The sequence below is a fragment of the Myxocyprinus asiaticus genome, chromosome 33 (assembly GCF_019703515.2).
Source record: "Myxocyprinus asiaticus isolate MX2 ecotype Aquarium Trade chromosome 33, UBuf_Myxa_2, whole genome shotgun sequence".
NCBI lineage: Eukaryota > Metazoa > Chordata > Actinopteri > Cypriniformes > Catostomidae > Myxocyprinus > Myxocyprinus asiaticus.
This window is the reverse complement of record NC_059376.1, coordinates 7503903-7792260: the sequence shown is the minus strand read 5'-3', so window position 1 is coordinate 7792260 and position 288358 is coordinate 7503903. Positions and strand designations below refer to the sequence as shown.

General features: G+C 39.3%; 4 protein-coding genes and 1 long non-coding RNA gene across 5 annotated transcripts; 3 read left to right on the top strand and 2 right to left on the bottom strand.

Annotated features, from left to right (window-relative positions):
- Positions 1 to 105777: 105777 nt before the first annotated feature.
- On the bottom strand, positions 105778 to 160308 carry LOC127424402 (mitofusin-2). Its single transcript, XM_051669576.1, has 18 exons — positions 159903 to 160308; positions 144514 to 144692; positions 143780 to 143915; positions 143530 to 143692; positions 127010 to 127134; positions 126613 to 126721; positions 126212 to 126319; positions 125208 to 125361; positions 124755 to 124822; positions 124549 to 124670; positions 122261 to 122387; positions 119144 to 119248; positions 118082 to 118184; positions 117782 to 118002; positions 111675 to 111830; positions 110569 to 110765; positions 106961 to 107095; positions 105778 to 106780 (listed from the first exon to the last, which is right to left on the bottom strand). The coding sequence occupies exons 2-18, from the start codon at positions 144686 to 144688 to the stop codon at positions 106711 to 106713; spliced, it is 2274 nt and encodes a 757-aa protein (XP_051525536.1). The 5' UTR covers positions 144689 to 144692; positions 159903 to 160308; the 3' UTR covers positions 105778 to 106710.
- Positions 160309 to 162606: 2298 nt separating this feature from the next.
- Positions 162607 to 185479, bottom strand: LOC127424395 (procollagen-lysine,2-oxoglutarate 5-dioxygenase 1-like). The gene is made up of 19 exons (XM_051669560.1): positions 185270 to 185479; positions 184524 to 184615; positions 181432 to 181565; positions 181128 to 181291; positions 177539 to 177651; positions 177281 to 177344; positions 175365 to 175462; positions 175168 to 175269; positions 174762 to 174893; positions 172589 to 172710; positions 172206 to 172310; positions 170631 to 170756; positions 170193 to 170334; positions 169852 to 169965; positions 169651 to 169716; positions 167381 to 167485; positions 167143 to 167289; positions 166796 to 166921; positions 162607 to 163541 (listed from the first exon to the last, which is right to left on the bottom strand). Exons 1-19 carry the CDS (start codon positions 185355 to 185357, stop codon positions 163386 to 163388), a joined length of 2196 nt encoding a protein of 731 aa, XP_051525520.1. The 5' UTR covers positions 185358 to 185479; the 3' UTR covers positions 162607 to 163385.
- Positions 185480 to 188723: 3244 nt separating this feature from the next.
- On the top strand, positions 188724 to 209964 carry LOC127424734 (uncharacterized protein KIAA2013 homolog). Its single transcript, XM_051670159.1, has 3 exons — positions 188724 to 190319; positions 202859 to 203712; positions 207600 to 209964. The coding sequence occupies exons 1-3, from the start codon at positions 189332 to 189334 to the stop codon at positions 207615 to 207617; spliced, it is 1860 nt and encodes a 619-aa protein (XP_051526119.1). The 5' UTR covers positions 188724 to 189331; the 3' UTR covers positions 207618 to 209964.
- Positions 209965 to 274021: 64057 nt separating this feature from the next.
- LOC127424769 (uncharacterized) lies at positions 274022 to 275197 on the top strand. Its single transcript, XR_007894517.1, has 3 exons — positions 274022 to 274065; positions 274349 to 274464; positions 275071 to 275197. It is a non-coding gene; the product is annotated as an uncharacterized LOC127424769 (long non-coding RNA).
- A 1339-nt stretch (positions 275198 to 276536) lies between these two features.
- LOC127424752 (uncharacterized) lies at positions 276537 to 278221 on the top strand. Its single transcript, XM_051670188.1, has 5 exons — positions 276537 to 276707; positions 276832 to 276944; positions 277051 to 277198; positions 277271 to 277389; positions 277482 to 278221. The coding sequence occupies exons 1-5, from the start codon at positions 276623 to 276625 to the stop codon at positions 277785 to 277787; spliced, it is 771 nt and encodes a 256-aa protein (XP_051526148.1). The 5' UTR covers positions 276537 to 276622; the 3' UTR covers positions 277788 to 278221.
- Positions 278222 to 288358: the final 10137 nt, after the last annotated feature.

The window sequence follows — 288358 nt, the reverse complement described above, 5'->3', positions numbered from 1 at the left end:
AAAATATTTTGAGTGCACAAAATTTTCTGTGCGTGCAAGATGATATTCTGAGCATGCAAGTTGATATTTTGAGCGCAAAAAAATGAATTTTGTATGCGCAAGATGACATTTTGAGTGCACTAAAATTTTCTGCGAGCGCAAGATGATATTTTGAGCGCACAAAAAGTTATTTTGCACACGCTTGAACTTTGTAAAGCAATGCATCTTTTTGCAAAGATTAATTTCTCACTCACTCTATATCTTCGTATGCGCTCGCCGTGCGCTCGGAACTTTAGACTACTCGCTTCCTTTTACACCCGTATTCTGAAAAGTCCCATCTCTTACGTCAGGATTGGCTAATAGAAGCTGCTTACAAGCGCTCTGTGGTTGAACAGTTGAAGTAGCTACAGCAACCATTAACATCTCAGTGTAAATATTGCAGAAGAGCCAACAGGCACAATGCTCCAAGTTCAGTACACACTTTATATACTGTATGCAGTTACCATTACATAAGATATTTACCCCGTGAATGATAGATATACCAGGAATATGGTAAGGCTTAACTTACTGTAATGTAAGTTTTTCAAAATATAGTAGCCTGGGATCATGCAATGTTAAGGATTTCTTTCAATTTTGTTTTTCTTTTTTTTTTTTTTTTTACTTTTTGCTTTGTCTCAAACAATTGAGGTTCAATATACTTTTCTTTTAATTTACCCCAAACTATGACAGGAGACATAATTAGCCTCTTTTCCTTTTCTTCCATTTCTTCTCATTAATCAATTTTGCCAGAAGGGTTCTGGTAGAATGCATAAACTTCATAAAAACAGCATACTTAATATTTCAAGATACCCCACTGCTTTGAAATGCAAACATACACAGCTTTTCTAATTTGTCATCAAGAATAGAATATGTTAATTTAGGCAATATTTATAATATTCATAATATTTCTAATATACAAGGCTGTCGAAAAAATGGGAGAGGACACACTAAAGAAGGTGGACAAAATAACATGTTTATTGAAGAAAATAATATTTCATGTAATAATAACAAAAATAAGTTTCAGTGGTTGCTGATCCATGGTAGACTGTAATCTGGACACATTTATTTTAATAAACTGCTCTCTCAGAATATCCTGTGGGATAGATAGAAGTCAAATTAAGTTACCCCAAAACTACACTATTACGTTTTACAATGTAGTTTTACACATGGGTAGAGATTATATTAATATAATTTCAGATAAAAGTGGTAGCTAACATAGCCAAGCTAGTAGCTACGTTAGTGTAACTTGGTAACATAGATAACCAAATACTAGCCAAGAGAACCAAATACTAATATATCATACTAAGAGAGCTAGACAGATAGTTAACTTGTTGAGCAAGCAAGCGGTCAAAGATATGAGTGCACGCAGAGTGGGTAGTAAGAGAGAGCGAGTGAGATCTTACACATGCAAAAACAGTGGAGTTACACAAATTTCAGAATTATGTGCAAATTCACATTCAAATAAACTTTATTCAAGTGCAAAATGTATTTTTGTTTGCTCAAAATGAATTAATCTTTGCAAAAAGATACATTGCTTTACAAAACTGAGTTCATGCGCGTACAAAATATCATATTGCGTGCACAGAAATTTTTTTTTTGCTCAAAATAAAATCTTGCACGGGCAAAATAAAATTTTACACGTGCAGAATTGTGACACATATATAACTCCATATTTGACCGTTCAGGTGCGCATTAGCGCAAGCATTTTCAGAACACACGCGCATGTTAAGCACACACACATACGCCACCTATCAATCAAACAGGGTACAGCTGTTACTAGATCGCTAGCGAATTATAAAATGATGTGCTCTGGATTACTTTAAAACTTTCTAATAAGTGACACAGGCCTAGGCTATCGCAAATATGGCCAGTTATTTTGCATTATTGACGTTTTAATTAGTCTGTTTGTCTGATCGGTTAAGCAAAATTCTCTTTCACTTGCCCCTTCAAAAATCCACTTGTCCCAGACAAGCGTTAATGTCGAGCCCTGATTAAATATTGTTTTCAATATTCGCCGATAAAAAAAAAATTTCTTCTGTAGTATAGCTCCTAAAGTAAATGTATGTTGTTTTAAAGGAGTTTTATATATTATTTTGGAAAACAAGCCAAAAAAAGACTAATCAAAACATAGTTTGTTCCAGTGTATATTATAATGGGCTAAGACTACATTCTCTCACCTTTATGTTCACTTTGATCCATCTTTAACTCACAAAAAACAAACTTTCTTTTCTTAATAGAGCTGCGTATCGCCTATTTTCTTCATGATAAGATACACACAGTGAACGTGACACATTTATTATGATTCACTACGTCGCAAGCCATCACGTTATAATCTAGCTACAGCAAATGCGTGCAAGTGACAAGCATCCCCGTGCCAGAGTGTGCATCAGCCGGGAGAAGATTCAGTCTCTTCCCCAGTCACTTCACGCAACTCATAGATGCGGTGCTGACCGCACAGAGAAATGCCAGTTTCTGAGTTTATTTTCATAACCCATTTCCTTATTATTTGAACTTTAATAAAGGATGCTTTAAAGATATAACACTTGCATGTTTCACTGCAAAACGGAATGCGGCACAATAATCGTTTTATCTCGATTATCTTGTTTTCATAACTGTTGGAAGCCATTTTTATTTTCGTAATTGAAAATAAAATTTGATTAATCGCCCAGCCCTACTTTATACTGCTCATGTCATTGAAGAGATGGTAAGTCTATCCCTCACAGCCTTGTTGTCATTCGCATTAAAAATCCAAGATGGCGCTAGTGTGAATAAGGTCTGATTGTCAGTTAAGTTTAGGTGAATCTTACGAAACCTGTCAAAAAATGTCCAGGTCATATTTTGACTATTTATTTATTTATTTATTAATGTGCTTTGTCTGTGACATTATTTGAATTTTTACAACTTACTGTCATTACCATAATAGAAAAAAAATATCATTCTCATTACTGTAATGCAGTATGATATACAATATATATTTATATATGAAAATGTATATATAGTGTAACCTAATTTAATATTTAGTGAAAATCTGCACCGACTGTTGCTCTCCTGTGTGCATTCATGAGAGTGCACAAGAGCAGCAGGTACTCAGCCTCCTCCATCTCTCTCAGTTTGATTTCAGTGTCCTCGGATTCATACAAATAAGGCTGGGCATAGAAATGCATCTCCTCTTCGACTTCAAACTCTTCAGTCATGCTTTTTTAAGTTCGGTTCTCTGGTTTGTGTGCAGCTGTGTTGTGTTTTCTGTTGTTTTATTTATCAGTGGTGGTCCGATTGTACCAAACAAGCAGTTTCTCGCTTTAATGCCCCATCTTGCAAGCGGGGGCAGCATAACTCTTGCTCTCATGCTCTCTCATGAACGTCCACAGGAGTGCAACGGTCAGTCAGTAGTTTCACTAAATAATAAATTATATTTCAGTTTGTTTCTTACCAAACTTTATTGTATGCCTTCAGAACAAGCCATGATTCACATTTAATAATTTATTAGACTCCTGAATTATACTTTTGTGCCCTTTTGAAGCTTGAAGAGGTGGTCCACTGCTATACTATTGCATGACATCACTGAACAGATTTTTTTATTATTTTTATTTTTTTTATTTTTTTTATTTCTCCATTTGTGTTCCAAAAAAGAAAGAAAGTCAAATTGGTTTAGAACATGAGGAGGGTAAGTAAATAATGAATAAATTTTCATTTTTGGGTGAACTATCCCTTTAAGCTTAAGGATATGATGCATTGGTTGTGCCATGTGTAAAACAAACATCATGAGGTGGCTTTCCAGTTTGAAAAAGAGTGGCTAAAAAAGTGAGTCCTCAGGCATTTGCACAAACAACAACTTCTCATTTGCAGCCTTAAAAAGGAGGGGAAAAAATGAGAAAGCTTACTTAATATGAGGACAGGAAGTGAGTAATTTGTTCTCTCATTTGAGAAGTTGAAGGGAGACTTTGTGCCAAACTTTAGCTGGATTCATCATAATTCCCTTCAGCTGAATCAAAATAACAGGGGAGAGAGAGAGAGAGAGAGAGAGTGTTTGAAAGAAAAAAAGAAGAAATGGAGAGGGCCAGGCAGCCTGCAGAGAGCAGATTAGAGTACTGAAAGGCAACATGTTTTCTTATAAGTACAGTGAGTGACAAGGAAACCATTAACACACGCCGTCAGTGGAAGGGATTACGCCCCGCGCATGCTTGGCTATTATTCAGCCTAATTAAGTCTTTTGGCATGATTTCCCAAGAACAAAGCGAAAGGGGAGCAGGAACAGCTTAATAGCTTTGGGGTGCCTGGATTCCGAGGAAGAGGTATTAATATGTGCTTTCCTTTGTCGAATAATTTTTTCAGAGTTTATTAATCCCCCCTTTTTGACAAACCACAATATATGCTACAACTCCCAGAGTCAGAGGCTTTACCATCTTCTAAAGATGGCTCTCATACAAAACACGTGCTTTTTCAATCAGTATGTAAAAAAAAAAAAAACATTTTTAAATTATATCCTTCCTATTTGTTTCAGTATGACGTTACTGATGGTTAATCAAACTAAAACTGCTTAATGCAGTTTAAATCTATGTTTTTATTTGTTTGAAGTAAATAATAATGTACTGGACAGTATTGGGGAAGCTACATTGAAACTGTAGATTGTAGTGATGTCCTGATACCATTTTTTTTATTATTTTTTAGAATGAGTAAGAGTACCGATACTTCATTTTTGGCACTCATTTTTGGCCGATGCAAAGTCCGATGCCTGTTTTTTTTTTAAACAATCCAAAATACAACATTGGAGTTATATTTTGTAAAACAAAGTCTCAAAGTCGGCCACTAAGAACCCACGGAGGTCGTCAAAGCGCCCCTGAGACGGGTGACCTAGGGTCGAAGAAACCCACTCATCTGGAGCTGGTAAGAAGACCACTCCATCCCCCGGTGGAGGGCCAGGTGGAGAATCTTTTGTTGCCTTTTTGTTTGATTTCGCCGCATGCCCAAGTGGCTGCAGTACCCAACAGTTCAGCAAAAGAGCGGCTTCCTTCTTCCCTGGGTCACATACCCAGTGTGCATGGTTGTCATCACAACTACCATCCACGGGTTTTTCCTTGCAGGATTGCCACTCCAGCAGTGGTCTTCCCGCCCAGCTGTGGCACACATCCGCCCCCGAAGTGACAGTCTCCACGGGTCATGATGACAGGCCTCTTCCTCCCCCGTCCCAGGCTGTTCCGGGGGTGGTCACAAGGAGCCAGGTAAGTGCTTTGATGTCCCTAGACTCAGCACGGCCACGACGTGGTGTGGTACCTTGAGCTCCGCACCGCCGTGAGGCCCCACCTGCCGGTACGTCCGATGACATTGTCTCCTTGGTCCCCCTTGCATGGAACTTGGATGCGTGGCTTGCGCTTTCCAATCTGTTGCGATGGCTGGTCCGGACCATCTGACTCGGCTACATGATTCAGTTCGCCAGGCGCCCGCCCAGGTTCAGCGGTATCCACTTCACCTTGGTGAAGGACGAAAACACTGCTACCTTGCGCCCAGTGATCGCTACCCTCCTTCGTAAGGCGCAATAGAACCTGTCCCTCCGGCCGAGATGAAGAAGGGGTTTTACAGCCCCTACTTCATCGTACCGAAAAAAGGCGGTGGGCTGCGGCCAAACTTGGACCTGCGAGTACTGAACCGGGCTTTACACAGACTCCCATTCAAGATGCTGAAGCAAAAAAGCATTCTGGCGAGCGTCCGGCATCAAGATTGGTTCGCGGCGGTAGACCTGAAGGACATGTACTTCCACGTCTTGATTCTAACTCGACACAGACCCTTCCTAAGGTTTGCATTCAAGGGTCAGGTGTATCAGTACAAGGTCCTCCCTTTCGGCCTGTCCTTGTCTCCTCGCGTCTTCACGAAGGTCGCAGAGGCAGCCCTTGCCCCATTAAGGGAAGTGGGCATTCGCATTCTCAACTATCTCGACAACTGGCTAATCCTAGCTCACTCTCAGGACATGTTGTGCGCACACGGGGACTTGGTGCTCTCACACCTCAGCCGACTAGGGCTTCGGGTCAACTGGGAAAACAGCAAGCTCCTCCCGGTTCAGAGTATCTCTTTCCTCGGTTTGGAGTTGGACTCAGTCTCTTTGACAGCGTGCCTCACGAACGAGCGTGCCCAGTCGGTGCTGGCCTGTTTGAAGGTGATCAAACAGAAAACAGCGGTTCCACTGAAACATTTTCAGAGGCTCCTGGGGGATATGGCATCCTCAGCGGTAGCCACCCCGCTCGGGTTGATGCATATGAGACCGCTTTAGCACTGGCTTCAGACACAAGTCCCGAGATGGGCATGGCGCCACGGGACACATCTCGTGGTCATCACGCCGGTCTGTCACCATCTTTTCAGCCCTTGAACCAACCTCTCGTCCAGAACAGGTCTCCGGGCGCATCATGGTCAGGACAGACGCCTCCAAAACGGGCTGGGGCGCTGTTTGCAATGGGCACGCAGCCGCCGGCTTGTGGACAGGCCCGCGACTGCATTGGCACATCAACTGCCTCGAGTTGTTGGAAATTCTGCTCACCCTGCGGAGGTTTCGGCCATTGATCCAGGGCAAGCACGTGTTAGTTTGGACAGACAACACAGCAATGGTAGTACATGTCAACCGCCAAGGCGGTCTGCGCTCTCATTGTATGTCACAACTCGCCCGCCGTCTCTTTCTCTGGAGCCAGCAGCACTTCAAGTCGCTGCGAGCCACTCACATCCCGGGCAACCTCAACACTACAGTGGACGCGCTGTCACGGCAGGTTACCCTCAGGGGAGAGTGGAGACTCCACCCTCAGGTTGTCCAGCTGATTTGGAGTCGATTCGGACAGGCACAGGTGGACCTGTTCGCTTACCAAGAATACTCCCACTGCCCGCTCTGGTATGCCCTGACCGAGGCCCCCCTCAGCATAGACGCGCTGGCACACAGCTGGCCCCCTGGCCTGAGCAAATATGCGTTTCTCCTAGTAAGCCTACTTTATGACTCTGTGGAAGGTCAGGGAGGACGAGGAGCAGGTCGTCCTGGTAGCACCCTACTGGCCCACCCAGACGTGGTTCTCGGACCTCCCACTCTTCACGACAGCACCTCCTGGGGAATTCCCCTGAGGAAGGACCTTCTTTCTCAGGGACGGGGCACCATCTGGCACCTGCAACCAGACCTCTGAAATCTCCATGTCTGGCCCCTGGACGGGACATGGAAGACATAAGCGGTCTACCACCCACGGTGGTAGACACAATCACTCAGGCTAGGGCCTCGATCACTACGAGGCACCTGTATGCCTTTAAGTGGCGTCTGTTCGCTAAGTGGTGTTCTTCCTGATGGGAAGACCCCCAGAGATGCGCAGTCGGATCAGTGCTTTCCTTCCTGCAGGAGAGGTTGGAAGGGCGGCTGTCCCCTTCCACCTTGAAGGTGTACGTTGCTGCCATAGCAGCACACCATGACACAGTCGATGGTAAGTCCTTAGGGAAGCACGACCTGATCATCAGGTTCCTGAGAGGCGCCAGGAGGCTGAATCCCTCCAGACCGTGCCTCGTTCCCTCATGGGACCTCTCTGTAGTTCTTCAGGGTCTACAGAGAGCCCCCTTTGAGCCTTTGCAGTCAGCTGAGCTTAAGGCACTCTCCTTGAAGACTGCCCTCCTGACTGCACTCACTTCCATCAAGAGGGTAGGAGACCTGCAAGCATTCTCTGTCAGCAAAACGTGCCTGGAGTTTGGTCCGGGCTACTCTCACGTGATCCTGAGACCCCGACCAGGCTATATGCCCAAGGTTCCCACCACCCCTTTTAGGGATCAGGTGGTGAACCTGCAAGTGCTGCCCCAGGAGAAGGCAGACCCAGCCCTGTTGTTGCTGTGTCTGGTGTATGCTTTATGCATCTATTTGGATCGCATGCAGAGCTTTAGGATCTCTGAGCAGCTCTTTGTCTGCTTTGGTGCACAGCGGAAAGGAAGCACTGTCTCCAAGCAGAGGATCACCCACTGGCTCATTGACACCATAGCTATGGCATATCACGCCCAGGACATGCCGCCCCCGGTAGGGCTACGAGCCCATTCTACCAGGGGTGTAGCGGCCTCCTGGGCCCTGGCCAGGTGTGCCTCTCTAACAGACATTTGCAGAGCAGCAGGCTGGGCAACACCCAACACCTTTGCAAGGTTCTACAACCTCCGGGTGGAACCGGTTTTGTCCCAGGTAGTGGCACGCAATACAAGCAGATAAGCCCGGGATAGCCAGCCGGGTGTATCGCTTGCACATAGCGCCTTTCACCTCTTCTGATCTGAAGACGTATGCCATTAATTCCCAGTAGTGTTCACAAACTATGTTCCCTGGTTGACTTCCTCCGAGCCCTGTGACAGTCGAGTTTTCGGAGAGACTCACTGCCGGCCCAGTACACTTGCTAACTAAGAGCCCTGTTCTGGGGTAGGTGCTCCGCATGTAGCGGTTCCCTGTAAGGTAACTCCATGCGATGTATATCTTTCGCTAATTTGTTTCCCTGTTGGCAAACTGCATCTTCCTTGGGCAGAGCCCCTCTGCCACAGTCTCCATGTTTGTAGTAACTCCTCCCCCGTTGGGTAGGATCTACCATGAGACTCTCCACATGGTCGGCAAGACTATATGACGTATTTTTTCCACTTAAATATCCCCCCCTATCTTGGGCGAGGTGTGGTCTCCGCAGTGTTCTCCCCTTGGGAGGGACACCCCCCCGACTAGACCTGGTGGCCCAGTCAGATAATTCCCCTTCTTTTTCAGGGAGTGGAAAAAAGAAGGGGAAAAGAGGTCACGACTGGGTTAGCCTGTCTCTATCTTTTGGGTAGTCGACTTGTCCCCAAAGGGCCATTCGACACTCATAACTATGTTGGGGGAGGTTACGTTTCGGCCTGGTGCGCTGGCTACGAGGCACACAGTGGTCTGCCCATCACACACCGCCAGTTCATGTAACACAGTTCAGCCAGTTGTGGCATTTCGTATAGGGACCCCTAGTGTCACTACATCGACACAACGTCGGACAAGTGACAGATAGGGAACGTCCTGGTTATTTGCGTAACCTCCATTCCCTGATGGAGGGAACGAGACGTTGTGTCCCTCCTGCCACAATGCTGAACTACCTGCTGAAATGGCTGGACCTTGTCTCGGCTCCTCAGCATAAAACCTGAATAAGTGTTTGCATACCAGCTCCTTTTATACCCGTATGTCCGGGGGAGTGGCATGCAAATACCACTTGCCAATTTTCATTGGCCTTTTATCAAAGACCAGAGGTGTATCGGGCTCCCAAGAGTGACCCCTAGTGTCACTACATCGACACAATGTCTCATTCCCTCCATCAGGGAATGGAGGTTACGCAACTAACCAGGACGTTTTCGCTCGACCACGATCACGTTCCCCCTTAGCCAGATGGGATTCAGTAGATAAATGTTTTTTTTGTTTTTTTTTGGCTTACTCAGAGTTTGTGTAGGAGTCAGTGTTGTGCTGGGAGCCGGACGTTTGCTGGATTCCACCTCTAAGATAACGTTACCTAATGTTGCAGTTTGTTGTCGCTGTTGAATAGCGGAAGAGAAGCACTGAGGCAAGGCTCTCGGGAGCAACCATAAACATCACATCCTTTGGATTTTGGATTTCAAAACCGACCCGCTCCCTTCACATGAAAATCAGTCTACAGGCTTTAATAGGCAACCTAGGAAATCTGGGAAGGGCTCATTTTTTAAGTTGCGTTACAAGCCGTTCACACATTGGCAAAAAATTTTTTACATACTGCACCTTTAAGTGTAATACAATTACTGCTGATTTATTATTATAAGTAGTAGTAGTAGTAGTAGTAGTATAGTGAATATTACATAACTTTACAGTAGTGATAAATTTCTGTCATAATTTTTCCTATAAATTTAGCTTGTATTGTGATGGGGCTTTTATTTTGAAGTGCTTCTGTGTTGTTTTGACCTTATGACGGCAGTTTCCCACTCTGGAAAAACCGGTCGCTTCGTGACTCAAAATTAGTATTAAACTGCAAAAGGCTGATATTTAATTAAATAAGTATGTGCGCTGTATGTGCCTCGGGCTACAGTGTGAATTTGCAGTTTATTTATTGTCATCTGCTACAGACAGAGTGTACGATGCTCATGACGGTGTTTTCCCATTATGAGCCAAAGAGGAGCTTTAAAAGGTTTTTAAAAACACTGTCTCCATACATTCACCAGTGCTCACATTTGAATTACATGCAAACTATATATTTATTAGGGGTGTAACGATCCATCGATTTGGATCGATGCATCGATCCAGTGACCAACGATCCAATGTTTTGATACAACGAGTAAATATCGATATAGACATTTTATTAAGATATACCTTTATTTTAATACTCTCATGTCAGCCATGTCTGTACGCATTTCCGTCAGGAGATGAAGCAACCTTATTACATTAATTTGTCTTAATGAGCGCTAAATATGCTTTTCATGTGGGACACGGATGTGTGCGGGGTCTGTGAATCCAAACTGTGCTTCTGCTTCCAGCGAAATACGAGCTCCATTGACAGGATCTGTGTGAGCGCATCAACCGGGCACTCCTTAAAATGTGAGCTCTCATGACAAACGCAGAGCGGCTCACATCCACGATTAATTCTGGCTTCCATATCAGTGCGCTTGCGAACCATTTTAATTTTCATGAGAATTTGCTCTTTTAAAGTACAATGGAGCAGTTCAATCATCATGAGAAACATCTTGACAATGCTGACATTCTGAACTGCACTAACTAGGGAAAGAGAAACACCTGCTCAGCTCCAGCATCAGTTATAAGACTATACACATCTACACATCAACACCCTTACTAACATTTATCCCAGTTAACTGTAACAGAATTTTTGATTACAACTGTGGAAGTTGTAGCCAAGAAAACCACAGATAGCATGGACAGTTGGAAACAAGTCATGATATTTTGAATTGGACTAAACTGAAAAATTAGCTGTCATCAAACAAGTGATGATCACTTGTGTGTGACTTTATTTTTTATATTATTTATCAGTATAATTTTTTTCAACATCTGAAGTACCTTATTTTGTCGTGGATGTCCCTATGTGTATACAGAGAGCTGAATAAAATAATCAAATTATATTTTGGTTGCATTTGAGGGCAAAAAAATAAATAAAAAATGTAATTGATTGTGTAAAATAGGCACATAATATCGGAATATTGATTGCAGGCCCCTGAATCGAATCGTATTGCAACAGACTTTGAAGTATTGGCAAATATCGGATCGCAGGCCAAGAGAATCGATTCAAGATCGTATCGTGATGAAATGTCCGATTTACACCCCTAATATTTATCTCAGTAAATCGCAGCTTTTGCGATCAAATAATCTCACTAGGACATAACGTGATTTTAATTTGTGGGCTGAATGTTTACATAATGACATTCATACATCAGATGGTATTGGTTTTTGGTATCAGAGCATTTTTACAAGTACCAGTACATGAGTTCCAGTACCAGTATCGGTACATCACTAGTTTGCTATGTTACAAGATCATAATTTAACATATTGAACTACAGACAAGCTACTATTTTGAAAAGTAGTGAGCCAAACTACAAGCTAAAATACTAACATAAGGTAACTAACTACACTGAAGCTAAGGGAGCAATATCTTTTTAAACATAAAGCAGATTACTGATTTTATAATTTAATCAGAGCTGTTTTTTCTGTATTGAAAAAAATATTTAGCTATAAAAAAGACCTAAAATGGACATACAGGGACTTGAATCGGTGAATGTTTTATTTACTTTCCAAACAAACTGATTCATTCGAATGAATCAGATTTTCCCATGCTAAAAATGAGACAGGAGAGAGCATTAAAGAGAGCTCACTTGGCTTTAAATACTGAAACTTGCATAAACTGTCATTCTCTTGCTGTTCAAAACATTGCTGAATGGACAGAATTTCCCTCTGAAATACTCATTGATAAACAGTTGCCCACATAGAGGCACACAGAGTGCATCGCAGCAAAGGCGATTTGCATTATGTAGCATCTTCTTTGTTGTCCTTGCGATGCTCCATCCCCATTAAAATCAATGGATTCAAAGCATTCTCTGACACACCGTAAACTGTAGTTTGTAAGTGCCATTAGTCTTTCTATTAGCAAGGCCTGATTGCAACAATGTGCACCTATTGGAAAAAGGTGAAAACTGGTGTTAGAAAATCAATAGCATGACATATCTGGTTGCCTTAAAGGGAAAGTTCACCCAAAAATTATTATTATTATTATTATTATTATTATATTATCATCATTTAATCACCCTCATGCCATCCCAGATGTGTATGACTTTCACATCTTCAACACAAATTAGGGTTTTTAGAAGAATATTTCAGCTCTGTAGGTCCATACAATGCAAGTGAATGGGTGCCAAAATGCTGACGCTCCAAAATGCACATAAAGGTGGCATAAAAGTAATCCAGAAGTTTAATTCGTATCTTCAGAAGTGATATGATAGGTGTGTGTGAGAAACAGATCAATATTTAAGTCCTTTTTTACTATCAGTCTCCACCTTTGACCAGCCCCAAACAGTAGGTTGGATGAAGTTGGAAGTGAAAGTGTAGATTTTCAGTAAAAAGTTCTGGTCACCATTCACTTGCATTGTATGGACCTACAGACCTGAGATATCTTTCTAAAAATCTTTGTTTGTGTTTTGCAGAGGAAAGAAAGTCATACACATCCGGGATGGCAAGAGGGTGAGTAAATGATGAGAGAATTTGCATTTATGGCTGAACTATCATTTTAAGAATGCCCATTATTTGGCAGAATGTGACACAGAGTGGGGGGAAAAATGCTTCCTGCTCAATACATCATGAGATTCCTCGTGCCGGAGGGGTAAAAGTGTTGAAGAAATCCCCAGTATCTCTCTCAAGCCATTTGACATGAAGCCCCTGCAGAAGAGAGCTGATGCTATGTGAGATGACACATGATCTGTCATGCACTGACACAAAGCAGATCAGATGAAACACTTCTAATGGAGCAGAACGCCGAAGACCTCAAGAGACACTCATAAGAGAGAGAGAGCGAGAGAGAGAATCTGACTGTATTAAGCTGTCAAGTTGTGTACTTTAAGGAGGTCTATAATACCTGGAGAGAGCAGTTCATTAGCATTCCCATTCATCTCAATGGCTGTTGCTCAAAAATTGTGCTGAAATTGGTCTGTGCTTAACAAAATTTTATTCACTTCCCACAGTGGCCTAAGCTGGGAGTGTTATTGAACAAATGGGCATGTGTGAGCTGATGAAATATTCATAGAGTGGCACCAAAAACAAGTAGTATTTTTAGTTGTAAATACAGTGTAGAGTAAAAATGCAATTTTACAACAAAAATGCATTCCTGTTTGCAAAAAAAAAAAAAAAAAAAAAAAAAAAAGCATGTGAATGCAAATTACTTCCTGGTTCCCACGGGACCAGAACCCCTGTCTCAGAGAATGCTTGCCTAATGCGCTATTAGTAGCACTAGAGGGAAAATTGACCAAAAAATTTAGGATGATGGGGCCTGGTCATTGTTGATTTCAGGGTACATAAACTTTCAGATACAACATGTCAATTTCCTGTTTAATCATGTTGGAGTAACCACAAGTGCAGTTCATTACATTTACTATGGACATGTTCAGTGTTTGACAATCTGGAAGGGACCAAATATTTATTGACTTTTTTTTAAACAGTATATCTATTGTTTTATAATTTCAAACCTAACAAACTTTTTTTGTGTGAAATGTTTTTCTTGAAAAAATTTGTTTTTCATATGCCACATGATTTTATATTTTGTTATCTAATGCAGTCACATTCATTTTAAGTGTGTCTTTAGTTACTTATGATTCTACAGTTATGTTTACACGAGGTGAAGTGAAAATGTGATGGTAACACTTTACATTGATGCTCCCTTTGTTAAGGGTTTATAAAGAGGCTCATTAATGACCAGTAAGTCAGTTACATATGCATTATAAATCACTGATATGCAGTTATAACAACATGAATAAAAAGGGAGACTTTCATGCAGAGGTTGCCAAATAGCGAGCCATTGGTAGTAATATTTTACAATAAGGTTCCATTTGTTAACATTAGTTAACTACATTAGTTAACATACTAACAATAAACAATAATTTTACAGCATTTATAAAGCTTGGTTAATGTTTATTTCAACATATGCTAATAGATTTTTACATTTAAAAGTTGTATATGTTAATATTAGTTATTGCCTTATGAATTAACATGAAGAATGAACAATTTTATTTTCTTAAACTGACATTAACTACAATTAATAAATGCTGTAAAAAATCTATTGTTCATTATTAGTTCATGATGCTTGATGCATTCATGTTAACCAATGGAACCGTATTGTATATGTATTGTGTTGAGCCATTTTACCTTACATGTTATAAATTCTTAATAAATACACTATTTCATACTTATATTAATCAATAACATAAAATGCCCTAATTCATATGTATCAATGCAACAGAAATAGACTATACTGAGGTTAAAAGAAGAGATTGTCATTTTGCTACAGTCCGCTTTGTGTTTATATTAATTACTGTATTGTCTCACTCTTGAAAGTGTTATCACTTTCCTTGTCACGATGATGTCAAAAGACATCCCGGCTTACCTATTCCTAGTTACCTAAAGTCTTCTGCAAAAACACTTTTAGCTCATGCTCATTCATAGCATATACTAATTTATTTAATTACCATTAAACCATACTGAACTATATGTACAGTTGTGCTCAAAAGTTTGCATACCTTGGAGAATTGGTAACATATGTACCATTTTTAAAGAAAACATGAGTGAGCAGGCAAAACACATTTCTTTTATTTCTTATGGGATTCATATTCAACTGTAGGTTATAACAGAATGGCACAATCATAAAACTAAACATGGCAACAAAGAAAATGAAATGACCCCTGTTCAAAAGTCGGCATACCCCCTTTAGCATCAATGACAGCCTGCAGTCTTTTGTAATAGTTGTCTATGAGGCCCCAAATTCTTGCAGGTGGTATAGCTGCCCATTCGTCTTGGCAAAATGCCTCCAGATCATGCAAAGTCTTTGATCATCTTGCATGAACCGCACGTTTGAGATCTCCCCAGAGTGGCTCGATGATATTAAGGTCAGGAGACTGTGATGGCCACTCCAGAACCTTCACCTTTTTCTGCTGTAACCACTGGAGGGTCAACTTGGCCTTGTACTTAGGGTCATTGTCATGCTAGAAAGTCCAAGAGCGTCCCATGCGCAGCTTTCGTGCAGAAGAATGCAAATTGTCTGCCAGTATTTTCTGATAACATGCTGCATTCGTCTTGCCATCAATTTTCACAAGATTCCCCGTGCCTTTAGAGCTCACACACCCCCAAAACATCAGTGAGCCACCACCATGCTTCACAGTGGGGATGGTATTCTTTTCACTATAGGCCTTGTTGACCCCTCTCCAAACATAGCGCTTATGGTTGTGACCATAAAGCTCTATTTTAGTCTCGTCACTCCAAATTACAGTGTGCCAGAAGCTGTGAGGTGTGTCAATGTGTTGTCAGGCATATTGTAACCGGGTTTTTTTGTGGCATTGGCGCAATTAAGGCTTCTTTCTGGAAACTCGATGCAGCTCATTTTTGTTCAAGTATCGTCGTATTGTGCTCCTTGAAACAACCACACTGTCTTTTTCCAGAGCAGCCTGTATTTATCCTGAGGTTACCTGTGGGTTTTTCTTTGTATCCCAAACAATTCTTCTGGCAGTTGTGGCTGAAATCTTTCTTGGTCTACCTGACCTTGGCTTGGTATCAAGAGATCCCCGAATTTTCCACTTCTTAATAAGTGATTGAACAGTACTGACTTGCATTTTCAAGGCTTTGGATATCTTTTTATAACCTTTTCCATCTTAATAAAGTTCCATTACCTTGTTACGCAGGTCTTTTGACAGTTCCTTTCTGCTCCCCATGGCTCAGTATCTAGCCTGCTCAGTGCATCCACGTGAGAGATAAACAAACTCATTGACTATTTATACACAGACACTAATTGCAATTTAAAAAGCCACAGGTGTGGGGAATTAACCTTTAATTGCCATTTAAACCTGTGTGTCACCATGTGTGTCTGTAACAAGGCCAAACATTCAAGGGTATGTAAACTTTTGATCAGGGCCATTTGGGTGATTCCTGTTATCTGATTCTGTTATGTTTTAATAAATGGCTTCATATGATCACTATCCTTAAATAAATGACAGTTTTTTTGCATGATCAGTCACATTTTCAAAATCAATGCCAAAATGTCACAATTTCTGCCAGGGCATGCAAACTTTTGAGCACAACTGTATGTAATTGTCAACTATTTAATAAATGCTTTGTTTGTGTCCACTGTAAATTAAGGTACATTTTCATGGTTTACTATGTACTGTGTATCAATGGTGTATAATACATTTGTAAATTAATTATTTAAGGGATAATGTACAGTGAGCTGGTTATTATAGCAAAATAAACCCAACAGGGTGATCAGGACTTCGATGCAAAGCGGAGGGGTCTTGTGTCACCCTGAAGGGGTTTACTTTGCGATAACATCCGGCTGACTGTACATTATCTCGCTTATTACACTGCTTATTACACAAATAAATGCATGGACATTTTATACTGATTTCCTTTGAAATTATGTAGTTATGTGATAAGAAATAAATAGCTGAACAGCTAAAATCCACCTCTGGTTTGCAATGGAGTTCTGTTGGTGTTTATTTTGTATTTAATGAACGTCTGACTGCTCATAATGCATTATTATTACTTGCAAATAAATAAATAAGTGCACATGAAACATTGATTTGAGTTTAAATTAGTTTATTAGCTTACTTGTAGAGATTGCACAGTGATCTGAGAAGCAGGAAAGATGGCTCTCAATACTCGGATGAGCGGTCTGATTCGTGGATGTGTGGTTGTTACAGAGAAATATCAGACCACTACATGGCTCCAGTGACCAGTCAAAATTGATTATTCCAGAGAGCCATGTAATAACAGTCATTAATGAACTCCTGAGTAAACCCATAACAAAGGGAACGATAATGTAAAAAGTGACATCAAAAAGGTATCTCAAGATTTGGTGAAATATTTCATGATATATGTGCCTGATATATTCGGTGTTCAGTAGGCTCTTCTCTTCTGTTACTACTGCCAGGGTTAGGAAGGTTACTTTTTAAATGTATTCCACTACAGATTACAGAATACATGCTGTAATAATTTGTACCGTATTCCGTTAGATTACTCAAGGTCAGTAACGTATTCTAAATACTTTGGATTACTTCTTCAGCACTGGTAGATTTTTTCACATGTTTTGACTATAAAAACTCTGCCAGTACAGTAAGACAACATACACATGTTAAAAATACATTCTCTGAAAAACCTAAATATCTTATGCAGTGTTGTTTCTAAAACAAGATAAATTAAATTGATCTTGTTTTAAGGATTTTTAGACATTTTTACAGGAAAACAATACAAAAATTATTATCAAGAATACAATTTTTGCCCTAATATCAAAGGTTTTACTAGAAAAAAGAAATTATGATCTAACGTGAATTTTCTTGATAAAAAAATTGAATCGTGCCTGGTAATGTGCATGTAAAATGGCTAGAAATAGCATTTTAGCTTAGCGTAAAGCTGACAATTTACACAAGGTTTATTTATATTTCTTCTGCTCCAAACTTACTTCAAACTTACTTCTCTGTCTGCTCGTATGAATGTAACACATCATAAGAAAGTGTTTCACCACTGTTCAAATGCACTCTGGATCACATCATTTATTTGTATAAATGTTCCCTATCTGTCACTCACTCGAAGTTGTGTCGATGTAGTGACGCTAGGCAACACTCTTGGGAGCCCAAAACACCTCTGGTCTTTGAAAAAAGGCCAATGAAAATTGGCGAGTGGTATTTGCATACCACTCCCCTGAACATACGGTATAAAAGGAGCTGGTATGCAACCACTCATTCAGATTTTCTCTTCGGAGCTGAACAGTCGATGCTCACTGAGCTGAATTCTCACGGCTGTTCATTCACCTCTGCTGGATCTGACGGTGCATTTCAGCGGCTTCTCCCCCTCTGCACTGGTGCACTGTAGAGAACGCCCCTGGGCACTTCGGCAGAAATAAAAGAGTATATTCTAAAAGAGTATATTTCTCTAAAAGAGCGGCACACACGGAACGTCTTTTTAAAGATGCCCTTCCGTTTGTGTGTTATTCCTGGTTGTGGTCGTTATCTCTCACCTTCTGACAATCGCGATCGCTGTCTTTCATGTCTGGGCGCTACCCACACAGAGACAGCATTCATGGATGGATCATGTACTCATTGCGAGAACATGACCATGGCAACGGTGCGGTCGCGGCTTGCCTTCGTAAGAAAGCAATCCACCCCAGCGGCTCCCCGCCTCGGCCCTTCTACCTATGGGAATGAGGCCAGTGCGGCTAGCACTGGGGGTGATTTGGGGACCCCAATGGGACCACCTCCGCCGGGTATCCCCCAATGGACCTCCCATTCCCCGTTAAGGGAAGTGGGCATTCGCATCCTCAATTATCTCGACGACTGGCTAATCCTAGCTCACTCTCGGGATGTGTTGTGTGCGCACAGGGACCTCGTGCTTTTGCACCTCAGCCGACTAGGGCTTCAGGTCAACTGGGAAAAGAGCAAGCTCCTCCCGGTTCAGAGCATATCTTTTCTCAGCTTGGAGTTGGACTCAGTCTCAATGATGGCGCACCTCACGAATGAGCACGCACAGTCGGTGCTGACCTGTTTGAAGACGTTCAAAGAGAAGACAGCGGTTCCACTGAAACTGTTTCAGAGGCTCCTGGGGCATATGGCATCCTCAGTGGTGGCCACTCTGCTCGGGTTGATGCATATGAGACCGCTTCAGCACTGGCTCCAGACTCGAGTCCCGAGATGGGCATGGCACCACGGGACACATCACATGGCCATCACACCGGTCTATCGCCGCCTCTTTAGCCCTTGGACCGACCTCACATTTCTACGGACAGGCGTTCCCCTAGAGCAACGGGCACGCAGCCGCCGGCTCCTGGACGGGCCCGCGGCTATGTTGGCACATCAACTGCCTCGAGTTGTTGGCAATTCTGCTCACCCTGTGGAGGTTTTGGCCATTGATCCAGGGCAAGCATGTGTTAGTTCGGACAGACAACACGGCAACGGTGGCATACATCAAGCGTCAAGGCAGTTTACGCTCCCATTGTATGTCACAATTCGCCCGCCGTCTCCTCCTCTGGAGTCAGCAGCACCTCAAGTCACTGTGAGCCACTCACATCCCGGGGGACCTCAACACTGCAGCGAATACGCTGTCACAACAGGTTACCCTCAGGGGAGAGTGGAGACTCCACCCTCAGGTGGTCCAGATGATTTGGAGTCGATTCTGGCAGGCACAGGTAGACCTGTTCGCTTCCCGAGAATCCTCCCACTGCCCGCTCTGGTATTCCCTGGCCGAGGCACCTCTCGGTATAGACACGCTAGCACACAGCTGGCCCCCTACGCAAATATGCATTTCCCTCAGTGAGCCTACTTGCACAGACCCTGTGCAAGGGTAGGTGCTCCGCATGTGTTGGTTCCCCATAGGTAACCCCATGCAACGTATATCTTCCGCTAATTCGTTTCCCCGTTGGTAAACTGCATCTTCCTTGGGTAGAGGCCCCTCTGCCCCAGTCACCATGATTGTAGAAACTCCTCCCCCGTAGGGTAGGACCTACCATGGGACTTCTCCACATGACATACTTCCAACAAAGCTCAGCAAGACCATGTGATGTATTTCCACTCAAAATACCCCCCAAACCCCCCCACCCCCCACCCCTCTGGGAGGGGTGTGGTCTCCGCGGTATCTTCCCCTTGGGAGTGACACCCCCCTGACGTAGACCTGGTGGCTCCAGTCGGTTAACAAATTTCACTCTTTTTTTGGGGGGAGAGGAAAAAAAAGAGAGGATAAGAGGCCACAACTGGGTTAGCCTGTCTCTATCTTTTGGGCAGTCCACTTGTTCCCGAAGGGCCGTTCAACACTCATAACAGTGTAGGGGGAGGTTATGTGTCAGTCTGGTGCACTGGCTACAAGGCACACAGTGGTCTGCCCATCACACACTGCCAGTTCACACAGTTCAGCTAGTTGTGGCATTTCGTATAGGGACCCCTAGTGTCACTACATCGACACAACTTTGAGTGAGTGACAGATAGGGAACATCCTGGTTACTTGCGTAACCTCCGTTCCCTGATGGAGGGAACGAGACGTTGTGTCCCTCCTGCCACAACACTGGACTACCCGCTGAAATGGCCAGGACCTTGTCTCAGCTCCTCAGCACAAAACCTGAATGAGTGGTTGCAAACCAGCTCCTTTTATACCCATATGTTCGGGGGAGTGGTATGCAAATACCACTCGGCAATTTTCATTGGCCTTTTTCAAAGACCAGAGGTGTTTCGGGCTCCCAAGAGTGACCCCTAGTGTCACTACATCAACACAACGTCTCGTTCCGTCCATCAGGGAGCAAAGGTTACACAAGTAACCAGGACGTTTTTCATCTGAAAGGACTAAATATTAAATTAAACAAATGACAATAAAATGCAAAGTAATCTCTTCAGTGATCAAAATATTTTTGAATGTAACTGTATTCTAATTACCAATGATTTAAATTGTAATTGTAGTGGAATACAGTTATGTATGTTTTGTATTATAAATACATAATCCCATTACATGTATTACGTTACTCCCCAACCCTGCCTACTGCAGCCACAGTTATGGTTGACACAGCACATTAAACAGTTGTGGTGGAATTACCATCTCTTCTAGCCCTTCAGCAGGCAAAACAGCATGACCAGTTAAAAGCAGAACCACCAATAATGTTGGTCACAGACTTCAGCCTCTGGATCTATATGCTGCCACCCCAGCACATACATTTTTAATTTCCCCTCTCCTTCTCTGCCTGTCTCCTCCTCATTCCTTACCCAGGCCTCTGTTTAGAACCTAATTATCCTTTGCCTTCTGTTCACGTCTCTCTTAAATGTGATAAAAAACAGTCACTTCCAAAGCAAACTAGTTCTTAATTTTCCCTGACAGGCTCCTTTAAACATGTGGGCAGAATGCACAGTCTAATTGAAAGCACATTCCTATTCCAAACAAATTAAGCACAATTAAGGCCTCTGAGTTATGAGTATCTATCATGATGAGATGTTTTTGTAAAAATCACCACATTTAGATCAAAGTCGGCCAACCCTTTCCTTAATAGCCTCATTAGAGTACTCTGCAATGGGCTTCATAAATACAGGGCCAGCGAGTTTCATTTGGGAATTACTCTAAAAGACGACCCTAAAACTAATTGTTTCCACATTTCCATAAAAGCTTCATCTGTTTTAGGTAGAAACATAACAAGATGTTTTTTTTTTCTTTCTGTCTCTTTGTGGCATATAATTCAACACTTTATCTACAACATGATTACTTTGTTCATTCAAGACATCCATTGTTGGATGTTACGAGAAATGGCAAAAAAGAAACCAGTGGAAACATTCTTAACAGGCCATAACAATGACCTCATAACCTTTTGTTTTGTCTAAAGCACTTACTTTCACTTACATACTTCTTACTTAATTCACTGTCTTTGCTGGAACGCTGCCACAGATCATGGAAACATTTTGGGAAAGCCCTCTCAAAATTGCCACTTTAACTCAGTTCTGGATTAATTTGGCCTCTTATATGTGCAAGCACACTTTTTATCTGACAGATTTGTCCAATTTTAGCAGCTTTTTATTGGTTAGCTGCAGAACGGTGAGTGATACAGCTGAAGGTGCAGACAGATAAAAAATGTAAACTTTTGCAACAGTTCTTATTTTATTGACTCTGAGATAAGTCATTTTTACAAATCATTTATGATTTTTTTTTAAACAAATATAGCAATATGGTGTCAGTGTTGAGCTGATCAGAATACAAAACAGCACTGAAGTCAACATGAAATTAAAAATGGATCCTATTCACCTTCTTTGGTTTTAGTGTAAAGTATTAATTAGTGCATGCTCTGAAAAAAAAATGTTCAAATTTGGTGAATGTCTTTAATAATTTTTTTGATTAAATGAAAATATTTGCTCCACCTCTGTAACGACTTTCCTTTTCCTTTCCTCTGCTCCAACTTTTCAAGATCCAATCAAATGAAAAAAAAATCAAGTCCTACTCGTGCTCTTATTGAATATTCTGTCACTTGGAAATTGTGTTAATGACGTTTCACTTTTAAACCGTAACACTTTTCAAACTGTAACAGACCCAACTTTAACCACATAAATAATCAAATATTTAGAAAAATGTTTAAACTAACCTAAACTGAAATAATAGCATATAATGAATATACTGAAGTAGTAGCTACATGTAGCCATGTGGAGAAATTTCATGTAATTTTATTCTGGTCATAAATTGGACATGGCCCAGTTAAGAGTTTTGCGACGCCCACTGTGTTACACACATGTGAGCTGGTTAGAACATGAGAGCATGCACTGTGCAAACGTTGTGTCGATGTAGTGACACTAGGGGTCACTCTTGGGAGCCTGAGACACCTCTGGTCTTTTATAAAAGGCCAATGAAAATTGGCGAGTGGTATTTGCATGCCACTCCCCCAGACATACGGGTATAAAAGGAGCCGAACGGTCATGCTCAATGAGCTGAATATCACTGTTCATTCACCTCTGCTGGATCTGACGGCGCATTTCAGCGGCTTCTCCCTCCTCTGCACTGGTGCACTGCAGAGAACGCCCCTGGGCGCTTCGGCAGAAAAACTAGAGAGTATATTTTCTGAAAGAGCATTTTTCCCCTCTAAAAGAGTATATATTTCTCTAAAAGAGCGCACACGGAACGTCTTTTCAAAGACGCGTCTTTTCAAAGATGCCTTTCCGATTGTGTGATATTCCTGGTTGCGGTTGTTATCTCTCAACTTCGGATGGTCATGATCGCTGTCTTTTGTGTCTGGGCGCAACCCACATCGAAGCAGCATTTGTGAATGGTTCATGTTCTCACTGTGAGAACATGACCATGGCAACGTTGCGATCGCGGCTTGCTTTCATAAGAAAGCAAGCCACCCCAGCGGCTCCCCGCCTCGGTTCTTCTGCCTACAGGTATGAGACCAGCGCGGCCAGCACTGGGGGCGATTTGGGGACCTCAATGGGATCGTCTCCGCTGGGTATCCCCCCGCGGACCTCCCATTCCCCAGCATGCTCATCTGCCTCAATCGGGCTTCTGGATGAGTTCGCCGGCTCATCTCACGGCGAGTCTGGCTTCTTGTTCGGAGCTCATGAAGATGATGAGCTCTCGAGCGCAGACTGGGCGATCGGGGACGATCGCCCAGTCACAGGCCGATGCCGAAATGACGGACATGCTTTCCCGGGCGGCCGCGAGCGTCGGGTTAGAGTGGAACCCTCCGCTCTCCCCTGAACCCTCGCGGCTTGATGATTGGTTTCTGGGCTCGCAGCACCACTCACAGCAGCCGCGCCCCGCTCCAGTGCCATTCTTCCCGGAAGTACATGAGGAGCTGACGAAGTCGTGGGAGGCACCTTTCACTGCCCGGCCCCAACTCTGCAGTTCCCCCGCTCACACTACCCTCGATGGCGGGGTGGCTAAGGGCTATACGGCGATTCCCCCGGTGGATAAGGCGCTCGCGTGCACCTATGCCCGCAGAGCGCCGCCACCTGGCGTGGACGCCCTAAGCTCCTGTCCAAGCCCTGTAGGCTCACATTGTCCCTGACGGCTAAAGTCTACAGTGCTGCTGGACAAGCCGCCTCTGCCCTGCATGTCATGGCTCTCCTGCAGGTCCACCAAGCCAAGGCGCTGAAAGAACTGCACGAGGGTAGTTCCACCCCAGATTTGATGCAGGAGCTGTGCTCAGTGACCGACCTCGCCCTCCGGGTGCCTAAGGTCACGGTGCAGTCTCTCAGGCGGACAATGGCCACACTAGTGGTCCAGGAAAGCCACCTTTGGCTCAACCTGGTCGAAATGGGCGAGGCCGACAAGACACGGTTCCTTTCTGCCCCCATTTCCCAGGTGGGCCTATTCGGTGAAGCAGCAGACGGAGGCAATCCGGCACATCCTGCCCCGGCACGGCTCAAGATCCCGCACCCCGTCTGCTCATCGCCAAGGGCGTCCCCTTGCGGCCCGGCCCCAGCGTGAAGCCCACCGCAGGAAGCCGACGCCACCCGTCTCACAGCCGGCACCGAAGAACCCATGGAGGTCCTTGAAGCGCCTCTGAGATGGGCAACCCAGGGACGAGGGAACCCACTCACATGGAGCTGGTAGGAAGAGCACTCCATCCCCCGGTGGAGGGCCGGGTGGAAAATTTTTTGTTGCCTTTTTGTTTGATTTCGCCACAAGCCCAAGTGGCTGCGGTACCCAACAGTTCAGCAAAAGAGCGGCTTCCTTCCTCCCTGGTTCACATACCCGGTGCATACGGTTGTCACCACGACTACCGTCCACGGGCTTTTTCTTGCAGGATTGGCACTCCAGCAGTGCCCTTTCTGCCCCTGAGCGCCCAGCTGTGGCACACAGCCGCCCCCGATGTGGCAGCCTCCACGGGTTACAAGGACAGGCCTCTTCCTCCCCCATCCCAGGCTGTTCCAGGGGTGGTCACAAGGAGCCAGGTAAGTGCTTCGATGTCCCTAGACTCAGCACGGCCACGACATGCTGTGGCACCTCACACTCCGCCCCACTGCGAGGCCCCACCTGCCGGTACGTCCGACGATGTTGTCCCCTTGGTCCCCCTCGTGCGGAATTTGGACGCGTGGCTCGCGCTTTCCGATCCGTCGTGGTGGCTGATCCGGACCATCCGACTTGGCTACACGATTCAGTTCGCCAGGCACCCACCCAGGTTCAGCGGTATTCACTTCACCTTGGTCAAGGGCGAAAACACCGCCACTCTGCGCGCGGAGATCGCTACCCTCCTACGGAAGGACGCGATAGAACCTGTCCCTCCAGCCAAGATGAAGAAGGGGTTTTACAGCCCCTACTTCATTGTACCGAAAAATGGCGGTGGATTGTGGCCAATCTTGGACCTGCGAGTACTGAACCGGGCTTTACACAGACTCCCGTTCAAGATGCTGATGCAAAGACACATTCTGGCGAGTGTCCGGCATCAAGATTGGTGTCTTTACGAAGATCGCAGAGGCTGACCTTGCCCCGCTAAGGGAGGTGGGCATTCGCATTCTCAACTATCTTGACGACTGGCTAATCCTAGCTCACTCTCGAGACGTGTTGTGCGCACACAGGGACCTGGTGCTCTCACACCTCAGCCGACTAGGGCTTCAGGTCAACTGAGAAAAGAGCAAGCTCTTCCCGGTTCAGAGCATCTCTTTTCTTGGTTTGGAGTTAGACTCAATCTCCTTGATGGCACGCCTTACGAACGAGCGCACCCAGTTGGTGCTGGCCTGTTTGAAGATGTTCAAACAGGGAACAGCGGTTCCACCGAAACTTTTGCAGAGGCTTCTGGGGCATATGGTGTCCTCGGCGGTGGCCACCCTGCTCGGGTTGATGCATATGAGGCCGCTCCAGCACTGGCTCCAGACTCAAGTCCCGAGATGGGCATGGTGCCACGGGACACACCGCGTGGCCATTATGTCGGTCTGTCACCGTCTTTTCAGCTCTCGGACTGACCTCTCGTTTCTACGAGCAGGTGTTCCTCTAGAACTGGTCTCCAGGCACGTCGTGGTCACGACAGACGCCTCCAAAACAGGCTGGGGCACTGTTTGCAACGGGCATGCAGCCGCCGGCCTCTGGACGGGCCCGCGACTGCATTGGCACATCAACTGCCTCGAGTTATTGGCAATTCTTCTCGCCCTGCGGAGGTTCTGGCCGTTGATCCAGGGCAAGCACGTGTTAGTTCGGATGGACAGCATGGCAGTGGTAGCATATGTCAGCCGCCAAGGCGGTCTGCGCTCTCGTTGTATGTCACAAATCGTCCGCTGTCTCCTCCTCCGGAGTCAGCAGCACTTCAAGTCGTTGCGAGCCACTCACATCCCGGGCAACCTCAACACTACAGCAAGTGCGCTGTCACAGCAGGTTTCCCTCAGGGGAGAGTGGAGACTCCACCCTCAGGTGGTCCAGCTGATTTGGAGTTGATTCGGATGGGCACAGGTGGACCTGTTCGCCTCCCAAGAATCCTCCCACTGCCCACTCTGGTACGCCCTCACCGAGGCTCCCCTCGGCATAGACATGCTGGCACACAGCTGGCCCCCTGGCCTACGCAAATATGCGTTTCCCCCAGTGAGCCTACTTGCACAGACCCTGTGCAAGGTCAGGGTGGATGAGGAGCAGGTCATCCTGGTAGCACCCTACTGGCCCACCCAGATGTGGTTCTCGGACCTCACGCTCCTCGCGACTGCTCCCCCATGGCAAATTTCCCTGAGGAAGGACCTTCTTTCTCAGGGACGGAGAACCCTCTGGCACCCGTGCCCAGACCTCTGGAATCTCCATGTCTGGTCCCTGGACGGGATGTGGAAGACCTAAGCGGTCTACCACCTGCGGTGGTAAACACGATCACTCAGGCTAGGGCCCCCTCTACGAGGCGCCTGTATGCCTTTAAGTGGCGTCTATTCGCTAAGTGGTGTTCTTCCCGACGCGAAGACCCCCAGAGATGCGCAGTCAGATCAGTGTTTTCCTTCCAGCAGGAGAGGTTGGAAGGGAGGCTGTCCCCTTCCATCTTGAAAGTGTACGTTGCCACCATAGCAGCACACCACGACGCAGTCGACGGTAAGTCCTTAGGGAAGCACGACCTGATCATCAGGTTCCTAAGAGGTGCCAGGAGGCTGAATACCTCCAGACCGTGCCTCGTTCCCTCATGGGATCTCTCCATAGTTCTTCAGGGTCTACAGAGAGCCCCCTTTCTGCCTTTGCAGTCAGCCGAGCTTAAGACACTCTCCTTGAAGACTGCCCTCCTGACTGCGCTCACTTCCATCAAGAGGGTAGGTGACCTGCAAACGTTCTCTGTCAGCGAAACGTGCCTGGAGTTCGGTCCGGGTTACTCTCAAGTGATCCTGAGACCCCGACCGGGCTATGTGCCCAAGGTTCCCACCACCCCTTTTAGGGACCAGGTGGTGAACCTGCGAGCACTGCCCCAGGAGGAGGCAGACCCAGCCCTGTCGTTGCTGTGTCCGGTGCGCGCTTTATGCATCCATTTGGATCGCACGCAGAGCTTTAGAATCTCTGAGCAGCTCTTTGTCTGCTTTGGTGCACAGTGGAAAGGAAGCGCTGTCTCCAAGAAGAGGATCGCCCACTGGCTCGTTGACGCCATAACTATGGCATATCTCGCCCAGAACATGCCGCCCCGATAGGGCTACGAGCCCATTCTTCCCGAGGTGTAGTGGCTTCCTGGGCCCTGGCCAGAGGTGCCTCTTTAACAGACATTTGCAGAGCAGCGGGCTGGGCAACACCCAACACCTTTGCAAGGTTCTACAACCTCCGGATGGAGCCGGTTTCATCACAGGTAGTGGCACGCAACACAAGCGGATAAGCCCGGGATAGTTGGCCAGGTGTATCGCTTGCACATAGCGCCTTCCACCTCCCTTAGAGCTGAAGACGTGCGCTGTTAATTCCCAGTAGTATTCACAAACTTTGTTCCCTGGTTGACTTCCTCCGAGCCCTGTGGCTGTCGAGTCCCCAAAAAGGGCCGTTCGACACTCATAACTGTGTTGGGGGAGGTTACGTGTCGACCTGGTGTGCTGGCTATGAGGCACACAGCAGTCTGCCCACCACACACCGCCAGTTCACGTAACACAGTTCAGCCAGTTGTGGCGTTTCGTATAAGGACCCCTAGTGTCACTACATCGACACAACGTCGAGTGAGTGACAGATAGGGAACATCATGGTTACTGGCGTAACCTCCGTTCCCTTATGGAGGGAATGAGATGTTGGGTCCCTCCTGCCACAACGCTGAACTACCCGCTGAAATGGCTGGACCTTATATCGGCTCCACAGCATAAAACCTGAATGAGTGGTTGCATTCCAGCTCCTTTTATACCGTATGTCCGGGGGAGTGGCATGCAAATACCACTCGCCAATTTTCATTGGCCATTTATAAAAGACCAGAGGTGTCTTGGGCTCCCAAGAGTGACCCCTAGTGTCACTACATCGACACAACGTCTCATTCCCTCCATCAGGGAACGTAGGTTACACCAGTAACCATGACGTTTTGTTCATCATTTGAGAATTCTTTGAGTAAATATCAAATTTTACACAAAATGTTTTTAAATTGCATTAAATATGTATTCACAAGAGTCATATGTTAAAATTGAGTGTTTGTTATGGGTTATTTTTGAAGGATGCATATAGATTGCATGTGTGGAGTTTGACCACAGTTTGGCACACATGTGATGACTGGGTATGTAAATTTAGTATTAATCATATCTTATTTAATGATTTATAGCTTTCCAAATAAGTGTATTATGTGTAATGAGAATGCTGTTGTTTTAAACTGTAATGCATGTCCTTAAAGCCTGTTTAAAAAAGCATAGAATGCTTTGAGTGATTTAAGCATGTGTTAAATGCATTACATTTTTTGAGTGATTTAAGCATGTGTTAAATGCAAAAAATACAGTGAGTGTTTAAGCATGTTTAAGCATGTATTAAGTATGTGTTGAAGCATAGGGATAGGCTAATGCCTAATATATTTTCCCAGTGTGGTAATTTGAAGCCCATCGGCTACATATGTTTTAGTTACTCTGTTGTGAATTCCTTACGTTTAGACATTTTAGGATATTGCGTTACATGTAGCGCGTTTTTACATAAACAGCAGATTTACAATGCAAGTTATGCATTCTGACTATTATGTATTACAGGTATTATAGACCTCCTTAAAGTACACAACCTAACAGCTTAATACAGTCAGAGTCTCTCTCTTTCTCTCTCTCTCTCTCTCTCTCTCTCTCTCTCTCAATTATCTTAATTATCTCAACAATTAGATGTTAGAGATTTTTTTCAGATAATATTAGAACAGTTTTTATTGAAATTTTTCATAGTTATTTTCATAGAATATAAATATTACCTTAGAAGGCAGCATAATTATATTGTCTACCTTTTGGAACAGCCTTCGCATTTTATGATGCCTTACAATGCTGTCTAAGGTTTTGGCACAGAGCCACTGTTTCTGATCCAAGATGGCAGTGCAGAAATCGCAGTTCAGTCAGTGATTAAACTGAGAGACTGTGCCAAGTCATTTCAGGAAGGAAGTATATAAGTCAACTCAATTAATGACAAGAAGAAGACTGATGGTACGGGAGCAGCCAGAGCCCTCTTACTGGGTTTATTGCCCCCAAAGTGCCCCTTACCACATATGTCCCCCATCCTGCAATGACAGCGCTAATAGAATATGCATAGTCTTATTAGCATACAAGCTAATGGTGCCCCAGAGGGAGGGCACAGAATCAGACTTTAAGTAGAAATCAAAACAAGGAAGAGGGAGAGGACGGGGAATTCAAAGGGCACCAACACCTTAACAAAACTAAGCCTGAGGCGTAAGACAGGTTCCAATGCTTTTATCATAAGAATAATCAGTCTTGCTGTCATATCTGTGAAAACAAAGGAAAAGATCCAGTGAATGTCACTGTGAAGGCTGCACGCAAAATCTTTATATTAATTTGGGGATAATATTCAGCTTTGGGGATATCAAGGACTTAGGCGATACAGTATTAGATCGATATCTGTGTTGCGATACAATAATATTGTGATTTTCATGTTTAAGTTCAAAACTGTTCTAATGTTTTAATCACTTGTGTCTCATTCATCTTCATTAAACTTATTTGCACAACAATTCCTGAACTTCCTTCCTAACCTTATTGTAGAGCCATAGATGTACCGTATGCATAGGCATATTGGTGTTAGTAAAAAAAAAAAAAAATGTTGTGAGAAAATAGCATACCTTTAAAAAAATCAAAAAAAAAAACAAAACAAAACATTACGGATTAGCCAGCCTGATTTAATGAAAATGACATGGCTGTGGCGATATTATTGCAAAATGACATTACGTGGGACATTACACGTATCGCAGAAGTTTCGAGGTGAAATGTCAACTGTGTGGCACTAAAAGTGAGTTTAATGTTCTCCCAATGAGGTTTTTATGGTTATTGACTTCAACAAAACCTAACTCCCTACCCTAAACCCTAAATCTGAAAGTCCGAAAGTGTAAAAAATAAAAGGAAATGTGAGATGAAAACAAAATTGCCAGAGCAACCACGTCATTTCGTGATGCTTCTATGATGCTTTCGGCTCACGTGTCGACTCGCGTGCTCTTCGGAACTCTTACCCACGTGAATTGTAAGTGTTAATGAAATGATAATCTGCCGTTTTAATGTGTGGTATATTTAAAATACCACCTCTAATTAACTTACATAAAGTCTTGGCCTAAAAAGTATCATTAGGTGAAATCGGAATCGAGAATCATTCATAATGATTTCCCATCCCTGACTACTATGTGATACTTTTCATTAATAGTCCAGAACTTATGCAGTTTGGCAAAGAAGAATAAATTCTTTACGTACAGAATGTTGTAGACTGTTAAACCCACAATTAAAGCTGAATTGTACAAAAAACTTGTCTATGCAGATTTGAAAATCAGATCTTCAGTCCAGCAAAACTGCTAAAATATTTTGGCCATAACCCCAGATTTATCTGCAAAAGAACACGATGAATTCTCTGTGAACCACTGCATCCAAATCTGATAAATAACCACCAGCCAAAAACTTGCAGTGAGAGACTAATGGAGTAATTTAGTCATGTCCTAGGATCAGGTGAGATAGATCACTATAAAGTTGCACTCTGGATTAAAAAATAAAAAATTTCACACTTACGCTAATAAAACAATCAATGAAGAGCTCAACACTTCTGCATTTTTCCTAAACTAAATGTTGTTGTCCATATACTTTATCAATTCATGGCTCGTACAAATATATTTTAAGGCCCTAGAAATCTTCAAAAGTGTGGAAACTGCACCTCAAGTTAACACTTAATGGCAGCGATGATGACTTGCAAAATGCCCAAGCACTCTTGCAAAATGCGATACTAAATCTGTAGATACTAGTAGGTCTTGAACTTTTAATCAAAAGCTCTTGACTTCCACATTCACAATATTAGCTCAAGAATAATTCAAGTTGTATGGGCCATTCTGTAAATGTCTGGACATCCATCTGGTCCATACAGATGGTTTGGCAGAGTGACAAAGCAAACTGGACCCAGGCCCAGACTCCAACCTGTATTTCATGGTGGCTTAGCACTCTCGCCTTCACTAGATTACAGTCACAGTACTTCAAGAGCACTGAGCCAAAGACAAATCATTTACATAGGGCCCATCTGCTAAAAACACAATAGTTAAAGCTGGAGAGTAATGATCGACTGTGAAAATCAATGTGGTGGTTGCGTAAGGCCTGATTGTAGCACTTGGATCTCATCCTTTGTGGCTGCAGTTGATAATGAGAGGAAGTGTTAATATAGTCAATGATCAGGTGATTAGTACCAAACGTGATTTTGCTGTGTGTATTGGGAGAGAGTGAAGTGAGAAATGTGAGAGAAGAGTGTGTCCTTCAAGCTTTGCACATTAATTTCACATGTACACACACATACACATACAGTACACTTGTCACTTGGTCTCTGGCCCAGTAAACTTGTCACTTGGTCTCTGGCCCACTTGGTCTCTGGCTCTGCACACACCTGATCATTCAGCAGTTCACAAACACACAGTGGCTCCCAAACATATTGCATGGGGGTCAGACAAGGTGGCATCTGCAAAGATATGATGCAAGATCTTTTCCAACAACTAACTTCACTTTTCTGAGTCATTCTTTACAATGATTTGTAGTGGATGTATGAAGTAAGTTTCTCTCAGGTTCATACAGGTGTGCTTGCAGAGTAACCACAGGTGTAGTTCAGCACATTAACTATAAACATGGTCCACTAACATTTCAACCACAAGTGACCAAATACTTTCTTCATTTTGAACAACAAATTGGTAACACATTACATGTAACATTTGTAACATTATAAATCATTGATATTTAGTTATAACAATGTGCATTAAAAGGATTATTTTCCTGCAACCCCTGCCAAATAGTCAGACATTTTACCTCACAGGTTATAAATGCTTATTCAACATCAGTAACCTATGAAAATGTATCTTAATATAAAGTGGACATCTATAAAGCATTATTAAAGATTTGCCAACATTAGAAACATGAACATAAATCTTCAGTATGGTTTAATAGCAGCCGCGGCCCGTGCATTTTAAGTCTGGGCCTTCAGTGCGATTCATGCCATCAAGAAAACACTGTTTCACAATGAATAAGATGCCGTATGTCCATCATACATTACATGGCAGTCAACTAATAATACCAATTGGCATTTTAAAAACACGTCCACGCACGAAAGCCAGAACCAAGGAGGTCTAATACCAAGAAAAAGCTCTTTAATAATATTTGCGATTTAAATTTTGCTTGCAATAAATTTTGTTTCGTCAAACGTACATGTACACGGTTACTTTTCAAAACTTGATCCGACACTGAATGCTCTAACAGCCTAATTTACACTTAGAAAACTCCTGATGTTGCTATAACAATGCAAAAAGCACTTACAAATTTGCTTAATGTGAAAATCAGTCTCACGCTCTTCGCTTTCAAATTACGTACATCACTTAAAGCATGATTGCGTCACTCAAGGCCAGCTAGAAGGCATGGACTGGGATATTTCCTAAAGAACAAATAAATCAGTCTGATTGGCTGATGAATGTGACAATCTGACTTTAGATTCCTATTCACTTACACTGCTGTGGATTCTGTGGAAATTCTGAAGGCCTGACGGGGTGGAGCTCAGACACATGCACTGCTTCAGCTAAGGAGCATGGCTTCGGGCACACTTTTCTTGTAAGCATTAAGGAATAAAGTCTGATTGGATACATTTTTGTATTTTTTGCTATTCGTTTGTAGATTAATTAGGAGTGGAAAGCGATTGAAAATACATATGCAAAAAGGTCAATGAGAATGAAAGGATGAAAAAATATTTATTTATTAGGCATGTTATGCCAGCAGAGAAGGCTTTGCTGGCCCTGAGAAATCACCACTGTTTAATAGTCATCAGGATTTATTGTATGATATATGCAGTGAATGAGCATGAAGACCCGAAAATTGTTTCTGTTGAGGATTTTATGTAAGTTGGGACATCACTCGGAGTAGCACCGTTCTTTTGACATCAATGTGACATGAAAAGTAACAACACAAGAGAGAAGACATTACAGTAATGAATATAAACACAAAGCAGACTAGCAAAATGAAATAATCCCTCTTTTTAATCTAACTATAATAGACTGTTTTTGCTACATTGTGACAAATCAGGAATAAGTACATTGCATGTTTTTGATTAATATAAGAATTAATAAGTGTATTCATTAAGCATTCATAATATGCAAGTTAAATGCTCACTATTGGGCAAGTATTGGATGAAAGTTGCCCTTTTTAAGAATGTCACTATAAATAATTTATAATGCATTTGTAAATGACTTATTAGGGAAAGGGGACATAAATGTAAAGTGTAAACCTAATAAAATTATTTGTGTGAAATGTTTTTACTGAAAGAATGTACTTGTTCTATCTTTATTTAAAAAATAATGTCACTTGTATTGACATTTTATTAAATAATGCAACAATATTATAATTCATTGTCACTTGTATGAATTGTACATTTATTGAGCACATGCAAAGTATATGGAATATATACTATATTATACCAGCACACACACACATGCTGGCCAGCTCTCTCGCCAGTATACAGTGAGCCTGTGTTGTCTATTACATTGTCTATAACAATATTAAATATCTGTATCAAATAATAATAGTAAAATAATAATAATAATAAATAAATAAATAAATAAATGTCCAAACTGCAATACATTGGGCTCTTAAGGAATGAAGCAACAGAACTGAGGAACCAGAGAGCCAGTGTCAATTTTATGCATGGAATGTTAGGATAATTAAATGAACATGGATGTCTGAGAGCTTTTCTGAACATGTGTGCATGTGTTGCAGCTGTGGCTAGGAGTGCACCAATCAATCGGCCACCAATCTAAATAATTGGTTAATCTTCATTTTAAATCTGTGATTGGCCAATCATGCTTACATTTAGGGCCAATCTTTTTTCTACTGCATCATGCAAAACAATCACACATTGCTATCCTAATGAATGAGCACTTGCTCAGCCCTCGAAGCATGACATTGTGGCCACAGGAGTGTGAGTTGTTGGCAATTCTATGCATTCACGAATGTAAACTTTCAAACATGCTGCAATTCAAATAAATATGTCGGTTTGTATTAAAAATGTGTATGAACTACATGTGTATGAATATTATGTTTCAGAGTCATTCAATAGTAATTCAGATTCGCTGTACAGTTAGACACAGACACGGAAAAAGATACTGCAAACGGATGTAAAAACAAATTAAACAACAAATAAACATACTTCTACAAATCTGAGTATAAGTGATGTAACGTAAGTCGTGATAATCAGACAGTGTGTGGAGAGCTTTCAGTTTCACTCCATCCAATATGCGTGCTCTCTGTGTCAATCAAACATGCACGCTCTCAATCTCCCATCAATCACTCATCCCAGCGCTATCTGGTTCAACAATCTGGAAGTAAAAATCCCATTTCCAAGAAAGCCCGCCAAACAAGCCAGGAAGCGACCCCCCACTCCAATGACACACTGTGAATGACGCAAAAGAATAGTTCTCCCTTTCACCCTCAACTGCTTATATATTTGTATATACTGTACAGTATATCAAAATTTTTCGCAATAAACGTAAACTATATAATTTTTATACTTATAATCGACAATCTAAATAAATAGTTTTATAGATTTCCATTGTTTAATATTCAATTACGTCATTCACAGTGCTTCATGGGATTGTAGTTTGTGCCCTCATTAAAGACGTTAAGTACACAGTCTTGTACCTTTGTCTTTTTGTCTGATTTTTTAAATAATTTTGCTTCAAAACAAAGTTTGCAATGTTGTGATTCAGCTCGGAGGTGGTTGGTTTGGTTCATGGTTTAAAACTCTTTTATGAAGGATTTCATGAAAAGTATATGGAAGAAATTAATGAGAAAAATACTTCCAGAAACCAGATGGCTGAAACAACATGATCACACAGGAAGTCGGCATGCTGTTTCCGAAAGTTCCGGTACCCTAGGGTCAGCAACAGTATGCTGACTCACTGAAATGTGGCATTTCCCACCAGACATTTTTACATCGGTTTCAAAGTGTTTAAGTTCCCATGCAGCTCGACTGGCAGCACATTACATCAGCAGCGTGAGAGACCTGGGTTTGTATCCACACTGAAACCAAGAAATAATCATGTTCATTTAATCAGTGATGAGCATGATTCAGAGGTTGCACTTTTCCTCCTAACATTTCATTTTTACCCCACTAATGGTTAGGTTTAGGTTTGGGTTTGGGTTGGGGGGTAGAGTCCATAAAATATGCATTCCCCTACACTGTGTTACATCCTGTACAGCTGAAAAGAACTCACTTCACAGCTAGCTTTTAGCGACTTCTCCTGGACTTACCGTTTTAGCCACTGGGGACAGTGTTTTAAGCATATACCATTTTACTAAAGAAAAGTCAACCTACTGTTTCCGATTTCACTGTGAGATCAGGCTGGGAAAAGTAGGCGGGCACTGTTGAGCTCTATTCTACGAGCCATATAAAAATCCTTTTGCAAAAATGTAGGTATAGTAACGTCATTCTGTAAGACCAGGTTGCAAGAATGTTTTCATGTAAAATGTGTGATTTCTGCGCCACTAGCGTCACCAAACAGAATTGCACAAATAATTACTGTTTTTAAACAGATTTCCAGAACACTCCCTTGTCCGCCATTGGACAGACAAACAGATAGTTCCACCCCCAAAATGTGCCATTGGTTAACTCCATGTTGCTGTGTTGGGTTGGTCGGGATGCTCAAAAAAAACAGAACAATGTTTTAAAACCGACATAGTCATGGTGTTTACACTTTTCAGGCAAATCAACCTACAAATGGCTTATAGTTGTCTCTGCATATTAAACTGGTATAGGAGAAAGTATTTTTACTGTAACATCAAAACAAAAATACATCTATATCCAACAAATTACAATATATATCACCTTTACAGGCCCTCCAGAGCAAGTGAGCAAAGCGACATAGCAAAACTAGAATGCTCACATTAAAATCATCATTGATTGTAATTAAACAATGATAAGTTACATGTTATTACTTGCATAACAGTATTATAACATTGTTATAATGTGTTATAACTTTGTTATTACAATATTAATTATAATTTGTCCTTTATTCTCAGTGAAGACAGGGTTCTGACTAAGGCCAGGCCCTTGTCTGTACTCCTCCATGCTCCAGTTGCATGCGAGATTGAGTGTAGTTGTACACAGAAGGAGTTGTTATTGATTACTCATTACTTAACCTGAAATGTGTTCCACCCCCTTGTGTCTGCATGTCGCTCACCCGTTCCCTCCCTCCACACTCTCGCTCCTCTCTGAAATAAATGGAAAAATATTCCCTGCCTGGGGCTAGCGCTGAACTTCTCACTCTCTGCATCCAATTTGGAGCCACTATTCCCTGTGATGTAACCCAACAGTCCCAACTCATAGGAGAGGCCACTGGAGGAGAAAAGCTGGAGAATGCATCCCAGACCATCTTAAACTTGGTATTTAAAGTACAATAACTCTTTATGAATATTGAATTTTGGCGCAATTAATGTGCTTCGCTAAGCTCCGACCCCCTTGGTTACGGTCGCTCGCTCTGACGAGCTCTGCAGAACTCCCCATTGGAATGAATGGGAGATTGCCGTGAACGACACGGTTTTTGGCTAAATATTCTCATAAAACAAATGGATAATATTTTTACATGGGCTGGTATGAAGAGTGACATTGTAATGCATATTTATCTGAAGTTTTTTTGTAAAATAAATAGTTAAATTACACAGTAATTTGATTAAAAACTGTAGAGACCGTGAATCAGAATCAAGGCAAACAATTTTCACAGTCACTTGAAAAGAGAAAAACTTTATTTAATAGCGATTACACATCTAATAACATTAGCGTAAGTGAACAGAGCTGTTTATAATGTCTCATAACACTCATTTTGATGCTGTGAACTGTTTATTTACTATTGCTTTTACTATGACTTAAATCAATACATAAATAAATTAGTGTTCAGTTATTAGCTTTAATTTACATTGGAGCAAATGTGTGATTGAAGATGCTATATGTTCGTTTGGGAATGAGGGCTGACACAGTTTAATCCATAACATGATCTTCTCCAGATTTATTTAAAGATTATTTAAAAAAAAAAAAAAAAAAAAAAAGAAAGAAAGAAAGAAAGAAAACACTGCATGTATCCTCTCTGGGTAACTCGTGTCACTATTATAAATGACCCGGCAACAACGTGTTTTATATTTTTTGGGATTATTTTTATAAAATCCACTTAAAAACACACTCCCATAGGCTGTCATTGGAAAATAGTAAATGTGTGTCAGAGTAATGGTGATCCGACATTTGAAGCTCCAAAAATCACAGACAGTCAGCATAAACGTCATGACTCCAGTGGTTAAATTAATGTCTTCTAAAGCGATATGATCGCTTTTGGTGTGAAAGTCAAGTTAAGTCTAATGTATTTTTTTATAGCGCTTTTCACTACAGATATCATTTCAAAGCAGCTGTACAAGAAATTAAGATATAACAGAAATTAATTAATGTAATGCCAATATTAGTTATGTTTAAAACTATTAGTGGTTTAAATTAGTAAACTCTATTAAGTGTTGTGGGTCAATGGTTAAACAAAATGATTTTGTATGAACTAGATGTTTTAGTATTAAAGTCCTTGAAGTCATCTTGAATTAACTGAGGAAATACACATAGATGCATTGTCCTTTGATTTTGGCCGATGAAGGCTTTTGTTGGTGGTTGATTCATTTTCTATGTAGTTCCTTTTTTAAGAGAGTGTTGTCCCTCCTTTGTCTAAAATGATACAGGTATCATTCAGATAGCAGCATCGCAGTCCGGCTGGAAGTTTATGGCAGGTAATTTTTGTGAACTCCATCCTGAGCCCATGCTTCAGACAGTGGCTCATAAAGAATCCCATGTGTTTGAGTTTGCATAAATTCATCCTCTGTGTAGTCTGTCTTAGTAGACTGAAGTGAATTCTGGCTGGAACAGGCTGAAGTTGGTCATCATCACTCAGCGACACTCAGCAGTGGGAGTCAGACATCAGGCAGGACCGGAGATGGATCTGGCAGGCTCTGGTATCCTCGGGTTAAGGTTTAGACAGGGAAAGAAATAGAATAAAATTAGCGTAGATGCCATTCACTTTAAAGCAGGGTTAAAGAATAAGAGAAGTGTTTCCGGTTCCGGCAGACCTAATTAAAGCAGCATAACTATGAATTGAGGGATAAGTGAGCTGTATGCCTGGCTAAACAGATGTCTTTAGTCTAGACTTAAACTGAGAGAGTGTGTCTGAATCCCAAACACTGATAGGAAGATTATCCCACAGTTAAGGAGCCAAATAGGAAAATGGTCTCCCTCCTTTTGTGGATTTTGATATTCTCAGTATTGTTAACAGGCCAGAGTTTTGCAATCGTAGTGTGCATGATGGATTATAGCATGATAGAAGGCCACTTAAGTACTTTGGAGCTAGACCATTCAAAGCTTTGTAAGTAATTAACATAATTTTAAAATTAAAACGTAACTTAACAGATGTAACACCAATAAAATGGTGTTTTTATTGGTGAAAATATTTCTTGGTTCTAGTTAGCACTCTAGCTGCTGCAGTTTGAACCAACTGAAGTTTATTTATTTAACCTGCAGGACAACCACCTAGTAATGCATTACATTAGTCTAGTCTTGAGGCCATGAATGCATGAATTAGTATTTCCCCATCAGAAATATATAGCATGTGTCGTAACTTAGCAATATTTCTGAGGTGGAAGAATGCAGTTCTGCAAATATTGGAAATTTGTTTTTCAAAGGTTAGATTGCTATCAAATATAACACCTAAATTGTTTTCTGTAGAAGTTAATGTTACATTACATCCATCAAGAGTCAGATTAGAGGTTTTTGTTCCAATAATTAGTACCTCTGTTTTATCAGAGTTCAGTAGAAGGAAATTTCTAGCCATCCAATCTTTGCCATCATTTATACACTCACATGTTAATTTGAAAAAGTGTGAAATTTCGTCAGGTTTCGAAGAAATATAAAGTTGAGTATCGTCAGCATAACAGTGAAAACTAATTCCATGGTTTCTGATAATGTCTCCCAGCGGAAGCATATATTAGGAGAAAAGCAGAGGCCCTAAAACTGATCCCTGTGGCACTCCATCCTTAACATCCATAATCTGTCAGTTCCTCATTTACACAGACAAAGTGGTAGTGGTCAGAGAGATAAACCTAAACCTAAACCAAGTTAATGCCTGTCCACAAATAGCAACATCAAGCCTATCCAAGAGACTCTCATGATCTATGGTGTCGAAGGCAGCACTAAGATCTAAGAGCACTAGAAGGCGTGATAGGAGCAAGTCATCTGTAACTCTTATAAGTGCAGTCTCTGTACTATGAAGGGGGCTAAATCCTTACTGAAATTCTTCATATATATATATATATATATATATATATATATATATATATATATATATATATATATATATACCATTTCTCTGTAAAACTTAACAAAGTTGGGAGGACACTACCTTTTCTAGTATTTTTGACATAAATGGGAGATTTAAAATTGGTCTATAATTAGCCAATTCACCAACAGGTGCTGTGGCAGACAGATGCGTAATTCCAATTTTGTTTCTGATGATTTCAATTTTATCAGTAAAGAAATTAATAAAGTCATTACTAATATGCTGCGATATCTGGTTCATTCTAAGTTTTATTCTTAACCAATTTAGCCACAGTATTGAATAAACACCTAGGATTTTTGTGGTTATTGTCTATGAGTTTGCTTAAATATGCAAACCTGGCAGTTTTTAGAGCCTATCTGTAGAGACACTATCCATCCTTATATGCATCACAAAATACCTCTAATTTTGTACTCTTCCACTTACACTCCATTTTCCAAGCTGCTCTCTTGAGAGCATGAGTGTGATCATTGTACCATGGTGCAAGGTTTTTCTCTTTAACTTTCTTTAATTGAAGGGGGGCAACAATTTCTAGAGTGCTAGAGAAGACTGTATTTATATTTTCTTTGAGTATTTGAGACAAATCTGGAATATTATTAGTGAAGCTATCTTTAGTAGTTGAAAGAATCTACCTGAATGATAACGTTGCATAGATTGAGTGAACCTTGCTAAACACAGCATACAGGAGATGAGGTAATGATCTGAGATATCACTCTGCGGCAGAATTTCTATATTATCGACATCAATTCCATATGACAAAATCTAGATCAAGCGTATGATTATGGCGATGGTTTGGGCCTGTAACATTTTGTCTAACCCCAACAGAATTGAGAATATCGATAAATGCTAATCCCAGTGTATCATTTTCGTTATCTATGTGGATGTTGAAGTCACCGACGATTAAAGTTCTAACCACAGCAATTACTAGATCTGACAGAAAATCAGCAAAGTCTCTAAGGAATTCAGTATATGGCCATGGTGATCTAAACTCAGCAAAAAAAGAAACGTCCCTTTTTCAGGACACTGTATTTTAAAAATAATTGTACAAAAATCCAAATAACGTTACAGATCTTTATTGTAAAGGGTTTAAACAATGGTTTTCCATGCTTGTTCAATAAACCATAAACAATTAATGAACATGCACCTGTGGAATGGTCGTTAAGACACTAACAGCTTACAGACGTTAAGCAATTAAGGTCACAGTTATAAAAACTTAGGACACTAAAGAGACCTTAATACTGACTCTGAAAAACACCAAAAGAAATATGCCCAGGGTCCCAGCTCATCTGCGTGAATGTGCCTTAGGCATGCTGCATGGAGGCATGAGAACTGCAGATGTAGCCAGGGCAATAAATTGAAATGTCCATACTGTGAGACACCTAAGACAGAGCTACAGGGAGAGAGGAAAGACAGCTGATTGTCTTGGTGGAAGAGTGGGGTAACATCTGTTGCAGTCCATGAGAAGGAGATGCACTGCAGTACTTAATGCAGCTGGTGGCCACATCAGATACTGACTGTTACTTTTGATTTTGACCCCCCCCCCCCCCCCCCCCCACCCCTTTGTTCAGGGACACATTATTCCATTTCTGTTAGTCACATGTCTGTGAAACTTGTTCAGTTTATGTCTTAGTTGTTGAATCTTTTTATGTTCATACAAATATTTACACATGTTAAGTTTGCTGAAAATGAAAGCAGTTGAAAGTGAGAGGACGTTTCTTTTTTGCTGAGTTTATATACTGTTGCAAGAACAAAAGACGAAAAAGATTTTTTATTTATATCTGACGATGTCACATTAAGCATTATCAGTTCAAAAGAATTAAACTTATATCCTTACTTTTGAGTAACACTGAAAACATCACTGTAAATTGTAGCAACACCTCCTCCATAACCTTTCAGACAAGGCTCATGTTTACAGGTGCATCTCAATAAATTAGAATATCGTGGAAAAGTTCATTTATTTCAGTAATTCAACTCAAATTGTGAAACTCGTGTATTAAATAAATTCAATGCACACAGACTGAAGTAGTTTAAGTCTTTGGTTCTTTTAATTGTGATGATTTTGGCTCACATTTAACAAAAATCCACGTAAAAAATGGGTGTGGTAAAAAGCACGCAGTTTAATCATGATAAAAGTAGAAAGGCCAGTGTGCACAGTAAAATGCACATAGTTGTATCGCGTTAAAAAATATAAAGCAGAAAAAACAAAGCGTGCAAAAAGTGGGCAAGATTAAAGATTAAACACTGAAAATAGAAAGAAAAGCAATGCTAAGTAGACTAGCAGGCTACTAACACAGACTCAACGAAGTGCCAACAGCAACAGGAACAGGAAGTGACGTCAACCCCGTTATCTACTTGATGAAAGAGATCAATATTTATGTACTTTTTAACTATAAACCATTGTTTCCGGTCAGCAGCGGTATGCACATGTGACATAATGGTGTTGGCATGTTCACGCAAGAATTGACGTACGTGCAACACACCCAGAAGAGCAGCACTGTTTACAACTGAGTAGGAGGAATGCTGTACAGAAGCTTTGTTGGTTTTGGTTAGATCAGTATTTGTATCTTTTGTTTACTCACAATGGTGCATTTGTGTGCTTATCCTGGATATCTCAATGGAGAGAAGAACGTGAGATCACGTTCATAACATGCCGATGCAAATTAGTCACACAAGAGACCACATGAACTCAGCGCTCTCGTGAATGTGTATACTGCTGCTGAACGGAAGCGATGATTTATAGTTAAAAAGTACTTAAATACTGATCTTTTTCACACCAAAAGCAACCATATCACTTTAGAAGACATTAATCGCTAGAGTTTTGTGGATGACGTTTATACTGACTGTCTGTGATTTTTGGAGCTTCAAAAGTCAGATCACCATGTACTTGCATTTTAAGGACCTACTAAGCGAAGATATTTTTCTATTTTTCTTCTGATTTGTTCTGCTGAAGAAGAAAGTCATACAAACCTGGGATGGCATAATGGGTGAGTAAATGATGAGAGAATTTTCATTTTTGGGTGAACTATCCCTTTAAAAACCCAGAACACCCTAGAAACCCCCTAGCAATCCCATATCAATCACCTAGAACACCCTAGCAACAACCTTGCAATGCCCAAGCAAACACCTAGAACACCCAAACAACAACCTAGTAATGCCCTAGCAACTCCCTAGAACAACCTATGAACCACCTAGTAATGCCCTATCATCTTAGCAACCACCTAGCAGTCCCATAGCAACCACCTATCAATGCCCTAGCAACCACCTATAACACCTTAGCGACTGTATAGTAATGCCCTGACCACCACCCACAGCACCCTAGGATCACAGCAGCAAGGCTGCATCTGCAAGCACCAGTCACATTTCCTTCAGAAAATAGTTTTCCAAAATAAAACTTTTTAATGCATTTTCCATGGGCAAATGTTTGTGGTTCACTGCCTGAGAACAAGGTCAACACAATGATAAACCATGATAAAATTCATTATAAGAGGCTTGGGGAACCTTGAGTTCTGCACAGGAGTCCTGGCAGATTGAAACTGGACCAATCTCAGGCATGACTTCATGCAAGTTGTCACACTTTGTAGGTAGCATTCTCTTCAAATTTGCACAAACACACTGGATACTACACAGATGGAAAGCGCCACCACCGGCGTGGTTCAGAGTGAATACATATTGCTTATGGGTTGACATAATCAAGGGGGTCTGCCGGTCCACATCACTATGCTTTGCTTTATTTTTCAAGTCCAAAATGGGACTCTATCATTCTGCATGTCGAAACAGAGGAGTGACGAAGCCTGGAAATGTGTAATGAAAAAGATGATGATGATGATGATGATAAAGTATCTGGCATATGACTTAAAGCAGGGCCGTTTCATTAGGGAGTGTGGTCTGGCAGGAGATGCTTTGTTTGTTAGCGCCTGACCCCTCGAATGTGTTTGCGTGTGTGTGTGTGTGTGACCCCTTACGGCAGTCTTTATGTGAGTGTGTCTGTGCAACATCAGGTCCATTATGAGATGATAAAACTCCTCGGCCAGCATCCATCCATCATGTCCTGCCTCTAATCAGCATGTTTGTCACTGTAACTAAACAGAACCCTGAGCCGCGCCGTCACGCGATTGGCAGTGACAGGGTGAAATAAATGTACCTCCAGCCAATCGGGGCAGGCAGTCGACCGTTATAGGAGAGGTGACAGGCGCTTAAAATCTCAACTGATGCAAGATTAGGAGAGCCAGAGCCAACCTTAGCCTCTGAGGAAACGACAAAACGGTGGATAAAATGGCAACTGTGTTGGAACATCTCTAGTGCTTGGTTTCAAATGGAGAAGGTTTGCTCAGTGTTTTAGAGTTCGACTACAGACAGTTTTATTTGGTTCTGGTTAGAAAGACTGCAGTCTATTTCTAGAAGTACAGATTTGTGTCCTGTTCACTTTCATGCTCCAAGATACATTGCAATAAACTCTGGACACACACAGATCTATTATGTCACCTGGGAAAACTGAAAAGCTAAACCCAAATCTCTGGGTTTAGTGACTTTCTAATGTCCTAAAGAATCAGCAGCAGGCCTAATCTGCCCCATACCACTAATGTAGCCAATCCTTCCTGTAAGCAATCATAATTTTAAAAAAAATTCAAAAGAGAGAGAAAATTTATTTGGGAACTGGATGCATTACATATCCATGATTTTTTTTTTTTTTTTTTTTTTAAATCATCATCAAAGTTTTTGGTTAAAATGTATATGATTGGATAAGTGAAGGTGTAGATTTTAAGCACTATAATTAGTCAACATTTCTTTTAAGTTTTTTCACTATTTTTAATCACCTTTTTGACTTAAGTAGTTACTGTAATTTGACATGGTCCGGTGGTCTGACAAATACATTTTTAAACATACAAATAGTTTCTCAAATAGAATGAGATCATAAAAGCTGCATGTGTGATAATAATAATAAAATAATTAGCTAAATGGTGTTTAAAATAGTTTTAGATGGATTATAGCACTGCCTCCATCAGTGCTCAGACTGTCCGCAATAGGCTGAGAGAGGCTGGACTGAGGGCTTGTAGGCCTGTTGTAAGGCAGGTCCTTACCAGACATCACCCGCAACAACGCCTATGGGCACAAACCCACCTTCGCTGGACCAGTCAGGACTGGCAAAATGTGCTCTTCATTGACAAGTCGCGGTTTTGTCTCACCAGGAGTGATGGTCGGACTCATGTTTATTGTCGAAGAAATGAGCATTACACAGAGGCCTGTATTCTGGAGTGGGATCGATTTGGAGGTGGAGGGTCCGTCATGGTCTGGGGGCGGTGTGTCACAGCATCATCGGACTGAGCTTGTTGTCATTGCAGGCAATCTCAACGCTGTGCATTACAGGGAAGACTTCCTCCTCCCTAATGTGGTACCCTTCCTGCAGGCTCATCCTGACATGATCCTCCAGCATGACACTGCCACCAGCCATACTGCTCATTCTGTGCATGATTTCCTGCAAGACAGGTATGTCAGTGTTCTGCCATGGCCAGCAAAGAGCCCAGATCTCAATCCCATTGAGCACGTCTGGGACCTGTTGGATCGGAGGGTGAGGGCTAGGGCCATTCCCCCCAGAAATGTCCGGGAACTTGCAAGTGCCTTGGTGGAAGAGTGCAGTAACATCTCACAGCAAGAACTGGCAAATCTGATGCAGTCCATGAAGAGGAGATGCACTTCAGTACTTAATGCAGCTGGTAGCCACACCAGATACTGACTGTTACTTTTGATTTTGACCCCCCCTTTGTTCAGGGACACATTATTCCATTTCTGTTAGTCACATGTCTGTGAAACTTGTTCAGTTTATGTCTTAGTTGTTGAATCTTTTTATGCTCATACAAATATTTACATGTTAATTTTGCTGAAAATAAAAGCAGTTGAAAGTGAGAGGTCGTTTCATTTTTTGCTGAGTTTAGTTAAGTTCTGTTAAGTTAATTGAACTTAATTGTATAAGTTTTGGAGATGCCATTACTCAAATCAATTGAGGTAATGAGTTTACTCAAATCAGTTGAGAGAATGAGTTTACTCAATCAATTGAGTCAACTTATTAGGGTTTTCGGTGTGGTAGGAAAATTCCTTATTATAGAATTTGTATTTCACAGTTATTTTTTTAAGTGTTTCTTTTTAATTAATTGCTCAATTGCACTAAATTAACACGTTAAATTGAGAGCCTTAGAAATAATGTTAAATAATGAAAATGATCCTGTTATATGCAGTTCCGAACAATTCTGATTGGATGAGCAGCATTTTAAGTCTATCTTTAATATCTATAGCACAGTTAGTTGCTATGTTCCTTGACAAACATAAACAGTCTGCAATTAGACTGTTTATTATTTTGTATACTATTGCTTATTTGTCTATTATCATTATTGTTATTACTAGTAGAAGTAGTAAAAGTAGTAGTTAACTAGTGAATGAACACTGGTCTCTTTAATCATTTTGCTGTTGCTGCAGATACATGGATTATGAAATTGGCCAAAAAGGATTAAATTTGGAAAAGAAAAGAAAATATTATTGTGGATTATTGTTTTTACTTCCCCTAACACCACAAACACACACATACACACACAGTCATGAACTGAACAAAGAGGTTTCTAAACAGTTCTTAATTTACCAAAAGACAAATAACTTTTTGTGCATTTAAGGAAAATGTATTCTGATAAATATTACGAAATCACATCTGGCACTGTTATTCTGTAGATTTGATGGCCCATATCATGACAGTATCCTCACTCCTTTGTTCCTTCCTCTGGTCTCGACTCCCATCTAAAACGTGGACCCATCCTGACCCTGGAAACGGCCCAAACAGACTCCAGCAGCACTCACTACCTCTTTACGACTCGGTAACACACATCGGTTTTTTCATCATCTGTCAAAGGCTTATAATCCTCCTGCTCTCTGTTCCTGATCCCTCACTGCACTGGGAGGGAAGAAACAGCTCTATCAAACGTGGGTGGTGACTCAAAGAGAAACTATAATAAAATAAGAATGCATTACAATGAGAGAGAGAGAGAGAGAGAGAGAGAGAGAGAGAGCTTCGATGGCAGTTGGCAGCAAAACATATCAGCTCCTGTTGTAACTTAAATTTATGCCAGAGAATGTATGTTTTTATGACTCAAACACTAAAATGATTGGATACTAAACTAAGAACAAAAGAGGCAGAAGATTTCTTTAAGACCTCTAAGAAACTTAAAGATCACATAAAAAATGTACATATAACTTAAACATCAAGTTAACTGCTATGCAGGCTAACATTCCATGGCAGTTAAAACTGTTGATCACAGCTTGGGCCTACCTAAGGCAGTAGCATTTTTCAAAAATGAAGAGGAGCTGGAGATAATATATCCAGCGGAAGTTAAATCAAACAAAGATAAGAAGAAGATGAAAGAGATGATCCTGAGAGAGAACCCAGAGATGCTGCTGTCTGACTACAGTGGACCAGAATCCAACAGATTCTGGTGTAACCTGCTCTTCTTCACTGATCAGCCATCAGGCTGGCATAGCACTCTCTGCAATGCCATGAACTGCAGCAGAAAAGGTGGCATCAGTAAAGATAGACAAATCACTCTGGAAGGTGTAAAATTGATAAAGCTGACTGTAAATTTGTATCACAATGTCATGGTCTGGGGGTCAGAACCCAGCCATGATGAATTCCAAAAGAGTTTTATGAACTTTAAAATGGAGGTTCCGAAGTTTAAGAAAGATCCCAAGGTGAAGAGCAGTGTAGAGTCCTACAATAATAACAGCCAACAAACTCTGACCTCAGTTTGTGCACCCCTGTAGCACACAGACACCCTGTCTCTCCTGCATCTCTAAAGATCAAGGATTGAGAGACAAAATCTCTGAGCTGGAGCAGGGCTACTTCCTGTTTAAAGAGGAAACTACCAACAACCTCTGCCAGCTCCAAAACCAGACCAGCCACCTCAGCACACAACAACTTCAACAGCTCTGCTCTGCTGTCAGACAGCTATAGGAGAACAACCATGAGCTACGAGAGGAGCTGAGGCGGGTGAGAGAGGAGCTGATCAAGACAGATCAACACAGCAATATGCTGGAGAAACAACTTGAGGAGATGATACAACAGCTACATACAAACCTGAACACATCACAACCACAGAACAACAGCAGCAGTGTACCAGCACAGAAACACTCAACACCTCTTCTCCTGAACACATCAGAAAAACAACACAACACCAGCAGTGTGTCAAAAAACAAACACACACCATCCCATCCCCTGCAACCCCACAAGTTTCTCAGGTCTCTCAAGATTCTCAGAACTCCAAGAGAAAAGACATCAGCACCAGACAGAGATATCCACAGACCACAACAACACCCAACAGAGAACAGAAGAGACAACACAATATCATCATCCTTTGGTACTCCAACGGCAACCACCTGGACCAGAGACGACTGTTCACCGGGAGAACTGTGAGGAAACTTTGGTGTCCCACCTCTCACACTGCTTTGAAGTTGCTGAGAGAGAATGTTTTGGGAACACCATCACACATCATACTGCATACTAGGACAAACGACCTCAGCACCAGTAGAGTGGATGTCGCCAAAGCTCTCATCAATGTGGTGAAAACAGCTAGAGGAATCTACCCCAGTGCCAAAGTCATCATCTCTACACTGCTGCCTTGCAGAGACGTTCCACAAAACATCATCAATGCCATTAATGCAGAGATAGCTGATGTGTGTGCACTCATGATGAATGTACACATAGCAAATCATCAGCGCATCACTCATAAGCACCTATATGACCATCTCCACACTCATCAAGAGGGCATGAAATTGCATATTTGCTAAAACAATCAAGGATGTAACACTGAAAAACTCTGAGAACACACCCCCTGACTATGAGGAATGGTAGCAACAGCATGCCGGCAGACCGACAGAAAGCGACACTGCTGTTGTGACAGGAAGAGGTATTGCAGACACAAGTGTCCTCAGCCAGTTACAAAAACATGCTGAAATTTATATGTGAAAAATTATTAGTTGATTAGCAAGAGCTTAATTTAAGCATATTCATTACTAGTATTTTTTATATTTATTTTACTGTATCTTCTCTTTTTGTTATACAGTTGATATTCTAAGGTACTTAATTTAATTTCATTACATGATAGGGTCAGGAATCATACATTCTTATTTTTGGTAAAAATCACAATGTCATCACTTAAAATCACAAGCTACAACATTCAGGGAATGTTTTCTGCTGCTTTTGGAGAAAAAAGCAAGAACCCTGATTTTGTAAATACTGTATATAATTCAGATATTATAATATTACTTGAGACATGGAATCGATTAGAGTCTAAAACCTACATTCCTTCAAACCACAGAGAATTAAGTATACCATCAGTGAAACACCCACACGTTAAAAATGGAAGAGATTCAGGAGGTATTATTGCTTGGTTTAAAGAACATCTTTTCCATTGTATTCAGCCTATTAAAAAAAGGAAGAACACATATTTGGATTAAAATGAAAAAGGAACTCATTTGTACAGATGAGGATACTTACCTGTGTGCCACCTACATCCCCCACATGAGTCGCCCTATTATAATGAGGAAATCTTCAACACATTACAATCTGAGATCATTCAGTTTCAGTCTCTTGGCTCAGACCTGATAATGGGGGTGTGAATGCAAGATCTGGGAAATAACTGGATTATATTAGTTCATTTGGTGGTAAGTTTATTATTAATAATACAAATATACATCAAAACAAACGTCCTACTAAACCACGTCTAAGCTATGACGACACGATGAACAAAAATGGAAAGCAAATTCTGTAAAAGCCTGGGTCTCTATATATTTAATGGCAGAACAAAAGTGATTCTCTGGGCCGATTTACCTACTGCTCCTCTCTTGGCAGCAGCACAGTGGACTATGCCATCACAGGTCTAGACCAAAACAAGATAAATTACTTCACAGTGATGCCACAGCTTCCTTTCTCAGACCACTGTCACATTGTCATTAGTCTTAACAAGTCAGCCAGTCTTCTACCATCTTCAGATCAGAAGTCTAAACTGTATGCCCTCCCAACCAGAATCTTCTGGAGAAAAGGTAGTCCAGCCCACTATGAAGCTGATCTCCACAGCACTCAGGTTAAGAACATGATAGATGCATTTCTCTTCATCACATTTGGAGAAGATGAGAAAGGCATCAATATGGCAACAAAACAATTAAATAAAATCTTTTTCACAACTGTCGGCAAATCACTGAAAAAAAAATCAAAATGAACAGGAGTAAAAAGAAAATTGTTAAAACTGACTGGTTTGACAAAGTATGTCAAATCTCAAGAAAAGAACTACGATTGTTTTCATATAAAAAACACAGATACCCCTCAAACCAAAAAACACGTTCCACCTATCAACAAACTTTAAAAAAGTACAAGTCACTGCTAAAAAGCAAAAGAGCTGAACATATGACAACAAAGCTCAACAATATTGATGAAGCAGTTGATCAAAATTTATTCTGGGAATTATGGAACAATTTAAATAAGTCCAAAAAAGAAGAACACATTCAAATCTGTGACCCAAAAACCTGGACAGAACATTTTGGAAACCTTTATACACAAAGTGAACTAAACCCCACCCAAAAAAAAAATATGACATGCCAACTACATAAACTAGAATACACAATAAAGGGTCAATTAAATCATTTGGACACCCCATATCACTAAAGGAACGGTGAAAAAATAAAATCCCTAAAAAATAAAACATTTTGCAGCTCAGATGGAATTTGCATGAGATGTTGAAACATGGCAGCCCCAAACTGAATGAGGCCATTCTCAAATTATTCAATTTGCTCTTAAAATCAGGACACTTTCCTGAGAACTGGAAAGAAAATCAACTATCATCAAACTAAAATCAAACTATCATCAAACTAAAATCAATCTTCAAACAAGGTGACACGTTTAACCCAAACAACTACAGGGGCATTTCAGTGAGCAGCAATCTTGGCAAACTATTCTGCTGTATAATGAATGACACATTAGTCCAGTATCTCCTAGAACAAAAGATTTTAAACAACTGTCAAATTGGATTCATGCCAAACCAGAGAATAACTGATCATATCTACACACTGCACACACTTGTCCACCAAACAAAACAAGGAAAAATATTTGGTTGCTTTATTGATTTAAAAAAAGCCTTTGATTCAGTTTGGCATAACGGGCTCTTCCTAAAACTGATTCAGAGTGGAATAGGAGGAAAGGTTTATGATTAAATTAAGGACTTGTCCAAAGACAATAAATGCTGCATTAAAGGTGCAGTATGTAACAATTTTCATGTAATATTCACCTTTATTTTACCAATGTGTGAACAGCTTGTAACGCAACTTAAGAAGTGAGCCCTTCCTGGACTTCCTAGGTTGCCTATTAAAGCCTGTAGACTGATTTTCATGCGAAGGGAGTGTGTCAGTTTTGCCGGGAAAATCCAAAGGGTGTGATGGCTCCTGAGAGCCTTGCCTCAGTAATAGCTTCTCTTCCACTAATCAGCATCGACAACTGACAGTCTGCAACACTAGGTAATGTTATCTTAGAGATGGACTCCAGCAAACACCGACTCCTACTCAAAAAACAAAAAAAAATTTATCTACTGAATCCCGTCTGGATAAGCATGAACGTGATCGTGGTCGAGCGAAAACTAGAGTGAACTTTGGCAGGGCATTTGATTCCTGGACCGAATGCATAATAATAAAACAAAATCTTGAGTAGGCCTAGCCCACCTTTATCAATCGGCCTATGCAGCTTACTGAAATGTAATCTGGGACATTTCCCATTCCAAATGAAGGACTTTGCTATGCTATCAAATTGCTTGAAATAAGAGAGGGGGATATCTGTAGCAGGTATAGAATTGGAAGCATTGGAATACAATTCATTTTAATCACATTAACCTTCCCAATCATCGATAAATGTAATGAAGCCCACCTGCCCACATTACTCAAAAAATTAACTCTAACTAAATCACACAGATTTGCTGAGAATAAAATACTCAAATACTTAATGCCCTGTTTGGGCCACTGGGCACCCGGCTGAAAAGCTGTTATCGGGCAGTATGCTGTCAGATCCAAAGCTCCGGATTTAGACCAATTAACTCTGTATCCCGAGAACTTAGAAAAGCAATTAATAATTCTGTGGAGGCAAGGCATAGATCTAGAAGGGTCAGAGACAAATAATAAAATATCATCTGCGTAAAGCAGAAGCTTATGTGCCACACCTCCTGCCATCACCCCTGGAAAATCATCCTCCTTTCTTATCGCAGCTACTAATGGTTCCAGGGCAAGACAGAACAATAATGGGGAAAGAGGGCAACCCTGCCGGGTGCCCCATCCAGAGTAAAATAAACTGAAATTAATCCATTTGTTTGTACCGCCGCTACTGGGTGTCTATATAGTAACTTAATCCATCCAATAAAAATATTCCCGAACCCATATATTTCCCAAATCTTAAAAAGATAATACCATTCTACCATATCAAATGCCTTTGATGTGTCAAGCGAGATGGCTGCGACCAGAGTCTGATCATTCGCCACTGACCACATAATATTGATGAAACGCCTAATGTTATCAGAAGAGCTGCGGCCTCGAATAAACCCCACCTGATCTGTATGTATAAGAAATGTCATAAATTTACTTAATCGGTTAGCCAGAATTTTTGACAATATTTTTACATCTAGCTGGATCAGAGAAATTGGACGGTAACTCTTACTCTCACATGGATCTTTTTAAAAATCAGACTGATCCGGGCTTGTGTCATGGTTGGCAGAAGCTTTCCATTCTTTAATGATTCCATATAAACTTCTAACAAAAGTGGAGCCAGTTCTGTAGCATAAGATCTAAAAAATTCAGCTGCAAAACCATCTGGTCCCGGAGACTTGCTTGTAGGCAAGGCCTTAATTACCTCGCCAAGCTCCTCCAAGTTTATCTCAGAATCAAGATCATTTTTTTGCTCGGTCGTCAGCTTAGGGATTTCTAATTGTTCCACAAATTTCTAATATCTTCATCAGTAGACGAAGATGTGGAACTAAAAAGTTCAAGATAGAATTCTTTAAAAGCATTATTAATATCAGTGGCTGAGGTAAATATTTCACCACCAGCAGATTTCACTGAGGGGTTGGTAGAAAAAGACTCTCTCTGCTTTATATATCTAGCCAAAAGCTTCCCTGCTTTGTCCCCCGACTCAAAGTATGACTGTCTTGCCCTGAATAGCCCAAATGCTACTTTCCACGACAAAATAGTATTATATCTGTATTTCAGTCGGGTCAATTCTCTGAGGCCATCAGACGACATTCGGCGCTTCAGCTCTGCCTTGGCACTTTTAATATTCCCTTCCAACTCCACGAGTTCTCATGCTTTGGATTTTTTGATGAATGAGGCATACTGTATGATCCGACCCCTAAGAACCGCTTTAAGTGCCTCCCAAGCCACGCCCACAGAGGATACTGAGGACCAGTTGGTTTCCATATAAACACTGATTTCAGCCTTTAACATTTGTTGGAAATCAGGATTTTGCAAAAGGGATACATTAAAGTGCCAACTGTATGATTTCTTTTTCTACAGATGTGGCAACACCTCTAAACTCACCAGTGTGTGATCTGAGACTAAGATGTTTCCAATTGAGCAATCCACAACGAGGGACTTAGATATTTAAAAAAAAAAAACTCTATTCTAGAAAAAATCTTATGGACTGATGAAAAAATTTTATAGTCCCTACGAGATGGGTTTAAAAGTCTCCAAATATCTGTAAGACCAAGATTTTTACACATCCTGTGAAGCATCACTGTTGCTCTAGGGGGCTTACACACTTTTGCTTCACTATGATCAAGGACTGAGTCCATCAAAAGATTAAAGTCTCCTCCCAATATTATATCATGAGGGCTGCCAGCGGCTTGCAACATCCCTTCAAGATCTATAAAAAAGCTCTGATCATCAGCGTTAGGTGCATAAATATTAGCCAAAATCAACCTTTGCCCCTGAATTTCTGCTAAAACAATAATGACTTATCCTAATTTATCTTTAATCTGTTTGAGACATTTGAATTGTAGATGTTTCCTTATCAATGTAATGACTCCTCTGCTCTTACTTGAGCCAGCACTAAAGAAAATATGCCCATCCCATACCTTCCCAAATTTTTCAGCTTCCTGCGGGGAAAGATGCGTTTCATGAAGAAACACAATATCATATTTCTTACGTTTAAGAAAATAAATAACCTTCCTTCTTTTTATGGGATGCCCCAACCCATTCACATTCCACGTGGGGAGAGACTATCCACTCATATTAACATTTGACATTTTGACATATTAGAAAAAATAGATTGTGTCAAAAACAAAATGATAAAGAACACATTCCAACATTAGAGAAACAAACAAACCCCGAACTTCCCCAGAACTAAACAAACAGAAAAAAGAAAAACGTGTGCATTAACCCTGCGCACGACAGCACCAACCGGCATTGATGCCTCTAAACTCAAACAGTCCATGTACGCTTACGAGAGCCCCTGCGACAACTTTGCCATCGGATTGCTCAAGTCCAGTGCTTCTAAACAAATTTTGTGACAGAATTTGTTGGAAATTACACACACAGATAGATACAGTAGAAAGACAGACAGACAGACAGATTACAGTGAATACAGTTTGGCTCATTCTCCAGTAGTCTGTTAATGGTTTAGTAATATGTCTGTTTTGTTTTTAACACTAGTAGTTAGGCCGGATCATATTTCTCACTTCATCGGTTAGGAGGCTAAAACAGACACACTCATTTCTGCAACGTAAAGTGACACTACATCAAATCAAGCATTTCCATATGTTGGTTAAAGCCACAGTAGTGTGTGTGTGTGTGTGTGTGTGTGTGTGTGTGTCAAGGCAGTAAGGCTCAGGGAGTGAGATATGATGGGTTATGGAGCCACCTACTGTGAGGAGTGAAGAGAAGCCTTTATACTCCACACTAACTGTAATACTGCTGCTGTACAGGAGTACTGAACATCCTATTATTATTTTTGACTCTACCAAACACTGCTGAGATAACACACAGACATGCTTACCTGCACATTTAGATTCTCTATATTATCTTTTTATAATTCTATATACTTATAAGAATATATTTGGTAAGAATTATATATTCAAACCTCTATTTTACTGTAGTACCATACAACAGTAGAACTACACAAACTATATTCAAACACTACTGAGATTAATGAAATTCCTGTAATATACGTAACTGTCTAAATACAAATGTTGTTTTATTAACAATTAACAATATGTTGAACCACATATATATAGATTATCTTTAGAATTACAAATAAGTAATAGTTAAGCAATATAAATTATTATTACTTAATAGAAATTATTACTTTAAAAAAAGTCATTATTTCACGTCACTGAAAAAAGTAAAGATTCACATATCATAAAATGTTTACACTAGTTTATTATGTTTTTTAAAAGGTTCTGTATTTATTGTAATCTATTTATCTATCTATCTATCTATCTAACTATCTATCTATCTATCTATCTATCTATCTATCTATCTATCTATCCGTCTGTCTGTCTGTCTGTCTGTCTGTCTGTCTGTCTATATTTGGTTACATTTGTAATGTTTAAAAATGATAAGATACCTGGTCATTCTACTCTATTCTATTCTATTCTACTCTACTCTTATAATAAAATATATTAAATCTTTTAATCGGTAACGCTTCTTTTCCCATTTTAAATGTTCTCATATTAATGACTAATGAGCCATCTTCAAATGCATTATAAATCACTGATATTCGGTTATAACAACATGAATAAAAAGGGCTTTCATTCAATACTTGCCAAATAGTGAGCATTTTAACTTACATGTTATAAATGCCAAATAAATACGTTTTCACAAAATGCATGAAATGCTTTAATTTGTGTGATTTATGTCACAATGCAGCAAAAAAACAAAAAAAAACAAAAAAAAAACAGACATTTATACTTGTGTTGTCACTTTTATTGTCACGTTGAGGTTAAAATAATGGTGCTACTCCAAGTGGTGTCCCAACTTGCTTTAGTCCTAATTACCTAAAGTCTTAAGCAAAAACACTTTTCAGGTCTTCATGCTCATTCACAACATACACAACATAGTATATCATATAATAAAGCCTGATGACCATTAAACCAAACTGAACTTTGTGTACATAGGTTTCTAATGTTCGCAACTCCTTATTACATTCTTGATATGTGATTTCTTTACAATAAGTTACATAGGTTACAAATGTTGTAGTAACATGTGAGGTAAAATGGCTCACTATTTGGCAAGTATTGCATGAATGTTTCCATTTTTATTCATGTTGTTTTAACCACAAATATCAATGATTTAAATGCATTTGCATTTGTTTACAACATTAATGAACCCTTTTATAAACCCTTAACTAAGGGGACATTAATGTAAAGTGTTACATTTTAATGAATTAATCTTTCAATTGTTTCACTAATTAATCTTAATCAATCTTTCAGTTAATGAAATCTTAGGGGGGAAAAAATATAAATGCATGAAATCAAATGAAGTAAAAACTTACTTACAAAATCTGCTGTAAGACTTTTTCCTAAATATGGTGTTGAGCACTGTAAATTCTCAAGCAATAATACGAGTGCTTCCTCTCTAAAAAATGAATTTCGGCACTCTGCAGCAGCACAAGGCTGTGATTCAGGCAGTGGCCTTTTCTCCCAGGCTGCTCTTTCCAAGCTTGTCTCTGCAAACATAAATTAACCTGAGTGTGCTTACCTAAAACGTCAAGGTTAAACGAAGATTGAGCAATGAGGTTCAACAGGGCAGATTCAGGAGTGTGGGGACACAAAACCTCCAAGCCACCCCCAGCCTGCTCCAAAACCAGAGGATTCGGTAGGAGGGGGTCCAGAAACCTCCAGTACATTAGCTGGCACAAGCATGAAGTCAGGAAGTTTAAGAGACTCCTCTTGACCATCTTGAGAGTGTAACCCAAAACCAGTGACATCGTCAATACATGTCATATCCCCTCGGTATACATGAAGACTTTATTTTTCAACCTAAAACCTGCCCTTCATAATTACTCTGGTTTGTTAAACCCAAGGTGAACGGTCCTCGCAGAACCACCAACGGGGGTGGGGGGTTTAGAGGAATTTCCCTTTATTGATAAAACAATGTCTCTGACTATTAATGCTTCTGAAGTCATCAATATGTTAACTATGGCCAATACTATCAAGTGTAGGAACAAACACATTCAATATGGTGAATTAAGGATTCCCGTAAAGCAGCTAGCCCTATAATCCCGACCACAGCGAGTGGGTTACTTTCTTGGAGTTGGACTGTGTTTGGATCTCCTCCAGGTGTGGTTCCTGGCTTAAATAACCCCAGTCATTGGATGAACGCCGTTATATACCAAACACTGCCAGCTTTGGGTAAATATCTCAGCTGTCTCCGAGCTGTTCAGCAAAGGAACCACAAATATTACTTCCATTCTTAAAACTGGGTAATGTCCCAGCGCTGTGGTGAACCATATTGTAGGAAACATTTTTAAACTGGTACAACTGAAAGGTATAAATTGGCTATAGAATCTCATTCCATTTTTTCTCTCTGAAAAAAAATAAATTCTGTTATCTGACAAATCAGAAATGTTTACAGATACTAGAAAAAAAAAAAAAAAAAAAACGTAGCATTACAAGCATTGCTTTGCTGAAGAGGAAGTTGAGGGTAATTTCTGCACCGGGGGGGGGGGCATTTTTCAGTGTTTGTTCTGTGTAAAAACCCTGAGGTATTAGGGTGCACTAATCTTTAAAAGGTTAATTTATTCATAGAGATTTTGACAGAGATGTATGGACCAGCCAACATCTCAGGCACCTCTTCCCACAGGGAGACATCTAATGGGTGGGGGGGAGAGTGAAATGGAGCTAGAGCGAGGGAGGCAGTGGAAAGGGAAAGAGAGCAGTCAACATACTCTAAACACAGACATAATTACCTCATTGGTGAAGGCAATGGCTTTTAACCTCACAAACTTAAAGCTTCCATTTCTCAAATTTCATCACAAAAAATGCAGTGCACACATTTACAGTAAGTTACATCTGAACATATTTATCTCGAGCGAGAGCTGTTTCCTGACAAATTTATCTTAAATAAATCTCACCAGTATTTATATGTCCTCCAAATATATGCACTGATTTTACAGTTTTGAAAAAATATTCAGTATGTCACGTCTCTACTCCAGTTTCAATATGCTAAACATACTGAGCGTGTTATGGCATGCATATCTACATATAAGCACACAGTTTAAACTAAATGATGCAGAAAGGACATAGCATGTATGAGGTCCTTGGATTTTTACGAAAAGTTTATGTACTATATATATATATATATATATATATATATATATACATATTAGTACTGTGCAAAAGTTTTAGGCACTTGTGAAAAAGTTTGCATAGTGAGGATGTCTTCAAAAATAATGAAATAAATAGTTTTCATTTATCACTTAATGTCATATAAAGTCCAGTAAACAAAAAAATGCTAAATCAATATTCGGTGTGACCACCTTTGCCTTTAAAACAGCCCCAATTCTCCTATTTACACCTGGACACAGTTTTTCTTGGTTGTTGGCAGATAGGATGTTCCATGCTTCTTGGAGAATTCACCACAGTTCTTTTATCTATTTAAGCTGTCTCAGTTGCTTCTGTCTCTATATGTAATCTCAGACAGACACGGTGTTTAGTGGGGGGCTTTGTGGGGGCCATGACATCTGTTGCAGGGCTCCCTGTTCTTCTATTCTAATATTTTCTATTTACAAAAGTAATGTTTGGGAGTCTAACATTTATATTTCCTGTTAACGCACTAAAGCTGAAGATATACATAACTATCTTAAAATAAATGTTTTTGTGAAACATCTTATATGCCTAAGACTTTTGCACAGTACTGTATATATATATATATATATATATATATATATATATATACACACACACACACACACACACACACACACTGGTGGCCAAAAGTTTGGAATAATGTACAGATTTTGCTCTTATGGAAAGAAATTACTATTACAATTTTTTTTTTTTTTAAATGTTCAGAACTTCTTAAACTACTTCAAAGAGTTCTCATCCAAAAATCCTCCACATGCAGCAATGACAGCTTTGCAGATCCTTGGCATTCTAGCTGTCAGCTTTCCTGTAGCACTTGCCATACATGTGGCTGTCTTGTAGGGCACTTCTCACGCACCTTACAGTCTAGCTGATCCCACAAAAGGTCAATGGGGTTAAGATCCATAACACTCTTTTCCAATTATCTGTTGTCCAATGTCTGTTTTTCTTTGCCAACTCTAGCCTTTTCTTTTTGTTTTTCTGTTTCAAAAGTGGCTTTTTCTTTGCAATTTTTCCCATACGGCCTGCACCCCTGAGTCTTCTCTTTACTGTTGTACATGAAACCGGTGTTGAGCGGGTAGAATTCAATGAAGCTGTCAGCTGAGGACATGTGAGGCATCTATTTCTCAAACTAGCAACTCTCTAATTTTCTAGTACCAAATTAGCCATTTAGCATGATTACTCAAGGATAAGGTGTTGCAGTGATGGCTGCTGGAAATGGTGCCTGTCTAGATTTGATCAAAAATGACTTATTCAAATAGTGATGGTGCTGTTTTTTACATCAGTAATCAGTAATGTCCTGACTGTCCTGATTAGTTGAATGCCACTTTGGTGAATTAAAGTACCAATTTTTTCCGAAGCAGTAACATACATATATGTATATATACAGTTGTGCTCAAAAGTTTGCATACCCTTGGAGAATTGGTAATATATGTACCATTTTTAAAGAAAACATGAGTGAGCAGGCAAAACACATTTCTTTTATTTCTTATGGAATTCATATTCAAGTGTAGGTTATAACAGAATGGCACAATCATAAAACAAAACATGGCAACAAAGAAAAAATTAAATGACTCCTGTTCAAAAGTCTGCATACCCTTAGTTATTAATACTGTGTATTGCCCCCTTTAGCATCAATGACAGCATGCAGTCTTTTGTAATAGCTGTCTATGAGGCCCCAAATTCTTGCAGGTGGTACAGCTGCCCATTCATCTTGGCAAAATGCCTCCAGGTCATGCAAAGTCTTTGGTCATCTTGCATGAACCGCACGTTTGAGATCTCCCAAGAGTAGCTCGATTATATTAAGGTCAGGAGATTGTGATGGCCACTCCAGAACCTTCACCTTTTTCTGCTGTAACCACTGGAGGGTCAACTTGGCCTTGTGCTTAGGGTCATTGTCGTGCTGGAAAGTCCAAGATTGTCCCATGCGCAGCTTTCATGCAGAAGAATGCAAATTGTCTGCCAGTATTTTCTGATAACATGCTGCATTCATTTTGCCATCAATTTTCACAAGATTCCCCATGCCTTTAGAGCTCACACACCCCCAAAACATCATTGAGCCACCACCATGCTTCACAGTGGGGATGGTATTCTTTTCACTATAGGCCTTGTTGACTCCTCTCCAAACATAGCGCTTATGGTTGTGACCATAAAGCTCTATTTTGGTCTCGTCACTCCAAATTACAGCGTGCCAGAAGCTGTGAGGTGTGTCAAGGCATTGTCGGGCATATTGTAACCGGGCTTTTTTGTGGCATCAGCTTTACAGAAAATTGTAAAGTAATGTCTTAAAGCCGATAGTGACCAGCTTTATAGAAAGTTGTGTCTTAATCCCTTTGTCGGTCTTGTGGCTAAATGGCTTGGCCCCGCATTACTGCTTGCAACTATATTTTATAATGAAATTGCAGCAAGATGTACTGCCAAAAAATCATATTCTTGAAGATAATTTTTGTATTGTTTTCCTGTAAAAATATCTAAAAATCCTTAAAACAGGATAAATGTACTTGAGCAGCAGCACTGCATAATATATTTAGGCTTTTTTCAGATTTTTTTAAAGTGTATTTTGTCTTACTGTACTGTCAGATTTAGTTTCACTTGTTATTCACTTGCTTATAGAATAAATGACTTTTTTTTTTAAGTTGGCTAGCATTGCATATACAGTTGATCCCAAGCCAAGCCAATCAGGTAGACCAAGAAAGATTTCAGCCACAACTGCCTGAAGAATTGTTCAGGATACAAAGAAAAACCCACTGGTAACCTCAGGAGAAATACAGGCTGCTCTGGAAAAAGATGGTGTGGTTGTTTCAAGGAGCACAATACGATGATACTTGAACAAAAATGAGCTGCATGGTCGAGTTGCCAGAAAGAAGCCAATGCCACAAAAAAGCCCTGTTACAATATGCCCGACAACACCTTGACATGCCTCACAGCTTCTGGCACACTGTAATTTGGAGTGACGAGACCAAAATAGAGCTTTATGGTCACAACCATAAGCGCTATGTTTGGAGAAGGGTTAACAAGTATTGTGCTCCTTGAAACAACCACACCGTCTTTTTCCAGAGCAGCCTGTATTTCTCCTGAGGTTACCAGTGGGTTTTTCTTTGTATCCTGAACAATTCTTCTGGCAGTTGTGGCTGAAATCTTTCTTGGTCTACCTGATTGGCTTGGCTTGGGATCAACTGTATATGCAATGCTAGCCAACTTAAAAAAAAAAAAAGTCATTTATTCTATAAACAAGTGAATAACAAGTGAAACTAAATCTGACAGTACAGTAAGACAAAATACACTTTAAAAAAATCTGAAAAAAGCCTAAATATATTATGCAGTGCTGCTGCTCAAGTACATTTATCCTGTTTTAAGGATTTTTAGATATTTTTACAGGAAAACAATACAAAAATTATCTTCAAGAATATGATTTTTTGGCAGTACATCTTGCTGCAATTTCATTATAAAATATAGTTGCAAGCAGCAATGCGGGGCCAAGCCATTTAGCCACAAGACCGACAAAGGGATTAAGGCACAACTTTCTATAAAGCTGGTCACTATCGGCTTTAAGACATCACTTTACAATTTTCTGTAAAGCTGATTTAAAACAATGTGCATTGTGAATAGCTTTCTACATATAAAAAATAAATAACTTAACAGATTCACTAAGAACAATGCTGAGAGCTCCAGTTCAACAGAGCCACTTGCCCATTCTGTAGTGCAGTCCAGAGCATTGACTGCTGTGCCACACAACTGACAAGACTACAATATGCAAAAGAGACATTCAGAGCTGAGAGTACAAAACTTCAGTTAAAAAAAAATAAATAAATAAATAAAAAAAAAGGAAGTTTTCATTTGAGGCAGGATTTATGCAGTAAAGTATGGCATACATTATAGTAAGCAGAACATGAAGTCCAGAGAAGTAACATTTTTAAAATCGTTCTTAACTGTAGTCGAGCTCACAATCTTTGGAAACGTAGCTCAGAGCTCTAGCCACTGCGCCACATGAACGACAAATCTGACTTATGCTAAAGAGGTCAGGTCACGCACTGAAACATTTTGAGTGGTTTCTCAAAAATACGTCTCAAAAAGTGGATGTATTTACATACAATAAATTGAAACTCGAACTGAAATGGCATCCAGTCGTTTGCCAGCAATGAGGGTCTTTATAATGTTCAAGACCTAATTGTGCAGCTTTTGGAAAACACAAGGGAAATATTTTCTTAATAAAAGCGTATCAAAACATTAACAGTGCATGAAAGCACTTAAAGTACCAAAACGTTTCATTGCATTAACATGGTTTTTGGATATGTAGGCTACAGTGGAGTTACCATATAAATACCATGGTGTACATTAAAGTATCACAGTATTGCCATCTGATTCCATCACTGTACTTGTACTACCATGGCAGGCTATACTTTTTTGAAAGGAAATTTTGAGAAACTTCAACTAGTGTTGTCTTAGTCTTTTAGAGATGCTTAGCTCGAACATTAATGCTTTACAATGGTCCTCAAGAATATGTAAAATGCAGTTTCCAAAGTCATCAGAATTGAATGCTTTTACTCACGGGGGAGTATGCAATTGGACCCACCTAGACAATAACTGTACACTATTTTCTTTTCTTTCATTTATTTGGGACTTCTTCCTCTGGAAGGTGTTGGCTTTTATACTGAGTGACAGACAGATAGTGGTGTAGAGATTTTTCGTCATCATTTGCAAACAGATATTAAAATGCAAGGCCTGGTTTAATTTGCATATATTTAGTGATTGAAGCTCATCTCTCCCTGTCAATAATCTGGCACCCCCATAGCACCAGCAAACAAAATTCTCTGCCGCTGCCCCTGATCCATCTGCTTGAATTCAAGAAATGCAAGGTTTGGTTTCACATTCATGACGCATAAGCCTGATGAATTTATTAACAATACTGTACAATTATGAAATGCATTGAAGTTGCCTCAAGCAAATTTAGCAAATAACTCAAATATTGAATTTTGTGTTAAAAAAATTTTTGGGGTCAGGGAATGAAGTGGAGGGGGGGCATTCATCCAAAAAAGATTGAGAACCACTGCCCTAGAGTCAGCATGATAACTGATTAGCATGCTAAGCTATCATAGCATGTAGCGTGATAACCATGCCAAACAGAACATTTACTTTTGAATTAAAGGTGATGCTGTCTCCAAACTGATCAGGTACCGTCAGGACATGATATGGATGTAGAATAAATTTTTGTTTTTTATTAAACAAAGGGTTTAAAAGATATATCACTTTATGTGAAAATTAAAAATGGCGGAAAGGCAATATGCATGATATTGGAAAATGTTGTATTGTTGGATTCCGTGTGATCCAAGAAAAGCAAAACGTCATGTTTACTTGTGTAACCTCCGTTCCCTGATGGAGGGAACGAGACGTTGTGTTGATGTAGTGACACTAGGGGTCACTCTTGGGAGCCCAAGACACCTCTGGTCTTTGATAAAAGGCCAATGAAAATTGGCGAGTGGTATTTGTATGCCACTCCCCCGGACATACGGGTATAAAAGGAGCTGGTATGCAACCCCTCATTCAGGTTTTATGCTGAGGAGCCGATATAAGGTCCGGCCATTTCAGCGGGTAGTTCAGCGTTGTGGCAGGAGGGACACAACGTCTCATTCCCTCCATCAGGGAATGGAGGTTACACCATGTAACCATGATGTTCCCTATCTGTCACTCACTCGACGTTGTGTCAATGTAGTGACACTAGGGGTCCCTATACGAAATGCCACAATTGGCTGAACTGTCACATGGTCTTTCCAACCATGTGGAGAGTCTTCAAGGTAGATCGTGCCCAATGGGGGAGGAGTTACTACAAACATGGAGACTGGGGCAGAGGGGCTCTGCCCAAGGAAGACGCAGTTTGCCAACAGGGAAACGAATTAGCGGAAGATATATATCACATGGGGTTAGCCTCCACCACATGCGGAGCACCTACCCCAGAACAGGACTCTTAGTTAGCATGTGTACTGGACCGGCAGCGAATCTCTCCGAAAACTCGACTGCCACAGGGCTCGGAGGAAGTCAACCAGGGAACAAACTTGTGAACACTACTGGGAATTTAATGGCGCACATCTTCAGCTCAAAAGGAGGTGGAAGGCGCTATGTGCAAGCGATACACCCGGCCGGCTATCCCGGGCTTATCCGCTTGTCTTGCGTGCCACTACCTGGGACAAAATCGGTTCCACCCGGAGGTTGTAGAACCTTGCAAAGGTGTTGGGTGTTGCCCAGCCCGCTGCTCTGAAAATGTCTGTTAGAGAGGCACCTCTGGCCAGGGCCCAGGAAGCCACTACACCCCTGGTAGAATGGGCTCATAGCCCTACCGGGTGCGGCATGTCCTGGGCAGACCCTGATATGCCATAGTTATGGCATCAATGAGCCAGTGGGCGATCCTCTGCTTGGAAACAGCGCTTCCTTTCCACTGTGCACCAACGCAAACAAAGAGCTGCTAAGAGATTCTAAAGCTCTGCGTGTGATCCAAATAGATGCGTAAAGCACGCACCGGACACAGAAATGACAGGGCTGGGTCTGCCTCCTCCTGGGGCAGCGCTTGCAGGTTCACCACCTGGTCCCTAAAAGGGGTGGTGGGAACCTTGGGCACATAGCCCAGTCGGGGTCTCAGGATTACATGAGAGTAACCCAGACCGAACTCCAGGCACGTTTCGCTGACAGAGAACACTTGCAGGTCTCCTACCCTCTTGATGGAAGTGAGCCCAGTCAGGAGGGCAGTCTTCAAGGAGAGTGCCTTAAGCTCGGCTGACTGCAAAGGCTCAAAGGGGGCTCTCTGTAGACCCTGAAGAACTACAGAGAGGTCCCATGAGGGAATGAGGCACGGTCTGGAGGGATTCAGCCTCCTGGCGGCTCTTAGGAACCTGATGATCAGGTCGTGCTTCCCTAAGGACTTACCATCGACTGCGTCGTGGTGTGCTGCTATGGCGGCAATGTACACCTTCAAGTGGAAGGGGACAGCCTCCCTTCCAACCTCTCCTGCAGGAAGGAAAGCACTGATCTGACTGTGCATCTCTGGGGGTCTTCCCGTCAGGAAGAACACCATTTAGTGAACAGACGCCACTTAAAGGCATACAGGTGCCTCGTAGAGGGGGCCCTAGCCTGAGTGATCGTGTCTACCACCGCTTAGGTCTTCCGTGTCCCGTCCAGGGGCCAGACATGGAGATTCCAGAGGTCTGGTCGCGGGTGCCAGAGGGTGCCCCGTCCCTGAGAAAGAAGGTCCTTCCTCAGGGGAATTCGCCAGGGGGTAGCTGTCGCGAGGAGCTTGAGGTCCGAGAACCACATCTGGGTGAGCCAGTAGGGTGCTACCTGGACAACCTGCTCCTCGTCCTCCCTGATCTTACACAGGGTCTGTGTAAGTAGGCTCACTGGGGGAAACGCATATTTGCATAGGCCAGGGAGCCAGCTGTGTGCCAAGATTGGCCGCAACCCACTGCCTTTGTTCGGTACGATGAAGTAGGTGTTGTAAAACCCCTTCTTCATCTTGGCTGGAGGGACAGGTTCTATCGCGCCTTTCCGTAGGAGGGAAGCGATCTCCGCGCGTGCAAGGTAGCAGCGTTTTAGCTCTTGACCAAGGTGAAGTGAATACCGCTGAACCTGGGCGGGCGACTGGTGAACCGAATCATGTAGTCGAGTCGGACGGTCCGGATCAGCCATCGCTGGGGGGACCAAGGGGACAATGTCGTCAGACATACCGGCAGGTGGGGCCTCGCGGTGGGGTGGAGCTTGAAGTGCCACACCACGTTGTGGCCGTGCTGAGTCTAGGGACATCGAAGCATTTACCTGGCTCCTTGTGACCACCCCCGAAACAGCCTGGGATGGGGGAGGAAGAGGCCTGTCCTCGTACCCTGTGGAGACTGCCACATCGGGGTCGGCTGTGTGCCACAGCTGGGCGCTCAGGAGCAGAAAGGCCACCACTGGAGAGCCAATCCTGCAAGAAAAAACCCGTGGATGGTAGTCGTGGTGACAACCGTGCACACCGGGTATGTGACACAGGGAGGAAGGAAGCCGCTCTTTTGCTGAACTGTTGGTACCGCAGCCACTTAGGCATGTGGCAAAATCAAACAAAAAGGCAACAAACGTTTTTCTGCCCAGCCCTCCACCAGGGGATGGAGTGGTCTTTTTACCAGCTCCAGGTGAGTGGGTTCCCTCATCTCTGGGTTGCCCGTCTCAGGGGCGCTTTGATGACCTCCGTGGGTTCTTAGTCGCCAGCTGTGAGACGGTGGGCTCCACGGTGGGCTCCACGCCGGGGCCGGCCCGAAGGGGCGGGCTGCGGCGGAGCCGGTGCAGTCACTACAGGGGGACACCCTTGGCGACGAGCGGGGTGCGGGATCTTGAGCCGCGCCGGGGCAGGATATGCTAGATTGCCTCCGTCTTCTGCTTCACCACCGAGAACTGCTGGGCAAAGTCCTCGACGGTGTCACTGAATAGGCCAGCCTGGGAAATGGAGGCAGCAAGGAACTGTGTCTTGTCGGCCTCGCCCATCTCGACCAGGTTGAGCCAAAGGTGGTGCTCCTGGACCACTAGTGTGGCCATCGTCCGTGATCTTCGTCGCTCAGAGAGCGAGGTCGGATACCGAGCATAGTTCCTGCATCAAATCTGGGGCAGAACTACCCTTGTGCTGTTCTTTCAATGCCTTGGCTTGGTGGACCTGCAGGAGAGCCATGGCGTGCAGGGCAGAGGTGGCTTGTCCAGCAGCACTGTAGGCTTTAGCCGTCAGGGACAACGTGAGCCTACAGGGCTTGGACGGGAGCTTAGGGCGTCCGCGCCAGGTGGCGGCGCTCTGTGGGCATAGGTGCACCGTGAGCGCCTTATCCACTGGGGGAATCGCCGTATAGCCCCTGGCCGCCCCACCATCGAGGGAAATGAGAGCAGGGGAACTGCGTAATCAGGGCCGGGCAGTAAAAGGTGCCTCCCACAATTTCGTCAGCTCCTTGTGCACTTCCGGGAAGAATGGCACTGGAGTGGGGCGTGGCTGCTTTGAGCAGCGCTGCGAGCCCAGGAACCAATCATCAAGCCGCAAGGGTTCAGGGGAGAGCGGAGGGTTCCACTCTAACCCAACGCTCGCAGCCGCCCAGGAAAGCATGTCCGTCATTTCGGCATCGGCCTGTGACTGGGCAATCGTCCCCAAAGGGGGAAGCCAAGCTGAGGCTTCTGCGTCTGACTGGACAAGCCCGCTCTCCGATTCTGCGTTCGAGAGCTCATCATCTTCGCAGGCTCGAACAAGAAGCCAGACTCATCGTGAGACGAGATTGGGGCAGACGAACGTGCTGGGGAATGGGAGGTCCGCAGGGGGATACCCAGCGGAGACGATCCCATTGGGGTCCCCAAATCGCCCCCAGTGCTAGCCGCGCTGGCCTCATACCCGTAGGTAGAAGGGCCGAGGAAGGGCCGTTTCTTACAAAAGCAAGCCGCGACCACAACATTGCCCTGGCCATGTTCTCGCAATGAGAACATGAGCCATCCACAAACGCTGCCTCCATGTGGGTCGCTCCCAGACATGAAAGACAGCGATCATGACCATACGAAGTTGAGAGATAATGGCCGCAACCAGGAATAACACACGTCTTTAAAAAGACATTCTGTGTGTGCCGCTCTTTTAGAGAAATATATACTCTTTTAGAGGAAAAAAGCTCTTTCAGAAAATATAGTCTCATGTTTTCTGCCGAAGCGCCCAGGGGCGTTCTCTGCAGTGCACCAGTGCAGAGGAGGGAGAAGCCGTGAAATGCGCCGTCAGATCCAGCAGAGGTGAATGAATAGTAGAATTCAGCTCAATGAGCATGACCATTTGGCTCCGAAGAGAAAATCTGAATGAGTGGTTGCATACCAGCTCCTTTTATACCTGTATGTCCGGGGGAGTGGCATGCAAATACCACTCACCAATTTTCATTGGCCTTTTATCAAAGACCAGAGGTGTCTCGGGCTCCCAAGAGTGACACCTAGTGTCACTACATTGACACAACTTCGAGTGAGTGACAGATAGGGAAACACAAATCTCATGATTTTAGGACAAACGGTTCAAAAGTTACGAGCAAAAACATGACATTTTTTGTCACCGCAAGGGGACGCCCTTGGCGACGAGCAGTTTTGCTTCGATAGGACAAAGCATTTCTGAGATACAGCCTCACATCCTAATTTCATGTCAACATCGTTAAATTTGCTTTAGCGTAACTTTTCAACAGTTGCGTAAATCAAAATGCAGTGAAGTCAAGTCTGTGCAGCTATGTCTGAAGATTATTTTGAGCTATTGTTTGGGCGAATCAGACGAAGTTTGAAGGACATGAAAAGATTAAACTTTAAACGTCATAATCCAAGATGGATTTGTTTCTAGGCCAAATTTTGTTTCTAGGCCAAATGGTTCAAAAGATATGCGCAGAAGAAAAGCACATTTTTGAACTGGTGGTGGCGCTATGAAGTTTGTCCTAGGGGTTCCAAATTTGTAATGGGGCTATTCATGCTCACACCCCAATCAGTGTGCCACATTTCAGCATTTTCCTACATACAGTTAATAGGACTGCCATAGACTCCATTGGCGGAACAATTCTAAGAAAAGCTACAAAAGCAATAGGGGCCTGTGCCCCTATTTCGTATATAACCCCACAGATTATATACGATAACATTTTGAAGAAACACCCGAATGGCATAAAAAACATTGACAAACTTGTGTATTTATTAGATTCATGTTTTATCTGTCAACGCATTTCAATTCATGTTTTTTTTTTTTTTTTTTTAAAGCTGTAAAAACTGTTAAGCTGTAGTTCCTCTGTTCAGCAGAGTGTGATGCATATCCACCTTTTCACTCATAGCAGTGTGAAAGCACCCTCTGTCTGCTCATATGAATGTAACACCACTTCACAGCTGTTCAAATGATCCTCGAGATTGCATCATTCGTATGGATGTTTGAAATGTTTTTCAACTAAACAAACTATATATTAAATTAAGCAAATGACAACAAATTGCAAAGTAATCTCTTCAGGAATCGAAATATTTTTGAAAGTAACTGTATTCTGAATACCAATGATTTAAATTGTAATTTTAATGGAATACAATTATTAATATTTTGTATTTTAAATACATAACACTGTTACAGTACATGTATTCTGTGACTTTCCAACCCTGTTTAAAACTAGCTACCTGAAAAATAACACATACTGTTTACAGTAATAACAGAGAACTCTATCACCCCCTTGAGTAATGAGGTTTGTTACTGCCACAGGAACACGCAAACAAATATTAACTGTTCAGTGGGACCACAATGGTTACGAATTTGCGCCTGCTTTTGTATATTTACATAGTGTATGTTTCTGGTGTTAATGTTGTCTCTGTATTGATATTTCTCTTTGTTTTTAAATAATCTACTTTGGTAAAGATTTAAATTTTGTTTACTGAAAATTTGAATCATGTCATAAGTCTCCAGTATTCCTGTGTGGTTGCATATATCTTTAAAATTTAGGACCACTAAGGTGGAGTGTTCAGACTATGAACCTTTTTAATGTGTCTTCTAATGTTTTAATTAGCAATGAAACATTATAATGGGCTCTTACCTTTTCAATGTGCTGTAATCATAACTGCCTCATCAGTGGGGACTCGCTAAGCCCACCTGTTGATATCTGCTGGGCCAGTGCCAGGGTGTATTTGTGTATGTTACAGAGACTTTTGCATTAGACATAGTGTGTGAAAACAGAGCTTCTTTCAGCCATCTGTGCCCAAGTGGAACCTGATATAAGGTGAAATTCCATATACCATAATTCAATACAACTTGACTGGAAGTATATCAACTTAATGTCTCCATGTTTCCATCAGGAAGTCAATGACAGCTCTGATTAAGTCATAGCTAATGCTTTAGCAATAACATTTGCATGTAGTCTCTGACAAGCCCCTTTATTCAACAGATGTGTGACTAAATGCATTTCTTATGGACTACTCATAAATGTAATGCAAACATGTAAGCTACTTCTCTTGTCAATGTGTTTAAAGTAATGACTTGAGGCAGCTTGGCAGGAGGATTGCTTCAGACATTGGACGATTGGTTCAGTCACATGTTGAATCCATTTTTGTTTTTGAAAGACTGCTTTGACTGATAAGATTGGCATGGAGAGTTTTTAATTATGCTAGTGCCACCTTTTATTACAGACAAGCCCAAACATGTGAAGTTACCCCCTACCAAAATAAGAGCCCTTTTATGGCCATTACCAATTCCGCCCCTCACTGAAGGTATTGATGGTCCATTCCCAAATGGCACACTTGATGTGTACTTGAAGACTGGCCTTCACTTGCATATGTCCATTAAGTTCACATGACCCTAGAGTGTCCCATTTGTCAATTTATAATCCAAAAGGGTGCTCAAGGACACTCCAATTTGCAGCCGCTAAGTGCACCATACTGTTGCAGATTCCACAGCAATACTAATAGCTGACAATCTATGTGGCACTGAAGTACGTCACCAAAGAGACTCGAAGGTGGACTGCAATATGGTGGAGAGTGCTTCAATATGGTGGAGAGTGCTTCAATACAGTACAGGGGCATTTCGCCATCCATCCAGGGAGGTGGTCCCCTTCAAGTGTTTTACCATCCGTCCAGATGCCCATTGAGCATTTTACCGCTTCAATATGGGACATTTCGCTGTCAATTCACTGGCAGTGGGGGAGTCCCCCTCGAGCACCTCACCACTAATAGATAGGCATTTCTTACAAAATAGGGATAGTTGGTCACCCCAGACTGTGCCAATGATATAGTACATGCTCAAAAAGATCAATTTTAGAAGTTTGCAATCCCTAAAAAGATATACATCCTTTAAGTCCCATCAGCATGGGTTACATTTGTGCTGAAACGTAGCAGGTTATCTTCCATTAACAACATTTGGATGTGACCCCATGCTCACCCCAGCCAGGGTTCCTCCACTGAGATGCTTCATGTCTCATTGTCTCCTCATGCTGAAGTCCCTCTCTCTCACTTGCCCTTGGTGCATCTAATTGAAAGCGATCTCGAGGCCTAGCTGAGTTCCGTTTCTTCGCTAATCCTCTGCTGGGGGAAGCTCACATGGTCCCAATTACGTCGTATACTGGTTCCTCAGACTGCCTCTTTCGTTCTCCTCACTGCCCTGCTCTCTTGGCCTGTGCAGGAGTTTATGTTATTAACTACGAGCTGCACAGTTCCTGCCTGTCACGGGGGCCTGGAGATGTTATCGCCTACGCCCGGCGTATACGGTTACCTTGAAAATATTCCATAAATTAGATTGGGATTGGCAATTTTCGGAATATGGAAGAGGAGACAAGGCAAAAGGGGGACAGGCTTCAGTGTAAAGAATTGGACAAGAGGATCTGCTGGTGTTTGTTTTGGACAGAGAGACATTAGAGGTATGTCACTGGCGAGCGAAAGGTAATCCTTGGGAGAGAAAAAAAAGAGCAGGAAAGTGCTTAAGGGACTCTTGGACTCTTCTAAAAGTAAAAAAAAATGGAACAAACAGCTCTTATTTTTGCAGAAATTCCTATGGTCAGGTTCTGGATGAAAGACTGCAGCATTGATTGTTGAATTTCTGCTATATGATCTATGTTCGTGACCCATAATCAAATGGGTCTGTGTCTGGCCAGCTTTTTTTTATCTTCATGTTGAAAGAGTCTAAACAGATGAACAGTGAACTTCCAAGGCAGCATCCTAAATGAAAAGCAACTTCATAAGTGACTGATTTGGAATGCTCTGGCAGCAAATTGCCATTCCACACAAAAAGAGTTCCTCACATGCAGCACATATGAAACTCAACTCTCAGGTGATTCTAACAGAGATTGACATTAGCTTGCTTCTAAGCTGACAATGCAATAATCAAATAGGGATACAAATACACAGCACACACAAATATTGGTAAAATAGTAAATTTTTAATTAGATTGAACTATTTTTAGCAGTACTTGTCTGTTTTTCTCTTGATTTGTCGGCCAACTCTGATGAATTTTTGCATTTTCTGAAGGACGTAAACAATGCTGCCTTTGAATTTGGCAAAAACAAGGTATCTTAGAAGGCAGCATAATGTTGAGGTCTACCTTCTGGAACAGTCTTTGTGATGGTGCTATACACATGTAAATTCAATACCTCATAAATGCAGAAGTTTCTGAGGATCCAGCCAATTTAATTGAGTCAATGAGCAGTTTCATATCAAAACATCTGATGCTGTTGATCAAACCACTACAATATGAGGCCTATGTAAAAGGCACACTCTCCAAGACATAATTTACTCACAATACAAAAAAAAGAAGAAGACCTGATTCTGTCAAGTCAGTGCAGAGAATTCGCAATAGATTCACTTAATTTAATTTCTAAAAATATTCTTTAACTGCCAAAGAAATGATGAATAAATAATAATAAAAGCCTTCTTGCCATCTTACAGCCAATTCATAATTGTCTATTTTAAGCCAAAGGTCATCTCTGGTGGCCTTTTAATGGAAAAACAGACATTTCCTGAGGAAAAACCATTTGTACTGAAAGGTTATGGTATTCACCTCCAACAGTGTTAACAATTTAAATTTCTCTAAATTATCATACAAGAGAGGGCAGAACATAAATTCCTTGCCAGGAGGCCCATCTACTAATGATCAGATAAGTATTATTTATTAAAGGGTCAGTTTGGGTCATATATCCTGTGCATATTTCAGTTCAAGAACTCTGACTACAATTTTGATGACGTGACTGTCCTGGCAAATTAAAGAATATACATACAAGAAATCTAAAAGTGGCTTACAGGGGTTAAACTGGGCCAGAACGGTGTTCTGGCACCTTCGACTCCAAAAAAAAAAAAAAAAAATGCTTGTTTGTCAATCCATTCCGTTTCTTGTATTCTCCGATGCAATTTTCTTTGATCCATTTGACACATTCACATGTGTTCCGCTTCTGTATTTTGCCGTGGCCTGATATCTGTTTCATGGAAATCACGTAGGATCAACTGCTCACCCTTTTCTTAGATCCAATGATATGCAGAAGCGATTTTTGCTTAGTTTATCAATAAGCTGTATACATGAAGGGGTTTGAATCCGGAATCACTCGCATCAAAAGTGACATCAACATAGACCAAAAGACCATTCGACAAACACACTGTAAAAGGTTTCACTGTTAATTGCCTATATTTATATGTGCTCTCCATTTTTGTTTATTCAGCATTTATTTTTATCATGTTTCTTTTTTTTTTTAATCTAGCAAATATACAGTACAGTGGGTTTCACTAGTGAAAATGCTTCTTCACACCACAGTTAAGAATTTTAAACTATTTTATAATTTAATGCAAATGTTTTCATTACAAATAATATTATCAGAACAATGATTTGAGTAAAAGGTACTTGAGTAGTTTGTGTTTGATTTTCATATTAAGAACAGTGTGCATTTATTTTAATTGTAACATAATTAGATATAGCCTAAGTTTAGCATGTTCTATAACCTAGGGCAAGAAGACGGTAAACTTGTCCCAGTTGTCATCAGATTTTTTTTAAATAAAAAAAAACCTTAAGAATGATATCAAATATATTTTACGTCATCTAATGTAAAACACTAAACCAAATATTAAACGTAATTAAGTATTTTCACAATTAATCTGAATAAGGAAATACATATATAATGACAGACAAATCATATAACAGAATGCCAGTAAAAAAAAAAGAAAAAGAAGAAAGAAAAACCTCTGTGAATTACATGCCATACAGAGCTATTAAGAAATTAATATTTAGACACCCATGTATTTTATTAAAACTGTATTCTTTAAAAAAAAAAAAAAAAAAAAAATATATATATATATATATATATATATATATATATATATATATACCCCACCTCCAAAATCCCAATTTAACTCCTGCTTATAAATAATACAGTTATCAAAAATTTTGTAAATATCTACCATCATCATTACCCATAGTAGAAAATAAAATTAAAATTACATTTACATTGATAAATCTTATAAATTAGATATTTAATATTGTAATTGTTTCTTCTAGAAAATAAGATGAAATGGAGAGCAATGTACAACTGTTGGAAATACACTGTTTACTATAGTAACAAAGTGGATTATTAGTTACTGAATGTTGGTTCTGAAAAACATCAACTCCAAGTACAACATTTAAAAAACTGAGGTGGAGTAAAAAATATACTAAAAAAACACAAACAATCGACATGTGCTTGCCTTTGGGTGTAAAAGTTTGACATCAGTTAAGCTTAATATAGTATCTAAGCAATGAAGTTCACCAAAACCAAATCTCCACTGGATCACTGACAAAGCAGCTTCTAAACTGGGTAAGGAAACTCCTTGCATCATATTAATATTTTGTGGGATGAAATCTGAGATGACTCAAACTGCAAAAGAATTTACAGTATTTGTGACTCGTCTTAGACTTGTTTGTCGGTTGTCTTAAGAATGACTTGAACTCCAAATTTGAAATTAGTAACAAACACAAGTCAGTACAGCTGTTCTATGAAAAGAAAAGTTTTATCTGGAAGGGAAGGAAATACAAAAAAAAAAAAAAAAAAAAAAAAAAAAGGTATTCATTATATATATATTAAATTAATTACAATTACCAAAAGGGATTTGTGATTTGACTTGGACTAAAAACAAAAGACTGGAGACTAAGACTTGGCCTTGAAAGACTCTAGACTTGACTTAGACTCTACAGCAAAGACTTGATACTTGACTTATGGTGTTTTCAGACCTGTAGCTCATTTGATTTGATTTGTTTCGAAACAGGAGTTGAAATTGTTAAAATATTATTATTATTATTTTTTTTTCTTGTTTCGTTTCACTTTCACAAGGTAACATTTAGACACGGACTAAAACTATGTTAGTAAAAGTCATGTAACAGGGAGCTTTTAATATCAGGGAGCCCTGATAAGGAGTACTCTGGGTAAGCATACTGTATGTGACATGGTGCATTTTCTGAAGTGTGGTGGGTGTGCTTTGTGGTGCTAATAGAGCTAAATCCCCAGCTTAAGCCCTTCCTTCTGTCTGAACAAAGTAAGGGAGATGCACCTACTCCAGAATAATATTCAAATACACCTCATATGTTTTAAAATGACTTTTAACAGGGGAGTCGCGTGGCGTCATGTGGGGGTCGGACGTGTGAATGATGAGCTCTGTGCACTTTGCTAGCTTTTAATTCTTTTTGTATCATAAACCGGTGAGATTCGATACACTCTGCTACATAACTGTTCTAAAAATGTCAAAAAATTCAAAATCCTCGGGCTCTGGAGATATTAAAAGACACTTAAGTGCTCAAGCTGATACCCCAGACAGGCCCGCAGACCAGGGATTTAGTTTGGACGGTGCGGCAGGAGAAAATCAACACCAACTGTCGAGCATGTCTGTAATGCTGGCGAAAGTTGTGGCAGACTTGGAGGATCTTGCGGTAATACGCTGATCGATCACTTCCATGGAGGCGAAATTCTCTGAGTTGGTTACAAGAATGTCAGATGTTGAGAAACAGATCGAATACCTGGAGTCATCAGAGAGGGAATTCCGCTAGCAACCAAAGTAGATTTGGAACACTTTTGGGAAAAACTGGAGGATTTGGAGAATCTTAATCGACGAAACAATGTCCAAATTGTTGGAATTCCTGAGCATGAGGAAGGCAGAGATATGGTGAAATTCCAAGATGAGCTCTTCCCGAGTCTGCTTGACATAACAGGCCATAAGCTGGAAATCGAGCGAGCAGGGTCCCGGCTCGCAGATCCGCAGAGGGAGACAGGCCCCGATCAATTCTGGCCAAATTTCTGAGATTATCCGATAAAGATCTCGTGTTACACAAGTCGAGGAGTAAAGGAAAGCTTTCTTGGAAGAATCACAGCATTTCCTTGTTCCCAGACTTTGCAAATTTGACAAGAGAGAAACGTGATCGATTCAAGAAATGCAAGAAACACTTACATCAATGGAAGATTGCTTTTGCACAGATGTTTCTGGCCAAACTGAGAATAGATACTAAGGATGGCCGCAAAATATTTACATGCCCACAACAAGCATTGTCTTTCATAGAGACAATGGGGTGAGTAAGCCATTTGGTGTTTCTCACGTGGCCCCCAAGTGAGCTTGTCTCGCTGAACATACACTTGACTGTCTGAGGAAGCTGGGCCCCATTTTGTTTCTTTTTGTGCTGGTTCCACCTAGCGGCTGGAGTCTGTTTTGTGTAGTAACACTCCTTCAAGAAACTCTTGCATCAATGGAGGATTGCTTTTGCACTGATGTTTACGGTCAAATTGAGAATAGATACCAAGGATGGCCGCAAAATATTTACATGCCCACAACAAGCGATGTCTTTCATAAAATCAATGGACTGAGGAAGTCATGATGTGTTTCTCACGTTGCCCCCAAGTGAGCTTGTCTGAACATACACTTGACCCTCCGAGGAAGCTGGGCGCAATTCTTGTTTCTTTTTGTGCTTGTTCCGCCTAGTGGCTGGAGTTTGTTTTGTGGAATAACACTCCTTCGGGACAGTTGTGGATGAATCTGCTCATTCTTTGTGTTTATGCCTCCTATTGGCTGGAGTTTGTATTGTGGAGTATTTTTTGCAGGACATTGGAAGGATTAAGTCATCCGCTGCACTCACGAATAGCCAGCTTCCTTTGACTGCCCAAGGAAACTGAACGTTTTCGTTTTTTTTGTGCTGGTTCTGCCTAGCGGCTAGAGTTTGTTTTGTGGAGGAACACACCTTCAATACAGCTTTGTGAATGAATCTACACGTTCTTTGTGTTTATTCTGCCTATTGGCTGGAGTTTGTTTTATAGATTATTTTCTGTTATGTAATTCTGTCTCACAAATTTGCATAGAGACAGCGGACTTGAGCAATCCAACGGCAAAGTTGTCATGGGGACTTTCATTGGCGTACATGGACTGTTTGAGTCTAGAGGGATGGACGCCGGTTGGCGCTGTCCTGCGTGGGGTTAATGCGCACGTTTTTCTTTTTTCTGTTTGTTTGGTTCGGGGGGAAGTTCGGGGTTTGACTGTGGCACTAATGTTCGAATGTGGTCTTTACAATTTTATTTTTGACACACAATCTATTTTTTCTAATATGTCAAAATGTCAAATGTTAATATGAGTGGATTGTCTCTCTCCACATGGAATGTGAATGGGTTGGGGCAGCCCATAAAAAGAAGGAAGGTTATATCTTTTCTTAAACATAAGAAATATGATATTGTGTTTCTTAAAGAAACACATCTTTCCCTGCAGGAAGCTGAAAAATTTTGGAAGATATGGGGTGGACATGTTTTCTTTAGTGCTGGCTCAAGTAAGAGCAGGGGAGTCATTACACTGAAGAGTAAACATCTACAATTCAAATGTCTCAAACAGATTAAAGATAAATTAGGAAGAGTCATTACTGTTCTAGCAGAAATTCAGGGGCAAAGGTTGATTTTGGATAATATTTACGCACCTAACGCTGATGATCAGGGCTTTTTTATAGATCTTGAAGGGATGCTGCAAGCCGCTGGCACCCCTCATGATATAATACTGGGAGGAGACTTTAATCTATTGATGGATTCAGTCCTTCATCATAGTGAAGCAAAAGTGTGTAAGCCCCCTAGAGCAACAATGACTCCTCACAGGATGTGTAAAAATCTTGATCTTACAGATATTTGGAGACTTTTGAACCCATCTGGTAGGGACTATAATTTTTTTCATCAGTCCATAAGATTTATTCTAGAATAGATTTTTTTGAATATATCTAAGTCCCTCATTTCATCTGATGTTGATTGCTCAATTGTCTCAGATCACGCCCTGGTGAGTTAGAGGTGTTGCCACATATGGAGAAAAAGAAATCATATAGTTGGCGCTTTAATGTATCCCTTTTGCAAAATCCTGATTTCCAACAAATGCTAAAGACTGAAATCAATGTCTATATGGAGACCAACTGGTCCTCAGTATCCTCTGTGGGCGTGGCTTGGGAGGCACTTAAAGCGGTTCTTAGGGGTCGGATCATACAGTATGCTGCATTCATCAAAAAATCCAAAGCACAAAAACTCATGGAATTGGAAGGGAATATTAAAAATGCCGAAGCAGAGCTGAAGCGCCGAATGTCGTCTGATGGCCTCAGAGAATTGATCCAATTGAAATACAGATATAATACTATTTTGTTGCGGAAGGTGGAGTTTTGGTTATTTATGGCAAGACAGTCATATTTTGAGTCGGGGGACGAAGCATGGAGGCTTTTGGCGAGATAAATAAAGCAGAGAGAGTCTTTTTCTACCATTACCTCAGTGAAATATGCTGGTGGTGAAATATTTACCTCGGCCAGTGATATTAATAATGCCTTTAAAGAATTCTATCTTGATATTTATAGTTCCACATCTTCATCTACTGATGAAGATATTAGAAACTTCGTGGAACCATTAGATCTCCCTAAGTTGACGACTGAGCAAAAAAATTATCTTGATTCTGAGATAAACTTGGAGGAGCTTGACGAGGTAATTAAGGCCCTGCCTACAGGCAAGGCTCCGGGGCCAGATGGTTTTGCCGCTGAATTTTTTAGATTTTATGCTACAGAACTGGCTCCACTTTTGTTAGAAGTTTATACAGAATCATTAAAGAATGGAAAGCTTCCGCCAACCATGACACAAGCCCGGATCAGTCTGATTCTTAAAAAGGACAAAGATCCAAGCGAGTGTAAGAGTTAACATCCAATTTCCCTGATCCAGCTAGATATAAAAAATTTTGTCAAAAATTTTGGCTAACTGATTAAGTAAAGTTATTACATCTTTTATACATATAGATCAGGTGGGGTTTCTTCGGGGCCACAGCTCTTCTGATAACATTAGGCTTTTCATCAATATTATGTGGTCAGTGGCGAATGATCAGACTCCGGTAGCTGCCATTTCACTTGATGCCGAAAAGGCGTTTGATATGGTAGAATAGGATTATCTTTTTAAGATTTTGGAAATGTATGGGTTAGGGAATACTTTTATTGAATAGATTAAGTTACTTTAAAGACACCCGGTAGCGGCAGTACAAACAAATGGTTCATTTCAGATTATTTTACTCTGGATAGGGGCACCCAGCAGGGTTGCCCTCTTTCACCATTAATGTTCTGTCTTGTCCTGGAACCATTAGCTGCCGCAATAAGAAAGGAGGATGATTTTCCAGGGGTGATGGCGGGAGGTGTGGTGCATAAGCTTTTGCTTTACACAGATGATATTTTATTATTTGTCTCTGACCCCATTAGATCTATGACTTGTCTCCACAGGATTATTAGTCCCTTCTCTAAATTATCAGGTTACAGAGTCAATTGGTCTAAATCCGAAGCTTTGGCTCTGACAGCGTACTGCCCAGTAACGGCTTTTCAGCTGGGCACCTTCCAGTGGCCCAAACAGGGCATTAAGTATTTGGGCATTTTATTCCCAGCTAATTTGTGTGATTTAGTTAAGAGTTAATTTCGACCCTTTAATAAAAAGGTTTTCGAGTGATGTGAGTTGGTGGGCTTCATCGCATTTATCTATGACTGGGCAGGTTAATGTTATTAAAATGAATTGTATTCCAAAATTCAACTACCTGCTACAGTCTCACCCTGTAGATGTCCCCCTCTCTTATTTCAAGCAATTTGATAGCATAGCAAAGTCCTATTTTTGGAATGGTATACGTCCCAGATTACATTTCAACAAGTTACATAGGTCGATTGACAAAGGTGGGCTAGGCCTACTCAAGATTTTGTTTTATTATTATGCATTCGGTCTTAGACATTTGGCTCACTGGTTGCTTCCACCTGAGAGAGCCCCTCCCTGGTTTCGTATTGAACAGGAAGTCCTTGCCCCTATTTTGCCATTGCAAAGCCTTTCTATCCAAATAACCGGAGAAGTTAAGTCACATCCCTTTATCTCACATTTGCACGTGGTTTGGACAAAAGTGTCCAGAGTGTTTAATTCTGACATTTATTTAAATATTGCCTCAAGCATATGGCTGAACCCTAAATTATGTAATAAGTCCTCTTTCTGTTGGTCAGAGTGGATTGGGAGGGGGGTTACTACATTCGGTGACCTATATGAGAGTGAGGTGCTGAGATCTTTTTAAAATTCTTTAGGTATTTACAGCTGCGCCACCTGTTCTGTACTATTTTTGGGAGTAGTATACACCCCCCTAAAGCGGCAGATACTCTGGAAGTGGTGATTACTGCTTTTGGAAAAGATCATGAGGCATGGGTGTATTACTCCCTGTTAATTCAGAGTCTGGGGGACAGAGCTTCATCTTCTCTCAAGAGATTATGGGAGAAAGATTTAAACTTGAGATTTAAACTCTAAAAAGCATCAAGTCTACATCTAGAGATGCAAGGGTCCTTCTGATGCAATTTAAGATTTTGCATCGAATCTACTGGACCCCCTGTAGATTTTATTTATTTTTTTATTTTTTTTGGATGCTCTAGTTGTTGGTGACCACAGTAGTGCATGTTTGTGTCAGGTGGGAGGTGGTGGGGGGTTAATGTGAATAACTGATTCTGTTTTTTATGTTGTGTTTGTATGTTTTTATTTTTGGAATCAATAAAATTGTTAATAACAAAAAATGACTTTTAACATTTATTTTCTCTTTTAGGCACTATTTACCTTTAAAAGAAGCAAGGAGTAAAAAAAAAAGAAAAAAAGAAAAGAAACATGCAATACAGGCTTATACTGTATCCCCCTTTGAAACACTTTTGTCACTTAAACAATGACCCCAATGGAAATATCTCAACGGTAGTAAATGAACAAACAGTTAACATTCACTTCACCAACATTTCAATGTTCAGTTTTGAACCCATAACCAGAATTATTCTCACATCTATTTAATTCAAAGTTCTTTCAATCATTCAATTTAATATGATAAGCACTTAGATTTCAGTGTTCATCACATCAACAATCAATGTCCATTAGAACTTATCACTTTTTATACCTCAATCCTTGAAAGTTCCAGAATAGGTATAAAATAATTTAAATACCATTCCGAGGAAGTATAAAGAGAAAGTTAAAGTGGTCATTGTGATACCTTGTGATGACTTGAGATGAATTATACTTTGATGAGCTGATATGAGAGCTGCAGGATGTCAAGTGAATGGCAGGGTACCAAAAGACAAAAAATAAATGAAATACAAATATAATTGTCATTCTACTACTGGAATAGAACAAAACTTCTTTAAAAAAATCACCTGTTACAGTCACATGTGAGCAAACTGTCCCCTCATTGGTCAGAATGTTTTTGTGCTTATCCGGGATTTAGCCCATACATTAATATATTGGTTAAAATGGCATACCTGTTAAAATTTGTCAACTGTGGTACAAATTTCAAATATTGTTCATGTCACGGTTATGCAAAATGTTGCAGCATGGTACAAAATGCACGTTCCTGTCAAAGGTTGCTCTGCAAAAAAAAAATATATATATATAAAAATAAAATAAAACATTATCTGTCACTTTGGATTTGAGTTTTAAAATTTACATCGTAGTAATTTTTAGCTGTCATTAGTTGCTTTTGCATTATATCGGCATTGAAAAGTGCCTGTTCTCACGGTCACAAAGCTCTCGCTCTCCCTCTCTCTCTGGCTCGCACACACAAATAGCAGAAAAAGTGAGGCCACATAAAGATGTTTTTTTCCGTAAAAAAGTTGCTAGTGTCGTCCTTCCTGTGTCTCTTCTGCTGCTACAAAAAACGAGAAGCAATCATACAAAAATTCTTCAGAAATGATTAAACTACTCTTATTTTAAATGTGCAATTATATTTAATATAGTAGCCAAAAGCGATACTTACGTTTTGATAATGAATTACAGTGACGTGCTGATCTACAGATTTCTTCTCCGCAGATCAATCAGGTATGCTCATGGTTTTTATAGGGATATTTTTTGGTTCATTGGGTCAAATTGCATTCTCACCACAAGCGAACAGTTCCAGAGTTCGTTTGCAATCAGACCGGGCCAGGTGTGAAAACGCCCTTAGACTTGGCCTTAAAACACTTTTAACTTGACTTGTACTAATTAGACTCATGCTGACTCATAAAACAGCATAACACAGCATCAGCATAAAAAAAGTTTAAAGTCGGCATGAAATCAAATTTGACCTTTTTTATTTTCTTAATGCATGTTACTGGTCTTATTGTGAATGATTCAATGCAAATCTTTTATATATATATATATATATATATATATATAATTGTATTAAAAAATAATAACTTACTTCGTAAGTCATAATCTTTAATCAAAATGTCATAACTTGCTCTTCCACTGATATGACGGACTTCTCTCCATTGATGTAAACCTGAGCACTCGGCAGTTAAACCAATTGTAAACAGCTTTTAGTCAGTTTTAACCCTTTCAATAGCACGTCATGTACACAAACCTTCCGCAGAGATAGTGAGGAGCTGAATATTCGACTGTTTCCTTCCCAAAATCCTGTTAAATTCCCCAAACTTTCCTGGTTACGGGCTCGCCGCCTTGAAATTTTACATTAAGAAGAAGAAGGAATAATGGCAAATACGCTGTTGTGTTCAGGGTGTTTCACGCCTTAATGCTTCCATCAGATGCATCAGTCGGATTCTGAGAAAGTGGCTGGATTTTTTTTTTAATGCAAGCAGTTTTGAGTGGTTTCTAGGGATGTACAGCAGGAGTAAGTTTTCTTTATTCTTTATATTTAGTGAACTGTGACTCAAACCAGTGTGAAATATTGTGATCTTTCACTTGCTTGTTTTGCTCATTATCTGCATTACACTTGCACAACTGCTTCAGCCTTGTCGTAAGCAAAGACCGCGATGTGCTGTGGGCGTTTATGGGCTGGTTACGGATTAACGTTTTCCGTTAGATCATTGTTCGGTTCTCAAGTCAGTGGAAAAAGCAGGCCGGCATTGAGATTGGTTGTCAGTATCCCCTGTAACCGGCTCTGACATGAGCAGCATGGTGGAAATGGGTGTATGTGTGTGTGGCTGTAAACTTAAGCCTATTGGCTATTTTTGTGAAAAGGGAAGAGCTGTCTTTTTTTTTTTTTTTTTTACTAAAAAATTCAATAGAGAACCGTCACACATTCAGAATTCCTGCTCTTGAATCTGTGAGCAGTATTAGCCCAAAAAAGCATGCAGGTACATCCTTTTAAAAATAACAAAAAATTGCCCTCCTCTATTTTCCTTGTGCTGGTGGACACTGTTGTTTCGAGGGGACAACAATCATGGCCACCATTTGTAAGGTTGTTCCAAACCAAAGAGCTCAAAAATAACTGCTTCAGTGGGCTTTCAAAAGAACGAATTTGGGAAGTTCAACTGATGGACACCATTCCCAAGCAGACCAGAACCATATCATAGACTATACACTCTGGCTTGTAAAAAAAAATAAAAAAATGTGACAGCGTGGTTCATAAAAGCCTTTAATTATTACTATGAACTTTTAGAACCTTTTTAAACCCCTATTTTATTTTTTTTATTTTTTTTAACTGATTATTGCTTGTGTTATTTTACTGTACATTCATTTGAATATAGATTTTGAAATATTTTTTTTAAATAAAGTTAAAATAAAAGAGTTAAAATAAATGTTAACAGTGACATTTCATTTATTTAATTATAGAACAGACTGTACATTTGTATTTGTTTTATTAAAATGACTAGAAGGGGTGGGTAAAAGGGGGAAAGAAGAGGAAAATGGAAGGAAGGAAAAAGAAAAAAAGAAGAAGGGAAAAGGGGTAAAAGACTAATTGCCCTAGCACTTCTCTATGGACTTAAAATATGTAATATAGAATACATTTGTAATGTCCTGTCAGTTGTCTATGTATAAAAATAAAAAGTGATGTTATTATGTAGGTCTGTGTCTTATATATTTGTCTTTATTTATCAATATGTTTCTATTGAGTTGTTTATGGTATTAATTAATAAAAAAAAATAAAACCCAAATATATAAAACATGAAGCTTATATTTTTTCATAAAATCTAACAGTTTTAAAGCATTTTTTATTTGGTTTGCTTTCTAAATGTAATTAATAGTAAGGCAAAATCTGATCATGTGTCAAGATTTCAGATTAGGTGAAACTGATGTTCATAAGCATCAGCCTTTGTAACAGCAGCTCTTTTGACTTGGAAAGATGATGTCAAAGTGAGTTCCGAATGATTGATATTTTTAAGCCCTGCAACCTTTAACCCCCTGAACATGGTTGGATGGTAGGGGTTTAAAATAAGAGGGCTTGGTTTTAGTGGCATTAGCCAATGAGGAATGCTGTTTCGTAAGTAAAGCTTACTGAAGTAAAGTTTATACATTTCAAATAAAGATTCCGTGTACTACTTTGGACTGATGAATTGTGAACAATAAGACCAGGAATGTGTATTAAGAAAGTAAATGGGGTCCATTTTGATCTATGATGACTTTTTTAAAGCTCATAACCATCACTGACAATGTCCCCATTCATCACAATGTGCATTGTTGGTTAAAAAATGAATAAAAAGTATCTGTTGTTTATGTTTAAAAAATAAATTAAAAAAAAAGCAGACAAATAACACAAAATTTGACATGCATCAACAGCTTCTGTATCCCCCCAAACCTCCACACACATTAGTCTTAATAGTTCTGAAAAGAAAAACTCCTACTAAGAAAACTTTTCCAACATTAACCATGCCAGAGCAGTGGCTTAAATAGGGAAAAGCGTATTATTCCTAACTTAATACATACACACATTACTGACCAACATGGCCGGTTGCTTAGAAACCCCAACATGGCTGGGCAGCCCAGAGGTCAGAGGTTCAACTATTGCTCGGGGTGACTGACGTAAAATTATGTTACCTGTTTGACTGTATCTCCATGCATGGCTAACAGGCGTGTGCTAGCTCTGGTTTTAACGAGGGGCCCCTACCTCCCACTGTGGAGGGCTTTAATTGTGCGTCTTGAAAGCCAGCCACTTTTTAGAGAACATGCAATTCCACATCGTGTAAACTTATGAGTAGGGAAATTACGCCTGCACTTAGAGGCATCTTTAAATATAAGCAGTAAAACAGATTCCTTCTGAAACCGTTCTCAGCGCTGCTAAGCTCTTTTTTTCAGGCTGTTTAACAGCAAGGCTATCGGAGAGGAATAAAATGTGTTGGCTGCTGCACAACAGTTGGCATAAGACACAGCTGTGCACTTGGTCACCTTTCTCCCTCCTGCACTTCATTAAGCAAACATTATAAAAGATTCTTTGCATGATATTTTAAAGTGCATGCAACATGCAATAAACAAACAAATACTGCAAATGCTTTATATTATCTTTGCACAGACAGGCGTAACGAGTGTATCTAAAAAAACAAAAACAAAAAACAAGAACTGTTAGGGCATGAAAAACATATTGCAAATTTGCATCCACAAGTGCTGCAAATGCTATATATCCTGGCACATGCAAGCGTAAGGTGTGTCTCTTGCATTTTCCTAGACAACACAAGGAGTGATGAAACTATTAGTGCATAAAGAACAAATTACAAATATGCATTGAGCGCATACAACATGCAATAAACAAACATACTGCAAATGCTTCATATTATATTCTTGGGCAAGCAGGCTTAAAGTGTATATCTATTGCACTTGGAGTGATTAAACTATTAAGGCATAAAAAGCATATTGCAAATATGTATTCTGTGCATGCAACATCTTACAAACAAACAAAATATTGGTTTTATTTATTTTATATCCATGCACAGGTAGGCATGAATTTAAAATCACTTGCATTTTCATAGACAAAGCATGGAGTGATAAAACTGTAAGGGCATAAAAGCATATTTGCAAATATGCATCCAGTGCATGCAAAATGCAATAAGGAAACAATTAATGCAAATGCTTCATCCTTAATGTGTATTTTCATATAAAAACTTTGAGTGATTAAGCTATGAAGGCATAGAGATCATATTGCAAATATGTAATCTGTGCATGCAACACACTATATAAACAAATAAATATTGCAAGTCATGCATGATGAATTGAACATTTCTTGCATTTACATAGACAAAACTTGAAGATGAAACTAAGGGTATAAAGAACATATTGCAAATAGGCATCCACTACATGCAACATGCATTAAACAAACAAATACTGCAAATCCTTATTGCAGTTATGCATTCAATGCATGTATCATGCCATAAACAAATGCTGCTAATGCTGTATATTATATGCACATGCAAGCGCAAGGTGAAAAACATGGAGCGATGAAACTATAAGGGTATAAAGAGCATATTGCAAATATGAATTCTGTGCATGAAACATGTTATAAACAAACAAATAATGTTATAAACAAACAAATACTTTATGGCTGGTTATTGGATGAATTTAAAATCTCTTGGGTTTTCATAGACAAAACATGAAGTGAATAAACTATAAGGGCACTTTTCTGTCAAATGGTCAGCATTAGGGAAAAAAATCCCTTTTTGTGTTAACGGTAGTTAACCAAAAGCAGCCAATTGTGAAGCTGTCTGAACAGTCAGCTCAAAGCGATCTGTTCCATAGTGTTTCAAATCTCCATAAACCCCCACCCCTTTCCTGCAACATGTCTCAAACCAAGTCTGTTCTTCATTTGAGCTTCCTGATACAAATGAAAATGTGCAATGTCCAACACCAGTGTGGCATGACTCGGGAGCCCGCGGTCCCCAGTTGAGAAACAGCTCTGCTATGCAATGTAAAGTGTGTCCTACACTTTGGAGCATGTGGTTTTGATTTCAGAATGTTTTATTGCCGAACAATGTTTCTGCCTTGGAGCACAGTATCACGTATAAAGAGCATATTGTCCCTCCATGCCCGCCCTCAGCGCGCACACACACACAAACACACATGCACACACACACACACACACACACACTGTATGACATCAGTGCAACTCTGGCTGGCATATTTGGTTTTAATAGTAAGTTCTGTCATTGACCAATCACTGCATTGCAGTCATTTATATTTGCCCATATGCCCCAGCCACCGGCTATCAGTCCACATGCTTATCTTCAGTGGCACGATTTTAATAGACATTATTCTGTCTGCGCCGGGTTGTGGCTGTAAAATCAAACCACAATGACCAGTCGATGCTTAAACGATAGCCAAGATGTGAGATCAAAGGGGGGACATTTCAGCATGTGAAGCAAAGCACTGTTAGCTGAAGCTCTTAAAGAACACAGCTATCATATAAAACTGAAAGAAACAAGAAACCTAGGGCTATAACACACATATTTGGTTAATGGAAATATAAAACCTCAGACAGCAATAGCCTCTTTTCCACCATCGGGCTGAACTGTTCTTGTTGCGAAACCATTCTATTCTGTGCCAATCCGGGCCAGCCGGCACGGTTACAGAATTTCTTTCCACTGTGGTGCTGAAAACAGACTTCGAATGTACACAAGAAATACGTCAAGTGACAAGTGACCAATCGTGAGTCGCGACGTCACTACAGGCATTCCACCAGCACATTTGAGCATGTTTGTCTAACCGTGCTGAGAATTCCTGGCCGATAACGGTTTCTAATTGTGCTGTGCCGAATCGTACCCAAGTGGAAAAGCTACTGTAACCATTCCTCACTGTGCTCAGAACCATTCGGCCCAATGGTGGAAAAAAGACTAATGATTCACCCTCCCTCATTGTAATAATGAAATGCGAACAGCTTGTGTAAAGGGAAACGTTTCTGCAGGAACTGATATCATTGGATAAAACCCACCAAGGTGTCTTGCCAGCATGGGCAGATAAAATCACAACCACGATTTTGGCTATTGAATAAATAATGGATTTGTAATAATAATACCATCATCAGGCAGTCTAGATACATTCATTTGTAATTGACAATTAAAAATAGATTTGCAATTTTGGTCTCTCACAGGAAGTGATATGCTGGAAGATTGACCATTTATGATTTGTCATGAATTAGCAGAACATCCTGCATTTGAGATAAAATAGATGAAACTAAATACAGTCTCTCATGTCGGCTGAGTTTTTGAAAAGAGTGTTTTGAAGGACACATTAAGGGATGAGTCTTTAAAAAGTAATATAAATATAGAAATTTGTAAAACTGGGGGAACATGGCCCATCTGTTATAATGAGTGCTGCTCCTGTCTATGTTTTATATATACTGTATATATTAATTAAAAAAAAAAATATTCTAAATATTCTTCTTTATATTCTCTTTCTCTCGTCATCTCATATATATATATATATATATAGAGAGAGAGAGAGAGAGAGAGAGAGAGAGAGAGAGAGAGAAGTTATCTATCAGAAGTTTACATACACTTAGGTTGAAGTCATTAAAACTCATTTTTTAACCACTCCATAGATTTAATGTTAGCCAGTCATTTAAGACATCTACTTTGTGCATGACACAAGTAATTTTTCCAAGAATTGTTTACAGACAGATTGTTTCACTTTTAATTGACTATATCACAATTTCAGTGGGTCAGAATTTTACATACACTAAGTTAACTGTGCCTTTAAGCAGCTTGGAAAATTCCAGAAAATGATGTCAAGCCTTTAAACAATTAGCCAAGTAACTTCTGATAGGAGGTATACTGAATTGAAGGTGTACCTGTGGATGTATTTTCAGAGCCTCTTTGCTTGACATCATGGCAAAATCAAAAGAAATCAGCCAAGACCTCAGAAAATAAAATTGTGGACCTCCACAAGTCTGGTTCATCCTTGGGAGCAATTTCCAAATGCCTGAAGGTACCACGATCATCTGTACAAACAATAGTACGCAAGCATAAACACCATGGGACCACGCAGCCATCATACCGTTCAGGTATGGTGCGAAAAGTGCAAATCAATCCCAGAACAACAGCAAAGGACCTTGTGAGAAGCTGGAGGAAACCAGTAGACAAGTATCTATATCCACAGTAAAACAAGTCCTATATCAACATAACCTTAAAGACTGCTCAACAAGGAAGAAGCCACTGCTCCAAAACTGCCATAAAAAAAGCCAGACTACCATTTGCAAGTGCACATAGGGACAAAGATCTTACTTTTTGGATAAATGTCCGCTGGTCTGATGAAACAAAAATTGAACTGTTTGGCCATAATGACCATTATAATGTTTGGAGGAAAAAGGGTCAGGCTTGCAAGCCGAAGAACACCATCCCAACCGTGAAGCATGGGGGTGGCAGCATCATGTTGTGGGGGTGCTTTGCTGCAGGAGGGACTGGTGCACTTCACAAAATAGATGGCATCATGAGGAAGGAAAATTATGTGGATATATTGAAGCAACATCTCAAGACATCTGGCTAAGGACAACAAAATCAAGGTATTGAAGTGGTCATCACAAAGCCCTGACCTCAATCCGATAGAAAATTTGTGGGCAGAATTGAAAAAGCATGTGCGAGCAAGGAGTCCTACAAACCTGACTCAATTACATCAGTTCCGTCTGGAGGAATGTGCCAAAATGTATTGTGAGAAGCCTGTTGAAGGCTACCCAAAATGTTTGACCCAAGTTAAACAATTTAAAGGCAACGCTACCAAATACTAACAAAGTGCATGTAAAATCATTCTCTCTACTATTATTCTGACATTTCACATTCTTAAAATAAAGTAGTGATCCTAACTGACCTAAGACAGGGAATGTTTTCTATGATAAAATTTCAGGAATTGTGAAAAATTAAAATGTATTCGGCTAAGGTGAATGTAAACTTCTGATTTCAACTGTGTATATATACACACACACACACACACACACAGGTGCATCTCAATAAATTAGAATGTCGTGGAAAAGTTAATTTATTTCAGTAATTCAACTCAAATTGTGAAACTCGTGTATTAAATAAATTCAATGCACACAGACTGAAGTAGTTTAAGTCTTTGGTTCTTTTAATTGTGATGATTTTGGCTCACATTTAACAAAAACCCATCAATTCACTCTCAACAAATTAGAATACATCATTAGACCAATAAAAAAAAAAAACATTTTTAGTGAATTGTTGGCCTTCTGGAAAGTATGTTCATTTACTGTATATGTACTCAATACTTGGTAGGGGCTCCTTTTGCTTTAATTACTGCCTCAGTTCGGCATGGCATGGAGGTGATCAGTTTGTGGCATTGCTGAGGTGGTATGGAAGCCCAGGTTTCTTTGACAGTGGCCTTCAGCTCATCTGCATTTTTTGGTCTCTTGTTTCTCATTTTCCTCTTGACAATACCCCATAGATTCTCTATGGGGTTCAGGTCTGGTGAGTTTGCTGGCCAGTCAAGCACACCAACACCATGGTCATTTAACCAACTTTTGGTGCTTTTGGCAGTGTGGGCAGGTGCCAAATCCTGCTGGAAAATGAAATCAGCATCTTTAAAAAGCTGGCCAGCAGAAGGAAGCATGAAGTGCTCCAAAATTTCTTGGTAAACGGGTGCAGTGACTTTGGTTTTCAAAAAACACAATGGACCAACACCAGCAGATAACATTGCACCCCAAATCATCACAGACTGTGGAAACTTAACACTGGACTTCAAGCAACTTGGGCTATGAGCTTCTCCACCCTTCCTCCAGACTCTAGGACCTTGGTTTCCAAATGAAATACAAAACTTGCTCTCATCTGAAAAGAGGACTTTGGACCACTGGGCAACAGTCCAGTTCTTCTTCTCCTTAGCCCAGGTAAGACGCCTCTGACGTTATCTGTGGTTCAGGAGTGGCTTAACAAGAGGAATATGACAACTGTAGCCAAATTCCTTGACACATCTGTGTGTGGTGGCTCTTGATGCCTTGACCCCAGCCTCAGTCCATTCCTTGTGAAGTTCACCCAAATTCTTGAATCGATTTTGCTTGACAATCCTCATAAGGCTGCGGTTCTCTCGGTTGGTTGTGCATCTTTTTCTTCCACACTTTTTCCTTCCACTCAACTTTCTGTTAACATGCTTGGATACAGCACACTGTGAAAAGCCAGCAATGATTGTCTTCTGGAAAACTGTCAGATCAGCAGTCTTCCCCATGATTGTGTAACCTAGTGAACCAAACTGAGAGACCATTTTGAAAGCTCAGGAAACCTTTGCAGGTGTTTTGAGTTGATTGATTAGCTGATTGGCATGTCACCATATTCTAATTTGTTGAGATAGTGAATTGGTGGGTTTTTGTTAAATGTGAGCCAAAATCATCACAATTAAAAAACCAAAGACTTAAACTACTTCAGTCTGTGTGCACTGAATTTATTTAATACACGAGTTTCACAATTTGAATTGAATTACTGAAATAAATGAACTTTTCCACGACATTCTAATTTATTGAGATGCACCTGTATATGCTAACAACTAGCCAGAAAATCCTAGCAACCTCCTAGGACACCCTAGCAACCGCCTAACAACTTCCCAGAACACCCTAGCAACCACAGCAACAGCCTGGCACCCTCCCACAACACCATACTAACACGGCACTCATGGGCAAGTGGCACTCACACTCACTCACTTTAGAAAATGTAAAATCTTCACCACATTATGCAGGCCAAATTGTTTTATTTTCTTAAGTGTACCCATGGATGGAGAGTGCACACATACGCAATGTTATTCTGCTAATAAAATCCTGTTGGCCTATCAACTTTGTAACCGCTGGAATAAGCCATTTGAAAGGGAACATTAACACAAAGTTAGGTCTAAACAAAAATAAACTCTAGGAAAACTGTACTTTGGGTGGCAGTGCTGCAAAACTCCTGAATATTAATTATTTTATGCACAATAAAAGATTCTTTTAAATCACCTATTTTGATAAACAGTCATTCTTAATGACCGATTCAAGCACCCAAATAAATATTTAACATAATATGGTAATTTCATCTCTACATCTGCCACTGTCAGTCTTGGGATTTTGTTCATCAGTGGATGAACACATAGATCAGCAATTTAATTAAGAATATGACTGACTGATCTAGTGGTAACATTTTGCATCTAGTTTTTTAGAGGTTTTGGATTCTAATTCATCCAAATATAACTTTTTATTGTAACAAACCAAGATTGCATCTGTACGTCAGATAAAATGCAATAAAAGATGTAGGGAAACGAGAGTAGCGGAAACACAGACACATTAATTGACAGTTCTGTATTTGATAAAACAGCGAACTCCGAAGTTCAGACTGTGTCAACCACAAACTCTCTACTCCAGCAGCAGGAATCTGTGCGACAGCATAGGTGACCGAGATGACACAGCTCACGAACACCCATCTCCCATCGCACAGTCCAACCATTGAATACTCAGTTTAAATAGGAAGGAAACACACTGCGTGCCGATGCTCCCCATTAACAATCAGCTCACCTGGTTACTCCACACCTGAAAGCGATTAAGAGAGAGGGAGATAAAGACAAAACACACACTCTACATACACACAAACAATATGGCTGGAAGGCAATCACAATGGGGGACATATTTTGCTTTTATATTTCCCAGAAAAAAAGCGTGAGCTTCAGAAAAAACTGCTGACACTAAACAACACTGATAACAGCCACAACGAACATTTATCATAAAATTCAAAATAACACATTTCAGCGCCAGATAGCCAATCAAAACATACACAGATCAGATGAAATAGAAACTCCTACTCCAGAACTGAGATGTTTCATGTGGATTATACATATACCTGATGAAAGCTATTTCAGAAAGTGCTGAGGACATGTTTCAACTGACGGCAATATATCGAATAATCGTTCAGTGAAGACTTGGAAAAAAAACTGAGAAATTAATCTCTTAACTCTTTTTTTCTCCATGTATTTGTCCATTTTGTCATATTGTTGTTGTTGAGGAAATAAGCTCAAAAAACCTAAGCCCATGAGTACCCAAAGACTGTACATGTGCTGCAGCAGCAAGTATGCGATTGGCTGCTGCTGTAACCCATAACGACATTGGCTGCTTCTTTAGCCTATCACGCAATTGACCGCTGATATACTTTCACATGATTGGCTGCCACTGTAATCAATCACACGATCATTCTGTGTAGTCATTTGTGCGTCCGGTGTAGTGATGGGAAGTCCGACTCATTTAAGTGAACCGGTACTTTTGGAGAGTTCACCTCCATGAAACGGTTGGAAAAAAAAAGATTCAGCGGTTCTTTTACGTCATCAAGTAATGACGTCACTAGTATGTAATTATAACATCCTGGTGTCATGGTTTTCACGTTCAAACATCTAAATAAAGCCATATGTGACTGCATATTGCAGATTATTACCTTTTATTCAATTAATTTATAATAAAGGTGTTTATTGTCATCAGTGTTTCATTCAGTGATCCTGCAGTCTAATACGACTGACAAATATTGATTACATATTGGATAAGTTTCCTACATTAAAGTTTTGCACCTAAAGTACTCAAAACAGACACTGATGCACAAACGCAGATAAGTTCTACGTGTCTAAAGCATATAAAGTTAATAAACTAGTCTTAATCAACTCACCAGAAACTATGATTCAGCTTAACAATTTAAAATATAATCCGCATGCACAATAAACAATTTTAAAATTACTTTATATCTCTCGACTGAAAAGTTTTTCACCTGTTTTAATAAAAAAATTTATTTAATAAAACTAGTCATAAGCATATTTTCAGTATGTACTGAAGTGGTACTCATCAGACTCCTCAGTAATCCTCTGCAAACTTCGACAGTAATTTGGACTGGCTCATTCGGTTATTTCTGAGTCAGACACGACCGAAAAGCTGACTTTAGATTCTGCCTGTAGGTCTGATTCATTCATTTCAAACAGGTTCTTTGGTTCAATGACCGATTTAGTAACTCATAACAGCCACCTACTCTGTATGAGTCCAACTTGCTCATTTCGATCTCAGCCTCAGGCTACTGGTCGTCTGCATTTAGCGTAGTTTTAGTATGTTGTTGCTGATACATAAGTTAATGAAATTCAGATTTATTTAAAATGTCCATCACAATTAACTATAAAATTCATTAAGTCTAATTAAAAATACAAACAACTAGAAAACTAATATATTATAAAAAATTTGGGTTAGTAACATCAGAGTAAAAATGCCTACTTAATTCTCAATATTTTTGAAATAACTCAAATATAACATAGAAAGAAACATCTGCAGGTTTATAAATGTTTTATTCGGCTACTCCCATTAAGGTCTCAACACAAGCAAGACCTCTGTAATCCTCTGCAAACTTTGACAGTTCATGGCACCGGATCATTCGGTTCTTTTTGAGTCAAACACGACTGAAAATGCTGACGTCCGATTCAGCATGTAGGTTTGAGTCATTCATTTCAAACAGGTTCTTTGGTTCAATAACCAATCTAGTAGCTCTTATTTCGAACTCTGTCTCAGGCTACTAGTCATCTGATTAAGCGTTTAGTATATATTTGTTGATACATAAGTTAATGAAATTCTGATTTCTTTAAAATATCCACCACAGTTCGCTACTCAGTTCATTAAGTCAAATTAAAAAATACAAACACACTTAGAAAACTAACATATTATTAATAATTTTTTTAACATCAGAGTAACAAGGTCTCGAGACCTTCATCTGCAACTATTTTTTAAATAATTCAGAAATAACACAGTACAAATCTGTAGGTTTATAAATGTTTTATTCAGCTACTGCCATTGACGTCTCAACACAAAGCAAGTCTTCTGTAATCCTCGGCAAACTTCGACAGTTCGTGGGACCGGCTCATTTGGTTCTTTTGAGTTGGACAGTTCGACATGCTGTGTAGCCAGTGCAAGTACATCATCTGTGCATCCTGCGTCATCAACCCGATTCAATTCAGTTCCATTTTTGAACCGGCTCGACCGATTACTTGCTGAGAGTTGGCACAAAAGAATGATTCGTTCAAGAATCGGACATCAATAGTCCGGTGAGAGTTGAGGTAGTTCGACATGAATAAACCCCTACACAGGGTCAACATCTTACATTTATATTTTATACATTTATATTTTATACATTTGTATACTTATACTGGGGTGGCATTGCCTTTTCTTAGGGTGGCATTTTCCTTCATTTGCCACCCCGGTAGGTCCACGCCTGGTTGTTAGGTGTTTATAGGGTGTTCTGGGCAGTTGTTAAGTGGTTGCTAGGGTGTTCTGGGTAGTTGTTAAGTGGTTGCTAGGGTTTTCTGGGTGGTTGCTAGGGTGTTCTAGGTAATTTTTGTTGGTTGCTAGGGTTTTCTGGGTGGTTGCTAGGCAGTTTTGGGTAGTTACTGGTCGCTTGTTAGTGGGATCTGGGTGGTTGCTAGGGTTCTCTGAGTAGTTGTTGGGTGGTATCTAGGGTGTTCTGGGTGGTTGCTAGGGTGTTCTGGGTGGTTACTGGGGTGTTCTGGGTAGTTGTTGGTTAGGGTTTGGTTCAACAATATAGAGCTGTCGTTAATGGCGTTACACAGGGGGTGGAGTAATAACTTCCAGGAAAATAAAATTATAATAGCTCATTTACACGTACACCAGAAAGATGATTAACGTGAGAAAGCTGCTGAAGACATGAAATCGGCCAGTTGAGCACAAACGCATATGCGGACTCTTCAAATGGGGGCATTCTATTCAGGAGAGATCATCCCTATGTACTATTCCCAACTATGATTCTAACCACAGGTAAAGAGCTGTAGTTCCAACCCCACAACTTTGCGATGCTCTTTGCGAATGTTCGTTGGAACAACAGTTTCGGGAAACACTAAATCGTTGAACCATGTTGGTAACAATGGAACTTACGACCATAGATATCTAACAATGCTTTTGAGAAACACACCCCTGTTACTAGGGTGTTAAGGGTGGTTGCTAGATGACAGCTTATGGGCCAAGTCAAAAAAGTTCACCTCCAAGTCTCTATTATATTCTGGTCTCTGCATACTGTATGGCTCAGGTCCTTCGATGTATGTCTATGGAATTTTTTTACTGTTACTAGGGTGTTAAGGGTGGTTGCTAGATGACAGCTTATGGGCCAAGTCAAAAAGTTCACCTCCAAGTCTCTATTATATTCTGGTCTCTGCATACTGTATGGCTCAGGTCCTTCGATGTATGTCTATGGAACTTTTTTACTGTTACTAGGGTGTTAAGGGTGGTTGCTAGATGACAGCTTATGGGCCAAGTCAAAAAGTTCACCTCCAAGTCTCTATTATATTCTGGTCTCTGCATACTGTATGGCTCAGGTCCTTCGATATATGTCTATGGAACTTTTTTACTCTATATAATTGCTGCCAGGCGAAAATTACAAATCCAACCCTAAATATGAGCAATAGTAATCATGATGCTTACAAAAAGAGATAAAATATATAAAAACGAGAAATACGATTTTGAAAGAGTCTTGATCTTATTGATAATGTACTATTAATCATTACTGGAATCTCCATTTTCATTGAGTTCTTTTGTGTATTATTTAATCAGAGCACTCAAGTTACCTCAGGTTGGCATCAGACCTCTCTGAGCAGAACGCTGAAATGCTGCTTTCATTGCTTGCAAGGTATTCAGTATGAATTTTATGCTATTTACACAGCTGTGTATGCACATCTCAGTCCAGGAAGATGTGCTCTTATTCCGAATCAAATTTCCCTGTCTTTGATCTATTCATCCTTCACTAGAACCCAGAATGGAGCAGTAGTGTCAAGCGTGGGTTGCGGAGTGATGATCAGGGCCAGCCCATGGGTTTGTGGGGCCTTAGGCAAAATCATGAAAATGGGCCCCCCGGTGTGAAAATTATCCTAACTTTTAAATATCCTAGAACCACTGCAAATGTGATGAGCAGATATTTTAAATAGAAAGCACTTAAAAAGAAGCACTATACTGTATAGCTCAGTAGACGCCAAATAACGTGTTCCAATAGCTTTTTTCCCCAACATGAACATAAAATGTACATGCATGCAAAAGGGAATATGTGCATTTTAGATGCTGTGACAAGTCACCATTTTATCGCCTTATTTTGATCACCTTTCAACTTTTTTCTAGAAGTACAAATAAACCAATGTCTCAATTAAAATGAGGTCATGGTAATTACTGGGTAACATGTTATAACAATGTTTGCATTAGGTATAATTAACAATGTATAATACAGTTTTTCAGCATTTATTAATCTTGGCTAATGTCAGTTTATAAAAATACAATTGTTTATTGTTTGCTCATGTTAGTTCATATTGTATTAACTAATGTTAACTTTTACAATTTGTAATGTTAAATATGGACTAGTATATGTAGAAATTATTATAAATAAAATTACATATTTTAAATAGGGCCTATAAACACAACACCTTCGAAATATATATTGGTAAACAAATGTAAAGAATAAACTCATACCTCTTAGAGAGCAGAGATCTTTGCAGGTAGGATGGTTTGGTTATTATCCAGATTAATTGCTCATATTTTCACTCTATGTGAGTTTTTTGCCTCTTTATATCGGCAGTGTCTGAATTCCTTCCCCAGCAGATTATTCTTGTGAAAACGTGAAAAGCCCTAATTATTTGTCAAGCGCTGTTTCTGCTATCCTTTACACAAAATAAGCCTCAAAGACTCAAATAGCCACAAAGCAATATTTTTATAATTTATTTCCTGCGTTTCTGTCAGGCGTGTACATTATTCAGCAAGATGTGCGATCTGTGTCTAATAATACTGTTACAAGAAGCCGTGCTCCATTTCCCAGCAATGTTTTGCGTTATGAATAAATTATGCAGATAAGTGTGTACTGCTTAGCTTTATTCTTGCCAATTTTAGATATACTGCTGTTATTTTATTTGATGTAACTTTCAGTTATTTGTCTTTTAGTGATTATTCAGAGCTCATTTTATACTTAATATGTTGTTTTTAGTTTTCACCGTAATTGTGATTTGTATGTTAAATGATCATGTCCACGTGTGTTGAACACTCTTCTGAATGTGTGCGATAGAAATCATAGGATTGCTGAAATTTTCAAAAATTTTTAATTTACTTTGTGTGTTTTTGCTCCTTCACAGGGCCCTCCCAGGCACGTCGGGGCCCTAGGCAGCCACCTGTTTCGCCTGTAGGACTCTGATGTTCCACAGTCCTGGACTAAATTACAGTACACTCATTTAAAATGAATCTCCACTAATTACAGTGTTTGATGTGAACGTATGTTCATAATTATGAGTTCATCTTTGTGATTTTTCATGGCAGCATGAATATACACTGCTTTGCTATCAAACATCGCTTAGTAATTGCTCAGTATCAGACGCAACCAATAGCGAATGGAAGCACTATTCAGGAAAGCTGCTTGAAAACAATATTTTTCAATTCCGTTTGGTGATACCAGTGCTAAAGAAATTACACACTTTTAGTAATAAGTGGTATTCCAATGACTAATTGGAACAAACTCAGATTCAGAGTTTATGGTTTGTCCTTCAATCTGTGCAGACCAAGATTATTTTGTGATATATCAACTTGTCCAATAAACTGAATCAAAGAATCTCTAGATATCAATCCCTTCTCTAAAACACCAGTCCCCTACTGATAATCCAAGGTGTAATCTGTAATTGCTGAGAAAGCACTACAGTATACACAGCATAAACATGTATCAGATTTGCTCCAAATTGAGTCCCTTTAAAGATATGTTCAAATAGGACAACAACAACAACAACAAAAATGAATTTAAATCAAATTTAAATATGATGAAGATGTGTTCTTAGGCCCGGCCATGCTTCTGATCCACTTTAAATCAACTGTACAGAATCATCAATAGTCTATCATGGCTTACAATGTACAGCAAGCAGCCACCCTCAAATAACCCTTGTCTTGAATCATTCAAGAACTAGCATATTTCACAAACAAATAAATAAATACAAAGCCTTATTTTGTTTAAGTCTGAACCTTATTTCATGTTGCTGTCTTTGCACATGGAGTCCTTCCATTGTGAATTGTGATGCTTTGTCGCCCTCTTTTGGTTAGACAGTGCATTACATACTCCAACATGAGGGAAAACCGACTCTGTCAGCTCATAGAACTCAATTGTTTAGTTATCATATACACATATCAGTAAAGTATATTTTACTATTATAAATGACCGGTTTCACATTCATTTTAATGGGTGATATTTATTTTTAGGATTTCTGAAACATACATTTGAAATATTATTATATAATATAACCCATTTTATCATGGTAACTTTATGACTGCATTTTGAGAAAATCAATACACTTTTAAAGGAGCATCTTTTTATCTCAGTAAAACAAAGATGACGTCACACGTTCGACCTGCCACATCAGAAAAACTTTAGTCTTGTGTAAACCAAACGGTCCTCCACAGCAGCACTGACAACTGATGTGAATTTATGATAGATGTTATAGCTAAACATATAGAAAAGTAGGCACTGCATCACAGACTACTGCAGTACTCTTTCTTGTTCTGCTTTGGCTCAGAAAAAGTATGATTGAGCTGCTAATTTAGCTGTAATGAGCCCTTTGGCCCCATGACGCTAATGATAATTAACATGCAAATGAGCTCAGGGATGTAAGGTGGGGGAAGCAGAGCTCTGTTCATTAAGGCCTTAATTACTGTTTATAAACTCGAACATCATGGATAAAAATGGAGGTATTCCATAATGAGTCAGATAATGATTAGGGCTGTAACAGGTTCACATAGTTCTTAACTGAAGCTCTGTGCCTTTGGGGTGCATAACAACTACAAACACAAACTTAACCCAATAAAAACACTTAATATAATGCTATCCTATGCTGCTAAGTTATTAGTTAAATTCATAAAAATCGAAAAACTTCAGCATGTGCCCAAGATATTCACTTAAAGGGATAGTTCACCCAAAAATGAAAATTCTCTCATCATTTACTCACCCTCATGACATCCCAGATGTGTATGACTTTCTTTCTTCTGATGAACGCAAACAAAGAGTTTTAGAAGAATATTTCAGCTCTGTAGGTCCATACAATGCAAGTGAATGGTGACCAAAACTTTGATGCACATACATACATGCATCATAAAAGTAATCCATATGACTCATGTGGTTTAATCGATCTTCTGACGAGATCTAATTGGTTTTGGGTGAGAACAGACCAACATATAACTTATTTTTCACTGTATAGTACATGCCATTGCGGTCTCTTGGCACGATCATGATTTCCTAGTGCATGCCGCTAGAAAGTTAAATCGAGCTTGAAATCATGATCGCCAATGAGACAGCTGGTGTCAAGATATATAATGAAAAATTAGTTACATTTTGGTCTGTTCCCACCCAAAAACCAATTGGATCTCTTCTGAAGACTTGGATTTTACCACTGGGGTTGTTTGGATTGCTTTTATACTGCATTTATGAGCATTTTGGAGCTTCAAAGTTCTGATCAGCATTCACTTGCAATGTATGGACCTTCAGCACTGAAATATTTAGAAAATATTCTTCTGAAAATTGTAATTTGTGTTCGGCAGAAGAAAAAATCATACACATCTGGGATTGCATGAGGGTGAGTAAATTAGAGAATTTTCATTTTTGGGTGAACTTTACAAATACAGTGTTTACTGTAAATAATGTTGACAGGTGTATTTTAAATTGAAGATTATAATTGATTAGACAGCAGATTGAAAGTTCCAGTGTTGACATATTAATATCCAATTTAAAGGACCTTTAATTAGCCTCCATTAATTAAGTAGTACATTAAAATGTCTGGTGCTTGTCAGAGTCATAGTACCATTATCATAACATATAACCATATAATTTATTTACAGATAATGCATTATATGAGCTATAGTCAATCTGGAAAAACAAACATTCATTTACAGTCTTATTTAAAAAGCTCAAAATTGATCATCATGTGTGGAAAACAGTGCTCAATACAATAAATCATTACTCATAAATCATTATTATAAAACTACAAGGTATATCAGAGGAAAATGTTTAACAGAACAACAGAATAATGTTGATGTATTTACTTTTAGTTCCCCTGCTTATGTTAAATATGTTCTGCAATAATTTTCCAGACATACATCATGACATCATGACTGTAATCCAGTTACATATTGTACAGTGATTTTGTTTGGCTGTAGTTCTAACATTGCTTTAGCTCAGTGATTTGTCATATTCGCTTTTTTTTTTTTTTTTTCTACCTTAAAGCTGCACTAGTGGAAGATTATTATTATTATTATTGGTAAAAGATTAACAAAATAAAAAATTTTGAGTACAAAAAAAAAAAAGAAAAAAAAATCAGTGTTCAAAACAATGTCCTTACCTTACCCTGATTTACTACGGTTACCCTACAAAAATTATTTGTATTTTGAGCTGTCGGGTCGGATTTGGAGCAAAATCGCAGGCTTATTTCATTCATCCTTACATCATTACATCCTGTCCGTCACAGGTAAATTAAATTAAAAGAAATTTAATGAAATTCATATGACGGTTCATAAGTTTATTCTTTAATAATACATTTGATTTTTCAGTATAAACAAATGGTGTTTTCCCAGAAATATTACACAGTAAAAAAAATAAAAGTGCAAAACAAATAATACTGAAAAAAAAAACATTGAGAGATTTACTTAATTATTGTAGTTTTTCCCGGCTAATAGCAAGTAATGCATCTCAATGCAGTGTTTCTATTACAACATACTTAGAAGTCGAACCAACAAGCACAGCAGGGAGTTGGATTAATGCATTTATTTGTGTTCTAATTGTCCTACAAAACATTTTTATGTGCTTCAGTCCCATTTACCCTCTTCCTAGCATGCACTGGGACATGAATAATATGGTTGCATCATTTGCATGGTTTTATTTATATTGTTGTTGTTGTTGCTGTTGATTTTGTTGTCACTGTAGGTAACTTGTTGCTTTGCGATGTCAGGATGAGTTTGTTTCTCTAATAAAATTAATTTGTTGATTGTTATACATGTTGTGTTTCATGAACCAATCGCCGAGGTCTGTGTGTGCCATTTTAAATACTTTGTTTTTCTTTCTCATAATTGTTCATGTGATCAGTAAAAATGTGATATTACTGGTTTAAGACAGGAAGCACATCACTCTCCAAGAAATACAGTGTATGGTTATAGAAATGTACTGTAAATGAGATGCTCAAAATATTGAACAGTTAAAAACCATGTAAACAAAGGATGCAAATGTCATAGGACTAAGTTGACAGAGTTTAAAAAATCTTCTTAAAGTTACTTAATTTGAATATGTAGGCCTAATTGTTAAATATGTAAAACCAATATGTAAAAGTCATGACAGGTTGATATTTTAAGTTCAGTTAGTTTACTTAAAAAAATTATATTGAAATAATATACTTCTTTTTAAGTTTTACAATCACATCACTCTATAAATAAATAAAAAGTAATAATGTTTAAAATACAACTTATAGAAATTTGTGTCATTTATTTGACTATATTTAATACATTTCCATTATATGGACAATCATGGAAGAACACTTAATTTCCAGGAATGTTCTAATTTGCTCAATATATGAAACTATGAAAGATTCAAATTATCAATCTATTTTTAATGGGGTTATCTGAAAATCATGGGCGTAGATTCCAGGGGGATGGGGGAGAGGTAACCCCCTGTGACGAGGGGGTTACCTCTCTTTATTTAAAGAGAGACAGCAAGTACAATATTAAGTTATGTAAGTTAACAAAAATTCTACCTATTAGGGAATAAATAGGCATACGTGCTCAAATACAGTAAAACAATTATGTCACAAAATGTGTCTTGGGCTAATGAAATTGTGTAGTGTGACTGTTTTGAATTTCTTCGAATTAGAATTCAGGAAATTCCACTTCCACTTCAATTCAACTTCCTGTGGGGCGTGGCCAATTCAATTCAAATTCCATCTCAACAAAGTCTTTCTAGCAAGTCAGTCCACTGTCGGCCATGTTTGGAATGCTTTTGGGAGGCTATTTCAAGTCATGCCAGTGCAGCTCCTATCTATTTGAATGGGGAAAGACAGAAATCTCAAAAACAGTTGGTCAAGATTACGATAAAAGTACATATTTCAAATAAGCAATCAAATCTGACAATACTGGTATCATAAATTGTGTTACTTTACCTCAGATTATGCTAGACTAGTACAATACAAACAATACTAGTAGATAACTATAGAAAAATACAGTATAGATCTTATTCACACTAACACCATCTTTGATTTCACTATGTAACACAATTTTTGTTCCTGGGTAGTAAGTGTTATTTCCTAATTGCTTATGCCTCAAAAGTATAGAAAATGGCTATTATTCCCCACAAACTTTGCTTTTGTGACCAGGACAGTGATATTTTGAAATGTACCTATTTCCAATAAGAAAACGGGCGAATTTGTGTCTTTTCATTCACATAAAGTCAGAAAAAAACAACATATGAATCCAAAATTCTTCTTTATCTGTGGTCCGACGAAGACAGCGGCTTTGACCTTTGCCTCAGACAGCTTAGGGAAGAAGTCTTGAAGGTACTTGAAAGCTGCCGACTCCTTATCTAGAGCTCTGACAAATTGTTTCATAAGGCCCAATTTGATGTGCAGTGGTGGCATCAGCACCTTCCGGGGGTCCACCAGTGGCTCCCAATTGATGTTGTTCCTCCCCACAGAGAACTCGGTCCGCTGTGGCCAGTCCCGCCTGAGGTAGTGCGCCTTGGTGTCCCTGCTGTCCCAAAGGCAAAGATAGCAGGGAAACTTGGTAAAACCGCCATCAGGAATGCTACAATTTTGAAGTCTCCTATGACCTCCCAGCCATACTCATCATAATTCAAAGTCGTCCAGCAAGGTCTTGATGCTGTTCTAATCCTCTTTGAGGCGCACCGAGTGAGCCAGGGGATGAGACGGGTACTTGTTACCATTATGGACCAGCACGGCTCTGATTTTGTGAACAAAAAGACACAAATTTACCCGTTTTCTCATTGGAAATGGATACATTTCAAAATATCACTGGCCTGGTCACAAAAGCAAAGTTTGTGGGGAATAATAGCCATTTTCTATACTTTTGAGGCATAAGCAATTAGGAAATAACATTTATACAAGGGTTATCTTCATCAAAGCAAGTACTATTTAGGTTTAGAATAACATATCAACTTGAAAATAGAACAAATGACTCCATCTCTGAATATTTCCCAGTCATGATCACACACAGGCGATGTCCAAGTAAAGGCTGAAACATACTTCACCAACATACGCAAACGCAGATGCGAGCGCTTGGCCAACGTGTGGTCCCGATGTACATTTTGCGCTCTTGCATTGCTCTGGCGGTTACAAACCTCAGACCACAAGAGGGCAGTAGATTTTTTTGGCACGACCACGACACTGGTGCTGCGTACCAAACCACGAAAATGCTGCCTTCGGAGGCAGGATGAAAATAAGGTGCTTTTCAAAGTGTTCGGAGACCAGTTTCCTTAAGAGTTCCATTCATTCAAAACAGCTGTCAGTTAAGCCATTAACTGATTAGGCAGAAAGTCAGCTGCCTACGTTTTCAGATGCAGCCCAGATGTGGTAGATGAGTCGATAGTTGAGGAGTGGGTAGAGACATGGAGAAAAAAAGTTCAAAAAAAGTCGTACATATTTTCTGAAAAGATTCACCTCAAATAGCTGCCCGAGTCCACCATGACAGTTGATGATTGAAAGAAACCCGCTCTAGCACCCCTTGCGGCAACGCTGAGAATGCAGCGCGTACTTGTGTTATGAATTGAGTGCTGACACATTTCACAACGCAACGACACGTGAAATCGAGCTTGCATATAGCAAGGTGCGTCTGCGTTCACGTACTGCGTAGAGTATGTTTGGGCCTTAAGCTTAAACATGATTCATTCAGAAGAGCAGTGTCGAAACAACTCGTGTAATGTGTTCTTCCGCAAATTGCTTGCAAATTTTAATTTCAACCACAGATGTCGCTAAAGAGCACAAAGTTCCTTAGTGCAGCTATAAATGGTCATTTTTGGTCTTTCACTGTCATTTTAGTTTTTTCTCACCCATAAAAGAAAAATCAGACTGTGCATTACTTTTGAACAGTGTCATCTTTATTACTTACTATTTCATCTAAGAGTAATAGTGAACAACACAATAAATTACAAGTCTCTGCATGCTCATCTATACATTACTGTTGACATGGAACCAGTACATTGATCATTGTACCTTTCTCTTTCTAATGGACCTGCTGGAAATAATGCAAAAAAGCAGCAAAATATAAAGTGCATGTCACAAGAGCTTTTCATATCACTTTCTTAAACACTTTGCACTCAGCATAATCCAAACTAAACAGGTTACCATATTCCATACTATACATTTGTGTGGGATTACTGGTGAATAATGACTCTTACACATTTACAGTCTGACCGCAAAGATCAGAATATGGTCAGATGAGGAAGTCAGTGGTGAAACATGAAAAACAACTTAAAGATTAAATCTCATAAAGCCTGTCAAAACATGTTCGTGCTATATTCCACCCCCAAAATAGAACAAATAAGAAACTGTATTTTGCAAAGAAAAATTAAGACCGTTTAGGACCATTAGGATTTTGTCTTATTGTGACATTATTTTCAAGACAATTTCAAACATATTTCATCTGCAATTCTCATTACTGTAATACAAAAAAGTAAATATGCAAAAATTCATTGTGGCAGGATAGTGTTCATGACTGAATTATGAGATTTCACATTACAGTAAGAATGTTGAGGGGAAGACGTCACAATGCAGAAAAGAAGCTACATTTTCTTCATGCAATATTATAGAATATTCTTTGTTTTTTGATATTATGGTGAAATATAAGTCAGACATTTATTCGTCAGATTCACCCAAAAATAGTGCCCAACTTCACATAAAAACTGGTTTGCCTATGCATTTCTTATATACCATGTTAAATTAATGTATCAATATGCACCATATTGACACAACATACGATTAGTATTAATATGGGGCAGGCATGAAGAAAACAATGAGGCACAAAATTATCACTGATTACATCAGGTCAAATGATACTCGATAGAAAAAAATATTTTGAACTGTGTAAAAAAAAAAAAAAAAAAAAAAAGATTGTGTTGTGTATCAAGAGTTTACAAAATGGTTGCATCTCAAACAATCTCTTCATTTTTTTTAATGCTCCAAAATAAATTGGGAAGAGAGTGACAAGATTTTAACTCAGCTTGGATTTACACAAAAAAAAAAAAAAAAAGAAAATCCACTAAATTCCTCTACAAGCCTGCACACTAGCAAATCTCAGACTATATAAAGAACTCAGGACTTTTTTTTTTTTTTGTAGTCTATCATTATTTACTCACCCTCATGTTGTTCCAAACCCATATGCCTTTCTGCAATGATAAATGCAATGAAACTGAATGGCGACTTATTCTAACAAACTGCCAAAACCTCCTTTTGTGTTTCAAAGAAAGAGAGTCATATAGGTTTTGTACAACATGAGTGTAAAATGATGACCGAATGATAATTTTTAGGTGAACTATCCCTTTAAGTTAATTGTACGGCACATGCCCCGAATAATAACAAGGCATGTGAAAGCCTATTTAAAATAGGCATCTCACTTTTTGCAACTTCCAGTGGCATACAGAAAAATCTCAGTCTGGGAATCTATATAACCACAATCTACACAGGGGTCAAATGCTTTGCATAACCTCTTATACAAAGAATAAATAATCACTCCTGTATTAAATAGAAAAAGAATCAGTAAGAAACAAAAAGGAAGCTCTCTTCAAACTGGCACGTCACAAAAGGCAGGTCTCATATTTCAGAGCAATACATACTAACAGAAAAAAAAAAAATACATTGTAGAACCTATAAAAGAAAACAAATGCAATGAGCAATAATATTTGCTATGTAACAAGTGTTCAATTATTTGCAGAAGTAGATATTAAAAGTGCAGCGGTAGAGAGAGAGAGATGAGTTTGCTGGGCTCTACACTGCTCATGGCGTTGATCAGAGTCGATCTCTTTATCGACCCTGTTGAAGGTACTGTTGTATGAACATATTTAACTCACTGTCCAGCCAGCCAGCTTTATTCCTGTAGAAGAAACCACAAACATGCACGTTATTTATGAAATGTTATATGATGTTCTGGCTGATCACATAATTCCAGTGCTGAAGTCAGTGTATTGAGATCAATCCTCAGGATAACTGCAACTAAACAGCCAATGGGTAATTCAACATTTCAATCATGTGATTAGTGATGTCAGACTTTCACCTGAGCAGTTTGGCTTTACTCTGCAGGGAGTCCAACTGTTCGATCTTGTTGTTCAAGTCTCGAATCTCATCCTCCAGCTGCTGTCGTGTGACGTCCACCTGCTGACAGAGCTGAGCGAAGGTGCTGGCCAGCTCCCTGTTCAACACAAAGACAGCTTTACATGTTAGCAGGCTGCTGCAATGAGTGCTTCTGAGGAACATCTAGTCAAATTCTCTGAGGTTCATACGTAGCATCAAACCTTTGGAAGAAATTCAGAAGGCTTGGACCTGCACACTTTAGGTCTTCACATGTCTCGTGCATTTTAGATGCCTAACAATGCTCGTGTCCATGAAATAAAAACTAAAATATAATTAACAAAATCTTTGCTGACACATGCACTAAACACTTTTTTTTATTTACCCTTTAATTTTTTTTTTGTAATTCCCATTTTTCTCAATGGTGATTCTCATGACTATAATGCAGTCATTTAAAATAATGCAATGATTTTTAAATGTATTTCTTTAAATAAGCATAAATAAAAGTCACAGGGTTCCCAAACTGAATTTCCATTAATCTTCCAGGATTTATTTTAAGATCATTATTATTATTATTAATTCCCATGACTTTTCCTGCCCTGGAAATTAGGGATGTACCGATCCAATACCTGTATCGGTATCGGCTCCGATACTTACATTTTTAGACAGATCGGTATCGGTCCGAAGACACTGATCCAAATCCGATACTGTGTGTTAGTCATGTTCGTTACTGTCAAGCTCCAAAACTGACATAAAAAGAACCATAAAAGCACCATTAGAGTAGTTCATATGACTCGCGCACTGTATTCAAAGTCACTTGAAGACGTGCGATAGCTTTATGAATCGCAAAAGGCTGTGTTCAGTAAGTAAATATACACAGGTAGTATGAACGCGCAGTACGTTAGTGAATGGCGCTGCTCTGTTGATACACATACATAGCACGCGCAGGCTGGTGAGGCGGTCGCGGCTATTTTCAGGCCTCAGAGCTCGTGGTTATTTTCATATGCGAGCGCTACTCATGAACAACATCTCGGTTCAATTATAATATGCATTTAGAACGGCACCGGAGGAGCATTTCACCAGAATTTGAATAAGCGAATTAAACTACTGTGGAGTAGCCCACAAACAGGCTCGTACAGGACTTCCTGGAGCGTCAGGATCATCAAAATAAAACAGTGTGGGTTTTAAAGTTAAGTGCATGACTGAAATATATTAGTTTATTTTAAAGTTCTTAGTCAATAATAATAATAATAATTTCTTATTTTCATTATTATTTGTTTACAATTTATAACAATATTTAAGTTGAATGTGTTTAAATGAAAAGTTGACTGATATCTTACAACTAAATTGAACAAAAAAAGAAATGTGAATCCTTTAAAGTCCAGATACAAGTTTTGCAAAGAAAACTGGCTTCATTTCTACTGATGACTTATACTGGAATTACTGTTAATTTTGCTGCTACATTATCCAGTATACTGGTTAACAATAAAGTCTCTTAATAGACTATACATTTATATTGAAATAATGTGTTGTTAGAGGTTTGTGTTTCTTTACATATTTAAGAGTACTCCCAATTAGTTCCACACAATAATGTAAAGACATTCTAAACTGATTATGCAAAAAAACAACAACACTGGTATTGGACCGGCCGATACTGAGATTTCAGATATCAGAAGAGAAAAAGTGGTATCGGTGCATCCCTTCTGGAAATCACCATTTTAAAATTTCCCTGATTTTTAACCTTTTCCATGACCGTGGGAATCCTGCAGGCAGTTTCTCGTAAATGTGCTCCTATTGCCCTGTAATGATGTTCAAAGAAATTCAAGCTTAGCTGTATAAGGTTGAGGTTCCCAAATATCAAACACCACATTTAGATCTGTAAAAACAGTGGTCCTTTTAAGATAATAGTTCACTCAAAAATGATAATTCTCACATCATTTACCCACTCATATGTCGTCTCAAACTCATATGACTTACTTTCTTCTGCAGAACACAAAAAGTTGTCCATACAAACCATGTCAAAGGGGTCCAAACCTTTTAAGCTGCAAAAAGGACATAAAGGCAGCATAAAGGTAATCCATACGACTCAAGTGGTTTAATCCATGTTTCTAGAGTGATACGTTTGGTTTTGTGTGAGAGGTCAGCGCTCTGCGCAACCATCAAGCGTGAGGAAGTGTAATCGAGTTTCAAATCATGATCATGTTAAGGAGACTGCAGATGGAAAGACTTATAGTAAAAAAAATAAATAAAAAAAAAAGTGTTACATTGTGGTCGGTTCTCACCCAAAACTGATCGCATCACTTCAGAAGACATGGTTTAAACCACTCGAGTCTTATGGATTACCTTTATGCTGTAATTATTTGAGCTTGGAATTTCTGGACCCCATTGACTTGCATTGAATGGACGGACAAACAGACATCATATAATCCTCAATCTCAGCTCGTGTTCTGCATAAGAAAATCATATAAGTTTGAGACCGCATAAAGGCCTTTGCACACCAAAGGCGATGCGATTATGAGAGGCAAATTGCCTGTGGTGCGTCTATTCGCTCCATGTGTGAATGTCTCGTTAGGAATCTATTGTTTCGATTTAAAATGTTAATTGTGGTGAGAAATCATGCCGAATATGTGCATTTGGTGTGTAAACAATGAGAGAATTAAAAATGTTTGGTGAACTATTACTTTAAATGTGGTCCAAACTGATCTGCATTTATAAAACACCCAACCCCACCCTATGTCATCATCATTTTTTAAAAAAAAATTTTATATATATATTTTATTGTTATATGAAATTATAACATCATTTAGCATTAACATCAACCTTTTTGGTGCTTTGTGGAGATTGATATCGCCTGGTTACTATGAACTATTATTTTCTGGCAATAGTTGCATACATTTTCTACTTCTGATTTACACAGAACAATAAACAGTATTCAGGTTTGGGATGACATGACTGAGATAAAATAATAATGTTTTGGGCAAAAAATTCCTTTAATCCCATTTACAGTGTTATTTCTCCACTAGAGGGCGTTAGTGAAGAGCTGTTTCAGGTAAATCTCTACTTATATGTGAGTGCTAATGTAATATATAAGTGACAACAACATCTGCATTGACATTCAGACTCTACACAACCTACACTCTCTGGATTAAATTGGACTAAGCAGCTTTCTATGAAGTCTGATGCGGAAAAGAGTGTCACGCTAGAATGTGTGTTTGTACATATCATTTTATTATAATTTTTCCTTGTATTTCAGTTTTTCTCTTACTACTGAAATCATCTAAACATTTACACACTTCAACCCTACTATGACAGCACCAAACACAAAGAAAGATTAATCTAACCCCTTGTTGCTTGAGTTATATAATACTCTATATGTGAACTACTAGATATTTACATTTCCTGAAGAATGATGACTGAAGTGTAAATCATGATTGGAGTTTATATTTTAGGATTTCTTCTTAGGCACCAAATAGAGTAAATCCCCCAAACGTTCCTAAGCTAATGGAATCATTTTGGGGTCCAAGGTAGGCAGGATTTGACATGACGCAACACTGCTATAATCTGTGCAAAGGTAGATTCAGCCTTCATACTTACTGCTGCACCTGATGGCTACAATTGGATCCAGTGTAGCTGACGATGAGCTGCAGTTTCTCACTGGCGTATTCCACAAACTGTCTTTTAAATGCTCGCTCTTTGGCCCTGGTGGTCCAGGTGAATCTCTCGTACACATACAGCAGCCCGTAAAGACCGAGAGAGAGAGCAATGAGCCTCCAGCCCACTGCCTTCCAGATCTGACACACATGCAGAGAGATCAAACATTTGATAGACAAATATTCCACCAATTATTATGACTGATCAAATTAATATACCAGGAGAAACTATAATGAAAACGAAGAAGCTTTATAATAACATATCTGAAGGAATGGTTCACCCAAAAATGAAAATGAACAATTCCCTTACCCTTATTCCAAACCTGTATGCTGTTATTTTTCCAGTGGAACACAAGAAGAATTTTGAGGAATCTTCACGCAGCTCTTTTCCATACAACAACAGTTCATTACCATGTCTGCCAAGCTCCAAAAAGGACAAAAACAACATCATAAAAGTAACTTTTAAGTCTTCTGAAATCATAGAACAGGTCTATTTGAGAAACAGACTGTAAATTATGTTGTTATTCACTGAAAATCTTCTCCTCCAATCCAGCCATTAAATCATATTTGCCACCTATGGCATGATGACGTTTGATCACGAGACATACTAGAACCAGTACCGCTTGATGTCCAACCTATGGCACTGGCGACATTTGATTAGGGAGATTTTTACTGAATAAAAATCTGAATTCAGTCTGTTCCTCACTTAAAGCTATTGTATGGCTTCAGAAGACTTGAATTATAGTTGAATGGACTTTTAAATTTAATTTTTGTTTTTTTTTGGAGCTTGACAGGTCTATATAAACTGTCATTGTATGAAAAAGAGCTGCATGTTGATTCTTCAAAATTATCATTTTTCTGTTTCAGAAAAAAAAAAAAAAAAAGACAGCATACAGGTTTGGAACAACGTAACAGTGAGTAAATGACAATTTTCATTTTAGGGTGAGCCATTCCTTTAAGCTAATCAAAATAATACAGGTACAGATGAATTCTGGTGTGTTAGATAAAGTGCTTGTTAAAACAGTTTACAATTATTTGACACGTTCTTACCACTCCTCCAACAACTATGATGCCCATCGACGTCCGGGAGGTGAGTGATGCCAATCCAGTTACCATGGATACCATGAGCTCTTCCTGGGTCATGGATCCCTGAGGGAAAGGAGGCATACTGGTGCTGACCGGAGTGATGGCCATCGGCCTGGGAACCTGACACAACACAAACACACACACTTCATTTACATCTTCAATTAGTACTAATCCTTCACAAAAGACAGGATGTTTCACACTGACAGTTCTTAACATTCATATAATTATTACTGCTACAAAACAGCTTAAGAGTTTAAGAGATTACATATATGGATTAATCTCATGAAAGTTGTCAAGAACATCCACTAGTAAAACTTTACCCCAAAATCAAAGAAATAAAAAAAATAACATTAAGAAAATGAAGCCTATTTTGAGAACATTAAGATTTGTGGCATTTTATAATGTCCACAAAAAAAAACAAAAAAACAAAAAAACAAACACAACACACCTGATATATTATCAACAGGTGCATAGGAAAAACCTATTCAAAGGAATAGTTCACCCAAAAATGAAAATTCTCATGATTTACTCACACTCCTGGCATCCCAGATGTGTATGACTTTCTTCTGCAGAACAACTTTTAACTTTATCAATTTTCACAAGATTTTTAGAAGAATATTTCAGCTCTGTAGGTCCATACAAAAGTGAATGGGTGCCAAAAGTTTGAAGCTCCAATATCCACATAAAAGGGAGCATAGAAGTAATCCATAAGACTGCAGCGGTTAAATCCATGTGTTCAGACATGATGTGATAGGTGTGGGTGAGAAACAGATCAATATTTAAGTCCATTTTTACCATAAATTCTCCTCCCTGCCCAGTAGGAGGCGATATGCACAAATAATTTAAATCACCAAAAACTAAATAAGGAGAAAGTGAAAGTGAAGTGGAGACTGACTAAGCAGGGAGGAGAATTTATAGTAAAAAGTTATAGTAAAGATCTCTGTGGCTCTTCTCACATCGCTTCAGAATATATGAATTTAACCATCAGAGTTGTCTGGAGTACTTTTATGCTGCCTTTTGGAGCTTCAAAATGTTGCCACCCATTAACTTGCATTGTATGGACCAACAGACCTGAGATTTTCTTCTAAAAATCTTCATTTGTGAACCGCAGAAAAAAAAGAAGAAAAAAAAGTCATACAAATCTGGAATGGCATAAGGGTGAGTAAATGATGAGAGAATTTAAATTTTTGGGTGAACCATTCCTTTAAATGTTTTATGAATTATGTTTGATTAATTTATGGAGCTTAATGAATTTGTCATAATAATTTTACTTTTAAATTTTTGTCCGCAAATGAAAAAAGTTTCTCATTCTCATCAAATCTTTATATATATATATATATATATATACACACACACACACACACACACACACACACACACACACGCGCGCGCGCACGCACATGCACACACAGGCGGAATGTACAGATTTAGCTGTTTCAGAAGGAAATTGGTACTTTAATTCACCAAAGTGGCATTCAACTGATCACAAAGTATAGTCAGGACATTACTGATGTAAAAAAACCAGCACCATCACTATTTGAAAAAAGTCATTTTTGATCAAATCTAGACAGGCCCCATTTCCAGCAGCCATCACTCCAAACATCTTATCCTTGAGTAATCATGCTAAATTGCTAATTTGGTACTAGAAAATCACTTGCCATTATATCAAACACAGTTGAAAGCTATTTGGTTCATTAAATGAAGCTTAACATTGTCTTAGTGTTTGTTTTTGAGTTGCCACAGTATGCAATAGACTGGGAAGTCTTAAGGTCAATATTAGGTCAAAAATGGCAAAAAAGAAACAGCTTTCTCTAGAAACTCATCAATCATTGTTTTGAAGAATGAAGGCTCTACAATGCTTGAAATTGCCAAAAAACTGAAGATTTCATACAAAAGCTGTACACTAGTCTTCAAAGACAAAGGACAACTGTCTAACAAGGACAGAAAGAGATGTGGAAGGCCAGATGTGCAACTAAACAAGAGGATAAGTACATCAGAATCTCTAATTTGAGAAATAGACGCCTCACATGTCCTCAGCTGACAGCTTCATTGAATTCTACCTGCTCAACACCAGTTTCATGTACAACAGTAAAAAGAAGACTCAGGGGTGCAGGCCTTATGGGAAGAATTGCAAAGAAAAAGCCACTTTTGAAACAGAAAAACAAAAAGAAAAGGTCAGAGTGGGCAAAAAACACAGACATTGGACAACAGATAATTGGAAAAGAGTGTTATGGATCTTAACCCCATTGAGCTTTTGTGGGATCAGCTAGACTGTAAGGTGCGTGAGATGTGCCCAACAAGACAGCCACATCTATGGCAAGTGCTACAGGAAGTGTGGGGTGAAATATCACCTGAGTATCTAGACAAACTGACAGCTAGAATGCCAAGGATCTGCAAAGCTGTCATTGCTGCACGTGGAGGATTTTTTGAAGAGAATTCTTTGAAGTAGTTCTGAAGATTCTTTTTCAAATTGTAATAGTAATTTTTCACGTTATTAATGTCCTGACTATACATTGTGATCAGTTGAATGCCACTTTGATGAATAAAAGTACCAATTTCTCATTAAATTTCAAATTTCAATCTTTTGGCTGCCAGTGTGTATTATATATACAGTTGAATATATATATATATATATATATATATATATATATATATATATATATATATATATGTACAGTTGAAGTTAGAAGTTTACATACACCTTAGCCAAATACATTTAAACTCAGTTTTTCACAATTCCTGACATTTAATCGTAGAAAACATTCCCTGTCTTAGGTCAGTTAGGATCACTACTTTATTTTAAGAATGTGAAATGTCAGAATAATAGTAGAGAGAATGATTTATTTCAGCTTTTATTTCTTTCATCACATTCCCAGTGGGTCAGAAGTTCACATACACTTTGTTAGCATTTGGTAGCATTGCCTTTAAATTGTTTAACTTGGGTAAAATGTTTTGGGTAGCCTTCCACAAGCTTCTCACAATAAGTTACTGGAATTTTGGCCCATTCCTCCAGACAGAACTGGTGTAACTAAGTCAGGTTTGTAGGCCTCCTTGCTCGCACACGCTTTTTCAGTTCTGCCCACAAATTTTCTATCAGATTGAGGTCAGGGCTTTGTGATGGCCACTCCAATACCTTGACTTTGTTGTCCTTAAGCCATTTTGCCACAACTTGAGGTATGCTTGTGGTTATTGTGCATTTGGAAGACCCATTAGCTTTAACTTCATGGCTGATGTCTTGAGATGTTGCTTCAATATATCCACATAATTTTCCTTCCTCATGATGCCATCTATTTTGTGAAGTGCACCAGTCCCTCCTGCAGCAAAGCACCCCCACAACATGATGCTGCCACCCCCATGCTTCACGGTTGGGATGGTGTTCTTCGGCTTGCAATCCTCACCCTTTCTCCTCCAAACATAATGATGGCCATTATTGCCAAAAAGTTCAATTTTTGTTTCATCAGACCAGAGAAAATTTCCCCAAAAAGTAAGATCTTTGTTCCCATGCACACTTGCAAACTGTAGTCTGGCTATTTTTATGGCAGTTTTGGAGCGTTGGCTTCTTCCTTGCTGAGCAGCCTTTCAGGTTATGTTGATATAGGAATCGTTTTACTGTAGATATATATATATATATATATATATAGTCTACCTGTTTCCTCCAGCATCTTCACAAGGTCCTTTGCTGATGTTCTGGGATTGATTTGCACTTTTCGCACCAAACTACATACATCTCTAGGAGTCAGAATGCATCTCCTTCCTGAGTGGTATGACGGCTGCGTGATCCATTTCCTTCAGGTGTTTGGAAATTGCTCCCAGGGAACCAAACTTGTGGAGAACAATTTTATTTCTGAGGTCTTGGCTGATTTCTTTTGATTTTCCCATGATGTCAAGCAAATAAGCACCGAGTTTGAAGGTAGGCCTTAAAATACATCCACAGGTACACCTCCAATTCAGTACACCTCCTATAAGAAGCTAATTGGATAAAGGCTTGACATCATTTTCTGGAATTTTCCAAGCTTTTTAAAAGGCATAGTTAACAATGTATGTAAACATCTGACCCACTGGAATAGTAATATATACAATTAAAAGTGAAACAATCTGTCTGTAAACAACTGATAAAAAAAAATTACTCGTGTCATACACAAAGTAGATGTCTTAAATGACTTGCCAAAACTATAGTTTGCTAATATTAAATCTGTGGAGTGGTTAAAAAATGAGTTTTAAATCACTTGAACCTAAGTGTATGTAAACATCTGACTTCAACTATATATTAAAAATGAAAATGACAAACAGAATGAAGATTTATTGTATTAATATATTATTTAATAAGAATAACAAGGCAGGCCCAAGTATTTTAAAAGTTCATGTGAGACGTTGTTTCTGCAACAGCCCCAGAGCTCCGACGCTCAGTGTAAACATCAGCGTCCAAATTCACTCATTTCGTTCACTCACTGCTGAGATATAGTGCACTCACTGCCAATTCACAATATAGGAAATAGTGAATGAGTGAACGATTTTGGACACAGGCACTCTCTTCACCATACGGTCGCCTCGCGCCCGCACATCTCACACGCGCCCCCGCCCACCTCACTGTGCACGCGCAGAAATGCTGTCTGTTTGCGCTCCAGTTGTCAATCACGCGAACGGCAAAGCAAAAGACATTTACACTTAACTTGGATGTTTACATGGATTTATACAGTTAATCACCCGAAGAGGCTGCAATAGTTTACAGTACTCCCGCGATGGCGTGGGGTCAATGCGTAAATACTGCTTATGACATGCGGGACACAGGAAAGCGCACTTTTACATTACCGCACTGATTTGAAAATGTACACTTAAAAACTCTCTACACTAAAAATGTCTCAAGAGCCCATATTTACAGAATCACCCTGAAAATGAACATCACCATGTCACAGAAATGCCCGCATTATCATTAGAGCCACAACTTACCTCAATGTGCAGCCTTAAATTGGAGCTGCAATTTTAATCTTAAAATATCTGCTTGTCTTGATGTTAAATGAAGGCACTGCATGATGAAACTATTCTTTTTTCACAGTGCGGACCTAAGAAAGTGTTTCACTTTGTTTGAAGAGCATGATGCTGCAGCAGTGATAAACTCGGCTTGAGTGACAGTCTGTGACAGCGCGCGTAGCTGTGTGAACTTCCGCTGTCGTAAAAGTCCCATTCAATAATCTCTCAATAAATTATGCATTAATTTAAATTAAACCCAGTAATGTAACGACAGGAACGCCGCCCACTGTAACGAAGTAAAAGTAAAAAAATTTAATTCGAAATTTACTTAAAGTAAAAGTACCCACTTTTAACCCTACTCTAAAAGTACACTTTTTTCCAAAAAGTTACTCAAGTAAATGTAACGGACTAAAAGTAGCATGTTACTACCCACCTCTGTTCAAATGTAAAATAATCATTGCATTATACTATTTTGTTTTAACTGTAAAACTAAGAATTGAAGGATTGAAATGAGAATAAAAAAAATAAAAAATAAAAAATTTGTAAAACGTCCTGATGCATTACAGTATTCAGAATTTTGGAGAAAAATATTCCTTTCATTAAAATGCAAAATAATAATAATAATAATAATAATAATAATAATAATAATAATAATAGTACAAAAAAAAAACATTAACATCAGTAAATGCATTAGGTACCATGAATTAACAATGAACAGTCTGTTTTTATGCCATTTATAAATCTTGGTTAATGTTAATAGATAAAAAATGCAATTGTTAATTGTAAGTTCATGTTAGTTCATAATCTATTAACTAATTTTAACAAACAACTTTCAATTTTAAAACTGTATTAGTATGTTGAAATTACCATTAACCAAGACTAATAAGTGCTGAAAAAATATTGCTCATTGTTAATTCATGCTAACTAAATTCAACAAATACAACCTTATTTTAAAGTGTTACCAAAAACTCTTCTAAAGCATCTTATATTACATTAGCCATAACATCAGAATTCCAAAGCATGCATTGTTAATTGTCAATTTTCCAATTTTAAGCTAAAACCTGATCTTAAAGCCAAAACTAAATCAAAATGACATGCGCTACCTGGTCATTGTAGCCCATTAGAGCTCGCCGTGTGTTCTTTGGACCCAGGAAGCGGTTGACTAGCATGGTCCAACCCAGAGAGAAGTGGAAGCTGATGTCTTCCTGGAAATCACTGCACAGTTTGTCACAGTTGAGGTCGTAGCTGAGACTAAAGCACTGTCTGGGCACCATCTTATCGACATGCTCTCGAACCCCGATTGGCAGCAGGGGCTTCAGACCATCTGGAGAGAATGAGTGTGTCTTAAGAACATGCTGCTGTTACTTGTTTATGACAGCTCACAAACAGACAGAGATACTTACCTATCATGTCAGTCTGTGTTGTCTGCAGGGCAGCCGTGATCGCACTTGAGCATCTCTCTGACATATTCCTGCCCAGACCATCCTCTATATGTCTGTGGAGCTCCTGCAAACAAACACACAAACAAAACATGACATAATTGCATCTCCATGTAAGACTAGGGCTGCCGAAGTTAATGCTAGGAATGCATTAATCGGATCGGTATAGTCTCCGATACTGAAGTTTTTAGACGGATCAGGTATCGGTATAAGTAGTTCATATGACTCGAGCATTTTATTCAAAGCCACTTGAAGACATGAGACAGCTCTGCGAATCGCAAAAGGCTGTGTTTAATAAGTAAATATATAGTATGCACGCACAGCGCTAGCGCATTAGTGAATGCCGCTGCTCTGTTGACACACACAAGCAAGAGGGTATTATGTAAATGGCAGTAAATGATGAGAATTTTAAATTTTTGGGTGAACTATCCCTTTAACTTAGATAAATTAAAGTTAAAAGTTGTTAAATGTAATGCATTTTTACACCCTATATAGAATTTTTAAAATGTATAAATAAAATTTTAACAAAAGTATAGTGATTTGCATTCTTTGCATGGCATAATTTAATTATTGGAGCTCAACGTGACAAAAAACAAAACAAAACAACAGTTAATGGCCCTAAAGTTACTGAGAAAACCACAGGAGGCCTGCTGCAGCATATATAATCCATCATCAATACATATTAACATTGTTTTCTGTTATTTCTTTTCTTAAAAGGAACCAAATATATGAAAACTGAGTGGACTATGTAAAAAAAATAAATACATTTTTTTTTTTTTTTTAAACTGTAACAACAACAAAAATTATTGTTCATTATTTTCTTCTATTGAGAGTCACATATAAAACTGAAAGTCAATATCTGAGAATGAGCCAAGGACAAGGGTGTGCTCACTTCCAATCAGATAAGTTCAAATTACGTTATTGGGAGGCTGGGGAATTTCCATGCGGAGATTACATGCAGTATTTACAGTAAACACCAAACAGTGGAATAAAGGAGCGGACTTATAAAGAGGAGAAGACACTCACATTCTTGTACACTTTCAGCACCACTTGTGAAGGATGTAAGTCCATGTGGAAGTCATCCACAAGCACAGCCAGTCTCCTGATCTCTTCTGCCATAGCATTAGACACCTGCACATTCACAAGAACAAGTTCATAGGGGATCATGGGGATACAGTGGCAAGAATAATATGCGAACCCTTTGGAATTAGCTGGTTTTCTGCATTAATTGGTCATAAAATGTCAGTCCCACCAGGATTTCGCAGCACTTTTTCTGATTTTTGCGGCCCAAAATGACTGAATTTGCTGCGGCTTTTCTAAAATTTTGTGATGTGATTTGCAGCATTTTTTGGGTTGTTTTGCAGTGAAAACTCACAAATCATCATTATACACCTCAGTAATTGTGTTAATTACATTGTAAATGCAATTACATGTAAATATTTTTGTGCACAATAACTGAATATGCAGTTAGCAGGCGAAAAAAAAAAAATAAATAAAATAGAATTACACAAAAATACCATAAATTTAGGTGAAACCTGTGGGTATTGGAAGACCCTTTATTTTTGTATCAAAATGTTCTGCCTCGGACAATGCAAGAAAACTAAAAAAAAAAAAAAAAAAGGTTAAAATAGACGTGCAATAAATCTGTAAACTAAAAACACAAATGAGGATTCAATAGGCCTGTTGCAATTATTACACTGTCCGATACTGAAATCTGATATATAGCCATATGAGCAAATACAAGAGTTAATATATTTGAGCATTTATGTAAAAAAATGTATTCCACAAGTCTTTAAAAAAAAAAAAAAAAAAATTACGTATATGAAAGTGGCAATTTTTGTCATATTTTGAGATATATGTTGCACATACTATATGTAAATATGTGACCCTTTTATATCAGTAAAAAACATTTATGAACAGTTATTTTCAGCATATTTTCAGATTCGTGTAACCTACTGTATTAAGCACTTCAAATTCTAATCACATTTTACTACACAACTAATGGGGTGAATGTTAGGGTTTCTTTGTATAAACATGGGTTTTTGTGTCTCATTCGCAGTACTCGGGGTGAAGATTAAACGTTAGCTGTGATGTGTGCTGTCTGCGGTCATGCGAAAGCTTAGACAAGGATTTTGATTGTGAATCCAAACCATGGAGGAGACGAGGCGGAGACGCTTACACTGTTGCTATGGAGATGATACAATGACAGCTGTGCATCTGGATATGTTGCGACTGCTTCAGGCTTTTCAAGCATGTTTTGCCGCTGTCAAACATGAAGGAAAGCGATGGGATTCCCTCAGATTTACACTTTTTGCAGAAATTATAAAAAATTGCAAGTTACCGCAAATAACGCAGAGATTGGTTGAATTTGCAAGAATTCTTGCAATCACATAATCCCGGAGGGACTGATTAAATGTGATCTCATCTTCATCAAAGTCACAAGTACAGACAAACACAATGTGCTTAAGCTAACACAAAACAAACAATTATAATCTTTCATGTCTTAATTGAACACATCCCATTACACATTCACAGTGCTGCAGAAAAAGTAAGTGAACCCTTGGATTTTATAACTGGTCGATCCTCCTTTGGTAGCAATAACTTCAACCAAGATTTTCCAGGAGCTACGGATTAGACCTGCACATCATTCAGAAGGAATTATGGACCATTCTTCCTTACAGAACTGCTTCAGCTCAGCCATATTCTTAGGATGTCTGGTGTGAACGGCTCTCGAGGTCATTCCACAGCATCTCTACTGGGTTAAGGTCTGGGCTCTAACTGGGCCACTCCAAAAGGTTTCTTTTTTTGAAGCCATTCTGTAATGGATTTACTTCGATGTTTAGGGTATGGGCCCGGTCCAGGCCCTGAAGCAGCAAAGCAGCCCAAAATCATGATGCTCCCTCCACTTAATTCACCATTGGGATGATGTTTTCATGTTGGTATGTGGTGCCCTTTTTACAACATACGTAGTGCTGCGTGTTCTTCCCAAACAATTCAACCTTAGTTTCATCAGTCCACAAAACATTTACCCAGTAGCATTATAGACAGTCAAGGTGGTCTTTGGCAAACTTAAGGTGCACAGCAATGTTTTGGTTGGAAAGCAGCGGCTTCCTTCATGGTGTCCTGCCATGAACACCATGCATGTTTAATGTTTTCCATATAGTAGACTCATGAACAGAGATGTTAACCAGTTCCAATGATTCCTTAAAGACTTAAGCGGTCCCTTTTTTTGTACCTCATTGAGCATTCTGTGGTGTGTCCTTTGTGTCATCTTGGCTGGACGGCCACTTCTAGGGAGAGTAGCCATGGTACTAAATCGTTGCCATTTATAGGCAATTTGTCTAACTCTGGACAGATGAATATCTAATCTCTTCGAGATAACTTTGTAACCCTTTCCAGCTTAATGTAATGTAAAGCAACAATTCTTGATTGTAGGTTTTCTGAGATCTCTTTTTTGTGAGGCATGGTCCATGTCAGCAGATGCTTCTTTTGAGAATAGCAAACTCAAAATGTTTGAGTGCTTTTAATAAGCCAAAGTAGCTCTAACCCACACCTCCAATCTCGTTTCATTACTTGGATGCCAGGTTTGCAAACTCCTGACTCTAATTAGATTTTGTTAACGTCATTAGCCTAGGGGTTCACATACTTTATCCAACCTACATTGTGAAAGTTTGAATGATAATTTAATATGTACAAGAACAATACAATAACTTATTATTTATAAGTTATACAGTAAATGTTTGTTCATTATTGTAACTTAGGTGAAGATCAAACCAGATTTTAAGACAAATTTATACATTAATGCAGGTAATTCCAAAGGGTTTACATACTTTTTCTTGCCACTGTAGATCACATATCTTTTTCTCACAATGTTACATGTAGATTCTTGTTTCAATATTTATTGATTTATCTGAGCTTCCATATCATATCCTTCAGTTCCATTAATGAAAAAGAAGATTGTACAAATAAATGCAAAATCTTAGTGCACCCAGAGACACTTCTGATGCATCGTACTGGACACTTCGTAAACAGCACCGGAGAGATTGAAACTGTTCCTGCAGATTGACTCCTATATCTCATGGACACACTGGGTTTCTCAAGTGTTTGGCACAGTTTTAATTCTCTGCTGTAAGCAAGAGTTACCTGTTTCTCCACCTCCTCTGTGATCTTCTTGATTTTGGTCTTACAGTCCAATGTGAGCAGATCCAGCTGTTTGTCAATAAACTCCAGCCTGTCCTCTCGCTCCTCCTTCATCTCTAAACAATGAATCCTAGAGCGAAAACCAGCACAATTAAACATACAACACTTAGTATATTATCACAGTCAACTGCCATTAAACAGTAATTCAGCACTTGGTTTGTCTGAATCTGCAGGTCACAGTGTTTCTACTGCACAAGCACATGAAAAAGTGTCTGTTTCTCAATGTGCATTTTTATCAGTTCTTACGTTCTCATGGACTCGTTCGACATCATCCATTGGTGAAGTTCAATTCAAATACTCAAGAACGCAAGTACTGAGAATGCCTAAAATTACCCGTTTATGTTCTCGATCAGGCCAAATATAAAGGACGCATCAGACAGTGACATCGGATGGCAAGAACCCATGTGAAGTCCCAGAAGTCATAATGGTATGGTGGTAGACGAAGCACATTTATTGTGTTTTCACAGCAGGCAGCAGGATGAACCATGGGAAGAAGGCAGGCCGGCGGAGGCAGTGTGATGCACTTGGCAATGTTCTGCTTGGAAACCTTGGGTTCTGGCATTCATCTGGATGTTACATTGACACGTACCACCTACCTAAAGATTGTTCCAGACCACGTAAACTCCTTCATGGCAACAGTATTCCCTAATAGCTGTGGCCTCTTTCAGTAGGATAATGCGCCCTGCCACACTGCAGAAATTGTTCAGGAATGGTTGAGGAACATGACAAAGAGTTCAAGGTGTTGACTTGGCCTCCAAATTCCCCAGATCTCAATCCGATTGAGCATCTATGGGATGTGCTAGACCATCAAGTCTGATCCATGGAGTTCCCATCTCGCAACTTACCGGTCTTAAAGGATCTGCTGCTAACATCTTGGTGCCAGATACCACAGGACACCTTCAGAGGTCTTGTGGAGTCCATGCCTCGACGGGTCAGGGCTATTTTGGCGGCACGAGGGGGACCTACACGATATTAGGCAGGTGGTTTTAATGTTGTGGTTGATCGGTGTGTGTGTGTGTATGTATTAGCTATTAGGGAATACTGTTGCCATGAAGGAGTTTACGTGGTCTGGAACAATCTTTAGGTAGGTGGTACGTGTCAATGTAACATCCAGATGAATGCCAGGACCCAAGGTTTCCAAGCAGAACATTGCCAAGTGCATCACACTGCCTCCGCCGGCCTGCCTTCTTCCCATGGTTCATCCTGCTGCCTGCTGTGAAAACACAATAAATGTGCTTCGTCTACCACCACACCATTATGACTTCTGGGACTTCACATGGGTTCTTGACATCCGATGTCACTGTCTGATGCGTCCTTTATATTTGGCCTGATAAATACACACATATACACACACACACACATACACACACACACACACACACACACACATATACACACACACACTGTATACACCATCAAACACTATTAAACATTTTCTGTGATGGGGCAGCCCAGACAAAGAGGCTACAAGTATCCAAACTGAATGAAATCCTAGATGCAGTTTGAGAAAAAAAACAAGATAATTATGCTGGGGACTCTTATTTTGAAATGTCAATGCTCCAACGTGCCCCTAGTTGTGAACTCGCTGACGGCTGTTTCACTGTATGATTCGCTGAGAAAGTGACTAATTCAAACTGCTATCCTGAACGCATGAGGTCCAAAGCATTTCATGAATCTTTTGGACTGATTCGTTAAAAAGACCTGGTTAAAAAGAGTCATTCGTTCAGGATTCAGAAATAATGGTTCAAGCTGTGTTTGTTGTTGCGTGCAGCAAGCTCATCTCAACAGAAAGGGTTAATACTGGAGTAAGACACACTGATCACTGATAAAAGGTGTAGAAAGTGTTCCCGAATGTCACCAATTGGGACAAGATTTTAAATTATTGTCGCAATTATTTATTTTTTGTCATGTTTGCGACCATTTTAGTCACAGTCTGGAGCCCTGACATGCTTACGTTATACAAGGACCAGCTCAGAACTTTTATCCTCTTTTGTGTTCCATGGAAGAAAGTTATATGGGGTTGAAATGTCATGAGCGTGAATAAATTAAGACTATTTTCATTTCTTATGTAAACTAATTCAGTAAAGCTCAAAACAGTTTCAATTTCAGTATTTATATCACCACAGACTGTACCAGCAGAGTCAGATACTAAGCTAATTTCAATGTGAGCAGTGGATCAGTATTTAGTGTGATGGATTACTGCTAAAAAAAGCAGGCATCTTTGCACTCACCTCTGTTCTTGAGCTGCAATATGCACTGAGTCCATTATCAGACGCAGAGCTTCAGAAATCTGCTTGGCTCTCACCGTGTGCTGCTCGAACTTTGTCTTCACCGCTGACTGTGAGATGCATTCCTGGAAGCATCCACATTTATGACAGTCAGACAAACACTCACATATCTGAACTGTTGAAACACTGAAACCCAACTGTACACTCACCTCAAAGCGTCTTTCAAAGTTCTGAAACTCAAACATTCTCGCTTGAAAACCTTCAGCCAAAGCACCACCTGAAAATCCAAAAAAGATCTCTTTTTAGGGATCATCATATCATGACAAATAGGATTTCTCCTACTCTTTTGAAATAAAATTTGATGTACTACAGTATGCCGACTCTGTTCACAATGCAAAGCTCCCTGTCTAGTCCAATCAGATCATTTACAAAAAAGTCTTCAAAAACATCTTGTTCACAAATCATGTTATTGACAATAGCAAAAAAGCCTGTTTAATTCAGGTCAGAGAGAGGGTGGAAAATTGTCATGAAAATTTAAATAAATAAATGGACTGTTTTAGCTGCAAGAAACTTTGACTAACAAGTGGACTTTTGGTCAAATAAAATACACATGACCATGAGACAGAATATTTGACATGCTGATGGTTTTGTAATGTATCTACCTGCTTCGGGCATGCCCTGGGCTTTTTGGACACGTGCTTGAAGAGCTTCTTTAGCTGAGATGAAGAAGATCCGGTCACTGGCCTGAGCACGGTCTACCACCCGCAGCTCATCCGCTAAGAAACTAGTGCAGCGGTCCATGTGCTGCCGTCTCACCTGACAAACACAAAACACACACAAACTAAGACGTGCACAAACCCAGAGAAACCTGCTTGATGAGTGGCCAACCTCATTCCTCTGGTTTTAATGGAAGTCTATGGGGCAAGACATATCCAAGGGTTATAAAGCACAAATATGTATTTTCATATTTTTTGTTAAAGCACTTTATTATTTTTTTCCAGAATATGTTAGTGTTAAAAATGTTAGCCAAGATGTCTAAATCACCTTTTTAGAGGTGATACTACTTCAATTCAATTCCATTTTTACAGTGCTTTTCTCAATATACGTTGTTCCAAAGCAGCTTTACAAAGCTGTTCTAGGCAACTGAACTTCTGCTTAAGCGTTACCGATGTAATTCCAGTGGGGGATTTATTTATTTTTTACGTGAACAGGCCCTTTCTGGTATCCTTGCTTGTATTATGCAAAAGTGATTGTTTTAGCGGCTATGCATAGTCATGACAGGAGTTGAAAGATCAGACAGAACTTTGCACAGACAAGGTTAGTTAGTGATTATCACATTAGTTATCACATTAGTCTCACATTAACAAGTGCAATATTTAAATCTTGTGGCTATACTTCTGAAAGTGTATATTTTAATACTCCCTTGTAAAGGCATTACTGTTAACACAGTTTTTCCTCTTTTTTTACCAACTCCAAACTATTTTCTGTGGTAATTGACGAAATTACACAGATGCGATCGATAGAGCTCAACTTCAATCAAACCCAGAACATTCCTTTAAACTGGTAAGCATGTGCTGTTTTTTCTCTAATGGTTTAAACACAGATCGGGGTCATGAAGAGTCAAAGAGGATGCATGTAGTTTGTTGTGTCATGACGTGAGTCACACCTCTTCCATGTACTCAGGCTCATTGGCCGAGGCGTCCCAGCGATTGTTCAGGATGAAGATATTGGGGCTGGAGAGGCGCTCGTTCACTTTGTGGAAGAATGATTTTTCCTTTATGAGGGCAGAGGAGAGGTGGAGAATCATATTTCAGTCATGAGGGTACAGAATGACTGTACAATTCAGATATCAGCCCCAATCAATAAAAATCAATCAATACATTTGCTTCACAAGTTTTGATTACACAAGAAATTATGTGCAGTTGATCTACATGTCCATTATTCAGTAATATTACCATGTAAATAGGATATTCAAGAAATATGAAAATGAAAGCGACAAGTGTTGTGTAAACGCTAACAGCTTTCATCAACCTTTTCCACAAATTAAAGTTCAAATTTAAAACTCACTGTTTGCATTAAAGTGGACTCAGAGTTGGCCACCAGCACAAAGACGTCAGCATCAAGGCAGAATTTGTCGATCCAGCTGTCCAACTCTGTTGTTACATCGATGCCAGGGCTTAAAATTAAGGTTTTAAAGAATTTTTAGACTGACTTGTTGTGATACTATCCATCCATTAGTAATGCTTTAAGTGTGAATATAAATAGCTCAATTAAAAATGTATAAATACAGAAAATACCAAAATATACGCACAAAAAAGTTTTGCAGTTAAATATGTAGAAGTCTGATACCAAAAAATGCCAAGTGCTGGAAGCGAAGTTAAAGGACATTAAATATCCTAACACTGTTGTCAATATGTTTTAGGCCTCAAAGCCAGACAAGGTATGTGTGTGTGTGTTTGTGTACCTGTCCACAAGCACGAGATCATCTCTCAGCAATGCACACTTTGCTTTTGGCCACATGACACACACCAGACTGCCTGCATCCAGATCCTCATCTTGATGTAAGGCATGAGCCAACTGATTCACTGTCTGCCAACACACACAAACACTTAACCTTTTTTGATGCAGCTTATTACCATATCATTTTAATCTAATTGTTATAATCATGTTACACAAATACACAAACAACCCACAATCTAACTTCATCACTGAGACAAATCTGAGATTAAAAGAGTAATATTTCATGAAAAATATTATTTTGAATTTGCTGATCTGACTCACCCGGTGTGAACAGGTCAATGAGAATCTATTGTTTTGATTCAAAAACTTGCTTGCAAATGTACATTCGCAAAAAAATACTTGTCTCCGGTGTAAACAAGCCATTACTCATTCAGATGTAAAGAGGTCAGCCATTCACAAAAGAGGTCATTTACATACAGAAGTCTTCAAGGTACAGTATCAAAAACAGCCTATTTAATTCTAAGGATCGAAGGGAAGGTGGAAAATGCTCATGCAAAATGATGTTTTTGGTGCAAGAAACCTTGGCTAACAGGGATGGACAAACAGTGTGGACTACATAGAAAAATATGAGAATGCTATAAAAGCTTATAATATGGCAATGTAATATTGCTTAAGATGAAAAAAATATATAATAATAATAATAAAAAAATGTAACTATCAACTACCACTGTTGCTTTACTTTTCAATGAGGTCTAAACCCATGTAAAATCAATACTTTTACTTCACTGCATCGTAAATGTGTACTGACTTTCATTCTTTTCATGTTACTGAGTATGTTATGGGTACATGTTATGGGTCAATGCATTATGCTGTAACAATCAGTGGAAGTGACATCAGCTTCGTGTCAATGTTTTTTTCTCTACAGCACAGAATCTAAGCTTACTGCAGTTTACAAGAGAAAAAAAAACATCAAGTACACCACCAATAAATACTACGGCTGTCAATTGATTACAATTTGTAATTGAATTTATTACATGGCATGCCAATTAGTTCATCGGGTCTGCTTGTGAGGTCTGTTGAGGCGCACTGACTGCCTCCTGCTGACGTGGCTCATAAAAACATGTTCTTCAAGCTTAAATGGCTCTGATGGTACAAAAATATGTACTTTTATCACAAGATTAATATACGGGTCAAGGGGGCATTATTTATTACACTTTTTTGTTTAGATGTAAATTTTTATTTAAATAATCACACTAAATGAATGCGTTAAATCGACAGTCATACATAAAACATACTTCACCGAGCACTTTATTAGGAACACCTGTACACCTACAGTACTTATTCATATGATTATCTAACCAGCCAATCGTGTGTCAGTAGTGCAATGCACAAAATCATGCAGATACGGGTCAGGAGCTTCAGTTAAGGCCTCAATATACTTCCTGCAAAATCAAAGAACGAACGGGTGTGATGTCATTTAGAACAAAATCTGGCATGAAAAGTTCTATTCTACAGCAAAACACCTTCTTACTATTATCCATGGTCCATGTCATCACAGGGGCAGACTTAGCACTACGCAAATGTCGGCAACCGCCTGGGGCCTCCAGAAGCCAAGGGGCCCCTAAACATACAAATGATTGATTTATTATTACTAATGCCAATTAAAAATAAATATACTAGAATTTTACACATTGCTGTTATAACACATATGATATTGCTTTATTTTCAGCACCGTCAATGCAGTTTTTTTGCTGTCGCATATTTGGGCGTTCTGAAAAAAAAAAAAAAAAAAACATTAAGTGCAGATGGCTACAATAATTGGAAAAATGTATCAGCCCACTTAAAACAGCATGAAAGGTCAACTGAGCACATTACAAACATGGATCAATGGCACAACCTGTTAGAAAGACTTAGGACAAATACAGCTACTGATCAGGTAAGCAAAAACCTTTTTGCTCTTGAAGTAAACCACTGGAATGAGGTTCTGAAAAGATTAATTGCAATTATAAGCTTTTTGTCAGAATGCAACCTGGCCTTCCGTGGCCACTCAGATAAGTTGTTTGAACATGCAAACAGAAATTGCTTAGAGCAAGTTGAATTATTGGCCCAGTTTGACTCAGTGATGCAAGAACATCTGAGGAGGATTAAAGCAGAAGAAATAAGTGACCCCTATCGCAGCAAGAATATTCAAAATGAAATAATTTGCCTAATGGCAAAGAGCACAACTGATGCCATCACACACTGAGCAAAGAGAGCCAAATATAACTTCATGATAATGGATTGCACTCCAGATGCGAGTTACCAGGAACAGTTCTCGGTGGTGCTGAGAGTTGTTGATTGTGAAACTTCAAAAGGCATCTCCATCTATGAGCACTTTGTTGGCTTTCTTAATGTGCTTGATACAACAGGAAAAGGATTGTTTGAATCCCTTTTAGGTCACCTGGATTCTCTTGGTTTGAATATTTCCAACTGCCGTGGTCAATCATATGACAATGGTAGTAATATGCTTGGTAAGAAGCAAGGTGTTCAAAAGAGAGTACTGGAACTGAACAATAAGTCATTGTGTATGCCCTGTGGAAGTCATACACTTAACCTTGTTGTCAATGATGCAGACAAATCATCTGTGACATCCATCAGTTTTTTTGGGCTGTCACAGTGAGTCTACACCCTGTTTAGTTCCTCAGTACATCGCTGGGCCATTCTTACTACAAATGTCAAGAACATTACAGTGAAAGCCCTGTTGTCAACTAGATGGGAATGTAGGGTTGACAATGTTAAAGCTGTGCACTATCAAATGCCTAAGATGGTTAAGGCTTTGACTGCCCTGAAGGAGAACACTGTAGAGAAAAAGGAAGCAGATGTTGCTTCAACAGCTGGAAGCATCTGTCAAGAGATGCAGACTTGGCCTATTATGATAAGTACAATAGTGTGGTATGATGTATTGTTCAAGATAAACAAAGTTATTAAGATTCTGCAGAGCCCAAACATTTCAGTTGAGACACTGAGAAATGAAATCAAGGGAGTGACAGAGTACTTGCAAGAATATTGTGAGTGGCCTCACCTCTGCCAAAGCAGATGCCAGGGAGGTTGCAGAGAAACTTGATGTGGAGTTGAGCTGGCCAGAAGTGTGTCAACGAAGAGCAGCTAGACAGTTTCTTTATGAGGGTGAGAGCAACCCGAGTCGACAGCAGAGGAGCACTTCAAAAGGGAGTTTTTCCTGCCCATGATAGATACAGCTCTCCTCACCCTGCAGGAGAGTTTTTCAAATATGGAAAAGTTCTTTAAACATTATGGATTTCTCTACTCTCTTGATATGAGACTCACAGAGAAATAAGGTAAACTGGATGAATGCTGCAAGAGACTGGAGCAAACAATGAAAGATGTGGATGCAGAGGATCTGAAGATGGAGGAGGTGAAAGGTGCAGTCAAGGCTTACCCACCCAACATCTCATCACCATCTGAGATGCTGGACTATATATACACAAGGAACTAATTTAAATATAGATTTCAGACTTCTCCTCACACTTCCTGTGACAGTGGCATCGAGTGAGACAAGCTTTCCTTCTTTGAAGCACCTGACAACTTACCACAGGTCAGCAATGTCACAAGACAGGCTGTCTGCCCTAGCAATTCTCTCCAATGAGTGTGGAATCAGAAAAACAATAGACATGGAGTCTTTGATAAAAAGATTTGCTGAAGCCAAGGCACACAGAGTCAAGTTTTAGTCTATTAAGTACCCTGTAAATTGTTCCTTCAACTTCAAGTTGATGGAGGAAGTGCATTAAAGAAAGAGGGAGAAAGAGACAGAAAATGTATTGTATTGTAGTTTATGGTGGCCAGATTGTGTTTTAATGTAACATGTTGTTAATCATTATTATTCACTCAAATTTAGACAGTGGAGACAACAAGGGGTCAAGATTTCACAGCGGTGTGGCAGGTGTCTGAATGTTCGGAAACAGTATACCATTGCTTGGCTGTTTAGAACTTCTTTTTACCTCTGAAAGAAGAACGAAATTGAATATCTCCAGAAGTGTAGAGGCCTTTAATGTTCACATCAACCATCAGAAGGGGAAAAAAATGTGATCTCAGTGATTTCAACTGTGGCATGATTGTTGGTGCCAGATGGGCTGGTTTGAGTATTTCTGTAACTGCTGATCTCCTGGGATATTCACGCACAACATTCTCTAGAGTTTACTCAGAATGGTGCCTAAAACAAAAAACATCCAGTGAGCGGCAGTTCTGCAGACGGAAAGGCCTTGTTGATAAGAGAGGTCAACAGAGAATGGTCGAGCTGACAGAAAGGCTATGGTAACTCAGATAACCACTCTGTACAATTGTGGTGAGAAGAATAGCATCTCAGAATGCAGAACACATCGAACATCGAGGTGGATGGGCTACAACAGCTGAAGAACATGTTGGAAACTTTATTAGGACCATAGTGTTCCTAAAGTGCTCGGTGAGTGTATGTAGTTACAGGTTTTGCCTGCATGTAAAACACACACCAAATAGCAAAGGATCCATAGTAAACCTAAGATGAGGCAGAGGGAAACGTGAGACACTTGGGATGGAGTGCATTTGTTTATGTCATTAGAGCGTGTACATGCAGCCAAGCAGGATAGAAATGGCCTCTTTCAGACAGAGAGAGAGATGCTGGGAAAAGAATTAAGAGCTGCTGTGTCCCACATCCTAAAGAGCGTCTATCAACCAACTGCTTGGCTCATTGTCTGTGGGCTATATTTAGATGGTGACTAGTGTTTTAAGTAAATGCAAGTCATCATAAGCCAGTTAGGACTGAAGACAAATCCCACACATCTCAACATGACCATTTACATGTTGCTTTACAACTATTTGATCAAATACTGTGAGACAACAGAGATCATTCAAAGAGAGAGATAATCATGATTTACATCTTAGTAGCAAAAACATGGAAAGTTTTATACATTTCTTCAAATCAGTTCTTTTGAACTGTCGGTTTCAATTAATTGGTTAAAAACATAACTTATAACTCAAAAGTGTTCATCGAAGTCCACTATGTGACATTTTCTTTGCTTTAAAATATTTCAGTTAAAAAATATGAAGGTACAGTGCATCCGGAAAGTATTCACAGCGCTTCACTTTTTCCACATTTTGTTATGTTACAGCCTTATTCCAAAATTGATTAAATTCATTATTTTCCTCAAAATTCTACAAACAATACCCCATAATGACAACATGAAAAGTTTGTTTGAAGTCTTTGCAAATTTATTAAAAAGCCTTATACTAAAATCAATCTACACTCAATGACAAAGCAAAAACCAGATTTTTGACAACTTGTCAAATTTATTAGATAGAATAAAATTTAATATCACACTGACATAAGTATTCAGACACTTAAATCAGTTGAAGCACCTTTGGCAGCAATTATGCCTCAAATCATTTTGGGTATGATGCAACAAGCTTTGCACACCTGGATTTAGGGATTTTCTGCCATTCTTCTCTGCAGATCCTCTCAAGCTCTGTCAGGTTGGATGGGGACTGTCAGTGGACAGACATTTTCAGGTCTTTCCAGAGACTGGGTTCAAGTACGGGCTCTGGCTGGGCCACTCAAGGACATTCACAGAGTTGTCCCTAAGCCACTCTTGTGTTGTCTTGGCTGTGTGCTTGGGGTCATTGTCCTGGTGGAAGGTGAACCTTCGGCCCAGTCTGAGGTCATGGGCGCTCTGGACCAGGATTTCATTAAGGATATTTCTGTATTTTGCTACGTTCAGCTTTCCTTCAACCCTGACCAGTCCCCTAGTCCCTGCAGCTGAAAAACACCCCCAAAGCATGATACTACCACCACCATGCTTCACCATTGGGACGATATTGCGCAGGTGATGAGCGGTGCCTGGTTTCTTCCAGACATGACGCTTGGAATTGAGGCCAAACAGTTCAATCTTCATTTCATCAGACCATAGAATCTTGTCCGAGAGTTCTTTAAGTGCTTTTTTGCAAATTCCCAGCGGGCTTTCATTTGTCTTGCACAGAGAAGAGACTTCCATCTGGCCACTCTGCCATAAAGCCCAGATCGGTGGAGTGTTGCAGTGATGGTTGTCCTTCTGCAAGTTTCTCCCATCTCCACACATGATCTCTGGAGCTCAGCCAGAGTGACCATCGGGTTCTTGGTCACCTCTCTTACCAAGGCCCTTCTCCCCTTATTGCTCAGTTTGGCCGGGCGGCCAGCTCTAGGAAGAGTCCTGGTTGTTACAAACTTCTACCATTTAAGAATTATGGAGGCCACCGTGCTCTTGGGAAGCTTCAATGCAGCCAAAAATCTGTTTTGCTTTCCCCAGATCTGTGCCTGTACACAATCCTGTCTCTGAGCTCTGCAGGCAGTTCCTTTGACCTCATGGCTTGGTTTTTGCTCTGATATGCATTTTCAGCTGAGACACCTTATATAGACAGGTGTGTGCCTTTCTAAATCATGTCCAATCAATTGAATTTGCCACAGGTGGACTCCAATCAAAGTGTAGAAACATCTCAAAGATGGTCCAGAGAAATGGAATGCACCTGAGCTAAATTTTAAGTGTCATTGCAAAGGGTCTGAATACTTATGTCAATGTGATATTTCATTTTTTTCTTCTTAATAAATTTGTAAAGTTATCAAAAATCTGTTTTTTGCTTTGTCATTATGGGGTATGGAGTGTAGATTGATGTGAAGAAATAAAATTCAAGCATTTTAGCATATGGCATAATTCCCAGACATAATTCCTAGCATTCCTCTACAGCAGAAAATGTGCTCTTGAGACTATGGTGTACATGTGCCCTCAGTCCTGTAATATATCACTGCAGAGAAAAGGTCACAAGACAAGTCTTGAATGACAGAAACGTGCAACCTTGTGACAGCTGGTGAGAGTCCCTGACTCATGTGGGTGTAATTATAGAGCAGAGCTCACATACAGTCAGTCCAGATCCACAGACATTCCTTCAGCGTCTTTACAGCAGCATGGCCAAACAGACAGCATAAAGCTTTAATCTAATTGCTTTCATCAAACATTGTTCTAAGTGTTTGATTGGATTAGATGACAAAAAAAAAAAACAAAATACTAAAAAAATCATGTTGGATTGGTGACTATTTTGGTTTTAAATTAACATAATTGGTTGATATTATTTATTTGTTGCATTATGTTTCTGTATATTAAAGATGAGCTAAATCTTTGCCATAATCTAGTGCTATCCCTTTAAGAGTGCATGTCTGAATGAGTTGCTATATGCAATACATGCACAATAACGGAGTTGTTCATTCGTGCATAAAAATGAGCAATTTACGGAAATCTTTTACACAACCTTTACTAATGTTACTTAAAATAATGTTTTTGGAGTAATATTTATAATTGTTTTCATCACATGAAAATAATACATTGCTTATCTATATAAGAATTTTTATATCATTGAATCCAGCAAAAATCTCAATGAAATTACTGACGAAAATGTTTGTTGATGCAGATAACATTAAAAACACAAGATGAAAGACACATCATGACGATAATTAAACAATTTAAACCACAACATACTGTTGGCAACAATATGACGAAAAAAATGTAACTGCACAAAACAGGAGAAACATCTAGAGAAACATCTGTTTTAAGAAGAAACATGTATAAAAAATGTATTTATCTAGTCCAATAATGTTGTATTTTGGTGATTACCTTGTGAACAGAAAGAGCTGAACACTGGCAAAATGAACCGCTTTACAAACAGCTTAATAACCTCTTTCAAACGCATCCTATTTAAACATGAGTAATCACTATATCTATATAAACTTGTTTTCCTTTGAAATAAGTTTATTTTTCATACCACACTGGAAATATATATATATTTATTCATTTATTTATTTTTTTACTCATTTTAAGCATAAACCTCACTAAATTTAGAAAGACTTCTTTGAAAATGAGATAAAATATCTTGTGTCATTTTGCTTGTCAAGTAAATGTATCTTGTTTCAAGAATGTTTAGATGTTTTTACTGGAAAATAAGACAAAAATACTATAAATAATAAATTATTTATTTATTTATTTTTTTGCAGTGACGGATAGTTGTATATTGTTGTATCTTTTATATGTTTGATACAGGTTTAAATAAAATTAAAAAAATCTTTATTTCTTAAAAGGAATGTTCTGGGTTCAATACAAGTTAAGCTCAATCGACAGCATTTGTGGCATAATGTTGATTACCATAAAGTTTGACTAGTCTCTCGTTTTCTTTATAAAAAAAATAAATAAAAAAAAGTGAATGTGGCCAATTTTTGGAGGGTTTAAACTAGAGGTCGGCCGATAGTGGGTTTTGCCGATACCAATAACTAAGGTGGGAAAACAGGCCGATAGTTTTTCAAATTTAGAATATGAATGAAAACTTTCCACTCAATGTAAAATAGAGCTGAACTTTAGCAAGTATTACTTTGCATGGTGATACTTTAATAATTTTCTCTCACTCTGGTACCTTCTTCAAAGCCTTTGTCATCTGAAATTAATGAAAATACTAATTAAAATATTACAGGTCAAAAGTGTTTGTTCAGCAGTAACATAAAACACTGCCTTACTAAGCCAGATAAGAGACCGTATGCTTCATTTTATTTTATTTTCATATTAAATCTATGAATGAAGTACAAGAAAGGGAGAGAGAAAAAGGCATAGAAATAAAATCAACTCAAGTCTCGTCTTTTTAAAGGTAATTTTAGAATGGCATTGTTTTATTATATATCCATGTGCCCTCACATGAACACACTGTATTATATAACAATGAAATCATGAATATCGCTCATGAATATCAAATTTATATTTCAGACGTATATATTTTACAATGCTCTTACCTCTTCTTTTTTTGTACGTAACTACAGTGCATCCAGAAAGTATTCACAGCGCTTCAATTTTTCCACATTTTGTTATGTTACAGCTTATTCCAAAATGGATTAAATTCGTTATTTACCTCAAAATTCTACAAACAATACCCCATAATGACAACGTGAAAGAAGTTTGTTTGAAATCTTTGCAAATGTATTAAAAATAAAAAACGAAAAAAATCACATGTACATAAGTATTCACAGCCTTTGCCATGACACTCAAAATTGAGCTCAGGTGCATCCTGTTTCCACTGATCATCCTTGAGATGTTTCTACAACTTGATTGGAGTCCACCTGTGGTAAATTCAGTTGATTGGACACGATTTGGAAAGGCACACACCTGTCTATATAAGGTCCCACAGTTAACAGTGCATGTCAGAGCACAAACCAAGCCATGAAGTCCAAGGAATTGTCTGTAGACCTCAGAGACAGGATTGTATCGAGGCACAGATCTGGGGAAGGGTACAGAAAAATTTCTGCAGCATTGAAGGTCCCAATGAGCACAGTGGCCTCCATCATCCGTAAATGGAAGAAGTTTGGAACCGCCAGGACTCTTCCTAGAGCTGGCCGCCCGGCCAAACTGAGCAATCGGGGGAGAAGGGCCTTAGTCAGGGAGGTGACCAAGAACCCGATGGTCACTCTGACAGAGCTCCAGCGTTTCTCTGTGGAGAGAGGAGAACCTTCCAGAAGAACAATCATCTCTGTAGCACTCCACCAATCAGGCCTGTATGGTAGAGTGGCCAGACGGAAGCCACTCCTCAGTAAAAGGCACATGATAGCCCGCCTGGAGTTTGCCAAAAGGCACCTGAAGGACAGAAACCAAATTCTCTGGTCTGATGAAACAAAGATTGAACTCTTTGGCCTGAATGGCAAGCATCATGTCTGGAGGAAACCAGGCACCACTCATCACCTAGCCAATACCATCCCTACAGTGAAGCATGGTGGTGGCAGCATCATGCTGTGAGGATGTTTTTCAGTGGCAGGAACTGGGAGACTAGTCAGGATCGAGGGAAAGATGAATGCAGCAATGTACAGAGACATCCTTGATGAAAACCTGCTCCAGAGCACTCTGGACCTCAGACTGGGGCAAAGGTTCATCTTCCAACAGGACAACGACCCTAAGCACACAGCCAAGATAACAAAGGAGTGGCTATGGGACAACTCTGTGAATGTCCTTGAGTGGCCTAGCCAGAGTCCAGACTTGAACCCAATTGAACATCTCTGGAGAGATCTGAAAATGGCTGTGCACCGACGCTACCCATCCAACCTGATGGAGCTTGAGAGGTCCTGCAAAGAAGAATGGGAGAAACTGCCCAAAAGTAGGTGTGCCAAGCTTGAGGCTGTAATTGGTGCCAAAGGTGCTTCAACAAAGTATTGAGCAAAGGTTGTGAATACTTAAGTACATGTGATTTTTTTCGTTTTTTATTTTTAATAAATTTGCAAAGATTTCAAACAAATTTCTTTCACGGTGTCATTATGGGGTATTGTTTGTAGAATTTTGAGGAAAATAATGAATTTAATTCATTTTGGAATAAGACTGTAACATAACAAAATGTGGAAAAAGTGAAGCGCTGTGAATACTTTCCGGATGCACTGTACGTCATAAAATTAGGAAGCTTGGACAGAAGTTCATTTTGTCAGAACGGAGAAAAGTTTGGGAAACTTTATAGTAAAAAAAAAAACAGAAAACTATAAAACTGTTCCTGTGCGTATGCATTCACTCAATGTAATTTCCTAGCGATTGGTCTTCTGAAGCAAGAGAACGGCCGATCAAAAGCAAAAACTCCGGCAGCATAAGTTTGGCATTAATGACTGATTTATTGCTGCTGATAATTAACTTACAAATTCATTTAGAAACAAACCTCTTCAATAGAGCGCAACAGTGACAGCCCACTTTTTCAGCCATCTGGGTTCCGGAAGTATTTTCCCCATTCATTTCTTCCATAGACTTTTAATAATATCCCTAATAAAATAGTTGTGAGCCATGAACCAAACCAGCCAGCTCCAAGGTGAATCACAACATCACAAAGTTTGTTTTTAGGCAAAAAAGTATTTGAAAATTGGACAGACAAGGGTACAAGGCTGTGTACTTATTGTGTTTCATGAGGGCACAGACTACAATCCCATGAAGCATTGCAAATGATGTCATTGAATAAAAACAATGGGAATATACTAAACTATTGATTTTAGGTTGTTGATGGCAAGTATAGAAGCAACATATTTTGTGTTTATTGTAAAATATCCCAATATGTTCAAATATATACAGTTGAAGTCAGAAGTTTACATACACCTTAGCCAAATACATTTAAACTCAGTTTTTCACAATTCCTGACATTTAATCGCAGAAAACATTCCCTGTCTTAGGTCAGTTAGGATCACTACTTTATTTTAAGAATGTGAAATGTCAGAATAATAGTAGAGAGAATGATTTATTTCAGCTTTTATTTCTTTCATCACATTCCCAGTGGGTCAGAAGTTTGCATACACTTTGTTAATATTTGGTAGCACTGCCTTTAAATTGTTTAACTTGGGTCAAACGCTTTGGGTGACCTTCCACAAGCTTCTCACAATAAGTTACTGGAATTTTGGCCCATTCCTCCAGACAGAACTGGTGTAACTGAGTCAGGTTTGAAGGCCTCCTTGCTCGCACATGCTTTTTCAGTTCTGCCCACAAATTTTCTATCGGATTGAGGTCAGGGCTTTGTGATGGCCACTCCAATACCTTGACTTTGTTGTCCTTAAGCCATTTTGCCACAATTTTGGAGGTATGCTTGGGGTCATTGTCCATTTGGAAGACCCATTTTCGACCGAGCTTTAACTTTCTGGCTGATGTCTTAAGATGTTGCTTCAACATAATTTTCCTTCCTCATGATGCCATCTATTTTGTGAAGTGCACCAGTCCCTCCTGCAGCAAAGCACCCCCACAACATGATGCTGCCACCCCCATGCTTCACGGTTGGGATGGTGTTCTTTGGCTTGCAAGCTTCACCCTTTTTCCTCCAAACATAATGATGGTCATTATGGCCAAACAGTTCAATTTTTGTTTCATCAGACCAGAGGACATTTCTCCAAAAAGTAAGATCTTTGTCCCCATGTGCACTTGCAAACTGTAGGTTTTGGAGCAGTGGCTTCTTCCTTGCCGAGCAGCCTTTCAGGTTACGTCGATATAGGACTCGTTTTACTGTGGATATAGATACTTGTCTACCTGTTTCTCCAGCACCTTCACAAGGTCCTTTGCTGTTGTTCTGGGATTGATTTGCACTTTTTGCAATACGTTCATCTCTAGGAGACAGAATGCGTCTCCTTCCTGAGCGGTATGATAGCTGTGTGGTCCCATGGTGTTTATACTTGCGTACTACTGTTTGTATAGATGAACGTGGTACCTTCAGGCATTTGGAAATTGCTCCCAAGAATGAACCAGACTTGTGGAGGTCCACAATTTTTTTCTGTAGTCTTGGCTGATTTCTTTTGATTTTCCCATGATGTCAAGCAAAGTGGCACTGAGTTTGAAGGTAGGCCTTAAAATACATCCACAGGTACACCTCCAGTTGATTCCAATTAGCCTAGCAGAAGCTAATTGGCTAATTGCCTAAAGGCATGACATCATTTTCTGGATTTTTCCAAGCTGCTTAAAGGCACAGTTAACTTAGTGTATGTAAACTTCAGACCCACTGGAATTGTGATATAATTAATTAAAAGTGAAACAATCTGTCTGTAAACAATTGTTGGAAAAATTACTCATGCCATGCACAAAGTAGATGTCCTAAATGACTTGCCAAAACTATAGTTTGCTAATATGAAATCTAAGGAGTGGTTAAAAAATGAGTTTATGATTTCAACCTAAGTGTATGTAAACTTCTGACTTCAACTGTAAGCAGTTTAAGGGTGAAGGGAGACAGACTCGATTACGTAATTCACAGTGCGTCATGGGAGCGTGCAGTTGCTCCAAGCCACGTTTCGTTGGACAGAGTTTCTGATTGGTGGATCTTTCTCTGCTGTACCATGGGGTAATGTAGTTGTTTACCATGAATTCCGCAATCAAACATGAATTTTAAACAATGAAGTTGAGATAACGCAGACAGATGGCTTCAACGGAAGGATATACCATCAATGAACAACATCGGAGCTCATGGTAGGCCTGTCTTTAGAAGTTATCGTTGAAAATCAATTTGTCTATGGGATAAATCAGATTTTTACTTCTGGAACCACACTGTTGCCCTCTATTGGACACCCCTCAACACCGAGAAAAAAAAAAAAAAAGAAAAAAAAAGTTTATAACTGACTTTTTTTTATTTTTTATTCACAGCAGCATATTAAGAGAAAAGGTAAGCAGTTTCCAAACAGCTAATCTTAGTGTCCTCTTCACCTTGTCGGCAATGCCATTCTCCAGTGCAGCAATTAGTTATAAATAATCAAACCATCTTTGTTGTATTAAATGACTGATTTATTGTACCATGACAATAAAAATAACATGTTTTGTATACATAGTCCATACCTTGGCTTTTCTCTGTCAATGTGTTTAATCCCTTTAGAAGCCTCTGTCTCTAAAAATAGCATAGTCACGCTGAACAACAAGCTCCATGTGGAGTCAATGATTGTTTTTATTTAACCTCTAGAGGGCACAGTTATGCAGTTGAACAAAGCAGTACAGACTGTAGAACCCTCCAGTGCAGGCCACAGAGAAATTAAACCAAAAATAATTATCGGAAACTATCAGAGTTGTGTATTTTAATGTTCAAAAATTGGCCCCATTCACTTCCATTTTAAGTGCCTCACTGGAACCCAGATTTTTGCTTTTTTTAAGAAAAGGAGGGATGAGACAAAATAAATTTTTGTGGTAATCAATATTATGCCACAAATGCTGTCGATTGAGCTTAACTTGAATTAAACCTGGAACATTCCTTTAATTCAAATGTTTGAACATTTGATTAAAGTTCGGTCTGTTACAGTTTGACATGTGTTTGTCATTTTGCACATTATTATTACCTAAAATGTTATTTTTGTTGACCATTTTAGTCAGAGTAAAACTGAATTATCGGCTGATGCTGACAACCTAAAAATGGCCAAAAATTGTCGATTAATTGGCCTGTTCACCATATTGGAATGTAAATCACTAAAGTTTTTTTATCAACTTACAGGTGGTCATCCATGTTATCATATAATGTTTACTCAAAGTGTACTCTAAATTCCTGTATGTATATATATATATATATATATATATATATATATATATATTACACACACATACATATATACACACACACACACAACCGGTCAAAAGTTTTGAAACACTTGACTCAAATGTTTCTCATGATCTTAAAAATCTTTTGATCTGAAGGCGTATGCTTAAATGTTTGAAATTAGTTTTGTAGACAAAAATATAATTGCGCCTCCATATTAATTTAATATAAATTTTTTTTTAAAAAAAACGTTTTTGAAATTGATGACTTGGACCAAATAATAAAAGTAGCCAATAAGTGCCCAACATAGAAGAGAACTCCTTCAGTACTGTTTAAAAAGCATCCCAGGGTGATACCTCAAGAAGTTGTTTGAGAAAATGTCAAGAGTACATGTCTGCAAATTCTAGGCAAAGGGTGACTACTTGGAAGATGCTAAAATATAACACAGTTTTGATTTATTTTGGATTTTGTTTAGTCACAACATAATTCCCATAGTTCCATTTATGTTATTCCATAGTTTTGATGACTTTACTATTATTCTAAAATGTGAAAAAAAATTATAATAAAGAATGAGTAAGTGTTTCAAAACTTTTGACCGGTTGTGTGTGTGTGTGTGTGTGTGTGTGTATATTATATATATTTAGTGCTGTCAGTGTTAACGCATTAGCGCACGCGATCAATTAAAAATGTTTAACACAATAATTTTTCTTAATCACGATTAAGACTTATACTTCCAACTGTGAAGCACTTTGAGCTGCATTTTATGTATAAAAGGTGCTATACAAATAAAATGTATTATTATTATTATTATTAATAAGGCATTTACCGATTTGACATTAGATTCTGACATTTTATTCTGCTCCGTATGAGTTGTAAACATTGTTACAGGGTGGGACCTTTGCGATATTTTTAGTAGGGAAATTACACTCAAACACACAACAGCGAGTCCGTGCTAGAGAAAGGACCTCTTATAAAACTAATGCTGAAGTGACTTCGCAGGACTTCAGTGAAGTCCTTCACGCGTATTTTGTTAAGTCAGCATTTTACCACATAAGCATGTCAATTCTTACAATCCTGCTGTGCAGCTAGTTTTTCTCCCTGTTGATGCTCCATTCAAATTTCATATAATTTCAACTTTGTACCCATTGCTGCCGAGCTTTTGAATTGTCAGCTAATGATCATCGGACAGTTTGGATTAATTATCTTTATATTGGAAGTGCCACCGCTAAAAGCAGAACAAGACGCGCTTTTCATATGGAGTTCAGTGCAGCACTGGATGCCCCGACACGAATCATGTGCTTTCCAAATCTAAAGTGAAAATACAGCCAGCTTACTGATTAATATTAAATGATGGTTTAATGCGCATTGCAATGAATACTAGTTCTTTCAATCAGTCAACATCCCACTTATGCTTAATGTTACTCGAATTGGAGCTATTTTAGTGAATTTCTGTCTTCATACTGTGGAGTTTGGTAAATGTTAATAAAGCATTTGTTACATACTGTATTGTTTTGTTCTATTGTGTTGTTCTTTCCAAAGAACAAATAAATGCATTATGACAGGAAATATATATAGTCAAATTTCACTACTTTTAAAATCTGAGATTAATCGCGATTAACTATGAAAAAGTATGAGATTAAACACGATTAATAAAAATTATCTACTGACAGCCCTGACAGACAGACAGATATTAGATCTGCCTGTCTGTCTGTGAAGCTTGGGTGTTGTCAAATCTGAAGCATGAGTATAAGCTTTCATCTGTCAACATTATATTTGATTAATTTAATTACAACACGGCCACAGTTTTGGTTGGCAATAATTTTCCTGTGATTTCTGAGGTCTTAAAGAACACACATGATTAGCTCTACAAGGTGACCTCCTCAGATGTCACACTGAAGAGGTTTCAAAGCCTCATTTACAACTGCAGTGAGCAAAGCTTATTAATTGCTGCTAGTGTGAGATGCGCTGTTATGCAAGGGAGCCTTTTTCATTCCTAAAACATGGGACTGTTCTGACTAAACAAGTCGGACACACCCAGTGAGTCAAACCAGAGTGCCATAGAAATGACTTCAGTATCAGCACAACACCAAGAGGGATCCTTCTGCAACAACTTCTTTAAGCAGAAAACCCTACATAGTGAATTTCACATTGTTTGCTGTATAAGGGAAGAGTAAACAAAAATGTCTGGATATACTATAATAGCACAATTTGTATGATGTTGCATCCCAAACGACAAAAAAATGAAACTTTTTATTTTATTTTTTACTTTAAATCAGATATAACCGTTCAGACTGAGATACTTTAAAAAAAAAAATCAGATTTTAAACCACGTTTTCCACAATGCACGTTTTCCACTTTGCCAAAAGTGGATGTTAAGTGGTTTTTGCTGTTCAGACAACAAACAACTAAACGTATGCGAGTCAAATACCCCCCAAAAATCAGATTTTTACTGCCTGTATGACAAATAGGAAGGTAGAGATCTTTTACTTTAACGCTCTTTTTCTCATCCGATCCTTCGGTGAGCAGAAAAGCCTCGTTGCCTTCTGTACCTTCCACCCGCAGGAAGCAGTTAGTGGTGTGTCCAATTCCAGATGGCAGGACTTTGTCCCAGAGCATGGCATTAATGACGGAGCTCTTCCCATTACTGGTCCTGTAAACGCAGGAGGTACAACTGAGTGATACTCTGAAAATGGCACAAACTTGGCATCCATGCTGCGAGCGGCCATATACACTCTACCTGCCAAAGAAGACCACCTTCATGTGTCTGCGGGATAGGACCTCGCCAATGCCTGCCACTTTGGACAGGTAACCCCGTACCTCCACCACCTGCTCCTCCGTAGTAACAGGATCCAATTCTTCATTGCTATAGGTTTCTATCATAGAAAATGGAATAATGGAAATTAAACAAAAAATATATCGACTTCTAAAGCCACTTTTTGTAATGTCTATTCAATGATTTACTGACACAATGATGTAATGTCTTCGAATTATCTTAATTTGGGGGCTTTTCTCAGCAAATATATGAGTGATGAATTTAATTAATCAGCATATCATGTAATTATTTTGATTAAAATGTAAACCAATTGACAGCCCTGTAATTCTTTAGCAACATTTGACCTGGGAAGACCCCACTGCTCAGAGCAAGTATAAAGAGACCCAGATCTGAATGCAGATCAGCTTGAGCTAATAAGCAAGCTTCTGCGATTATGGCAAAAACATGTTTGGTATCAATTAAACTATAATACCAAAATCCTTCATGGGAAAAAGCTTATCAGACAAGTGGGGTTCAGAGAATAGTGCCTTGTGCATACAATGCTGACAAAGCAATGGTTTTCCCGAGCCTTCAGCTGTCCAACATGTTAAGTAACCTGTCTCTGAAACCAGGATTCCCTAATCAGCTAGACAGAGTGCTTTAAGATCTTGAGTCAAAGAGTCGAAGCAACAGTCAGTGAAAAAAATGGGAGCAGACACCTTCCAGAAAGGCTGAGCTCTCTTTGATGTACGCGCCCAGCTGTTCAAAGATGCCGTTGATCTTCTTCTTGGCAGTGACAAAGTGTTTGAGCGGAGAGGCGTTCACCTCGGCCATGAGTCGCTTGTCCTTCTTACCGATCACGCTAGTGTTGGGTCGTAGGAAAACCAGAGACATTTCACTGAAAACAGAGAAAATAGATTAGTGAAGGGCTTGAGAATTAAAAAAAACATGCTGCTAAAGTAGGGAGCTACTAGGTGGTTGCTTGCTGGACCTATAGAGAGCCCATCTTCAAGTCTCTATGATATTCTGATCTGTAGATAAGTATCGAGTCCCTCCTTTAATGTAAGGCTATGGGATTATTTCCCACTCATTTTATCACCTGGTAGGCGAGAATCATAAGTGAAATCACCTACAAAAGTAATGGCACACGTCTCCTCAACAAGCTGCACGATTGAAGGTATCAAGCACGTCCGTAGTAAAAATGGTGGTTGACAAGTTATACACTGAAGATTAATAATAATTAAATCAAAAGTTTGATAAAGCACTTTAAATTGGAAAAACTTGCAGTCATGCTTCTAAAGATGCAACAAGTACTGAAGTCTGTATGCAAACAGTCCTATAAAGCTTTACCTAACTAATGCTAGTGTGACACCAAACTGTATAATAAAAAAAAGATATGGGTAATTTGCATTTCAAATTCAAAAGTGAGAAGAACACACATTAAAGCGTGATAACACATTGCATGTAAACGCATACCCCGATTTCAAGTCTTAGCAGATTTCTCCTAATAAACACCTTTCTGGTGTCCATGCAAACAAGCTCAATATCTGAAATGTTGGCATTTGTTGTGGCAGTGTGAACTAGCCTTTAGAGGTATTGACAACATTTAAGGACAACTTCTCTGTAAAGTGCTGTTGCATTCAGCTAAAACTGGCATCAAATAAAACAAAATAACTCAACACAATCGGTCTTCCTGTTCTGAGATATTTCATCACAAGCTAGGGGATTGCCTAGTCATAAAATCAGGGTGTTTCAACAGGTAAAACAAAGGGATAATATACCCACGTGACACAGCTGCAAATCAACATACAAAATACCAAACAGACAAACTCTGAAACCTCTCTCTCTCACACACACACACAACACTCTGAGCTCTGGACTGAAAACAGCATTCAGCTACAGTATGTTGTTGTTGTTGTTATCTAACGGCATTGCTCAGAGCTATTGTCTAAGTCCCATGTGTTGATGGGAAATACTGCATCACCTGAAATAGGAGCGAATCAACAACACCCAATGCGGGGTACCTGGGTAGCTCAGCGAGTATTGACACTGACTACCACCCCTGGAGTCACGAGTTCGAATCCAGGGCGTGCTGAGTGACTCCAGCCAGGTCTCCTAAGCAACCAAATTGGCCCAGTTGCTAGGGAGGGTAGAGTCACGTTGGGTTAACCTCCTCGTGGTCACTATAATGTGTGGTTCTCGCTCTCAGTGGGGCACGTGGCGAGTTGTGCGTGGATGCTGCGGAGAATAGTGTGGGCCTCCACGCGCTACGTCTCCGCTGTAATGTGCTCAACTAACCACGTGATAAGATGTGCAGATTGACAGTCTCAGACGCGGAGGCAACTGAGATTCGTCCTCCGCCACGTGGACTTGGAGCACATTGGGAATTGGGCATTCCAAATTGGGGAGAAAAGGGGAGGAAAAAATAAATAAATAAAACAACAACACCCAATGCACAACCCGTTCTAATTGTGCTTACTACAGTTTCCAGATGAGTTTTCTTGGTTGCATTCTTCTGCCGATGTGTACGGGACACCGTGCTGAAATACTACTATTCAGTGGAATTGCAGCACCACTCTTGAATCAGCAGCACGGCCAGTGTAGTTCAATTCTCGAACAAGTGACTTTTCAGGGCTCCAGACTGTGACCTAAATGGTTGCAAATGGGACCAAAAATAATTGATTGCGACAATAATTTAAAATCTAGTTGCCACTGGCGACAGGTGGGTTGTGTGCGTTCATATACGGTTTCATCAGATATCATCTTGTGAATTACTGAATATATTTTTAGAACGCACACCAGTGTGTCTCGCGCCATTTTTCACCCGTCCTGTTTCTGATGAGCTCGCTGCACCGCACGCAACAACAAACTCAGTGCGAGAGAGTCGTGAACAAATGACTCCTTTGAACCGGTTCATGAATCACCCGAAAAGAACTGTGGGTTTGAACTCAGGAGTTTAGGTTAGCAGTTTGAATCAGATTCACTTTCTCAGCGAATCAGCAATCAGTGAGCTCACAACTGGGAGTGCAGACATTTCAAAATAAGAGTCCCAAGTGCATTTCGGGCTTCTTTATAATTAAAAGTCCCGATTTGTGTACCATTTTTTTTTCTCCTGGTAATTATTGATTGGGATTGGAGTAGCACAATAAACTGCATCTGGGATTTCATTCAATTTGCACTCTTGTAGTCTCTGTGTCTGGGGCTATCCGGTAACAGTAAAGAAAGACTAAGGCAATATTTTAAAACAATTAAAATTAGGGCAACTGAGGGACTTGTACAGAACTATTACACAAGGTGCAAACATTCACTGATGCTCAAGAAGACAACACACTATTATATGCATACTATACTTTATGTAAATATCTGTAATGTAGATTCTGAAGAGCAGTACTACATAAAATAAATCTTTTATCTCATATTTGTATAAATTATGAAAGGGGTGTGAACATTTACGAGACAAAAGGGAATGCAAACTTATCTTCTCAACTACATATACTGTTTATTAAACCTTCAATGAATGGGCTATCAGCTGACTTCCCTTTCTCTGGCTTTCTATCTTGTTTCTGAACAGCAATCTAAATCGAGAAAATCTATGATTTGGCTCCTTAATGTTTCAGTTCAGGAGCCAATTGCTCCCAAGTCATTTCTTTAGTCTGGAGCCCTGCTCTTATGTGTAGGGGTGTAACAATCCATGGATCTGTATCGATGCATCGCTCAAATAACCAAAGAAGCAATGTCGTTGATTCAATGTGTAACCATTGATGTATTTTTTTTTAAGATTCATCTTTATTGGGGGCCTGGATAGCTCAGTGGTAAAATACGCTGGCTACCACCCCTGGAGTTCGCTAGCTCGCTAATTCGAATCCCAGGGCGTGCTGAGTGACTCCAGCCAGGTCTCCCAAGCAACCAAATTGGCCCAGTTATTAGGGAGGGTAGAGTCACATGGGATAAACTCCTCGTGGTCACTATAATGTGGTTCGTTCTTGGTTTGGCGCGTGGCGAGTTGAGCATGGTTGCCACGGTGGATGGCGTGAAGCCTCCACACGCGCTATGTCTCCGTGGCATAACGCTCAACAAGCCACGTGATAAGATGCGCGGGTTGATGGTCTCAGATGCGGAGGCAACTGGGATTCATCCTCCGCCACCCGTAGGCGAATCACTACGTGACCACGAGGACTTAAAAAAAGCACATTGGGAATTGGGCATTCCAAATTGGGAGAAAATACCAAACAAAAAAAAGATTCATCTTTATTTTGACACTCTAATGAGAGTCACATCTGTACGCATTTCCGTCAGGTGATGCAGCAACCTTTTAATATTCGTACCGCTTTATAAGCACTAAATATGCTTCTCTTGTGAGACACGAATGTGCTCTGCTCTCTCTGTGCAAGCCCGTCAACCAGGCTTCCCTCGAAATACGAGCATTAGTGACAGGATAGCGCAGAGTGGCTCACATGCGCAATTGTGGAACGCCATTTTTTTTAACGTTACACTTAAGGTGCGCTTTCTGACACTACACTCAAAGCACTTTTACATAGTAAACAGGGCACTCTCCTCAACCAACATCACTGTGAAGCATTCACCTTTATGATGCGATGGCAGCCATAGTGCGCCAGTACGCTCACCACAGAACACCAGCCAACAAAACTAATGCACCGACACAGGAGATGATAGCATTTCTCCAGATTTGGAATGAGGAGCTTATAAAAAATTTTTTTTAAAACTTAGCAACTGCTTCATGCCAATTGAATAAAACTAGAGGTCGACCGTTATATCGGTTTTACCGATTAATCGGCACCGATAACAGATTTCAGGAACTATCAGTTATCGGAAAAAATCCACACAGATAGTTTTTCCCCGCTGCGTCCGGTGCTGGAGCGGCTGAGAAGGGTCCACTGTCTTTATACAGTATGAGAGGCGAAATAAAAACTAACTTCACTGATGCCTTGTGGTGTTTGTTTTGACATATGGGACTACACTCTGCGTGGAACGAAACACTTCAGATGTGGATTTAAAACTTCAACAACTGAAAGGTATGTATACAGTACACTACAGTACATGCTGTCATATCATTATAAAGTAATAAATTTCTTGACTAGATGCTGCATTAGTAGAGAACAGCAGTATGTTTGCTGACAAGGCTGAGAGGACGCTAACATTAAAGCTAACCTCAAGAGGTTAGAACATTGTGCCAAAAATACACGCAAGTCCTACCCAAATGTTTAAATGTCACGATTGTTACCCTCTATTACCATCTATTTGCATTAGTTTATATCCAGCTGGCCATGTTTATGCATTCGTTAGCCAGCTAAGTTACATATTTAAAGCTAGTGACGTTAGAAAGCAAATTAATATCTTCATGCAGCTAAGAGAAACATAACGTCATAGTCTGAGCCACTTCACCACCGAGTTCAGCCGAATACCACTGCTATCTGTGAATATTGCTACTCTACATACAACTGTACTGAATAAAAAACAACGTGGTATTTCGCAGTTATTATGAAGCACGAGTCTGGAGTAATAGGAATCAGTGCAAGTGTAACCATGTGAACTTTCTATTTAAGCGTCCCCCCAATTTTACTTTTGACTTAACATTTGAGAATATGGACCGACTAAATCTTATTTATGCACATTAGTTGAAAATGAAATGCTCTTTCTTTTAACAGCCGGGATAGGAATGTTCTATGCAATAATATAACAGTGCTGAATGGTTTATGTATTTATTGCGCCCTCTTGAAGACTAAGTAATCAACATCAATTTAAAAATCAGCTGACTTTAACATTCGAATAATAGTTAATATATATTACTATTTATACAGTACTGTGCATAAGTCTTAGGCACATAAGATGTTTCACAAAAACATTTGTCTTAAGATGGTTATTTATATCTTCAGCTTTAGTGCGTTAATAGGAAATATAAATGTTAGACTACCAAACTTTACATTTGCAATTAGAATAGAAGTACAGGGAGCCCTGCAACAGATGTCATGGCCCCCACAAAGCACCCCACTGAACAGAGTCAGTCTGAGATTACATATAGACACAGAAGCAACTGAGACAGCCTAAATAGATAGAAGAACTGTGGCGAATTCTCCAAGAAGCTTGGAACATCCTATCTGCCAACAACCAAGAAAAACTGTGTCCAGGTGAACCTAGGAGAATTGGTGCTGTTTTAAAGGCAAAGGTGGTCACATCGAATATTGATTTAGCTTTTTTTATGTTTACTGGACTTTGTATGACATTTATTGATAAACGAAAACTATTTATGCCATTATTTTTGAAGACATCCTCACTATGCAACATTTTTCACAAGTACCCAAAACTTTTGCACAGTACTGTATATTTATTTCATTTAAAAAAGTACTTTACATTTTCATGGTTCAGCCAGTACGGTTTATTTTTGTAATAAAGTTCAGCACTATTTTACTTTGTGTTATTTTTTTTATTCAGTATCCATTTTTTTTTTTTAAATATTGGGTGATTGATCGGTTATCGGCAGGTACTGCCCAACTTAGTTATTGGTATCGGTAAAATCCACTATCGGTCGACCTCCAAATAAAACAATACAAAAATAAACATTTCACAATGAAAATTAGTCATAGCGATATGATTCATTGTTCTGAAAAATTATTATTGTATCATTAATAATGTTTTATTTAACATCAAGTCTATTCACTGTAAAAATGTCCGTAATTTTAACGGTAAAAGACTGTAAAAATGATACAGTAAAAAAAACCTTAATTGGTAAACATGTAGTTACCTTGAAATATACGGTACAAAACTGTAATACATTTAAAAAAGACAATGCATGTAGTTTTATGAAAAATGTTTGTAAAAATTTAATCTTTTAGATGTAAAAAGTCTAATTTTCCCGTATAATTAACGGAAAAAATTTATATCATGTTTAACAAGAGTACATGTACTTTTTATGGTAAATTATTGTTAAAATTACAGTAAAAAATAATAATCGGGCATTCCCAGAATTCCCTGCATGACACATTACATTTAATTATATTTTATGGAAATAGTTATGTTTCTTCTTATTTTTAATATCAGTTATGTACTTTGGGGTGTTCTGTGTTATATTTCATGTAGTTTAGTTAATGTTTATTGTATTTTAATTTCACATGTTTTACCCTGATGGTGTTAAGTGTTTGTGAGTGACACTGAGCACTGTCTCTACATGATTATTGGTCATTGCTCCTGGAAGGGCTACTATTGATGAACTTCATGTCATCATGCCCTTCTGTAATTACTACGGTGATTAACAATACATTATAAAGTAAAAAGTAGATTTTTACAGTTTCAGAACATTAATATCAAGTATATCATTTAATAATATAAACGACGATAACGCACCCTAAAATATACAGGCATCAAAATTACATCCCGTAAAGCCTGAAACGTGGTTACCGTATTTTTTTTTATTTTTTACAATTAATTTCTGGCAACCACAGCTGCCAGTTTTTTACTGTAAATTTAACAGGATTCTTTTTTTTTTTTTTTTTTTACAGTGCACATCCAGATATTGTTTTTGTTAATATTATTATTAACTACATTGTAGTATTTGGTTCCATTATATTTTGTGTTTTCTCAGACCTGATTAACTTACTAAATATACAAATGGCAAGTGAACCCTCTGGAACTAACTGCATTTATGTATAAATTTGTCTTAAAATCTGGTTTTATCATCTAAGTTACAATAATGAACAAACACAATCTGTTTTAACCAATAACACACAAATTATTATATTGTCCTTGTACATGTTGAATAAATCATTCAAATAGTCACAGAGTAGGTTGAGAAAAATGTGTGTACCCTAGGCTAATAACATCAACAAAAGCTAGAGTCAGGAGATGGCAAACCTGGCAACCAATTAATGAAACTAGATTGGAGGTGTGGGTTAGAGCTACTTTGACATTTTGGGTTTGCCATTCACAAGAAGACTGCGTGTCCCAGCACCAGTAAAAATTACAGCGCGATTACCTACTATAAAATGGCTGTAAAATAAATGACATGTTAATTAAAAGCCTGTAAATCTGCACTTTTCACCACTTGAGCCCTTTAAGTATTAAATATTCACCCATGTAAAAGAGAATGAGCAGTTTTTGTTTTATTATGATTTGAGCAGAGTGAGTGCAGGAAATTGTGTTGAGCCCCGCATTTCGGAACATAGGTCAGTTACGCGTGACAGCAGTGTGTAAATGCTGTAGACACATCCATCTATGTGATTTTTAAAGACATTGCATATCCCGTGCATACAAATTGACGGAAAATAATACAGATGTCCACAGTAATAATTACTTTATGGACATATGTCCGAAAAACTTATCCTGTTCAAATAGGGCTTTAGCAACACTTCTCGTCTGACCGATGTTGAAATATATAAAGCCACGCTTACCAAGGCAGCAGTGAAAAGTCCCTTTTGCCTAATTAATTGCAGTCGTGTGCAATTTTGCCTATTTTTAAAAATATTAAATAGCACAAGGCCACTCAAAACCTGAGGGTGAACCATGGCGCTCATAAGTGAAAGCGAGAATCATTCGAGTTAGTGCGGGAGATTAAATGTAAACACAGATATCAGATACGAGTTGTGTCTTCAGTGAATGTAAACAGGCAGGACCAAAAAAAAACAAAACAAAAAAAAAAAAAAAAAATCGGATACGGTCAAAAGATAAAATCTGTGCATTAAGCCTTGCAATGTAAACGCAGCCATAGAGCAGATTTACTTGCGCAGCTTCTGGAATTACAGTTTGATACAAAAACAAGTTTACTGATTTGATTTTTCATCTTTATCTATTGGTTTACTAATTCACAGCTGCACTGTTAAGTGAATAAAAGGGTGCGGGAATTTCGAAACCCAGGGCGTGCTGAGTGACTCCAGCCAGGTCTCCTAAGCAACCAAATTGGTCCGGTTGCTAGGGAGGGTAGAGTCACATGGGGTAACCTCATGATCGCTATAATGTGGGGCGCGTGGTGAGTTGAGCGTGGTTGTCGCGGTGGATGGCATGAAGCCTCCACACGCGCTATGTCTCCGTGGCAATGCGCTCAAGCCATGTGATAAGATGCGCAGGTTGACGATCTCAGACGGCAGGCAACTGGGATTTGTCCTCCGCCACCCGGACTGAGGCAAATTACTACGCAACCATGAGGACTTAAAAGCACATTGGGAATTGGGCATTCCAAATTGGGAGAAAAAGCGGAAAAATCCAAAAATCAAACAGTTAACTATATTGTCAAAAAGGCCAAATATCAGACTATGAATCATCCATCCAATTATTAACTATATTGATCACTGTTAAATACTGTTCCTTTTAGGCTTTCTAAATTCTGAATGTGTTTAATGTGGTTTGGTGTAAGGAAGGACAGTGGGTTGGCACCTTTATGGATGCATTACAATGAAAGTTTCTCAATAGTCATGATGCAGGAAGAGGAGAGCATCACAGTAAATCTTTATTCACAACAAAACTAATTTGGAATATTTTACATGCATTAAAAAACCCACCATTTCTATGCACTGAATTGAGCAGATTACAGAACTATTTCCTTCCATATTTGAGGATGCACAGAGATCAAGAAAACTGACACAACACTATACCAGTTTAACATTGCAGGAATGATTCAATAAAGACAAATACTATACAAAAAAAAAAATTAATCACTTGTGAAAGGCCTTCTTGAAGAAAAAAAAAAAAAAAGTCCCAGAGACCCAAATTAGTTCCTAAAATCAAGTCAGATTTGGACACCGAGTAATATGTGATCTCAGCCCTACAATATTAACATGCAGCGCTGCTAATGCCAGAGATCTGAACAACTGAGCAGTGTCATATTAAAGAGACTGGACCTGCAGTTGGCAAATACGTGCAGCATGGAGCGTTCATGTGCTTTGAAAAGTCACCTTCAGCGCACAGACTAAGAGGACAAAGGCAACATCAGAAGAGTCCAGCTGTCTGCACTTATGATAAGGTACCCAGAACTCAAAGGTTGACCAATAGTGGGCCTATCCACAATATGCCAGGAATCTGGACAATGTACTCAAAAGACGTATTCTGATTGTCTCCATATAAGCCAGAAAGATTTTATGATCAGAAACTTCACTTGCTGAAATTTTTCTGAAGAAAACATAAATGATGATGAAAGCCAAAATACTGAATGCCATGGATTAAAGCATTCTTTTGTAGAGGCGGGTCAAAATGACAAGTTTCGTTTATGATTTTGGAGCAAAACTACAGGTAAAAAAATATTACCTAAGAGAAGTGAAAGCATTGCTTGTTTATTTTTTTATTTCTACTCAGAGATATGTAGGTCTATAATAAAAATCAGATGACTTCAGTAGCCCCCTTTTTTTTTTTTTGGACCAAAAACAGGAAAACAACACTTTTTTGTGTTGATTTTCCAAAGTTGAAGTGCCTATTACTCTAGAATTATTAATGATATGTTAATATCCTTTTAGATTCCGGTACTGAACAAATTTTCCTTTTTGTGTCTTAATTTGCAAGGCTCTATCTGGCTATATCCCACTGATATAGGGCTCTCAGTGTGGCTCCATTCATAAATTGTTAAAGAGATAGTTCACCCAAAAATGAAAATTCTCTCATCATATACTCACCCTCATGATATCCCAGGAGTGTATGACTTTTTCTTCACCAGAACACATTTGAAGAAAATAGAAAAATATCTTAGCTTAGTAGGTCCTTAAAATGCAAGTGAATGGAGATTTCTCATTTGAAGCTCCAAAAATCACAGATAGTCAGCATAAACGTCATCCATACGACACCATCTGTTAAATGAATGTCTTCTAAAGCGATATGATTGCTTTTGGTGCGAAAAAGATAACTATTTAAGTACTTTTAACTCTAAATCGTGCTTCCATTCTGTAGCGATATTCACGTGTAATCGCACTGGCATTTGAAACACACGACAATTGACGCATGTGCGTTACAGCTGGAAGAGCAGCGCTGTTTACAAGTGAGGAGGAACGCTGTACAGTAGCTTGGTTGGTTTTGGTTTAGATCTGTATTGATCTGTTTCTTTACTCAATGGTGTGTTTGTGTTCTTATCCTGGATGTCTCAACCAGGTGGAGAATGTGAGATTACACTGGTATCATGGCAACGTGAATACATCACACGAGAGACCGCTTGGACTCCACACTCTCGTGAAGCTCACCTTGGATTACAGTTAAAAAGCACATAAACACTGATCTTTTTTAGCACCAAAAGTGATCGTGTCGCTTCAGAAGATGTTCATTTAACCTCCGGAGTCATATCGATGACATTTATGCTGACTGTCTGTTATTTTTGGAACTTCAAATGAGAAATCTCCATTCACTTGCATTTTAAGGACCTACTGGGCTAAGATATTTTTCTTCAAATGTGTTCTGGTGAAGAAATTCATACACACCTGGGATTTCATTAGGGTGAGTAAATAATGAGAATTTTCATTTTTGGGTGAACTATCCCTTTAAATTTTAGCCATTTTCAATGGTCAAAAACCAAATGTGGGTCACATGGTATGACCTTTTTTAGAAGTTCACTGGTTATGACTATACATAACAGGTTCTGTGGATCACAATGTTCTATTTCTTCTAGATATTAAACACAAAGGCACTGTTTTTTTTTTTTATATTCTTCCATGGCTGTGGTTCTGGGACAGGGGCACATCTATGATTTCAACTTAAGAGGGAATGACAAGCGAGATTTGCTAGTTCTGTTTTACTGCATGAAACAGAAGTAGAAGTTTCATTTGCCAAGTATATCTAATTATTTAGACATACAAGGAATTTCAATGGTGCAGGTGCCAACATAAGCCAAGGTTTGTCCTGCATAGAGAATTATGAGGCGGCCGCCTCCGTCAAATTTCGTGTCGCCTCCGACTGACAACGAAACTCAGGCAGGCAGTCACATGCACAGATAGACCACAAGTGGTGCTCAAGCACCCGCCCTCTTTCACTAGATAAGTGCCCTTTTTGCAAGTCATTTCTTATTTTTTTATTTATATTTTAGTTTTTATTTAAATTTGGCCCTTGGCATCAATTCTCAATTAAACGTGTGCCCAACATCTGCATTTAAGTTGTAATTCTGCAAGACCACAGGAGCCCCTGCCCCTCCCCCTCTTTGACATTCTTTGTCACAGCCTCCACACAACATCGAAGTCTACCTGACCAGCCTTCATTTGTGACCGCCAGGTAAGGATAATTTTTGCCCTAAACTTCGACATTGTTTGCCACTGCTGTGAAATTAAACCACTATTAAAAAAAAATCTCCATACAGCCAGCAGAAGTTAAGCAATAGCCCTCCATTAAGCTCAACAAGCAAGCTAATCAGGTGTTGGCTCAAAATAGCGTCGTGCAGGGTCGGAAATGCCCCCAAAATTCAATATTTGAATTGCTCCTTTTTTATCAAAAGTCCAAAAACTCTCCAAACAAGTGATCTGAGGGTTTTACTGAACCTAAGAACTACTTACATTTGTAAATGCCACAATAAACCAGAAACATAATTACATAGAATAAGTAACAGGTAATAAAATCCAGCACTGTTTCAGTTGTGCGCATGGTAAATCAAGACCTGTCAATCTAAGCGATCAGTCCAATCCAAGCTGTAAAACAGTGACCGACTGGTCTTTACATATCGTCCCTTCCCACCATACCCACCCACATACCTGAGATCAGAGACGATCTTATTATCGGTTTAAGAGGTTAATCAAGTTTGCTGTTTGTTAACTATAAATGAACACATTAGCTGTTATGTTGTATTTAATGTTAATTAAATATGCTGTAAGTTGATAATTGTCATTTTCTTCAATCATCTAATTATTAGAACACCTAAAATATGTTGCTTGTAAGTTTTGCTTCAGCCAGTGGAAGGCATGGTACAAGTGTGTGTGTGTGTGTGTGTGTGTGTGTGTGTGTGCGCACATGATCAGGAAGGTACCACCTCTGCCTCATTTTGAGCCAGGAATAAACCTGATAGGCTACAGAAAATTTTACAAATGTGCCGTATGCAATATGAACTATACTTTCACTTAAAACTGACTCCGCCATTTGCTTACATGGACTTCAAAGTCATGGTTAAAACATGGGAGTATTGCTTAAAAAAATTTATCATGGCAATATTATGCCACCTCTGTCCTTCAGCAAAGGAAACACTCCCATGTCCACTCCTTTAACATGATGCAAGCATTCTCACAACTGCACAGTCACACTTAAACCCTCAAACATTCACACAATGTCCATTTATAACATACAGGTAATTTGAATATAAATTGATAGCAATGAAGTGACTGGGAGGTCAATCACTGAGGTCACCTGAAAGTTGGCATAATGGTTTGTAATCACACATACACGCTTTAGCAGGCTAATACAGGGAAAATGGACGTAAAAGCATGAGATAATAACAGCAAAGTATATATATATATATATATATATATATATATATATATATATATAAAGCAAATGCTCACCTCACTGTGTGGGTAACACTTTATATAAAATAAAAAGAGGGTCAAATCACGTGTCAGCTCCACAGCGTTTGCATTTGCTCCGGCAGTGACCGGTCGCCTACATTTCCCGCGTTAAACTCAAATGAAACAGTCCTGATAAAAACATGATGATCCTCGTACACTCCATAAGACACGCTAATAATATCAAAGTCACGACTTCCACTAGCTCAATGTCACTGAACAGCTGCAGCAGCCCGCGACTCCGATACACTCCCCCACCACCACGAGACTTAACGCCGGTTTAACGAGTCTAGTACGTGAAATATCCAGAAACAAACCCCAGAACCACCTTCCGAGTCTTTAGCTCGGCTCTAACACGAATAGGCAGACTCGTATGACTGAGAGTCGCCGTTGAAATGAAGTGTGATTTCACGAGATCAGTGTCACCGGTGTTATGGATCAACTGTGGATCGCGTTACTGGGGATGTGCGCGTGCGCGTGAATCATTTTACTTGCCTTTCCAGCAGATTCGTTTAATGTGAATTGTCAAGGAGCAAAGAAAAGACGTTTTGCACATTATTAAAAATGTTGGTATCATTATTAAACAGTGTTTTTTTTTCATCGATGTCTGTTCTAATTAATTTGACACACTTTCAGAGCTATTTTAACCGTTTCACAGGTAACGTGGGACATTGGTTTGAATGGGAACTGGAGATTACACAGGTCAGAGTAGTAAATCGCAAGTGGAAGTCTTTTATTTGCAACACCAAAGCATCATAGGCTGATATGCGTCAATAATATACTTTCAATTGCTTTCATTTCTTTATAATGAATAATGGCTTGATGAACAAAGTGATTGAGTAAGGTAGGACACTTGTCCAGTGATAAGTCGTGTTGGCAGTACCCGGGTTCAAATCCAGATCAATCAGGACAAATTTGAAGCTTTGCTGCAGACTATGATATATTTTTAACAGGTCTATTGAAAACAATTTTGTAAATCACATACAAAGACACAATGTATTATATTGTCTTAAATAAAGGCCCCTATCATGTGGCTTGTTGAGTGTGTTACTGTGGAGACCTAGTGCGTGTGGAGGCTCACACTATTCTCTGCAGTATCCGTGCACCACGCGCCCCACCGACCATGAGGAGGTTAACCCAACGTGACTCTACCCATCCTAGCAACCGGGCCAATTGGTTGCTTAGGAAGCCTGATTGGAGTCAGTGTCTTTACTTGATGAGCTACCCAGGCCCCCTAAAACATCATCTTTTGGCAGTGTCATGGGCAGTCAAACATACGACACTGTCATGCACATAAACTTTAAAAAGTAAAAGATGCTATTATAACAATTTATATAAAATTACAGATACTCACAGGGAATTGAACCCAGGTATGTATGCACAATTAACAAACACAATACCCCTAGACCAAAAGACCCTCTATGTGAACAATAACAACTGTTTTATCAATTTTATAAAGCTATTTTTTAAAAATATATAAATAAAAGTAATTTAAGAGTATAGGCCTACTGTTGACACATGTCAGCCTATGATGCTTTAGTGTTGCAAATAAAAACTTCCACATGCGATTTACAACTCTGACATGTGTAATCGCCAGTTCTCATTCAAACCAATGTCTCACGTTAACATGGGCAACCATGCTACCCTGTGAAACCATGCTAAAATCGCTCTTAAACTGTTTCATTCATTGGAACAGACATCGGTCATACAAAGCGGGTTAATAATGACACCAACATTTTTTAATGATGTGTAAAACGCCTTTTTTTGGCAATTCACAATGAACGAATCTGCTGAAAAAGCAAGTAAAATGATTCACGTGCACGCGCGCACATCCCCAGTTAACACGATCCCCAGTTGATCCATAACACCGGCAGCAGCGCGCGATTCTGATCCACTCCTCCAGGAAACCGAGCGCCGTGCTCACGTGACTTAACTTTGGCGGATTTAACAAGTCTGCATGCGTAAAATATCCCAAATTAACATAAGCAGCACAGTCAGTGTATTTATCTCAGCTTTATATGCGCTGTACGCTATTTCAGGCACCGAATCAGACCGTCCCCATCCCTTCTACCACACACCCTCACTACAAACCCCGCCCTACAAAGACATGCCAGCCAACCCGATGTCAGCATAAATGAACGCGCATAATGATTGACAGGCAGAAAGCGTTTCTGATTGGCTAAAACATGGCGGACCGTTCCTCCGACTGTCTTTTTGCTCTTTACAGAGCCTACTACCTAAGGCTGTCACACAGAGACAGGTATGATGTCTCAAGGTACACACACACATACATATATAGCTTGCAGAACCTTTAAATGGATAAGAAAGAGTGGCATGGGCAAGTGCAGATGATTATGTAACACCGAGTTAGATAAACTGTCACATACACATCACAAGAACAGATACACACACAAAGCAGCATCGTAAAAACAAACAGACAATCCTAATCATCACCTTTTTTTCTTGTTTGAGAGAAGGTACAGTCTGGTGAGATGGATCAATCTTTTTGCATGTCAGTTAACAACGTTATACATTGCACACTTGACTAATATTTAAAAAGCGCGCGGAGATATGGTGGACTTACAAATCTGCAGTGTATAACACTTTTATATTTAATCTGTTTCATATTTATAATAGAATATCTTTACCAGAAAGAGTGAAGTGATTAGATCTCGTAATATTCCTTAAGCATGATGATCCAACAATGTGTCCTCGAAATAATGTCAAATCCTCTTCTGGAAGAGCGTCACCGAGGAGAGCTGTTGATTCACTTTAGACTGAACGAAAGCGAAACAAAATCCTTATTAATAAAGAAAGAAATGACTGCGACGGATCATCAGACTTTTGACATAACGAGGGCGTGCGAGCAGTGTTGCCAATAACTATGTACACAAAAAAGCTGATGTATATTTTCGATATCAATACCACTTGTGTTTTGGACTTAAAATTTCATGCGAATTTACGTTTACTTTTTTCAACAAAGTATTCGTTGTCTGACTACACAGCCATTATGTTAGCCATTAGCTTATAACGTTAGCTAGATGTACTACGTCATCTAAGTGTGACAGCTTTTATGTGACAAAAAAGTGTTCATCCTCCAGAGGGCGCTAGCCTGGGCGGCACAGAATTCTCATTTGAGCTGCATTAAAATCTAAGGACGCTTTTCAATGACAAAAGGTTTCAATATATACATTTTTTAAGGATTTGAAATCCGCCCCAGCAATTTTTATTAAATTTATTTTGTATTATTGTTATTTTACTTACATTACCGCCAGCACCATGTGACAATACCACTTCATGCCACTTCAGCAGCGGTCTGATCAATAATTTACACCTGAATAATGACACTGAATAGAAACAGTCATTCATAGACAGAAAGTAATACACAGTGAAAAGTCAGATTAGGAATATTACTCAAACCCATCGTACTTAAAGGAATATTCTTGGTTCAAAACAAGTTAAGCTCAATCGACAGCATTTGTGGCATAGCTGATTACACAAAAATTATTTTTGACTCGTCCCTCCTTTAAGAAAAGCAGAAATCAGGGTTACAGTAAGACACTTACAATGGAAGTGAATGGGGCCAAACAGTATGTTTAAATACTCACTGTTTCATCAGTATAGCCACAAGATGAAAACAATAATTTGATTGTGAAAAAATCGCAGTCTAACATTTTCTGTTCGTTGCAATGACGACGTAACACCGTAAACCTCAAAACAACGATTTGAACAACTTTACAGCTTAAATAATACACAAGTTCTAACAGCAGAATTTATGTTCCAGGTTCAGTAAAAGTTAAGTTCAATCGACAACATTTGTGGCATAATATTGACTACCACAAAAATTTATTTTGACTCGTACCTCCTTTTCTTTAAAAAGCAAAAATTTGGGTTACAGTGAGGCACTTAAATGGAAGTGAATGGGGGCCAATTTTTATGTTAAATACTCAGTTTCAAAAGTATAACCACAAGACACAAACAGTATGCGTGGTAACATGACTGTAGTGTGATAAAATCACTTTCTAACCTTATAGCCAATGTGACATCTTTGTTGCCATGATGATGTAATGTCAACAAACCCTAAACTGACTGTAAAAATGATCATTTAAACTTTACAGCTCAAATAATACATGGGTTTTAAGAGAAGAATTAATGTAAGTGCTTTTATAAAATTATAAGCTTCAAATTTCTGCTTTTAAACTCTCCAAAAATTGGCCCCATTCACTTCCATTGTAAGTGCCTCACTGTAACCTCCATTTTTCTTTTTTTTTTTTTTTACAGAAAAGGAGGCACGAGTCGAATTTTATTTTTGTGGTACTCAACATAATGCCACAAATGCTGTTGATTGAGCTGAACTTGTATTGAACCCGGAACATTCCTTTAATGTAAGTGCTTTTATAAAATTATAAGCTTCACATTTCTGCCTTAAACTCTCCAAAAATTGGCCCCATTCACTTCTATAGTCCAGAATGCTAAGCCCCTCTCATTTTTAGATGCCCCCAATAATCAGAGAAATAAACATATTTTTTACTACATCAAAAACCTCTTTCTGAATCCAAAATATTTACACACATTTCCTTCTCCATTAATATAATTTCACTAGTTAAATACAATATTCTTATAACTGCCCTCAAACTAGTAGGTTTATTCAAGAGGGGCAGTGGTGGCTCTGGGTTATTGATCAGAAGGTCAGGGATTCAAGCCCCAGCACCACCAAGATGCCACTGTTGGGCCCTTGAGTAAGGCCCTTGACCCTATCTGCTCCAGGGGCACCGTATCATGGCTGACCCTGCACTCTGACCCCAGCTTAGCTGGGATATGTGAAAAAAAGAATTTCACTGTGTATGTGCAAAATGTATAATGTGTGATAAATAAATACAATTATTAAAAGAGTAGCCTATTTTTAAGATCTATGCATTTTTAATTTCATAACAAAATTCCATCAAATTGAATTGCATAATCTTTAACTTTATTAAATAAACTTAAATAAAATCGATTTAAATTTTAGTACTTTTTTTATGAAATTGAAATGTGCAAATCTTAAAAATAGGCCAAAATATTTTTTTATGAGTGTTGCTTTATGTTCAAATTGTAGATAAACTGAGCATTCCTTAAAAAATGAGAGGAAAACTCTACCCAAAAAATGGCAGTTTCTCATACAATGACACAAATCCATCATTGTAGTGTCATTTTGTGTCATATTGTTAAAATCTGTTACAATGCAGCACACTGTTACTTTAAACTTAAAAAGTGAATATTGCTTGCTGAATAAATTTTATAATGCTGCAGATTTTTTTTTTTTTTTTCGCAACAAACATGCTTTCTGATCTATTTTTTATGGTTCAAATTTATTCAATTATCCTCTCTTTTGATGTGTACAATAGCTTCGATGCACACTCTGACTAAGATTCACTGATTTCACCTGTATTTATATTAATAAAGTAAACTAAACTGGACAGATGAAGATGAACAAAGCTGACTGAACAAAACTTTACTAGCTGCTGGTTATAAACAACACCAGAATAACATTTTATGTACTGATATCATGGCTAATAACCATTTATGCATTTTAAGCATTTGTTAATTTTTCTGCTTTTTATTGTTTTCTTTCCAAATTTATGATTAATGATTCATAAACAAGGCAAGAAATTAAATTGCCAAACTAAACAAGCAACATTAAGCAGTAAGAAAACAAATCATAAGTCAGGCTGTTTTCAAACAGCAGCACTGAATTCTTGAGGGCTATCATTCATTAAAAAACAAGTCGATATGTTTGTGAATGTCCAAGTCAAAACATATCTCCACGGGTGTGGTTATCAGTATGCATTACTAAAAAGTTCATCTCTGAATAATCCCTTCAACATATGACACTAAATAAAACTGAGTAAAAATGCCCTTGCATGGAAGTCACATATTGCATAGTGATCTGTCAAACTGCTTTAAACATTCATCATTAATATCAACATCAAAGAATGCCTTTATGTAACAGAAATGTTAAAACAATATTTACACTGACATATTCACAATTGTAAGGCACTGTTTCAACATGTTCAAGCACAAACTCCTGTTGATTATCTTTTCTAGCCCTTCTTGTGGAAAAGCAGATTCAAGTCCAAAAGAAAGAGCTCAACTCAAGGGTCTACAAATGAGACAGCGATGTATCTAACCCCTTCTATGGTGGGCAGGCCCTCATGGTAGTGAGTGAGGCGTCCCGGGTGCATGAGTGCCCAGCCCATTCTGGAAGCTTTGATGGAGCAGTTGTACCTCAAGAACCGACAGCCACCACCCTGAATAGAGAAGTGGATGTAATTAATAGTAATTTATCATGAATACATTATGCTGTTATTCTTTCAAACTACTTCAAAATAGCTGGAAAAAAAACACAATATATATATATATCAGTATATATGGCAGCATCCTTCCTGAAATGATGCCTCATAAGAGAGCGATTTGGAACGCTCTACATAGGCGGCAGCTCCGCGCATCATTCAAATAGCGCTACTCATGCGCAGCGCATGAAAGACTCGGCTCGCAACGGATCCTCCAATCCTCTAATGAGCATAAATACGCACAGCATTCATTAGTTTTATATCATATATATATAAAAAAATTATCAATACTTTTCAGTATTTAATGGATTATTAAGTATATTTACAATCTAAATTTCTCTCGGATCGTCAACCACCATCTTGGATTTATTTTTCCGCTGAGCTCATCATGGTGCATTCTGGGATCTCATACCCGGGGAAGGATACATTGGATGCTACCTTCGAATTTGGCCAAAACGAGATACCTTAAGAGGCAGCATAATTAAGATGCCTTGCTTTCGGAATAGCCTTCGCGTCGGCAGCATACCTATGTCTTAAAATGATCCCTCCAGAGGACGCTCACCAGGTTTTGGAACAGACTCATATATATATATATACCTGTATATACCCATGGTATATGTTGAATGCTTGATTCTGATTGGTTGACGGATGTTCTCAGGTGTGCAATTATTTTTCAAGTAAACGCACGGCTATGAAGTAGTTCCAGGTCTTGACTGCATAATGGTTCCATTTCACTTCGCCAAATTATTTCAGTTATTTCAAAGAGCCCTACAGGCTACCACAACAAAATAACCAAATAAAACAAAGACATTGGTTAAGTACATCAGATAAGAATGACAAACAATGTCTATAGTATCCTAAATTTTTTTAATTTCAATTGAAAAGCGTCCTTGGGCTCCCACTACCACTACCCCTGGGGTCATTTCGATATGGTGTTCTATTAGATTGGTACGACCGGGGAGAGGCGAGAACACGTCGGAAAACTCTCCTTGCAACCTGGCAACCTCAGTGACTTGGGCTAGTGAGAGGTGGTCTCCGCAAGTGACCGGGGTGACTCGATCGGTGGTTTTTAAGTTCACCTACGGTCCGAGCTCCTCCCACTTTGGAACAACTGTCGCCAAAGTTACGGGGACTGCCTCTCTCAGTGATTTTAAGAGATTGAGGTGGTAAATCTGACATGCTCTACCTCTATCCATTCGTTTAACCTCATAATCGATTTCACGACTCGCCGTGTGACCTCAAAGGGCCCTTGCCACTTGGCGAGTAATTTAGAGATTGATGTGGGGAGTAATACAAGGACTTGGACAAGGATCTCCTGGTGTAAATTTCCGTAGTCAAGTACCCCTATTATACAGCCGGCTTTGACGTTCTTGAGCCTGGAGAAAATTCTCCTGTGATAACTGCCCCAGTGTGTGGAGTTCTGCTCTCAGGTCAAGAACGTATTGAATTTCATTTTTGCTGTTTGAAGGTCCCTCCTCCCAATTTTCGAGAGATTTTTAAGTCACTGCAAGAGGGGCCAGTGGAAGAAATTGGAGAGGGTAAAATGTTTGGATTTCACAGGAGGTGGTTTTAACAGGTAAATGTTGGGCAGGGAGGAGGCGGGAACCGACTGAACAGTCAACATAAAGTTTTAATATCAAACTCAACTTAAAACCAACATAAACAAACATGCAGCATGAACGCGTGCATCTCTCTCTCTCTCTCTCTCAAACCGGTGCCTCCGGCTGCCCCTTATCTCGCTCTCCCACTGATCAGCTGATTCAGCGGCGGCCGTGCTCCATCACAGCCTGGCCACGCCCGCCTCCTCGTCACACTCCTCCCCCACCCGCTTCAGGCCGGGGCGCCACCGGTCTGACTAACACCCCCCCTTTCTCTAGGGGAGGAGACGCTGCCCTTCTGGCCGTTCTGTCAGCCGGTGGTCCACTCCTATGAACCTGGGGGAGAGACGAGGGGAGGTGTGGGGAGAGGGAAAGGGCAAGCGGAGACACACAGAGAGAGAGAGAGAGGAGAGAGAGAAAGAAGTTGCTTGCCGGCTCCCGGACGCACTGTCGCCCGGTCCTCAACCACTCCTCCGCCCTCTCGCGGACGGCCGCGGCTGCTCCACTGGCGGATGGCAGCAGCAAGGACTCTGCGACAGCACATCCCTCCCCCCTCCCGGGTTTCGGCACCACTGTAACAGGTAAAGGTTGGGCAGGGAGGAGGCGGGAACTGGCTGAACAGTCAACATAAAGTTTTAATATCAAACTCAACTTAAAACCAACATAAACAAAAATGCAGCGTGACTGCGTACGTCTCTCTCTCTTTCTCGAACCGGTGCCTCCGGCTGCCCCTTATCTCACTCTCCCGCTGATCAGCTGATTCAGCGCTGGCCGTGCTCCATCACGGCCCGGCCAAGCCCTCCTCCTCATCACAGTGGTTATATATTTTTTGACCACCTCGTTATTTTGATTATATTTTCAATTGTTTAAATAAATAATTTTAATTTAAAATTATTTTCGGTTAAATTTTTTTGTGTTTCAATAAATTAATTTAATTTTGAAGGCAAAATCAACCAGTAGAAGTGAAGTGCATGCAAAAATCCAAAGCCTAACCTGCAAGGTCTATACTATCACTGTTAATACTAGCCATGATTTGTGTGTCATTTAATCAATATGATCAATAATACTTACACTCTCTATAATTTAATGGAGTGTGCATCCAAATCCTGATGACAACCACATTTTCTATGCGTATAAAAGGAGTGTGTCACTGCCTGACATTAAACAAGGATGCAGTTAATGCACAAAAGAATGAAAGCCCTTATTTATATTCTTCTAATTTATTGCATACAGAATTAATTTACACTACCAACTTCTTATGAATGTGATGTCTTTGTTTATATCGCTGGTGCTTGACAGGAAATGGAAAATATAACAAGACGCAGATGGTGCAATAATCGTTGAAGAACCTCCGAATTAAATTGCACTTGACTCAGCCCATTAGAGCTTTGCGTGTGCAATTTCGACAAACCCACTTGTGCCTAGACTTAGTGCATACTTATAGGAAAATACCAAAACTTCATTGCAATGCCCATTGACTTTGCGCATATGATTGCACTTAGCAATAGCGCTCTTAAAATAGAGCCTGTGTGTTAAAGGGATTTTGCCACGTTAAAATCCACTTCCTTTTGTGCCTATACCACAGTCAAGTGTCATGGCCATGTTTTCACTCACCTGGTAGTCAATCCCCACTTGATTGAGTGCTATATTGATAGTGAAAGTGGAGGCATCATGATGAGGTCTTAACAAGGGCTGTTCATCTGGTTTATACCGAACTACAAACGCCAGATCAAACTGAGCCTGCAGGACATGAACACACAGACAGATGCAGAGAGGTCAAGGAGCATTCACACATAAAGAAATTCAGCTAGACCATCTAACATTCCCACTGCCTTCAGTATATTCTAAGACAAGGGGTCTTTTGTCAGCACAGAGACACCTTTACTAGCTATGTTAATAGTGGAAAAATATATGCACCATGTCACCAGTCTTTCAAAGTCAAAAAACAAAGCAAGACTCACCTTGGTGTAGTACCCAGGATACATTTTCTCTGTGACAGGCGCTATATAATCCAACAGGAACTTTTGCCATTCTTTATCGTAGCCCACCTGATTCATGTGGATATCAATTGTGGGGACATTTTCATATCCGCCCTGGATCCTATTATCCTAAAAACACAAAAATAATGTTCACTTAAAAGAAATACTAAGACAGAACAAGAGAAACATGTGTCTTAAGACAAATAAAAACAGCACATACCACATTAGCACCTCCCGACCATTGGCCAAAATGTTCCATTTCTTCAACAAGATGATTGCAGGCCACGTCAGTGAAAATAGGGAACCAGTACACATCAGGGCACGGCTGCATTGAGAAGTCAAAATAAACAAATCTTCAAGTATAATGTCTTTACAAGAGACTTTAAGTCATTAGAGGTGCTCACCAATATGCAAGTTTCGGTAAAATGCAGAATTTAAAAATTGGCTTCTTTTTCAGTTCCTGAGTTGAAATTTAAATTCAACTAAATAAAATGGGGGGCCTGGGTAGCTCAGCGAGTATTGAAGCTGACTACCATCCCTGGAGTCGCGAGTTCGAATCCAGGGCGTGCTGAGTTACTCCAGCCAGGTCTCCTAAGCAACCAAATTGGCCCGGTTGCTAGGGAGGGTAGAGTCACATGGGGTAACCTCCTCGTGGTCGCGATTAGTGGTTCTCGCTCTCAATGGGGTGTGTGGTAAGTTGTGCATGGCTCATGGAGAGTAGCATGATCCTCCACATGCTGTGAGTCTCCGTGGTGTCATGCACAACGAACCACGTGATAAGATGCGCGGATTGACTGTCTCAGAAGCGGAGGCAACTGAGACTTGTCCTCCGCCACCTGGATTGAGGTGAGTAACCGCGCCACCACGAGGACCTACTAAAGTAGTGGGAATTGGGCATTCCAAATTGGGAGAAAATGAAAAAAAAAAAAAGATATATATATATATATATATATATATATATATATATATATATATATATATATACATATATATATATACAGTATATAATAAAATGTATATAAATTAAATACAAATTACAATAACAGGCATTTCAATCACTGATTTGTAATATTTTTTATATAATAAAAAATATGAAATACCCCACATATGTTGTCTGTATATGAAAAAAAAAAAAAAAATGGGTAATTCGTACAAAAAACATGACGATACATTTCTTTGATTTTCATTTCATTACATTTATTTTACTTAATTTTCCTTCTTTTAAATTTGAAACACAATAATGCATCCTGTTTGGTACCTCAATTTAAATTCAGGAATTTAATTGGAATTTAAAGGCATTCTCTGAATAGCACACAACCCTGCTATTGCTCATTCTTTAAAAGAATAGTTCACCCAAAAATGAAAATTCTCTCATAATTTACTCACCCTCATGTCATCCCAGATGTGTATGACTTTCTTTCTTCTGCAGAACAAAAATTAAGATTTTTAGCAGAATATCTCAGCTCTGCAGGTCCGTGCAATGCAAGTGAATAGTGACAAAAATATTGAAGCTCAAAAAAGCACATAAATGCAGCATAAAAGTTAAGGTCGTTTTATACTTATGCGTCGAACTTAGGGCATAGACTCTATGTAGTGTCCGACGTCGTGGTTTGCATTTACAGATTTGTGTTGGTGTGTCTGCATCGTTTTGTGAATACACAGCCAAGTGCTAGTATATTGAGAATATTTAAAGAAAAGCAATGCAATTCGTGAATTCCAAAGTATTTTTTACTTTTATTAAATTATTATAGCATTAAAAACGAGTTCATCAAAGTATGTGAACATGCTGAGATTTCGGTACAAAGTATTTACAATACATGTTGTCACGTGAGGCTATGGTGTAGGTTCAACGCAAAAGTATAAATCGCCCTTTATGCATATGCCTCCAGTAATTTAATCCATGTCTTCTGAAGCGATCCAATCGGTTTTGGGAAAGAACAGACCAAAATAGAACTCCTTTTTCACTGCACATCTTGCCATTGCAGTCTCTAGGCACGATCATGATTTCAAGCTCGACTACACTTCCTAGTGCTTGACGCATGCACAGAACGCAAGATGGCGCTATAGGAAGTTTAATCAAGCTTGAAATCATGATTGTCAAGGAGACTGCTGATGTCAAGGTTTATAGTGAAAAATTAGCTATATTTTGGTCTGTTCTCACCCAAAATCTCTTCTGAAGACATTCTGTATATTAAACCATTGGAGTTTTATGGATTACTTTTATGCTGCCTTTATGTGCTTTTTGGAGCTACGGAGCTGAGATATTCTTCTAAAAATCTTTGTTTGTGTTCTGCAGAAGAAAGAAAGTCATACATATCTGGGATGGCTCGAGGGCGAGTAAAACATTAGAGAATTTTAATTGTTTGGTGAACTATTTCTTTAAGTCTTCTTTATAAAGGGGCAACCATCTTAAATGCAACCTCAAAAACTTTAATCTTCGGAAAATGTTGCTATCATCATCTCAGTTTTGTGTCTTGATTGAATACTCACTGTTTCTACAAGATGGTCTCTCAAGATTTTGGAATAATTCTCATGAATGTATCGCTCCTCCCAGTCCTGGTCCAGGGAATAGTAAAGAAAACAATATCAAATGGTAAAGCCTCAATTAGAATGCCTCATCTTTCATATAATATTTGAGCAAAGATTGTCTGCGAAATATTTCTGTGAAATAACTGCAGTTTTCAAACTTACCACAGGATTTTCAAAAATCTGCCAGAGATCGTTGTGCAAGTGGTTCGTTTGGTAGTTTTCTGTAGATAAAACTCGTCCGAATGTGTGCATATTTGTTACAAACATGAAGACTCCCTAAGAATGAATAAAAAAAGGAAATGTATGAGATATCAGCCAGCAAGCAATTCAAACTGAGCTATACACAACATTGTGTGATATTAAAAAAGTAAAGTAAATGGTAGTTTATGACATTCTGAAAGATGTTTTCACATGCATCATCCACCTTTAGGTTAATAGTTGTTTAAGTCATGTATTCTGGTGGGATATTGTTCTTGGTTAATATGTATTAAAGCTTCTCTGACCTTGTTTCGGATGTTGGCACAGAAGGCCATATCTGGATCAAGCGTTTCAGACTCAAACAGATCCGGAGATTTGAGGTCAGTCCTCAGTTCATCTGCTTTCACCATGAATATGTGAGACACATACGGCACATTCCACAAACCACTACGGAAGAACCAGAGAATTAGAACCAGAGAACATACTCCATACACACAGTGGGATTCATTTCAACATATTCTTCATGTTTTTAAGAGTACATCTAAAAATACTAAAGCACATGTTAGCATGTTACTCTGCATAATAATGAACATTCACTATGCTTATGTTACATTGTTAGGGCACTACATCACATATAATGTACATACTGGACCCTCTAACAACAAATTCTCTACGGTTTCTCTATTGTTTCATGTGAATGGTGATGTTAGTTCAAATGAAATGAACTAAATACAATAACTTACACCCGGCGTCCTTGAACTATGTCCATGTAATCCTCTGACCTGGCGTAGTACCCGTCTGCACTGAGCGCGCCCCAGAAGTTCGTCCATAGTCGCCCTGGTTTGGTCATCATTGGTGCAATGAAAGGCCTGCGGGATTCATAAAACAGAATGATCACAGAGAATGGACTCATCCTTTTTGTCTGGTGATAAAGATTCCTTGAAATCAAAATTCGACATTTGTAGCTTTTTGTCCATGTCTGTTAGCTTTGTGGTCATCTATATGCTAACGTACTTTGAAAAGTTGAAAAAATAACTTTTTGCACATAAATACATTTGTAACGTTCAGTATTTCTCTTCTGGTAAAAACAGAGCAAAAAAAATGATGACATCATCTTGCACTCGGGGGCGTGTACAAATAAAATGCCCTTTAAGAAGAAGAATGTCCTTCCCCAAGCACCAACTGCACTGAAACATGAGAACCTAAAACGTGCTTCACGTGGTAACATGTAAATGAACTTGTTTTAGTCAAGTCAAAAATATTACTTAACATGTTTAAATCGACCTGACTACATGATTACAACAAAACTGCGCTCGTCAAGCCATTTCATGGGGTCTTTAAGAAACCTAAAAAACACTTCTGTGATATATCTTAAAGGAATGTTAAGCTCAATCGACAGCATTTATAGCACAATATTGATTACCACATAAAATTATTTCGACTCGTCCCTCCTTTTACTTTAAAAAAAAAAAAAGCAGAAATCTTGGTTCCAGTGAGGCACTTACAATGGAAGTGAATGGTGGCCAACTTTTTTCTGTTAAAATACTCACCAAAAGTTTCAAAAGTATAGCCACAAGACATAAACAATATGTCTGTAAACATGATTTTAGTGTGATAAAATCACTTACTACCCTTTTCTGTGTAAAGTTATATCCAATTTTACAACTACGTTGCCATGACGATGTAATGTCAACAAACCATAAAATGACTGTAAAAATGACAATTTAAACAACTTTACAGCTCAAATAATACCGTACATGAGTTTTAACAGAAGAATTAATGTACTGTAAGTGCTTTTATAAAAATATAAGCTTCAAATTTCTGCCTTTAAACCCTCCAAAAATCGGCCCCATTTACTTCCATTGTGTGTGCCTCACTGTAATCTCAGTTAAAGAAAAGGAAGGACGAGTCGAAATTCATTTTTATTAATAATTAATAATTATTGATTACTTGTATTGAACCCAGAATATTCCTTTAAGACCAGTTATTACATAGTTATGTATTTCATTATAGGACAGAGGACATGAATTCAACACAGAAAACCCCTGTGACCCCTCATGTACATACTATACTTACACTCAAAATATATTTTAGCCTATTTTTTTAGATTAACACATATTAATTTCATAACAAAATTCCATCAAATTGAATTGTGTAATATTAAAATAATAATAATAATAATAATAATGATTATAATACAACTTTTTCTTCTTATTATTATTATTATTATTAAAGATTACTGAATTCAATTTGATGGAATTTTGTTGTGAATTTGAAATGCATAAATCTTAAAATTATTATTTTGAGTGTTTACTTACTTATTGAGCTCAATTAGGATTTTAAGTGTGTCTTCATTCTTTAAAACCACATCCACATCTATGCTGAAGAAGTATTCACAGTCAATGTCATCTCGACACATATCGCTGCAACAAAAATATTAAAAAATATATATATAAACTCTTCCATTCCAATACAGAATATTCTAAGCATATTGGAGTTCTTTGGAACTTTCGCAATAAAAATTTGCTAACATTTTTTACGTAAACTGATCAACAATGTAACTGTATTCACAGGTTTACAAAGAGTTCAAGTGTACTATATAGATACAGAAGTGTCTATAATGCCGATACATTTGCTCATTGCTCAGAATTTAATTTGTCTCTGTAAATACTGAATTGTACTATGTAAAGAGGACACTTACAAGCCTATATTACGTGAGGTCACCAGATCTAAACCGTCCTCTGGTCCAATCAGCTTCACAGCCTTGTACTCAGACTCATGAGACTCTAGAAATGTACGAACTTGTTGATCGTGGTGTGACTCCTACAAAATAAATTAAATGAATTAATAAATGTATATATAGGCATATTACAGACACTGTAAATACACTTTATTTTAAAGAGATATTAAATTCTGCCATCATTTACTACAAACCCAAAAGACTTTCTGAATTCTGTGGAACACAACAGACGTTTTGAAGAATATTCACGCTGCTCTCTTCCATACAATAAAGGTGGATGGGGACCAGAGGCTGTCAAGCTCCAAAAGCACAAAAAGCATCATCCACATTACTCATGCACTATATATTCCAAGTCTTCTGAAGCCAATTGCTTTGAGTGAGGAAAAAAAGAAAATTTAAGCTGTTATCCACAGAAAGTCTTGCCTTTCAAAGAGCATACAAAGAAAGAAAGTCATACTGGTTTCGAATGACATAATGGTGATTAAATTATGACAGAATTTTCATTTTTGAGGTTAACTTTCTCTTTAAAAGCATCAGCCATTACTGGTACATTATCATAATTTTTTCACTTAACTTGAGTGAAAAGTTTAGCACATTCATTAAACCTGCAATCTGTGAGCAAAAGGGCAATAAAGAACCTCATGGCATTCAATAATAAAATAAAAGCCCATGAAGAAATTTAGCTGTTCAACAGGACTTGTGTCCTCAATACAGACGATGTAAACAAACTGATCTGGTTTACTTTGCTATCTGCCTTTTGCTGAATATTAACAAAGGATGACCCAGCTTATGAAAAGAGGATAAAATGGCACACTGTATTGAACAGAACAGGGCATATCACAAGCTGATGGGGAACCTGAGCAGCTTTCTGATTTTGCCATTGTTGTTTAGAAAAAAGAAAAAAAAAAGTTGTGCACAGGAGGTGATGGTATAGCTGTAGTTGGGTGCATACAGTTGCTGATGGCGCTTACGAGCTGAACTAGGCTGATTTTTGCACACATTCCGTAAAGTGTTTTTAAGTGCTATCACCATTCTCATGAAAGTGTTATTTTAATCAATACAGAAAATAAATGCACACTAAGTGCTTTGCACCAACCAAATTAAGAACTTTCAGAGCCACGTTATGCAGTCACTAGGGAACCGATTTCAAAAATGGCCCTTGAGCCCTCGACATTATCGAAGGCAATGGGAATTTTTATTTGATGGGTTTTACTCATTCACGCCAATGAAACTGAATGTTTCAATGATATTCTGCATCTGCGCTTGTTGTAGTTACCTTCATCTTTAACAACGAATGCTCAAATATCAAATATAATCTTTTTTGCATTAGTTTGAAAATACTTCCTGTACAAGAAGGGGATGTTTATTGATTGTTGAACTAATATAGTGCTCATGAGCATACTTATGAGTGGGTGTACATACGCAGACATGGTTTAAAGGGGTCATGACATGAGGAATCAAAATTTCCTTTTGACATATAAGAGGTCATTGTAGTATAAAAACATCCTGTAAGTTTCAGAACTCAAAACGTCCTCCTCACTGCGAAAAGAGCATTTGTTGAAACCAAGCAGCCAAAACGACTCATTCTCTACTTCCTCCACACTGTGATGTCACACTGCATCTGACCACCTCCACAACAACACATCAACACCTCCTTTACCTTAAAACTTCTGTAGCCTTGCCCAGTAGCAGTGAGCAGTGAGAGAGCCAATCAGAACAGTGGGTGTTTACTTAAAGGAGAAGCAGCACTAAAACCGAGTGTTTCTGACAGAGGGTTTGTATAGTCATATACAAATATATGACTATTTTGGTGCAAATAACTTTACTAATAAGTTAACCTCAAGGACTACAATAAAATAATAATAAAAGGCATGTCATGACCCCTTTAAATGTAATGTAAACAGTAAATATCACGTTTGAATCGCAGGTGCAGCATGTATTGTATGTCAGTCCAATCTAAACCTAATGGGTTAAATGAACTACCATTTTCATGTTCACTTATAAACTCAATGTGTCCGTGTTATGTCTATAAAGATAGATTTTACAAAGAGTGTCACAATTTTAAGAGCATAATTGGAAACTTAGATACATAGAAAATAGTATTTAGGTATAAATCTGTAACATAATATCTTACCTGGTTATAGATGAATAATCTGAGTCGGTTTTTAGGGTATTTAAGATTGAGTAAGCGTTCAAAGAACACAGTGACAAATGGAGTGGGCTGCTGGATGAAGACCCCAATGACCACAACAGGATATTCATTCTCCTGCAAACAAACAGCAAGTCTTAATGAACAGACTTGATTGAATGAATTTCTAACTGAAAAAAATATTCACCTAAATCTTGATTTAGTTGAAATGTATATGCTTTACTGTAGCTGTGACTATGACTGTGTCTGAGATAACTGAGCTTAAGTCATAAAAGGATTAGAATAAGAGCAATAAACATCAGTATCTTCCCAAATGTCTCCAGGATATACTGTTTACACTGAAAAACAACCACTGATTAGAAACTGAGGAAAAAATGAATGTAAGACTCACCTGGAGTGCAGAAAGTGGTCGCAAGTCCTCTTTACAAATTGTGCAGCCTGTTTCAAATGTCCACAGGTTTGGGATGTAGTTGCCCAGGTAGTTTATCTGGAGCTGAAAGACACAGCATGTAATAAAAATGAAACTAAAGAAGACAGATCTTGCTTGTACATTATATCTATTTGAATCACGATGGTAAATCACTTTACTTTGGTGGGTCCGTTGCCGTGGATTATAACAGGAAGTGTGTCATAAAGTACATTTCTGGCTCGCACACGTTTATCTTCGAACTTCAGTACAACCTCATCTGTTTATGAAATTAAACAAAGATTAATAATATGATCGTTCTGTAGCCACTCTGTTTAAGTACAATCTTTTAATTCTTTAGCTATCTTTTTGTTTTTGTTCCACAACAATAAATAAACTAATACATTAAAAAAAATTACATTTTATTTTTCCAAACAGAACACTTAGGAACTTAAGGAAACAGATGTCCCCATTGAAAATGCAATATTTGATCCCAGTGCCATTAAAGCATAAAATCATGAATTCTATGATATTATGCTTTCATTCCGGAGCCCTGGCTTCAAAATGTTTATTTTTAATATTTTCCACCAGATGGCACCATTTTTTTCATGTTTAGCCTATGGAGCAAATACATGCTTTTTTCCTATTTTCTGTTCGCTGTATTACAGAGCACTGCAGGCCAACTGAATAAATGATGCAGCTAAAATTGCGTGGGTGTATTGGTATGGATGTCAGAGTTTGTTTTGTATGTGTGTATTGAGAAATTTGTGTGCATGTGTAAAAAACAACAGTGGCATTATGAAAACAAACTAGCATTTAAAGGGTTAAAATCCTGAAAATGAATGAATATTTGGTAGTTATGATCAGGACTGATGTTGGTTATAAAAATTTACTCATTGAAAGTGAAAAATAATATTCATATATAATATTATTATGGCAGTTTTTGATGCAGACATTTTTGTCCTCCAAGGACCTCTGAGTAACTTTTTTAAATTGACGCACAAGGGTTAAACATCGCAATGGTCCTAAATGTAGACCATGTCAAATATACTGTATATGTCAAATACAAATACATTTTTCATTTTGCCATGACGACGAAACACCGCTAAACCCTATAAGTGATTTTATCACACCAAAATCGAGTAGAATACATTTTGTGGCTTTAATTTTGAAACAATGTGTCTTTTAGTATTTATAGACTGGCCCCATTAATTTTCACTGTAAGTGAATCCTCTAACACCGATTTTTCCCCCTTTTGTTTTATAACGAGGGACGAGTCAAAAATAGTTTCTGTCATATTAAACATTATGCCACAAATGCTGACGATTAAGCTTAACTTGTATTGAAACCGGAATGTTCCTTTAACTTACTTTAGTGTTCATAGTGCACTAATAAACAGTTTGTCTTAGAGATAATCTATTCCTTTCTGCACTTGGAAGACTTTTGACAAAGTAATACTCAAAAGTGTCTGTTACAGAAACATCAAAACAACAAAACCCTTGTTTAATTTGTGGTGATCAATCTCTTACAAATGACAGCATAACTACATATTTATGGTGCTGTAATAGGCCTTTCCCAGTCAGAATGTACATTGTATTCTTTTAACCAAATTATAGCTGCAGTGTGGTACACCTGGACTGTCACATCCTGCTGGGATGTGTATGTGTGCACAGGCACACCTTATAGTGAGCTCTAACATTCCAGCCACAAGTGCCATTACAGGCAACTGAGAAACTCACTCTCCACCCACAATCTGGCTGTGAGTCAAAACTACAGCTGCCTGCTGAGCAGAAGACCAAAACCCAAAGAGAAGCTCATCTGCAACCAATCAGCATTTTGAGACCTTCAGCAAAGCGTTTCATTAGTAATTCCTCATTAAACAGAAAGGTTACAGAAAGAGGAAGTTTCTCAGCAGGTCTCAGGGCAAGAACTGTACTGACGCTGCACTTTGGAAGACATAAAACGGGAAGCTTTTCACGAAAGCTGATGCTAGTAGAATGTGGCTTACTTAAAGACTTTATAGATTAATATATGTAGGAGCCATTCTCCAATTTAACCTTACAAAACAGGCTGTAAGAGCACAAAATGATACACTTACCAAGAGCTCCATGAAGATTCTGGAACAATCTGCATTTGTTGTCCAGAGTTACATTTATAGATTTCTAAAGAGGAAATTAAAGGGAAGAAAATGTCAAAATGCAACATAAACACATTTAATATGTGCCATTGCTGAAAACTGTGAACTTGAATGTGCAATCTGAAAACATAATTGGAACAGAGCTATAAAGTTTTATGAAACCACATTATGGGTAACTAAAAATAATAATAATAATAATAATTCTGCACAAACACTTACTCTTTTCTCTGGGTTGATAAATATCTTGGTGTAAAACAGTTGATCACTGTCACTGTCCTTTCCTGACCAGTCAGAGAGCATTTCTTTAAGTTTGGGTGCATAGCCAATGAAGCCTAGACATAAAACAGCCAGTGTTAAATTGGAATCAGCCTACAAAAAAAAGAAAAGTGGTCACATGCAATTCATGGATCGACTTCTACTTGATCTAACCAATTAAAAATACTTTGTTTGGTCAAACTTACCAGTTAAACCAGTTACTTATTCATGTGTTACCACATGAAGCACATTTTTAGGTTACCTGACAAAACCTTTTTCATTGTACACACTGAAACAATGTTAGCCTAAAAATTGTGCTTCGTGTCGAAAAATCAGGTTTTATTCAAAAATATCTGAATCTGTTACGACAAAACAAATTTTAATGGTTAGATTAGGTAGAAAATCTAACGAAAAGGTTTTCTACCTAAAAAAGGCAACACAAATCTCTTGTCTTCAAAAAACGACTAAAAACACATCTTTTCCATGAGCACGTAACCATATTTTTTTTTACATATTACTTTGTAATATGGTACTTTTCGTACCACTGTCTCCTTAAGATGATTCGCTTATGTTTTCCTCTTTTGCAAGTCGCTTTGGATAAAAGCATCTGCCAAATGAATAAATGTAAATGTAAATAACTGCAGGTGACCACTTTTTACAGTGCACAAGCATTTCTTGAAACAGATGATTTAACCAGTAGCCATGAAAACATGCAACAGTGTGTTTATTAGAATGGTCACAGAGGGGAATAAAGATGGTAAAATATGCATTGATTATTTCACAGCTGTTATCTTCTTACATCAGCTTATAAATATGAAAATTTCTGGAGCTTTCTCAGGATTTTCTTAAAACTAAAAGAGATGTTTTTTTGTTTTTTTTATTGCGGGTTGATTAGCTACTGTATGATCAATTATGAGCTATATCAAATTCGATATGTTCTATCCACCCTACTTGATAAGTTCCACTGTAAAAGTAATAAATTATTAATTGCTGCATATAGCCCCTTGAAATCTCCACACACGTAATACACTTAATGCGCTATAAGGATGAATTCATAGGCATTATTTCATGACAATTAAGCCACACACGTACACACATTTTATTCCTAGAGTTAATTTTGACCACTTAATAAAAAGGTTCTCGAGCGATGTGGGCAGGTGGGCTTCATTACATTTATCTAAGATTGGGAATTTAATGTTATTAAAATGAACTGTATTCCAAAATGTAACTACTTGTTACAATCTCTCCCTGTAGATATCCCCCTCTCTTATTTTAAGCAATTTGACAGTATAGTGAAGTCCTTCATTTGGAATGGTAAATGTCCCAGATTACATTTTAATAAGTTACATAGGCCGACTGACAAAGGTTGGCTAAGCCTAGCCAGATTTTGTTTTATTATTATGCATTCGGTCTCAGACATTTGGCTCATTGGTCGCTTCCACCTGAGAGAACCCCTCCCTGGTTTTGTATTGAACAGGAAGGTCTTGCCCCTATTTTGCCACTACAAAGCCTTTCAATTAAACTAACCAGAGAAGTTAAGTCACACCCTGTTATCTCACATTTGCATGCGTTATGGACAAAAGTGTCCAGAGTGTTTAATTTGGACATTTATTTAAATGGTACCTCGAGCATATGGCTGAACCCAAAATTATGTATTAATAAGTCCCCTTTCTGCTGGTCAGAGTGGATTGTGAGGGGGGTTACTACACTCTATGACCTATATGAGAGTGGAGTGTTTAGATCTTTCGAAAATTTAGTTCAACACTTTGAGATTCCCAGATCTCAGTTCTCAGTAGGTATTTACAGCTGCGTCACCTGCTCTGTACTATTTTTGGGAGTAGCACACACCCCCCTAGAGCAGCAGATACTCTGGAAGTGGTGATTACTGCATTTGGAAAAGGTCATGAGGCATCAGTGTATTACTCCTTGTTAATTCAGAGTCTGGGGGGTGGAGCTTTAACTTCTATCAAGAGATTATGGGAGAAACATGCAAGGGTGCGCCACATAGATTCTATTGGACCCCCTCTAGATTTTATAGGCTTGGTCTTAAAGACACACCCACCTGCTGGCGATGCCAATCAGAAGATGGAGACACGATTCATGTTTTTTGGGGGTGTGTTAAGATCCAAGAATTTTGGTTGAAGGTTCAGAGTTGTATGTGTGACATTTTGGGAGCTCACATTTATGCTTTGTCACAGACTCTGTATTTTGGGTGATGGGGCGGTCATAAATTTGGGGGATAATCATATAAAAATTGGGTTCTGACCAGTCTCATGATTGGCAGGCACATTATTTTAAGGGGTTGGAAGTCGGATAGAGCGCCCTCATTTTCGGAGTGGTGTGTGGAAATGGGGAGGGTGTCTGCTTTTGAGGAGGTGGCAAATAGAAGGCTGGGGTTTTGGGATTTATTTAAGAAATGGGGCAATTATTTAGCATTTTTGGGCTACTCTCGGGGAGGGGGTGTGGAGAGTGTAGTTTAGTTTAATTATGTATGTTTATTCTATTTCTTTTTTGTTGTTGTTGTGTTTGTGTGTTATTATGTGTGACCACAGGGGTGTTCGTTGGGGGTTGAATGTGAACTGTTGATTCGTTGTATATGTGTTGGGTTTTTCTTTGTTGTGTATATATGAATCAATAAAAAATAATAATTGCAAAAAAACAAAAAAACTATATGTGAATTTCAAAGATTTAAAAAAAGAAAGAAAATCATTGTGTCCATACAGGATGATTGTCATTTTCATTTTAGAGTAATGAGAGTAAGAACTTTTTTGTCACAGTTCTAAACTTTTTATTTTGCTTTTTTATTTTTATTTTGACTTTTGATTCCTCTGATTTTACAAGTGAAATATGACCCGGACATTAATTGGTTAGATTCACCCATTAATGGTTAAATGTGCAATAAACTTTCATTTAGAACTCAAAACTTGTACTTTCACTATTGTCAGTTTTACTCATATTACTCAAAAAACAAAAAACTCTTATAACCACGGGAGCTTAAATTAACTGAGTTGATTCAACAACAAAAAAGTGTCCATTTTACTTAATCCATTTGTGCTGGGACAACATGAATATTTTTTTGGGTTAACTGAAACTGGGCAGAGGATTTGTAGTTCCCAAAATGCTTTGCATGGGACTCGACAGGAAGAGTAAATGTTAAAATTAAGTTTTAATTTTATGTGTCTTTGTGCAATATGAATATAAAGGGGACCTGCTAGTGTTTAATGCTTTCTTATGTTGAGATTTAGAAGAATATCTATTCTGTTGTAGTATTGGGGTTACCATCATGGTGTAGATTGGGGCTTGAGGACTAATTCATTTAGACTATTCAACAACATTGCTTTTTCCATTGAGCAATTGCTCTGCTAACCATTGCATAGTGAGCAAGTTGCACCAGTGCTTCCCACCAGCATGTTTTAAGCATTCTAACACTAGCTAGCATATCACTAAAAAAGCTATTTTGGCATGTTACATTTTGTTGGGTTTCCATGATTCAGTTAGGTTCCCTCTAAATATTGCTAAAACCCTTAATACCAGAACAGAGACTGATACATGCCTCCTGCTCCAAGAAACCTCTTCCCTTCCCTGACGTGCGGATGTTTGTCTTCCAGGTGACGGTCTGGCCAGATCAGAGTCTCTGCAGAAAACACAACTTTGTGTTTGGCCTGCTGAAACTTCTTCAGCAGCTCTTTTGGACCAGAAGAAAAGATCACGTCGTAGCTGTGGAAAGTCCAAGTCAAAGATTGAGACTGATACTTGAAATTCCAACCAAATCCGGGAAAATTAATAGTCAATATTTACTGATATTTTATTTACTGACTACCTATTATATTTACTGATATAAAGGAAGAGATAACTACCTATCCACAAATAGAATGACTTTATTCTCTTCCTGTATCTCCTCCAGAGCAGACTTCAGCAAGCGCACTTTCTGTCCACCACCTGGAGGTGACATGTAATCTCCACCCTGCCATGCTTCACCCCTCCCGAGGACCTAAAAAACAGCAAAAGAATGTGAGGCTTCAGTCTGTAAATTATAGACCTTTAACTGTCGAATAGGGTGAATCTTGTAAAAACTGTCAGGAAGTGTTAGGGTCATATTTTAAAAGAGCACCTTAGAGGGCACACAGGGATTTATTTTATTTTTTTCTGAAATAGTTTTGCGTTCCCTCTCAATGGTTTTGCTTTCTCTCACAAAAAGTTTTGCGTTCTCTCACAATAACTTTTATGTTCCCTTGCGATCTTTTTGTGTTTTCTTCGCAATTATTTTTGGTTTACAATAGCAATAGCATCTTATGAAGATTAACCAATGCTTTACGACCGTAACCATACTTAAACAATGATTTTTGTAGTAAAACCATAACCACAAAATTCCCCATGGTTTTACTACAGTAAACATATTTTAACCATGATATTCATAGTAAAAACATAGTAATAATACAGGAAAACCCAAAATATGGTAATATAGTGTAGTAAAACTAACTAAGTTCTTATTGCTATATATAGTTTTGGTTTTACCTATATTATTATTATGATGTTGGTAACACAAAGGGATGGATATAAACCGATCAGCCACAACATTAAAACCACCTGCCTAATATCATGTAGGTCCCCTTCGTGCCTCCAAAACAACTCTGACTCGTCGAGGCATGGACTCCACAAGACCTCTGAAGGTGTCCTGTGGTATCTAGCACTAAGACGTTAGCAGCAAAGGTTTGGAATAATGTACAGATTTTGCTGTTTCGGAAGGAAATTGGTACTTCACCAAAGTAGCCTTCAACTGATCACAAAGTATAGTCAGGATATTACTGATGTAAAAACCAGCACCACCACTATTTGAAAAAAGTCATTTTTGATCAAATCTAGACAGGCCCCATTTCCAGCAGCCATCACTGCAACATCTTATCCTCGAGTAATCATGCTAAATTGCTAATTTGGTACTAGAAAATCACTTGCCATTATATCAAACACAGTTGAAAGCTATTTGGTTCATTAAATGAAGCTTAACATTGTCTTTGTGTTTGTGTTTGAGTTGCCACAGTATGCAATAGACTGCAGGGCTCCAGACTAAATAAATGACTAAGGAGCCATTGGCTCCTAAACTGAAACAGTAAGGAGCCAAATGGCTGTTTTTAGTCGCCAAATCACAGAATTGCTCGATTTAGATTGCTGTTTAGAAACAAGATAGAAATCCAAAGGAAGACAGCTGATAACCCATTAATCGGAGGTTTAATAAACAGAATATATAGTTGAGAAGATCCGTTTGCATTCCCTTTTGTCTCAAATGTTCACACCCCTTTTGTAATCTGTTATGAGAATTAAAAATATAAGAGATCAAATATTTTTTTTCATTTAGTAATGCCCTTCAGAATCTACATTACAGATAATTACATAAAGTATGCATATAGTAGTTTACTGTGCAGAAGTCTTAGCCGCATGATATTTTTCACAAAAACATGTGTCTTAAAACAGTTATTTTATATATTCTGCCTTTAGTTTATCAGTAGGAAATATCAGTTTTAGATTTCAACATTGCCTTTGCAAATAGAACTGAACTGAAGAAGAACAAGTAGTCCTACAACAGATGTCATGGCCACCACAGACATCAACATCGAGTCAGTCTGGGATTACATGAAGAGACAGAAGCAATTGAGACAGCCAAAATAGATAGAAGAACTGTGGTGAATTCTCCAAGAAGCATGGAACATCCTATCTGCCAACAACCAAGAAAAACTGTGTCCAGGTGAACCTAGGAGAACCGGTGCTTTATTAAAGGCAAAGGTTGTCACACCAAGTATTGATTTAGCTCTTTTTATGTTGACTGGACTTTTTATGACATTAATTGATAAATTAAAACTGTTTATGAAATTATTTTTGAAGACATCCTCAAGTGCCTAAAATGTTTTTGCACAGTACTGCATATATATATATATATATTTGAAAAAAAAATTCTAATATAAATATATATATTTATTCCTGACTCCTCTTCCACGTGACGCATGACCTTACTAACGAGCTTACATCATCCCTCTCATGAGCGCGCATCACAGAGATGTACGGAAGCGAACATTTGTAGTTAAAAAGTATATAAGTATTGTTTTGTTTCTAAAAATAATCAATCGTTTGGGTTCAGAAAAACTTTATTTGTTGACTGGAGTCATGTGGATTATTTTGATGCACCCTAAATATGCATTTTGCACCGTCAAAAAATGGAGTACATTCACTTGTACTGTTTAAAGGAGGAGGCCTGAAATGAAATCCTAAAAGTCTTAAATTCTGTTTTGATGAAGAAAGAAACTCAGATACATCTTGGATGGCCTGAGGGTGAGTAAATTATCAGCAAATTTTCATTTATGGGTGAACTGTCCTTTACGGTCAATATTAGGTCAAAAATGGCAAACATTCTCCAGAAACTCGTCAGTCAATCATTGTTTTGAGGAATGAAGGCTATACAATGCTTGAAATTGCCCCCCCAAAAAATTATAATAAAACATTTAACCATGCTGAAATTATTTTTCAAGCTGTAATAGTAATTTTTCACGTTATTAATGTCCTGACTACACATTGTGATCAGTTGAATGCCACTTTGGTGAATAAAAGTACCAATTTCTTTCCATAAGAGCAAAATCTGTACATTGTTCCAAACTTTTGGCCCCCAGTGTATATAAATTGTAAATTACATTTGTAAAGAACACTGTAAGTTTACATTATTGTGGTATTTGTTTTACCAAATTTAATTTGAATGTTGATTTTAATCAAATTAAATCATTGTGCCCAGACATTGATTTGCATTACTAAATAATAATTGCAGATTACAGTATAACTGTCCTACAGAGTATAGAATTTGGGGGGACATTGTGCAAAAATAGGTATTTTATGTATTTTATATATTTATCTTATATACCGTATATACAATACATATGAAAGACAAATTGTTGAGAAAGTGCTGCACCTTGATGGTGTAATTGAAGTGTCGTCCAGATCTCATGAAACGCCTGAAGCCATCAGTCTCCTGTGTGGCTACAGTCAGCACTAGAAGATCTCCTGATAGTGAGAAAAACTCAAGTCAGTGTTAAAGTAGATGCAGCCAATATTTGTCAAACATGTCCACATCTGCTCGGTTCCTCTGGAAGAACACTGTCTAATAGTTATTCCACATCCCTTTTCTTCTCCTGATAGGATCACACTGGAATACTAAAATGCTCCTGAACAGCATTTAAAACGTGTTGCATGAAAGCTCATTCTTACGTTACATGTCTTTTTAAAGGCGGTTTCTATAAAATCATATTTACATCTGATTTTTCTTGTTATGCAATAAACGCATTCCTGGTCACGTTTAGCGAGAAAACTCAAGTGCGTAAAAACATATTTTGTTGCACGGTTATGATGACGCCTTTTCGCAGCTACAATTTGGGACCTTAAGTAAACATTTTGCGTGGTTTGTGTTCTTTTAGTAGTCATTCATCATTACAAACTCGGAGATCTGCTGCTGCACTGATTCACGCGGATCCGATGTCTGCATGAACGGTCCACGTCAGCGGCACGGGGCTCCGTAATGTCCGGCTAACTTTAACGAGTGCATGAGATTTGTGTAACGAAGCATTGAAATGAATCATTGTAACACAGCAGCAGTGTGTTACAGTATCACGTACAGAAGCGGTTATCTAAGATGATGATAAGCTGAAATCGTTGTCTTACCATCGGGGATCGATCCCTGCTGATGACAGAGAAGCGGGGGAAATAGTGTAAACAAACACGAAAGAAAGATCAGAGTTGGTCTTCTCATACTTGGACCTCTGCAATAACAGCGAGCCGTCGGTGACTGATGAAATAACGCCTTTTCTCGAGAGAAATTTACTTGTAATTACTGTACAGACATAGCCAGCCCACTTCTGCCTTTCCCCACCCCTCGATTTCAGCCCACAAAATCCTTGACCACGCGTCACAGAGGAAGTGTATATCTACATTACCGACTGAAGAACCAGTCATGCTTAAAAATAGCGGAGAGGTGAAGATGTTATGAGCAGCAGCAGCACCAACATCAACAATTAACATTCAATATTCATTGCAACCTATTTAAAAACTTTCTCAAGGAGTCGAAAGCATTATTTCAGTCACTGAAGCTGAGATTCCGGGTTTATATTCCGAGCAATAGAAGGAATGTTATAGGAATAGCTATATAGAAATATTCCAGGTTGAATACAAGTTCAACTCAATCAACACGATTTGTGGCATAATGTTGGTTACACAAAAATGTATTTTGACTCGTCCCTCCTTTTCTTAAAAAAATTGAAATTAAAAAAATCTGGGTAACAGTGAGGCAGTTGCAGTGGAAGTGAATGGAGGTTAAAATACTCACTGTTTCAAAAGTATAGCCATAAGGTGCACATGTTCGACTGTTAAAAGGGATAGTTCACCCAAAAACGAAAATTCTCTCATCATTTACTCACCCTCATGACATCCCAGATGTGTTTGACTTTCTTTCTTCTGCAGAACACAAATTATGATTTTTAGAAGAATATTTCAGCTCTGTAGGTCCTTACAATGCAAGTGAATGGGTGCCAAAATTGTTACGCTCCAAAAAGCACATAAAGGCATTATAAAAGTAATCCATACGACTCCAGTGTTTTAATCCATATTTTCAGAAGTGATATGATATGTGTGGGTGAGAAACAGAACAATATACGTTTTATTTTTTTCGTTTTTATTTTTTTTTTTATTTTTTTTTATTTTTATTTTTTTTGCTAGAAATTCTTATCCCTGCCCAGTAGGGGGTGGATGCATGAAAAATTTGAATCACCAAAAACACAAAAAGAAGAAAGTGAAAGTAAAGTGGAGACTGACTGAGCAGGGAAGAGAATTTATAGTAAAAAAAATGACTTAAATATTGATCTGTTTCTCACCTACACCTATCATATCGCTTCTGAAGCTATTGATTTAACCGCTGGATTCTTAGAGATTCAAAAGTGCTGAGAGATTCTTCTAAAAATCTTCATTTTAGTTCAGCAGATGAAAGACAGTCATACACATCCAGGATGGCATGAGGGTGAGTAAATAATTAGAGAATTTTAATTTTTGGTTTAGCCTTTCCTTTAACATGATTTCAGTGTGAAAAACATTGCTTACTAATCTTTTCTATGTCAAATTATATCCAATTTGATAACTTTGTCACCATGATGACATAATGCTGTAAACCCTAAAATAACCATAACAACCATGTCTTAAACAACTTACAGCTTAAATAATACACAAGTTTAAACAGAAGAATTAATGTAAGTGATTTTATTAAATTATAAGCTTCACATTTCTGCCTTTAAGCCCTCCAAAAATTGGCCCCATTCACTTCCATTGTAAATGCCTCACTGTAACCTCGATTTTATTTGTATTTTTTTTTTTTCATGAACAGGAAGGAAGACTCCAAATGTTTTTTTGTTTGTTTGTTTGTTTGTTTGTTTGTTTTTTGTGGTAATCAACATTATGCCACAAACGCTGATGATTGAACTTAACTTGTACTGAACCCAGAATATTCCTTTAACACATTTTTTGTTATTATTTTGTTATTTTTTATTGCAGAACATTAACCAATATACACGTTAGTTATGTACAAAGGGAATTACAAAGAAATAACACAATACATATGTACATATTAATGTATGACAGTAAAAGGCACAATAACAAAATAAATACAAATTCAAATTGGCTCAGGTGATATCTCATTATAACAAATAAAAGATGTAATTTTCTTGGTTTATAATTGTTCAGAAAGCATTTATGAAATGTTTAATTTCCATGAAATAAATATAAATGTTCGTAAGCTACATTCCAATTTAAATAAAGCATTTTACAAAAACGTAATTTGAATTTAACCTTTGACATAAACCTTACAGAATTACATTGTTGACCAACTCCAAAGAAGATTGTTTACAAAAGGCGAGGCTGGTTTTAAATCACAATTTTGACTGCGTGGAATCAATTTAATTAGTCCCATCTTTCATAAATAAAGTTAGTATTAAGAAGAAACTGGACCATATCAAAGTCTTTCTAGCAAGTCACTCCACTGTCGGCCATGTTTCTCGGGAGGCTATTTCCAGTCATGCCAGTGCAGCTCCTATCTACTTGAATGGAGAAAGACCGAAATCTCAAAAACTGTTGGTCAAGATTACGATCAAAGGACACATTTCAAATCAGCAATAAAATCTGACAATACTGGTATCATAAATTGTGAATCGTTACCTCATATTACGCTAAAAAAAAAACGCAATTTTCCCGGCTTGTCTAGCTAATGCGCGTTCTAGAGTTGATTGACAGGTGATGTCTGTATCTAAAAGGTGATTGGCTCTTTTAACTGTAAGGCGAGACTTCCGTTCTACATCTGTTGACCGTTGGGTGCTCAGAGCTCTTTGGTTGAGCGTTCCAATTTCTCACATTCATTTTAATAGAAGTGGCCCATCTCTGCTAAATAATCTCTGACTATATGAATATTTTTAAAAACTAACAAACATTCTGTAAGAATTTATTAATTCATACAAAATGTGTGTAAAATGTAAGGATTATCAGAAATAGTGGAGGAATAAAAACAACAAAAATGAATATTTTAATGAATGAATTATTGAATGAATAATAATTAAGTATCCCATGTAGCAGATTTCCACAAAAAATCAATTTACCAGCATATTAACTTCAGAGTAACTTTATTAAAATACATAAGTAGGCCTATTGTAAGCGTTATTATTCAAACGTGACAAGCAGCAGTTACCACCACTAATGCCGTAAAACTGTTTTGCTGTCAGTTAGTCTCACACACCGATCCAGAATCTGTGTCGCTTTCCACTGTTGCGTTTCAATGACTTCAAACAGCCTGTTAGTAACTGATCGTGGAACAGCGAAATGAAGAGCACGTCCAGGATCGTGTCTAGAAGGGAACCGTCTCGCGAGAATCGCATGCGACTTCACGGTGTTCAACGCGTTTTTTTTTGTGTTTTTTTTGGAGTCTGACAGACACCCCACACCTGCCTTTCCCCCCTAAATTTAACCCTAATATTAACCTTAACTCTACCCCTAAACCGTAACAAAAGCTTAACTTTAGTAACAACAAATGTTACACTCGCGAGATTTTCCCAACACGGCGGGTCCCTTCTATAGGTCTTGGACTACGACACTTCCGGTGTTTTTATGGCAGCTTCGTTTTTTCTCCAAACAGCAGAGATGTCAGCTGGATGAAAGGTGATAAATATGCACTGGAAATAAAATAAGATAAATAAACACCGACAAAACCTGCTCCAGCACGCAGACACGAATAGGCGACGCAGAAGTTGCTCCGACGTGACAAATTAAATCTTGACGAGTAAGCGCGAGCTGGGTGAGCAGAAATGTGTTGGCTAGTCAGCTGACTAGCATGACAACATTGCAAATACTGCACATAAATAACACACAAACTCATTATACATAAAAGTGGATTATTTTAGATTTCATTGATGCACTTTTTTTAACGGATAAACTCAAAGACTGAAGACCCTCGAAACAATATGTGTGCTGCTTGTGTCAGAAAGTATTCTGTGTGATAGAAGAGGAAATAACTTGAACATTTGCCACTCTTAACAGTCTTTTGCTCCTGTGTTTGTGGTTTTTAAAGTTAAGCTTGCTAAGTTAATACTACTATGCCTGTCAGAGCTGTTTGCCACTCCCAGCTTTTACTGCTATCAGGAAGTTGCTGATGACCCATATAGAGATCACCCGCACTGAGGACTACAGCAGCAGTTCATGTGCAATCCATCAAAGGACGTCTTGAGCCGAAGACAGAATATGTGGCTTCAGCAGAGATTAAAGGGCCTTCCTGGATTGCTCTCCAGCAGCTGGGCCCGGCGTGTTTTGGTTGGATTACTTCTCTTCCTTATTTTCTACTGGTATTCGAGCTCAGATGGGCTTCTGAAGTTTCTAAGCATCTCCACGGAGTCTGGCGGGGCTGCAGGTGTGTGTTTGCAGACTGATATTCACAGGTGGGAGTCGCTGGTTGACCGAGGGGAGGGAGTGCTTTCTACCCCACAGACAAAACAATCAGTACCGTTTGTGGTAGGTAATGGACATTTTCTGGTTGACGTGGACTCTAATAAACTCTGGGTAGCTTCATCTTCACAGCCTGGGTTTGCACCGGTTCACCAAACAGAATATTCTCCAATAGTGCAGTTGCAGATGCCAGGAACACGCTTGGAGGCACGGGCTATGATGCTGTGGCACAGAAAAGGCTCTGTGCTGTCATCCCGCTGTGTTCTGACAGGTAATTTTAAGTCACCTCGCGATTGTGTCATTGTGCGAGAGGAATTCGTCGCTCATCGCAGCCGACCCAATGTTTATCTTCAGAGGATTCACATATCAAATCCTACAGACCGCGGGGTTTCAGTTGACGTGTCTGTGGAGTCGCCTTCGTTTAGGAGCACAGTGGAGAAGGTGGAAGACAAAGAATTTGTGCTCTCCTCAGGTAAGGTGCTCACAGAGAAGAAAGACATTGTGTTTGTGGTGGTGGCTACCAAGAAACTAAGCAGCAAGATCCAGGTTCCTGCCAAGTCGGACTACTCAGAAAATTTGTTGAGTGTGATTCACACTTCAGAGCCAACTGAGGGAGCGAAACTGGATGAGACCCTGGGCAAGCTCAGAGAAGGAGTCAAGAGAGAGATGGTGGATGTCCTCCGAGCAAATGTGGAGGAATTAGTGCAAGAGCACCAGCAAGCATGGGTGGATCTCTTCACATCTGGCAAGTTAATTGAGCAAACTCTGACATGAATATTATCAATATATCACTTGCTACTTGTTGATAGGCTATTTTAAATCCATTAAGTGAAAATATGAGTTCTCCCTAAGTAGGGAGGGTAAGCTGATTGGGTGCAACTCATAGTAAATGAATGTAGCTTAATGAAAACCTGAATCATTTTATTCTTAAAGGTGCCCTCAGTAACTTTTTTGCTGGTGTCATCTTAGACTTGGTGTAGATGCAGCATCATTCCAAATCAGTAGTTTTCCATTACAGTCAGATTCCATTGTACAAATTCAGTATTCACAGTCAGCCATGAATAATTTATTTCAAAAGTGAAAGAGTCCAATAACAATGCGGTTACTGAGATTAAGCGAGTAGTATTCAGCTGGTCATGTGATTCTAAAATGGCAGCCCCCATGATCATGGTCATGATTTTATACATATGTTTATACAAAATTACAATTCATTTCTTTAGGAGTAAAACTTTTTTTATGGGGAAAAAATGATTGAGTGCACCTTTAAAGGAATATTCAGGGTTAAATACAACTGAAGTGTATTAGATGGTGTTAATTACAAAAAACATTAAAAACATAAATTTATTACTCTCTTTCAAAAAGTATAGCCAAAACATAAACATCATACGTTCCGTATTAGCAGGAGACGGGTGTGATAGAATTGTTAACTAACCTTATCTGTGCAAAGTTATATCCAATCTTTAAACTCGAGAATATCAGCAAGCAAACTCCACCCAAAGGAATAACATCAGGAATGCTTAACCAGAAGTTCCTCCACTTAGAAAAGTAGTCCCAACTAAAAAAGATGATTTAGACAACTTTACAGATCATTAATAAACTTTTTTACTGAATAATCAATATAAGTACTTTAAAGGAATGTTCCAGGTTCAAATGTTAAGCTCAATCAACAGCATTTTTGGCATAATGTTGATTACCACACAAACTCTCTTCTTGTTTATTTAAAAACTCTACCATTACAGTTACACTTAAGCGCTTGCAATGGAAGTGAATGGGGCCATTCCATAAACGTTAAAATAAACACTGTTTCAAAAGCATAACCACAAGACAGAAACATTATAGATGTTTACATGATTTTGGTGTGACAAAATCAGGGATGTACAAGCATTACAGTGTTTACCAGAGTTTTATCGACGTTGTGTCATCATGACAACATAGTTATAATATAGGATATAACCTTACACAGATAGGGTTGGTTAGCAATTTTATTGCAATAAAATCATGTTAACATGGACAATGTTTATGTCTTATGGCTATACTTTTAAAATTTTATTTTTATGTTTATGGACTGACCCCATTCACTTCCATTGTAAGTTCCTTTTTATTTCTTAGAAAGCCCCTCAAATAAAATCATTAAATAAAAAGAGTGGATGAGTAGAAATTATCAACATTATGACATAAATGCTGTTGATAAAGCTTAATTTTTGTATTAAACCTGGAAACACCTTTAACAAACAAGCAAGCTTTAAATTTTTTTATCTTAAACCCTCCAGTTTTCTTGCCCCATAGACTTCCATTGTAAGTGCAGTACTTTTTTATTTTATTTTTTATAAGACTGTTGTCTGTGGTAAATAACAGCATGCCACATTTTAGGTCCAGTTTAAAGAGCGCTAAACGCGGCGCTGTGCTTTAAGTCATAAGCGCAAAGTCAGTGAGCATGGCCATGAAGTTTTGGTAGTTTCATGCAAGCAAGCGCTAAGTCTAGGCGTAAGTGGATTTGGCGAAATTTCACGCGCAAGGCGTTAATTGGATGTACGTTCCGTTAAATTGTAGAGAATGTAAGTATTATTTCATAATTTTCATCTGCTGACATACAAATCATGGCTAGAATGAACAGTGATTGTATCAGCACGCACCTCACTTCTACCGGTTGATTTTCAATTCATTTATTGAAACACACAAAAAAAAAATATTTCTAACCAACAGTATTTCTTTTTTCAGATTAACATTTTTATTATTCATTCTGGGTATTACACAATACAAAACACAATATATAAACACAGAATCAAACATTATCCCCCTTCAACCCCCATTAACACCACATCCCCCTTCCAGTCACCAACCCCACCCCAACCACCCAACATACATCACAGTGGTCAAGGCCCAAGCCATACATATATAAACACACACAAATATATTTTTTAGAAAACAAAAATACAGAAATCAACAAATAAAGAGAGAAAAGAAGCATTTCACAAAGGATCCAATTCACAATTTCAACCACAATCATGTTTTTCTCCATGTGATCCTCACCAAGAGCCCTCCAGAAAGGCCAAGTAATTGTTCCATTTCTCACCAGTCTGCCAAGCTGTTTATTTGACATCTTTTCAATGCTGCCACCCTCCCCAATTTGGTGAACCATTCTTGAAATGGAGTGCCTTCTGACTTCCAACCTCTAAGAATGATCTGTCTGCCAATCATTACACACGTTTGGACCCAGCTTCTGTATATTTGTCACCTACTTTAATAACCGCCCATCCCCCAATATATATAGTCTAGGGCAGGCAGAATAAAATTTGAGTATCTGGAGCCTTACAGATAAAATTGTGGACTCTTACCCAAAATTCTTGAATCTTAGCGCAGAACCACAGAGAATGAGCTATGTCTCCATCCTCCAGCTGACATCACCAGCAGGTAGGTTTGTCTTTTAAACCAAGCCTAAACAGTCTAGAGGGAGTCCAGTAGAAACTATGCAAAATCTTAAACTCCCCATCCTTCAATACCAAGTTCAAATATCTTTCCCACAACCTCTTAAGAGCTGTTAAGGCTCCATCACCAAGACTCTGAATCAACAATGAATAATACACTGATGCTTCATGACCCTTTCCAAAGGCTGTGAGCACCATACAGAGAGTGTCTGCAGGGGGTTGTGTACTACCACCAAAAATAATACAAAGTAAATGGCACAACTGTATATACCTGAAAAATTGAGATCTAGAAATCCCAAATTGCTGTATTATATTTTCAAACGATCTCACGGCTCCATTTTCATAAAGGTCACCAAGTGTAGCAACACCCCTCTCAATCCATTTTTTTCCAGCAAAAGGGAGACTTGTTGAAACATAAGTTGGGGTTCATCCATATACTTGAGGAGACATTTAGGTAAGTATCAAAATTTAACATATGGGAAACCTTTGTCCATACTGAATGTAAGTTTGAAATAATAGGATGCATTTTTACTTCTTTAGGCAATTTAATAGAAAAGACTTTGCAAGGGTGAGATTGGGGCAAGGACTGCTTGTTCAATGTTATACCAAGGAGGGGCTCTCCAATATAACTTACTGAAATGCAACCGAGGTCATTTACCATTTCAAATTAAAGACTTAGATATTCTATCAAAGTGATTAAAATAAGAAAGAGGAACTTCTAGAAGGAGAGACAGTTGTAGATAATTGAATTTGGGGATACAATTCATTTTTATAGCGCTGACCTTCCCTGCCATAGACAAATGTAGTGACGTCCACATATCAACATCACACGAGAAATTTTTCATTAATGGGTCAAAATTAGCTCTAACTAAATCTCTTAAATTTGCTGGAAATAAAATGCCTAAATGCTAATGCCTTGCTTGGGCCATTGAAAGGTGCCAGGTTGGAAAGCCGTGTCAGGGCATTATGCTGACAGACCAATTCACCCTGTATCCTGAAAATTTAGTGAACTAATTTTATGGAGGCTAGGCATAGATCTACTAGGGTCGGAGACAAATAATAATATATAATCTGTGTAGAGTAGAAGTTTATGCATCACACCTCCAGGAAATTCATCCTCTTTTCTTATTGCTGCTGCTAATGGTTCCAGGGCCAAAACAATAAAGGGGAGAGGGGACAGCCTTGCCGGTTTCCCCTAGCAAAAGAAAAAAAAAAATCTGAAATTAATCCATTAGTTTGCATTGCCGCTAACGGTTGTTTAAAAAGTAACTTAATCCACCCAATAAAAGTGTTCCCAAACCCATACATTTCCAAAATCTTAAAAAGATTCCACCCTATCATATGCCTTCTCAGCGTCAAGTGACATGGCAGCGATCGGGGTCTGATCATTCGCTACTGACTATAATATTTATAAAATGTCTAATATTATCAAAAGAACTACAACCATGAATAACCCCACTTGATCTATATGTATAATAGATGTAATTACTCTGCTTAATCGATTAGCCAGAATTTTAGACACTATTTTTACATCTAACTGGATTGGGGAAATTGGATGATAACTTTTTCATTCATTTGGATCTTTATCTTTTTTAAGAATGACACTGATCAGGGCTTGTGTCATGGGTGGCGGTAGTTCACCTTTCTTTAATGACTCTATGTAAACTTCTAACGTAAGTGGAGCCAGTTCTGTGACATAAGATCTAAAAAATTATGCAGCAAAACAATTTTGCCCCAGTGCCTTACCTGTTGGCAAGGCTTTAATTACCTCAACAAGCTCCTCCAAAGTAATATCTGAGTCAAGAAGGAAAAAAAAGTCTTTTTGATTACTAGTCAATTTAGGAAGTTCTAATGGCTCTACAAAGTTGCTAATATCCTTATCGGTAGACATAGACGTGGAGCTATAAAGATCGAAATATAATTTTTTGAAGGCCTTATTAATATCTGTGGCTGAGGTAAATATATTGCCTCCAGAAGACTTCACTGAAGGAATGGTGGGGAAAAAACCTTCTGTTTTATGTATCTGGCAAGAAGTATCCCTGCTTTGTCCTCCGACTCAAAGTATGTCTGTCTTGCCCTGAATAACCAAAACTCTACCTTCTGTGACAAAATAGTATTGTATCTATTTTTTAGCCGAATCAACTCTCTAAGACCATTGGATGACATTTGGCGCTTCAGCTCTGTTTCAGCATTTTTAATGCTCTTTTCCAATTCGATGAATTCCTGTGCTTTGATCTTTTTAATGAATGAGGCATATTGTATGATCCGCCCCCTAAGAACTGCCTTAAGCGCCTCCCATGATTCTGCCTGCCCTAGACTATATATATTGGGGGATGGGCGGTTATTAAAGTAGGTGACAAATATACAGAAGCTGGGTCCAAACGTGTGTAATGATTGGCAGACAGATCACTCTTAGAGGTTGGAAGTCAGAAGGCACTCCATTTCAAGAATGGTTCACCAAATTGGGGAGGGTGGCAGCATTGAAAAGATGTCAAATAAACAGCTTGGCAGATTGGTGAGAAATGGAACAATTACTTGGCTTTTCTGGAGGGCTCTTGGTGAGGATCACATGGAGAAAAACATGATTGTGGTTGAAATTGTGAATTGGATCCTTTGTGAAATGCTCCTTTTCTCTCTTTATTTGTTGATTTCTGTATTTTTGTTTTCTAAAAAATATATTTGTGTGTGTTTATATATGTATGGCTTGGGCCTTGACCACTGTGATGTATGTTGGGTGGTTGGGGTGGGGTTGGTGACTGGAAGGGGGATGTGGTGTTAATGGGGGTTGAAGGGGGATAATGTTTGATTCTGTGTTTATATATTGTGTTTTGTATTGTGTAATACCCAGAATGAATAATAAAAATGTTAATCTGAAAAAAGAAATACTGTTGGTTAGAAATATTTTTTTTTTGTGTGTTTCAATAAATGAATTGAAAATCAACCGGTAGAAGTGAGGTGCGTGCTGATACAATCACTGTTCATTCTAGCCATGATTTGTATGTCAGCAGATGAAAATTATGAAATAATACTTACATTCTCTACAATTTAACGGAACGTACATCCAATTAACGCCTTGCGCGTGAAATTTCGCCAAATCCACTTACGCCTAGACTTAGCGCTTGCTTGCATGAAACTACCAAAACTTCATGGCCATGCTCACTGACTTTGCGCTTATGACTTAAAGCACAGCGCCGCGTTTAGCGCTCTTTAAACTGGACTTAAAATGTGGCATGCTGTTATTTACCACAGACAACAGTCTTATAAAAAATAAAATAAAAAAAAAAGTACTGCACTTACAATGGAAGTCTATGGGGCAAGAAAACTGGAGGGTTTAAGATAAAAAAATTTAAAGCTTGCTTGTTTGTTAAAGGTTTTTTCATGCCACGCCCACAGAGGACACTGAGGACCATTTGGTTTCTACTAGGGCTGTCAATCAATTAAAATTTGTAATCAAACTAATTACATGGTATGCCGATTAATTAATCGCAATTGATTGCATATACACTATATTGCCAAAAGTATTCGCTCATCTGTCTTTAGACGCATATGAACTTAAGTGACATCCCATTCCTAATCCATAGGGTTTAATATGACATCGGCCCACCCTTTGCAGCTATAATAGCTTCAACTCTTCTGGGAAGGCTTTCCACAAGGTTTAGGAGTGTGTTTATGGGAATTTTTGACCATTCTTCCAGAAGCGCATTTGTGAGGTCAGACACTGATGTTGGACGAGAAGGCCTGGCTCGCAGTCTTCGCTCTAATTCATCCCAAAGGTGCTCTATCGGGTTGAGGTCAGGACTCTGTGCAGGCCAGTCAAGTTCTTCAACACCAAACTTGCTCATCCATGTCTTTATGGACCTTGCTTTGTGCACTGGTGCGCAGTCATGTTGGAACAGGAAGGGGCCATCCCCAAACTGTTCCCACAAAGTTGGGAGCATGGAATTGTCCAAAATCTCTTGGTATGCTGAAGCATTCAGAGTTCCTTTCACTGGAACTAAGGGGCCAAGCCCAGCTCCTGAAAAACAACCCCACACCATAATCCCCCCTCCACCAAACTTCACAGTTGGCACAATGCAGTCAGACAAGTACCGTTCTCCTGGCAACCGCCAAACCCAGACTCATCCATCAGATTGCCAAATGGAGAAGCGTGATTCGTCACTCCAGAGAACGCGTCTCCACTGCTCTAGAGTCCAGTGGCGGCGTGCTTTACACCACTGCATCCGACGCTTTGCATTGCACTTGGTGATGTATGGCTTGGATGCAGCTGCTCAGCCATGGAAACCCATTCCATAAAGCTCTCTACGCACTGTTCTTGAGCTAATCTGAAGGCCACATGAACTTTGGAGGTCTGTAGCGATTGACTCTGCAGAAAGTTGGCGACCTCTGCACACTATGCGCCTCAGCATCCGCTGACCCCGCTCTGTCATTTTACGTGGCCTACCACTTCGTGGCTGAGTTGCTGTCATTCCCAATCGCTTCCAGTTTGTTATAATACCACTGACAGTTGACTGTGGAATATTTAGTAGCGAGGAAATTTCACGACTGGACTTGTTGCACAGGTGGCATCCTATCACAGTACCACGCTGGAATTCACTGAGCTCCTGAGAGCGGCCCATTCTTTCACAAATGTTTGTAGAAGCAGTCTGCATGCCTAGGTGCTTCATTTTATACACCTGTGGCCATGGAAGTGATTGGAACACCTGAATTCAATTATTTGGATGGGTGAGCGAATACTTTTGGCAATATAGTGTATAAATATTTGCTTAGAAAGCCACTCAAATAAAATAAATTCAATAAATAATGATTAAATAATTATAAATAGTTATATTTAAATAATTATTAATAAAATATATTATTATAAAAAAATAATATAGATAAAATGCATTACATCATTTTGACACGAGTAAAGCATTAAAAAAGACGGGGACACTTTACTATAAGGTTCCATTTGTTAACATTAATAATATTAGTTAACATGAACTAATAATGTGCAATACTTTTACAGCTTTTATTAATCTTAATGTTAATTTCAGCATGTACTAATACATTTCTCAAATCAAAAGTTGTGTTTAACATTAGTAAATGCATTATGAACTAACATGAAATAACAATAAACAATTGTATTTTTAACTAATATTAACAAAGATTAATAAATGCTGTAAACAATATATTGTTAACTGTTTGTTCAGGATACCTAATGCATTAACTAATATTAACGAATAGAAACTTATTGTAAAGTGTTACCAAAAAGAAAATTCAAAAAGTGGCTTTAGTATGGAATATTTTGTTTATTTCCATATTATTGAACTTATGTCATCTGCCTATCATTGGCCGACAGTTCACACACACCATTTTGCAACTGAATTCGTCAGTCCGAGATTTATTTATTATGAGGGCTTTTCTAAGGACACGTAAATGCACACCTGCATCAGACGCTTTTGGAGCGTCTCGTTTGCGTCGCATCATAAACATACCATTTTTAGGTTGCTGTGTCAAGTTAAGCATAGTTTGAAGCTTAGAAAAACAGGTCTTGAGATCCCTGCATTTGTATTTGCGCTCCATCAAGCTGTGTTTGAATGCAAGAACATGTTCTCATCTTGTTTTGTCTGCTGTCGGTGTGTGGTTTGTTCTCTGTATAACCGTGTTACCCAAACAGCTGAAGTTCTCTTACTGCCCCCTGGAGAAAACATGTGGTACTTCAAGCTTGAATTGCTCCCATGGTAGGAATATTCCTTATCATGGTCCGGGGCAGGGCCGTTTCTAGGCATAGGCGAACTAGGCGGTCGCCTAGGGCACACCTGCTGGCAGGGTGCAAAAGTGGAGGCCGCTGCCAAGCTCCCCAAACACCCCCTCACCCCCTCACCCCCCCAGAACAGGGGCGCCAATACGGATCTCACCTAGGGCGCCAGAATGGTCTGAAACGGCCCTGGTCCGGGGACATGATTACTTAACGTGTAATTTTTTATATAATTAATTGCACTAAATTAACGCATTAAATCGACAGCCCTAGTTTATACATAAACATTGACTTCTGTCTTTAAAATTTGTTGAAATGCTGGGTCCCATAGTAGGGATGTTCATTTGTGGCCAAAAATATTTGCACCCTTGGTAAATATGAGCAAAGAAGGCTGTGAAAAATATGTCTTTATTGTTGATCCTTTTGATCTTTCATTCAAAATATTCACAATAATAAAAACTTTAATTGAAGTAAACTAATTGAAAGGTGGGAAAAAAATCTCATAACTAAATATTTTTCTCCAAAACACCTTTGTCACAATTATTGGCACCCCTAGACATTCTTATGAGTAAAATATATCTTAAGTATATTCCCATTCATATTTTACATTTTTTAGTACACCTGGGTGACAAGGAACATGAAATTGTTCAGCCATGACTTCCTGTTTCACATGGGTATAAATATGAGGTAACACACAGGCCAAATTTTCTTAGTCATCCATCACAATGGGTAAGACCAAAGAATAAAGTTATGATGTGCAGCAAAAGGTTGTTGAGCTTCACAAAATGGGAAGTGGCTATAAGAAAATAGCTAAAGCATTGAAAATGCCCATTTCCAACATCAGGGCAATAATTAACAAGTTCCAATCAACTGGAGATGTTACAAATCGGCCTGAAAGAGGATGTGTCTCTATATTGTCTCCACACACAATGAGGAGGATGGTTCGAGTGGCCAAAAATTCTCCAAGGATCACAGCTGGAGAATTGCAGGAATTAGTTGGGTCTTGGGGTCAGAAAGTCTCCAAATCTACAAGCAGACATCACCTACTTCCATGAAGGAAGTTGTTTGAGAGGGTTCAAGAAAAAAAAACTCTGCTCTCATCCAACAACAAATTCAAGCATCTTAAATTTACCAGACGCTAATGGAACTTCAAATGGGACTGGGTTCTATGGTCAGACGAAACAAAAATGTACATTTACATTTATGCATTTGGCAGACGCTTTTATCCAAAGTGACTTACAGTGCACTTATTACAGGGACAGTTCCCCGGGAGCAACCTGGAGTTAAGTGCCTTGCTCAAGGACACAATGGTGGTGGCTGTGGGGATCGAACCAGCAATCTGATTACAAGTTATGTGCTTTAGCCCACTACGCCATCACCACTCATAAAATAGAGATTTTTGGCAGTAAACAACAGAGATGAGTTTGGCGCACAGAGAGGTAGCGATATGGAAAAGTACCTCTTAAATATGGTGGTGGATCTTTAATGTTGTGGGGCTGTTTTTATGCCAGAGGTCCTGGACATCTTGTTCAGATACATGGCATTATGGACTCTATGAAATACCAACAGATAAAAAATTAAAACCTGATTGCCTCTACCAGAAAGCTTAAAATGGGCTGTGGTTGGATATCAAAATCAACACAAAAATAGTTCACTGACCACAAAATCAAGGTTCTGCCATGGCCATCCCAGTCCCCTGACCTGAACCCCATAGAAAACCTTTGTGGTGAACTGAAGAGGAGAGTCCACCAGCATGGACCTCTGAATTTGAATGATCTGGAGAGATTCTGTATGGAGGAATGGTCTCAGACCACTTGCCATGTGTTCTCCAACCTCATTAGGCATTATAGGAGAAGACTCAGAGCTGTTATCTTGGCAAAGGGAGGTTGCACAAACTATTGAATAAAAGGGTGCCAATAATTGTGCCACACATATTTTTGACAAAAATATTTGTTTTTTGATAAAACTTGTGTTGTTTTTGGAATTGTTTGATATCTATTTGAGGATAGATTTTTGTGAATATTTTGAATGAAAGACCAAAAGGATAAACAATAAGGATATATTTTTCACAGCCTTTTCTCATATTTACCAAGGTTGCCAATATTTTTGGCCACCACTCTATTAAAGCGCCCATCTATATGATTTTCTTTTTTCTAAATGTGGCAACATCTCTAAACACACCAAAGCATGATCTGAAACTAAAATGTTACCAATTGAGCAGTCGGTGGCAGATGGAATTAGTGTTGTCACGGTAACAAAATTTCAGTAGTCGATACCGATACCAGTGAAATTTCACGGTTCTCGATACCAATTTCAATATTACAGCAAAAATATGCTAATATGATCATGTGCTATTGAACACGTTTAATTATTTTTAATACTTTTATAAATATTTTAATAATTATTATTTTCCAGAATTTGTTTTAAAATGTATTTTAATTTAATCATCAAAATGGTGTCTATTCAATTCATTCTTAAAACTTTTAATAAGTGAAAATAGATATTTTTAACATCATTGCATTTTTTTTTTTTTTTTTTTTTTGCCAAACTTTTATTCAATAGCTGTCTTGCTTGTGATAAATTGATTAATTATTGTTATTATTATTACAGAGAATATTACATTTTACTATACAGTTGTAATATATTTTTATTCAATTTTTTATAAAATTTCTTCAATTTCAAGCATCTAGCTTTTATTTTGAATCGTGCTTTTATTATGACATGTTTTTTGCCAGAAGTTTCACTTTTCTGGATAAACGGTTCATGACATGGCCCAGTGTGATCATTGAAGACTTAAGTCACATCTGAAATCTCATCTGTTTACACTGTCCTTTGAATCTGACAAATGAAATGTAAGACACAGTTTTGGAGTGTTTGTATTTTAGACTTCTGATGTTTGTGTATGTGGTAATTTTGAAATGTTATGTTTTAAATTGTATTACTGTGAAGCACTTTGGTTAGCTGTGTTGTTTTAAATGCTATATAAAGTTGAGTTGAGATTAATGCGCAAATGCTATGATCAAGGACTGGATCCATTAAAAGATTGAAGTCTCCACCCAAAACCATATCATGAAGGATCCCAGCTGCTTCTAACTTTCCCTCGAGATCTATAAAGAAGTTCTGATCATCAGCGTTGGGTGCATAAATATTAGCCAAAATAAGATTTTACCCCTGTATTTCAGCCAAAACAATAATGACGCTTCCTAAATTATCTTTGATCTGTTTGAGACATTTAAATTGTAAATGCTTATTTATCAATGTGGACTCCCCTGCTCTTATTCGAACCAGCACTACAAAACTCATGCCCTGCCAAGTTTTTCAGCTTCCTGTGGAGAAAGGTGCGTTTCTTGAAGGAACACTATCAAATTTTTTATGCTTAAGAAAATATACCACCTTCCTTCTTTTTATAGTGTGCCCCAGTCCATTAACATTCCATGTGGAGAGAAACATTTTACCTATATTAAAGTGTGACATATTGACATGCAAAGAAAAATTGTGTACCCAAGGCTAAATTATATAAACCACTATCCAACATTGATGTAACCATAAAATCCTTAATAACCCACAGAACAGAAAAAAAAAAAAACGCGCTTCAACCCCACGCATAACTGTCCCAGCTGGTGTCCATCGCTCGGAAATCTGACGGTTCATGCACGCTCACAAGATTTTCTGCGACACCATTGCTACAAGGTTACTTCATTCCAGTGTTTTTTTGTTTTGTTTTGTTTTTATGTAAACCGTACAATTGAATAGTCAGTATTCTAACTATAATTCTGTTAATGAGACTTTTATAAATTTTATACTGTCTCCGGATGGATACACAACTTAGAATTTTTTTTTAACTTTAACCCCTAGGAAAAAATATCAAAATGACTTTGAACTCGTAAATTAAAAACATGTTCATCATAGTAGAGGTATATCCAGTAATTGTTTGTGATTTGCATTTTTAATGTATTTTTAATAACTTAATAGATCAGGACAAAAAATCGCATCACCTCATTGACCCTTACACATATACGTATTAGTTAACTAAACGTGTTCTTTTACTTTAAAAACCTGATAAAATAAATATATTTCATAGTCTTTATTTCATGTCTTTGTATACCATTTGTTGCTTTACAGGTGTGGAGATCAGAAAGATTACAGATGCCCACACTCCATCCAGTCGTACAGTCAACAACACCCTTTACTACATTCTCTCCACCTCCACAGCGCCCCTGTTAGATCAAAGTCTGACAGCAGAAGAGCATGAACGGCTGGAGTCCAGCCTGAATTATGCCGACCACTGCTTCAGCGGCCACGCCACCATGCATGCTGAGAACCTGTGGCCCGAGCGACTCACCAATGTAGCTCAGATCCTGCAGCTCGTCAACCTCTGGAACTTGACTTTCCAGAAAAGAGGCTGTAAGGTGCTTGTGGCAGCAGGCACTCATGGAATGATGCAAGGCATGGTCCTTAGTTTTGGCGGTCTGCAGTTTACTGAAAACCACCTCCAGTTCCAGGCTGACCCGGACGTTCTTCACAACAGCTACTCTTTGAGGGGCATTCATTACAATAAAGACCTTATCAATTTGGCTGTGTTGCAGGATGTTGAAGGCAAACCCTTCCTTCATGTGTCTGTCAAGCCTCAGGAGAAACCAGTGAAGCTGTATGCCTGTGAAGCCGGCTGCATGAATGAACCTGTGGAACTGACCTCGGAGTTGCGAGGTCACACGTTTCCAGTGATGGTGACCCAGCCCATTACACCCCTGCTGTACATCTCCACCGATCTTACTCACCTACAGGACCTGAGGCACACCATGCATGTCAAGGCCATTTTGGCTCACGAAGACCACATGGCCAAACAGTATCCAGGGCTGCCCTTCCTCTTTTGGTTCAGTGTGGCGTCCCTCATCACGCTCTTCCACCTCTTCCTCTTCAAACTCATCTACAATGAGTACTGCGGGCCTGGAGCAAAGCCGCTCTTCAGGAGTAAGGTATAGACGGCCACATGAAGACAAGACATTTTTGTTGGGTGGTTACTGTGGTGTGTGTGAATCTCCTCTCCCTTTTTCCTCTCGCTCTAATTTCATGTATCTCAAATTCTGCCTTGCAAGATATCTTTACCTCTGGAAACTCTGGAGTGATGATAATTGGTTTGGGCAACCCATCTTTTAATCTGCTGTAATTGGAGGGCCGGGCATGCTGGAAATAGTTGTTTAAAGTCCTCTGCATTCTTCAGTTTGGGTGTTCTCTGCTATGAACTTCTTGATAAACTGAAAGCACCAGTGCTTTAAAGACTCTATTCAGTGATCTTTGTTTTTTTTTTTTCCTAATTCATTTTGACACAATTGGTGTCATAAAAAAATCTAGATTTTTTTTTTTTTTTTTATAAACTTAATGCTATTCTGCTTTGCAGAGTAACCATTTGCTAATTAAGTTTGAAGGACAGATTTCTGAATGTAATTTATCTCATAACTTTCCCCATGTTTTATATGTAGAATGTTTTCAGCTAAGGATTTGATTTTTATTTGGTCAGAAATTTGTGTGTAAACTTTTCACTGGTGCCTTCAATTCTTTCTTCTTCCATGTTGGTTTGAGGGTTTTTTTTGTGAAATCTGCTTTCTTTTTTGTTTACATTCTGCTTCTTATTAAAATGGGTCTCACGTGTCATCTAAATGTACATTTTGAACTTGAAATATCTTGTTGGTATTGTGAAGTTGTTGCTACTTTTAAAAATCCTGGCCCAAATGCATCTCTGAAAATTGAGAGTCAGTAGTTCAGGAAGGCAATGATAATTATCTGATGAGCATTTTTGGTGAATTTTTGATGGAAGTTATTCTGTAGGTAGACTGAGAAATAAAGTTTGAGTAATTCGAAGAAGTCAAGAACATGATTTTGTTTATTATTTGCATAAAGAAAATGAAGCTAATTTCTAATGTTAAATAAATCTGATTCTCATCACTGTAGTTTGGAAAGAAAATGGAAATATATTTTTAAAATTGTATACATCATGGTAGTAATTTACAAGCTTCATTTTATGCTCATGTAAAAAAAAAAAAAAAAAAACCATTACAATATTTTCTGAGCTCCTTAAAAGACAGGGAGGAAATTTATTTTCTGAACTATTTAATACCTTGCAATACCTTAATTAATCCAATAGGAAAATTAGTATTACAGAGTATTTGTAGTAAAACCATAGTAACCGTAAAATTGACTATGGTTTTACTACAGTAACCATATTTTAACAATTGTGTTCATCGTAAAACCAAAATCAAAACTCTACCAAAAATGTGTAATTATGGTTACTAGAGTTTTAATATAGTAACACGATTATTAATTTGTGGAACAAGTATGATTTTTAAAAACTTGTTTTCCACATAAACAAATTCCCTTATAATGAAATAAATAACCATGGTCTCACTATAGTAAACCTGTAGTAACCATGCAACCATTTTTTTTGGCAAGGACCATGGTTTCAAAAACCATGGTACATGTACTACAAATTAACCATGATGTTACTATAGTAAAACTAGCCATGTTTTTTGGCAGTTTTATTTATAAATGTAGTAAAAATACATGGTTTTCCTGTATTATTACTATGGTTTTAGCATGAGTATCATGGTTACATATGGGTACTGTTGTAAAACATGGTAAATTTTGTTGTTATGGTATGGTTTTACTACAAATACTATAGCTGAACTGAAGTTACTGTAGGAAAATCATGGTAAATAGTCACCACAAAATTAACCATGATTACTACAGTCATGGTTACTAGTAAAAGCATGGTTCATTTATTTCGAGCGAACCCGAAATAATTACGAAGGAACACTAAATGTATGGCAAGTGAACGCAAAACTATTTCAGAAAATAAAATACCTCCCTGTCCTCTAATGGGTTCCGTGGTAATATTGTATTTAAACTAATTAGAATCTAATAAAAGTTAGAAAGGGGCAGTTCTTAATTGTTCAAACATCTTAACGATCTTAAAAATAAATCATTTTATTTTTGTAAGTTATAATTGGGGTGAAACTGATCTTAACTGAATTTCGAGTACAGAAGATGGCAGGACATTATACAAGGCCCTACTACTGGAATATTACTAAACATGTGACTCAAACAATGACCGTTCTAAATGTTTAAGCACTCAAATTCCATTTCACAATGTCTGATGTGTAGTTCACATTTTACATACAGCTGAAGATGCTCTGATGTGAATACTCCGTTATATCCCTGCCTTTGAAGAAAGAGGGGTCAAATTTAAACCATGTCAACAATTATGAATACCTACAAGTTACACAAGCTTTTTGTCCATAATTTTTTGCTATGAATTTGCATTGTGTGCCGCGTGGGTCTCAAAATGTTTTTCATGTTGGTGTGCACAAGTTTTTTCATTGTTGCATTTGTTCAAATTCTGTTGTGTATTGCCTCAGTTTGATTAAATTAACAAATCAAGAGTTAGACATGCCTCTTTCATTGTGACAGTCATTCACGTTGATTTGAAATAAATGAATCTTGAGATTAATCATGTTTGTTTAATTTGGGGCTATATGTATGCATTCATTGAAACTTATTTTGTTGACTTTACTCATCATTGATGAAAGAGTGCCTTGCCTGAGTTGCCTTACAAAGTGTCCAAACTGTGTAATACACCCTAAAGATAGAGTAGTTTCTAGAGATGTTGATTGGAGAGGAGTTTTTTTTTTATTTTTTTATCTTGATTACTATCAATCTTAATTTCTAAAGTATGCAATCAATAAATAATGAAATATGGATGACCATGGAAGACACCACATTTGAAATATTTTACTTTTTTTTTTTTTTAAATAATTTTAATTATTTCTCATCGCATCAACTCTATTGGCCTATCAATAGGAGGAATTATTAATTTGTCTTAAGCAGGGACTTAAAACGGTTTAATGAACGAAAACCGAAAATTGTTCCGGAGTGAAAACATTCTTTTTTAAATGCTGGTGTAACCAGTTAATGGTTAATTTTGTTGCGGTAATGTTTTTCATGAAACCTACAACCAAGGGTTTATCACAGTAAATTTCCAGAAAAATTAGGCTTCTATGTTTTTAGTAGAACGTGAGAATGTGCTTTGAGTCTGAATGACACGGCTAGATAAAAAAACAATGTTAAAATAAAAAAAAATCTTTCGGCCTGCAAAAAGTGATGTTATGTCCAAACGTGCCCATGTAGTTTGTGTGCAGAGAGAGATTTAGGCTAATAATATTAAGAATACATTTACTGAATAGATGATACCTAATATAGGCTACTGTGTACTTTGCTTGTTGTGATTTCTATCCTGAAAATTTCCCTACATGGGAAAAAATGTAATCACTTATTTTGGGTGAGGCAAGTCCCTAATTTTGAGCTTGTTTTTCTGAAACAAGTATTTCTCTTGTAAGATCTGGAAATACTGCAACTGGTATATCACCCCTTAGCACAGAGTACTGTCATTTTAAAAAGAACGTTTTTAACCATTCTTTTATTTCGTTCTAACCGGTCACCAATTTGAAAAGAGGCCCGCGGAATGCCGGAACTTTAACGAAAAATACTGTTTCTGCTCAGAAGGAACCAAAATGAAAAACATTTTGCTTTTAATCCCTGGTCTTAAGTTTGAAAAAGCAACTCAACTGAGAATTCATTTTCCACAAAGTGGAAGAGTAAGCACAACATTTTCATTTCATTTTGGCTCTGATCAGACACTAATTTCAGTCATAATGGGATTTAGAGGTGGGTGTCAACATTGAAATCACAGCAAGTGAGGCATTTAGAAGTCCACAAAGTATGTGCAATGAAGACATAATCTGAGAAACATCAAAAGTATTTTCCACCTTGAATCTGCATATTTAAACTTAAAACTTTAATATTTCTACAGGATGATGATGCTGAATGAAGCCTAATTGTGTGGAGAAACATTAAATATGGCTCTGTTTCTGGATGTCCTCTCAGGATTGCTGGGGAAATAGCAATATGTATAAAATACTGAATGTTTTCCTTTTTGCTGTGTATATTTAATTCAATAAATTAATTATCAATTGCTGTTTTTTGTACAAGTTGCTAAAATACAAAGGTATTTGAGGGTGCTTAGCCCCAGGTACCAATTGATTCAGTTTTAAAATATTGATAAAATATCAAAATTATGAAGGATCCAAACCAGCCTTTTTATTATTGTAGCTTATAAACAAGCAAAATCATTAATGGAACAATCCACTGTGCAGCTCATATCCTAAACATATTTAAACATGTCCATTGTTTTTTAGATTTGAAGTAAACTTCATTGCTTGTCTACAAGACGAAATGAGTCTTTAATACTAAATACTAAATGTTCATTGTAGTGCTTATTGTTTGTAATTTATGATGGATCAAACACATTTCTTTGAATACTTTGAAAAGTTAGCTCTCAACAAAACTAATGTAACACAAAATGTATATTTCCAGTCTTTACTGTAAATCAATAACCTGCGGTTTTACAAATGGCATTAATGCTACTGTAATCATACACTTTGGTTTACACTTTGACAATGTGTCACAATAACAGTCTTAAACCACCACTGTCAAGTTCTATAAATTACAACCTGCCAATGATATTAATTTGTCTCTGTGCATTTAATCCATGTATGTCATTAGGCTTTATTGTTAAGTGTGACATCAATTTTAAAAGAAAAGAATCACAATAAAGATGGTGATCGTTGATGAATCATCCCTTGTGGTATTTGAACCTACAGACTTGAGGTTACCAGCTCAGATCTTTAACTACAAGCTGCATTTGGTTCAATTGTACATTCAAACTAGGATGTTATTTGGCTGCATCTTATAGTTAAATACTGACAAGGATATCAAATATATAAAAAAGCTTACCCATAAACTTAAAATACACACTTTGTTCTGTATACCCATGTGGTCTATGTGCTGTGATGATTCATTTCCTCTTGCAATAACCTATGAACATTGGTGTTTTTGGGATTTAGTCAAAACTAAAGAATTGGTCTGATTCATCTTTGATTAATTCCGAATTCAGATATACTGTATATTATTTTTTTTTTCTATCTTTAAGTTCCATTTAAAATAATTGTTTCATGTTCAGGTTGTCCAAAAGTTGTTTTTGTGTGTGCCCCCAATGGATTAAAATAAATATTGAACTTGAAACCATTCATCAGTATAACAGTTGTTGGGTAAAACTGACCTTAAATCAACAGAATTTTGAGTACAGAAGATGGCAGGACATTTTACAAGCCCCTACTACTGGAATATTACTAAACGTCTGACCAATTGTCCTTGTCCAGACTGATCTCCCAGTGAAATCGGAAACTTTAGCTAATTGGTCTGTGCTTACAGAAATGCAAAGCACTGCTCCTAGAGGCCAAAGTGTTGTTTGGCATACGGGCATGTGTTAGCTCCATTTTCCAGATGTAATGTCCAGTGAGGGGCGCCAAAAGCGAGTTGTGAAGCAAGCAAGCTCGCGCTCATCAATGATTATGCGCTTACTTCTGGTTTTAACCTGATATTTGAACTCACCACGCGCCCCACCAAGAGCGAAAACCACATTATAGCGACCACGAGGAGGTTACCCCATGTGACTCTACCCTCCCTAGCAACCGGGCCAATTTGGTTGCTTAGGAGACCTGGCTGGAGTCACTCAGCACGCCCTGGATTTGAACTCGCAACTCCAGGGGTGGTAGTCAGCGTCTTTACTCGCTGAGATACCCAAGCCCCCCCCACCCCTCCACCATTCTTAATCGGCAAGTATGTCATACCTAAGACTGAAGAGAGTGAGATCTCAGCAAAACAGTTGGCAAGTGTGACACCCTCGGCCAAAATCTAGTTGTTTTGAGTGTGCTATAGTGTGACGCCAACTTGGTGCTTTTAGTTTTGGGAAGAAAAATACCTATTGAACATTTCCACCGTTATTGCCCTGAAAAAAAAAAAAAAAAAGACATTGAACACACATTCCCCTTTTATATAGCGGGGCATATTGTCACACTATGGGGTGAGTTGTCACAATGGAACCTCCCATTAAGACTGTCTATTATATGCTTTTCAGCTAAATTTAAACAATAAAACAATTAAACACAAAATATACCAACAAGCAAAAGTATCCAAGCATTGTTTTGTCCAACAAATATTGTAATTAATAATTGTGCAACTTCAAACATGTCATCCTCTTGGTTTATAACTGCCTAAATTGTATAGCTGACCATTGTCTGAATGTATGCCATTGTGGTTCACCCAAAAATAAACATTTCTACCATTTACCCTTGTCGTTCAAAACCAGTCTGACTTTTTTCATCTGTAAAACACAAGATTGAGGGATGAGAGTATTGTGATTGATGAAAGGATTGTGATTGTGACTCCAAAAGCACATAAAAGCATCATAAACGTCGTCCATATCACTTGTGTGCTATATTTCAGTTCTTCTGAAGCTGTAAGATAGTGTTGTGTGAGAAACAGACTGACATTTAAGTGTTAATTCGTGCTATATTCAATCTGGCATGCATGCATGAACGTCTTACCTAAGTGCAGCACAGTGAGAACAACTATGACACCACATAAACACCTTGGGCCGTCGAGAGCTGTGTGCACAGGATGCACTGCAGTGCAAGGCGAAAGTATAAACAAGGCTTAAAGGGGTCATGACATGAGGAATCAAATTTTCCCTATGTTTTAACATATAAGAGTTCAGTGTAATATAAAAACATCCTGTAAGTTTCAGAACTCAGAATTTCCTCCTCACTGCGAAAAGGGCATTTGTTGATAGCAAGCTGCCAAAAGGACTCGTTCTCTACTTCCTCCACATTGTGATGTCAAACTGTGGAAGACACTTACATCCGACCACCTCCACAACAACACATCAATGCCTACTTTACCTTATCATTTCCGTAGCCCCGCCCAGTAGTGTTGAGCAGTGAGATGGCTAATGAGAGAGCCAATCAGAACAGTGGGTGTTTACTGTCAAGTCTTAAAGGAGAAGCAACACCAAAACCGAGCATTTCTGACAGAGGGTCAGAATAAGGGTGGAATATGATCCTGTTTTACAAATACAGTATACGACTGATATTAATAGTATAAGTGAACCTCAATTAACATATTAATAAAAAAGACATGCCATGACCACTTTAAGGCTGAATTATACTTCAGCGTGAAACCTATGCTAGAGACTTTGTGTTTGCATTATAGTTCTGCGTTATTGTGTCTGCGTCGTAAATACAAAGCCAAGTACTATTATTAGTATGTTGAGAGAAAATGCCTTAATTCTTTTAAAATAACTATACATTTCATTAATAAACTAAGGTAATATAATTCATGGATTCAAAAGTATTTATTCAATTAGTGTAGCATTAAAAACGACTTATAGCATGTATTTAGGTACATATAATTTGTTAGACTTGTTGTCTGCCATTGTTGGGGTTTTGTGAAGGGAATGTTGGTGCAGCTATCATTATGAGGACTCTCCATAGACATAATGATTTTTATATTGTAAGAATTATAGATTCTATCCCCTAACCCTACCCCTACCCCTAAACCTAACCCTCACAAAAAACGTTCTGCATTTTTACATTTTCAATAAAACATTGTTTAGTATGGTTTTTTTAAGCGATTTGAATTATGGGGCACTAGAAATGTCCTCATAAACCACATTTATAGCATAATACCCTTGTAATTACCAGTTTGTAACCTAAAAAAATGTCCTTGTAAACCTTAAATATGCCCACACACACACATACACACACACCACCACCACGTGGACAATAGTGGAGCTGCAAGAGCTCTCTGTTTCTGTGCTTCCAGGAGTGCTTAAACACCATGACCTGCCTTTACTTTTCAGGCTAAATGTGATTCTCTGTGCAGAGACACATTCGACTGTACTTCTAAAGAAACACATTTATTTATGTATATATACTGTTATAGCGGCGGGATGTGTGGTCGAGCGTTAGTGTGTGAATGGAGAGCGAGATAGGGAGATGAGAACGGTAAGGATTGTCACCCATTTATAATGAGTCTAACACCTGTTTCTTGTTCTAGTGAGGGTGAGGGAGAGTTTAAAAGGAAGCCAGACGCCAGAGAGAGACTGACACAGTCCTTTGTGCGTGCGTGTTGATGCATCTGAAGACGCGTTAGATTATGCGTGGCGGTTTTAAGTTGCCGCTGGAAGGCTGTTTTTATTTGAGTGTAAATTAACGATACGTGAACTGTTCACCCGGCTCCTGGTTTTTCCTTTTCTCCCGGGTTTCGTCATCAGCGTAACGATGTTCGTAAAAGGAGAAAGCAGGAGACGGGTGAACAGTCCATGTGAGACTCATTATAAACAGGTGACAATCCTTACCGTTCTCATCTCCCGATCTCACATACTAACGCTCGACCACACACCCCGCCGCCACAACAGTGTGTGTGTGTGTGTGTGTGTGTGTGTAAATAATAACATACAAATAAATGACATCTTCACGTTCTCCACGTTCAGTCATATTTTTGATGGGTGAAAAATCAAGAACATTTTCTGAGCTTTTCTGAGGACAGCCCTCCAGAACAGAGATGTGCATCTTCCACACGATGCACTGAGTGTCACTGTGTGTTTGATGTTGAGGACCCCGCACGCCAGGTTAGAGTCTTGAATAGCCTAAATACCATTTGCGTCTTGAAACAACGAGCGACAGTTTGGTCTAAATCCTGCGTCATTTCAAATAAAATTATGTCTTTTAAACTAATGATAGCTGTGACAAAATTCATTTTATGTTTGAACAAGACAAGAACAAATTTGTTCATAATAAGGTTTTTGTTAAAATGTAAGTGCGTGGAAAAGTTTTCCTAAATGTAATTAGTTGATCGTATTTTTTTTACAACATTATTATTCTAAAAATATCTATTTCATGCCGATTATATTGCTTTGTTTAATTAACACATTTATTCAAAAATCAGAAATGGCATTACATTTGTATTCATATATTTCCCTATAGACTGCACTGATATATTTGAATACATCTGTTAAGCATTATTTTGCTTATTTAAAGCTTTCTTTATTCTTTTAAGAAAACACATAGTAAACAAAATTGTTTATATTTATTTAATATTGAAGAAATAATAGATACAGTGTATGTGTGTGTGTGTATATATAAATAATTTTATTATTTAAATAAATAAGTTTCTTTATATATATATATATATATATATATATATATATATATATATATATATATATACATATATATATATATATATATATATATAAACTTATTTATTTAAATAATAAAATTCAAGCATAAAGTCACAGGTTTAGGTTTATATAGGTTGTTTAAACGGAAACGATGAAAATACAGCCAATTAAGACAGAAAGTGCGGACGAAATTACTGACGAAAAACAGGAACTATATATATAAAATGAAAACAAAATCCTCTATCTGTGGCAACCTTCACCATTTACCCTGTTATTAAAACTACGTCACCAACTGCATCAAATGCACATCAAAGAAAAGCAGAGACACACGCGATGAGTTTATTCGCACGAAAAGAAGACAGTCAAATATGGGATTATAGCCCTTGATTTGGATGTTCACTCAAGAAAACTTAAATTCCAGTCGTTGAAAATACAAGGATAATCCCATGTCATCACTGGAGTACATGAAAAATGATTGTTTTGCGTCTGGGACATTGTCATCGGCCTCTCTGAAAGGCACTTTAACTAAAATTAACAGCCGGAGACATAAAATTTCACCTAAGAAGAAAGACGAACCAGAAGCAGAATGTGAGCTTTGCAGGTAAAATATTTTCTTAAGCAAAGAACATGGGTTACAAAGAGTATGGGTCTATTTATTGTAATGGTAAGACTTTACAGTTTATAAAGGGGTTCATTAATAACTAATAAATCATTTACAAATGCTTATCAATCATTGATATACAGTTATAATGTAACAACATAAATACAAAGGGCGAATTTCGTGCAATTCTTGACAAACTGTGAGTGTTGTATGCAACCTTAAATGTTATAAATGCTTAATAAATACATGTATTCCTCATAACAATCAAAGACATAAAATGCCAATTCATTATTTATATCACAATGCAGCAAAAATAGATTATTGTAGTAAGATTAAAAGGATGGATTATGTAATTCTGCTACAGTCCCCTTTGTGTTTAAATTCATTGCATATAATGTCTTGACTCACTCCTGTTCTTACTTTCATTGATGTCAAAAGAATGGTTCTACTCTGAGTGGTAACTCACCTAGTTACCTAAAGTCCTGTGCAAAAACACTTTTCAGATCTGCATGCTCATTCACAGGAACCATCATATAATATAGCCCAATGATCATTTAACCATAAAGGTTTCAAATGTTGAATGGTTGTTATTAAGCATTTATAACAAGTGAGGTAAAATGACACTATTTTGCTGGTATTGTAAGAAAGTCTTTTTTTTTGCATGTTGTTATAACTGCATACCAATGATTTATAATACATTGGTAAATGAATTAGTCATTATTAAACCCCTTTATAAATTCTTAATAAAGAAAACATTCATGTAAAGTGTTACCATTGTAATTAGTCATTTAGGTGTATGGCTGGTGTATTTATTTAATATTGGCCTAATATTTGTTATTCATTTAACAATTTTAGGGTTTGAACATTATTAACTGTTCATTAATATCAATGTGATTATTTTCCTCTATTTGATAATAAATCTATTCCCTGACATTCAAGACTTTCAAGCAACTGTGAATTTTTTTATAGTTCCCCTCAAGTTCACACAGGTGTCCAAGTAACCACAGGTGTAGTTCCACTAACATTTGACAACCACAAAGTGGCCAAATTATTCTGAACAGTTCTATATATATATATATATATATATATATTATTTCAAACATTTTGTGGTCTTTGTGATCATGCTTATGCAATGTTTCTTCAAATAAATATCTCTTGGTTTTTAGTGTAAATGAAAAAAATCCTGTATGTCACCATGCACAGTTTGTGCTAAATCAAATCATGTGTCTTGTTGAGGAGAGGTGTGTTAGTACATTCTACATGATCAGATTTACGGTACTACATGATTTACTTTATTTTATGCAAAATAAATAAATAAATAAATACAACAGACTTACACTGAAGATAGGACCACAACCATACAGGGACCAGAATATCATATAATATGTCCGTATGGTGTTCTAGGTAGTTGCTAGTTTCTAGCCAACCACTAGTACACCCTAGTATCTTTGCAGCGAGTTTTGCATATAAAGACACCACTCAAAAAATCTAGTTAGTTATGTAATGCACTTACAATCATTTTAGTTCCCAAATGCTTTTTAAGGGCCTCTCTACGTATATGATTGAGTTTTGTTTACCTTCTTTTCACAGGCTCTCCTTACTCAGTTGTGGCAGTCGCAGTCGTACTGTTCGCAGAATTCTAATCGCTTGTATAATCTCTTTCCTGGCTCTGCTCTGTGCTGTGACCATGGAGTTTAACTCCTCTTTGGCTCAATGGCAAGCCACTGAAGCCTCACTCAAAGAATTGACCTCCTGCAGGACAAACGCCACACTCACACTTATTATGGAACTCCAAACTTTAAGAAACCTCAGTTCATCAAGAGAGAGTACAGTCCATAATAGCAAGCAAGGGCAGTTCCTGAGTTCATGGTCCACCGTAATGCTCACTGCTAACCATTGTTGTACTAGTATTGTTATGGACAGTTTGGGTCAGCCCTGTGGTGCTGATTTAGCTGAGTTCTGTGGGCATCTTCAGTCTGATCTTTCACACTTTCTTAATATTACATGGAGAGATGACCTAATAGATACCAATGATAGTAAGGTTTTTACTTTTGCAATTGAGAAGATATTAAACTCTTGGGGAGTCAAAGACATAGATATTGGTCTTCTTAAACGCAACCCAGATTGGACAGATATCCTTGCTCTGAAACTGCTATTGACAGTTCAGGAACTGAACTATCAGTTGATTGCAGGAGAAAAAGATGTTGATATTCAGGATGAAATATGGCACGCAACAACACTTGTGGCAGTCTTCAAAGGCATGTCTGAAAACCTTCACCACTGCTGGATGGAAAACATTGGTATCGAGCTAAACTTGACAAATATGAAAGGTTTTCTCTTTTCTGGTACTTCAACTTCAACTTTAGCATTGGAGAATACACTGAGATGTTTTCATGCCAGGGCTGGATGGGCTCTGAAACTCAAATCCAGAGACATCTCCTCCAACATCAGCCTGAAGATCTGCCTGCTCACCATCGCCTGCCTCATTTACCCCATAGTGCTGCTCTCCTTCAAGCAAATGACAGAGTGGATCCAGGACTACGCTCAGAGCCTCAGGGAGAAGACTGAAGACCTGAAGAGAGAGAGGCGTCTTGCTGAGGATCTCCTTCATCAGATGTTGCCCAAATCTGTTGTCAAGCAGCTACGCCAAAACAAACATGTAAAGGCTGAGAGTTATGAGAAGGTATGTGGTTTGTAAGATTTACAAATGCATGTGGTAGATACTTTTATCCAAAACAACTTCCAGTGCATCCCAGGTTTACTTTTGTGTTCCTAAGGAACAGAACCCACAACCTTGCTGTTGCTAGTGCCAAATGAAAATTCTGTAATCACTGACTCACCCTCATGTCATTCCAAATGTATGACTATCTAATTTTTGAGGAACAAAAAAAGAAGCTGTAGCTATCAAATCTCATTCAAACTTGGCGTGTCAAAAAATTTCTCATGTAGCTCGTAACGGATCGTGATGCACACTTTTTATGACACTATCGGTTAGGTTTAAAGTTTAATTTAGGGAGCAAGGCTTTGTTGATTTAAAGCTCAATAGAGCATTGACCTTAAACCTCATCTGTTTGAGATAAAATTCAACACGCTTTTAGTGCCACACAGTGGACATTTCACCTCATACTGCAGCAATACATGTAATAAACCACGTAATAACATTTAGCAAAAATGCTGTCACCCTTATGTCATTTTCAGTAGATCAGGCTGGCCACATTACATTACAACTAACGGAGATGATGACCAGAGCTGTACAGGTACATTTATGGTGCTTTTTCATTTTTGTAGCTTTACAGCCCCTGGTCATCACTGAAAAAAATTATTTTATGGTGAAGTACATATAGCAGAAAAGATTAAGTACTTTCTACATTGAATAAGTTAGTTTAAGGGTGAACTTTCTTCTTTATTTTTTTGGCTCCCGTTTTTTCCCCCGAATATGGAATGCCCAATTCCCAATACACACTAACTCGTCGTGGCGGCGTAGTGAATCGACTCAATCTGGGTGGCGGATGACGAACCACAGTTGCCTCCATGTCTGAGACCGCCAATCCGCACATCTTATAATGTGGCTTGTTGAGCGCGTTACCGTGGAGACGTAGCGCGTGCGGACGTTTCACGCTATTCTCTGCGGCATCCACGCACAACTCACCACGCGCCCCACCGAGAACGAGAACCACACATCGTTTACTCTGTCCTGTGTTGGATCATTCTTCTTGTGTCCAAGATTCCTCCTGATTCCTGGAGTCTTGTTTTCCATTCATTTCCATTTTCTAGTTTTTAGTTCCCTGTCTAGTTTTCCGTTACAGTTTTCCCTCTCATGGGTTGTTTTGTTTTCTGCCCAGTTTGTTTTACCTGGGTCTTTTGTATTTTGAGTTTATTTACCCCTTAAATAAAACCATTTTAATTTGAATTTAGTCTGCGTTTGGGTTCTCCTTGTTCAAACCTGACAGAAAGTCCAATATATTTACAGGAGTCAGTATTTTTAATCACTTAGATTTTTTATGAATAAACATGATATTACTATGACAAACATAATACAACTTGATATAAACATGATGTATTGTTATAACTGGAGGTGTCAGAGTAAACACCATGGTACTGGCATACTACCATACTACACTTATTACTGCCATAGACTGACATAACAGAAGTAGTAATAATAGTATATGAAGTATGCAGTTGTGAGCACAGCCCATGAAACCTGTGTAACCGTTGTCACATTGTGAGTCTGGCTAATCATGAATAAACTGTGTAGACCTCAGAGTACTTTTATGGTACTTTTATGGCATACATCACAGTGACGCAGCAGTGGCGCCATTTCAAGTTGGACAAAATTTCTAACCGACATGCACTACTTCAAGTTTGGCGCCAATTGGTCTGCGCAGCGCTGCATGAAGTCGAACACACCTAAAATCTTCATATGTTGAAGCGCTTATGATAGACATCACTTCTTTCAGCTCATGGTGATTGGCTCGCACCAGGCGTTTTCCGCTTCTCATTTGCATACAGCTGACAATACATTTCACTGGCATGTTGTGAGCGAAGTTGAGCGAGCATTTTCAATAGAGCTGTACAGCAGTTACGTCAAGTTGTATGCGAACCTGGAATTCTAATTCGCCATGGTTTCCCTCTGGATTTTCCTTTGGAGTTTTATAATGGGGTTTTTCAATTTATGAGTAAAATAAGCCAATAATTGTTAGCTAAAAGCAGTGACGTCTGTCATAAGAGCTTAAAATATCCCTTTAATTCTGGAGTTTCTTCTAGATTCAGTGCTTTAATCACATCATCATGTATATTTCTGACTTCAAACAGACTTCAAATGCTGATTGCACGCATGTAAGCAAATGTGTTATAAATTAACACTGTTTGTACATTGTGGGCATTCGGAAATAAAGCTGGCATCGTTCCAATTGTAATCGCGCATATATAAGATGATATTATTGCTCGTATACTGAAAACAATGAGAGACAAAATGCACTGGCTTTGCATACTACAAACACGCTCCAAGGCGGTAGTTGTCGGTGTACGGTGAGAATTCTCAACTTTTTTGAACCTCTCAGCCGCTTCCCATGCTAGATCTGCACCATTGTCAGTCCCACAATCCACCTTGAGAGCATGGCGCTAATTGAAAATGCTCGCTCACCTTCACTCACAACGCGCCAGTGGAAACATACGCTAACTGTATGTTTACACTGGCGCGGAAAGACACTCAACACCAGAGAGCTGCTACTCTGGGCAATGTTTGTAAAATACAAAGCCAGTGTGTATCGTCTATCATTATTTTCGGTACATGAGCAATAATATACTTTATACACTATATCGCCAAAAGTATTCGCTCACCCATCCAAATAATTGAATTCAGGTGTTCCAATCACTTCCATGGCCACAGGTGTATAAAATGAAGCACCTAGGCATGCAGACTGTTTCTACAAACATTTGTGAAAGAATGGGCCGCTCTCAGGAGCTCAGTGAATTCCAGCGTGGTACTGTGATAGGATGCCACCTGTGCAACAAGTCCAGTCGTGAAATTTCCTCGCTACTAAACATTCCACAGTCAACTGTCAGTGGAATTATAACAAAGTGGAAGCTATTGGGAATGACAGCAACTCAGCCACGAAGTGGTAGGCCACGTAAAATGACAGAGCGGGGTCAGCGGATGCTGAGGCGCATAGTGCGCAGAGGTCGCCAACTTTCTGCAGAGTCAATCGCTACAGACCTCCAAAGTTCATGTGGCCTTCAGATTAGCTCAAGAACAGTGCGTAGAGAGCTTCATGGAATGGGTTTCCATGGCCGAGCAGCTGCATCCAAGCCATACATCACCAAGTGCAATGCAAAGCGTCGGATGCAGTGGTGTAAAGCACGCCGCCACTGGACTCTAGAGCAGTGGAGACGCGTTCTCTGGAGTGACGAATCACGCTTCTCCATCTGGCAATCTGATGGACGAGTCTGGGTTTGGCGGTTGCCAGGAGAACGGTACTTGTCTGACTGTATTGTGCCAACTGTGAAGTTTGGTGGAGGGGGGATTATGGTGTGGGGTTGTTTTTCAGGAGCTGGGCTTGGCCCCTTAGTTCCAGTGAAAGGAACTCTGAATGCTTCAGCATACCAAGAGATTTTGGACAATTCCATGCTCCCAACTTTGTGGGAACAGTTTGGGGATGGCCCCTTCCTGTTCCAACATGACTGCGCACCAGTGCACAAAGCAAGGTCCATAAAGACATGGATGAGCGAGTTTGGTGTGGAAGAACTTGACTGGCCTGCACAGAGTCCTGACCTCAACCCGATAGAGCACCTTTGGGATGAATTAGAGCGAAGACTGTGAGCCAGGCCTTCTCGTTCAACATCAGTGTCTGACCTCACAAATACGCTTCTGGAAGAATGGTCAAAAATTCCCATAAACACACTCCTAAACCTTGTGGAAAGCCTTCCCAGAAGAGTTGAAGCTGTTATAGCTTCGGTGCTTCGGCTAGGGTGGGCCCTTTGCAGCAATATATTATACCCTATATATTAAACCCTATGGATTAAGAATGGCATGTCACTTAAGTTCATATGCGTCTAAAGGCAGATGAGTGAATACTTTTGGCAATATAGTGTATATATATATATATATATATATATATATATATATATATATATATATATACAGTGGTGTGAAAAAATGTTTGCCCCCTTCCTGATTTCTTATTTTTTTTGCATGTTTGTCACACTTAAATGTTTCAGATCATCAAACAAGTTTAAATATTAGTCAAAGATAACACAAGTAAACACAAAATGCAGTTTTTAAATGAAGGTTGTTATTATTAAGGGAAAACAAAATCCAAACCTACATGGCCCTGTGTGAAAAAGTGTTTGCCCCACCTGTTAAAACATAACTTAACTGTGGTTTATCACACCTGAGTTCAATTTCTCTAGCCACACCCAGGCCTGATTACTGCCACACCTGTTCTCAATCAAGAAATCACTTAAATAGGACCTGCCTGACAAAGTGAAGTAGACCAAAAGATCTTCAAAAGCTAGACATCATGCCGAGATCCAAAGAAATTCAGGAACAAATGAGAAAGAAAGTAATTGAGATCTATCAGTCTGGAAAAGGTTATAAAGCCATTTCTAAAGCTTTGGGACTCCAGAGAACCACAGTGAGAGCCATTATCCACAAATGGCGAAAACATGGAACAGTGGTGAACCTTCCCAGGAGTGGCCGGCCGACCAAAATTACCCCAAGAGCGCAGCGACAACTCATCCAAGAGGTCACAAAAGACCCCACAACAACATCCAAAGAACTGCAGGCCTCACTTGCCTCAGTTAAAGTCAGTGTTCATGACTCCACCATAAGAAAGAGACTGGGCAAAAATGGCCTGCATGGCAGAGTTCCAAGACGAAAACCACTGCTGAGCAAAAAGAACATTAAGGCTCGTCTCATTTTTCCAGAAAACATCTTGATGATCCCCAAGACTTTTGGGAAAATACTCTGTGGACTGACGAGACAAAAGCTGAACTTTTTGGAAGCTGTGTGTCCCATTACATCTGGCATAAAAGTAACACCGCATTTCAGAAAAAGAACATCATACCAACAGTAAAATATGGTGGTGGTAGTGTGATGGTCTGGGGCTGTTTTGCTGCTTCAGGACCTGGAAGACTTGCTGTGATAAATGGAACCATGAATTCTGCTGTCTACCAAAAAATCCTGAAGGAGAATGTCCGGCCATCTGTTTGTGACCTCAAGCTGAAGCGAACTTGGGTTCTGCAGCAGGACAATGATCCAAAACACACCAGCAAGTCCACCTCTGAATGGCTGAAGAAAAACAAAATGAAGACTTTGGAGTGGCCTAGTCAAAGTCCTGACCTGAATCCTATTGAGATGCTGTGGCATGACCTTAAAAAGGCAGTTCATGCTCGAAAACCCTCCAATGTGGCTGAATTACAACAATTCTGCAAAGATGAGTGGGCCAAAATTCCTCCACAGCGCTGTAAAAGACTCATTGCAAGTTATCGCAAACGCTTGATTGCAGTTGTTGCTGCTAAGGGTGGTCCAACCAGTTATTAGGTTTAGGGGGCAATCACTTTTTCACACAGGGCCATGTAGGTTTGGATTTTGTTTTCCCTTAATAATAACAACCTTCATTTAAAAACTGCATTTTGTGTTTACTTGTGTTATCTTTGACTAATATTTAAACTTGTTTGATGATCTGAAACATTTAAGTGTGACAAACATGCAAAAAAATAAGAAATCAGGAAGGGGGCAAACACTTTTTCACACCACTGTATATATATATATATATATATATATATATATATATATATATATATATATATATACACACGTCATTACAATAGGAAAGATGCCATCTTCATTTCTGAATGCCCACAGTGTACAAACAGTGTTCATTTATTAAATTTTTGCTTACCCAGCCTCAGTGTTGCCACAATGAATGCATGCCAGAAATATACATGATGATGTGATTATAGCACTGAATCCAGCAGAAACTTATATCATTAAATGCATATTTCCAGCACTTATAACAGACTGGCGCCTGGCATTTTTCATTCCTCATTTGCATAAAGCAGAGGAATTCGAACTTTTCCGATGCCCTCGACCTCCCTCAACGCTTTCGCCGATCCACTTGTCAATCCCACAATCCACCTCGAGAGCGTGGCGCATGACTCCCATAGGAATTAATTGAAAATGCTCGCTCACCTTCGCTCAAAACGCGCCAGTGGAAACGTACAGTAACCCTTACAAAAAATCTACACTAGCCGCAAACTTGCTGTAAATTTGCCACTCATTATTTTCACATGCAAATGAGCTTGTGATTCACAACAAATGTTTGCAGCTCTTCACCGGTAGTTGTGAACCTCTGGCAAACCTTTGGCAACAATGGACAATTTACAACAAGTTTGCGGCAAATTTGCCATGAACTATTAAAATAGTTTTTTTTCCTGCACTAACTGGTAACGTGTCAACTAATATCATTCTTGCTTATATAATGTCTAAACAAATGCATGCAGACACAGTCTCCAGGTACCTTTATCACTTTTTGCGATGCAGGGGATTTTGGCTAGTGAGAATGTTGAGTGGCTAGTGACCTTGGAAACTACTAGCCAAAGTGGCTGGTGAGCCAAAAAGTTCATGAAGTTCAAAATGTGAAATGTTTTAATAAAAAGTTATATTTACTCACTCGCTTTAATCAGTACTATGTCATGAAGTTAAATAGATCTTATTTTTTTTTCAGACCATCCAAATTTACTACTATGTGTAAAAACTTGCAAAATAATAATTAAGTAAATCTTACGAGTCATTTTTTTTTTCAGTGTGTTGCAAAGTAAAGAGCAGCTCCAACATACTTCAAAACATCTCTTTTATTTTCCACAAAGAAAGTCATATGGGTTTGAAATGACATGAGTTTGAATTAATGAGGACAGAGTTTTCATTTTTGTGTGAACTATTCCTTTAAATGAAAAATACAGCATAATTTAGACATCATTATTGTATTTCTGTACAGCTTCCCATACGATTGACCTAAATGGCAGAAATCTTTATTTGTTAGGGAATGGACCAATATTCCCGTTCACCCCTTTAACAAATGAAACTCAAACCTAAAAAAGACAAGCATATTCATTAGTGATGTTGGCAATATGGCAGTGTCAGTAAAGCGCACATGCTCCCATTCTGTTTGTTCTTTTTGTTGTAGTAATTGCCTGTAATTATGGTATTCCATATTCATCAGGAGATAAAACAGCTCATGAGGGAGTGGGGTAAATGACATGTCTGTAAGGGCAATTTGTGCACCTGAAGCTCAGCCCCTCAAATTTAAAGCACTTAATGCAAATGGATTTTTCTAGAAGCTGGACATATAGCACTGTATCATAGGATGTTTTTTTTTCTTCTTCTTTTTCCCCCCATTTGCTTATGGATTTCATATTGGAGAAACAGTATCTGTGTCAAGGAGTGTTAAGGCAAACATCACAAACTCTTGTATACTAGGATTAGGCATTTGAACAAACCCCTATCCTAATTATTAAACTATGGTGTGTAACTCATCCCACACTGTTGCAGACATGAATAGTATACCTCAAATCAGGTGGCTTGTTGAGGAGAGGTGCTCTATTGCTTTTCTAAGTGATCGGACTAACATTTTTTGCCTTGCAGAAACAAGGAAATCTGGTTAATCTTATTGCTTTTGTTTTGGAAGTTTTCTTAAAACCACAGTTTTTTTTTTTTTTTATTTAGTTTTTTTTTTTTTCATTATTAGCTATAGCATGTTATTTTAAGGTTGTAGGCATTCAGATAATTTGAATATTGATTATTGATTATTGGTTCTTTGAAGCAACTTACGCTCACATTATGTTCCAGGTGACTATCTTCTTCTCTGACATTGTGGGTTTCACAGCTATATCAGCCTCCTGCACTCCACTCCAAGTTGTTGAGATGTTAAATAACCTCTACATGTGCTTTGACACACGCATTGATTCCTATGACGTCTACAAGGTATCCACACATACTTTAAAATCACACTAACATGGCTTAATTTTCATGAAAATAACTGTATAGAACAATATGCAAGTTGAGGTTACAGTTGGGTGAATCTTACAATCCTGTCAAGATTGTAATGTCTGGGTCTTACACCAAAAATAAAGGAAAGAGATTTTTTAGTAATTATTATTATTATTATTATTATTATTTTTTTTTTTTAAGAAAATGAAGCCTATTTTTTGGACCATTATTATTATTATTATTATTATTGTAACAATATTTTCTTGACAATTAAGTTATTTAGTTTTTATTGTACTGTTGCAGATATTATTCTTATTTTTTAGTTGTCGCACAGTACTTTTATTTACTGTAATATACTAAAAATACTGTATTACATTCATGAGAATTTTGGGAGACAAAAAAACTAAACAAAATGAAACAGAAATAAAATATCTTGTTACCCCACTGGGTAAATGTCACTAATATTTTGGTTCTAACTAGTGTTATTAGTAAGCATTGATATTTGTGTGCACTTAGAAAACAACCACAGTTTCGGGCCTGGGTAGCTCAGCAAGTAAAGACGCTGACTACCACCCCTGGAGTCGCGAGTTCGAATCCAGGGCGTGCTGAGTGACTCCAGCCAGGTGTCCTAAGCAACCAAACTGGCCCGGTTGCTAGGGAGGGTAGAGTCACATGGGGTAACCTCCTCGTGGTTGCTATAATGTGTGGTTCTCACTCTCGGTGGGGCGTGTGGTGAGTTGTACGTGGACGCAGCGGAGAATAGCATGAGTCTCCGCGGTAACGCGCTCAACAAGCCACGATACGTGGAGGCAACTGAGATCCGTCCTCCTTCACCCAGATTGAGGTGTCACTACGCCACCATGAGGACTTAGAGCACATTGGGAATTGGGCATTCCAAACTGGGGAGCAAAGGGGAGAAAAAAAAAAAGAAAAAAAGAAAAGAAAAGAAAACAACCACAGCAAAATGACATGTATATTTAGTTTTCTGAACTTGTATTACTTTTACATTGTGTAAAATAATGTTTTAAGGTTTGTCTTAGCTGTTATGTTGTCAAGTATACAGCTGCATTCTTCATTGCTATGTAATGAATAACTCTGCAGTTAGATGTATTCTGGTACAGCATTTTAACTGTCCATCTTAACCATTAGTGTACTGAGCGTCTGAGTCTTAATAACACAGGTGGAGACTATAGGAGACGCATACATGGTGGTCAGTGGACTGCCAGAAAGGAACTGTGATAAACACGCAGATGAGATTGCTAAAATGTCTCTGGATCTAGTGGCTGCTGTCAGACAAGTGCCAATACCACACATGCCTACTAAACGCCTTCAACTACGAGCCGGCATACACACGGGTATGTCTGTGTGTTTGTGTGTCATTATAAAAAAAAAAAAAGAAAAAAGAAAGAAAAAAAAATAGATAAAATAATTGTGTTGCTAATTAAAAGAATATTCCGGGTTCAATACAAGTTAAGTTCAATCAACAACATTTGTGGCATAATATTTATTTATGCAAATTATGCAAATTATTTAGACTTGTCACTCCAATAAAAAAAAATTTAAAAAAAAACGAGATTACAGTGAGGCACTTACAATGGAAGTGAATGGGGACAATTTTGGAGGGTTTAAAGGCAGTAATGCAAAACTTATAATTTCACAAAAGCACTTACATTAGTTCTGCTAATTAATAATGCTCTCACAGAGTAACTAACTAAAACATGAAATTTGTATTATGAAAATACAGTAATATATTAGGCTTGTAAATTATAGTCAACATGAAATCAGATTGATCTTGTTTACTGTCATGATTAACTTTCAGCCTGATCCCATGAAAATTACGTGACTCTGGTCACGCAGCAGTTCCGAGGTGAGAGCTTAAAGTGAGTTAAATGTTCTCCCAAACATATAAGGATTTTAAGGTTAATGCTCTATCTATTTTTAAATCAACAAAACCTACCTCCCTTCCCTGAACTAAAACCTAACCAATAGTGTCATAAAAAGCAAATGTGAGATGAAAACGCAATTGGTGAAGCAAAAAACACTCATTTGTGAGTCAACTTTTGAAAAAAGTCAACTTTTGGCTCACTTGCCACTTGTGTGTTCTAACGAACTGATGATTTGCCGTTTTACTTGGATTTGTGTTTTGTGTGAAAGTGAATGAAAGTCATTGTTGTTATAGCACCTCTAGTGTTTATTTCACCAGGAAACTGCTGTGATACGTAAAATGTATATTAACGTGATTCTTTGAGACCAGGTTGTAAACTTTCCTGGTCTCATTGTGCACGATTCATCAGTACAGATAATTTAGAAGAAACTGTTTGCCTATGTAATCTTTCGTTAACATGTAACAACTTGCTCCACCTCTAAAAATGCTTTATTTTTTGTCTGACGTCACCTAGTCTGTGTGATCTTTTGGTTAATGTTAACCAATTGCCAAATAGCTGCTTAGGCCTTATTGTCGGCTACTGTTGTAGTTATTGGAGACTGTCATATTTTTTGCACATAGAATTTCATTGTATATCTATTGGTAACTATTTTACTCTGAATATTTATTTGCATTAGTATGGATGTTTATAGTAATTTACAGGGTTGTCTCACATATGTTTTGCTCTTAAGGCCCTTGTGTTGCTGGTATAGTTGGTTACAAGATGCCGCGGTACTGTCTGTTTGGAGACACAGTCAACACAGCCTCCCGAATGGAATCTACTAGCCTACGTATGTTTGTATATTTGTTATAGATGTGCAGTGTTTTTATAGTGTATATTTTAGTGACTATTTTTATTTGTCCTCCACTGGTTATCCTGGCTGTAGAGGTCATAAATATTTTCAGTTAATACATCACCATAGGGACGTCAAAAGGCCTTGACAACATCATTCTACACAAATAATCAACTGAGCTCATCAAAACCTTGATTTCTGTTCTGGCAAACCAGCAGAGTCTTTAAACAATGGAGCATCCTGTGACAGTTTCAACAATAGCTCTATTCCAAAACCACACTACATAGGCAGCTACTTTCTATGGTAGCATCCTAACTGCATCCTAACTCATAAGTGAATAAAATGAAACATGCTACATAGGCAGCATCTCGCAACAGTCATTCACATGCACCACAAATAGCACTCATCATGCGAGGCTCATTGAACTATGTAACTAACTGAATCACACAAGATTTCACCTCAGTATCAATAGAACACTTTTTGTCTTATATCCAAGTCTTTGACGATGTTACTTGGGCACTTTTTTAGCATAACAAGGGGAAATTAATTTTTCTCCATCTGTTCTTCTAGCACAAAAGATTCATGCAAGCTCTGATACATACCTGGAACTCATGAAGGATAATGCATATGAACTACAGTTACGGGGCGAGATTGAAGTGAAGGTGAGCATCTGTTCTGTAGAATTATAGTCCTCAACATTAATTGCTGTAATGAAAATTTGAAATCTCCATATACATGCTAGATTATTTAGATTATGGCTTTGTTTTAAGTATATTTGCCAAATGGTTTATTCAGATTAGTGATCCAGTTTAACCAGGTGCTAAATTAGCTGAAATAGCCCATTGTTATTTTTTTCAGTGCAAACATGCCTCCTTTTATGTAAATTAGGCGTATTATTAGGGCTGTCAATTTAATGCGTTAATTCGGTGCAATTGATTAGTTAGAAAATAACACATAAAAAAAACATTACGCAATTAATGATGTCCCCTGATCGTAATAAGGATTATTCCTTCCATCTGAGCAATTTAAGCTTGAAGTAACAACTTCATATTTTTGTGAGTCTCAGTCAGCAGGGAGTGTAAACTCCAGCTTTACAGACAACAAACCATACTTATTGACAGCAGAATGCACAAGTGTTCTTACGTTCAAACACAGTTGTCGGAGTGCAATGCAGGGGTCTCAAGACATGTTTTTCTAAGTTTCAAACTACGTTTAACAGTCTAATTACGACTGTAACCTTGGTTCCCTGAAAGGAGGGAACGAGACGCTGCGTCAGCAGCTGATGCTATGAGATACTCCCCCTAAGAGTGACGATTTCTCTAAAGCACTTGAAAATCACACCAATTTATTGGCAGATGATGCTTGACTCTTAACACCCGATGCATACATCATTGCGAACATACGGTTGTGCTCAAAAGTTTGCATACCCTGGCAGAAATAGTGAAATTTTGGCATTGATTTTGAAAAGATGACTGATCATGCAAAAAAACTCTTTTATTTAAGGATAGTGATCATATGAAGCCATTTATTATCACATAGTTCTTTGGCTCCTTTTTAAATCATAATGATAACAAAAATCACCCTAATGGTCCTGATCAAAAGTTTACATACCCTTGAATGTTTGGCCTTGTTACAGACACACAAGGTGACACACACAGGTTTAAATGGCAATTAAAGATTAATTTCCCACACCTGTGGCTTTTTAAATTGCAATTAGTGTCTGTGTATAAATAGTCAATGAGTTTGTTAGCTCTCACATGGATGCACTGAGCAGGCTAGATACTGAGCCATGGGAGCAGAAAAGAACTGTCAAAAGACCTGCGTAACAAGGTAATGGAACTTTATAAAGATGGAAAAGGATATAAAAATATATCCAAAGCCTTGAAAATGCCAGTCAGTACTGTTCAATCACTTATTAAGAAGTGGAAAATTCGGGGATCTCTTGATACCAAGCCATGGTCAGGTAGACCAAGAAAGATTTCAGCCACAACTGCCAGAAGAATTGTTCGGGATACAAAGAAAAGCCTACAGGTAACCTCAGGAGAAATACAGGCTGCTCTGGAAAAAGACGGTGTGGTTGTGTCAAGGAGCACAATACGACGATACTTGAACAAAAATTAGCTGCATGGTCGAGTTGCCAGAAAGAAGCCTTTGTTGCGCCAATGCCACAAAAAAATCCCGGTTACAATATGCCCGACAACACCTTGACACGCCTCACAGCTTCTGGCACACTGTAATTTGGAGTGACGAGACCAAAATAGAGCTTTATGGTCACAACCATGTTTGGAGAGGGGTCAACAAGGCCTATAGTGAAAAGAATACCATCCCCACTGTGAAGCATGGTGGTGGCTCACTGATGTTTTGGGGGTGTGTGAGCTCTAAAGGCATGGGGAATCTTGTGAAAATTGATGGCAAGATGATTGCAGCATGTTATCAGAAAATACTGGCAGACAATTTGCATTCTTCTGCACGAAAGCTGCGCATGGGATGCTCTTGGACTTTCCAGCACGACAATGACCTTAAGCACAAGGCCAAGTTGACCCTCCAGTGGTTACAGCAGAAAAAGGTGAAGGTTCTGGAGTGGCCATCACAATCTCCTGACCTTAATATCATCGAGCCACTCTGGGGAGATCTCAAACGTGCGGTTCATGCAAGACGACCAAAGACTCTGCATGACCTGCAGGCATTTTGCCAAGACGAATGGGCAGTTATACCACCTGCAAGAATTTGGGGCCTCATAGACAACTATTACAAAAGACTGCACGCTGTCATTGATGCAGTGGTCATTTCATTTTTTTCTTTGTTGCCATGTTTTGTTTTATGATTGTGCCATTCTGTTATAACCTACAGTTGAATATGAATCCCATAAGAAATAATATTAATGTGTTTTGCCTGCTCTCTCATGTTTTATTTAAAAATGGTACATATATTACTAATTCTTCGGGTATGCAAACTTTTGAGCACAACTGTATAAAATATAAAGTATAAACACACTGTTCCATTTCATCAAGATTTTCGACTGAAGGGAAGAGAATGCATCTTTTGGTCCCCTAAAATCAATAGTGTGGCAAGCAAACATAGCGTCTCGTTCCATCGTTTCAGGGAACTTTCAGGGAGACTACTGAGAGAGACAATCCAGTGAGAAAGTCTTTGCTTGGAGTTGGCCTCCAAGAAAGACAAAGGCTGTGTCTTGTTTTGAAGGCTGCGTGCTCCGGAGGTCACATTTGTCAGCTGCATACATCTCAGAGGCTGTCTCATTTCAGAAAAGCAAGCAGGACACTCTGAATGTAGCCTTTGAATGCGACGTTCTTTCACGGGAATTCAGAGGATGCAAAAGGTGGATCCTTTATTGCACTCACAACCCACAATTCTTTGCTTCAACAGAAACATACATAATTTCTCTTAAAAAATGATGCCGATTTACTCCAAGTACCTCAGTAGACGGGATTAAAATATATAATATGTAAAGTTATAATAATTTATAATGTAAAACAAAGTATTATGAAGTAAATATAAATGAACAGCCATAAAATCCATTTTCTTTTCTCTCTACATCATTGTAACTCTCTGAAAGTTTACTTGAGAGATTCCCTTCTCACTCAGAGCACTCGTGCAGGTTGAGAGCATTGCATGCTGTCATAGCAACCATGAAACGTTCTGTTTCCGCTTGTCCTACGAATGCCGTCTCATTTAAAAGAAGCTAATTCAAAGCCAGGTATACCGCTGCCTACAAAGGATGCGTCCAACCTAGCACCAGCCTTTGTAACAACAAACAGATTAAGAGCTAATCTAGACTTAATTATCTCGAATGGTCAAGGTAAATGCATATCACCCTCAAACTGCGCCTTGTCCGATGCGAACAGAGGAGGAGAGAAATCTTGTAAGGTAACAGCCTGAGCCCTGAAGGGAGTGGCCAAAACCTTGGGCACATACCCTTCCCTAGGCTTAAAAATAGCTTTTGACAAGCCCGGTCCAAACTCTTAGCAAGAGTCATTAACCGGTAAGGCCTGAAGGTTTCCAATACGTATGACCAAAGCCTTAGCAAGTAAAAGTGTGGTTTTCAGGGAGAGTATGCACAGCTTTACTGCATCAAGTGGCTCGAACGGGTAACGAGTCCCACACCAGGATGTTAGCGGGGTGAAAGGGCCTCAGCCATCTCGCTCCTCAAAAATCTTGATGACCAGTGTTTGCTCACCGACAAACCACCCAAAGTTCAAGGCCCAGTGTTATTACATCCACAGTGTTATTACAGACTTATGAACTAAGTGAGTCCTGTAAATGCTCCTGTAGGAATTGGGGTACCGTGTGCACAGGGCAATGTGCTGGGTCCTCACAATGGGAGGAACACCAGTCAGTGAAAACTCAACATTTCAAGGCATATAGGTGCCCTGGCTGCGACAATCTATCTACATCAGATGAGCCCAATTCAGGGGCCAGACATAAAGTCTCCACAGTTCTGGCCGAGCATTCCAGATTGTGCTTCATGCCTGTGAGAGCAGATTTCTACTCATTGGAATCTCCACTGTTACGGGAACCAAAAGCGGTAGAGCCTCTCTGGTGTAACCAGCAACACTTGGCATAGCAAGTGAACGGGAGGGAATGATATTTGCATTTCACTGGCCATATTCGTGTTTCGCTGGCCAAAATAACAGCTGTAATAGCCTTTCTGTGTGTCGCACGCTGGTACCGTCTCTATTGCATCTTTGGCAAGGAGACTTTATACCCCTGAGCGTAAAACTGGCATGTCTTGCACTGTGACGGTGGAGAACAAAACACTGTTGATGTGATGTGGCTGCTTTGCAAACAGGAGCACATAACTGTGCTCTGTCGTGCATAGCACCCAGCAGGGGATGCCTGGAAGACTGTGCCACATGTCTGCATAACAGGCCAGAGGACAAAGGGGCGTGCCTATATCCACCAGACTCTGAACGCTGGCCACCCTCGCAGAGCGGTCATGCCTGTATCCACCGATGATGCAGTACATTAGGAGCTGCTAATTATTTTGCGCACATGTTTGAGCCTCGAGGATTTGCAGCAAGGTCTGCAACTTTTATTGGAATGTGACAAACACTTGGCATGGAGCCAACAACAGCACAAACAGTAACATTGTTGTTAACATATTCTTGTTCCAGGCTCACAACGACAGGGAAAGCAAGAAGCGAATTCTTGACAAATTTTGCCATGGGTGTCAATTCGCAGACTCCTGGCCACTCATAGACCTTTCTATCTCCTGGGCAGAGAACTTGGTGGCCGGAGCGCCAATCAGTGACATGGCACATTTAATAAGAACCGCAAATGTGGCAGCGCCATAGACCTGAACCCTCACTGAATAAGGAGAACGGCAAGTCATAATAATCTGTTCGTGCAGCTCTGGAAAGAACAGATTACAACATCCATTTTTGTACACCATTCATCCTTTTTTTTTTTTTTTTTTTTTTTTTTTAGAGGCTCAAGCAAGAAACTTCAAGGAACTCAGTCTCAGAGGCCACTTGTCCCATTTTCCTGTCCGCATGGGGAAATAACAGTAAGCATCTCACTTGAGCACGTACATTTCTTACTAAGAAAGCCCAGCAACAAAATATCCCTGACATCATCACCACTGCCAAATGTGAACGATAGCAGTGCGGCCGCAAATCGCCACGGGTGCACTGAACAGGTGAAGCTGCTGGAGCTGGAGAAGAAGAGTGATGCAGGCTCAAGCTGGCATCAAATCATCCCCAAATTCTATGCGTTCTTTATCCCGTCCTCGCAAGATATAGGGAGGACAGGGGTACCGTCAGCCTCCCCAGAAAGAAGGCGGAGAGCAAAGCGCTTTTAGTGTCATGCGCTTGCAGAACACAATCAATCTCTACGATTGCTGTGTGCCTGACAGAGATAAACGTCAGTGATATATCACCCCCTCATCATAATCTCCACCAAACGTGATCACGTCACGTCCACACTAGACAGGTGAAGATGTTTTTGATAAAGAAGAAGGGAATGTCTCTGGCTTTCAGAACAAAAGCGTGGTGAGAGCAAAACGTTTTGAGTTTCATGCACTCACAATAAATGCAATCAATCTAAGCGAGCGCTGTGTCAGTGTGGGCTCAGCCCAGGCAAGACGAAGCCTCTTCAAATCGCTGCGCTCTAATTTCTGTCCTCATACTCCTCCCTTGTGTGGTTCTTCGGAAACCGCAGAAGGAGTATGGTGGGAGGAGAGGGAAACAGCATCGGCTTTTAAAAGCGAGCCGAGAGGAAAGCGTCCAGAGCATGAGGGATGAAATTGCAACCCTGAAGGGGAAAATTCTGATGAAATGATGTGGTGCTCCACTTTATATGCTCGCAATGATGCACGCATCAGGGGCGGAGCATCAGGCACCATTTGCCAATAAATTGGTCTAATTTTAAAGGGCTTCAGAGATTGTCACTCCTAGGGGGAGCATTCCATAGCATCAGTCAATGATATGGACATTTATTTATTTTACAATTTATTACCTTCGAAAGCCACTTTTTGTATTGTCTAATAAATGCTTTACTCATCTGCCACAATGATGTGATGTATTTTAATTATATGAATTATTTTATTTATTATACATATATATATATATATATATATATATATATATATATATATATATATATATATATTTAAATATATTTAAAATTATTTAATCATTAAATATTCAGTTATTTTTAGCTTTTCTCTGCAAATACTGATATATATGTGATTAACTGTGATTAATGAATTTGCATATCATGCAACTAATTAAATTAAAGCAATTAACTGATTGACAGCCCTACTTATTATTTATTGAGCATTAATCACAAAACTATGAGCTATTTGCCTGCCATAATTACCCAAAAGCAGGCAGTAAACTGAAACGCTTTTTAAAAGAGCACCGATAACATGCTTTAAAACTCAGTGTGCATTTATATGGGTTTGGAACAACATGAGGGCGAGTACATGATGACAGAGTTTTTAGCGTTGGTGAAACAATTCCTTTAAGGTGCTGTATTTGATGTGATTGTCAGGGGAAAGGGAAAATGAACACATACTGGTTAATTGGTCACAAAAACTACAGTGTTCAGAATGACAGTTTGGTGTGCCACTGGAACCCAAATATTGCAAGAAAGAAAAAAGCGCCTGCAGGGAACAATGTGTCCATGGAGAATGTAAGTGTTCTTTTTCATACAACATACATAAAGTTCAAAACGCAAATGTTTCCTGTCCATAATACGTTTACTTTCCAATATGCATTACTGGAGAAGTTATTACATTGAGTGAGACAATATCCCTGTTAAAGCGATAGTTCACCCAATTATGAATTTTTATTACTCAACCTCATGTCATATGGAAAGTTATATGGGTTTGAAATAACATGAATGTAAGTAAATGATGACAGAATTTAAATTTTTGGATGAACTATCCCTGTAAACTGAAAATACATTAATATATATTTTCTGTATGTGCCGCATTCAGTCCAGCATCACTGTCCAGAGCACAGGTGACAGTGTCACACCCATTTCCCAGCCTGAGGTGCTGCCCAAATTGGAGGGGTCAGAGGTCACACTTTGCGTTTCTGCACAGGTGGAGAAATGTGCAGGTAGCTTTGGGACGCTGGGCTCCATGGTGGAGGTGCTGAAAGAAGGGCAGGAGACTGAGGACAGCCCCCCGGACCAACACAATGATAAAAGTTCTCTGCTTCCCGGTGCAGTGTCACACAGCTGAACTGCACTCTCCTCAGGGGTTAAATTGGGCCGGAACGGTCCGGAACGGTGTTCCGGCACCTTCGATTCCAAAAAGAAGAACAAAAATGCTTGTTTGTCAATCCATTCCATTTCTTCTATTCTCCGATGCGAGTGTACTTGTTCAAAAATATTTCAAGTTCATTATGCTTCGCTCTAGTCTGTTGCGGACGCTGGTAAAGGCAGCATATTTGAGCGCTACACGAGACCGCGCGCCAGGTATCCAGACGCGCATTCCGCTTCTGTATTGTGCCGTGGCCCGAAATCTGTTTCATAGAAATCACATAGAATCAACTGCTCACCCTTTTCTTAGATCCACTGCTATGCGTAGCGATTTTGCTTAGTTTATCAAAAAGCTGTATACACGAAGGGGTTTTGAATCCGGAATCACTTGCATCAAAAGCGACATCAACATAGACCAAAAGACATCACCCGATTTTAGGATTCCCCCACCTCCAAAATCCCAATTTAACCCCAGACTGTCCTGATGAACAAAATAACATACAGTTCATTTTATGTGTGATTTTATGAGGTGAATGCATTTGAGATGTGCTATGCGGGACTTAACATGAACATTTATTCATTTAGCAGGCGCTTTTATTCAGAACGTCTTACAAATGAGAATAATACAGAAGAAATTAATCCAAGGCAGAACACTATATAAGTAGTGCTGGAAGAGGTGTGCCTTCAGTCATTTTTTTTAAGATTGCAATGGATTCTGCCATGGTTGGGAGTTCCTTCTAAAACAGAGAGACACTGAGTGTGAAGGTTATGAAACATGACCTTGTACCATGCCGTAAAGGGACCGCCAGGCATTGTTCATTCAATGACTGCAAGAAATGATTGCTATAATTTACCAAAAATGCCCTATACCAGTGGTTCCTGGTCCTGGAGGCTCCCCAACACTACACATTTTGGATATCGCCCTAATCAAACACACCTGATTCAACTCATCCATTTGTTAGTGGAGACTTCAAGACCTGAATTGGGTGTGTCAGAAAGGGGATCTATACAAAATGTGCAGTGTTGGGGGGCCACCAGGAACCGGGTTAGGAACCACTGCCCTATACCTTTTTCCCTCAAATAAGTTTTCCTTCACAAAGTGGATGAATTTACAGTATTTGTAACTTTTCTACTTTTGCTCTGTTTTTCATATGGTTTGTGTACATTTACATTGTTTCCAGAGATCTTTGGATCTTATCAGAGATTCCTGTGTCAGTCTAATGTTCTAACAATGTTATGTGATGTTTTGTTGTAGTGCAGCAGATTTTCCTTTCTTAGTAACCTTGATGGCTTTTTGTTATTGTGTCCTTCCCAGTTTTTGTAACTTTTCTGAGTCAGATAGAATTTTGCAGTCAAATTTGACCGACCATTGGAAATGAATAGGAAAGACTAAAAAAAAAAAAAAAACAACAAAAAAAACACTGCATATACACACACTTACACACACAAATATGAACACACACACAAAAATGTCACTATTACAGAGCAATTTTTATTCAGTTTTGTGAAAATCTGTAAATCAGCTACAATGCAGAACACACACACACATAAATGTGGGGGTAAAACCATAACACTCCCACAATGCAGCACACACACACACACACACACATAAATAAATGGGTAAGACTAACACAGCTCGAAAGCAGAATGCAGAACATAACACACACAAACGCACACGCACGCCCACACACACTCTCACACACAAAGAACAAAGAAAAAAGTCTGAGTCTGTTCTGTTTTATACACTACCTGTCCATTGCTGTTCATTTCTGTTCATTTTCTTGACATTATTATTAATTTACTTTAAGTCATTCAATTTTGATGTTTGAAATAAATGATTGGTAACAAATGTATTATTTGATGTCTTCTCTTTGTAATACCAGGTTAGGTTTGACTGGCTATTGTTATAACATGATTTTCGAGTCATGTTATTTTTACCACATGGCAGCAGTCTACCCCCAATGCAGGACTCATTCTCATATTTTCAAATTATAGAAGTGTAGGCTTTTACTGTAGTGAAGTTACATAAAATGAGCAAATTTGCATATGCAAATGAATGGTGAAATCGAGAAATGTATATGTAAATAAGATCTAAAGAACATAAAATCCCAAAAGAACTGTATATTTTTAGTGTTTTTACTTCAGGGAAGAAGAAATTATTAAAAAAATTAAACCTGAACTGTGTCTGGTCAAAAATGACCGTGAACAGAAAAGCAAGTAGCCCTGCTTGATCAGAATAGGAGGCTTGAATGCAACTTTTATATATCTTTGCTCTGGGATCTTGAATTTTTTTAATGACAAATTTAAAAGGATTTCTAAAGTATTAAACTCACACAGGTGCCTATTTTCAGAATCAGAATCAGAATCAGCTTTGTTGCCAAGTATGCTTACACATACAAAGAATTTGTCTTGGTGACAGGAGCTTCCAGTGTACAACAATACAAAAACAATACAAAAACAGCAGCAAGACATAGATAATAATAAAAAATAAAACTTATTATACACATATGTACAGACACACACATACATACATACACACATACACATGGGTAGTGCAAATCTAATACAATCTGTTATCTGTTATGTACAGTCAAATACAAATCTGTTATGTACATTGCAAATGTTTTTTTTTTTTTTTCAGAGGAATGAAATGGTAGAAGAGGTTGGATGTGTTGGATAAATATAAGAAAGACTAAACTGTGTATTGCACATAGTTATTGCTCAATGGGGCAATTAACTGTTCATTAGATGGATAGCCTGAGGGAAAAAACTGTTCCTGTGACTGACGGTTCTGGTGCTCAGAGCTCTGAAGTGTTGGCCAGAAGGCAACAGTTCAAAAAGGTAGTGGGCAGGGTGAGTGGGGTCCAGAGTGATTTTTCCAGCCTTTTTCCTCACTCTGGAAGTGTATAGTTCTTGAAGAGGGGGCAGGGGGCAACCAATAATCCTCTCAGCAGTCCGAACAGTCCTTTGTAGTCTTCTGATGTCTGATTTCGTAGCTGAACCAAACCAGACAGTTATTGAAGTGCAGAGGACAGACTCAATGACTGCTGAGTAAAACTGTATCAGCAGCGCCTGTGGCAGGTTGAATTTCCTCAGCTGGCGAAGGAAGTACAACCTCTGCTGGGCCTTTTTCACAATGGAGTCAATGTGGGTCTCCCACTTCAGGTCCTGTGAGATGGTAGTGCCCAGGAACCTGAATGACTCCACTGCTGCCACAGTGCTGTTTAGAATGGTGAGGGGGGTCAGTGTTGGGGTGTTTCTCCTAAAGTCCACAATGATCTCCACTGTTTTGAACGTGTTCAGCTCAAGGTTGTTTTGACTGCACCAGACAGCCATCTGTTCAACCTCCCTTCTGTATGCAGACTGATCGTCATCTTGGATGAGGCCGATGACAGTGGTGTCGTCTGCAAACTTCAGGAGCTTGACAGAGGGGTCCTTGGCGATGCAGTCATTGGTGTAGAGGGAGAAGAGTAGTGGGGAGAGCACACATCCCTGGGGGGCACCAGTGCTGATTGTACAGGTGCTAGAAGTGAGTTTCCCCTGTCTCACAAGCTGATGCCTGTCCGTCAGAAAGCTGGTAATCCACTGACAGATAGACATGGGAACAGAGAGTTGGTGTTATTTATTCTGGAGTATAGCTGGGATGATGGTGTTGAAAGCAGAACTGAAGTCCACAAAAAGGATCCTTGCATATGTCCGTGGTCTGTCCAGATGTTGCAAGATATGATGCAATCCTGTGTTGACTGCATCATCCACAGACCTGTTTGCTCGATAAACAAATTGAAGGGGATCTAGAAAGGGTCCAGTGATGTTCTTCAGGTGGGCCAACACTAGTCTCTCAAATGATTTCATGACCACAGACGTCAGGGCGACAGGTCTGTAGTCATTATGTCCTGTGATTTTTGGTTTCTTTGGGACAGGAATAATAATTGAGTGTTTGATGCAGCATGGGACTTCACACTGCTCCAGTGATCTATTGAAGATCTGTGTGAAGATGGGGGCCAGCTGGTTAGCACAGGATCGAAGACAGGCTGGTGAGACGCCACCTGGGCCTGAAAGCCTTCCTTGTCTTTTGTTTCTGAAAGATGCGGCTCACATCATCTTCACAGATCTTAAGTGCAGGTTGAGTAGCAGGAGGGGGGAGGAGGGGGGTTGCAGGAGGTGTTGGTGTTTGTGTGAAGTGAAGGTCAGAGTGGGTGTGGGGTGTGAGATTGGGCCTTTCAAATCTGCAGTAAAACACATTCAGGTCATCAGCCAGTTGTTGGTTCCCTACAGTGTTGGGGGTAGGAATCCTGTAATTTATGAGTTGTTTCATGCCACTCCACACTGATGCAGGGTCATTAGCTGAAAACTTGTTTTCCAACTTCTCAGAGTATCTTTTTTTAGCCACTCTGATTTCCCTGTTCAGTGTGTTCCTGGCCTGATTGTACAAGACTTTATCCCCACCCCTGTATGCATCCTCTTTGGCCTGAGGAAGCTGCCTGAGCTCTGCTGTAGACCACGGTTTGTCATTGTTGAACTTTACCTATTTGTGTCTAAGGGAGATCCAGAGAAACAAGTCTTAACCCTTTCATATGTACCATCACACATATGTGACGGTTAATAACTGGGCCCCGCAGAGCAGCATCACACATACTGTATGTGTTTCTGCAACAGCCAGTTATGTTACAAGCTGCCAGATTCGAATCGGCTTTCGCGCTGACACAGGTTGTGCTGGTCAAGCGTCTGTAATTTATATTCGCTCAAACAGTTACTCATACAGTCTTTTAAACCACAGAATACGTTTATTTTATATACATGCATCCAACTCGTCCCCAAAGTACCACAATGAAAAGTTTACAGCTCTTATACGCACAGTCAATACATCAAACACAATTTCCTCCGATGTGTGCTGCCATTTGTTTACATTTGTTAAACAGCTACTCAAGGAGTCTTTTTTTGAAGCACATATTATGTTTATTTTATGTAACAAACAGCCTAATTTTCACCAAAGTATCATGATAACAGTTCACAGCTTGTATATGCACAGCCATCATATCTAAATATGCACGCAGCCACAAATACTTATTAGGTGCAGATGTGGTTTTCATTCACACAAACAGCAACTCAGACAGTCTTTTCGGGCATATAATATATTTGTTTTCTGAAACAGACAGCCAAACTATCACCATGACAAAAAAGCACCATGACAACAGTTTAAAACTCGTATACTCACACTGAAAACATGCTGATCGAGTGTGATTATCCAATGCACGCAGACAAGTCTGTTTAAATTAGCATTTGTCACACACACACATTCATGTTGTGTCATTGTATTTGCCGTCTGGAGCGCTGCACTAGTGGCGACCAGCAACAGGTGTTCGTCCTCGTGGGGTTTCATGTTATTGTGTTTCTTTTAAACATATTTTATAGTTTTTATTTGTGTTGCAGCAAGTGTATGTTAAAAGTTATTGGACAAGATCGGACATAATGGAGCTATTTTATTTGATTATTTTGGCAATTTTTACTAGTGGAGTAATCTGCCATCTGTACTATGAGCAAACAAACTGACTCCGGTACTCTCAGGAGTCACTGAGCACTTTTTATCAGTATGTCACCTGTCACACTAGGTGCAATAAGACACTAGACCTCTGTTATGGCTCTATTAAGGGGGCGATGAAATCTGTTGCCGGTCCTCCTCTTGGTTTTTACGATCATCTTCTCCCCGTTTATAAATAGGTGTTTTACGTAGGGAGAAGGTGAAGAAAAAGAGGGTTCGAGTTTGGACCGAGGACAGTTCCTTGACCCTATCTTTCAAGCTGCTACGGACAATATCGATGACCTCACTGACGTTGTGTGTGGATATGTTTCCTTTTTTACTGAATGTGTTGTTCCATATAAGTTGGTTAAAGTATTTCCAATCAATAAGCCTTGGAACTCAAAAGGCACAAAAGATCTTTTGAACAAAAAGAAAATAACTTTTCAGCTGGGAAACTTAAACAAAGTGAGAGAAATCAGTAAGGTTGTGAGAGCAGAAATGAATAAAGACAGGTTAAAATATTAAGACAAGACTGAAGATCAGTTGGGTAATAACAATCTAAGATTAGTATGGCAGAGAATGAAAACTATGGCGGGATGTAAGGATAACACTACTAAGGAGATTAAATTAGATGTTTTTAATTCGGATAAGAATCTTGCTGATAAATTGAATGAGTTTTATCTACGGTTTGATAACCATGATTTTAATAAAGAAATGACTGATTTAAAACAGAAGACAAGATCAAGCAAATATTGAAGTTCATAGGGTTAAACATTTTTCCAAGATATAAATGTTAAGAAAAGCCCGGGTCCTGAGAATATTGGAGGCAAGGTGTCTTAGAGAACAAAGGGTGCCTAGAATATGGAAGCAATCTACTATTGTCCCTGTGGCAAAAAATAGTGCTCCAAGGGAATTAAATTATTTTAGATCAGTCACCTTAACATCGTTAATTATTAAATGTTTTGAAAAATTAATTATGTTGCTTATCACCTCTTTTATATATTATGTACACTAATGACTGTCGTAGTTCGTATGAGGATAGACATATTATCAAAGACGTTGATGACTCTGTCATAGTGAGTCTTCTTCAGGCACAGGATCAGGGGCATGGCCCTGTGGTGGACGATTTTGTGACGTGTTGTAGTAAATTCTATCTTCAGTTAAATGTGAAAAAACAAACAAAGGATATGGTAATTGACCTTAGGAGGTCAATACCATGTCCACTGTTGACAAATATAAAAGGATCAGATATTACACTGATTGACAAATACAAATATTTAGGAACGGCGATTGACAACAAAGACTGTTCTTTTTAAGGAAGTTAAAAACATTTAATGTATGTTCTACAATGATGACCCTATTTTATAAGAGTTTTATTAAATTAGTGTTTTCCTTTTGTATTGTGGCTTGGTTTGGCAATTTTAATTTGTCAAATAGAAATAGATTAACTACCCTTGTAAATGTGGCAGGAAAAGTCATTGGGGTAAATCAAGCCCAGCCCCTTGATGTCTTTTATAGACAGGTTTAAAATAAGGCACACTCCATTCTCAGTATTCCTGATCATCCATTACAGAAAGAAGTCGAGATGATGCCATCTGGTGATCGTTTTAGAGTGTTAGGAGGTAGAACAAATCGAATTAAGGCCTCCTTTGTGTCCATGGCCATTGAGATACTGAACTCCTCATGGTCAGATTAAACTAATTTATAAATAAACATAAACTACCGCAAAGGGGAAAAACATAAAGTAAATAATCCAGGCAGGTGAAACAGGGAACAGGACAAACCGGACTGGGCTACGGGAACCAGGGAAGGAGGAAACAGACCAACTGACAGGACCGACATGAGAGAACCAACAAGACAGAAAATCAAATCAAATCAAATCAAATCAAATCACTTTATTGTCACACAGCCATATACACAAGTGCAATGGTGTGTGAAATTCTTGGGTGTAGTTCAGTGATGAGACAGTACCAATTTACAATAACATCAAATTAACACAGCACAATTTAAACATCTGATATACACATAATTACACTCAACAATATACAAATAATATCATACACTGTTCAGTATACAATACGCACTATATAGATACATATTATTCAATTAAATTAAAAAATTAAAATATATAAAAAAGTATATATAGTATATATAGAATGTACAGTATTGTACTGTATTGACATTCAGGCTGTCGGTTGATAGTCAGTTGTTAAGAGAGAATATAATATAATAATAATATCATTTATGACAGTCCGGTGTGAGATATAAGAGTAAGGGTAATAAAGTGCAGTGCTGATGTATTTTGATCGTGGGAGATCAAGAGTTCAGAAGTCTGATTGCTTGGGGGAAGAAGCTATCATGGAGTCAGCTGGTGCGGGTCCTGATGCTGCGATACCGCCTACCTGATGGTAGCAGTGAGAACAGCCCATGGCTCGGGTGACTGGAGTCTCTGATGATCCTCCGAGCTTTTTTCACACACCGCCTTGTATATATTTCCTGGAGGGAGGGAAGCTCACCTCCAATGATGTGTCTGGCAGTTCGCACCACCCTTTGCAGTGCTTTGCGGTTGTGGGCGGTGCTATTGCCGTACCAGGCGGAGATGCAGCCAGTCAGGATGCTCTCTACAGTGCAGGTGTTGAACCGTGTGAGGATGTGGCGGTTCATTCCAAACTTCCTCAGCTGTCTCAGGAAGAAGAGGCGCTGATGAGCCTTCTTCACAACGACTTCAGTGTGGATGGACCATGTGAGTTCCTCAGTGATGTGGACACCCAGGAACTTGAAGCTGCTGACTCTCTCCACTGGTGCTCCATTGATGGTGATGGGACTGTGTTCTCTGTCTTTTCTTCTGAAGTCCACCACAAGCTCTTTTGTCTTACTGACGTTGAGGGAGAGGTTGTGCTCCTGACACCAGTGTGTCAGAGTGTGCACCTCCTCTCTGTAGGCTGTTTCATCATTGTCAGTGATCAGACCTACCACCGTCGTGTCATCAGCAAACTTGATGGCATTGGAGCTATGTGTTGCCACACAGTCATGTGTGTACAAGGAATACAGTAGTGGGCTGAGAACACAGCCCTGTGGGGCTCCAGTGTTGAGGGTTAGTGATGAAGAAGTGTTGCTGCCTATTCTAACCACCTGGCATCTGCTTGACAGGAAGTCCAGGATCCAGCTGCACAGCGAGCTGTTTAAGCCCAGAGCCCTGAGTTTCTCATCTAGCTTGGAGGGCACTATGGTGTTGAATGCTGAGCTGTAGTCTACAAACAGCATTCTCACATAAGTGTTATTTTTTTCCAGGTGGGAGAGAGCAGTGTGTATTGTAGATGCAATGGCATCATCAGTGGAGCGGTTGTTGCGGTAAGCAAACTGCAACAGGTCAAGAGAGAGAGGCAGCACAGAGCAGATGTAATCTCTGATTAGTCTCTCAAAGCATTTGCTGATGATGGGGGTCAGAGCAACAGGACGCCAGTCATTTAAGCAAGTTATTTTTGATTGCTTTGGAACAGGCACAATGGTGGATGTTTTAAAGCATGTGGGGACTACAGACAAAGAGAGGGAAAGGTTGAAAATGTCCATAAAAACACCAGCCAGCTGGTTCGCGCACGCTCTGATGACGTGGCCCGGAATGCCGTCTGGACCCGTGGCTTTGCGGATATTCACCCGTCGGAAGGATCGGGTTACATCCGCTACAGAGACGGAGAGTGAACTAACCTCTGTAGCTTCGGCCGTGAGAGCTCTCTCCGCGAGGGCGGTGTTATTTCCCTCAAAACAAGCATAAAAATTATTTAGCTCATCCGGGAGAGAGGCAGCGGTGTTCATGGCGGAGTTTTTATTCCCTTTAAAGTCCGTGATGATGTTAATTCCCTGCCACATGCTTCTAGAGTTGGTGGTGTTAAACTGTCCTTCAATCTTGCTCCTGTACTGATTTTCGGAGGGCATAACTGGCTTGTTTATGCTCCTCCACGTTCCCGGAATTAAAAGCGGATGTCCGCACATTAAGTGCAGCGCGAACATTGTTATTTATCCATGGTTTCTGATTCGGATAGATCCATATTGTTCTGGTCGGAATCATGTCCTCCACGCACTTTTTGATGAAACACATTATGCTATCAGCGTAAACCTCGATGTCATCATCAGAGGCGGACCGGAACATCTCCCAGTCCGTGTGATCAAAACAGTCTTGTAGCATAGAGTCTGATTGGTCCGACCAGCACTGGATCGTTCTGAGGGTGGGTGCTTCCTGTTTCAGTTTCTGCCTGTAAGCGGGCAGAAGCAGAATGGAAGAGTGGGCCGATTTGCCAAATGGCGGGCGGGGGAGGGATTTGTAGCCATCCCGGAAGGGAGAGTAGCACCCCTCGTGTGTTGAAACTAATGTGCTGGTGGTATTTTGGTGCGACTGATTTTAAACTGGCTTTATTAAAGTCCCCGGTCACAATGAACGCGGCCTCAGGGTGTGCGGGTTCCTGATCACTTATAATCCCATACAGTTCCTTGAGTGCCCGGTCTGTGTCGGCTTGTGGCGGGATATACACAGCAGTGATAATGACCACTGTGAATTCCCTCGGTAGCCAGAATGGTCGACACAGAAGCATGAGAAATTCCAGATCAGGAGAGCAAAAAGACTTGATAGAATGTATGTTCCTCTGATCACACCAAGACGAACTGGCACTGGGCAGCAAACATGAGGAGACTAAAATGTTGAGAGAAATAAACAGATTAACAAGAAAGGGCAGGTGTGACTAATAAACATATAATGGGCAAATAAGGAGGCGGGGTATGGCTTAAGACAGAGAGACATGTGGCGATACAGAAACAAAAGAAAGCCACGTGCTCTCACAAGACAACAAAACACCTGAATGGCATGAGCGCACATTGCCAAGACAATGAGGCAATATAGACCCATGCCAACCGACAAACAAGATGAAAACAAAGCGAGGCCACGCATTCTCACACTAAACGAAACCTGAGCGTACATATCGAGGCAAATGCCCCGCAATGCACGCAACAGGCGACAAAAACAAGACAGGACACCTGTGCGAGAGTTCGGCCACACACACACCCGACACCTTAGACGGAAGTGACCAAACCTCAGCACAACATGCAGACTTGCAATCCAGGCAATGCAACGTGAGCACGACGCAAGGCACACCCATCTTCGCGAGAGACAGACAAACTATTGACGCGAGTGCATGCTGCCAAGATGACATAAGCATGATGCACCCACATCAATAACAGATAGACATGGAGCACGAGTGTCCCGACACAGACTGAAACCAAAACAGACAGGAAGTCAGCATCCAGACACCGTGCTCCCGACATGAATCAAGACAGACCGAAGAGCGCACGGCAGGGAATACAACCGAAACCGTGCACTCACACAAAGACAGACAATGAAACACAAGACAGACATGGGACAATAATGCCACGGTCCTGTCAGACAAAAACCCAGACTGTCAGAGTGACAGGACCGTGACAGTAACCCCCCCTCCCGGCATCCCAAAATGGGAACATCAGACAATACACAAGACAGACAAAATGAGCACTAACATAAAACAGAAAGCAAAACAGAAAGAGAGGGAAAGGAGGGAAACCAGGGTAAGGAACTTAAGGAAAGGGGCAGGGTCCGGCGGCCTGGGAGGAGGCCTCAGGGCGGAGGCAGGGTCCGGCGGCCTGGGAGGAGGCAGGGTCAGGCGGCCTGGGAGGAGGCCTAAGGGCGAAGGCAGGGTCTGGTGGCCTGGGAGGAGGCCTCAGGGCAAAGGCAGGGTCTTGTGGCCTGGGAGGAGGCCTCAGGGCGAATGCAGGGTCTGGCAGCCTGAGAGGAGGCCTCAGGGCGGAGACAGGGTCTGGCGGCATGGGAGGAGGCCTCAGAGCAAAGGCAGGGTCTTGTGGCCTGGGAGGAGGCCTCAGGGCAAAGGCAGGGTCTTGCAGCCTGGGAGGAGGCCTCAGGGCAGAGGTGGCACAGTACTGGACGGTGGCTGCTGGACAGGGTTCAGGAGGGAGTGGCTCAGGGGGCAGAGCCGTGGAAGGCTCAGGCACTGTCCGTGGCAGGGGAATGGCCTCCATGGCCGTGAGGGCTGGCAGAGTGTGGGGAACGGAGTCCGTGGCTGGGAGCGCTGGCAGCGACTGGGGAGCAGAAGCCCTTCTCTTCCTCCTCTTCTGGGTGTCTGGAAGCACTGCTGTGGGAACAGCATTCGTGACTGTGGAAGCTGGCACTGGGATGCCAGAGGCTTCAGGCACTGGTTTTGGGGCGGTTGAGGCTTCTGGCACTGGCTCTGGGATGGACGAGTCTTCAGGTGCTGGCTCTAGGACGGACGAGGCTTCAAGTGCTGGCTCTGGGATGGACGAGGCTTCAGGTGCTGGCTCTGGGATGGACGAGGCTTCAGGTGCTGGCTCTGGGACGGACGAGGCTTCAAGATCTGGCTCGTTGACCGTGGCAGGCGTGGGCGCTGGCTCATTGACCATGGCAGGTGTGGGCACTGGCTAGTTGACCGTGGCAGGCGGGGCCACTGGCTCGTTGACCGTGGCAGGCAGGGCCACTGGCTCTTTGACCGTGGCAGGCGTGTGCGCTGGCAGAGGCAGGGGAATGGCCTCCGTGGCTGTGGGCGCTGGCAGTGGCAGGGGAGTGATACGGGACTGTAGATATTCACTATATATCGACTAAAAATATATTAATTTGACCAATGTCCCAATGCAGTGAAGTTTCACACAGATTAATATGCCAATTAAAGTCTCAATATATAATATTATTACTATTATTACTAATATTATATCTATTATATATAGTTTTGTAGTGACGGCACCTGGAATTCACTAGAAGTAAAATTAAAGGTGATATGAAATAACCTAAAGCTGTAAGGATTATTTTCCTGCCACATCTTATGCCAGCACATCCTCAGCCAGATCCTCAAAGAATCTCCATTAGCACAAGTGGCAGATAATGAGAGAGAAGTCCAGCGCACATTATAAATGATTAGGGAAGGAGAAGCTCTTATTTAGAGACTTTAAAATGACAAAAGCCTGCGCCAAGACCCATTGTGTTCCTGTTACATGAAGGTTGAGGGTAATTACTTTGGCTGAGGCACAAGCCACTCAGAGTACAATACTACAACACACACACACACACACACACACACACACACACACACACACACACACACACACACACACACACACACACACGTTGGTGCAGCTATCATTATGAGGACTCTCCATAGACATAATGATTTTTATACTGTACGAATTATAGATTCTATCCCCTAACCTTAACCCTACCCCTAAACCTAACCCCCACAAAAATCTTTCTACATTTTTACATTTTCAATAAAACATCATTTAGTATGTTTTTTTTTTAAAGCTATTTGAATTATGAGGACACTAGAAATGTCCTCATAAACCACATTTATAGCATAATACCCTTGTAATTACCAGTTTGTAACCTAAAAAAAAGTCCTCGTAAACAACTTAAACCTGCCCAAACACACACACACACACACACACACACACACACACACACACAGCAAAGCCAAAAGATGAATGTCAAGATGAGACAAATTCGGTAGTAAAAACAACAAAAGCTTTTATCAATAGGTTTAGTTTACAACTATGATGCTCATAAATAACTGGACCAAGATATGTATATATATATATATATATATATATATATATATATATATATATATATATATATATATATATATATATATATTGTTTTACTTATAGTAAGGCATTTAACTTTTCAAAGGTTTAGTTTAACATGTTTGAGAGTTTGACCACAGGGAGGAGCCATTATACCACATTTCACGCATCACATTAGTTTTGTCAACTGCCCATAGGAATAATAATTAAAAAATAAATACAAATAAAATAGAAATGAGATCTCTTTAATGTGCCATTGTTTCCTTTTATACAACAATGACATTTATTTGACAACAATTGGAGACTTTTGCTTATTCACCTCTCAGATGTTTTTCCTGTGAAAAAGATCTTTGTAATCTCACACGTGTCTCCTTTAGAACTGCACAACTTCTAAAGATTTTTAGAAGAATATTTCAGCTATGTAGGTCCATACAATGCCAGTGAATGGTGATCAGACATTTGTATCTCCAAAAATCACACAAAGGAAGCATAAAAGTAATCCATAAGACTCCAGTGTTTAAATCCATATCTTCAGAAGCAATATAATAAGTGTGGGTAAGAAACAGATCAAAAGTCCTTTTTTTACTCTAAATCTCCACTTTCACTTTACAGCTGAATCTCACATGTGATGCCTGTTTAGTTTCACTTTCTTATCTGAAAGTGAAAGTTAAAGTGGAGATTTAGAGTAAAAAATTACTTAATATTGATCTGTTTCTCACCCAAACCTATTATATCGCTTCTGAAGATAAGGATTTAAACACTGGTGTCTTATGGATTACGTTTATTGTGTTTCTTTTATGTGATGTTTGAAGCTACAAAGTCTGATCACCATCACTTGCACTGTATGGACCTACAGAGCTGAGATATTTTTCAAAAAATCTTTGTTTGTGTTCTGCTGAAGAAAGAATGTCAGTCACATCTGGGATTGCTTGAGTAAATGAGATAATTTTATCTATTCCCTTTAAGTCTGAATGAGTGGCATCTGAGCAATTGAAACTTCCTCTGGGTGATCTTATAGATATGAACTTAAAAAATAAGTTCAGCAAACACAAATTGTTTCAAATACCTCTGTACCTGGTCTATCTAAAAAGGGGATAGGGGATTGCAGATATTTAAGTCAATGACCATGCAGTTTAAATAACTACTTTCAATTGAAAATGGTGTGTGACAGTGTTACAGCAGATAAAATACAGCAATAAAAATTCAACAATAATCTAGTCTGCCCTTTTAAAAAATATCAACCTGATAATATAAATCAGCTTTTATGGATTATTTTACTTTGATGTCCATTGAGTCTGTTCAAAAACGTACTTCCAAATTATTTGGATGTCAGTAAAAAACAGTTGAAATGCTAATTGAAATGGGGTTCTGTAAGAAAAAAAAAAAAAAGAAAAAAGTGAGAAGTGGAGAAAAAAGTGCAACAAACTGAGCCAAAGTCCCTCAGAGCTCAGCTGTATGTCACCTGGATTCTCGACCTGAACTAGATCAATCCAGCCAGCATTAGACATTGGAACATAATGCAAATGTACCAACAGGTGCGTTCCTCAAGCAATCAGTTGGGCTCTATTTCTGTACTTGACTGGTTTGGTGTTACGTAATATCAATCAGATCCTGCTGCATCTACACAAACATTTCTTGTGTGTTTGCATGTGTAAATGTGCTGGTTTGACTGGCAGTTGCTTTCTTTGGCGCAAATAATAACCCTGCAAAACTGTGGTGAACACACTTGACTCTTCACACAAAAGTGCAATCTAGTGAAAAGGGTATTTGTCAAGTATATCAAGCATTGTACAGAAAATTAGACTTGACTGAATCAATACTGAGGGCATAACCTTGAAATTGAGAGGCAAATGCTTTTTGGAGAGGCAAATGTATTGGAACGTGATGTTTAACAAGAACACAAATAATATAATACAAGATTTATAATGGGAGAGGATTGTTGACATTTTAACTGGTATTACAGCACAACGGAAAAAAGCCACAACACAACGAACTTAAGCCGCAACACAACAAAACTAACAGAAAACATATATTTTTTTAAAACATTGTTTTTAAATTCATGTGGCAGTCTGTTTATATGCATGAGATCATGAGGCTACTTGAAAGAAGCAGAGAGCTGCTCGTCCCATTGCAAGTCACTCATAAACGTTCAACATGTACATGGAAATGGGTTTCCATCACGGAAATCTGAACAGAACAGACTCGATGTATGCTAGAAATGTCTTTTTGAATTTAAATTGTTTTCATAACTTTGGAAATTCTGATGAATTTATGTGCAGTAAGAGTACTGGTAGAAACCTAACCAGGTATGCGCTGTCCAGAGCATTTCAGGACAAAAAAGGACAGCATTTTTACAAAAATTTCTTTTCTGATAATTTTTGTGTGTAGTGCCTTAATTGTGTTATGGCTTATTTCTGTTGTGCTGCGGCTTTTCATTGTATTGTTGCTGGGGGCTGGGTAGCTCAGCAAGTAAAGACTATCACACCTGGTGTCGCAAGTTCGAATCCAGAGCGTGCTGAGTGACTCCAGTCAGGCTTCCAAAGCAACCAATTGACACGTTGGGTTAACCTCCTTGTGGTCGCTATAATGTGGTTCTCGCTCTCGGTGGGGCACGTGGTGAGTTGTGCATGGATGCCGCGGAGAATAGCGTGAAGCCTCCACACGCACTAGGTCTCCGCGGTAACGCACTCAACAAGCCACGTGATAAGATGCGCGGATTTATGGTCTCAGACGTGGAGGCAACTGAGATTCGTCCTCTACCACCTGGATTGATGCGAGCCATTACGACACCATGAGGACTTAGAGCGCATTGGGAATTGGGCATTCCAAATTGGGGAGAAAAGGGGAGAAAAATACCCCCCCAAAAAAAGAAAAAAAGGAAGGATTATGTCATTTTGTTACAGTCCACTTTGTGTTTAGATTCATTTCTGTAAGTCTTGACTCACTTGTGATGTCACTTTTCTTATCACGTTGATGTCAAAAACACTTTTCAGGCCTTCAAGCTCATTCACAGCATATTTCATATAATAATGCCTGATGACTATTAAATCATACAGAACTTTATGTACATATGTTTCTAATGTTGGCAAGTCCTTAATTAATGCTGCATATGTGTCCACTTTATATTAAGTTACATTTTCTTAAGTTACTAATGTTGAATAAGTGTTATTAAGAATTTATAACATGTGAGGTAAAATATGGCTCACTGTTTGGCAAATATTGCATAAAAGTCCCTTTTATTCACCCTTGTCGTTTTAACAGCATATCAGTGATTTATGATGCATAACGAACACCTTTATAAACCCTTATCAAAAGGAACATTAATGTAAAGTGTTATCAACTTTTTAAACAGTAGTACTAAATTGTTGCCACATGATGTCATTACATTCCTAATGAGAGTGGTTTCCAGATATCAGCTAGGATAATGCTAATGATTATTTCACATTTTGGATTACATTTTGTGTAAAAATGTCCTCAGGTCATTCAAATACTGGATCTTAAACATGAAACATGAGCAGGACAAATTTCACAAATTAATTTGCACATAAATGGTTTCAATGAGACAATTAACGTACAAATGGTTTTACATGTGATTCACACAAATTTGTTCTGCTAATGTTTATGAATAAGGTGCACTGAGTGAAAAAAAATAAAAGTTAAATTTCGCATCTGCAATTACTTCCGTAATAATAGTACGTCATCCGGTTATCCCATGCATATTTTTTCACATTGCACATAATAGACTAAATACTACATACTGAGGAGACAGTAATGTAGGATGTTAGTATGGTATTCCGAACATAGCAAATATCTTTAATTGCTGAACAATTATATATTTTTGGTGCTCAGTAAATAAATAAATAAATAAATAAATAAATAAGTGAATTAATATTTCACCAGTACAGAAAAGGATACATCGACCAAAGACAAAAGTCCCAGTCTCTTATTTACTGACGTCAGAGGCAACAACATTAACACTTATTACACAGTTCCACAATTAACCTCTGCATCACATTACAGTGAATGAGGGGCTTAGAAGTCAAGCTGACAAGCATCTCAAGCTCCCTCCCTCTGCAGCCCATGTCACCCACACTCACTTGTCAGAAGGTGTGGAAGCTGGCAGAATCATTATTGGAAATGACTGCGCTCACATTCCAGCAGATAATGTGGCCGTCACGGGGGCAGAAGCCACCATGAACACTTCCCGGCCAGACCTGCCATCTCAGAGAGCAGAAAGAGCCTCTTCTCTCCCCACGCTGACAATCATATAATCCACAGATGATTAGGAGACTCCAAGCAAATTACTGCATCACATACTCAATCAATAGTCTGGTGGGTCATTTCAGCTATGCAGTACATTTTCATGCCTCCTGTATTTTATATTTATATATATGCAATTTTAAAAATGGAAATCATTTTAGTCAGGTTTCTTTAATCAAAATGTCACAGTTAAGTGAAAATAGAGTGGAATGTATATGATTTTGTAGACAAAAGTGATTTTTGTGCCATGTCTCAGAGTGTTATAACATAACTTTTATAATGAAAAATAAATGCCAGTTTATGAAGAAAATGTATTCATTTATTTACATTTTGGGATGTTTTTAGGTAGTTGATTTTTGTCACTTAAGTGTGTTAATATTACAGAAAAATTTAAATATTGCAGAAACATTACCCTGGTTAGTTATGAAAAGTTTATAGCATTAATATATAATTGAATAAAACAACGTGGAATCTTTAGTTTCAGCTCCTTTAAGGAATAGTTCACCCAAAAATAAAAATGATCTCATCATACTCACCCTCTTTATATGACTTTCTGTTTTCTGCTGAACACAAATGAAGATTGAAATATTCTTATAAAACACTTTGTGTTCAGCAGAAGAAAGAAAGTCATGCACATCTGTCAAACAGGGTGAGTAAATGATGAGAAAATTCTCATTTTTGGGTGAACTATCCCTTTAATGATGCAGGTAGTATGTCTGGTAAATATTAGAAACTAACTGTATTTTGTTTGGGATCTATATATATTCATTCACTTTTTAAATTATCTTACTTGACTTGTGCCTGGTGGACAATAAAATGGGCGAAAAACAGCCACATCTAGAAATCAAAATATCACAGAGAGGTGTGTGTGGCCTCTTATGACGTAGCCCACCAAACAACAGACTAGAAACCACATAGCAACATGCCAAAACCACCTAGAACACTCTAGCATCGTGTCGGTGAGTTTAACATGAGCCAGCACCACTCACATTTTCATCACTATTCATAAAAATCTAGTTTTAACAGATTTTGTCTCCACTTTGTATTTAATCATATTATACATTCAAGCATTGCAGTGCTGTTTGGTTACCAACCAAATGACAAAAGTTAAGCCACACTCAGACAAGCGCAATAAACCAGGCAACCTTTTTCTAGAACTATAAAGCAGTGTCACCATGGTAACCATGCAGCGATGGTGCTGTTTAGTACCTCTGTCCAAATAATGCTTTGGAAGCAAACAAACGTTTAGTAAATATCAGTTCATCTGTCCTGCTGCACCATCAAATCACAGGGGAAATTATTTCAAATTATGCCTAAGGTGTTCAGTTTAGGTCGGTCAATAAGTCTTGGCCTCACAAACATTTAATTTCAGTTCTGCCTACAGGAAAATTATAACATCTACTCTACTTTAAGAACATGAACAAAGCAGTGTTGAGATGCACAGGACTATAGAGTACAGTATTTTACTTTTAAAGGAATATTTCAACACAAGTTGAGCTCAGTTGAAAGCATTCATGATATAATGTTGATTACCACAAAAATGTATTTAGACGACTCCTTTTCTTTAAAAAAAAAAAAAAAATAGCAAAAATCTGTGTTACAGTGAGGCACTTACAATGGAAGAGAATGGGGGCCAATTTTTGAACATTAAAATACTCAATGTTATGCCACAAGACATAAACAACATGCGTGTAAACATGATTTTAGTGTGATAAAATCACTTACTAACCTTTTCTGTGAAAAGTTATAGCCAATTTCACAACTTCGTTACCATGACGATGTAATGTCAACAAACCCTAAAATCCTGAAATGACTGTAAAAATTACAATTTAAACAACTTTACAGCTCAAATAATCCATGAGTTTTAATAGAAAAATTCATGCAAGTGCTTTTATAAAATTATAAGCATCACATTTCTGCCTTTAAACCCTCCAAAAATTGGCCCCATTCACTTCCATTGTAAGTGCCTCACTGTAACCTCGATATTTGCTTTTTTAAAAGAAAAGGAGGAATGAGTCAAAATTTATATTTGTGGTAATCAACATTATGCAGAGACCAACAGTTCACACAGCATCCTCTTAACGTGGTGCGTTCAAGTGAAAACTCGTTTTGTTTATCTAAAAACAGGTCCACCACAGCAATAGTGACAACAGAACACAACACAGCTGCACACAAACCAAAGAACAGAACTTACTAAACATGTCTGAAGAGTTTGTAGTTTGTGGGCATTTCTATGCCCAGCCTTATTTGTTTGACAGGAGTACTCAATCAAACTGAGGGATAGAGGAGGCAGGAATGTCTGTCACCTCTTCTCCATTCTGGACCGGTGTGTAAGAGTGACAAAACTCCGCCTGAAGAGAGTGAGACCTCAGCAAAACATTCGGTAGGTGAAACAATCTCAGCCAAAATCAAGTAGTTTTTAAATGGCTAGTGAGATGCTGGCTTCAATGCACTGTTATGAGAAAGTTTTTGGACCGGTGCCAGTTCATAGCGGGCGGAGTTACCCAGTGCGATGCCGAGAAAAGAAAACCAAGTGATCGACAGAATGTTCCGTCACCCATCAAGGCTGGTTAGGACAAAAACTCACATAGAAAATACACCTTTTATCGCATGACGTTTGTTTTCAGGTTAGGACACGGTGTGACTGTGGCTGCCTGTGGTCTCCTCTGTTTCTGTTTGATTTCTGAGTATAAATAAGGCGGGGCATAGAAATGCATAAATTCTTCAACAACAAACTGTTCTGTTCTCTGGTTTGTGTGTTCTTTTGTCACTATCACTGTGGCAGACCTGTTTTTAGATAAAATGCTTTTTTGCTTGAATGCCCCATGTTGTGAGGGGGCAGCTGGCATTGTTTGTCTCGTGCAGTCTCATGAACATGTAGAGGTGAGCAATGGTCGGTCAACAGTTTCACTAAATAACACATTAGATTTCGATTTGTTTCTCAACAAACCTTATCGTATGCTTTCATAACAATCAACAGTCTCATGGAATAATTTATTAGACTTCTGATTTATACTTTTGTGTCCTTTTGAAACTTGAAGAGGTGGTCACCATAAACATCCTTTTTATGACATCACTGAGCACAATATTTTTTCACAATTTCTCCCTCTGTGTTAAGAAAAAGAAAGAAAGTCAAATGGGATTATAACAACACAGGGGTGAGTAAACAATGACTTAATTTTCATTTTTGGGTGAACTTTCCCTTTAACTTGTACTGAACCCGGAGCATTCTTTTAAATATCTATAGGCAGTGCATGGCTCTCTTTAGAGAAGTGATGTGATGTTTTCTGTATATGTTCAGCACCTTTGCTCAAATACAAAATATTAAAAATAAACTGTTTTTCAATTCAAAGTTCTTTCACTTTAAATAGCCATTAAATATTGGGTTTGTATTAAGTAAAAAAATAAAAAATAAAATGACAATAGAAAGATGCACTGTAAAAAGTGGTGATAGCATTGCGCTAGCAATGTCAGAGGCATGAGTTCTGGTCCCATGGTAACCAGGAAGTAATCATGATCACATAAATAGTGGTGAGCACAATTCGAGATTGCGTTTTCGCTCTGAACTGACAATTTTACTACACTGATGGTTAAGTTTAAGGTTGGGGTTTGGGTTAGGGAGTACAGTTAATAAAATATGTATTCCTGTTGACTGTATTACATAATTTACCATTAAAAATACAACTCGCTTTTGGCGCCACTCTGTGGACATTACACCTCAGCAACACTTCTAGCTTCGGCCACCGGAGGCAGAGGTTCAAATTTCGGTAAGCACAGAACAATTTCAGCAGCAGAAATTTTGATATCCTGTCACTGAAATCACAGTGTGATCAGTCTGGATAATCTTCCATTGCTCTGAAGCTCTGAAATTGCATTTAGATTAAAAAACGGTGTCAATAATGGTTGGTTTGGTCATTGGTTATGTGTGTTTTATAACCAAATATTATGACATTAAACTTGTGCCATAGGCGAAAAAACTGATTTGAGAACTACAGCAGGGGTAAAGCTTTTCAGTGGACCTACGTGGTTTGTGGTTTGTTCCTCAGACAAAGCAATCATTTGGCTCCGGGAGACTTAAATTACGGAAAAGCAGCGTTGGGCGAATTTCTTAAAGAAAGTATTCTGGACTGAATACTAAACTCTTTCCCTTAAATGTAATCAGTAATGTATTCCATTACGATACATAAAAAGTAATGTCTTAAGATTACTTTTATAATACATATTTTAAAGGCAAGGCATAATTGGAAGAATTATATTGATGTCATTATTATCTTCTCTAAATCATTACGTCCCTGCTTGTAACATCTAAGTGAATTAAATATCTAGATGGCTATTTTTAAGCAAATTTCATGAACTTATCACAACCTCAAGATGTTTCTTGAGCTGTTGATAAAGGTTTTATTTTTGGAAGGCAGGAGGAAAATCATTTGTAGTCAACTATAACATTTTGTCTACTATGAAAAATGCCGCCTGCACCTCCAAGTGCCAGATAGCCTATGCCTAGCTGTGACATCGTAGCTACCATGCAAGGTTGTATTTGAATGTTCAGAATCTCTTTTATTACTAACACTTTAATTTTTGTGTGCTTTTAAATTATTTTACTTTCTCACTTGATTGACAGGAAATGTTTTTCCTTTTATGTCTGCCTTATTTTGTGGCCATTATGAGAAAAGTTTTTAAAAGTATTTTAATAAAATTTTATTAAGTAGCTGTAATATCAATACAGGTGCATAAACAGGTAACGGGGGCTAAATACAGTTACTTCATTTTTGTATTCTAAATACATTACACCATTACTTGTATTCCATCACTGCCCAACCCTGAATTAAAGTAAATGTCAAGGTAATTTTATGATGCTTTTTTGTCTTTTTTAGAACTTGACAGCCCTGGTCACCATGAAATGTCATTATATGAAAAAAAAAAAAAAAAAAAAATCAAAAATTTTTTAATTGTTTTTTGTGTTCGATGGACAAAATTAACAGCTTACGTGTTTGGAACGACATGAGTAAATAATCACAGAAGTTTCATTTTTGGGTGTATTAAAATGAACCAGATCCCATAAAGAAATGGTGTATGCTCACATATGCACCAACTCATATATACTAACTATTGAAAATCTATACAGTACTGTGCAAATTTTATATAGTGAGGATTTCTTCAAAAATAATGTCATTAATAGTTTTTATTTATCAATTAATGTCATACAAAGTGCAGTAAACAAAAAAAGATATATTAATATTTTGTGTGACCACTCTTGCCATCAAAACATTACCAATTCTCCTAGGCACACTTGGCACAGTTTTTCTTGGTTGTTGGAGAATTTGCCACAGATCTCCCAAGTATTTAGGCTGTCTCAATTGCTTCTGTCTTTTCATGTAATCCTAGACTGACTCAATATTCAGTAGGAGGGCTCTGTTGGGGCCATACAATCTGTTGTAGGACCCCCTGTTCTTTTATTCTATTCTATTCTATTCTATTCTATTCTATTCTATTCACAAAAGGAATGTTGAAATATAAAACTGATATTTCTTACTGACACTCTCATGATATAAAATAACTGTCTTGAAAGGCTAGTTCACCCAAAAATGAAAATTCTGTCATTTTTATTCAGCCTCGTGATATCTCAAGTGTGTATGACTTTTCTTTCTGCAGCAGAACAACAAAAACAGGCCCCATTTTTAACCTACACCTCAACTGAATTTCGGCTGACACAAAAATATGTGCACTTCCGGCGCATGCATTAATAGTAGTTTAGCATGGGAACTGACTGATAAGGAGTGACTACTAGCCACTTTGAATCATTGCTTTCCTGTTTTTGATAGATAATAATGATAAAACAATGTCTCACTCAAACAATATTTAGGTTAGTCTTCAGCAAATGCAATCAAGTGATGGGCACTTAAGTAACCCATTTTATAAAACTTTGAAATTCTAATGAATCACCCAGAACCTGAATAAAAAAAGCCAGAAATGAATGAAAGTCAATTAGGGCGCTCTGGCTAGCTGTTACTGCCATTCTATGTTGTTTGTAGATGCGTGTTGAACCATAAGGAGATGTTCCGGTATACACAATCCAGATGGTAATGTAAGTTGTTATAACTTGCATTATATGACTTACATTACGTAGAATGCCAATATACTGTTTTCACAATGTTATCAAACTAAATTATTTGCACAATGTTATTAAGCTTATCAAGTAAAATAACAGGTTTTAAAACCTATGTGTGTTTTGTGTTATTCTTCTTTCAAGAGGGAAATTTGACTTAATTCGCAGTATGACAAGATTTATATCGAAGATCAGTCTTAAAGTCAGAAGAATTAGACAAAGTAGGATAATGAACAATAATGCTTGGTATCCTATTATTGGGGATGAGGAAATAAATGTAACCCTTAACTCTTAACTTTTATGTCATTGCAATGTCAAATGCAATTTGCCGTTTAAAAAAGGTATAAAACACAGGGCATTTTGTGCTTGTTTAACATTGTTGAATGCAGACACAAACTGTCAAATGATTTAATAGACATAAAAAAGAGGGACCTATACACAAGAACATGCTATTGAACCAAAACAGTGTCTAGAAGTATCCAAAACTGAAGAAAGCTGCCTTATAAAAGGTATGCATGAACTGTGCAATGACAAGTGTATAGCCAGTCTCTGTGCCGGGTGGTGTGGAAGTTAGATTACGTCAGCGTTCAAACTGTGTTGATAAATAACTAGTCAGTCACTGTGATTTGACAATGTTGGAAGCTGGTCTGTTATAAATTGGCCATATTCTTTATTGTTCTTCTTTAAAAAAAAAGAAATTGGCCATATTGACTGTGGAATGTTGTTGTGATGATGTCACAACCAGCCCAATTTGCTACCCCCCACTTTAAAACTCATTCCAGCGCCGGTGGCATGTGACGTATTTGCGTTGACGTGTAAGACACGCGAGAACTGACGCACTTGCGTCACACCCGGAAGAGCAGTGCTGTTTACGACTGATTAGGAGGAACGCTGCACAAAAGCTTTGTTTGATTTGGTTTAGATCTGTATTTGAATATGTTTGTTTTCTCACAATGGTGCATTTGTGTGCTGATCCTGGATGTCTCAACTGAGAGAAGAATGTGATATTACGTCCGTAACATGCCAACACGAATTCGTCACACGAGAGACCACGTGAACTCAGCCCTCTTGTGAATTGCTGCTGACCGGAAGCGATGGTTTATAGTTAAAAAGTACTTAAATATTTATCTTTTTCACACCAAAAGTGATAATTTCTCTTTAAACAACATGGATGGATGACGTTTATGCTGACTGCCTGTTCTTTTTGTAGCTTCAAATGTCTGATCACCATCCACTTACATTTTAAGGACCTTCTGATCTGAGATATTTTTCTATTTTTCTTAAAATGTGTTCTGCTGAAGACAGAAAGTCATACACACCTGGGATATCATGAAGGTTAGTAAATGATGAGAGAATTTTCATTTTTGGTTGAACTATCCCTTTAAGACAAATGTTTTTGTAAAACATTTATTGTGCCTAAGACTTTTGCAGAGTACTGTATACAGTATATACACTGATGAGCCAAAACATTATGACCACTCACAGGTGAAGTGAATAAAGTTGGTCATCTCCTAACAAGGCCATATGTCAAGGTCTGGGTAGATTAGATGGTAAGCAAACAATCAGTTCTCGTATTCAACGTGTGGGAGAAATGGGCAGGAGTAAAGACCTGAGCGACTTTGACAAGGGCCAAATTGTTATGGCCAGATGACTGGGTCAGAGCATCTCTGAAACGGCAAGGCTTGTGAGGTGCTCCCAGTCAGCAGTGGTGAGTACCTGCTGATGAGGGCAACAAGGCTATCCTCTCTGGTCCGAACAGACAGAAGGTCTACTGTGGCACATAAAGTCACAGAAAATGTTAATGATGGATACGGGAGGAATGTGTCACAACACACGGTGCATCGGACCCTGCTGCGTATGGGGCTGCGTAGCTGCAGAGTGGAGTGCCCATGATGACCCCTGTCCACATCGGAAATGCCTAAAATGGGCTTCGGAATTGGACCTTGGAGCAGTGGAAGAAGGTCGCCTGGTCCGATGAGTCCCGTTTTCTTTTACATCACATGGATGGCCGTGTCCATGTGCACCATTTTCCTGGGGAGGTGATGGCACCAGGATGCACTGTGGGAAGATGACAAGCCGGTGGAGGGAGTGTGATTCTCTGGGCAATGTTCTGCTGGGAAACCCTGGGTTCGGCCATTAATGTGGATGTCAATTTGACATGTGCCACCTACCTAAACATTGTTGCAGGTACGCCCCTTCATGGCAATGTTATTCTCTGATGGCAGTGGCCTCTTTCAGAAGGATAATGTGCCCTGCCACACTACAAACATTGTTCGGTAATGGTTTGAGGAGCATGATGAAAAGTTCAAGGTGTTGCCCTGGCCTCCAAATTCCCCAGATCTCAATCCGATTAAGCATCTATGGGATGTGCTGGACCAACAGGTCCGACCTCCGGCGGCTCAACCTTGCAACTTACAGGACTTGGAGAATCTGTTTTTGCGACATGCGGAGGACCAACATCATTTTAGGCAGGTGGTCATAATGTATTAATAATCTTTATCGTAAAATATTGGAATTGGGTGTTGGTAAATTTGGAGTACTACCAGGATGGTGTGTCCTTTAAAACACAATAAATTCACATCTTAATCCCAATGTTCATTCATTTGTTCCAGCAGCAAAACATGACAATCTATGAAGTTCATGAACAAGTAGTTGTACAAGTTCTTGGTTTTAAATCAGGCACGCAACAACTATGGAAGATCACCTCTGCAAGGAAGGAAGGAGAATTACCATCAGCCAACACACAAACACACACACTATAAATTTGAAGGTTAATTACTGATCGGCTACAGGTGGCAGAACAGGGAAGTGGCAAAATTACATCAGTGTAACAAGGTTAAAATGGGAAAGGAGGAGGTGGGAACCGGCTGAACAGTCAAAGTAATATTTAATGAAACAAAAAGACACACAACACAAATGCACACACAGCAGCTACGTGTCGCTCTCTCTCTCCCGAGCATTCCGCTGCACTTATCCCTCTCCTCGGCTGATTATCCCGATTGGGGGCCGGGCGTGCGTAGTCACGGCCGGCCCCGCCCTCCTCTTCCTCACACTCCTCCCTCCTATGCCTCAGGCTGGGGAACCCCCGGCATGATGTACATCGCCCCCCCTTCCTTTCCGGGGGTTGGGGGTGTTGGGGTGCTGCTTTTCTGGCACTGCCTGCCGGCAGGCTTTTCCCTGCCTCTCTAGGGCTGGGGATGAGGGGAGGGAAAAAAAACAAAAAAATGAGGAGAGGGAAAGGGCAAGGCAGAGCGACAGTGAGAGAGAGAGAGGAGAGAGAGAAAAAAACTTGCTCGCCAGTTCCCAGACACGGCGCCGCCTGGTCCTCGATCACTCCTCCACCCTCTTGCGGACAACAGCCGCTCCTCCTCGGGCAGACCGGAGCCAGTCCTCTGACCCCTGGCTGTTGGAACGCCTCTCCACGTTTTGTCGGCCGGTAGGGAACTCCTCTGCCCCTGGCAGCAGCTCCACCACTCCAGGCGGCCGGCAGCAAGCCCCTCCTCCCCTCATGGATGGTGGCCGTTCCTCCGCATCCAGGCGGCCGGCAGCAACTCCTCCATCCCTTGGCGGATGGCTGTGGCTGCTCCTTTGGGTGGATGGCAGTGGCGAGGACTCCACGACAGCGCATCCCTCCTCCATCCTGGGCTTCGGCACCAATGTAACATGGTTGAAATGGGAAAGGAGGCGGCGGGAACCGGCTGAACAGTCAAAGTAATATTTAATGAAACAAAAAGACACACAACACAAAAGCACACACGGCAGCTGCATGTGGCTCTCTCTCTCCCGAACTGCTGCATTCCGCTGCACTTATCCCTCTCCTCAGCTGATTAGCCCGACTGGGGGCCAGGCGAGCATAGTCACATCCCTCCTCCTCGTCACAATCAGCTTTAAAGGTGGGAATTCTAAACATATATATATATATATATATATATATATATATATATATATATATATATATATATATATATATATATATCACATGAGCAAGAGTGCCATATGGCCCTACATCAGCACTGTTGTGATTGTGTGTGTAGCCATCCAAGCAGGGTTATTCTTTCCTATTTCACTATAGAAACCGAAATCTCATCCTCCATTTTGAATAGTATCCAATGTGAAAACTCCGGTAAGAGGTAAGCGCCTTGAATTTGTGTAATTAATCAATCTGTTGTGTCTCTCAGCTGTGATGAGCCTTAATGCTGAAGTTGTTAGTTTAAAGCCGTTTAAAGCTATTTCCTAGCTTTAGTAGTGTAGCAGTAATACAAGTGATCTTTGAGTGCTGTTGTATGTAAACACTGAGTGACGCTGACTCACTTCAGATATTACACTAGATATTACGGTTTCATTTTCTGTTAATGCATGATTTTTTGCAGTTGAAGCTGTTTTGAAACGATGGGTGTTGTGAAAGGCACTATACAAATAAAAATGACTTGACTTCATGTCACCAACTGGCTCATATTACACACATAATTGGTCTTTTGTCTCCACCTGCTGGCTAAAATATGTAATGTCAAAAAATGTTATGTAAAGAGACAGATAGCTCTTAACACATATGCACTGCTCTTACACTTTAGTTTAGAGCAGCACGAACACAAGCGGAGTGATACACACAGTGAAGCATCTGAGTGCTGATGGTGTGGGACCGGAACTAACTGTTGTATATATATATATATATATATATATATATATACACACACACACAGTTGTGGATATGTGACAATCTGGTAAATTAGTTATCATGTTTTTGTATGATAATCATTCATTGATAAACATTTTGAAAATTAAATGTAGACATAGCAGTACATTTAATACAAATGTAAATAAAACTTTACCTAAAGGATCAAGAACAATATAAAACAGTTTTCTAAGGGCAATATTTTGCTCATGAAGCTCATTTTTAGGTCACATGACAAAACATTTGTACAGTGTGAATGTTCCTCAAAAAAATTAGCAACTTCCAGTTAAATAATCTCTAATGAACCATAATACATCTGCTAAAGTGAAGAGAAAGAAAGTGTAGCATATAGCGCAACATTTTGCGCTTTATATCCATGGCTCTTGCAGGTATCTGGAGGGGGTTGTGGCTGCCAAGGGGCCTGCCACATTCCACTCCAAAAAAGGCAGTGCCGTGGGGCAGATAAGGCCAGCAGCTCTGGCGGGAGTTGACTACACAACAACCAAATATGCAGGTCATTCTCTTCAATTCTTGCTGATGTTAATGAGATTCAGTGGTGTTCCAGGACTGAATGGCGCAGCTAGTGCTTTTGGCTGTTTGGGTGGATTTCAAAGGTAGTTGTCCCTCATACATTCTCAGAATAACAATAGAGCTGCGATTGATTAAGGTTTCACCAGCATGTCTCTTTTTAAAATCCATCAAATTCGTTCATTCAAAAAAGATTAATTATAAGACTTATTTTTTTCTCTCAGTCTAACTGTATCCACCAAAATGGGTGCCATGAAAAAGGCAACCTTGTCAAATGTCACTGTATCTTTTATTCTGGCAAGAACTGCTTCTTCTTTTTTTTTTTTTTTTTTTTACACCAGTAGTATTCTCTGCATGGAAACTGAGCCTGCCAGACAGTCATTGATATCTGTCAGTAATTTAGCAAAGACAGTGTAATGAACCTGAAAGCATCACTAATGGTTGCATGAGGGGATAAAATCTGTCTGCAAGGGCTAATATGACATACACTGTACGAACCAAAAGAGAAAATTAAGCTATATTATACCACTATTTAATTCAAAAGAGTGACAAGGTGCAAGACAGAGCTCCATTTTTCCAATGGCACATTTTTATCTATCTTTCTTCTCTTTACTCTCTAAAGAAAGAAATATCTATATTTTTTATTCTTCTCATTGATTCTCATGAAACATGTCAAGAAAAAGTCCTGGTCCTACACGAAAAAAGATCGTCATTAAGATATTTTCATTACCACAAAGTGATGGTTATGATATTCTAATTACTTAAACGTACAAAAGATGGTTATAATGATATTCTCATTACTGCAACATGAAAAAGGTGGCTACTGTGATGCTCTCATTATCACAATGCAAAAAAGATGGTTATTATTATATTCTCATTACCGCAATGCAAAAAAACAAAAACAAAAAAAAGACAGTCAATTTGATATTTTCAATACCGCAACGAGAAAAAGATGGTTATTAAGATATGCGTATTACCACAATGCAAAAAAGACGGTCAGTTTGATATTTTCATTACCACATCGTGAAAAATATGTTTATTATAATATTTGTATTACCACAATGGAAAAAAGACAGTCAATTTGATATTTTCATTATCACAACATGAAAAATATGTTTATTATGATATTCTTATTACCACAATGGAAAAAAGAAGGTCAGTTTTATATTTTCATTACCACAACATAAAAAAGATGGTTATTATGATATTCGTATTACTACAATGCAAAAAAGACGTCGGTTTTATATTTTCATTACCACAACGTGAAAAATATGGTCATTTTGGTATCCTCATTACCATAACGGGAATTGTTTTTTTCCAATATTCTCATTACAGCAACATTAATAAAGATGGTTATTAAGATTTTCTTATTACGCAACATGAAAAAATATGGTTATTATTATATTCTCATTACCCTAATGTGAAAAAGATGGTTATTTTGATATTCTCATTACCGCAATGTGAAAAAATATGGTTATTATTATATTTTCATTACTGTGGCATGAAAAAAGGACATATTATTTAAATTGTAAAGTATTTAAACATCACATTAGCACTCTTTTGGTCCTACCTGTCATTTTCACTTCTTTAAAAAAAATTATTGTACAACAATATAATACAGTAAAAAATAATGGCTGTGTTACAGTAATGAGAATCATTACTGAAAACAAGGGAATAGCAAAAGTAAAATGTGCAGACACATTACAGTGATGAAGATGGTGTGTGCGCTGGGTATTTAAGCATCCTGAAAATAATGTTACAATGCAAAAATATCTTAATGGTCCTGAACAGGCTTCACTTTCTTCCTGCAAAATATAATTTCTTGTTTTTAAATATATATGTTTTGGGTTAAATATGACCAGGACATTTTCTTGACAGATTTTGTGAGAATGACCCACTTGAATAAAGGTCCAATGAATAGGAAAAGTAACTACTCCCCACTCTGTTTCCACTTATTGGAATAACAGTGTGTGTGTGTGTGTGTGTGTGTGTGTGTGTTTGTGTAGCATTATAATATACTATAACAAACTATTTTTGCCTGATCTGACAGTTAAAAATTATATTCGTGTAACCTGATGTGGTCAGGTTAATTCAGTCAAAATAAATAATATATTTTACTTTAATTAAAACGGTTCAATTAGATGTTACCTCATGAATACATTTTTAGATTATTTGACTTTTTTTTCTTCCTGCAAAATTTGCACACACTCGTTCAAAGACTTAAACTGCACATTGTCTTAAATGCACTTACACTTGTTAACTTAAACATAGTATGAAAGAAAAATACTCCTAGATCTTATCAAGGAGCTGAACACAATTCTAGGGTTTCAAGTGCACACAATGTTGGTGTAATAAACAATAGCAATTTCAGACTAAAAACTGTGTTTGTATGCAATTGGATCATAATTTAATTTATCTCTGTAATCTAGTGGTTTTATGTTTTCCAAAACACCTCAAGCTGAAACAGGAACCTTTGAGAGCACCACCATTTAACCATTAAGTGCAATAAGGAACGTGCTTGTTCCAGCTTCAGGGCAGAATATTTCCCACATTACTGTGGTAGTCTGTGTGAACGGAAACAGTTAATTCCCATAGGAATATATTACACTGAGACTACATTAAAGCAAGATAACTGACAGATATACTGTAGAACATATACACTACACAGAGACCTACATTATTTAGCTGTATTTGCTAAGGCAAGCATTACTATTGTCTGTTTTTCATAGTTCATGATAGCACTCGTCCTGCACCGTTTGTGATAATGCTCATGATATCTCAAATCGTAAGGCTTGTTTAGAAGTGTTCTGCTTAAATCGAATGATGGACCCAAGCCACATCTAGGGACCAGAAAATTGTAGAGTCTCGGGGGTGGGCTCTTTTGACTTGGCCTAAGAAGCAACCACCAAGTAACCTTACAGAATACCCTAACAACCACCTAGCAATTCCCTGGTAACCACCCAACAAACCCTTGGAATCACACAGCAATGCCCAGGCAACAACACAGACAACACCTCTAGCATTATGATTGCGACTTCTGCATGGGCAGGCACCCATTTTTTTCTCTGAAATTAAAAAAAAAAATCTAGATGATACGCTAATGTAAGAGACCACTGTTGGAGACCACAATCAAAAATTAGGAATAATTGGAGTGGTTGTTAGATATTTTTTCCTGTTTTGACATGATAATGTTGTCAAGTCTAACTATGCTACTCCTATTTGCGTGACATGTTAAATATAGTAGAGACCAGGGCTAAAAATATCAAACTAGGTCTTAGCTTAGTCTTATCTTTACTAAAATAGCACGAGAGGCGCTGGTGAAGAGGTGACAATATTCGTGTAGTGTGAAATGCTGTCAGTGGTTTGGAATGTGGTGGGCTGGATAAGAGCTGAACCACGAGTTATGATGTAATTTAGTGGAAGGGGGCATGATGATGAGAATGAGGCTGAAAAAACAAACAAACTGTGGGATGCCACAAAGGACTTAAGTGAATCTACAACACGTTGGTAATCAACAACAATTTAATAATCAGAAAGCAAGTCAAAGTTCAAAATCAAAGACTTTTTTGTCACAGTCAGTGTAAATCTTTTTATGCAGATCAGCTCCAAAATAAGAAAACGAAAGACAGCACAAGCACACTTTTAAAGCAAAACATTTCACAAAAATCATTTTGAGTCATTCACGACCGAAATCTACCAAGAGACTTTAGTGTTTAAGTATTAAAAGAACAAAGCAGATCTATAGTTTTCCTTCAGTTCATCTAAAAAGACAACAACAATGGTCTAATAATAGTGAGTTTCAATAACGTCCTTCTCCTTCAAAATTGTATGACTACAAATCTACTGACTTCAGTAGAATGTTTAAGAATTATAAACACAAAGCAGATCTACGATATCATTTTCCTACAGATTTCAACTGCTGAGCATGACTTTTACCAGAAAATTGGACAATAATAGCCTAATAATAATTTTGAGTTTCAATAATGTTCTTTCATCATTGTAAACCACATTTTACATGAGTTGAGTCGAGGCATCAATGGTCTGTTCAACGTCAGCGTCAAGTGCCACATTACCCTCCACATGACAAGCGTTGGAGAAAGCAACACGGAGGGGCGATTTTACGAGTTTGCCACACAAGAAAGCGGGAAATGTGCACAATAAACATTGAAAACATGTAACTGGAAGAGAGGAAAAAAACTGACAGTTGCTTTGATAGCAGAAAGTAATAAAAGGACTCGTTTATGTTTAGGTTTCTTGGTGAATTTAAATTAGTTCAATAACTGGGGTCTCTGATATTCAGAAATGATAAGGTAATATTTAATTAAAAGTAATTGTGAGACATTCAATATCTCTTCGCAAATTTTGAGTTTTTAAATATTTCTTATTGCTTTGTACTCTCAAAGACATTATTTGTAAAGCAAAAACGTGTGGAAAAATACTTTGGTGTAAAGTGGTGTCACCTCATAGACTTCAATGTATTCGGCAGCGCTGACGCGAGTCATGTGAAAGCCCCTTAAGGTGTATAAACATCACTCACTTTTACACATTAATTGTAGCTCTTCTGCCCTTTTCTCTCCTTGATAAGCAAGGAAGACAAAAGATGCCGAAGTGAACGAACAACATGCCCCTCTCATTCAGACGGTCGGTACATTTACCAGGTCATTCAGCTTGTTTACAAATGAGAAGTTTCACGAGTCCCTATATAATGAAATATGTGCCTCTTCTTCGAGTTCAAGCTCCATTCCTGTGAGACACAGATTCACTGTGCACGTGCTGCTGTAGTCAAGCATGCGATTGGCCGTAGCTGTAACCAATCAAGCGATCTGCCTCGGTAGGACTGCGGTTGCCAAGCACGCGATTGACTACTGCTGTAATCAATCAAGTGGGAGTCCGACCCCCGATTATTTTTTTTAATGTTTTATTTAGGCATTTATTTATATTGTAGAATTTGATAATTTTCCATGGTACACCTGGCAATCACACTAGTGTGCCGTGGCACAGTGGTTGGGAAACTCTGAGCTACAACACTCTCCTTGCGGTCACATTCTACCTTCCCTCTTGGGCCATAAGGGGGCCCCCTTTAACTGTCTATTTGAGCCATAACAGCATAACAGCCTGAGTGCATCTTACTTGCAGCTTTAGTATATATAAAAAAAAAATAAAAAAAATACCAGCTTTGCGGGGTCCCCTGGTGCCTAAGCGACCTTTAATACCGCTTATAGCTAGAAACGGCCCTGAGTCACCCTGACACCTTCTGGCTCAAAATCACAAAAATGGTTCAGAAGTTAGTTCTAAAAAAGGTTTCGCAGCATTTCTTTACAGTTGTGTCTTGGACCATGGCCACTTTGTTATAAAGCTGGAAATTTCTTCTTTATTACTATTATCATCAAGCGCTTATTTACTGTAATTTACTTGCTTTGTTGCCACTAGGTCTCATGATAAGACTCAAGAGCGTCATTCCAGAGCATTTGAGGATGTTGCTGACAGGCTGAATGTTCATCAGGCTGTCCTGTTCTTTATCAACAGTGAGATTCCTTCAGTGGACACAGATATTTGTGACTAACAAAGGGGTTCTCCTCTCTCCTCTTCCATTACTGCATTGCATGTTTGTTTGTTTTTTTTTTATCATGGACATGTACTATATGACCAAAACTATGTAGACATCCCCTTGTAATTAACAGATTTACCCACATACTTTTGACCATGTAGTTTTTTTTTTTTTTTTTTTTTTTTTTTTTAAGATGGGCTGGTTAATTCGTAGTTTATACCTTCTGTAGTTAAGCTTAAGTTTAATGTTTAACATTTTCCTTTAATGATGGACAATCAAATAATATAACTGTGAATGATGTGTACCCATGCAAAACTCACCAGCATGCAGTGTTGGGGAAGCTACTTTAAAACTGTAGTTTGACAAGCTGCAAGCTGCTCATAATTTAAAGTAGTTAAGTTACAGTCAAGCTTCTCTTTTGAAAAAGTAGTTAGCTACACTTCAAGTTACTATCAAAAAGTAGCTAGATACATTGAAGCTACTTAATGAGGCAGTGTTTTTTTTTACAAAGTTACTATCAAACCAATAATATTAATAACATTTACACTAATAACATTTATTAATTAATAAATGTATTAAATACATTTAATGTATTTAATTAAATACAAGTCCTTACAATGCAAGTCAATAGGGTCCAAAACATTTATTTATAGTGAATAAGGACTTAAATTTTGGTCTGTTTCTCACCCAAAGCAATCGTATTACTTTAGAAGATGGATTAAACCATTAAAGTAGTTATTATTTATGCTGCCTTTTTGGAGCTTGGAAGTTTTGGACCCCATTGACTTGCAATGTATGGACAAAAACACATCACACATCCTTCAGAATATCTTTATTTGTGTTAAGCAGAAGAAAGTCATATGAGTTTGAAGTGACATGAGGGTGAGTAAATGATTGGAGAATTGTTATTTTTGGGTAAACTGTCCCTTTACTGTAAATCACTGCTGTGAACAGTAATCTCAGATCTGATGTATATGAGCAGCTGCAGTAAATGATGTAGAATTTACAGTTGGGTTTCAGGGCAAGAAAAGGGGATGGTGTGAGGAGGGGGGTTGGGGTGGGGGGCATGTTGGGGGACTAAAAATGCATCTCATCCTTCTAACATAACCGTGGGCTATACAGGTTTTGGTCGAACAGCAAGAGAGCAGTGGTGGCCTAGCTCAAACCAATGAAGCCCTGAGGCTGGTTTACACACAGCATGAAGAGGACAGGTGGTGGGGGCATGACTGATGATCTCTCACTAGCTCTCCACTGGAGCTCAGTATGAAGGCAAACAGGGACTGATTAGCATATTAGCGGCCATCGGCATCTACCACAGCTATTAAGAAAACAGGTCGAAGGCCATCTGGAAGATATCTTTCCCTCTGCAAGTGTAATGATACATGTACTTGGCTACAACATTTTGAAACACTAATTAATGTGTTGAAACTTTTCAAAGTTTAAATGAGAAGTTTTCAAAAGGAAACATCTACACACTGAATTGTCTAATAACAACCTGCAATTCACTGGTTTTCTAGGCAACACATTTGTTATATGTTTTGAATATGATCTCTTTTGCAAATAAATGACATTTGGAAGAGACTGCCATGCAGCATGTCATTAAAACCTTAATTAGCCCCATTGGCTTCTCATTAGGGAACAAGCAGTGCTCAGTGAACTGTGCTTGCCCATATTAAATATGGAAGAGTGAAATAAAGACAATGTGATGTAATGGAAATCAGGAATCATCATGGTTTAACTCACTGTTCAGCAGCTGGTGGAGTTGCTGTCTACTGCTGACATGTGTTGTGTGTTTGGGAGGTTTGAATTTATTATGGCGATTACATTAAATGGTTACCGTAGTCTTGGACACTGACACCTAGGAGACTGGATATAGCCTCATTCAAACAGAAGTCTTCAATTATGAGTGACAATGTAGAAATTCACTTTACAGTCAGGGTTTTTATCCATGAGTGAAAGTGTCCATTAACAGGGCAGTTACTGAGATTAAGCAAGTAGTATATGGCTGTTCATGGGATTCTAACATGGCAGCCCCCATGAGGGGAGTCTCTCCATTTAGAACAAAACAGCTTTTATAAGCTTACTGATATGACTGGAGTCTTCTCATATGAGTTGTCATGATATCTTATTTTAAAATTACAATTTATTTCTTTAGAACTGAAACTTTCATGAGGGGAAAAAAGTGCCATCTAAAACAAGAAAACAGGCCAGCCTAAAAAATCTAAAGGTTTACTATCCATCTGTGGAATATCAAAACATTTGTATATTTTATAGAATTTACATTTTAATAAGCGAAGACAAGAATACCTTATGGGCAAGTTACAAAGAAAAAAATATAGCCACAAGTGGACATTGTTGGGGTGCAAAAATATTGGAAAAATGACATGATCACATGGGAAGTTGGCATGCTCTTCTGACCTCATTTGACCTTACAAGACTGCACACCCCTGCATCTCACAGAGCAGGGAAACAGCTAAATCTCATCCTTACATGTAATTGTGTCTCCAATAATCCCCTTGTTACCCCTCTACATATCTCAGATCATTTGTTCATCCAGTTTTCTGTTACTCTCCCTTCTTCTTAACCTCTTACTCCACCTATGGTCTCCTTCCGCCATAACCTTCGCTCTCTCTCACTCACTCGATTCTCTTCCATAGTCTCTGCATCCCTTCCCTCCACTAACCATTTCTCTTCACTCGATTTAAATGAAGCTACAAATGCTCTTTGCTCAACATTAACTACTTGCTTTGGTGGTCTCTGTCCTCTTACCTCCAGGCCAGCATGTGCCACACCCTCCAGCCCCTGGCTGTCGAAGACACTTAGTAATCACCAAACTGAGCTGAGGGTTGCGGAGAGAAAGTGGCACAAGTCAAAAGACCCTGTTGACCTGTGTAAGCATCAATCATTCTCTCCTCTTTTTTAGAGTTTCAGCTGCTAAGATCAGAAACACTTCAGATTCACATAAACAATTTTCAAATTCTCATCTCTTCTCTATCCTCCTCCACCACACCCTACTACTTCACTGAGTGCTGATGACTTTGTCACGTTTTTACTGACAAGGTAGTGAGCATCAGCAGCCAGTTCACTACACCTAACAACCACAGCTACTCTCTTCCAACATCCAATCCTCTAATTTCCTCTTTCTCTCCTCTCTCTGAGACTAAGGTCTCCAAAGTGCTTCTTTCTAACCATCCTACCACCTGTCCACTTGACCCTATCCCCTCCCATCTTATACAAGCTGCTTCTCCATTGATCTTACCCACACTCACACATATTATTAACACATCTTTCACAACTGGAAACTTTCCCAATACATTCAAGCAGGCTCAAGTAACCCCATTACTTAAAAAAATCAACACATAACCCCACAGTAGTTGAAAACTACAGGCCGGTCTCTCTCCTACCCTTCCTGTCTAAAACTCTTGAGAGGGTTGTATTCAACCAGTTGTCTGCTTTCCTCTCACAGAACAACCTACTCCACAGACATCAGTCTGGCTTCAAAAAAGGACACTCAACAGAGACTGCCCTCTTGTCAGTGGCTGAAACCTTGCGACTGGTGAGAGCTAACTCCAAATCATCCGTCCTCATCCTCCTTGACTTGTCTGCTGCCTTCGATGCGGTGAACAACAAGATCCTCCTGTCCAACCTCTCTGACCTGGGCATCACAGGAACTGCCCTTGGATGGTTTGAGTCATATCTCACTGGCAGATCATTCAAGGTCTCCTGGAGAGGTGTCCACAACACACCAGCTGACCACTGGGGTTCCTCAAGGATCAGTGCTTGGACCCCTCCTCTTCTCAATGTACGCAACATCACTCGGACTAGTCATTGAGGAACATGGTTTTTCCTACCACTGCTACACAGATGATACACAGCTCTACCTGTCGTTTTAGCCTGATGACCCTACTGTCTCAGCTCATATCTCTGCCTGCCTCTCAGACATTTCGGCCTGGATAAAGGAACAACACCTTCAGCTCAACCTTGCCAAGACAGAACTCCTCGTTATTCCAACCAACCTATCTGTTGGCCATAACCTCACTTTTCATCTTTGTTCAAATACACTAACACCAACTAGAACAGCCCAGAACCTGGGAGTGGTGGTAGGTGACCAGCTTAATTTCACTGCACATATCTCATCAACCGCCCGTTCTTGCAGATTCATGCTTTACAATATCAGGAAAATCAGACCTTTCCTGTCTTAATATGCTACACAGCTCCTGGTCCAAGCTCTGGTCATTTCAAGATTGGACTACTGCAATTCTCTGTTGACTGGCCATCCAGCTAACACAATTAAGCCACTGCAGATGGTTCAGAATGCAGCAGCATGTCTGGTCTTCAATCAGCCAAAAAGGGCTCATGTCACCCCACTCTTGATTTCACTCCACTGACTACCTGTAGCTTCCCGCATCAAATTTAAGGCTTTACCTCCGGTTTTCAGGACAGCCAATGGAACCGCACCTTCTTACTTCAATTAACTTCTTCAGGTCTATGCTCCAACTCGCTCTCTGTGGTCTATGAATGAGCAATGCCTGGTGGTCCCATCACAAAGAGGCTCAAAGTCTAGTTCATGATTGTTCACTTTCTTTGCTCCTCTGTGGCGGAATGAACTTCCAACCTCAACACGATCTGCTGTTACATTCTCAACATTCAAGAACCAGCTGAAAACACATCTGTTCTGCGAGCACTTAACCAACCCACACTAATTGCTCTTTCTACTGCACTTAACCTGCACTTAATGTACAAAAAAATATTCTTGTCTGTCTCTTTCTTCTGTGCTAACATCTTTACTACTCCAGCCACTGTGAGAACTTGGCAGTCCTATACTGCAGATGCTGTTAAACTTTGTATGACAAATTGCTTGCTGTGTGACTCAACTGTAAGTCGCACTGGATAAAAGCTGACTTCATTCCAGGCTTTGCCACGCAGTCCACCCTCAGCATCCTGGCACTGACAGAAACATGGATACGTCCAGAGGATACAGCAACACCTGCTGCTCTCTCAAACAACTTCTCCTTCTCTCACACCCCTCGACACACCGGTAGGTGTGGGGGAACATGTTTGCTCATTCATAACAACTGGACTTTTTCACCACAATCTTCACTATGTAACAATACTAGTTCTGAATTCCATGCTATTACTACAATGCAACCCACAAAAATACATGTTGTAATCTATCGCCCTCCAGGTCAGCTGACAAACTTTCTTGAGGAGTTGGATGTCCTGCTGTCCTCCTTGCCGGAGGATGGTAGGCCACTTGTGGTTCTTGGTGATTTCAACATACACCAAGACAAGCCCCAGGCCACTGAATTGAATACTCTCCTGGCCTCGTTTGACTTGGAAAAACTACACACCACAGCAACTCACAGATCGGGCAAACAGCTGGACCTCATCTTTACACGTAACTGTACCAACTCAAATATTCTTGTTTCTCCTTTACATGTCTCTGATCACTACTTTGTTCAATTCAACATGACCCTCCCATCTACATTAAAACAGACTCCACCTTTGGCTTCCTTTCGCCGTAACCTCCGTTCCCTCTCACCCTCTCACCTTTCCACTGCTGTCTCTACCATTCTTCCTACACAAAATGTATTTACCATGCTTAATGTAAACACTGCCACAGACACACTAAGCTCTACTTTAACAACCTGTCTAGACAACATCTGTCCTATCTCCTCTAGGCCAGCACGTGCTACACCACCCAGCCCCTGGCTGTCTGACGTCCTTCGTGAACATCAGACTGACCTCAGGGCAGCTGAGAGGAGATGGCAGAAATCTAAAGATCCAGCAGATCTAGGTAAATATCAGTCGCTGCTTGCAACTTTTTCAGATAACGTTAAATCTGCAAAAACCTCCTATTACCAGAACAAGATCAACAGCACCACAGACACTCGCAGCTTGTTTAGAACATTCAACACACTTCTCTGCCCTCCCCCTCCACCACCAGACACATCACTGACAGCAGATGCCTTCGCCACATTTTTTACTAATAAGGTTACAACCATCAGCAATACATACTCAGCACCACACCCTGTCAAACACCTGTCTCCTGTATGCAACTCTTCTGTCTCTATGTTCTCTCCTCTGACTGACACTGAGGTCTCTAAACTCCTCCTCTCCAACCACCCCACCACCTGTTCCCTTGACCCCATTACTTCTCACCTTCTCCAGGCCATTTCTCCGTCCATCCTACTTGCACTCACACACATAATTAACACATCTCTACTTACAGGCACTTTTCCCACTACATTTAAGCAGGCTCGAGTAACCCCACTGCTGAAGAAACCCACACTTAATCCCACACAAATAGAACACTACAGACCAGTCTCTCTCTCTCATCCCATTCATGGCAAAAACACTTGAAAGGGCAGTTTTCAATCAAATCTCTGCCTATTTCTCACAGAACAAGCTGCTGGATGACAATCAGTCAGGCTTCAAAAGTGGACACTCCAACGAGACTGCCCTGCTGTCTGTCACTGAGTCACTGAGATGGGCAAAAGCTGAATCCAGATCATCAGTCCTGATTCTGCTGGACCTTTCTGCAGCCTTTGACACAGTCAACCATCAGATCTTACTCTCTACCCTCTCCTCGCTGGGCATCACAGGAACTGTGCTTGACTGGTTTAATTCCTATCTCTCAGGTAGGTCCTTCAAGGTAGCCTGGAGAGGTGAGGTGTCCAAGCCACATCAGCTACTTACTGGGGTACCTCAGGGATCAGTGCTTGGCCCACTTCTCTTCTCTATATACACAACATCACTGGGACCCATCATTCAGGCACATGGTTTCTCTTACCACTGCTATGCTGATGACATGCAACTCTACTTGTCTTTCCAGCCAAACGACACCACAGTGACTGCTCGAATTTCTGCCTGCCTGGTGGACATCTCGGCCTGGATGAAGGAACACCACCTGCAACTCAACCCAGCCAAGACTGAACTCCTTGTCTTTCCAGCCAACCCTGCTGTTGAACACAATATCACCATGCAGCTGGGTGCAACTACAGTAACACCTTCCAAATCGGTCAGAAATCTAGGGGTAACCATCGACAACAGACTAAATTTCACAGACCACATCTCAAAGACTGCAAGATCATGTAGATTTACACTCTACAATATCAGGAAGATAAGACCCTTCCTCTCTGAACATGCCACACAACTGCTTGTCCAGTCACTTGTCATAAATAGACTGGACTACTGTAACACTCTCATTGCAGGCCTCCCTGCATGTGCAATTAGACCCCTCCAAATGATCCAGAATGCAGCAGCACATCTGGTCTTTAATGAACCAAAGAAAGCACATGTTACACCACTCCTTGTCTCTCTCCACTGGCTGCCGGTTGATGCACGTATCAAATTCAAGGCTCTGATGCTGGCATACAGAACAGTCACTGGGCCTGCTCCAGCATACCTCAAATCATTTATGCAGAGCTACGCGCCCACTAGAAGCCTGCAGTCGGCTAAGGAACGTCGCCTTGATGTACCAACACAAAGAGGCACCAAAACACTTTCCCGGACTTTCAGCTTCATCATACCACGTTGGTGGAACGACCTTCCCAACTCCATCCGTGAAGCTGACTCACTCTCTGTCTTCAAAAAAACGACTAAAAACACATCTTTTCCATGAGCACTTAACCAGTCATTAAATAAATTTTTTTTTTTAAATAAAAATTAAAAACATTTCTGTTGCACTTTATTCTGCTTTGAATACTATTATGATGCTAGTGATACTTTGTAATACAGCACTTTTCATACCACTGTCTCCTAAGATGATTCACTTATGTTTTCCTCTTTTGTAAGTCGCTTTGGATAAAAGCATCTGCCAAATAAATAAATGTAAATGTAATATACAAGATAAAATTGAGATGCAAGCTTAAAAGGTTTCCTTTTTTATTTTTTTGGCTAACTTGTTCTGATTTTAAGCATGGTTCCATCTTGCTGAGACTAAGTTGAAATAAATGGCTCCCTCTGTGCATTGTGGTGATGATGCTATGTCCCTGCGTGTTCCAGGGCCAAGAATGCCACACTTGATGGTTGATAGAGGTGAGAGAACATTATGCTCAATAATGTTTAACTTCCTCCCTAGCCCTTGAACAACCTGAGCAATATGTTTCAGTGTGACCTTGCTCTTTAAATTGTGCTGTGACTTGTTATGCCTTCCACTCAGGAGAGGGGTCTCCAGTGCCTTTGTCTGAAATGCCAGCCAGCTGTGGTTTCTCAGTGAAGCGGGTATGCAGAGATGTCTCATTTATTGCTCCATACCGTAATGTCCGAAAACAGGTAAGTGAGTAGGTGGCAAAAGTGTTCTGTGGCTTGTCTCAAACCATGTTTTGCCAATTGTTCTCGCATGAGGTTGTTTTCAAGGACACCTATCCATCTCTGACAGGGTGGAAGTTATGTTCTGCCGCTGATTATAATGGAGGCACCAGTGCAGATGTCTTGTCCTGTGACTCCATCCCTCCCTACAGTCTCTTGCTTCCCCTCTGGCATGGTTTTCTCACTTGGAGTAAGGACAGATAATGTTCAAATTCAAGGTAAGACACTTTATTCTTGAGTTCTTTCTAGTTTATTAAAGTCCATCTTGAACCCCTCTTTTTCTGCTTTAGATGGTGGATCGTGGCAGCCTCTGCTTCTGATGTACTCTAAATGTGGGTTCACTTTGGACCGTACTGGTGGCACAGTGGTTGTCACCGCACCGTTCACAGGAAGCTGTTGGGAAATTAAGGTAACCTCACTCAACTGAGAGCCCTCTTGTCAGCCCATCTGTATTAAATTGCATTATGCAAGTCTTTTCTTAATGTTCTTGTCTCCCTCCAGGATACTGACAGGCAACTCACTATACTGTCTGGTGACCGAGAATTGACTCTCTTGTCCTTTGACACTGCCAACAACTGCCCCTACAACTGTTCCTGCACCTCCCCCTACTGCAACTATGTTGCCCCTACAGCCCCAGTTACTGTCCAAGACCCTGTTAGCATGCCCAACCACCATTTTACCCTTTCCCGATTGGAAAACCATGGTGGCATTTTCTCCATTTCCATTCAGAACCTGTGCCTACTACCCAAGCTCCTCCACCCACAACTACGACTACTACAGCTACAACTGCTCTTTATGACCCTGTAACCCAACAGCCCATTTTCCCTCATTATCTCATGCCAGTGTTTGATCCATATTACTTCCACCATAGTTATCACATTGGAGCACCACACCAGCCAGGCTGGCACCCAATGTTTCCTTTCAACTTGAGCCCAGATACTACGTCTCCTGCACCCATCATCCATTGCCATGGCTGCTCTGCCTGAGTATGAGAAATGTACCAGTTGCCCATGTTTCATAGCCCTGTCAAATACCCCTTCATGTCCCAGTTTCCTCCGCATCAATTTTTTGTGCCTCGTGGCCCTAAGCATGTGCCTTGTGCCACACGGTCACTCTTTGCCTACAGGTCTCATAGACAGCAGCTCAATGCTTAAGTGTGGATGTGTACAAAGTTACTTTATTGTTCCTGAGGGAGAAGAATAACATGTGAATATGAAAATACAAATAATGTGTAAGCCTAATAAAGCTTCATGAGACTCCAATACTGCATTTTGTCTTATGCTGATGTTTTACAGTGGGTAAACACAAGTGTTTTAGACTTGGTATCTGCAGTGCCATTACTTTATTTCCCTTGGCTTCTCAGTCAAGGTTAGTATTACAATTATGATTCCTAAACATTACAAAATAATGTGTGCAACTTGTCCTTGGGCTGTAAGTAAAAACAGGACTGAGTCCCCAAGCATTTATCATTAAAAGATAGTTTCATTTCAGAATATTACATGGCACTTACTGCAGTTAAAACTAATGCACAGATAAATATTAACATAGCTTACTCAAATACTTGTATATTGTCATATCAGACTTTAATTCTTATCTGCTCATCTGATATAGGGAAGAATACTTAATATGGGACACACAATGTTCCCTTTACACATACGTTCAAAGCATTAATTTAATCAATAGGCTTGGGATTGATGCTTTTTTCACACATCAATAATCAGAGTTTTCCAGATGATAATCAATATTTCAATATAAATAAGGCTAATCATTGCACAATAGTTTTTGTCTCTTCATACATATTTTTCAACACAATTTAAAAAGTGAAGTGTGAGCAGCAGGGTAACTTAGAGGGGGTCACACACCGAAAGCTACTGGTGGATGACATGGTGCATTCTAAAAGTACAAACAATAATTTTCTATAAAGGTATGCACACCACCTCCGCCACTCAGCATCTCTCTGCATCACCCAGCTATGACTCTGAGAGCTGTTCAAAATTGTTCAGCACCACGGAGTGCAACTCGCATAGTTTTCCATTAAATTTGACCCAAATCATTATAAAAAGACATAGATTATTTACTCTAGCCATCACTGGATGATACTGTAGCTTGTGTACATGTATCTTTCATTTAGCCTACACAATATATTTTCAGTTACAAGTATGTCTTTTTGTGGTTTGACAGCTTGAATGAAACCTATTCAAGGCTACATACAGAGAAATGGAGTAAGAAACATCTCCATTTCTAACCGTCCTGTTTATGCAGTTTCACCAGTTTCATACACTAACCTGCTTACTCATCAGCATCACTCTTTTGTGTGTATGGTGACTATATTCACAACTTTGTACTGCCACATGTACAGCATCAACATGTCCATCAGTATTAAGTACAGTAAATGTTATATCACTCCATTGTTGTTTCCCAAAGCTTTTATGCGAGACTACATTACACGGAAGGCCGAAACTGAAAGTGAAATGTAAAGCACACAAATTAGGCTTCTTATTTAAATGTCAGCTAATGTTGATATATATCGATGCCTCAAAAAAGCATAGAGAAAATAACGTGCCGATCAATAATCAATGTATCGATATTTTATGACATTCCTAATAATCAAACAATAATATAACTAATATGAATCTTATTCCTTTACTTATATACTATCCATATAAATTTGAACATTCATGAACAAATTTCTAGTGAGTTCATGTAGTGCAAATGTACCACTGCATGACACTACGCCTATTCACCAACTACACACAACCAGCCATCCAGGGCAGAATCAGCCAGAAATAAGCTGGAGACCTAATGTATAGATCTTTCCATTGTTTGAAGCTTTAAAAAAATATCCTTCACTTTTCAAACAATCTCTTTTAGTATTTTTCTGGTTCCCTATCTGACACTCACTCGACGTTGTGTCGATGTAGTGACACTAGGGGTCACTCTTGGGAGCCCCAAACACCTCTGCTTTTTGAAAAAAGGCCAATGGGAATTGGCGAGTGGAATTTGCATGCCACTCCCCCGGACATAGGGGTATAAAAGGAGCTGGTATGCAACCACTCATTCAGATTTTCTCTTCGGAGCTGAGCGGTTACATTCAGTGCACTGAATTCAATTCTCCCTACCGTTCACCTCAAACTGCTGGATTTTATGGCATATTTCAGCGGCTTCTCCCACTCTGCACCCGTGGAGTGCAGAGAACACCCCTCGGCGCTTCGGTAAAGCAAAATAAAAGAGTATATTCTAAAAGAGTATATTTTCAATCTTAAAAGAGCGGCACACACGGAACGTCTTTTTAAAGATGCCTTTCCGTTTGTGTGTTATTCCTGGTTGCGGTCGTTATCTCTCCACTTCTGATGGCCACGATCGCTGTCTTACGTGTCTGGGTGCTGCCCACACGGTGACATCATTCGTGGATGGGTCTTGTCCTCATTGCGAGAACATGACCATGGCAACATTGTTGTCGCGGCTTGCCTTCGTAAGAAAGCAAGCTACCCCAGTGGCTCCCCACCTCGGTCCTTCTACTTATGGGTATGAGGCCGCGTCGGTTAGCACTGGGGCCGATTTGGGGACTTCAGTAGGAGCACCTCCACCGGGTAACCTCCCACGGACCTCCCATTCCTCAGCACGCTCGCTTGCCCCGGTCAGGCTCTCGGATGAGACCGCTGGCTCGTCTCAGGGAGATTTCGACCTCTTATTCATGGCCCGGGAAGACGATGAGTTATCGAGCACAGCATCGGAGAGCGGGCTCATCCAGTCTGACACGGAGGCTTCGGCTGGGCTTCCTCCTTTGGGTATGGTCGCCCAGTCTCAGGCCGACATGGAAATGACGGACATGCTTTCCCGGGCAGCCGCGAGCGTCGGGCTAGAGTGGAACCCTCCACTCTCCCCTGAACCCTCGCGGCTCAATGATTGGTTCCTGGGCCCGGAGTGCCGCTCACAGCTATGCCCCGCCCCGGTCCCTTTCTTCCCAGAAGTGCATGAGGAGCTGACAAGATTGTGGGGGGCACCTTTTACTACCCGATCCCGATCTTTCAGCTCCCCTGCTCTCACTACCCTCGATGGTGGGGCAGCCAAGGGGTATTCGGTGATTCCCCCAGGTGGATAAGGCGCTCGTGGTGCACTTGTGCCCGCTAAGAGCCGCCACCTGGCATGGGAGCCCGAAGCTCCCATCCAGGGCCTGTAGGTTTACATCGTCTCTGACGGCTAAGGCCTACGGTGCCGCTGGACAAGCTGCCTCTGCTTTGCATGACATAGCTCTCCTGCAGGTACACCAAGCCAAGGTGCTAAAAGAGCTGCACGAGGGTAGTTATGACCCAGGATTGATGCAGGAACTGCGCTCGGCGACCGGCCTTGCTCTCCGGGTGACGCAGGTCACGGCGCGGTCTCTCGGGCAGGCGATGTCCACCATGGTAGTCCAGGAGCGCCACCTTTGGCTCAACCTGGTCGAGATGAGAGAGGCTGACAAGGCACGGTTCCTTGACGCCTGTTCGGCGACACCGTTGAGGACTTTGCCCAGCAATTCTCAACGGTGAAGCAGCAGAGGGAGGCTATTCAACACATCCTGCCCCTGCATGGCTCAAGACCCTGCACCCCGTCTACTCGTCACCAAGGGTGTTCTCCTGCAGCAACAGCACTGGCTCCGCTGCAGCCCGCCCTGGCGGCCTGGTCCCGGCGTGGAGCCCACTGCAGGAAGCAGACGCCACCCGTCTCACGGCTGGCCTCCAAGAACCCTAGGAAGGCTTCGAAGTGCCCCTAAGACGGGTGACCCAGGGACGAGGAGACTCACTTCTATGGAGCTGGTAGACAGACCACTCCATCCCCCAGTGGAGGGCCGGGAGGAAAATCTTTTGTTTCGTCGCATTCCCAAGAGACTGCAGTACCCAAAACTTCAACAAAAGAGTGGTTTTCTCATTCTCTGGGTCACACATCAGGTGCGCACGGCCATCGTCACGACTGCCATCCACCATCCCATTTCGGCAGGTTTGGCACTCCAGCGGCGGACCCCCCGCCCCTGCGTGCCCAGCTGTGGCACAAACATGCCCACACCGGGTTGGTTCCGATGGATTGCGGGGACGATATTCCTCCTCCCCCCTCCTTGACCAATCTTATGGTGGGTGTCAGGAGCCAGGTAAGTGCTCCGATGTCTCTGGAATCCCCCTTGATGTGGCGCCTCAGACGGTATGTCCGACGTGATTGTCCCCTTGGTCCCCCTCGCCCAGAGTTTGGACACGTGGCTCGCACAACCCGTCGCGATGGCTGAGCCGGACCGTCCGACTCGGCTACGCTATTCAATTCACCAGGCGCCCGCCCAGGTTCAGCGGCGTCAGTTGGTGCTGAACTATCTGAAGGCATTCAGACAGAAGACAATGGTTCCACTGAAACTTTTTCAGAGGCTCCTGGGGCATATGGCATCCTCAGCGGTGGCCACACCGTTCAGGTTGATGCATATGAGACCGCTTCAGCACTAGCTCCAGACTCGAGTCCTGAGATGGGCATGGCGCCACGGGACACATCACGTGGTCGTCACGCCGATCTGTCACCACCTCTTCAGCCCTTCAGCTCTTCATCACCTGCCTCATCCCCTCATGGGACCTCTCTGTAGTCCTTTGGGGTCTACAGGGAGATCCCTTTGAGCCCCTGGAGTCAGTTGAGCTTAAGGCACTCTCTTTGAAGACTGCCCTCCTGACTCCGCTCACTTCCATCAAGAGGGTAGGGGACCTGCAGGTGTTCTCTGTCAGCGAATCGTGCCTGGTGTTTGGTCTGGGTTACTCTCACGTGATCATGAGACCCCGACCGGGTTATGTGCCCAAGGTTCCCATGACCCTTTTTAGGGATCAGGTGGTGAACCTGCAAGCTCTGCCCCAGGAGAAGGCAGAGCTTGTGTCTGGTGCATGCTTTACGCATCTATTTGGACCACATGCAGAGCTTTAGAAGCTCCGAACAGCTCTTTGTCTGCTTTGGTGGACAGCGGAAAGGAAACGCTGTCTCCAAACAGAGGATTGCCCACTGGGTCGTTGACGCCAACATGATGGCATATCATGCTCAGAATGTGCCGCCCCCCATGGGGTTATGAGCCCACTCTACTAGGAGTGTAGCGGCCTCCTGGGCCCTGACCAGTGGCGCCTCTGACAGACATCTTTGGCAGTTTCGTCCCGTGTATTGTCAGGTACAAGCAGGTAAGTTCTGGGACAGCTGGCCGGGTGTACTGCTTGTGCATAGCGACTTTCCCCTCCCTTGAGGTGAAGAAGTGAGCTTTTGACCCCAGTCGTGTTCACAAGCTGTGATCCCTGGATGACTTTCCTCCTCAGCCCAGTACGTGTACTAATTATGCCCTGTACTGGGGTAGGTGTTCCACATGTGCTGGTTCCTCATAGGTGACCCCATGTGATATCTTCTGCTAAATTGTTTCCCTGTCAGTAAACTGCGTCTTCCTTGGGCAGAGGCCCCTCTGCCCCGGTCACCATGTTTGTAGAAACTCCTCCCCCCTTGGGTAGGACCTACCATGCAGCTTCTCCACATGACATACTTCTGACAAGACTCGGTAAGACTATGTGACATATTTCCACTCAAAATACACCCCCACCCCCTTCTCTGGGCGGGGTGTGGTCTCCGCGGTGTCTTCCCCTTGGGAGTGACACCCCCCCAACATAGACATTTATGGCCCCCAGTCGGTTAACAAATTCCACTCTTTTTGAGGAGAAAAAAGAGGAAAAGAGGCCTCGGCTGGGCTAGCCTGTTCTATTTGTTGGGCAGTCGACTTGTTCCCAAAGGACCGTTAGGTGCTCCTAAGAGCCTTGGGGGAGGTTACGTGACGGCCTGGTGTGTCCACGTAACACAGTTCAGCTAGTTGTGGCGTTTTGTATAGGGACCCCTAGTGTCACTACATCGACACAACGTCGAGTGAGTGACAGATAGGGAACGTCCTGATTACTTTCGTAACCTCCGTTCCCTGATGGAGGGAACGAGACGTTGTGTCCCTCTTGCCACAACATTGAACTACCTGCTGAAATGGCCAGGACCTTGTCTCGGCTCCTCAGCACAAAACCTGAATGAGTGGTTGCATACCAGCTCCTTTTATACCCATATGTCCGGGGGAGTGGCATGCAAATTCCACTTGCCAATTCCCATTGCCCTTTTTTCAAAAAGCAGAGGTGTTTGGAGCTCCCAAGAGTGACCCCTAGTGTCACTACATCGACACAACGTCTCGTTCCCTCCATCAGGGAACAGAGGTTACGAAAGTAACCAGGACGTTGTCTTGGGACCTTATAGATTCAAACATCTAATCTTTTGCATTACAAGGCTAGATAGTGTTTATGTATGAAGACAACTCTGAAAAAAAAAGTTTCTAGCCAGCATACAAGGCACTATAATGTCACATCTAATGATGTAGAACAAATTTAGGACTATGTTTGCACATAACCAAGTGAATATTGAATGGCTACAATGCTTATTTCTCAATAGAAATGGAATTAAAAGTTGATATATATATTTAATTTTTCAACTGCTCCATCAGACAGCATTTTAATTATTTCCACCAACCACAATACAGCGTGCACAGAATTGGCAGCAAGGGATAAATCTACTGTATGATACCTTCAAAAACTAGGTATCTGAGTTGATGTTATTCAGTATGTCACAGTATGAAAGACTGAGGTGCCTTAATGCCCTCCTATGTCTGTACTGCAGCCAACACAGTCTCATATTTAATCTTTGTACATTATGTTGTAATACAAAATAAGACTGCATGATGGCTGGCCCTTTAAAAAAGCGTTTGCACCCAGAGTCCGAAATTAACTTTTTAGATTAAAAAATTTACCAGCCGGTCAGATTTCTTACTGGCCTTTTTTTTTTCTTTTTTTTTTTTTTTTGGCATTTTACAAGTGGATTTTACAGAAATATGAGATGCATAAACAATACTGCATGCATGTTTAAAAGTTAACTGCATTTTTAAAGAAATTTATTGTTTTATTATTTATGAAATATTTAATTGCCAGAATAATTTTTCAGATTATTCACTTATTACAACAAATTTATGTTTAAGTACATGTTATAGTATGAACGACCAGTAAGTAATTCTCATGATCCTAAAGTACATAGTAGCAATTCTTGGTTTACTTGGAGTGAGTCAATTGAGTCTGTTCCAACCGATTCATAAGTCTTTTTGATTCACTAAAAAGAGCCGGCTTATAATAGAGTCGTGCGTTTGGGAATCAGACAACAGTTGCTGATTCACTAAAAAGAACCAGCTCAAAAGAGTTATTTATTTGTGAATCAGATTACACTGTCACTTGTCTCGCACTGTAAATTCAAAAGAACTGGCTCAAAAGAGTCATTCCTTTGGGAATTGGTCTACTGTAGATTCAGAAGCAGTGTTGCTGTGGCGCTTAATAGTAATACAGGAAACACTGTCTGAGTATTTTAATCCAGTTTTCTGTCCGCATCGCCAGAATAATGCATGTTCAAGAACCGTTAACGAATCCTAACATCATGAAAATCACTAGTTTTTATTATAATGCAGTCATTACCAGAGAATTTGTATGAGTGGTTGTGGGTAATTAAAACTTATTTACACATCCACTGTAAATACAACAGTGGTCTTCCCTTCATCCCAATAGCATGACTGCTCCTGTACATTACTTTTATCTTGCATCGAGATATAGGCCTACTGCAAACAGAATGTGCCCACTGGTATTTTCTACTATTAGCTTTCAGTTCACGAGCAATGATGCCACCTTAAATATGTGCAATTACAGTTGGAAAAATGCCAACTTCATTTTCAAATGCCCAAAGTATACAAACAGTGATGATTTATTATCGTTTGTTTACCCAGCTACAGAATTTGCAAAAAGAATGCTTGCAATCATCATGTGGAGATGGGGGCGTGGCCGAGCAACATCTGTGGGGAGCGAGGCCCGGAGAGGAAGAGCGGTAAGGACTGACACCTGTGGAAAATTATCTCTAACTGCTGTTTTGTGTTGCAATGATTGCTGGAGAGGGATATAAGGGCAGTCCAGACCACCGGAGGGGAGAGAGAGTGATGCACGAAGCAGTTTTGTGTGTGTGTACAGTTGTTATGCTGAAAAGCAAACTGTGTGTGTGTATGCTGACAAGTGTTGGCAATAAAGAATTACATGGACTATTCACCTGGCCCCTGCTTCCTACTTCACAAGAGAGCTAAAGATATGTCACAGTGGTGCCAAAACCTGGGAATTAGGAGAAAGAAATGCCGTCATGGAGTCCTCGCCGCTGGCTGAAGTAATCAAGACCCTCGCCGGCATCCACCAAACCCAACATCAGGTTCTGCTTGAGCTGTGTGTGGAACAGAGGCAGCAGTTCCAGGCACTCTTCCAGGCTCAAGCGGAGGATCGGCAGGTGCTACGGAGCTTAGTACACCAGGAGGGGTCTTCATCCATGACCCCGGGTCCACCTATGGCCGTGCCACATGTCACACTGGCGAAGATTAGACCTCAGGACAATGCGGATGCATTCCTTGAACTCTTCGAGTGGACGGCTGGAGCATGGAACTGGGCCAGCACACAGTGCGCGGCCCGCCTCCTGTCGCTGTTGTACGGGGAAGCCCAACTCGCAGCCCAAGAACTTCCTGCATCCAACCTCATAGTGTACGAAGACCTGAAAAAAGCCATCATGCAATGGGTCGGCCAAAGCCCAGAGCAACACCGCCAACATTTCTGCTCACTGATGTTCGACAAGCTCGGCCACCCATTCGCATTCGCTCGACAGCTCCATGACACCTGCCAACGGTGGCTGCTAGCTGAAAATCATGACGCCGAGGAGGTACTCAATCTGGTGGTACTGGAACAATTCATCGCCCAGCTACCAAAAGGGACAGTGGAGTGGGTTCACTGAGAACCATATGGCGGTGTATTCGGGGGCCGGCGAGCCCTCTTCTTTTCTCTTTCTCTCTCTCTCTCCCTCTCTCTCTCCTCCCTCCCCTTCTCCTTCCCCCCCATCCTGTTCCTATTTCCTGGAAACTGGGAATTATGACCCCAAAACCGGTTTCCTGGTCCCGAGGACCTTTCAACCCACCAGTTTGCCCTATCTCTCTCCACTCTCCCCCACAGGCTGGTAAATCTGCTACCGCGGGTGTGGGCATTAAGTCTGGGCCAGTCTGCTGGAGCTGCGGGGAACCTGGGCACTTCCAGGATAAATGCACCACGATGGAGGTGGAGACATTGTTCCTGATGCACCACAGGCCGCCCCCAATCGAATAGGAGTATACCAGATACCTGTGAGTATTAAGGGGTGTACATACCAAGCCTTGGTGGATTCAGGTTGTAACTAAACTTCCATTCACCAAAGCTTGGTTCAATCCAAGGCTTTTGATACAAGCCGGCGAGTGAAGGTAAGGTGTGTGCATAGGGATATTCAAAATTACCTATCAGTGATGGTAATAATTCAATTTCAGGGACAAAAGCATAGTGTCGAGGCTGCGGTTAGTCCTCGCATCTCCCATCCACTAATCTTGGGTATGAATTGGCCGGCATTTACAACTTTATTGAGGGGAATATGTGTGGATGTGTTCTGCAACAAGTGTATTGCTGTGTGGTGTGCGATTCGCTGGTTGGGGAGGTGGTGCCAGGGCCATCTACATCAGCTCCACATCAGGAGGACGTAAGGGAGGGGGAAGTCTCGGCTTCCCCAGCACTTAGAGGATTCCCTGCAGGGGATTTCCCTCTGGAGCAGACGCCAGATGAGACCTTTAGGCCTACTTTGACCAAGTGAGAGTAATTGATGGTCAATGACCCCAGCCGGACATTGCACTCTCATAGCCATATTTTTCGATTATCATGGATCGGTTGCATCGAGTATACAACCCAATTGATAGTACCGAAGAGCCGTCGGAAAATGTTATTCCAGACAGCACATTATAATCCGATGGTGGGTCACTTAGGGCAGGAAAAAACACTGAACCATCTAATGGCCCATTTCTACTGGCCAGGCATTTGCGGGGATGTTCGCAGGTGGTGTGCGGCATGCTGTGAATATCAGCTGGGGATCTGCCGGCCATCCCAACAGTGCCAGTGTGCCTCCTTCCCTTGATCAAGGTCCCCTTTGAAAGAACTGGTATTGACCTCGTCGGGCCATTAGAATGGACGGCACGCAGGCATCGCTTTGTGTTGGTTCTGGGTGACTACGCAACGCGATATCCGGAAGCAGTGCCTCTGCACAACATCTTAGCGCAAAGTGTTGTGGAGGCACGCTTCAGAATTATCTCCCGACTCCGAAAGAAATCCTCACTGATCAGGGCACTACGTTCATATCACGCACACTACGTGAACTGTATTAATTATTGGGGATTAAATCGGTTTGGACCAGCGTTTACCACCCCTAAACGGACGGCTTGGTCAAACGATTTAATC

Coding starts and splice junctions, on each gene's coding strand:
- LOC127424402 (XM_051669576.1), bottom strand. CDS start 144,688: ATGTCTCTGGTTTTCCTACGACCCAACACTAGCGTGATCGGTAAGAAG. Junction 143,916..144,513: donor GAGCTCAGCCTTTCTGGAAG/GTGTCTGCTCCC, acceptor TTTCTATGATAG/AAACCTATAGCAATGAAGAA. Junction 111,831..117,781: donor TAATGGGCTACAATGACCAG/GTAGCGCATGTC, acceptor GTGTTGTGTCAG/GTTCCCAGGCCGATGGCCAT.
- LOC127424395 (XM_051669560.1), bottom strand. CDS start 185,357: ATGAGAAGACCAACTCTGATCTTTCTTTCGTGTTTGTTTACACTATTT. Junction 175,270..175,364: donor ACGGCAACGGACCCACCAAA/GTAAAGTGATTT, acceptor TGTGTCTTTCAG/CTCCAGATAAACTACCTGGG. Junction 167,290..167,380: donor GGTCGGGAGGTGCTAATGTG/GTATGTGCTGTT, acceptor TTGTGTTTTTAG/GATAATAGGATCCAGGGCGG.
- LOC127424734 (XM_051670159.1), top strand. CDS start 189,332: ATGTGCAATCCATCAAAGGACGTCTTGAGCCGAAGACAGAATATGTGG. Junction 190,320..202,858: donor GGTGGATCTCTTCACATCTG/GCAAGTTAATTG, acceptor GTTGCTTTACAG/GTGTGGAGATCAGAAAGATT.
- LOC127424752 (XM_051670188.1), top strand. CDS start 276,623: ATGGCTCCCTCTGTGCATTGTGGTGATGATGCTATGTCCCTGCGTGTT. Junction 276,945..277,050: donor ACCGTAATGTCCGAAAACAG/GTAAGTGAGTAG, acceptor CATCTCTGACAG/GGTGGAAGTTATGTTCTGCC. Junction 277,390..277,481: donor GAAGCTGTTGGGAAATTAAG/GTAACCTCACTC, acceptor GTCTCCCTCCAG/GATACTGACAGGCAACTCAC.